The 288358-nt window shown below is 33.7% G+C and overlaps 8 protein-coding genes, 2 long non-coding RNA genes and 1 pseudogene across 27 annotated transcripts; 8 read left to right on the top strand and 3 right to left on the bottom strand.

The window, feature by feature from the left end:
• The first annotated feature begins 7497 nt into the window (after nt 1–7497).
• LOC144563326 (Pseudouridine synthase family protein) lies at nt 7498–12172 on the top strand. 3 transcript variants are annotated; one of them, XR_013514315.1, is made up of 16 exons: nt 7498–7670; nt 7923–7980; nt 8435–8462; nt 8566–8612; nt 8727–8817; nt 8911–9094; nt 9519–9606; nt 9703–9784; nt 9901–9976; nt 10150–10217; nt 10299–10368; nt 10483–10561; nt 10856–10949; nt 11441–11528; nt 11655–11742; nt 12035–12172. XR_013514315.1 is itself a non-coding variant. In XM_078312793.1 (15 exons), the coding sequence occupies exons 1-14, from the start codon at nt 7535–7537 to the stop codon at nt 11507–11509; spliced, it is 1170 nt and encodes a 389-aa protein (XP_078168919.1). In that variant the 5' UTR covers nt 7498–7534; the 3' UTR covers nt 11510–11528; nt 11655–11913. The 3 variants fall into 3 exon arrangements, 2 of the variants coding, with proteins under 2 accessions (XP_078168919.1, XP_078168920.1); XM_078312793.1 differs by lacking the exon at nt 12035–12172 and having other exon boundaries at nt 11655–11913; XM_078312794.1 differs by lacking the exons at nt 11441–11528; nt 11655–11742; nt 12035–12172 and adding an exon at nt 11228–11293.
• Nucleotides 12173–26929: 14757 nt separating this feature from the next.
• Nucleotides 26930–33924, top strand: LOC144562833 (Leucine-rich repeat protein kinase family protein). The gene is made up of 4 exons (XM_078312132.1): nt 26930–28203; nt 28600–28843; nt 32786–33123; nt 33360–33924. Exons 1-4 carry the CDS (start codon nt 27115–27117, stop codon nt 33684–33686), a joined length of 1998 nt encoding a protein of 665 aa, XP_078168258.1. The 5' UTR covers nt 26930–27114; the 3' UTR covers nt 33687–33924.
• A 23723-nt stretch (nt 33925–57647) lies between these two features.
• On the top strand, nt 57648–75867 carry LOC144562784 (ABC transporter G family member 36-like). The gene is made up of 23 exons (XM_078312068.1): nt 57648–58111; nt 61302–61422; nt 61523–61611; nt 61905–61989; nt 62085–62244; nt 62533–62609; nt 62742–62795; nt 62915–63005; nt 63096–63397; nt 63542–63823; nt 64129–64442; nt 64940–65100; nt 65194–65297; nt 65493–65643; nt 65966–66234; nt 66332–66664; nt 66945–67235; nt 67648–67731; nt 67829–67962; nt 68110–68337; nt 68737–68908; nt 69086–69340; nt 75447–75867. Exons 1-23 carry the CDS (start codon nt 57783–57785, stop codon nt 75702–75704), a joined length of 4344 nt encoding a protein of 1447 aa, XP_078168194.1. The 5' UTR covers nt 57648–57782; the 3' UTR covers nt 75705–75867.
• A 6753-nt stretch (nt 75868–82620) lies between these two features.
• Nucleotides 82621–87228, top strand: LOC144562579 (uncharacterized). Of its 2 annotated transcripts, none has more exons than XR_013514163.1 (4): nt 82621–83037; nt 83163–83308; nt 85532–85630; nt 86961–87228. It is a non-coding gene; the product is annotated as an uncharacterized LOC144562579 (long non-coding RNA). The 2 variants fall into 2 exon arrangements; XR_013514164.1 differs by having other exon boundaries at nt 82621–83041.
• Nucleotides 87229–91290: 4062 nt separating this feature from the next.
• Nucleotides 91291–115040, top strand: LOC144562785 (ABC transporter G family member 36-like). Of its 5 annotated transcripts, none has more exons than XM_078312072.1 (26): nt 91291–91871; nt 91993–92138; nt 94364–94462; nt 103099–103219; nt 103334–103422; nt 103643–103727; nt 103821–103980; nt 104750–104826; nt 104954–105007; nt 105115–105205; nt 105288–105589; nt 105745–106026; nt 106255–106568; nt 107553–107713; nt 107809–107912; nt 108137–108287; nt 108620–108888; nt 109043–109375; nt 109625–109915; nt 110349–110432; nt 110528–110661; nt 110852–111079; nt 111952–112123; nt 112310–112564; nt 113128–113969; nt 114857–115040. In XM_078312072.1, the coding sequence occupies exons 4-25, from the start codon at nt 103205–103207 to the stop codon at nt 113383–113385; spliced, it is 3909 nt and encodes a 1302-aa protein (XP_078168198.1). In that variant the 5' UTR covers nt 91291–91871; nt 91993–92138; nt 94364–94462; nt 103099–103204; the 3' UTR covers nt 113386–113969; nt 114857–115040. The 5 variants fall into 5 exon arrangements, with proteins under 5 accessions (XP_078168198.1, XP_078168199.1, XP_078168197.1 ...); XM_078312073.1 differs by having other exon boundaries at nt 91292–91867; nt 103369–103422; XM_078312071.1 differs by having other exon boundaries at nt 91293–91867.
• An 11601-nt stretch (nt 115041–126641) lies between these two features.
• On the top strand, nt 126642–210076 carry LOC144562782 (ABC transporter G family member 36-like). Of its 9 annotated transcripts, none has more exons than XM_078312067.1 (23): nt 126642–127108; nt 132236–132356; nt 132467–132558; nt 132857–132941; nt 133038–133197; nt 133494–133570; nt 133697–133750; nt 133857–133947; nt 134034–134335; nt 134487–134768; nt 134996–135309; nt 135938–136098; nt 136194–136297; nt 136523–136673; nt 137005–137273; nt 137428–137760; nt 137983–138273; nt 138699–138782; nt 138888–139021; nt 139210–139437; nt 140355–140526; nt 140716–140970; nt 141197–141580. In XM_078312067.1, exons 1-23 carry the CDS (start codon nt 126780–126782, stop codon nt 141452–141454), a joined length of 4347 nt encoding a protein of 1448 aa, XP_078168193.1. In that variant the 5' UTR covers nt 126642–126779; the 3' UTR covers nt 141455–141580. The 9 variants fall into 9 exon arrangements, with proteins under 9 accessions (XP_078168193.1, XP_078168184.1, XP_078168185.1 ...); XM_078312058.1 differs by lacking the exons at nt 132467–132558; nt 132857–132941; nt 133038–133197; ... (16 more) ...; nt 140716–140970; nt 141197–141580 and adding exons at nt 155887–155975; nt 156259–156343; nt 156432–156591; ... (16 more) ...; nt 163300–163554; nt 164034–164512 and having other exon boundaries at nt 126765–127108; XM_078312059.1 differs by lacking the exons at nt 126642–127108; nt 132236–132356; nt 132467–132558; ... (18 more) ...; nt 140716–140970; nt 141197–141580 and adding exons at nt 149542–149922; nt 155658–155778; nt 155887–155975; ... (18 more) ...; nt 163300–163554; nt 182993–183432.
• On the bottom strand, nt 182508–209630 carry LOC144562788 (uncharacterized). Its single transcript, XR_013514208.1, has 2 exons — nt 209325–209630; nt 182508–182710 (listed from the first exon to the last, which is right to left on the bottom strand). It is a non-coding gene; the product is annotated as an uncharacterized LOC144562788 (long non-coding RNA).
• On the top strand, nt 184354–185388 carry LOC144563418 (uncharacterized). Its single transcript, XM_078312891.1, has 2 exons — nt 184354–185028; nt 185166–185388. Exons 1-2 carry the CDS (start codon nt 184392–184394, stop codon nt 185201–185203), a joined length of 675 nt encoding a protein of 224 aa, XP_078169017.1. The 5' UTR covers nt 184354–184391; the 3' UTR covers nt 185204–185388.
• A 16188-nt stretch (nt 210077–226264) lies between the features above and the next one.
• LOC144563564 (protein FAR1-RELATED SEQUENCE 5 pseudogene) lies at nt 226265–228172 on the top strand (annotated as a pseudogene). The gene is made up of 2 exons (XR_013514382.1): nt 226265–226507; nt 226774–228172. The product of XR_013514382.1 is annotated as a protein FAR1-RELATED SEQUENCE 5 pseudogene (transcript).
• Nucleotides 228173–229659: 1487 nt separating this feature from the next.
• LOC144562787 (ABC transporter G family member 36-like) lies at nt 229660–240947 on the bottom strand. Of its 2 annotated transcripts, none has more exons than XM_078312074.1 (23): nt 240279–240947; nt 238021–238141; nt 237810–237898; nt 237453–237537; nt 237199–237358; nt 237010–237086; nt 236811–236864; nt 236606–236696; nt 236201–236502; nt 235533–235814; nt 235121–235437; nt 234627–234787; nt 234414–234517; nt 233972–234122; nt 233504–233760; nt 232776–233108; nt 232242–232532; nt 232053–232136; nt 231818–231951; nt 231462–231689; nt 230975–231146; nt 230478–230732; nt 229660–230172 (listed from the first exon to the last, which is right to left on the bottom strand). In XM_078312074.1, exons 1-23 carry the CDS (start codon nt 240602–240604, stop codon nt 229915–229917), a joined length of 4332 nt encoding a protein of 1443 aa, XP_078168200.1. In that variant the 5' UTR covers nt 240605–240947; the 3' UTR covers nt 229660–229914. The 2 variants fall into 2 exon arrangements, with proteins under 2 accessions (XP_078168200.1, XP_078168201.1); XM_078312075.1 differs by lacking the exon at nt 240279–240947 and adding an exon at nt 238240–238462.
• Nucleotides 240948–263359: 22412 nt separating this feature from the next.
• LOC144562730 (ABC transporter G family member 37-like) lies at nt 263360–272252 on the bottom strand. The gene is made up of 23 exons (XM_078311977.1): nt 271658–272252; nt 271041–271161; nt 270569–270657; nt 270323–270407; nt 270065–270224; nt 269891–269967; nt 269746–269799; nt 269555–269645; nt 269151–269452; nt 268647–268928; nt 268049–268365; nt 267664–267824; nt 267265–267368; nt 267010–267166; nt 266331–266590; nt 265827–266159; nt 265342–265632; nt 265148–265231; nt 264921–265054; nt 264598–264825; nt 264314–264485; nt 263969–264223; nt 263360–263828 (listed from the first exon to the last, which is right to left on the bottom strand). The coding sequence occupies exons 1-23, from the start codon at nt 271984–271986 to the stop codon at nt 263571–263573; spliced, it is 4344 nt and encodes a 1447-aa protein (XP_078168103.1). The 5' UTR covers nt 271987–272252; the 3' UTR covers nt 263360–263570.
• Between the last annotated feature and the right edge of the window lie 16106 nt (nt 272253–288358).

Here is a 288358-nt window from a genome sequence, read left to right as displayed (position 1 = left end):
TAAGAACACCCGAGTTCTACTCTGAAGAGAAATTCAAAATTTTACTGTTTATTTTCAAGAGAAATAAAGAAAATTTTGACTGTTGCAGTATCACTGGAGCACAGAAGAAACGGGGATGTGTAATAAAGACAAATTGTACTTTTCTTCAGGACCAAGAGAAATAGACAAAACGGTGCAATAAACAAATATGGATTCAGGTCTGATTGCGCATTAGGTTCAAATTTTTTTCTATAATTTATATTGCAGAAAAGCCCTCCAATTTTTGGAAATCGGCAACAAAGTAAAATAATGATTAAGTTCTCATTTGTTATTTTGTGACATCGACAACAAAGCTTCATCTTTATTCTAAGATATCTTTTTTTTTTCTTCGTTAAAATAATATCTGTTTAGAGGCCTGTCATGAAACATTGACCGTAAATATAAATAGAACAAAAAGCTTCTATTACAACTATTAATTATATTGAATTGAAAGACATTTGTTAACATAACATGGATAATTATATTTCTACAATCTTATCATAAGCAACTGAAAATGTCTACCAACTTGCATGCGCTAGACTCATACACTGAACGTAAATAAAAAGTTAGATATTTTTATAAATATGAATGTAATCATGTGAAATATCAATTTTTTAGATTTTTAATATTCAGAAAATAACAAATATATAAAAAAAAGTTTAGTATGATCATGTAATTAGTTCTCTAGTTAGTAGCTTTTATGATTTTTTATCTAAGTAGATAAAATAACAAAATGCAACTATATGAAAAAACAAATTTCAAACTACAATCAGAAAATTATCATCAAAAGCTAGTTTGAACCAGTGTTGTAATTAACGGTATGCTCTTGTTAGACGGACAGAGTACCGTCAAATAATTAGTTATAAATAATCAAGAATAATTAGCTATAATTGAAAATAATCAGCTAATTAGTTGAAAAAAATCGTAACAGTTTGATTGCCGCCAACAACTAATCGACAGATTAATTGGTCTAACTCACTGTTTTTTACAACACTGGTTTGAACAATCACAATGAAAAAAAAACTTATAAACCAAAACAGTTGAAATATGAGGGTGCATTTTAAAAGAATCACGGTGCATTCAATTAATGAAGGTATGAATAAATAAATAAATAAAGTTTTATAAGCATGATAACTTTATTCTGAGCATCGATTGGGGTGCAATGCAACTCTATCATAATGAGGTTCTCTGTCTCGGGTACAACGCCCACAGATTTCCCTCTGTTTTTTCCAGCATATGCTCTCCTTTCCCTCCAGTTCACCAAACTTCCCTTTCCATCTTACATCCTCTCCTATAACTGACTCAGTTGGATGTAGCGACAGCCGACAGCCGTCCGATTCTCCATCATCGGCCTTAAATATTCCAAATAGGCTAGAAACGGACAGTTTTGATGTAGTTGGATGATCCAGAGCCTAGATGTGTTCATTGGTCCGGTTTAGTTGGTTTTGAACTAAACCGAATTAGTTTGAATCAAATGGTTATGTTTTTTCAGTTTAATAATTCGGCTCGGTTTGTCTCGATTGCCTGAACTTTTATATATTATGAATTTGATTCGAATTGTCCCAATCTATCTCTTAAGCAATTGCTTTAAATAGTTTGATTTATTTTTTAATATACTTCAATTTATTATAAATCAATTGTTTTCAATAAAAATATCAATATATTTCAATTTAAATTGAATAAATTAAAATAAAACTTTGATTCAATTCAGTTCGATTCAATTCTATTTTTGAAACCGAATTATAACTTTGATTTACCTATCAACCGAATCGAACCGAACCGACACAAACCGATGAACACGCCAAGTTGGATGTGGATAGGGCTGCTAATGATTAAGGTTTGGCTCATACTCGGCTCGGCTCAATGAGAGAAGCAAAACGATTTAGCACTTAACTCGGCTTGATTTTGAAAGAAAAAGCTCGACTCGGCTCGGCTTATGTAAACACTTGGCTCGACTCGGCTCGACTCGCGAGCCGTTCACATACTTAAATAGTGCACTTCATATTTACTTTAAACCAAGTAGCAAGGCATATTTTATGAGAAGGGTTCAAATGCCTCTATTTTTTGTGCCTCCACCAGTCTCCGTTTTTAAAAACTTTAATAACTCAAAATCAAAATTTTAAAAGTCAAAATAAAATAGTTAGATGTGATCTATCTTATTTTTACTATGTGCTCATAAAAAATTATCACATTTCAATTTTGTTTTTATGTGAATCAATGAGTTCAAAAATCAATGTGTAGAAATCATCCAAATTAGTACGTTTTTTACAAGCTCTTGATGACAATCGAAATAAAATTGAAATGTCATAATTTTTTACACATTCATAGATAAAATGATGTAGTTCATATTCCAACGGTTTTATTTTGACTTTTAAATTTTAAATTTTGAATTATTAAAGTTTTTAAAAATAAAGGCACAGTGGAGGCACAAAAAATGAAGGCATTTCAACCCTCTATTTTTATACAACTATATCTTATATTTTTAGCATGTTTACATATACAAAACATCAAATAGAGTATAAACATATTTTCTTTAGTTATTTTTTTATCCACCGGCACATCATATTTTTTGTGAATTTTGCTCATTTCCAATTAAGTCTTGTAAGAATTATTTATTTAAAAGGCGGTCGAAGAAAAAAAAATTGTAACAAACGAATTATAAGTATAGTAACAAATGAATAGTTCAAATTTAATTTAGCGGGATAAAAATAATTTGTAAGTATAATTCAAAAATAATTCAGCACAGAAGGAACAAAAAAAAAAACTCAAATAAACCAGATCGTCGGTCCGATTATTTAACCTGGTGAAACACTAGATGATGCGTAGTACTGTAGTTGTCTCAATCTCCTGCAGTTTGCAATGAGTCATTGAGTATGAATGAATTCGAAATGAGAGGTGGTTTACGGTTGTAACAGCTTGGACCGATAGTTCTCTGTGCTATTTCTGTAGAGCCATCTATGTAGTGTTCCATCGGAGCAGGCAAAAGGAAGAGCAAATGACTGGAAATACATGAATACTGCAAAGTAGAAGCATCAGTAAAACCAATTTGGACTACAGGGAACTTGTAAATATGAGCCGATTTGACAAAATTTAGTTAATAGTTTAAAAATATGAGCCGACTCGCGAGCTCATGAGTCGAATCAAGTTGAGCAAAGTATTTATATGAGTCAAGCTAAGCCGATTTTTTTTTTTCAAAATCGATTCGAGTTTGAGCTTTTTTCAGTTTCGAATCCGATTCGTTATGAAATATTGAGCCGCTCAACTCATTGATTCGCGAGCCGGCTCGACCCATTATTAACAACCCTAGATGTAGAGCTGGAAATTACTGTCCATTTCCGCCAAACCCGCCTGAGTGTCTATCCTCTGAGATATCTCAACTTTTGTGTGACCGACGTGTCCAGTGCCTATTCAGGGTGATTTAGGGGGTCAGTATTATGTGTGCTTTGAGATTCGTGTAGAACATATTTAAACGATTGGGATTTTCCGTAAAGTCACGCAAATTTTGAGATATCTCAGAGGATACCAATTCAACCTGTCTTGCGAGTTGGGAGTTGGGATCGGAATCCCCTCCTCTGACTGACTCAGGTGGATGCAGTACCAGGCGTAGGATGCTTCATTGTCGTCTTTAAATTCCAACAATCTAGAATCAGATGGTTGGGATGCAGGACATTCTTTGCAGTATAATTTGGGGTGTGGATCTCGTTTTATTTTATTTGTCAGAAATTGCACGACACATTCAGCTGGTTTCGATCGAGAGCTGGTTTATGGGTTTTGAATGGTAAGTTTGACGAATTTGTACTTTGGACCGCCAAGCTCGTCGCTAATCCCTGTTTCAGCCTTGAGAAGTACAAAAATTCAAAGTAACATTAAAGTGAAAAGCACGTTAACAAGATTCGTAAGGCTAGATTGGATGATTATTACTTTAAATTAACTTTAATATTATTTGTGAATTTTACTTATTTGAATTAGACAGTTTCTTTGATAATTCTGTCAGATACAGACACTCAGGACATGGACAGCCAGGTGGTGCCGACGAGGATCCTGGACTTCATTTAGGAGAGTCAAATCTTTCTAAATACTTATGTAACCGTGCTGATTACGATGTCAATGATGCTCTTTTGATGGATTCTGCTGCTAGTGTCATTGTTATTAGTACCTCTACTTGGATTGTTTGTTATGTTTTTTGTATAACTCCTGCTAAACTCTTTTGTAGTTTTCTAGTGTTGTTGCTACTTTCTCAGCATATCTTGATTTTGTTTAGTTGTATGTATTAGAGGCTTATGTACCTCATATTTTGTAAGAACAATTAGTTTTAATGAAATAGGCGGCTACTTCACTATTATTAAAAAAAAAAAAAAGTCACAGGATTCGTGAATTATTCGCGAATTAAGTATGAATAATTTGTTTTTTTTTGTTGATATCGAACCGAAAGACGAATTATTCGGTTGACCGAACTTTGATCGAATTAAACCCGAATAATTTGCGAATTTTACAGATTATTAGTGATTTTTTTCCCGAATTTTTCCCATAAATTTTTTTTTTTGCTTTCTTGCTGGATTAAGATCTATGATCCGAATTATACCCGAATTATTTTTGAATCATGAATTTTTTACCTCACCAATCCGAATCCAAATAGCTCATTCATTTGTCACTATGCTATACTGAGAAGTTAAAGATGAGATGAGTCTTCCGAATGTTTAATTCAATCTTTTAATTTAATGCAATCTTGAATTTCTAATTGTCAAAATGAACCATACATTGAAAGTCGAACTATTATAGATTTTAACCGAACTAAACTACATCAATGGAACAGCCAGATCGTTTTATCCAAAATATATTTGATTTGATTTAATTAAAAGTTTAGGTTATTAGAAACTGTAGAACTAGAATTCCAAAAATAATTCTGGTGAAGTGCTGCCGGAGTAACTTGTTAAATATAAACTATAATTAATTCCGAAAACAATCCTGGCATAAATATACTTGTCTTGTTATCTAAAAATATACAAGAGATAGGCAATCATGTTTTGAGAAATAAAGATGGTGTTTTACTTATGATTTATGTTTCTATATTTATGTTTTTAAAGTTTAAACAATTGATTTGAACTTCTAAACATGGTTTTCGTATTGATATGTACTTGAGACCAAATTTTACATTTTTTGGAAGTTCTGTACTATTTTTTAGAAATTTTGAAAATTCCAGCTTTTCATTAAATAAAAATAAAAAAAACACTGATTTAAAAAAAATTAAAAATATTGTGAATATTTTTCAAAAAATGTCAAATTTGATCTCCAAGCACATTACAATATAAATATCATGTTGAAAACTTCGGATCAACTATTTAAACTTTAAAAAAAAATATATGAGCAGAAAGTAAAACACATTCTTTACTTTACAAAGTATGGTAGCATCATTTTAGTTATAAATATGCATTATTTTGTGTGTTTAAAATAGTTACTAGTATCCTACCCGTGCATTGCAACGGGGACATATTATAAGAAAAAAAATATATCAATGAAAATAATAATTATTAAAAAATTAAGACACATGTTAATAGAAAATTTATATGATTCTGTATTTTTAATTAACTTTAATCGTGATCTCTGATAACAATTTGATGATGTGATGATTCTTTATTTTTAAGTACCAATGATATCAAATAATAGCTCAATTTGAATATAATATCAAATATCGTACAACAATTCAATATCGACATATAATATGATATAAAAAAAACATAAATAAAAAATGTTATCGTGTGTATGTATAGAATACACACACACACACACACTATAAGATAAATATATATTCACACACACACTTCAATTTATATTATTCTTCTTAGGGGCGGAGGCAGCATTTGAAGTAATGGGGGTCAAAAATACAGAGAGTGATTAGTTGCTCGTCTTTTAGAAAAATATATATAAAATATTACAAGTTCTCAAATTGTACACATTGTGTAATAGTTTGTTTCTTTCTTTGAAAAATGAATGGGGTCAACCATACATAATTTTCACAAAATTAATGGTGGTCATTTTTAAGATACCCATAACATTTTACTATAAACTACACAAAAAGAGCATATATAATAACTAATTTTTGAAAATGAATGGGGTCAGTTGACCCCCATTTGGCCTCTGCTTCTTCTTTGTTTCAAATTTAGAATACATACACACACATTGATATATTATATACTGGACATATATTCTAAATTGCTTACAACAATATGTATAGAAACAAAGAAAGAGAAATAAGGAAATAAAAAAAAATTGATTTTCATTGTGATCCTCATAGAAACGAAGAAGAAGAAAACAAAAAAAAATAAGAAAATGAAAGGTGGAGTCTTCTCAATTGAAGAGAATAAATATGGAAACAAAAAAAATAAGAAAACGGAGAAATATATCGCTAAATTTCAGAATCTTTTCAATTATAATTGTAACGTATCATGTAGCAACACATGTGGTGAGTATGTCTTTAACTAAATTTAGAGTTCTATATATAAAATAAATGCATTTAATAAAAAAAGATAAATTATGTAATTGGAGGGCTGAGATCAAATCTAAAGTTTCATCTTTCTATCGTAGCCATTGGCGAATCACACAACCAATGTACTTAATAATAGAAATCGCTCAAAAGAGCGTGCCAGCTGCTGTTTTTGGTGAGCTAGCAAAGAAGGTCACTGACAAACAGGAAGGAGAGGATGAGGGTTCTGCTGGCAGTGAAACTCAGTTAGGTGCACTGGAGAGAATCAAGGCAGCGCCGGCAATAACTTGGATGTGAAAGGAAAAAGAGAAATTGCCATGTCATCTGCCTATGGAAGTAGGTTATGCTATAGATGTAGTACCATTTTTCTGCTAGAACTATAATTTTCCCTTGCTGTTTTTCAATATATTAACTCAGGTTCTGGGGCTATGTAAAGATTTTGGATTTGTAATTGTTTACTAATTGTGAATTTGGCGGTTATGTCAAGCATGTTACTATGGGTAGTTTTATGTTATGTAGAGTTGTCGGTGTTATTCACAAGCACACTATTTTGGAGCAAGTAAAGAAAATTGTCTATTTATGATCTGACGAATTGTTCTCTTTTCTTAAAATTCGACATAGCTCGACTATTATCTTTGAATAGGTTGGCATAACGCAAATTGGTCCGTACTACGTTTAATATTTTCATTTCAAACTCCAAATGGTCGATCTTTACCGTTCTTCATGTCACATTTTTTTTGAAACTTTTTACTATTTCCTAGATAGACAGAAAACATCACTACTACTAAATAAATTTTAAGTTATTCCAGAAATAATTTTAAAGCTTCTCCAGGCCCAAAAGGGAGAAACTTCTCCAAATTATGGGCCTATTAAACTGGGATGGAAGCTTATGAGCCCAGTCTCTCTTCTTCTTTAACAGAGTAGTTTTAGCTTCACGCAGCGCACGGACAATAGAATCAAAACAGCGTTTCATATGTGTTGTGCTGCATGAAGTGAAGCCAAAACCACTCTGTTAAAATCTTTACCCATTAATCGATGGAGCGCTCGGCTTCCGACCAAAGTCCGCCTCGGCCTCCCCTCTCTAGCCCGCCTCTGTACTCCTTCGGGCGGCCTTGGCCTGAGTTCAACGATGGTCTCTCCTACACCGATGTCATCAAGTGCTCCACCTCCGGTTGGTCACCCTCTGTAGTTTCATTTGGAATTCGTATCATCTAAGGTGACAGAATATTGCTCTTTAGATCAGGACCGTCCGATCAGAAGCTGCACAAATATTAAAGGAGCCCGTACATTCCACCTAGGACCGGATTGGCCCGGAATTCTGATCGGACGACTCGGATCTAAACACAAATAATCTGTTACCTCAGAGAATATGGATTCTTCGATTTGTGCTGTGTTTCCTCATTTCAGTTTTGTTTTTCTGTAGCTACGACTTTGATTGACTTCTACAAATCCAATTACAAGAACTCTGCGCCAATTGAGGGGTAGGTCTCTTCTCTAGTGCCTACCAGTGAGTGAGGATTCTATCTTATTAATTCACATGATTTGATTAAGAGGAGGGTTAAAATGCCTTCATTTTTTGTGCCTTCATCATGTCTCTATTTTTGAAACTTTAAGAACTTAATTTAAATATGATCTATATCTTTTTCTATGCACATGCAAAAGATTATGACATTTTCAACTTCATTTTGATTGTCATCAAGAGCTTGCAAAATATATAATTTAACGTTGATTTTTCAACTTATTCATTCATATAGAAACAAAATCGAAAATGATAACTTGTTTATGTGCATGCTGAGAAAATAATATAGAAATCTAATGGTTATATTTTGATATATAAGTTTTAGAATTTTTGTTATTAAAAAAAAATGAAGGCACAAAAAATGGAGACTTTTGAACACTCCTCTTTGATTAATTGCCTTTTGATTTTGTTTTCAGCTGGCTTCATAGAATTCGAAATGGCCAGGTAATCTATTTTAATTAGCATGGTATTTTCATGAAATAGTTATTCTTTGTACCATGACATGATGCCATGATGGTATTTTCTATAACTTTTCTTCTATTTGTAGATCACAATTGATGGTGACGTTGTTAAAGATCCTGATTGCATTCTGAGGTTGTGATACTTCTGAAGTTCTTATTTATCATGTCATATCGCTCAATGTATCAATGTTCGAATTATAATGAGAGGTTTAATCTCTTATTTATCTCCTACAAATTTTTCTCTCAGGGAAGGATGTAAAGTGGTATACCATCGGCTTCCATGGAAGGAACCATCTACACCGTACTTGCTCGACGTTCTGTACGAAGATGATGACATTGTTAATACCTTCTTTTTTGGCTTAAAAAAATGCTTTTTTAGTTTTCTTGTATATCTTAGATTGACTTTTGAATTTGATGTCATGAAATCTCAGGTTGTGGTAATTAAACCATCTGGCTTGCAAGTCCTGCCAGGAGGCCTCTTCCAGCAACGTACTGTCTTAACCCAACTTCAATGGAGAGATTGGAGGGTAATTACTTCATCTCCTCTCTGTACCAAGCAAAGTGCCTCTCAAGCTCATCCTGTACCGGTTCATCGATTGGGAAGAGGCACCTCAGGTCTGTTCGAATTACAAATTCCAGATCTTAGATTCAGTGCCGTGTAAACTTTCTGTCAGGTTCAGGTTAGGGGCGTCAATTCTGATCTGGTTCAACTTGACCCATAGGATAGGGGTCCCTCCTACAGGCTGGATATACATGTGTTAAAATCTTCATACGCTTACAACTGTGCATGTTATCAGATAGAGGTAATTATGCATGAACAACTGTCAGGCTAAAATGTGCCTCTATAGAAACTTCAAATTAACAGAAAGTCGGGATTAAAAAAAATAGAAAGTGCTGTTGTCCACCAAAATAATATATTTCCACCATGAACAAATGAAAGTTTAACAAGTCCTTGTTTCGAATAGTTGAGTTGTACTGATATTTAAATCCTTGGATTAAATCATATTTTTTTAAGGTTCTTTTATGGATACCTTTTCAGGTTTACTTCTTTGTGCCAAGACAAAGATAGCAAAAGTGGGGCTTGCATCTTATTTTGCTGAGGGAACAGCAAATACCAGAAGCCACAGGTGGGCCCGATTTGTGCTTTGATGCCATCACTGCTATATTATTTATTGCATCTAATATCTGAACTTCTCCTTGATATGAATCCCATGGTTTCTTAGAGACAGTTCAGAGTTTTGTAACACGAGGCAAATTTCAAAATTCTATCGTGCTTTGGTAACTGGTATTATTGAAAATGATGAGGTAAATTCACTAACATAGTATAAATTTGTTTCATTAATTATGAACTGACATACTCATGTAACATTTCCATCACATTAGATAATTACTAGATTGTGTTTCTTGTTTTATTTGATTAGGTTATAGTCACGCAGCCCATTGGGTTGGTTAAGTATGCTGGTGTTGCACAGGGCCTTTATGTTGCTTCTTCAACAGGCTCTCTCCCTCTCCCTCTTTCTATCTTAATTTCATTTTGCAATACCATATTTTAATTTTTATGAAATTTCTTCTATTGGATAAGTATGAGGTTAAATCTCAGTATAGATTGCCTTCATTGAAAAACTTCCTCATACTTTCTTTTTCATTTTTTTGGCCATGTGGAATTATAGGCAAGTCGGCCATGAGCAAAGTCTATGTTCTTGAAAGGGACATGCAGAAGAATCAAACACTGGTGCAAGTATGTATGCATATCTTCTAAAGTTAGTCTGACAACTTGGTTTTGTGCATTAATCGGGGTTTTTCCCTTTGAACAATGTAGGTTGAGATCCAATCAGGACGGCCACACCAGATCCGCATCCACTTGTCCTATATTGGTCATCCCCTTTTGGGTATTATCTATTTTTTTTTTAATTTATAGTTCTTTAAATTTTGTTAGGCTTTACATATAATTCTTTGTATTGTATTAGTACCTTGCTGATTTGTACAATTGAATGAGTTAACAGGCGACCCTCTTTATTGTAATGGCGGGATGCCTAAAATCAACACTGCAGATTCTTCAAACGGGTCTTTTGCGGAGGATGGGTATGATTTTCTAAAATTTAATTTATGGTTTTTAGCGATTGCTTAATTTATTTATTATGGTGATATATACAAAGGAGTCCCTACAGGTAGATTAGTAGTTACCCTACTTATTGTAATGACTGTAAAAAGAGAGACGAGAAAAAGAATTGCAGAATTGTCATGGAGTTGTACCTAAGTAAACTAGGTTGCCACTGCCAAAGCAATAAATACTTTTTGAAAAAGTGAAAAGGCTACTTTTGTGTTTCTTATCCCTTGAAAAGGTGAAATCTAAAATTAGCTATTCGTTGGTTGTAGAGGATATGAGAAGCCAGTTCAACCAGTACCAGGAGATTGCGGTTATCACCTTCACGCACACTGGCTTGTTCTTTCTCACCCCGCTTCTCATGAGGTACTCGAGTAAGATACATTAGAAATTCATAAAATTGTCATTGCAACTGGCCTTTCATCGCCATGCATCCTTCACCTTTTCGTAATTTAATAATAAAAATAAATGAAAGACACCTTCCTCCTCACTTGTGCAGAGATGAATAGTGCAGTAGTAGTAGATTGTATATCTTTTGAAGTAAATGATGTAGAAGATATTTGAAATGTTTGGTTTGGCCTTATTATTTGAAAGAATGGTAGGGGTTCTCTTTATGTATGCATCATACTTTCGAAATTTTTCAGGGGTGCACATGGAATTGTTCTGTTTTCAAATGGACCAAGGTTACAATTTAAACATTTTTTAGGCCATGAAAAGGACTAAAATGGAAATGTTGCATAATTTTAGTTTTAATCAATCGTCATCCAAGTATTTTCAACAGTTGGTTTGATGTATATATATTTGGGCTCTCTTTAATAGTCTTCACATTAAAATAGTCTGTCAATTTCTTGTTGCAGAGAATAAGACTGGTGGCACCGTTGCCTTCATTATTGCAAACTCAAGCAGAAAGAGCTCAAGTGTTTTGAATTATGATCATATGCACAGGTGATATATATTTTTTTTATCTGTTGATACAATAGAATTATGGCACACTAGGTACTCAACTTCATGTACATGTGCAACATTTATCAAATTACATTAGGCTGATTATTAATGAATTTATTTGCGCAGCTTTATTACTTAACTCTTGCTCATGGATTGTTCTGATTTGTCGACATGGTCCTTCTGTTGCAAGGAGATTTAGTGCTAAAATTTACAGGCATGTCATTTTACCTGATAAATGTGTTTTTTCATGGCCTCATGGAGCCGCACTTCATTTTTTTTAGTTTTGAATGTTAACTTAGTTCTTTTGTTGATACTATGATCTTAATGTTATTCATTACTTCTTCCTTGAAATTCGATGCAGATCTTCTACTGTATCATTAGCAAAGGATTTATTTTTACTTTTTAAAATTTCAAACAGACAAAAAGTTTTGTCAGTAATTGGGCCGAAACTATCTTTGTCAATTACCTTTAGATATCTAATAAAAAAAAAATACCTTTACATATAGGGGCAACAAGTGAACGAGACATACTGAACAGGTAGACTGAAAATCCATAGGGGGGAGACATTTGATGCAAAATTGATGTGCATTGGACCTAGACTACTACTACCAGTATAATTCCGTAACACTAGGTTAAAACTAGGCAAGTAAATCTCTTTTTTTCTTGCAAGAGAGAAGAGGATAGAAGAACATCTTCAGGGTATTTGTTATCAGTAAAAAATGATGTAATATTTGAGTATTTTTGTTGCTTTATTCTAGATTGTATAAATATGTTATGATTTTTTAGTAAATTGTCTAAATTAGTTGTTGTAATTAAAGTTAAGAGTTTAAATAACCATTTTTTGAAGAAAATAATTGCTGGTTGGAAATTAGTTTTGAAGCAAATAATAATCCTTTCAGATACACCTTTTCCATATAGCAATCTCATCAGATAAGCAAATAATTGCTGGTTGGGCATTATTTTCTATCGTCACAAACGCAAGTTTCTGTTGTTATTTTTTCTGAGTATTCTCGAGGGACCTCTGAATCAGGACTCATTGGGTCAGAAATATTTGATTGTTTTAACTTTTTTTAAGTGTCGAGTGTATGCGGGATTTTAGTATACTGGGTTGTTTCTGGGGCATGCATTAGAGTGTCATGTCTAATTCAATTTGGTGTTTAGGGATTGTTTTTGTAAAGGGTTAGTGCGAGTTCGTTGTGTTGAGGACTCTGACATACACCACTGGAACTGGAAGTAGGGATGGACTCGGGATTTTTCGTTTGGGGGGGCAAAAAATTATCGATTTGGATTTAAAGTTTAAACTCATTAACTAATTAAGTACTTGATAGAAAACAATGATTTAACTTATACTTTCTGATAATCTGACGTGTAATTTATGATTATCTAACTTATAATTCTAATTACCAATCATAATTCAATAGATTTATTTTAATTTTAACTTAACCCGAATTGCAAATCAAACATCCAGAGGAGGGCAAAAAAAATTCAGGGGAGCAAAGTCGATTGGAACGTGCCGATCTCTACTAAAACTCAAAATCCAAAGGAGGCAGCTGCCCCCCATCCCTGTGATCATGTGGGTCCGCCCCTGACTAAAAGGGTTGTTTGTTGATACGAGTTCGTTATGTTTGGAACTTTGATGTACCCTGCTGGATTTGTTTGTGTCAAGTGTTGGCTGTGTTTTGGATAATTTCTGGACCTTCAGTTGTGGTTTCTGACGATATCAGAGACTTCACTGACTCGGGATAGGTCGAGTGCTATGTATGATTTCTATATTACGAATAAGATTCTTCTAAAATGACGGATAATAAATTAGGTTATATTTATGATAACAATGTTACAAAAACTGACGGATAATTTTCAACATATTTCCTTTGCATATGCATATATTACACAGTGTTTTCAAATGCATTTATAGTACGTTGTGTGTGTCTATAGCATATGACCTGATTAATACAATTTTGATCAAACATGTCAGGTATTTCCGTGCTTTTTTAAGGGGTACTTATCACGTGCAATAGTTACCGTTGCAAATACAAAAAAGAAAAGAAAAAAAAAAGAAAAAGAAAAAGAAAAAGCAAAAGGTAAAAGAAAAAAAAGAAGAAGAAGAAGCGAATCATCCTTCATTCCTTTGGGCTAGCCAGGCCCAGATACAGGTCCTTTTAAATGGATTCCTATTCACATAAATACATAATATAGTTGTTTGGATTCATTTTTTGTTTAGAATTTTTTTTACTATTCTTTTAAATAGATAAATAAAAATTACTTCATTTAAAAATTTTGAATCTTCCAAAAGCAATAATTTTCTATTCTATTTATCTAAAAAAATATTTTTTTAAAATATAAAAGTTAGTCTACAAATACATTTTTATACAGAGTTTATGTTTAACATTTTGAAGACTTTGAAATTTTCAGTCGTTAGTTCGAAATTCATGCCTTTAATTTTCTAAAAATAAAGAATTACCTTTATCAAAGAATATAATAACTATGAGGAGGGATCCACTTACAACATTTTACAACAATTCGATTTCATTTTTAAAGTCCAAGCAGACGATCCAAACCGTTCAACATGATATCTATATTAAAATGTGTTTGGATATCAAATTTTATATTTTTCTAATTTTTTTACTATTTATTAATTATTTTACAAAACTGTTGTTTTTATACTATTCTAGACCATTGAAAAACAACATTTTTTCAAAAATACTTAATAAATAGTAAAAAAAATTCAAAAAAATATAAAATTTGTTATCCAAGTACTTTTATTATAGATACCATATTGAATGATTTGAATCGAATATTTGAACTTTAAATATTATAAAATCAAATTATTATAAGATATTATAACTTACAATTGTAAGTGATCTCTCCTTAATAACTATATAGGACCGTTCAAGTCAAATGTCTGTCATCATCATCACCCTTTTTCTAATTCATATTTTTCTATACCAAACAAAAGGGTACACATAACACATATTCTTAGGAACCAACCAAAATAATAAATTATATATAGGAATATTATTCTACTATATCTACCCCAGCACATGTTAGATACGGTACTGACAGACTGTACCTAACTACCTATTACTTTCTGACTGTCAGTTAATACTGTTATCATAACCTTTTGACTCATGCCTCTTATAATTTGCTTCCTTTATTACTAATTATTAATTTGAACACTGATATGCCACATATGGTTAATTTTTACTGATCTGTTATCATATACCTCATGATTAACTAGATCACATTTATTACCATGAGATCAGTAATACAGATGGCATAATTGAACTTATTAGGTTTCAGATCAGTAATATATTCTACAGTACCAGTATTATGATGGCTAGAGATGGTCCCAAATAGGTACTTATTGAATTCTAATTATAAACTTTTTCTGGTAAAGAAAAAAAAAAGATGCTGATAATGATTTCCTTTTTTTTTATATACCTTATATATATATAGAAAAAGTGACAGATATGCAGTGGAAAAAAAAGTTACAAATTATTGTATATAATTTCATAAAGTTTATGTACCAAGAAATTGTTTGCAATGTATAGAATGGCCCCATTTGTTTGTTATGTTCTGTCACACACTTAACAATTTGAAATTTAGATAGATATTATTATTGCAAATGATTAACCACCAAATCTCTGACCTAGCTGTACCTAACTGCTTATTAGGTAGTTGCAATAGTTTTTAGGGAAATTTAATTAAGGGGGAAAAGTGCAGAGTATTATAAAATATATATATCAGTGTGCTTCACTTTGCTGAAATTGCAATTCAACAATTTTTCCATAAACTACAAGTGCCAGCAGGTAAAATATCAATTGAATACATTATGATTTTTTTTTTTAATCTAACCTTTTTGTTTAGTACTTTGGTGTTAAGGGTTTTTCTGGGACGAGATAACTTCATTATCAAAATTAAACTCTGATCAAGAAGAACAATAATGGAATATTGCATTATATATAATTTCAAAGATTTAAATAGTGTTTACTGTGTCATAACGGAATGGCTAAAAAAACGACACTATGCTCATATAGTACCACTATAGCAAAAAAAAACGCGCGATAGCGCCGATAGCACCATAGCTTTTATGGTCCGAAAACACTATAGCGCGCTATTTAGAACCTTATTATAAATAAAGCGCGTCGGAACCAAGCTAAAATGAGAAAATTTTTACACGCAAAGATTATCGGGGGACGTTATCTTTTCTCTTATTTATATATAAAATGAGTCTATTGCATTATATATTCATCTGTCAGTGCTATCGTTCCAAATCTCGAATTTTGTGATTCAAAATACTATAAAATTGACTTTTATTTTCCGCACAATAATTTTAAATAATTGATCTCTATATATATTTGACCTCTATAATTCGGCACTGCATGCAAATCAAGACAAAACTTTGCAAAAATGCAGAGATGCATTATCAGAAGAGAAAAGGTAATGTCCCTCGGGTTACAGTCCCCTAAAAATCTCCGTGTATAAAAGCCTTCCTTTTTTAGCTTAGTTCTGACGCGTTTTTAACTGCCACAACTGCCATAATTTCAACTGTTATAATTTCAAGTACAATATGTATGTTTATAGAATTATATGTGTTTGTTTATAGGATAATATGTGTATGTTTACAGGATAATATGTGTATATTTACAGGATATTATGTGTATGTTCACAGAAGGTGGTCCCCAACAGATGTCACGCGTTTTCAACAGCTGTCACGCATTTTTAACAGCTTTCATGCGTTTTTATGTTTACAGGATTTAATATTGATGTTTACAGAATTAGTTGAAAATATCCGAAAATTTTTGAGGAACTGAAGTTGAAAGACTGTTAGCTGCTTCCTTATCAGAAATCGAAATCGAAATCGGAAACATAAAACTTTGCAGGTTGTAATGTTAAATCGATACACAGCGTCTCCCTCTCCATGTAATCTAGACTGGAATGAATTCGTATCCTCTGAGATATCTCAAACTTTGCGTGACTTTATGGAAAATCCCAACCGTTTAAATACGCTCTGCATGAATCTCAAAGCATCCATAATACTGACCCCACATCACCCCCGAATAAGCACTGGACACGTCGGTCTCGTAAAACTTGAGATATCTCAGAGGATACGCACTCGATTGGAATTGCAGGAGTGCAAATGGGGCATTGATCCTCTACAAGGATCTGGGTACTATACTGCTTTCCTACCTCCGTAGGCGTACACCACAACATAGGGACAAATCAATTATTCGTGTTCGATTCGGTGATGTCAAAAATTTATGATTCAGAAATAATTCGGGAATGATTCAGAATTATCCAGACCAGAGATATTTGTTTTGCAAGAGAGCAAAAAAAAAAACAACAAAATTTCGTGAATTATTCGGGTTTAATTCGGTCAAAGTTCGATCAATCGAATAATTTGGCGTTCGGTTTGATATCACCAAAAAAAGAAATTATTCAAGTTTAATTTGTGAATCTTGTGACTGTGCAGTATGCACCACAGAGATCAGATCAGGGATTTGATATGTTCGTCCTACAAAGTTGTATAGGATCCCATGGAACGAGCAGCAAGTAGTCGGTCACTGCACTGCACTGGTACGTACCTTTCTAGTTTTAACGTCGTTTAATTAAATATTCAAAGCCAATTGATCTTTCCAGCATAGCATGCCGCTGCTTACCTGTCACTGTCACCATAGAAAGTATTTTGCTACCTTTTCTTTTCTTTTCTCCAAACGAGGGTTAAGAATCTTTTGAGCAATGCCTTTCAACTGTAGAATATATTATATTATATTAATATTTATCTTTTGTGAAATTCACCGACATTTTTTTTACAGTCGGTGATTTTTTATTCTGGTATGCCACAAAGTCGTAAATAAAAAAAATAAAAATAAAAAATCAAATTTTACATATTTTTAATTTTTTTACTATTTATTTATTAAGTATTTTATAAAATCGTTGTTTTTTCAGACCATTGAATTTTTGTACCCATTTTAATAAATCGTAAAAAAATATATAAAATTTGATCTTCAATCACATTTTAATATATCTATCATGTTGAACGGTTTGGATCGACTGTTTGAACTTTGAAAATATAAGATGTAATTAGGTGTCACAAAAAAAAAGTGGATCCCTCCTCTTAGTATATTTAATCAGTTGAATCTTGAAGAAACATGTATACAAATGAATAATAATAAATTGAAAATTAAAGTTGAAAAAAAAACCTGAGTACTTGCCTTAGTATTTATCTGTCACTATCAGAACAGAGATATTCATTAATCAGTTTGGTTTAAACCAAACAATAATTTGTCCAACCAAAATTTATTAAACTTACATAAATATAAATTAAATCTACCTAATAATCAGATTATAGTACAAACTGAATCTAATAGTTCGAGCATTAATTTGGTTACATTGAATTAGCATGAAAAATTGAACTTTTAATTAATGATACAAATACTAACTTTCAATAATTTATTGACCAAAAAAGCGTGTATCATTACGGTACTAATTAATGTAATAATAACTAAAATTTTGATTGATTTGATTCAACTACTCAAATGAACAGAAATATTGAAGCAAACAAATCATTAAGTGAACCGGACAGTGCCAACCAAACATTAGATCAATTTAAATCATCATCCACAAACTTTGCACTCAAAAATAGACATTTGTCATAAATACTGACAACCGAGGCGGACCTAGAAAATTAAAATTTGAAGAGTTAAAAAACTATAACATAATTTCATTTACAATAAGAATAAAATATATTAATACAATTATAAGTACAAAATTACTAAATTTAACAAATAAAATTACAGATTTTCAATTTATAAAAAAAAGTAACCTTTTTCCCTCACTACCATTGAGGGTGTTCGGCAATGAGGTTTAAAATCTTACGGCTTAAGAGTTTAAGTTGTGCTAAGGAGGAGTTGTTTGGCTAATCTTAGCTTAAAACAATGAAGCTTAGAGCAATAAAGGTGCTAAGAAGGAGCTCTAAGTAGACACTGTGACTTAAACCTGAGTTTTTATCAGCTTAAGAATTTGCTCTAAAGAGAGAAGAATGCTGTTTGACTAACTTAAACAAATAAGAAGACTAAAACCTGTCTAAAATGGTTAAAATCTTGCAATCGAACACCCACATCAGCCTTTGACTGACAATACCACCCTAATTAAATGCAGTCTTCAAATTTGTTAAAGATATAATTATTTTTTAGACAACGGTTAATTTCTTTAATTTATGTATGAAAGCGAAATATTCTGAGAGACAGATATTTTGTTTTTTTCCCCTCCATGTCTCCTGGTGAGTTTGTCTCTGGCGTCAAGTAGCAATTTAGGCAAACTAATGCAAGGTTCAACTACCATGTTTATTTTATCATTGTGCTACATTTGTACAACCAATGCAAATCCAACCAAAATCCGTTGAAAAGCTCTTAATGCAAACCTGTAAATTACGTTGCTTTCGTTTAACTCGAAACATTTAAACCCGGATTGTTTGTGGCCCATCGATGGTGCCTGATATTGGTCCGACTAATGTTATTAAATGCGGTTTCTACGTCGTATGCGAAAGGTCAACGTATACCGTATATGTAGAAAATTATGTGGTTTTATATATGCGGATTTTAAAATGAAAATTCATATACATATAAACAAGTATGCGGCAATATGCGGTAATATGTAGTAATATGCTGTATGTGGTAATATGCAGTAATATGCGATAACATGCGGTATCATAACAAGTATGCGGTAATATACAGCTGAATGTGCGGTAATGATATGTGGCTGAATTTGCGGTAGTAATATGCGGCTGCATATATTGTCCGCATATAGATTTCTATGCGGATTACAACCAAATCCACATATGCGGCCGCACAGACTGCATTTTATTACAATGGGTCCGACCATAGTAACAATATACGCGATAAATTCACGAATAATTCACGTTTTATTTGTTTTTTTGTTGTTTCCGAACCGAACTCTAAATAAAACGCAAAAAAACGTATAATATGTTTTATTCACAAATAAAACGCGAATCACGAATTATTCGCAAGATAAACACAATTTTTTCTTTGACAATTTTTTTTTGCTTCCTTGTTGTACCAAATCATTCCCCGAATCACAAACTTTTGACCCTGCCGAACTGAACCCGAACTATTTATTTGTCACTGCGAGTCCGGCATGAGCGTTTGTAAGATAAAGTATGATTTGAGAATAATTCACGAATTATTAGTTTTCAGTAGTTTTTCTGAATAATACACTAATTAAATAAATTTCTGAATTTTTACAAATGATTTTATGAATTATTCACAAATATCATATAATTTCATTTTCTTTTTAAAACTCTGCAATTTTGATATATTTATATGCATTATAAGTAAATAAACTATTTCCGTATTACATTCATATATATTAGAATGGCAAACTTCAGATCTTTGCCGATTTTTTTTTCAAATAATTGTCACTATGAAAACCACAATATTAATTTGTTTATTTTTATTTTTAAATCTTGTCGAAATCCTATCAGCTTCTTTCAAACCTTTGTTTATATTAAAGAGAATTTTTCCACTTTGTGAGTTTTGAACTTATAACTTTTCACATAAGAGCAATGTGTCTTTTTTTTTCACTAGATCAAAAGCTGATTATCTTAATTTAATTATTTATTATAATGATTCATGTAGTAAAAAATATATTTTGGTTTAGTAAAAAAATTATGTGTAAAGGTAAAATTTAAGGAGGCGTAGAATTATAGATTAAAAAATGAATAATTATTTCTGTACTCGCGCTACAGTACCCGCACAGCACCCGCACTACAGTACCCGCATTTAGAGGAATAATATATTATGGCCCCCCACTAATTATTATTCTTAAAAGATATTATACAGTCTCAACTAATTATTATTCTAAAATTTCAGCAGCACCCTTTCAAAGCCTCGGCACTAATTCCGCGTCAATATTTCTCTAACAAAAATAGTTGATCTCATAAAAATAAATACTTCAGTGCATAGATATAAATACTTTCAATACTTAGATATTAATACTTTCAGTGTCATATGTAAAAAGAGAAGGGATCTAATTACAACATTATGGCAGTTTAGGTCCCCACAAGCAGTTATGTAAAAATTACAACATTGTTTACTATATAGATATAAATACTTGTGTTCTTTGAACTATATACTTCAAGATTTGACTATTAATATTAAAAAAAAGTTATAGATCTGGAACGATTGCGGTCCCCACAAGCAATTATGGCAGTTTAGGTGCGGGTACGACGTCAGAAATTTTAAAAAAAGGTGCGGGTACGATTATTTAAAAATAATTAATTTATCATTTACATTGTTTACTATATAGATATAAATACTTGTGTTTTTTGGAGTACATACTTCAAAATTTGACTATTAATATTAAAAAAAAAGTTACAGATCTGAAGTGCAGTTATGGCAGTTTGGTCCCCACAAACAGTTATGGCAGTTTAGGTGCGAGTACTGTAGCGCGGGTACTCATATCAGCTTCCTTAAAAAATATGAATAAATCATATTACTAAAATGATGGTATAGATTAATGACCTCGGATTAAGAGTATATGAAATAATATAATTGATTCTAAATATAGAGAAAAAAAGGAAGTTATTCTAGACTTTAACAATTTGGTCAGAAGAAGTTCAGAAAGAAACGGCAATATTTGACTCACAGAATAATAACCGAAATTTTTAAATATATTATAACTCCGAAAAAGATAAACTAAACCATCGTGTTTTTTGAAAATTTTAAATTTTGATACGGCCGCATCCCCAAAATGCGGCCACTTTTATGCGGGCCGCATCTAGGGGATGCGGCCAACTTTTTTTTGTTTTTTTCCTTCTCGTGTGGCAGTTCAATCTGAACGAAAAAAGGAATAGCTGCATCTAGGGAATGCGGCCGTGTCAAAATTCGAATTTTTCAGAAATTGTAATTGTTTGGTTTATCTTTTTTGGGAGTATGATATATTTAAAAATTTCGGGAATAATAAACACGGTAATCATGCTAATGTTAAATTTTGATCGTACAGATGGGTTAAAAATTTGAAAAAGGTAATTTTAGCTTCACATTGAGCACAAATTCCTTTGAAATCTTTATACTGTACTAAGGGTGGCAATGAGCTGGTTCGTCACGAACTGGGTTCAGCTTGAACTTGTTACAATTTGACTTGTTCGAGTCACGAAACGAGCTGGCTTTAAAGATCCGAGTTGAAATCTCAGCTTGAAATTGTCATGAGCTGGACCGAGCTAGCGAGTTGGCTCGCTGGATCTGACTGGATCTTGTTTTAAGAAGAAAATAAATTATACAAATTTTTTGATTGAGCTGAACAGTATAAAATGCACAAAAATTCATACAAATTCACAAATTGATGCTTAGTCGAGCTAGCTCACGAACTGACAAGTGAGCCATATTTCAAGTTAAACTTGTTAGTTCTAGACCGAGCTAGCAGTGAGCTAACTCGTTAACAGGTCAATTCGATAATGAGCGAACTATTAATAAACGAGTTATATATAAATCATAATCGAGCGACGAGCTACCAATTTTTTTTGCCACCACTATCCCTGTACAGATAATTCGGTGATATTTCCTTAATTAGCTGTCCATGGCTATTTAAGCCTTCTATTACAATAGAGAATGCATTCTTACATAATTTTCTGAGACTTTCTTTTAGGAGACATTGGCAAATAATTGGATATATGGATGACCGGAGAGGATTGCAACAAAAATTGTTTCATTTTTTTACTATCTTGGTATTATTGATAATATCATCTTGAGATGAAATTCTTAAGAATAATGTGAATTCTATGACATGTTATAAATTACTTTAGGGGCAACTAAGGTCTCCTTGTCCTCCATTTTCCATTTTTTTTTTGTTATTTTGTAGCTAAAATATTATGGAATCAGATAACTTCTTTCAATGATTTTTTTTATCTTTACCGTGTTCAAATGTAGAAGAGCTTTGGCATGTAGATTATTGTATTCCTTTAAAAATTCCAAAATTGTTCAATTATTGAGAGGGGTAGCCTTGTAAATTTTATGTAAGGAAAGAAATAGAGTAACTTTTTAGGAGGTAGTCAAACATTATTTCTCTTTGCTTCATTTGGCCGTATCAATCTAAAAATAATAATTTTTTTTTCCAAATCATAGCTAGTACTTTAGAAGCGGAATTGCAATAAAAAAGTACTTTTGGATATAATATTCCTTTTTACTGTTTGATAATGTTTTTAGTACTTTGGATTCGTTATGACCAAGTTGTTTCATATCTCGCTTATTTAAATATAATGTTATAAAATACTATAATTCTCTATTTTTATAAAAATATAAAACTACAAAATTATTATAAAATTAGCCGAAATAACGTCAAGCGCTTCACATCTAATATATCTATAATATATCTACGAACTGAGAATCACTAGTGACAAACATAATATCTTCTCTGTGGAAGGTTGTTAGTTTGAAATTCGGAATGGATAATCTTTTTAAATATTAAATAGTTTGAGGGATTGAGCTCAAATTTTTACTCAAGGAAATATACCTATGAACCAACACAATTAGTAACAAAGAAATATTCGGGTGCGACACAAATTGATCAAAAAGAAGAGATAAATATAATGAGGTATATGAGAAAGGAAAGATAACAAAATTGGTTAGAAAAAAAAAGTTCTAAGACTGTTTATTACTTAAAGATTAAAAGTTCGATTTTTTCTTACGACTTCACAATCTCAGTGAAAGTTTAATATATATATATAGAGGTTGGTTAAGATCATAGTGGTAGTTCCTGAGCTTTGGTCCTACAAATTTGTTTTTCAATTTTCAAAGTTCAAAATGTCGATCCGAACCGTTCAAGTTGTTCTCCATATTAAATTGTGCTTGGAGACTAAATTTTACATTTTTCTGAATTTTTTTACTATTTATTAAGCCACTTTGAAAATCGTTGATCCAACGGTGGCTTAACAAAACCATAAAATCAGAAGCCACCGTTGGATCAGCTGTTTTCAAAGTGGCTTAATAAATAGTAAAAAAAATTCAGAAAAATGTAAAATTTGGTCTCCAAGCATAATTTAGTATGGAGAACAACTTGAACGGTTCGGATCGATATTTTGAACTTTGAAAATTGAAAAACGAATTGGTAACACCAAAGCTCAGGAACTACCACTTTGATCTTAGCCAACCTCTCTCTCTCTCTCTCTCTATATATATATATATATATATCCTCCTTATTAAGGAGCTTAATGTCTAAATCCTGCAAGGGTCCTGATTTACTGTTTTTTTTTCGGAATGATGCTCAGCTGTTGAATTTTCAGATTGCACATAGATGAATTTTCCAAATTATGAGCTTCAACACTTAAGTATGCATTGGTCGCACCGCATATGATCCCAGTGCCCGTAGACCGCGCGCCGCACCCTTGGATCGCGCCTCTAAACCACGCACGACACCTGCGGACCGAGCCTGTACACCGCGCACCCTTTTTCTTTTTCTTTTCTGCTGAAGGTGGGATTCGAACCCAGTTGGGTTCTATTGGTGCCAAAATTCTTACCACTACACTAGAGTTCACACGTGTTATCTTGTAGATAAATATAGTATTTAACTATTTTTCTCTACAAATTTGATTTAAATTATCTCTCCTCCTTATTAAGGAGCTTAATGTTTTCTATTACATAATTTGCTCCCGTTGTTGTGCACGGGCACGATTACTAGTATATATATATAGAGGAGGGATTTTTTTTTAAAATAGAATTACTTTGAAATAATTTAATGGAACAAGCACAGACTGTTGGGATTTTCGAAAACTAGCCATCACCGATCCTAAAGATCGGTGGAGCAAAAAAAATACATCGTACAACGATCCTAAGGATCGGTGCAGCCTATTTTTCATTTGACACAGCACAGGTCACACCAAATACCCCTCCACCGATCCACAGGATCGGTGTAGCTTCAAAATAGCCCTCTACCGATCCTGTGGATCGGTGTAGGTTTTTTTTTTTTTGATTTGATAAACTCATTTCTTATAAAATAGTTAAAGTGGTATAAAATGTCATTTTGGAACTGCTGTTCGTCTAAGATTTCAGATATGACTGTTCATAGTAAAGCAAACGGTACATCAAGATCATATCTAATTTTCTTTTATGATGAAATCAAGTAATGCATGGGGAATGTTGCATATATTCATCATATCAATTTATAATTGACTTGCAGATTTTTTGGTGCAGCACCAAAGTTTTTATTTTGATCTAACTGATCAAGTAATGCATGGGGAACGTTACATATATTCCTAATACAAAACATCATCGGTGGAGGTCTAATATGGATTTTCTGTAACGTTCTGTGGCAAGAGAATGATGGGGTGATAAATGGGCTGCACCGATCCTAGGGATCGGTGTAGGATGTATTTTTTTTGCTCCACCGATCCTAAGGATCGGTGGAGGCTAGTTTTCGAAAATTCCAACAGTCTGTGCTTGTTCTATTAAATTATTTCAAAGTAATTCTATTTAAAAAAAAATCTAGAGGAGGGATCAAGTTACAACAAGTTACAACAAGCATTTTCTACATTTTTAAAGTCCAAATCGTCGATCCAAACCGTTAGATGTGATATCTACTATAAAATGTGCTTGGAGACCAAATTTTATATTTTTTGAATTTTTTTTACTATTTATTAAGGTGGGTACAAAAACTAGTCAAATTCAATGGTATGAATTTGACTAGTTTTTGTACCCACCTTAATAAATAGTAAAAAAATTCCAAAAAATGTAAAATTTGGTCTCCAAGCACATTTTATTGTAGATATCACATCTAACGGTTTGGATCGACGATTTGGACTTTGAAAATATAAATAATACTTGTTGTAATTTGTTGTAACTCAAAAAATATTGTAACTTGATCCCTCCTCATATATATATATGGAATATGCTAGCGTGCTATGCATAGCATAGAGCCCCTCCATGCAACGGCTCGGATTTTGAGTTTTCAAAATCATAACGGTCAATCCGAACCGTTCATCTTGTTCTCCATATTAATGTGTTTGGAGACCAAATTTTACATTTTTTGGAATTTTTTTACTATTTCTTTAGATTTATTGAAAATCTATGTTTTCAGCAAATCTGGACCATAAAAAAAATAGTGATTTTCAATAAATCTAAAGAAATAGTAAAAAAATTCCAAAAAATGTAAAATTTGATCTCCAAACACATATTAATATGGAGAACAAGATGAACGGTTCGGATCGACCGTTAGGATTTTGAAAACTCGAAATTCGAGCCGTTGCATGGAGGGACTCTATGCTATGCATAGCACGCTAGCATATTCCATATATATATATATATATGAGGAGGGATCAAGTTACAACATTTTTTGAGTTACAACAAATTACAACAAGCATTATTTACATTTTCAAAGTCCAAATCGTCGATCCAAACCGTTAGATGTGATCTCTACAATAAAATGTGCTTGGAGACCAAATTTTATATTTTTTGGAATTTTTTTACTATTTCTTTAGATTTATTGAAAATCTATGTTTTCAGCAAATCTGGACCATAAAAAAACAGTGATTTTCAATAAATCTAAAGAAATAGCAAAAAAAATTCCAAAAAATGTAAAATTTGATCTCCAAACACATATTAATATGGAGAACAAGATGAACGGTTCGGATCGACCATTAGGATTTTGAAAACTCAAAATCTGAGCCGTTGTATGGAGGGGCTCTATGCTATGCATAGCATGCTAGCATATTCCTATATATATATATAGTGAGGTATCAAATGCTTAATTAATCTAGTGTAGAGAGTGAGAGAGAGAGAGAGAGAGAGAGAGAGTAAGGGCCTGTTCGAAAATTACTGTTCATGTGGGAAAAAAAAATTCACTCAGGGCCTGTTCGGCCGGATCACTATTTATGTGGGAAAAAAAAATTCAGCTCAACTGAATTTTTTTTTCCCACGGAACAGTGTTTTTCAGTTCAAATCCCGTGCCCGCGTCCATTCCCATTTGTCGGCCGAACAGGCCCTCAGACTGAATTTTTTTTTCCCGCGTGAATAGTAAAAATCAGTTCAAAAATTCTGCATTCTTATTCCTATTCCTACGTGCACGCCGAACACGCCCTAATTGTTTAAATTAAATTAGGTTTACTATGTACCACTTGTAAATTATACAAATGATATTTAAAGCACTCGCTTATAATTTTAGTCTTTAAAATTTTAAAAGTATTATTTTAATCTTCAAAGCATCACTTAATTATCATTTTGATCCATAAATCTTTAAAAATATCATTTAGTCCTGGACATATAACGGCTTATCATTTGATCCTTCACACTCGGTCCACATTCTACGGAATGTTCGTAGGAAGTAGTAGAAACCAGGAGTAGATTATAAATTGTTATCACCTGCACTTGAAAGCATTTCCCGGGAATAAAAAAACGTCAGCAAAAAGAAAAGGGAAAAAAGAACAACACACAAACAGCGCGCACACACCAAACCAAACCTCCCTCTGTTTTCTCCCTTCTTTCTCTCGTGACACCTTCCTTCCTCTTCCTCTCTCTCTCTCCATGCTTTTCCTCATGTAGCGCCTAATCCTTCTCTTTCTCACTCTATCCATTATCGAATGGCTTCTCTCTCACCCCTCTTCCTCTTCTCCTTCTCGCTGCTCCTCCTCTGCTCTGTCCGGTTCACACGTTCCGAACCGGTCCAAGACCGGTCTGCTCTTCTCTCCTTCTTCAACCAAACCCCACACGAGCAACGCGTCAACTGGACCCTCGCCACTCCCACGTGCAACTGGGTGGGTGTCACATGCGACTCCAACCAGTCTCAGGTGACGGAGCTCCACTTACCCGGCGTCGGTCTCGTGGGTCCTATCCCATCTGGCACGCTCGGCCGCCTCTCTTCCCTTCGTGTTCTCTCTCTTCGGGATAACCGTCTCTCGGGCCCCATCCCCGACGATTTGTGGAACCTGTCCGTGCTCAAGAGGCTCTTCTTACAACGAAACAAGCTCTCCGGCGAAATCTCACCGTCAATTGGGAACCTCGGCAGGCTCTCCCGGCTCGATCTGTCTGACAATGCTCTTACGGGCCCGATCCCGTTTTCTATAAACAAGCTCACAATGTTAAAGGGTCTTCGTTTACAGGGAAACCAATTGAATGGTACACTGCCTAGCATCAGCGTTTCTCTGCAACAGTTCAATGTGTCAGACAATAAACTAAACGGCTCGATACCCAAATCCCTTAGCGGGTTTCCTGTCTCAGCCTTTGCGGGAAATCTCGACCTCTGTGGCTTCCCCCTGCCGCCTTGCAACAGCACATTTTTCCCTCCTTCGCCGTCTCCTGGCCCTTCATCAGATGAAACGCCAGTCGAAAAATCGCACAAGAACAAATTGTCGAGAGGAGCGATTGTGGCAATTGCTATCGGAGGGGCGGCATTGTTGCTGGTGCTTCTGTTGTTACTGTTCATATGCTGCATTTTGCCGAGAGTAAGAGGGAGGCAGAGCGGGCCGACGACCAAGGGGGCGGGCCCACCTGCTCCTGTGACAGGCGTGGGGGCCCGGTCTGGAGATACTGGCTTGACATCATCGTCTAAGGAGGAAATGATGGTGGTCGGAGCCGGCACGTCAGAAGCCGAGAAAAACCGGTTGGTGTTTGTCGGTAAAGGCGCCGGGTACACTTTTGACTTGGAAGATCTGTTGCGTGCTTCTGCAGAGGTAAATTGCAGAACACACACACACACACATACACACACATACTGGTATGAATTATACATAATTTTCTATCTTTATTTTGTGATAATGCCAGTTTCACTGTTTCAGTTTCTATGTACAGAATGCATTTAATGATTTCTCTAGCTAATATTCTGCTAAAAAAGACTGGTGGGACATTAACTTAAGATAGCCTCATAAAATATATATTTTCTCAAAAGAATGTTACATCAGTTGCTCTCACACTACCCATTGACTTGTCAATTACAGCAAGTAGTCATGAGAAAGTCTTGCAGCTGTGCTCTGTACACACTTCATTGTCTCAATCAACCTTTTTCAGTTTCACATTCTGCCTTAATCTCTCTTTTTACTTTTATTTTTTTACTTGCGAATGCAATGCAGGTGCTGGGGAAAGGAAGTGTAGGAACATCATACAAGGCGGTTTTGGAGGAGGGGACCACAGTGGTGGTGAAGCGGCTGAAGGACGTGGTGGCGACACGGCGTGAATTCGAGCAGCACATGGAGGAGGTAGGCAAGGTCGACCACCGCAACGTCCTTCCCGTTCGTGCGTATTACTTCTCGAAAGATGAGAAGTTGCTCGTTTTCGACTACGTGCCGGCAGGAAGCCTCTCTGCCATGCTTCACGGTGAGTTAGTTCTTTAGCCTCTCTTACAATGTGTCATAACATAAAATTGCTGCCAGGTAAAAATTCAGAACAAAATATATTTTCCTAGAATTGAACGGATAAATAATATCTATTCTCTGAAGGGACTTTCCGGTAATATGCACGGAAAAAAAACCCAATTGCTATCGGCATTGAATCGCTGTTAAATGCACAAGCGGTTAAGTGATCCTATCGGATCGTCGGTTACGCGTGTGGTCATAAATTGGTGACGTTGATGTTTCTATCCCAATGGGATGTTTTACTTCTTGTTGTGAGATTTTCTGTCACTTTTCCTGTGGTGTCTTGTAGTGCGAATCACAATCTAGCAGTCAGAACTCAGAAATATTGAGCAGTGATAAATTCGCGAATAATTCGTTTTTTTTTTTATTTTTTTTTGACGTTTTCGAAATGAATTTCAAATAAAACGTAAAAAATGGATAATACATTTTATTCGCGAATAAAATGAGAAAAAATGCGATTTTTTTTTGCTTGTTGTACCGAATTATACTCGAATTATATCCCGAATCACGAACATTTTGACCCCGCCGAACTGAACCAGAACTATTCGTTTGTCACTATGGTGACAACTTTGTGGTTTGAGAATATTTTCTCCAGGTCTAAAATAAATAACAATTAGGTAAATTCTTAAATATTGTAAATTTTAAAATATTTATATTTTTTAAAAATAAATAACAATTTTTAGCTTTTATTAATAAAATTGAATAAAAATAGGTGTTGTTTGTACAATTCAGTAAATTCTTAAATAATTCGGTGCGATGTTAAAAAAACATACGAATATTATTCAAAAACTTACTTGTTTCCTTTTTACATAATAAATGAAAATTTAGATTTTGGTGGTTGTATTTTTCTAAAAAACTAAATTTGGTCATTGAATTTTGATTTACACTAAATTGGTTATTTAAGTTGCTTAAAGAAAATCAACTTGATCATTAAATTTTTATTTATAATAAATTAGTTCTTAAATTCTGGCAAAGAAGTTAGTTTTCCTTTAACCTCTCTAAAAAAATATTGAAATTGTTCATGTGTTTGCCATTTCTAAAGAGATCAACTTGCTTTTTTTTTTCTCTTGAAAGTTTATATACCAATTTGATGCTAATAAAAGCTCAAAAGGTAAATTTGACCATTTTTCTTTTCAAAAGTTTAAGAACCAATTGGAGCAAAATCAGCGAATACTCTTTTCCTAAAGTTTAAAAGTGTTTAAGTTCACTCTTGTTGATAAAATTTTAAAGAAGTTCGAGGACCAAACATAAATTTTTTCTTGTAATGCTCTCTAGGTGCATTTTGTTAAAATTAAATTATTTTGGCCCAAAAAATTAACACTTTAATTTTGAAAGCCTCCGGATGATTTTGTATTTTTAACACTTTTTGAACAACTTTTGGTTATGGCTATGTTCGCAGTTCATCCTCTGGATAAACATTTGAACTCTGTTTTGAAGGTTATGAATATTATTTTTTCAACATTTGTTTGTAGTCCGATGCACCATTGATTTATTAAAGAATAGGAGATGGCGGAAATTTTTTTATTTATAGAAATTATTAAATCCAGACGCACATAAATAAAAAGAGTGTTTTGTTTTCAAAATATATGAATTTTACTCAATGGTCCAGATTCAAATATTATGTTTTTTTGAGATCATTTGTGGACCAGAGCTCTAATCGGATGGTTCGGATCCAAACTCAGAATAAAATAAAAAATAAACATGTATTTGAATCATTGAGTGTGATCCGTAATATATATATTGGACTCAATGAGTGAGATATTTTTATATTTATTGAAAATGATACATTTTTTTTATTTTTGTGCATCTTATTTTAATAATTTCTGTGGATGAAAAAATTCCGGAGATGGCTGTCATTTTACTTTTCATTTGTTTTCCTTGTCAAAATTCATTTTCTGCATTGAAAACCGAGCACATTGAGGGGGTTAGGTTGGCCTTGGCCATAAGAATTGTGGAGTGTGCTGGAGAGAGGGAGCAGTGAGTAAAGGAAGTGAGCTGTCGGTGTGGGCCCCACCTAAAAGAAAGGATCTAGGATGAGACTTTACCTGCTTGTAAGCTAGTGTGTTCTCTAAGGTGCCACCTTCCCAATCCCAGCTGGTCTGGTCTGGTCTATTATTTGTCACCTTAGCTAGCAGAGTCTGAAACTGAGTCAATTATTCCAAGAACTTTTCACTTGTACCCCTCTATATATTGGTATAGTTGTGATCTTATCCTTTCTAGTGGAACCAGTTTTACAGCTTCATTTATGGAAAATTGTGGGGGCAACCTTCATTTATGCAAGTCTTTATAGTAACATAGTTAGTTACCTTCCCCCAAATGGAGGCACCTGTTTTTTGTATAACTGGAGGGGATACTAATCTCACAATTTTCCATTGGATTGACCCTTAGATCTAAAAGGAGAGAACATTACATGATGCAAGATGTACTAAAGGCACTATGAATTGGTTTGATTGCTTGCACCTTTTGCTTTTGCACTGGCATGCATGTGCCATGGGCCCTTAACTCAAAATAGCAAGAAGCAATTTGGTTCCAAATATTTAACCACTATCTTGTACCTTTTCATTTCCTTGGAAACTTGTTTCTCTGGTAAAGACCCTTCTTGAGTTGTTTTTGGCAAAGAGCAGAGAGAAACATAACTCTTCCAAAACTTAATTTTAAATGCCAACAGTATTTTTTTTTTTGTTCTAGCTGGGGTGTTGTACAAATAAAATATAACAACAATTTCTTTATGTGAACAGAATTCACACTTATATGAATATTTATACTTGATTAATACACGTGGCACAACTTTATTGGTGGGTGATCAAAGAGCAGAGGGAAATAGAACAATTTGTGGGGTTTCAGTTCATCCAACAATCACCATTTATTCATTTCCCTAGTTGAAGCTTAATTAAATAATGTCAAATGTGCGTTTTCAGTTCTTGCTAGGGTTTTGTACAAAAAAATATAAAACAATTTGTTTGTGTGAACAGAATTCATACTTTTAGCACCCCAAAAAAATTTACACTTTTTCTGAATATTTTATACTTGGTTAATACACATGGCACAGCTTTATTGGTGGGTGATCATTGGATGAAATAAATACCCAATGAAAAATATGTAGGGCCTAAATATTGACAACTTACTGTTATACTCTGTCTGTTTAGTGATTTTTGGTATGAGGTCACAAATTTTCCATACAACTACATATTGTTGTCCTGATGCAAATCAACAATCATTTGGAGTCAGAATCTATTAATACCTTTTTTTATAAAGCAAGTTAAAAACTTTCTTGTATTCATAAGTTAGAATTATTCTTTAGTGTTTCAAGACAAATGATCTAATGTTGCCATCCAACTTTGCATTTGTCCTTTTCTTTGGTACCCCGCTATTTGAGTAAGGACCCAAATTTACCTACTGTCAGTTGCTAGTTTGCTATTGCTTTCATCATTTAATTAAAGAAAAAAAAAGATACCTTTTATCAAAGACTAAGTCTATTTCATTAAAGAAACTTTATGCTCTGATAGAATGTAAGCTATACTATTACATTCTATCATGCTCAATATGAGGTGACGTGATACATTCATATAGATTTCTGATAATACCTTGTCGTGTTCAAATTTTTGTAAATCTAATTCCAATTGAAGTGAGGTGATACATTTGTATAGATTTCTGATAATACCTTGTTGTGTTCAAAGTTTCTTAAGGAATTCTAAACATGACTGTTTAATTCTCAAAATTTATCAAGGATAATAGCAAGACTATAGTAAAACTGAATTTGTAGATTTGGCATTTTGGTTCAAATTTGAACTATCTATAGTCAGCTTGTTTACTTATCAATAAAATATGTTATACGCATTTTATTCCCTAAATATATAAACAATAAGTCATTCTCACGTGTGTAATTATTTGTTATTTTAATCAGGTAGTCGTGGTTCTGGCCGGAGCCCTCTGGACTGGGACAGCAGGATGCGGGTGGCATTGGCAGCTGGCCGTGGCCTGGCCCACTTACATAAGGGCCCGCGCCTGGTCCATGGAAACGTGAAGGCCTCTAATGTGCTCCTACGGTCTGACCTGGAGGGGGCCGCACTTTCCGATTTTGCCCTCCATCCCCTCTTCGGCAACTCAACACCTCCGTCCCGTTCAGCAGGAGGTTACCGTGCACCTGAGGTTGTAGAAACCCGTCGCCCCACATTCAAATCTGACGTGTACAGCTTCGGTGTGCTTCTTCTGGAGCTGCTAACCGGCAAAGCACCTAACCAGGTATATGCATTGACTATTTTAGTGCCACTACATGATCTAAAAAAATAGGTAAACATGTTCAAGGCATAACTGGTACTTGTCTGCAGGAAAGTTTCTTGGAGTCTATAACAGTAATAAAATGATCGAGATCGTTTGTCAGTTGTAACAATCGAAAAAACAAATCTGACTGGTAGATTAAGCAAAACTAAACCCTACATTAATTGCTTTTCTGATATTCTTAAATTCAACTGCCTCAGGCATCCTTGGGTGAAGAAGGCATCGACTTGCCACGGTGGGTGCAATCGGTGGTGCGCGAAGAGTGGACAGCTGAGGTTTTTGATGTGGAGTTGATGCGGTACCAAAACATCGAGGAAGAAATGGTACAGTTGTTGCAGATTGCAATGGCATGTGTTGCAACGGTGCCTGATGTACGTCCTGACGTGACAGAGGTTGTTCGAATGATGGAAGAGATTGTCAATCGGGGTCCCACAGAGGGAGAGGAGGGAGTTAGGGAATCATCAGATGACCCATCTAGAGGGGGAAGGTCTGGTGGTACCACACCGCCGACCGCACCAACACCGTAATAGGATTTCAAGGGAGGAATCATTTTTTAAATAATTTAACTACATTCTTGCATAGGTAAATGTATTTTTTTCCTTTTCTTTGGGGGGGGGGGGGGAGTGTGGGGCTTTGTTATTGTGATGTATTTAGTTTTTTATTTTTTTTAATTTGTTCTTTGGTGTATGGTTTGGATTTCATTGGTTTATGGGAAAATTCGAAGGAGTTGTGCATAAGAGGTCTAGTGAAACTTGCCAAGCTTAATATGTTTTTCAAACTCCACCCCAAATGTTGAAGAATATATTGAAGATAGATTTAATTTGATTTAAAATCCTAAACTAGACATGACCCTTGTTCTTTCTCAAATTTTGTTAACTAATCATATATACATAAAAAAAAAATATAAGGGTCTGGCTAATTTGCTGCCGGCAGCATTTTAGCCGGAGGTGCTGTCGGGTTTTTTTTTTTTTTTTTTTTGTGTGATGTCCAAACAACAAATCTAAACCGTTAGATGTTTAATCTATATTATAATCAACTTGGAGATCAAATTTTACATTTTTTGAAATTTTTTTACTATTTATTAAGCTGGTTTAAAAACTGTTGATTTCAATACTGCAGAAATTTACTGAAATCAGCAGTTTTCAAACCAGCTTAATAAATGGTAAATTTTTTTTAAAAAATGTAAAATTTGGTCACCAAGTAGATTATAATATAGATTAAACATCTAATGGTTTGGATTTGTTATTTGGACATCACAAAATAAAAAAAAATCCGGCAGCACCTCCGGCTAAAATGTTGCCGGCAGCAAATTAGCCGGATCCAAAATATAATTATGTTATATTGAATTTTTTTGTGATTAATGATTTTTTTGGAGACAAAAGTGCTAAATAAATTATCAAAGTTTTCAAAGTTCTGCAAAAACGTGAAAAGTCAGAAATAATTAGAAAATAATTGGAATAACCATAAAAATTGGATATGACAGTATAATGTCATATCTTTTGGCGTTCTACGAAATAATAAAGATTATCATGCCACGCTGTGTTTTTACACTTTTTTTTGAGATTTCATGTAGCTCTCAAAAACTTCAAAATTAGGTATTTTTATCTGTAAAATACATAATATTATATTGAGTAAGACTACCATACATTATAATGTATAGGCATTTTTATACATTGAACTATAACTCATCGGATTCAAACTCCAAATAACCGATTCAAACCATTCATCTTGTTCTCCATATTAATATATGTTTGGAGACCAAATTTTACATTTTTTGAAATTTTTTTTTACTATTTTTTAAGATTTATTGAAAATCGTTATTTTTTAGACAAATCTGGACCATAAAAAATACCGATTTTTAATAAATCTAAAAAAATAGTAAAAAAATTTCAAATAATATAAAATTTGGTCTCCAAACACATATTAATATGGAGAAAAAGATGAACGTTTTGGATCAGTTATTTAAACTTTGAATCCAGTGAATTATAGTTCAATGTACAAAAATACATATGCATTGTAATGTATGGTAACCTTACTCATATTATATTTATCCTTATAAAAAAACTCACAAATTTGCTAAATAATAAAATAAATATTTTATATAGTTCTTTTCTCTACTTCCAACATGAATCACAGCCGAATAGATACTTTCACAATATTTTTTTTATTAAACACATCACATATAATTACGATACGCAAATAGTCACGCCAGGGTGAAGCTAGACTTTTGAACTATGAGAGTCAAACGTGACTGAGGATCAATCATATATAATTTTTATACTGTAAATGAGAGTCAATTTTACAGTATTCATAATATTTTGATCTAAATTATACATAAAATCACATATACATATATAAATTTTGAAAATAAATGAGAGTCAATTGACCCCCATTTAGTGTTACTATCTCTGCCCCTGAGTCACGCCACATAAATTATGCCGTCTTCAAACGTGACTGGTCACATTAACATCATAATTTAGAGATAAGCAAACGTGTGTGATCAGATATTTCGCATAATGAGTCGTGTGGCATCAAATTAAAAAAAATAGTCATGACACGTGTGCGGTGCGGTATTTTTCTCACTCTATCAGAGTGGCGCGATGTACAACAAATTAAATTTAGTCTGGTGTCAAATCAGAGTCATGTGATTCATAATATTTACACAGAACATTTTTGAATTTATATGGAGAAAGTGTGTATAAATTTTGATGCGAATCCAATCATTCAGACCAAGAATTGGACGATCCCCACTCCATCTGAAACGGTATCAATGGATTTTTTTATTATTAAAAGGCCGATATCCAGACATCTTTAAATATCTTTCTCAGAAGCTGAATCTATATTTCTTCGTAAAATGACGAAACTCATACTACTACACTAAACCCATAAAAACCATATTTTTAGGCGTGGCGAGGAAACATTGTTTAAAAATTTGAAATATGGTCGTCAATACTTTTATTACCCATGAACTTGTACTTAAAAAAAAATAAATTATTTTCACATCACATACATTCTTTGATTGTAAGAGGATTTTCTTTTTCTTTTTGCAAGTTTGTATTTTTTTTTATTAAATGAATCTGTGTACGGACTTCATTAATTATAATAATAATGGTAATGATGTTGATGATGATGATGATGATCAAAGATCTCCCCGTGGGGAATCAATAGTAAACAAATGCCAACTGTACGGCATTTGTTTCTTAACTAAAAGGTCTTATTGAAAATACAAACACATGTAAGATCTGAAAAGGAGAAACTTTGACATATTGACATTCATTCCCGGCTTCCGGGCTTCGTAAATTTCAAAGTGACAGTCTGACAGGTAACAATTTTGGGATTTTTAGCGGATATACCCTCTTAAACACCGAAATTTAATTTCATTCTTTAAGGTAGTTTTTCTCTATTTATAAATAATTTCCTGAGTGAGCGAATGTTACTATGCATATCACCATTTGGTTTATAATATGGTTAAAAAATTCATTTTTAGATCTTAATGGTCAATCGGAACTGTTCAAAATGATTTTCATATGAATATGTACTTGAAGACCAAATTTTATATTTTTTAAGATAGATAGAAAATCATTGTTTTTGAATGGTTCAGAATTTCCAGATCAAGTGATTTTTTACCTATCTTAAAAAATAGTAAAAAAAAGTCTAAAAAATATAAAGTTTGGTCTATAAGTACATATTTATATAAGGAGTCCGGCTAAATTGCTGCCGGCAGCATTTCAGCCAAGTGCTGCCGGGGCTATATCTTATTTTGTGATGTTCAAACAACAAATCCAAACTGTTAGATGTTTAATCTATATTAAAATCTACTTGGAGACCAAATTTTACATTTTTTGGAATTTTTTTACTATTTATTAAGCTGGTTTGAAAACCGCTGTTTTCATTAAGCATTGAAAACAACGGTTTTCAAACCAGCTTAATAAATAGTAAAAAAATTTCAAAAAATGTAAAATTTGGTCTCCAAGTAGATTTTAATATAGATTAAACATCTAACGGTTTGAATTTGTTGTTTGAACATCACAAAATAAGATATATCCCCGGCAACACTTGGCTGAAATGCTGCCGGTAGCAATTTAGCCGGACTCTTTATATAGAGATCATGTTCAACGGTTTAGATCGACCGTTAAAATTTTGAAAATAAAAATATTAATTCAAATTACTGACCAACTTGTAATATGCATAGTACTAGGGGTTTGCTAACGGGTTACCCGTGACCCGTTCCGGGTTACCCGTTAGGGGTAACGGGTAGGACGGGTAAAGGGGTAGGTCGGGTACGGGTAAAACCCGTAACGGGTAGACGGGTAATTTTCCCAAAACCTCTATCCGGTCCGTTTATTACCCGTACCCGTTGCGGGTTGACGGGTACGGGTACCGTGGGTACGGATCCGGGTATCCGGGTACGGGTCCGGTCCGCCCGGTTTTTTTTTTTTTTTTTTTCTGTTTTTTTCTGTTTTTTTTCTGTTTTTTTTCAAAAAATTCAAAAAATTCAAATTTTTTTGAAATGAAACGGGTCAGGTACGGGTAACGGGTACGGGTACGGGTATGCGGGTAGATGGGTACGGGTAGGCGGGTACGGGTGGGCGGGTAGACGGGTACGGGTATAACGGGTTTTTTTTCAAATTAGGTTGTCCGGTCCGTTTATTACCCGTACCCGTCTACCCGTCTACCCGTTTGTACCCGGGCAACGGGTACGGGTAGCTCGGGTAACGGGTACGGGCCGGGCAAAACGGGTTGAACCCGTTAGGGGTTTAGCAAACCACTACATAGTACTATAGAATCACTCTACTTTCCTACTTTCCTGTATGCACGTTAGTCGTAAAGTTGTTATTACGACTTACGAGAAATATAGAACAGTTTTTTGAAATCGGTATTAATTTTTAATAATATTTTATATTTATTGTTGCTTCAGATTAAGATTGTGAAATGTATCTTTTTAGTATTGGATCGAAGTTTTAACAGCCGAATTTTATCGATTCTTAATGCATCAACAATAATATTTGAATATAGAAATTCGAGTACTCGAATTTAACCAATCTTAGAGTGTGTTCGGAATTTACTGTTTATGTGGAGGAAAAAAAATTCACTCAGATTTATTTTTTTTCCCACGTGAACAGTAAATTTCAGTTAATTTTTTTTGCATTTCTATTTCTATTCTTATTCTCATTCCATTTGTTCTGTCGAACACGCCCTTAGTTTTAGTGTGAACGCTTTGTAGGCTTAGTAAGATGAGTCCGTATCACCCCGGTACTTGAGGTACGAATTCGTATCCTCTGTATTAACTCAAAAGGAAATCTTTCGAGTTAATGAATCTCAACCGTCTAGTTTTAAACGGAGCCAATCCGGTAACTGCTTATGATATAAGAGACTCTTTAATATTAGTGCGAATCTAGCCTGCATGAATCTTAAAACAAATCAGATGACCAGAATTCATTAACCCAAAAGATCCCCTTTTGAGTTAATGCAGAGGATACGAATTCCTTGAGGTACAATTGAAAAGAACGTACTTCACAGATTAATCCCAGTCAGCTTAAATTCAATCGGAACCTACTGAGATTCATGCCACATTAAATGAACGGTCCAAATTCATAACTTGCACCTCAGGTACCTGAAGTGATACAGATTCTAGTAAGATAGCAGGCAAGACAAAGCATTTAATGTTTCGCTTAGATCCGAGGTTTCTTAATTATTTTTCTACATAATTTAGGTGGATACATAATTAAAAATATTGAATCGGATTTAAATAACTGATCAGTTTCAAACTCATTAAATAATAGAAAATATATAAAACATGATAAAAAAAATAACAAAAAAAAATATTCTTTTACATAATAAAAAAACAAAAATATTATCTTTTATATATTAAAAAGACAACTAAAAAGACAACTAAAAAAAGACTAGATACCTAAATAATAATCTTTTTAATTTGTACATACATAATTGATAATTCAAATAAATTAGGGTTTAAATACTACATAATTTAAAGAGAAAAAAAGGGAAAGAGAATAAGTGATGAACTAATTAAACCTTAAAACTATACAGAAACTCTAAAATTATTAATCACTAGTAGACAATTGACAACAATCCTAAAATCTTAAACCCTAAAGTTGGCAATGTCAATAACCCTAATCCCTAAACCAATTAACAATGAACAATCAATAATCCAAAAAGTATGTACATATATGATATATATCTCCAAATTAAATTTACACAAAGATATAGTGTACAAATAATTCTTTCCAGTTAATAGCCAATAACATCCTGTATAATTACTGATGAAGAAATTTTAGCATTGAAACGTAGCAGCTTGAATGATCATAAGACTAAAATAATTATGCCTAAATAATTTCACCCTCCTCAATCCTAATTCATAGACCATTAACATTTAACAGTAAACCCTAAATAACCAAATGAAAAAAAACCAGAAACCTAAAGTCCTAAAACCTAGCTAACACGGCTATACCATTAACATTTAACAGTAAAAACTAATTATTCTCTCTCTTAGGACGGAAACGGGAACGGGAACGGGAGGAGCATGGTGTGATCGTGTGTGGGAGGAGGGGAGGAGGGGGTCAGCCAAGCATTGTAGAAGGGATCAGAGGCAGGCAGGCAGAGGATGAGAAATCACTTATTATGTCGTTGTGAGAAAAGGGGGCAGAGAAATCACATTGTAACCTTTTCTTTTCAAAACTGGGCTGCGCGCGCACTAGAAATTGGACCTAGCATGGGAGGGCAAATTGAATTTTCAGGGTATGACAAGAGCCTAAATTTCAGTACTTGTAAACTGGTTTTGTATTTCCAGGGTAAGGCACCTGCAATACATTGGATCCGCCCCTGGGTACGACTTGGCCTCCGGGCACAACTGGTTTAATTTGTGGAGGCGGGCTCATTCTTTCTATTCTCTCTCTTATGTCTTATTCTCATTGTATATTATTTTAAACACTGCACTACTAATATAGAGTCCGGCTAGTATGACATCGTTGTCATATGACACTAACTTCAAAATTGATTGAATAGACTTTAAACGACTAATCCAAACCGCCAAACCGTTCAAACCGATTTACTTTGTGAGTGATGCGTTTACATGCAAATTTTTTTTTAAAATATTTTCGAGTTATTTTAGTATCAAATCAAGCAGTAAAAATGTTAAAAAATAAATATATTAAAATTAACTTAAAAACTCATACATTTGACCGCTTGACTTGATGCTAAATAAATTCAAAAAACTATAAATTTTGCATGTAGACATAAAATTAATGAAGTAGATCGGATTGAATGGTTTGAATTCACCGTTTGAAGTCGATTCGGTAAGTTTTGAAGTTGGTGTTATATAGATTGAAATGACACTAATGTTATGCTAGCCAAACTCACTAATATAGCTGGAATTATTTAAAAAAAATTAGTGGGCTAGATACCCATTTACAATTTCATTAATAGAAGAAAATATTTATAGAGTTTTAAATATACGCAATGTACTTATTTTTACATTGCCTCTAAATATTTTTACAAGGCCAACAATCTTTTTCAACACTGCACTGCGTGAGAACAACCACAGAGAATATGCATGGTTTCTTATCAGGAAGCTGAAATTATTATAAATTACATTCTATTATATTATCTAAGACTTACACATTACATTGTGCATCGTTTATATTATTATTATTATTATTATTGAATAACACTTTACTGAATTGCTATAGCTACAAGCCTACAATGCAATTCAGTACTATCAAGTTTTTATACCGGTTTTTTTATTAATAGGAAAAATAAAAATAAAATATCCATAATGGAAAACCGTTTCACTAGATTTTGAAAAATAGAAAGAATGTTATAGTTTGTAATTTCCAGGACACTGTAGCTGAACGTTATAAATCATAACGTCCAGTTAATTTGATCGCTAATAATTTCTAATTAACAAAAGACGCTGTAGTTAGACGTTATGGTCTATGAAGTCCAGCTGCAGTGTTTTTCTTTTGCTTTTTTTTGGTACAACCAACCATAGCAAAAAAAAAAAAAAACACTGTAGCTGAATTTCATAGACCATGACGTTCAATTACAGTGTTTTTAATTAATTAGTAATAATTAACAATCGGATTAACTGGATGTTGTAGTTTATAACATTCAGCTACATTATCTTGAAAGTTATAAGAGTAAAGCTAGCGTGTGACATGCTCACCAAGAAAGTTTGGTGAGCATAACTCTAAAAGTATATCGGATCGATGTCAAATGCCAAATCCAAACCGTTGAAATCCATGTACTTCATGAGTGATGCATATATATGCAAAATTTTGAAAGTTTTGAGTTTATTTGCTACACGGTCAAGTGGTCAAAGAAATGAACTTTTGATTATAAGTTATTTTATATATTCAATTTTTATTATTTCTTTGACCACTTGACCGTGTAGCAAATAAACTCGAAACTTTCAAAATTTTGCATGTATATGCATCACTCATGAAGTACATGAATTTCAACGGTTTGGATTTGGCATTTGACATCGATCCGATATACTTTTGGAGTTATGCTCACCAAACTTTCTTGGTGAGCATGTCACACGCTAGCTTTACTCAAGTTATAAATCATAATTTTTTTTTTTTAATTTTTTGACATTTTACAAAAGTGTACCTCATAATTGATATTTTTTATTTATTTTTTTATTAATAAAAAGGGAGTACAATAACTATGAAGGTACCACTAGATAATTTTCCTTTCAGGTTGGACAGCCTAGCTGCGTGACTGGCGAACTTTTGGCAAGCATTCTTTTTGTCATCTTGCGCTTCGTCACCTTGACACTTTTGTCCCTCTTCTTTTAAATTCACCATGCTCACTGTACTGAGCTTTGTACATTGTACAAGACTACAAGGCAATCCTAACAGCTGTCAGCTGCAGTGGCAAGGATAAAAAATGAGAAACAAATCTGCTGTGATTAGGGCTGGCAAAAAAGCTCGTGGTTCGTGGCCCGCTTGGTATTCGCTCGTGACTTGATCGGTAACAGCTCGTTCGTTAGTGGATCGAGTTAAAATTAGCTCGCTCGCTACATACTCGAGCCATAATTAATGAGTTTGAGTTTGGCCTGGCTCGGCACGAGCCAGCTCGGTCGTTAACGAGTTATTTAATATATATAGTTTAATAGTTTAATCGGATCCGTTCACTTCATATTGGGGATATTATAGTCTATGGATGTTATAGCCAGTGTTATGGTAATTGCACTTTGGACTGTGTTATGAAAATTTAAGATATAGCAAGAAAGAAAATATACAAATTTATAAATTTGTCAAGCTAGTAACGAGCTAGCTCGGCTCGCTCGGACAAGTCACGAGTCGGTCTTGAGCAATAGTTTTAGCTCGGGACCTAAAATTCAAACTCGCTCGCTTAGCTTGATACACGAACAAGCCGAGTACGAGTGTGGCCTAGCTCGCTCTTTAACAGCTCGTTGCCACCCCTAGCTATGATTACTGAGTATGGCTAATATAATATCAGTGTTATTTCAGTATATATAACACCAACTTTAAAATCTATTAAATCGAGTTCAAATAGTGAATCCAAACCGTTCAAACTAATTTACTTTATGAGTGATGCATTTACATACAAACTTTTTATATTTTTGAGTTATTTTAGTATCAAATCAAGCGGCAAAAAAAATTGAAAAATGAATGTATTAAAATTAACTTAAAAACTCACACATTTGACTGCTTGACTTGATACCAAATAAACTCAAAAACTTATAAATTCTACATGTAAACACACAACTGATGAAGTAGATCAGTTTGAACGGTTTGGATTCACTATTTGAACTCGATTTGATAGGTTTTCGAGTTGGTGTTATATAGACTAAAATGACACTGATGTTATATTAGTCATACTCGTGATTATTTGGAGTCCGTATCCCCCAGTTACCTGAGGTATAATTGAAAACAATGGACGGCTCAGATTAATTTTAGTTGGGCCAAACTTAATTCGGAGTCAGTTGGAACTGTAGGGTATATGCTTTGAGATTCGTGCCACATGAAAAGAGCGGTCTAGCTTTATAGCTTGCACCTCAGATACCTGGGATGACACGGTTTCGATTATTTGAGAATCATAGGAACTACTATTTCAAATCCACCCATTTATTTGTTTCGAGATTTGTGCATAGAAAACAATCATTTTGAAATTCGTGCATTCTAAAAAATAAAGGGATGGATTTAGAATAATAGAGTTATGTGATTCTTAAAGAATTACAATAGATTTATTTCCTACAAAATGGGTGTAATAGAAGTCAGGGGTGGATCTACTGTAGCACGGGAGGGTGGGGGGGGGGGGGGGGGGGGGGAGGGGGGGGGGCAGCCGTCCCCCCTGGATTTCGAGTTTTAGTGGTGATTTATTGGTACTCGATCTACTTTGCCCCTCCCTGAAATTTTTTTTGCCCCCCTCTGGATGTTTGATTTGTAATTCGGGTTAAATTTAGTGTTAAATCAAAATAAATTTCTTGAATTATGATTGATAATATTAATTATAAGTTATATGATCAAAAATTATAAGTCAGGATATTGGAAAATATAAGTCAAAACATTATTTTTTAATCGAGTACCCAATTACTTAATGGGTTTAAATCCAATAAGCTATTTAAACCCGATATGATATTTTTTTGCCCCCTCCTGATGAAAATCCTGGGTCCGCCCCTGATAGAAGTGCGAAAATAAGAAAATAGTTTTTTTTAATAATACAATGAAAATGAAAAAAAAATAAACTACCTAAAGTCTAAAAAAGCAGCTTTAGTTGTAAGGACAGGAGACCTTTGAATCTACAATCAAGACTCAAGAGAAATGGTGCTCTTCTTCTCTTTGCTGTATTCTCACTCCAGACAGGGGAATGAACTCTGGACCCTCCTATTCTCCAATTCGAACCGTTCAAAATCGATCAAACGGCTTCAATTACATCTGATTTGTTTTAATAGATTACATTGATATAAAAGAAAAATATAACTAAAGCCGTATGATTGATTTTGAACGGTTCGGATTGGAGGAAAGGAGGGTCCTCCTTTTCTCAAGAAAAAGAGCAGATTGACTTCCCCAGGCAGGCATGCATCAAGTTTTTATTGTGTAGAGATAACAAACAGTCCCTGAGCCTGAGATGCAATTTATACAAATAGATGGTCTAGATTAATTTCAGTTGGGCTAAATTCAATCCGATGTCTATAGAAACTATGGAGAGGTCATTATGAGATTCATGCCAATTTAAAAGAACGGTCCGAATTTACTTACTGCACCTTAGGTACCTGAGAGAATCCCAATTCGATTATCTCACTAGTGGAAAATATGGAATCAGGATCGGTTATATACGCATATTAGTATCGGAATACAATCGATCCTGATGAAGGCGATACTGATACTACACTAATCTGGATCGGTTAAATAACCGATCCTGATAGTATTATCAGGATCGGTTGTTTGTAAGCAACCGATCCTGATAGTACTATCAGGATCAGTTGCTTACAAACAATTGATCCTGATGTTATATTGGATCTAAAAAAAATATTTTTTTATTTGGCCAGCTTCCATATATATTTGCTGGCCAGCATAAATTTTTTTTTATTTACCATTAATTTATTGGAGCTCAAAACCAATGAACTATATCCAAGTTTGTTGATTCTCGATTATCCCAGTACCCTATTTTTGGCTACGTAAATATTAGTCCATACTTGAGAAATTACCATGACTAATTTGTAATAAAAAAGTAACTAAAAAAGGTGAAAATAAATCTATCAATAATAGAACCAGCAGTGAATAATTTTACCAGCTCAACTTGTTGCTAGCCCGCTACGTACCAATTTGGTTGGGAGGAGAAGTCGTATTGGTAGAAAAACGAGGAAAGTAGGCGAAGAGAAGGAGGGGAATAAATAAGAAGCGCAAGAAGGAAATAAATAAGCTATTGGAAAAAAAAGGAGGATTACAAAATACAAACCTAGTAAAATTACCTTTTTTTTGATATGATCGAGACAGAGATCACTAAGTTGAGAGGCGCCGGAGACAGAGAGAGAGAGACGTCGGAGGAGTTGAGAGGCGGGTTTGATTTTTGCTAAGTTGAAAATGAGAGGCGCGAAATGAAAATAAGAACCCTAGAAGAGGGAGAGACTGAGACAGAGAGAGAGACGGAGGAGTTGATAGGCGGGTTTTGTTTACAAACAACCGATCCTAATAGTTTATTTATTAGGAAGAGACAAAGCAATTATCAGTTTCAATTTAATTTCGAATTTAGTATGTATATTTTTCTTAAAATAATTTGAACAAAATAGAAAAAATTGTGTATGCACTTATACGCACAAAAAATTGTTGAATTAAAACAGTTATTTGTTATTGGCTTTGATTTTCTATTTATTATTTGCTTTTCTAATGTTCAATCTTATAATATGTCACCGTTATAACGCACAGACAAAATCTTTTATAAGAAGATAGTGTATTAGATATCATCTTGTATATATATATATATATATATATATATATATATATATATATATATATATAGAGTACGGCTAACGCGCTTCCTCTAGCATATGGGCCGAAATGCTTCCGATGAAAATTTGAAATTTCAAAATCCAAAAAGTCGATCTGAACCGTTCATCTCCTTCTCCATATTAATATCTGCCTGGAGACCAAATTTTACATTTTTCTGAATTTTTTTACTATTTATTAAGCCACTTTGAAAATTGCTGATCCAACGGTGGCTTGCCAAACAGTAAAAATCAGAAGCTACCGTTGGATCAGCGATTTTCAAAGTGGCTTAATAAATAGTAAAAAAATTCAGAAAAATGTAAAATTTGGTCTCCAAGCAGATATTAATATGGAGAAGGAGATGAACGGTTCAGATCGACTTTTTGGATTTTGAAATTTCAAATTTCCACCGGAAGCATTTCGGCCCATATGCTAGAGGAAGCGCGTTAGCCGTACTCTATATATATATATATATATATATATATATATATAGAGATCAAAATAGTTTATTTGTTTTATTCCAATAAACAAACCGAATATGAAATTATTATACTAACACAATTAGTGAGTTTAGGCAATTTCTATTTGAAGTAATCAACTACAAAAGTATATATACATCATATTCCGATTTTGAAATCAGATCTTGATTACTGGATGAAAGGCAAAAGTTGAAACAAATTATATGATTGCAATTGAATAAATACAAAAAAAGAGAATAATTACGGATTTTAATATCTTTAAAGAACTAAATTTTCAGATTTTAATTAAGTAATACTTATTCATAAATTTATAGAATTTATAACGAAATTAATTCTACCAACAAGATCTATCTTATCATCTCCTAATCTATTTAATTTATTCAACAAATTAAATAATAGAATGTTTAATTAGCTTGATGCATTAATTTTTAACACAAAAGAGAGGAATTTGAATAACCCTTCGGTGGTTGTGAAAAGAAAAAGAGTGAATTAAGAGAGATGTGGCAGAGATGTGCCTGGAAGGGTTACTAATTAATTTTAAATGGGGTTACGGGGGCATTAATTGGAAAAACAAGGAAAAAGGAAATTGCTCCTATTGAAAGGAATAATATAAATTTGCAAATTTCATTTTCTTAATGCTTTGAATTAATTAGAGGCTTCTCATTTGAACCGTCCGATGATTTTTTTTGTAACATACAATTTTAGAATTGATTGAAACATCTTAAAAAATGGCTATCATTAGAAGCGATATAAAGGGAATAAAATAAATTTGGCCAAATCTGTAATTTAAGAACCAAACAAAAATTATAATTTTATTATTTCATTCTTATAATTTGTTTTATTAACCGTTGTGTTAATTCAGAAACATTTTTTTATTAAAAAAAACTTATATAGTAATACTCAATATTATAAATAAAAATAATTTAAAAATAGAATAATATTGACACAATTTTTTTTCTTGGATCGATGTAACGGAATGTTACAGTATGTTAGAAATTTTGTTGGAGTTTTGATATTTCCCCAAATGATTTCCATTGGCACTTTTATATGCCATCCTAGTTGTAATACGTTTGATATATAAACCATAATTTTTGTACCCTCTGGACATCTAATATATAAATTATTTTTAGAGATGTAGAAGTTGTAAATGATGTGGGTGATTTGGATGATACAGATGATAATGATATTGTGATTAGATGGATCCGTCGTGAAATTACAACTCTAGAGAGAATTGCTAAGGCATACTCTCTTGTTATTGAGAGAATAATATATATTGGTTGAGAAATATTAATTTAGAATTCAAAGAGAATTTAATTCAACAAAAAAAAATTGTGTCTCCAATATATATTCCATGATAAAAGTCCTTTGATAGTAGCAACCGAAGATTCCGGAATAGATTACTCTATCAAACTGCTGTTGCTGAATTTTAATTCTCATCATACATATGTACTTTACATCCCATACAATTATTTTTGCAATGTCTTTTGATAAAAAAATATGTGTAATGTACATGATTGAATATAATTATTTATTGAAGATGGTGCAAAAATAATGTATGTATTAATATTTGGATATGAAGTTTATGGATAAATCATAGAATGTTTCTTTCTTAAATTTTCAAATTATTAATAGTAATATTTTTTTCTTAAGTTTATGGATACTATCAAGATCAGTTGTTCGTAAACAACCGATTCTGATACTATCAGGATTGGTTATTTGTAAAGAACCGATCCTGATAGTATCAAGTATCATGATCGGTTCTAACAAACAACCGATCCTGATAGTTATACTATCAAGGTCAGTTGTTTGTAAAAACCGATCCTGATAGTATCTGGATCGGTTCTAACAAACAACCGATCATAATAGTTTATTTATTAGGATCGATTGTTTATAAAAACCGATCTAGATAGTTATTAGGACCAGTTGTTTCATATAACTGATCCAGATATGTCGATCCTGATTCTAGTTTTTCCACTAGTGTCTGTGGCATGGCTGATCCATAAATTCATAATTATTTTAAATATTACATATTTTTAGGAGGGTTCAAATGCCTCTATTTTTTTTTACTATCATGTCTCCATTTGTTAAACGTTAATAACTTAAAATTTAAAATTAAAATATCAAAATAAAATTGTTAGATTTGATCTATGTCATTTCCTCGCACATAAAAAGTTTACAACAACTCAAATTTATTTTAATTGGTATCAAAAGCTTGCAAAAATACATTGATATGTATAAATTATGAACATTGATTTTTCAACTTATTGTTTCATTTACAAATTGGAGTTGAATATAGATTGTCAACAGCATAACACTATCTTTAGATTTGAACAGATTTAGAAGATTCAGAGTTGAATAGATTGATACATAAATGGTGGACAGAAAGAAAATGTTCAGAGAATGAGAATATGGACAAGCATGTACTTTGAATATGGATGGATGCTAATCAAAGCATGGAGTACCTTGGAAGGGAAGTAGATGGGTGTCCTAGGGCGAATCTTTGGAATAGATTCTTTCTTTTAGGTTGTAGAGAACCTGGTACGCAGGCAAAGAGGAACTTCACGATATGCTTCTTTCTAGCCTGATGCTTCACCTTTTTCCTTTCCAGCACTTCTCCTTTTTTTTACGGAGCTAGATAGGAAGGAGCCTTTGGTAGAGAAGACTAAGTCTTGAAGTTCTTTTTTTGAGTTGCCCCTTGAGCATCCCATATTTTATTTTATACTTACCTTCGATATTACACTACTTTTTCTTGTTTACTCAAAATTGAATTGGTTAGTGGTAATTTTTTAATGTTCATGTAAAGAAAATAAAGCAGATCACATAACGGTTTTATTTTGACATATAAGTTAAACAAATTATTATTAGCAAAAAAAAAAAAAAACAAAGGCATGATGGGGGCACAAAAAATGAAGACATTTGAACCCTCCTCTTTTATGAGTGAGACTATGGTACTATGCATAACGCGTATTGGTATGTACTACAAATCAATATTTTTGTTTCTCAAGTCCAAATAGTTAATTTGAACTGTTCAGCGTGATCTTCATATAAAAATATATTTGTAAATTACACAATGACATCTAGATATATGTTAGTGTAAGCGTCTGAAGTAGAGGAATGATCCATTTGCCCTCGAAAAGGGATTTGTTAGAAGACATACATTTTAATGAACATGTTATTAGTTTTTATTTTAAAATGAGCGGTAAAATGAGTATTTGATGAATTTAAAATGAGTTTTAATAGAAAAAACAACAAACTGAATAAATTTTTGAGTTTTTGAAGTTTAAAATTTTAGAGGAGGATATTCATAATTTCCACGTTTTTGAGGGGTATACATGAAATCCCTCCCTCTATTTGTTTTTTTTTTTTACTTTCATCGTTTTAATAATAATAAAACCGCTAGAAGTGGTCTATATATATTATTTAATCTACATGCACATGAGGCTATGGTACTTTGCAAAATGTGAAACGGTTTGTGCTGTAGATCAATATTTCTGTATACAAAATTAAAAATTGATCTAAACAGTTCAAGATGATCTTCACATAAAAATGTATTCGGAAGCTAAATATAATCTTTTTTTAGAATTTATTTACTAATTTTTAAATAAGTAGAAAATTACATGATCTAAAGATTTTTAACCATAAATTTTTTTTTCTACCTATTTTAAAAAAAATGTAAAATTGGGTATTTAAGTACATTTTCATGGATATAAATCTACTGTTATTCCGAAGGGATCACAAGACCCTATTATTCCTATCTCAACCGTTCAAAGTTTTTCATGCGTGAATCTCAAGAAAAAAAAGTTTTTTGTACCCGAATCTCGACAAAAATCAACGGCTGAGATCGGAATAACAGGGTCCTATTATCCCTTTGGAATAATAGCTTATTTATTTCCTATTTTCATATAGAGATCATGTTGAGCGGTTCAAATTAAATATTTGATCTTTAAAAACATAGAAATAGATTCATAGGAAAAACTGATCCGTTATTTACAAAGTACCTAGACTCACCAAAAAAATTCACTTTTCTATACTATATTTTTATGAATAATAAGTTGAAAATTAATGCTTAGAAACCATCTACATCAGTATATTTGTGCATCTCTTGATAACAATAAAGAAAAAGATGAAAATGTCATAATCGTTACATGTGCATGAAAAAAATAATATAAATAATATATTTGTTTTTAAATTTCAAGTTACTAAAATTTAAAAAACAAGGAGACATTAAAAATATCAATAATAGAAGCATTTCAAATCTTTCTCAATTTTTGGTTAGTTTTATTCATCTATAACACCAACCAATCTAGTGGATTTGTTAAATATAACCTTTGGTTGGAACATTTTGGCTGACTTGTTGTTAGTAAGAAAGTCCCACCACGTATAATTTGGATTGGAACTTTACGCTCTGAGTTTGGTCCCAACCTAAAATCTAAGCGTCTGACTTGGATTTGGAATTCATTCTTCCAACAAGGGGTCACCATTTTCTTATGTCTTGTAGTTTTCAGCCAGAATATTGTACGGAGTTAGTGGTCACACACTTCGTATACTTGTTTTAGTTTATGACAATCGAATTAATCCGATCTAATTCCATAGCTACTGACACAAAAGATTTTGCAAGGAAAAATTAATTCTGTAAAATTTACAAAAAAGTTTGAATTATCTTTTTTTTTTTCTTTTAGGAGAGACTGGTTTAGACATGTCACATGTTCCAACTCGTAAAAAATGATTTTGAGATTTATTCGGTGGGACTATTTGGTAATTGATAGGGAATCCGTATAACTGAGGTGCAAGCAAAAAATCCGGACCGCTCTTTTAGCTTGGCACAAATCTCAAAGCAGACCCCCTATAGTCACAATAGAGACCGGATTGAGTTGGATATGAATGGAATTAATCTGAACTGTTCATTTTTTAAAATTGTACCTCAGGTACCTGAGCGGACACAGACTCATTGATAGGCCCATGCACGTACGGAAGGTTCTCGTGGCCTACTTATGGGTCAAAAATAGATCGGGATTTAGACCCTCCTCCAAGGCCAACTCGGGATCAAATAAGCGGAGCCCATGGTTTGACAATATTTAGGCCCGTCAAGGCCTGGCCCAACATGAGCCCAATCCGAACCCTGCTTACGGTTACCGCCCTCGTGGTCGTACATGACGGGTGCAGTTTAGTGACCGCCATTTATTCGGGCGTCACCGCTCTTATGCGAACTCTTTTAACCGCTCTGACAATGCAGAATGACAGTTAGGAGGCTGATCGACCTATTTAAGACAAAAAACCCAATTGAATAGGAGCTGGACTTTTGCCCTATAAACGAGATATCATACAGGATAGCATCAGAATATCTCATTTATTTAAACTTTTTAATTTAGTATAATTTATCATGTGTTTGAAACCATATCAAGAAAACAACCTTTTTTTTGCTGCTCAATGAATAAAATGGATACCTGTTCTTCTTGTTGTCTTATATTTACTACTAGTTGTATTTCATCTTCATCTCGTTATCTTTTATCTTATACTGATTGTCTTTCATATTTTACTTGTTATCTTTCATCTACTACTGGTTGTATTTCATCGGTTATCTTCTTCTTTATTTATTTATTTTAATATGGTTGTCTTTCATCTTCTTTTGGCTGTGTTTGATCTACTTCTTGTTGTCTTTTATCATCTTCTGGTTGTGTTTTATCTTGTATTGGTTGAATTTTTATGGTTATCTATTGGTTTCGACAGGGTTTGCCCCCCTTTGGAATTCTGATTTGTATTTCGAGTTAAATTTAGCGCTAAAATTGAAATAAGTTTATTAAATTATGATTGATAATTAGAATCATAAGTGAGAGAATCATAAATTATAAATCAGAGCATTGAAATGATAGGTTAAAACATTTTTTTTTTATCTAGTATCCGATTAGTTAATGAGTTTGAAACCAAATAGCTATTTTTTTGTCCTTCCCTGACGAAAATCCTTGATCCGCCCCTTATTTCACATTATACAAGTTGTCTTTCATCTTTCTCAAGTTGTATTTAATCTTGTACTGGTTGTCTTTCATGTTCTACTGGTTGTATTTCATCTTTTTCTGATTATAATTCATTTTATTTTGGGATTTCTTTAATTTTCTTCTGATTGCCAATTGAAATCATGTCGAATTTTCAATTGAAATCATGGTTGTCTTTCACTTATTTAATCTTGACCTAGGTTGTCTTTCACCTATTTAATCTTGACGATCAAGCCTTCATTATCAATTGAAATCATGCCGGATTTCCATCTGATTGTCTTTTACCTATTTTCATCTTGTTGTCTTTCACTTATTTATTCTTGAGAATCAAGCCTTCATTATCAATTGAAATCATGTCGAATTTTCCCGATTTTTTAAAAAATACCCAAAAAAAATATTTTATTAAAAATAACCAAGTTCTGAGTGGAATTTTAAAAATACCCAGGCCGCAGATTTTTTCCGCGCTCCGGAATTTTTATTCCGGGCCGCAGAAAAAATTTGCCCCCCGAATTTTTTTTTTTTTAGATTTTGTTTTTATTCCGAGCGCGGATTTTTTTTTTTTTTTAGAGTTTGGAGAAAGAAAATATCCATGGTTTGGTTTATTTTTTTATAATATATGTATAATATATGTATATGTATATATAATATAATATATGTATAATATAATGAGTTAGGCTGGGGTGCTATGGATAGCATAGAGGCCTCTATCCTACGGCTCAATATTTGAGTTTTCAAAATTCAAACGGTCGATCCGAACCGTTCATCTTATTCTCCATATTAATATCTGCTTGGAGACCAAATTTTACATTTTTCTGAATTTTTTTACTATTTATTAAGTATTTTACAAAATTGTTGATCCAACGGTGGCTGCACAAAACAGTAAAACCGTTGGATTAGCGATTTTCAAAGTGGCTTAATAAATAGTAAAAAAATTCAGAAAATTATAAAATTTGGTCTCCAAGCAGATATTAATATGGAGAATAAGATGAACGGTTCGGATCGACCGTTTGGATTTTGAAAACTTAAATATTGAGCCGTAGCACGGGAGGCCACTATGCTATCCATAGCACCCCAGCCTAACTCTAATATAATTACATATAATTATATATAATTACATATAATTATATATAATTAGATATAATTATATATAATTAAGGTTTTTGTATAATTATATAATATAATATAATTATACAAAAACCTAAATTACTCTACACGCAAACTAAAAAATTTCACAATTAATAATTACACTACAAAAACCTGAATTATACTAAACAAAATACTGATCGTTGTACATCTATCGTCGAACGAAAACTTAAACTGAGTTTTTGAGGCACTAAACGATGTTTTTTTGTAATTATGATGCTTCTAATGCTTCCAATGCCTGGTGTACCACTCGGGCAAAATCGGATCCGTCTCATTCTCCCCTTTCCGAAAACTGGTCATACACGCAAATCCGACTTTCCTAGCCAAAGTTATGGATGTTTAAAGTTTTTTCTTGCGGTATAATTTTGGAAATTCATAACTAATTGCAGAAAAATCCCAATAAATTGAAATTAGTGTCAATTATGTGTATTTTTGAATGCTCTACATGCTGGTGTATTTTTTTATAGATACATATACATATATTATACATATATTATAAAAAAAATAAACCAAACCATAGATATTTTCTTTTTCCAAACTCTACAAAAAAAAAAAAATTCGGGCCGCAGAAAAAATCCGCGCTCGGAATAAAAAAAAAATTCGGGGCGCGAATTTTTTCCGTGGTCCGGAATAAAAATTCCAGAGCGAGGAAAAAATCTGCGGCCTGAGTATTTTTAAAATTCCACTCAGAACCTGGTTATTTTTAATAAAATAAAATTTTTTTGGGTATTTTAAAAAAAATCGGCTAATTTTCTTACTAGTAGAATTTTAAACTGAGGCCAAGATTCAAAATAGTAACACAAATTTTTCTTAATTTGTAGTGACAATAATAAATTGACGATCAATCCTAGAACGGATAAATTTGTCCCTTCGTTTTAAATCGAAAGGTCTGAATTGAAATAGTAGAAATTTACTTTTCTTTTAAAAAATGGAGCGGATACAAACTCAGGAGAATGAAATGATAATTTTTCTTTTTGAAAGACGTGGTAGCTGTTAGGAATATGTTGTAGAAGCGTCAAAAAGTAATTTCGTCGAATATCTTACGGATATACACTAATACCTGATCGAACGAAAAAAAAAAAATGAAATACAAGAAGCCAATTATGTATAACAAACAATCAATCACAAAAAATAAAAAAAGAGACAAGAATTTACATAAAAATCTTTCAGTAAAAAACCACACAGTATAAATCACTATATTAAAAAATATTTACAATAAAAGAAGATAATTAAGCCAATACTATTCTTTCTCACACTCATAATTTCATATACCAATTTATAAGATTTTTAAGTGTATTGAGTGAATTTGAAGAAGAAGACTTGAAGAGGTTATGGGCCTTAACGGCTTCCTTTAATATTTCATGAGTAGAACTAGGGTGTTTTTAAGCTCATCAAAGTGTTTGATGAGCTTATCTTCAAAACTTATCAAATCGGTTTCAAATAACGAATCCGAACCGTTGGAATCTGTCTACCTTACAAGTGATGCGTCTACATGTGAAAATTTTAAACATTCAAATTAATTTAGTATAAAATTAATCGGTCAAAATTAAAAGGTTAATAAATTAATTTTAGTGCATTTATTTTTGAACGTTTTTTGACCGCTTGACTTTATACTAAATTAATTCGAATATTTAAAACTTTCACATGTAGACGCATCACTCGTAAAGTAGACGAATTTCAACAGTTCAGATTCGTTATTTGAAACCGATTTGATGAGTTTTAGAGTTAAGCTCACCAAACACTAACACTTTGATGAGCTTAAGAACACCCTAGTTCTACTCATATTTCATCTCTCAGATTTCCTTCCTTTTCGGAAATGTTATTTGTGTGAAAAGCTTATGGGCCAAAGCCCATGTTTGATTTTTGTTTTCCGGCTTCACCGTTATAACAATAGTGCCCACTCATCGCTGCCACGTCATCAGTTAAATATATTATTAACCGCACAATAACAGATCAAGAGTTAGATTGGAGTAAAAATTCCGTTTAGGCCGATTAATCAGCTGATTAGTCATTGGCAGTGATCAAACTGTCATGAATTTTTTTAATTAATCAGTTGATTAATTCTGATTATGACCGATTATTTTCGATTAATTGCTTGACATTGTCCTATCCGTCCGACGATTGTATATAGTGTTATTTACAATACTGGATTGAATCAAATACAAGAACTCAGGGACTCAATAGAAGCCAATCCAACAGTTTAGGCGCTAAAATCAAACTTTCATCAAAATTTTATTCACGATTAACTTTTTTTTCTTTTTTTTTTGAGAAAAACTCACCATTAATTTAACTGACAATATAGTACGTACACGCAATGAAAATAACAAAGAAAAAGTATTTACACATTACGAAGTTCACACAATGTTCCTAGTTGAAATAAGAGTTGCTATTAATTAACACAATAACTTTTGTTATTAATACAAAATTATTTTAAATTCTATAATTTTTGTGTTTATAATTATAACAGTTCCCTTAAGATATATAGAGATATAATAGAGTCGATCAAACTACGAGAAAGTGAATAAAAAAAAAATATAGAGACTTTCTAACTTGTTGCAATTGATGCGTCATGTAGCACTAAATTTGTAACATTATTGTGGGATTGATTTGTTTAGGATATCCGCTGCTGAAGCTAATAAAACAGCCGAGCTCTGGTACGAGCTTAATTTAAATTTAGTACAGTGTTGTAAATAACGTGGTTATTGGACGGACATGGTATGCTGAGTGATTAATCGGGAATAATCAGAAATAATAAGTCATAATTGGAAATAATCGGCTGATTAAACGGAAGAATCTATGACGGTTTGATTACCGTCAACGACTAATTGACCGATTAATCGGCTTAAACGGACATTTTTTACAACACTGCTCTGGATTGTTACGCTTGAGATGAAAATATAATTTAATAGTTGCAATTTGCATAATTATAGTTTATATTAAGATATATCGTTAAAGGAAAAGGCTATTTATAACCGTATCATTAAAATTGTTAATTAAAAACATGTTTTTTGTTATTTCGATTAATAATATATTAAATTCGAAGTAATTTGGAAATTACTTATTTATTGATCAAGTGCTCACAAATTAGTTGGTTATCAGAAAAAGAAAACATATTTGTTCGATAGAATAACAAATCGGTTTTTCAATTATACTAACAAAAATACATGACCTACTAAAACATAGAAAATATATTTACACAAATATATATCTATATCTATAATTTTATTTTTAAAAATTATCTTATACAAAAACGGATAAGATAATGGAAGAGAATCGTTACTTATCCTTACCTGTACCCAATAAGTTAACAAAAAAAAATATTATCCTTATTAGTGTTTTCGGATACAATACAGATCAGATAAATGAATAAAAAGGTGCCATTGACACCCCTAATTTCATCGGAGCTCTGGAATTAGTATTCTCTGAGTTAACTCAAATTTTGAATATCGATCCGGACCGTCTGATTTAAATCCGCACAAATATTAAAGGGCTTTCTGCATTAAATGGTGCGGACACGGGGATCTGATAGTCTGACATCATCATGATAAAATAAATATTTAAAAAAATATAATTGAGAAATACATTATTGCTCCATTCTATTGATATATAACTCATATTTAACTCATTTGATGCAACATTTTTTAATTTAAAAAAAATTAAATATTTTGTCAGAGAGAGGATATAGAATGACTGAGTACAATTTAAACAGATGGTTCTAGATCGTTCTTTTAACTTGGCACGAATCTCAAAGCACAAATAATACTGCCTCTCCGCGCCATCCCGAATAGATACCGACTGAGAGTAAATTTGGGCCGTTCGTTTCAATTGTGTTGAGTCAAGTACCTGAGAAGATACGGATCTTATACACGACAGGGTTTTCATTTTATGCACTAGAAGGATTCTTAGATTTGATTCGGTCCATTGAGGTACTTTAAGAAATTGAATCAATAATTTAGTTTCTTTAAAAATTAATATCTGTACGTCTTCAAGTTTGGTCACAAAAAAAAAAAAATTTAAATTTGAAGGAACCTTTATGCAAAGCTTACGTTTGTTTAATTTTGAATTTTATGTGATTAAACGTGAAAACTTGCACAGAATCGATCAATGATTTGATTTTTCCATGAAATAATTTTTTTTTTTTTATCTATCTTATCTATCTCCTTTCCAAAAAATATTTAATATATTTCTAAAAAAAAAAAAGATTCTGCACTTGATGCGTCAGTTGCTAGATATATAATTGGCCGCACCACAGTCGCCACAATTGACCAATAACCACACATGACATTCCTTTGAAAACACTGATGAAAAGCTTACAAAAATTTCTCATTCGACATACAATCTGCCAATCTCCATCTCTCACATCATGAAACTCAACCGGTGACCAACTGCATTTAATGTCGTCCCATCTGTGTTACCTTCGCGTTTCTCCAACGTGTCACTCTCTCCTCCCTCACATTTCTTCTTCTCTCTTTCTCACTCTCTTTCTAGCTACATTATCTTCATATATGCTAATGTTGTAATTATTATAGAGAAAAAAGATGGATTCATCAAGGGAGGGTTTACTGAGGATAAACAGCTTGAGTCGTCGAGACACATTCACATGGCGGCAAGGTGGGGACGTGTTCTCACGGTCGTTTCGGGAGGCGGAGGATGACGAGGAGGCGTTGCGTTGGGCGGTGTTGGAGAAGCTGCCTACGTATGACCGAGTTAGGCGGGCGATACTGGCGTCGCCATCAGGAGGCCTGAAGGAGGTTGACGTGGAGAGCCTGGGCATGCACGAGAAGAAGGCGTTGCTTGAGCGCCTCGTCGGGGTTGCCGAGGAGGACAACGAGCGCTTCCTGCTCAAGCTCAAGGACCGCATTGATCGGTATGTGTAGTCGTCAGATTATTTTTGAAAATTATAATTTATATAGATAAAGTGGATATATCAAATTTATATAATTTCAAAATTATTTGTTATTGAATCAAATATTGATGAAATACATTGTCAATTATATTTTTAAACTACTCAATAAATGAAAAAAGTTAAAATTTTCAAATTAGATTAAATTTATTGATACATGACTTGATAAAATTATAGATAAGAAACTTATAATTTTTTTGATTTAATATTCTTTTATTGATTTATGTCGTCAAATAAATTCATTGTTAGGATAACACTCTGATTCTTAAGTCTACTACTAGAATGAAACATTATCCGCGAAGGTAAAAAAATACAATTGCCGAAGGTACATCGATAGAAACGTACTATTTTTAAACATATTAGTATTATCGGCATAAGTATATGTGACAATACCATCAGCCAAAAACACTTTTACTCTCATAAATACTGTCCTATTCTTGCATTATATGTTATAAAGGCTAATAGGCTAGTAGCCTAATAGCCTAATACCAAGGACTTGTTACTATTACTGCTGGTTGGTCCGTGGTCTAAACATAATTAATATAGCATGAGATGATGTTATGTATTTTCTGAGCTGCATGAGATGATATTGTGAAATCTATTTATTTAATAAACATCATTTTCGTTATATATTTATAAGATATGAGGAGGGATCAAATAATGTATCATGATTTTGTGCTTCAATATGCTTTACATCCTTTATTTTTGTTTTTGAAGTCCGAATAGTTGATCCAAACTGCTCAACATGATCTTCATAATAAAATATACTTGGAGACCAAATTTTATATTTTTTAGAATTTTTTTAATATTTTTTTAAATATGTATAAAATAACTGCTCTAGAGATTTTGGACCATTCAAAATAGTAGTATTGTACCTCTGTAAAAAATAGTAAATTTTTAAAAAAAATTGGTCTCCAAAAATACTTTATTATAAAAATCATGTTGAGCGGTTCGAATCGATTGTTTGGACTTTGAAAACAAAAATAAAAAATGTGGAGCACAAAATCATGGTGCATTTGAACCCTCAATATATATATAGCATCTGCAGAATAGGTTCTCTGTATGAGCTTTCTCCACTTCCTATTCCAACTATAGAATTTCAATACATTGGATATATGAAGTATTATATTTTTTTTTCTTTAAACTTTTCATGTTTAATTTGGCTCAGTTTTACGCAGGAACTACATTGCTGGTGAGATGTCGCTTTAACTTGAGATTTAGTACCTTCATAAAAAAAATAAAATTAAATTGTTACATTATCATGATATGATCATCAGCCCAAAAGGTGAGAAGCTTAGTAAAGACTTAACAAGGTTGCTTAGTCACTAATAATTGTTAGGTGCCAACTAACACATACAACGACCTTAATCAATTTGTTTTACGATCATCATCACCAATTTTATTCATAGAAAATGAATAAAATTGCTTTCTTACTGGAAACCGACTTTTCCTGTAAATTTTGATTTTTAACCTTTATCATGTAAAATTGGCATATCAAAACATTTAAATTTTCCTTTGAAAATGATGAAAATATATCATTCCACTGCATAAATGGAAATTATTTATTTATTTTTATATAAGAGGAGGGCTCAAATGCCCCCATTACTTCATGCTCCATGTTTCAATTGGACCTTAATATCTTTATCTTTAATTTTAAAGTTCAAACAGACGACTTGAATCGCTCAACATGATATCAATGTTAAAATGTGATTGGATAAAGGTACAAAATTATTGCTTTTAGAAGGTCCACAATTTACTGAAAAATAGTGATTTTGTATCTATTTTAATTAATGTGGATATCATGTTGAGCGGTTCAAATCTTTTGTTTGAACTTTGAAATTGAAGATAAAGATGTTGGGGTACGACTGAGACATGAATCAATGGGGCATTCGAGCCCTCCTCTTTTTATAAATAGTCCTCCAATATTTTACAATATCCAATCCTGCATATAAGTAAAGTTAATTAACTCAAAAATACCATCAAAACCACGGCATAATTGTATGGCATAGTCTCTCATAGTAGAGCTTCAGTTTAGGCGGGAATGTATAACAAGAACGGGAGGAGTATTCGCGGCCTATACTATTGATATACTGTCGCGAATACTATTGTCACTAATAAAAAAAACACTTTTATGACGGTATACCCTCGCAGATAGTCACTTTTATCGTCACGAATACTCTTCCATTCTTATATAACAGAGTGCGTGTGTTGATATCAACTTATTCAAAAAGAAAAAGAAAACTAAAATTTTAAAATGTACTTAATTGACTCGGCCAATGTCTGATTTTTATGGTTAAGATAACAGCAATGTTACTAAAACTACAAAGGCTACAACAATTGCTATTAGATTTAGATTCACCCTCAATTTTCATTAAGTCTATATGTAAACACTAATGAGTTTTTGTAGAATTATGTTGAGTAGACCTAGGGTGTTCTTAAGTTCACTAAGTCTTTTTGTGAACTCAACTCTAAAATCTATTAGATTAACTTCAAATGATGAATCTGAACCATTAAAATCCATCTACCTTACGAATGATGCGTCTACATACAAAAATTTTAAACTTTCTAATTAATTTTGTATAGAGTCAAGTAGTCAAAAGACATTAAAAAAATGAATGCATTAAAATTAATTTATAAATTTTCTAATTTTGACTGCTTGATTTTATGCTAAATTAATTTGAAATTATAATTTTTTTTGCATGTAGATGCATCACGCATAAGGTAGACGAGTTTCAATAATTCAGATTCGTTATTTCAAGTCAATTCGATGGATTTTAGAGTTGAACTCATAAAGAGACTTGGTAAACTTAGGAGCACCCTAGTTCTACTCGAATTATGTTATTTAAACTAATTTTAACTAAACTTTACTGTATATCAGCGTGTCAACTATATATTTCGTTTAGTCTAAATCTGACCAAAAAAAAAAAAAATGCTAGTATGTAAATTGTTTACATTATTTAAACTAAAATCAACAAGAAGGATTTCATCTTCATAGCCATATATTACCTCACTAATATATATTTTCTTTTATTTTCATGGAAGCACATCAGTGAGCAAGCTAATAAATGTATTGTAAATAATAAAAAAAAAAACTTTAGGATGACAAAGATTAATGATATATTTATACTGTGCTCTTTTTGTTTGTTTTTAACAGAGTAGGAATTAGGCTTCCAACAATAGAAGTTAGATATGAGAACTTAAGCATAGATGCAGAGACACATGTGGGAAACAGAGGGTTACCAACTGTTCTCAATTCCACCATGAACACACTTGAGGTATATACTTCAAAGAAATAATGTTGACAGAAATAACATAAGATTGACTTCTGTTTATAAAGCAATTTTATCTGACTAATAATTGTAATTCTTTTGTTAGTCAATAGCAAATTCTCTCTACATTCTACCCAGCAGGAAAACAAAGATGTCAATCTTGCACGGCGTTAGTGGTATCATCAAACCCTGCCGGTAATTGTCAATTTTTCTTTTGTTGGTATATAACATCTTTGCTATCCATTAGGAATGTTGATCTGAGCCTAGCGATATTTAATGAACTGATAAAATTAAAAGGGTTCATGCATGAATACTTGTGAGAAAATGTCCAGTTAATCTTTTCTTTTCTGTGGTGAAACCAATAATAGATGCTCAGTTTCCATATGAACCTGATTAGTACATAATGGACTAGATAGGCATGGTATGAAAATCATGAGTTATTTATTCAGCTAAAAATTTCCAATAAATTAATTTCAAATTTTGTGCAGGATGACATTGCTCTTGGGCCCTCCGGGATCCGGCAAGACCACTTTACTGTTAGCTTTGGCTGGAAAGCTAGACTCTGATCTCAAGGTTGAGAACCTTAACCCTTTATTTTGCAAATTGAAAACCATTTTCCTTTTGATGAAGATAATTTGGACCAAAAATGAGAAAATAAAAAAATGTAGGTCTCAGGGAGAGTGACATACAATGGGCACGAAATGAATGAGTTCGTACCAGAGAGAACAGCTGCGTACATTAGTCAATATGATCTTCACATAGGAGAGATGACTGTCAGAGAAACTCTTGCCTTCTCTGCTCGGTGCCAAGGGGTTGGTACTAGATATGGTATGTTACAATTCTCTCTGCCTTCATTTTTTTTTGTTATATCTAGTTTGCTATTTAGGTGCGAGCTTGCTCTGTACGAGGAGCATACCTACTAGTTAACTCTTAGAGGAAAAATGGTACTGAAAGATTGTATGATATAACAGCTGTTGACTAATTAGGCCCTTGTTCAAGGCTCAGAACAAAGAAATATTGTAGCGAAAAGAAAATAATAGTGTTAATCTCAAAACTCAAATTTGGCAAATTTCTCTTAACATGATTATTTTTTATTTTTATAAAATGCAACTGCAGATATGCTAACTGAGTTGGCAAGGAGGGAGAAAGCACTAAATATTAAGCCTGACCCTGACCTTGATATGTACATGAAGGTTGATTTTAGTTCCAGAAACATAACCAATAAACTGTCTTATATCATATCTCATCAACAACACCAACTAATTTGACAATTATAGAAGGTAATTGCATTGTTACTTATCTGTTTTTGGTACTTGAATTGTCAGGCATCTGCAATCGGAGGCCAAGAAGCCAATGTAGAAACAGACCACATAATCAAGGTAATCTTAATTTAAAAGAAGGTCGTCTTTTAAAGATCCACAAGAAATTTGATGACTTTCTGTTTTCTCCTCTCTTTTATAATTTGATTTACAATTTTTTTTTTCTGTGCAAATTGTAGATTTTAGGATTGGACATATGTGCAGATACAATGGTAGGTAATGACATGATTCGAGGTATCTCTGGCGGACAAAAAAAGCGTGTCACAACAGGTACCAATGTAGCACTAGAACAATGATAATTTGAAATCAGTATAATTTGCTAAGACAACAAGTACTGGTACACTCTTTCTTTTTCTATAGGTGAAATGCTAGTTGGTCCTGCAAAAGCTCTATTCATGGATGAGATATCAACTGGTCTCGACAGCTCAACCACATTCCAGATAGTGAATTCCATTAGGCAGTCGATCCACATCCTTGAAGGGACTGCCGTCATCTCACTTCTCCAGCCGGCACCAGAGACGTATGATTTATTTGATGACATAATCCTCATCTCTGATGGCCAGGTTGTCTACCACGGCCCACGCCATAATGTGCTTGAGTTCTTTGAGTCTATGGGATTCAAATGCCCTGAGAGAAAAGGTGTTGCCGACTTCTTGCAAGAGGTAGAAAACTTGAATTGCTTTGATCAATTAAAAAAAATTGCATGATTAATTTAAAACACTTATTTGTAGATATGCTTTCTGTGTTTCTGTTATTAATCAATAGAAGCAGGGGGACACTGATTCTAAATTTCTGATTCAATTAAGGTGACATCATGGAAGGACCAACAGCAATACTGGTTTAAAATTGATGAGCCGTACCAGTACGTACCTGTGATGAAGTTTGCAAAAGCATTTAAGTCATTCCATGTCGGTCGGGCAATGGCCAATGAGCTGGCAGTCCCGTTTGACAAAAACGATAGCCACCGAGCAGCTCTGACGACCTCAAAATATGGCGCAAGCAAGATGAAGCTATTGAAGGCACAGATTGATAGGGAAATTTTGCTAATGAAAAGGAACTCCTTTGTCTACATCTTCAAGGCTGTCCAAGTACATAATTTTTGAATTCCAAAAGAATTATATTAAGGCTAGTAAATTGCACACTAACATACATAAATTTATTAAATTTGTATGTAAGCACATCACTAATGAAATAGAATAGTTTGAACGGTGTGGATTCATCGTTGAATCCTATTTCATAGGGTTTGGAGTCCGTTAGAACTTAGGTTGAAATGCTAATGTTAGCATAGTAGCCGGACTAACTAATTGAAAAAAAACTGAAGGTTCTTGTATATATAACTTCATGTATTAATAGTAACCTATGATCGTCCATGCTTTTGCATCTTAATTTTCAGCTGACATTGGTAGCAATCATCACGATGACATTGTTCATGCGCACTAGGATGCACCACAACGAGGCCGATGGCAACAAGTTCCTGGGTGTACTCTTCTTTACGATAATGATGATCATGTTCAACAGTTATGCTGAGCTGGCCATGACAATTGCTAAGCTGCCGGTTTTCTTCAAGCAACATGACCTCCGCTTCTTCCCTGCGTGGACTTACACTTTGCCCGGGTGGATCCTCAAGATTCCCATCACATGTGTCGAGGTGGCTATTTGGGTTTTCACCTCGTACTACGTCATCGGGTTTGATCCAAATGCCGGAAGGTAATGTAGAATCTTTCACCAATTTCCAGTACATATTTACTACAGTTTGTACTAGTACACACTGGGGGTTTTCCCAACCTTGGTGACTTGATCCCAACCAAAAGTCAGAAAAAAAAAGGACCATATATAGTCGGCCCAAAATCAGGCACAACCCTTTTGGCTTGTATGTGGATCTCGAGAGGTGTGTATACACAGCTGGGTGAACGTTTTGCTGAGTTTTGTGTGTGTGTTTGTCTCACTATGTGTACTTTGAGGGAAGGGTGGAGTTGGGTGGGTGAGGTGGCGGGACCCGGGGGGTTGGGAATGGTATTCATGAAGTTGTTACTGAAAACTTGCCTTGTATATACCAATTATCAGACTGGATTGAAACAGTGTATAAACCCCAGGATGAAGTTCATTTTCTTTTATCTCCTTGATTTTTGTTTTGACAGTTACTCGTTTGTTGTAAGTTCATGTTTACAGTTACTTTAATTTCATCTCAATTTCTCATTTTGTAGGCTTTTCAAACAGTATCTTCTTCTGATCATGACCAGCCAAATGGCTGGTGCTCTTTTCCGAATGATTGCTGGGTTAGCAAGGGACATGGTCATTTCAAACACCTTTGGATCGGCTTCAATATTAATTTTGATAGTATTGAGTGGATTTGTTATTTCTAGAGGTAAAAACGCATGTGTTTCTGTAATATTCTTTTCTTAATACCAGCAATAGATTTCTAAAAAAGCAACTTCATTTTCTATTCTTTTTCTGATAGAAAATATCAAGAGTTGGTGGATATGGGGCTATTGGATCTCCCCCCTAATGTATGCACAAAATGCTGTGTCGGTAAATGAGTTCTTGGGTCACCAGTGGAGTAAGGTAAAGACTTAATAGTTTTTGCTTTTAGTTAAGATGCAGGTGATTAATTTCAATGTAGGATGGTAATCACCTGTATGGTTCCTTAAGAAATGGTAGAGTTAAGAATTAGATTCCTATCAATTGTATATAATTTGATGACCCCCATTTCAGATTAGAAATGGAAAATGAGTTAACATAATCTCCTTGATTATCCAGAATGTTAATGGAGAAAGACTTGGGACAAAAATTTTACACGACCGTGGAATCTTTGTTGAAGCAAAATGGTACTGGATCGGCTTTGGCGCCTTGATTGGATTTACCCTTCTGTTCAATTTTCTCTATACTTTTGCTCTCACCTTCCTAAAACGTGTGTATCTTCTAAGAACTGAGTATTTCTTTAATCATTTGAACATTATATATCTTAGACAAGGCATTCAGAAATTTTGGCATGTAGAACTACTTCAAACTTGGCCATGTGGTATAATAGAAATGCTCAGCGCTGACTTCAGAAAACTTTTAGCAGAACATAAGTTTGATTTATAAATTTGGTTGTTGGACCTTCATTAATCTCCCTTAATAAAGGCAACTACGGGAAAAGTAAAACAGAGAGATAGTGAATAATTTTAAAATCCTTTTGTGTTCTAACAAGTTAACAACTGTTAAGGGAGGAATTCTTTAATTCTATTCAGCATTTGGGAAAGATCATCCAATTGTGTCTGAAGAGGCACTTAGGGAGAAGCATGCAAATTTGACTGGAGAGATTATAGAAGAATCTTCAAGAGGAAAGAAATCATCGTCCATACATAATTCCCGGAAAAATAGTTCGATTGATACCATCGGAGGTTTATTGGAATCTGTTGATAAGATCATTGGATCAGATAAGAAAGGGATGATTCTCCCATTTATGTCACTCTCTCTCACTTTTGAAGACATCAAATACTCTGTCGACATGCCACAGGTACATAGCCACTAAAATGCATTCAACAGAAATTTGAATAGGTGTAAGCTTCACTTTAGTTCTCTTTGATATTTCAATCTTTGTGTACAAAATGCAGGAGATGAAAGTAGAAGGTATGAGTGATGATAGATTGGTTCTCCTAAAAAGTGTAAGTGGTTACTTCAGGCCAGGAGTCCTGACAGCACTGATGGGCATCAGTGGAGCTGGCAAAACAACACTCATGGATGTGTTGGCTGGGAGGAAGACAGGAGGATACATTGAAGGATCTATCAATATATCAGGATATCCAAAAAAACAGGAAACTTTTGCACGTATTTCGGGATACTGTGAGCAGTTTGATATTCACTCCCCGCAAGTAACTGTTTATGAGTCCCTTGTTTTCTCAGCATGGCTTCGTTTATCTCCAGATGTTGATTCCGAGACAAGAACTGTAAGAAGATTTTTTCTCTAATTAAAATGGCCTTCTGATTTTTGGATAGTTCAATGCCTCTGTTGTCCATCAGTTGTAGCTTTACTCGAATGCATGACTAGTACAAATAAAGCAAATTCATCCAAAGTGGCGATCCTTGTGATATGGATTTAGAGAAGAAAGAGAAAGGAATATATGACGAATGCATAGTTCCAACAGAGGATTTGTTATTGGAAAGAAATATTCGGAACTGGAATTATAGATTTACTCTGATTTTATATTTTTGTGTCTTTGTATGCAGATGTTTGTTGAAGAAGTGATGGAGCTTGTGGAGCTCAATTCATTGAGAGATGCAATTGTGGGGCTCCCTGGTGTGAATGGTTTGTCAACTGAGCAAAGGAAGAGGCTAACTATTGCCGTGGAGCTTGTTGCGAATCCTTCTATCATTTTTATGGATGAACCGACATCTGGTCTTGATGCTCGTGCTGCAGCCATTGTTATGAGAACAGTTAGGAATACTGTCAACACAGGCAGGACTGTTGTTTGCACTATTCACCAGCCAAGTATTGACATCTTTGAAGCCTTTGATGAGGTGTGACATTTATTTAGGTTCTCAATCTTTAATTTATTCTTATGTACATACATCTGGTACCTTTGAAACTATTGTCCAAAAAATTAAAAAATCTTTAATGAATTCTCAATCAGATATATGGGGAATGTATCAGTTTGGCCAAATTAGGAGTTCTTTTGGTCTTCTATTATACAACATGGAAATATTAACTATTTAAATTTAATTACTTAATTTTATGGATGGCCAAACAAATTTCAAAATGGACCAAATTTGATACACACCATGATGCATCTGTAATACCTATCTTTCGATTTGGATATATTCAACAATGGTTATAAACATATCAATTAAATGAACCACACAAAAATGGATGTATAATTGCCATCAATCATTATTTTTTAAAGAATAATAATTTATTTATGATGGGACACAGCTTTTTCTACTGAAAAGAGGAGGAGAAGAGATTTATGTAGGTCCACTGGGGCGCCATTCTTCAGAATTGATAAAGTACTTTGAGGTATAGTAACTGATTAAATGCAATTTGGAAACGCCTTTCGAACTCTGTTTTATACAAAACTCCAACACTCACCTTTCTTTGCTTTCAACTTGTTAAGGCGGTTCCAGGTGTACCAAAGATCAAAGATGGCTACAATCCTGCAACATGGATGTTGGAGGTGACTACACTGGCAAAAGAAGAGGCACTTGGTGTTGACTTCGCTCAGTTGTACCAGAAATCAGAATTATACAAGTACTGTCCCCATGAAACATAATTATTAGATACTTCTTATATACTTCTTTATATATTATCCTTTTTCTCAATTCTATTCATCCTTAATGGGGCTCTAAGTTCAAAATGACAATACTTGTAATGTAATCATTTTATTGGTTATTTCAGGAGGAACAAGGCTATGATTAAGGATCTAAGCATCCCAGCAGCTGGATCAAGTGACCTATACTTTCAGACTCAGTATTCACAATCTTTCTTCACGCAGTGCATGGCTTGTTTGTGGAAGCAGCACTTGTCTTACTGGAGAAACCCTCCATACACTGCTATTCGCTTCTTCTTCACTCTCATGGTGGCTCTTTTGATGGGCTCAATTTTCTGGCAGCTTGGCTCCAAAATGTAAACCAAAATATGTTATTTCATAAATTATATACTCATCAGTAAAATAATTTAAATATTTTGCAAAAAAGTTCGGCACTGTCAACTTCCATTCTTCAGGATTTTCAACTGCCTTATCTTTATATACTAGTGCTTACGATAGTAGCACAATCAACTATTCTAGTGTACATCTGACTTTTATGGTACATTCAACTTTTAAAATTTTACGGAAGACTTAACGTCTTTTAAATTGACTCGATTTTGATACACGCCTTATCTAAATAATTAAGAATATATTTTATAGTTTTAACCTTTTAATTTGAATAATATTATTTAGCACAGGTGTTGGATGTATCATAAAAGTTGAATGTTTGCTAAAACTACCCATAAATTAATCATAATTTTCTAATTTTTGCACAGAAAAAAACAACAAGATCTATTTAATTCCATGGGATCCATGTATGCTGCAATTTTGTTACTGGGGGTGCAAAATTCGTCAACAGTCATGCCGGTAGTGTCAATTGAGCGAACTGTCTTTTACAGAGAAAGAGCTGCTGGGATGTACTCTGCTTTACCATATGCATTTGGGCAGGTACATGGTTTATTTACTTATCATCACATAAACAATTAAACACATTATATCATGCATGTTATTTTGCTTATAATTAAATTTTCAACTCGATAACACCTATTTTGCAACAAATTTTAGTTTTACTCATCATCATATCCCGGTTGTTTTAAGAGAAAATTAAACTTATGTTTCTGGTAGGTTGTCATTGAATTACCTCACGTTCTTGCTCAAGCTGTTATATACTGTGTGATAGTCTACGCCATGATCGGCTTCCAGTGGACAGCAACCAAGTTCTTGTGGTACCTATTCTTCAGCTACTTGACATTGCTTTATTTCACCTTTTACGGCATGATGGCGGTTGGTTTGACCCCAAACTATAACGTGGCCACCATAGTTGCTTCATTTTTCTTTGGCATATGGAATCTCTTCTCCGGGTTTCTTATCACTAAAGCAGTACGTACACTCTACATTTTCTATTCGACTTGTTTATTAATAACTGCTGCATCCTGATTTATATTATTTTAAGTTGTATGGATCATCTAGCTAGCCTACCCCAACTTGTTTGGGACGAATGACTTGATTGTTCTTGTTGTATGGATCATCATCATCACATCTTGTCATCACTGTTTCTTTTACTAGTTTTGTGTAAAAAAGGAGGATTATCTTTATTAATCAAGGGTTAGGCTTATATAGAGCCTTACAAACACTCTTACAAATAACCCCCTCAAACTATCCTAATACAAAGATAAACATAACAACACTCCCCCTCAAGATGAGCCTACGGACGAAAAATATCCACTAGGCCCATCTTGTCACATAGTCTCGACAAATCCAACGAACTAAGCCCTTTAGTGAGACAGTCAGCCACTTGCTCTCTAGTAGCTACATGTCCCAGCTCAAGTAACCCGCTATTCAGTTTTTCTTTGATGAAGAATCTGTCGATCTCCACATGCTTGGTCCTGTCATGCTGCACAGGGTTATTAGCAATGCTAATAGCTGACTTATTGTCGCACCACAGCTTCATTTGTGCCCCTTGGTCCATCTTGAGCTCCACCAACAGAGCTCTCAACCACATCATCTCTGCAACACCTAAAGCCATGGCCCTGTACTCTGCCTCGGCTGTGGACCTCGCAACTACCGACTGTTTCTTGCTCTTCCAGGAGACCAGATTGCCTCCTACAAACATGCAATATCCAGACGTGGACTTCCTATCATCGGCACAACTAGCCCAGTCTGAATCACAATATCCCTCAATATTCAAATGCCCATTCTTGCGAAAGATCAACCCCTTGCCTGGTGCACTCTTCAGGTATCTCAGGATCTGGTACACAGCATCCATGTGACCCTCCCTAGGGTCATGCATGTAGCGACTCACCACACTCACCGCAAAGGAGATGTCAGGACGAGTGTGGCTCAAATAGATCAATCGACCAACTAACCTCTGGTACCTCTCCTTATCAACTGGCTCTCCTGCCTCAGCACTTAGCTTAGACTTTTGATCGATCGGGGCCACCGCAGGCTTGCACCCTAGCATACCTGTCTCTGTGAGCAAATCCAGCACATACTTCCTTTGAGACAAAACAATCCCCTCTGCACCACGAGCTATCTCAATCCCAAGGAAGTATCTGAGTTGCCCCAAGTCTTTCACTTCAAACTCCTTACTCAACCTCTTCTTCAGTGATGCAATCTCACCCTCATCATCACCAGTGATAATCATGTCGTCCACATACACTGCCAGCATCGTAATGTGAACTCCATGTCGCCTAAAGAACACTGTATGGTCTGCATTGGTCTGCTGATACCCCATGCCTACCATAGCCCTCCTAAACCTGTCAAACCAGGCTCGAGGGGACTGCTTCAGCCCATAAAGAGATTTCTTGAGTCTGCACACCTTACCCTCCGTTTGTTTCGTGCCAAAACCCTGTGGGACCTCCATGTACACCTCCTCCAACAACTCGCCGTGAAGGAAGGCATTCTTCACATCAAGCTGATGTAACTTCCAACCCCCATTCGCTGCTAAGGAAACAAGTGTCCGCACTGTACTCATCTTCGCCACGGGTGCAAAAGTCTCATCATAGTCAATACCGTATGTCTGACTATACCCCTTTGCCACCAACCGGGCCTTGTAACGCTCAACCCGACCCTCTGGGCTTTGCTTCACAGTGAAAACCCACTTGCATCCAACCGCCTTCTTTCCTGGTGGTAATGGCACAAGCGTCCAGGTTTTGTTCTTTGCGAGAGCCTCAAGTTCCTCAAGCATGGCGGCTTTCCACTTTGGATCCTCCTTAGCAACCTGCCAACACTTAGGAATAGAGACAATGTCCAGAGATGCAATGAATGCTCCATGTGCAGGTGAGATGTGAGAGTAAGAAACAAACTGGGCAATATCATGTGGGAAACCGTATCGATCAGGGGGAACTCCCGCATTGAGGCGAGAAGTCCTCCTTACCGACATGGGAGTGGGAGGAGTAGAGAGAGGAATCATATCACCTGTGTGCTCTGAGTCAGTGGATGGTGTCTCAGAAGTCGGGGTAGGAAGGGACAAGGGACTTGGCACAAGCGGCACTGTAGGCGCGGTATCCTCAACCTGCCTCCTTCTCCTCGTGTACACTCGCAGCTCCCCTTGAGCTTGAGTGCCACCATTATCGGGATCATCCCCGCCTCGTTCCGGCACCACAGCCGATTCCACAACAGTCGACTCCTCAACTGTTGGCGCGCAAGGGACATCGCTCACGCCCACCATCCTCCTCTCACTACCACTGCTACTCTCCCCCTCTCGCCTCATACCTCCAGTATCGAGCGAGTCTCCAAAAGGTGATGTAACCTGAGAGGAGTAGTATGGCTCATGCTCTCGAAATGTGACATCCATACTAACAAACAACCTCCTCTCCACGGGACTCCAGCATGTGTAGCCTTTTTGAGTGGCCGAGTACCCCACAAAGATACATTTGACCGCTCGCGGATCCAGTTTTCCCACATTTGGTCTGTTGTTCTGCACGAAACACACACAACCAAATACCTTCAAGGGGAGACTATCACTAATCTCACCTTTCAATAACTCAACCGGGGACTTCCACTCCAACACACGTGACGGCATCCTATTGATCAGTCTCGCAGCTGTCAGGACTGCCTGTCCCCACAAGTACTTTGGTACATTCATTGAGATCATCATGCTTCTCGCTACCTCAAGGAGATGCCTGTTCTTTCTTTCTGCCACTCCATTCTGCTCTGGTGTGTATGGGCACGTGGTCTGATGCAGGATTCCCTGGGAGGATAAGTATTCTCTGAACGCATTGTTCGTGTACTCTGTCCCATTGTCAGACCTCAATACCTTCACTATTGCCCCATATTGAGTCTGAGCCCCTTTGTGGAAATCTTTAAAACAAGCAAGCACATCATTCTTGTTTTTCATCAAATAAAGCCAAGTAGTACGAGAAAAGCAATCAATGAAAGACACAAAATATCGAAAACCATTAACAGAAGTTGTGGAACAAGGTCCCCACACATCAGAATGTATCAAATCAAAACTACAGGTGCTCCTACTACCTGTACTAACATACGAACTCCTGGTGTGCTTGCCAAGCTCACAAGCATCACAAACAAGTCTCTCTTTATTAGCTTTTTCAAACATAGCTGGATACAAACGACTCAAAAGACTAAAAGAAGAATGACCCATCCGCCTATGGTAGAGCAACAACAAGTCTTCCACACTACTCCTCACTCCTCCAGATCTCTCCACCACAGATGCGAGGGCTGAGTCCATCCCTTCTCTCTCAAGGAACCACAATCCGTTACGCCATGTGCCAGTCCCAAGCCTCTTGCCCGTTCCCTTCTCCTGGAAGATCACCTTGGGAATATCAAAAGAAACAACACATTTCAGTTGGAGGATAATAGCACTAATGGATAAGAGATTTACTGGAAAAGATGGAGCATGTAAAACATTGGACAAAGTCAAGGAGTCGGTACATCGCACGGTACCCTTACCCACTACGGGCTGGGCCGTACCATCGGCTGTCTGAACACTCTCAGGGACTGCCAGGTGAGTATAAGAAGAAAACTCCCCAACAGTACCCGTCACATGTCTGGAAGCACCAGAATCAATAATCCATGGTGAACTAACGGTGGATATAGAGGCAAGAGCATGGGTGTCACTAGTACCTGCAACTGAATGAGCATAAGTGGCAATGTTACCCGAGGTAGATGCATCCTCTGCCGCACCTTTTCCCTTCCTCCTAAGTAACTGGGAGTAGGCTCTCAAGAGCTCCTGATCCTCCGCAGAGAGCTCCTCATCCTGCGCACCCCCTTCATCCTCTTCTCCTGCTACCATCAGGTTTGCCCGGTAGCCCCCTCTTCCACCTCCTCTGCGGCCACGACCACGACCGCGCTCCCCAGACTGACCACGTCCACCAGAGTTCCTCCCCTTTGGTGGCTTAGTGCAAGCCGACTTCAGGTGGCCTATCTCTCCACAGTTGTAGCACTCCCGGGTCTCACCTCTAGACCTGGTACCACCTGAGTTGGAGACGGCTAGAGCTGACTTCACCCCTGGAAGTCCCCCTGCCCCGGTCTGGAGCCCGATCCGGGTCTCCTCCTGTATCATGGCCGAGACTGCCTCCTCCAGCGAGGGAATCTTCGGCTGAGCAAGTAACATCGCAGTCCTCTGCTCGAAGGCTGGGGCCAGACCTCTAAGGAACCCCATGGTCCTATCCTGCATGCAAGCCTCAGTCTTCCTGCACGCAGGATCAGGACAACACAACGTCCTCGTGCAGTAGTCATGATCCAGCCATAAGCGCTCCAGCTCTATGGCATACTGCTGCACAGTCCTCTCCCCCTGTACGCAAGCAGCAATCTCCCCCTTTATCTGATAAACCCTCAGGTTGTTCCCCACACCATCATACGTCTTCCTCAATTTTTCCCAGACACACTTCACATCCTCCATGCCATCAACATTGGCCGCGATCTCTCGAGTCATCGAGTTTAAGAGCCAGATGTACACCAACATGTGAGTGGACCTCCACTCATCCCTCGCTGGAGTACCCTCAGCTGGCTCAGCAATCGCTCCAGTCAAGTACCCCTCTAGTTTCCTCCCAACTAGAGTGTACCGCACCCGACGTGACCAGCTCAGATACGAACCTGGACCATCGAGTTTCACATCAATCGAGGGAAGCTCCACCCTTGGTGCTGGTGCAGGTGCTGGGGTTGGTTTCGGTGCAGTGTCACTAGAGGCAAAGCTAAATGCTCGCATCAACATTGCGATCTCATCACCATTCAGCTTCTCCAAGGCCTCTTTCATTGCTAAACCCATCTTCGAACCCTCACCTGCCATTGATCTGACTCTGATCTACACACAAGATTGAGTCAAATCCTCCTTCTTCCCCAAGACACAATCTCGAACCCGTAAGATCTAGAAAATCATTACCTCGAACCCCTTCCCTTTCCTTTTAACCCGATCTTGATCTCAAAACATCAAGATTCGAGTTTCAAACAACCCGATTAATACCCGTCTCTCGGGTATCGTGGGGTATAAACCCCCCCACGCCGGCCAAACAACAATCAACAAGAGAAATAGAGAGAAAAGAGAAGAGGATAGATCAAATCAAGAGAGAAAAGAAGAAGAAGAGATCAGATCAGATCAGATCTGTCACCAAAAACAGCCAAACGGAGATCAGATCAGATCTGTTACCAAGATAAAACAGCCAAAACGACTCACAAACAGCGGCTGGCGGAGCTCCAGCACCCCTGGCGGAGCACCAGCAGGGCCGGCGGAGCACCTGGCAACCCGGCGGACCCCTGGCAGAGCCGGCAGCCCCCTGGCGGAGCTGGCGGAGCTGGCAGAGGGCTGGCGGAGCCCCTGGAGGGCTGGCGGACCCCCTGGCGGAGCTGGCGGAGGCCTGGCGGAGGTCCGGTGGTGCTGGCGGAGGTGCTGGCTGTGCTGGCGGAGGTGCTGGCTGTGCTGGCGGAAGGTGGCTGCTGTTGCACGGTTTTTGACGCAAAACCCTAGATCTGAAAAGTGGCTCTGATACCAACTAGTTTTGTGTAAAAAAGGAGGATTATCTTTATTAATCAAGGGTTAGGCTTATATAGAGCCTTACAAACACTCTTACAAATAACCCCCTCAAACTATCCTAATACAAAGATAAACATAACAACACTTTTAATATAATGCATTAACTATATGATATTATTCTGCAGTCATTTAATTGTGAATAAATACATTTTTAAATAAAAATTGTGATTTTCCTTTTTAAAGTATCTGGTTTTGCAAAAAGTTTTAGATAAGCCACATATCTCACTGTTTTTCTGATGAGAGCAAAAATTACAATAGAAATTAACTGTTTTTCTGATTAAATAGAGAAGGTTCATGATTTATTAGAATCCTAGCAACATCCAAAACAAACACACACACACACCCTTTTGTAGAAAGGTTTGATTTTCAAAATTGTAGAAGTAAACTAAAGAGATTATTTGCACAAGCTGACAAAGTTTTTTAATATTGTTGTAGTGGTCATTGTTTTGTCAATGAGATAACAATATGCTTCTATATATTGTTTTCACTTTTCAGCAAATACCAGTGTGGTGGATTTGGTACTACTGGATATGTCCAGTTGCTTGGACATTGTATGGATTGCTCGTGTCGCAGTATGGAGACATTGATGACACGCTTGAAGATGGTGTGATGGTAAAGGACTTCGTACAGGATTACTTTGGATTCAAGCATGACTTCCTCCCAGTGGTTGCGGTTGTGGTTCTGGCATTTACTCTGCTCTTTGCATTTTGCTTTGGTTTCTCGATCCAGAGATTCAACTTCCAAAAAAGATGAAGTTTTTGATGGTCGACAGAGTACGAAAGTCATGGTGGAAAAATTTGAAAGAACATTTTTTTTTTTTTTTAAATGAAGAAATATTTAATCCGAACATAACATTTATATAAAGTAGCTAAAATTCATGGCAACAATGATTTCACATGAAAAGAATATTCAAACACATCCCTTGCTGAGAAATTGAGCACTAGCTAGCTTACAACTAATTTAAGTCCAGACAGTAAATTTGTACTGTTCCTTTGCTTGCCAGAAAAAGAATATCCAAACACGTCTGGTTACAAAAAAAAAAATTTAAGACTGTTACATAATGATTGCATGTGGCAACGATGATGAGATCAAATGTGGGCACTTTTATTGGGCACTTATATTCTCAGGAAATGTCGAATTTTAGGAATGAAGATAATTTCATTTCCGTCCACACATCAATTTAACTCAAATCATAATTTTTAATTTTTTCTAATTTTTTAATTTTTTTAATTTTTTTTTAAAAAAGGTAAAAACCCGTTTCATTAATATAAAACTTTTCAACGTCTTACATCCGAGGTTCCTTTTAAGCCTACTAGGACCACAACAAACAAACAAAAGCATCCAAGGTATGCAGATAAGTCTTCCACACTGTTCTTTCAAATTTTTTCACCCTGACTTTCGTACTCTAGTCGACCATCAAATTTTTCCACCATGACTCGTACTATGGAGCTAAGTCTTCCACACTGTCGACCATGACTTTCGTGGTTTGTGGTGGAGATCAAGTAGCAACAAGTCTCAACAATGTTCTTTCAAATAGGTTCGTGGTGGAGATCAAGTAGCTGACTGTCTGTGGTGGAGTAGCAACAAGTCTTCCACACTACTCTCAACTCCTCCAGTCTTTTCCACTATGGATGAGAGAGCCGAGTCCATACTCTCCCTATCCATGTACCACAGCCCGTTATGCCAACTTTCAGTCCCAAGTCTCCTGCTGGTCTCATTCTCTTGGAAAAACACCTTAGGAATATCAAACACAACATCACAATTTAGTTGTAATATAATAGCACTTATGGATAAGAGATTCACGGGAAAAGAAGGAGCATGCAATACATTAAACAAAGTCAAAGTGTTGGTACATTTTACGGTACCCTTACCAACTACGGGCTGAGCTGTACCATTTGCGATCTGAACGCTCTCTGGAACTGCTAGGCGAGTATAGGAATAAAACTCCCCAACAGTACCAGTCACATGACGAGACGCACCAGAGTCGACTATCCAATCTGGTGATCTCGTGGTGGATATAGAGGCCAGAGCAAGGGTATCATGAGTACCTGTAGCTGTGTGGGCAAGAGAAGCAAAGTTACCCCTTGAGCCAGTAGAGGTTGATGCATCATCTCTCACGCTCTTCACATCACCCATCGGCTTCTGCCTGTTCCTGAGTCCCTGAGAATAGGCCTCCACGAGTAGGGGTGAGTAAATCGCTCATAACTCGTGAGCCGCTCATAACTCGCTCATTAAAAGCTCGCTTAAACTCGCTCATTTATCCGCTCATTTAAACTCGCTCATAACTCGCTCATTAAGAATTTGCCACATTTAATCCCTGCCACATCTAATCACGTGTAATTCTGTGTAACATCAACCTTGCCTCATTAAGATTGATAGATAGTGAGCATAGTTTTATATTTAATCCTGTGTAATATAGTGAGCACAATGTAACATTTAATCTTGTGTAATATACTAATATTCATGATTTCATATTCATTTTTTTGTAAATTGGCAGAACCAAGGTTGCTTGTTTAAAATGAAGGTTTAATTCTAAACTACCAATTTAAAATCCCAACTGCTTGTTGCTTGTTTAAGATGAATTTTCATTATTGTTTTCATAATACAAATTTGTAGGTATGTGACAAGAAAATATCTATCTGTATGTCACAAGTAGGACCGTCAAAATCGACAAGACGATAGCTGTTGAATTTTTATTAGTTTCTGTTGTTAGTTTCTGTTGGATTATTCTATTTTTGTAATATAATTATATTTTTGTTGAATTTTTATTATATTTTATTTTAAATAAATTATGACAATTTGTTATGATGACTTTTAACAAATTTTGTTATGCGTGGGCACACTATATAATTTTGTTATGAGTCATAAGTCATAACTCGTGAGCCGCTCATAACTCGCTCATTAAAAACTCGCTCATTTACAACTCGCTCATTTATCCGCTCATTTAAACTCGCTCATTAACAACTCGCTCATTTACTTAATGAGCGAGCATGAGCATACCCTAACTCGCTCATGCTCGCTCATTAATCACCCCTATCCACGAGTGCCTGATCCTCCTCTTTAAGGTCCCCACCGGCTTCTTCCTCCTCTGCAACCATCAGATATGCCCGGTTGCCTCCTCTTCCACCTCTCCGGCCTCCACGGCCGCAACCACGACTCCCAGACTACCCCCTCCCACCTGTATCTCTCTCCTTTAGTGGCTTAGGGCAAGTCTGCTTCAGGTGACCTACCTCACCACAGTTGTAGCACTGTCGGGTCTCGCCTCTGTACCCTGTGTTACCTGAGTTAGAGACCGCTAGTGCTGACTTCACTCCTGGAAGTCCTCCTGTCCCAGCCTGTAGCCTCATCCGGCTTTCCTCCTGTATCATGGCTGAGATTGCCTCCGCAAGTGAGGGAATCCTATTCCCGCTCAGTAACATAGCCACCCTCTGTTCAAATGCCGGCGCCAGATGCTTGAGGAACAACATGGTCCTATCCTCCATGGTTGCCTCTCTCTCAGAACACATAGGGTGTGAGCAACATGGTCGGACCCTGTAGTGATCATGCTCTAACCATAAGCGCTCCAGCTCTATGGCATATTCTTGCACCACATCTGAGATCTCCCCCTTGATCTGGTACACCCTCATGATATTCCCCACACCATCATAAGTTCTTTTCAACTTGTCCCAGACATCCTGTACCTTTTTAAAACCATCCACAGTGTCTACAATAGACAAAGGCAACGAGCTCAGAAGCCAGATGTACACCTGCATGTGAGTGGCCTTCCACTCATCTCTCCCCGGTGCCCCCTCAATTGGCTTTGCCTTGTCCCCAGTCAAGTACCCCTCTATATTCTTTCCTGCTAGAGTGTACCTCACTCGACGTGACTAGCTCAAATACTTCTCTGGCCCATCGAGTTTTGTATCAATAGGTGGAAGATCCAACCTATGCTGCCTCGGCTCAACAGGAACTACAGGAGCTGCGGGAACTGCGGGAGCTTGGCCCAAACCAGACATGGCAAACTCCCGCATCATGTGAGTCATCATGGCAGAGACATCATTCGTAGTTAGCTTCTCAATAGCTTCCTCAAACGGATCCTTCTCCTTTTCCTTTCCCGACATCATCGATCGGACTCAGATGTACGCCTCACGTATCAACCCTAGTCCGAATCACTCGTATTTCTCTTCCTTTGGACTCGATCTTGATCCCTCAAGACGAGATCCACATCTCCCCCTTTGACCCGATCTTGATCTAACGCATCAAGATTCGAGTTAAATCACGATCAAATCCCACGTCTCGGGTCTCGTGGGGTATAGCCCCCCCCACGCCGGCCAAAAACTTTCAACAAGCAACCCTACTTACCTTAGGTCAGTCGGCTATAAAGAAGAGAAAAAACGGAGCTGTTGCTGTTTTCAAATTTTTTTTTTTGATTAGGGAACCAAAAACAGTAACAGATCTAACTTAAAAAAAACGACAAAACAATCACAATCAACCAAAACCCATAAAAGGGCAGAGGCAGAACTGATCAGTTTCGTATCAACCGTTTGGTCAGCCTAGGTCATCACAGAGGTGGTCCGATCAGAATTGAGCAGTAGTGGGGCGGAGCTCAGCGGCCAGGCGGACTGAAACGAGGTAGAGGCGGCTGTCTAAGGCATACCAGCGGCGGCCGGCGATCTGGTCAGATCTGACCTGATCAGAGGTGGCGGCTGCACTGCCTAGGCAGAGGTGATCCCAGTGCAGGCAGCGGCGGTGGCGATGGTGGCCGAAGGCGGCTGTTCTCTGCCTTGGTGCTAAAGTATCACGCGCTACAGTGTTTAAGGGTTAGGTTTTTCAGAATTTTGCTCTGATACCAAATAGAAAGATAGGAAAAATGAATTGTCTTCATTCCTTTGTTCTTTTGAGCCAATATAGACGTCACAATTACATTTGTAACCCTACGGTTCTCTATAATTGCTTTCTTACCAATATAACCCTATAGTTACTATTAATGCAATAAACATACATAAATCTCAACAAGATATATCAAAAACCATGCAACAAAGCAGATAACATATAAACTCCGTAAACCACAGAGGGGCTAAGCACAAAATAGGAAAGTAGAATATTAAACATAGCATAAGACACTCCGCTCCCATTAGTTGGAATCCTCAGGTAGCCAAACTATCACCTGCTCTATCTCAGGTGGCGCCACCTACAGGGGCGCTGCTTGCTGCAGCTCCTCGCTGAGTTGACCTGTCCAATAAGAAACAATAGAAACAATTTGTAAGATAACCAATCTGCTAGACTGATGGATAGAGTTATTGAAACATAGATCATTCCTTTGTCTCCAAATGCACCATAACACTACACTTACAACAATGAGAAAAGTTGTTTTCCTAATTTTAGAGAGAGTCAAAGCAAAAGTCACCACATCCTCCAAAGACTGCCAAGAGTGACTAAGTTCTTGACAGAGGCCCATATGAAACCAAATGTGTTTAGCAAAATAACAATGAAAGAATAAATGGTTGACATCTTCAGTAGATGGACAGAATTGACATGACACATCACCATCCCACCCTCTTTCCTGCAACCTACCTTTGGTAAGAATCTTATTCTTGTGTAACAATCACACAAATGCTCTAATTTTAGGAGGAACATGTAATTTCCACCATAACAGAGGTTTAATTTTTCTGACCCCTCGAAAGTTGAGAAACTGATAAACTGATTGTACAGTATATTTACCATGTGAGGTCCATTGCCAAGCCAGTTGATCTTCTCCATGTAATTCAAATCATAATCAGATCGACATATCACTGAAAACAAACATAAAAGATGGTGGATGCGAATCTTTATCCCGTCTGGAAAAAATAATTTGAAAATTGAACTGTACAAATCGTTCCGTTCAGAATACGTATCCTCTGCATTAACTCAAAACATAATCTTTTGAGTTAATGAATCTCAACCGTCTGATTTTAAATGGAGCCAACCCGGCCTATAAGAGGCCCTTTAATATTAGTGTGGATTTAATCTGCACAAATTTTAAAACAGATCGGATGGTCAAAATTCATTAACTCAAAATATTCCCTTTTGAGTTAATGCAGAGGATACGAATTCGATATCCGCATCTATCCGGAACTCGAAAACCATTTAGTGAGAGTCTTTCTCCGCTCTCTCCAGCTAAGCTAAGGACTTATACACTAATAAAGTATCCAATCTCTTCATCCGTTGTAGGATATTTTCTTGATTGTCAAATTGGAATTGATGCAGTGTGATCGGCATTTTAATTAAAACTATATAAAAAGATTATTTATATAAATTATGTTACATCATGAAACTTATTGGAGATGACCAACTCGGATACACTTAACATATCCGGGTATGACATATTTGCATATTATACCCCCCTTTTTATTCTTTCCTTTTTTTCATTTCTTCAGTGTTTGTCCCTCCCGATATTTACCAGAAAGGGTTAAGATAATTAACGGTACTATTTACCAAACCTTTCACATGTACCTAACTCCGACGGCTATATTGCCTTGTAATATAATTAGAGCCGAAATTTTCATTTATACCATAATAAAAAAATAGATAAACTAAAACACTCTGATTTTGAGAGAATTCCACATGTACCCGGACTGGCAAAACAAAATGTGCAGGTTCATTTTTGGAGAGCCGCAGATCGGCTTGACGCCCCCCTCCCCCCTAAAAAAAAAAATCTAAAAAATGCATTGTAATATTAAATATATTTAAGTTTTGGGAGGCCTCCGAACCAATCTATCGCCCCTCATGAGTGAGGCCGCAGATTGACTTGGCGGTCCGAATAGATGTAGAATTCCCCAAAATTTTTTTGTTTTTTTTTAAATAAAAATTTCGGATAAATAGAGTGCATAATTCGTACATTGTAAGATATGACAAATTAATCATTAAATATCTCATTAATTCCATTAAATGGATTATAAGGAAATCTTTGCACCTATTGTGAAAATGAGTATAGTAAGAGTATTATTATCGGTTACGGTACCAAGTGAATATGAATATTGTAAAAATGAAATTTATACCTGTTATATTCCGAAATTTTAAAACATAATTAAATTGTTAAATTGATCATTTCGCTTAAATAAAATTTTAATTAAATTAACGATGGTTCATATTTTATCTGATTGATTAAAACGAAACTAAAAATTTCGAAATATAAATTTGAGTTATGAAATTATGTATATTAAAATTTAGAGATTTAAAAATAAAATAAAATGTAGCACTATGAATAAAATTATAACTATTCGGTAAATTAGTAACTTAGAAAATCCGTTACAAATTCCTTTGAATTTTTAGAAAAGAAGAAATTGATTTAATTAGATTCATTTGAATAAATAAATAAATAATTGAATTTTAAATAAGAGTATAATTATACAAAATTTCTTTTTCGTACGAATAAATTATATAATTTATAAAACTCGTTAATTCATGAATTTTAAAGATTTAATCGAATATATATATAATTATATAATTGAGAACGAATTATTTGAATCCTAAATTGAAATATAAACGTTCGAAATGTTAGTACAAAATTTTACAAAACTTCGACTCGAATTTATAAAAGAAACGGACCATAGATCAATTAATTGAGACTATATTTGAGTTTCAGAAATTGCTGAACCCTTGGATATAATCCAGCGCGGATCTCAAAGCAGCCCTTTAATAAAACCCCTCCCCCCCCTCCTCTCCTATCCCCCCCGCTCCCTTCCTTTCTTCTACGCCAAAACCAGCACCCCCCCTCCTCCTCCCTTCTGCCGCTGCAGCGGCCGGCCCACCGATCGCCGCCCCACCCTCTCCTCTCTCTTTGGCCGTGATACCCCACCAGCGTCACCCCGCCCTCTCTGCCCCTCTTCCTGTTTCCCCCTTCCCTTCCGTTCCAAAACCTTAACCCTCATCTCTCTTGCTCACTGACCCGTGGCCCCCACCGAAATACCCCTCCCTCTCGTCCCTTCTTGGAGAAGGAAGAAAGGCACTCGAGTTCACTCTCCCTCGTACGTTTGGGTGACTTTTGCCGCCGCCTTTTTGTGTCGAACGGCCGTCCGAACTGACCCGTCTCTGTTGCATGGGGGTTTTCCTTGACTGCCTCTTGGAAGTAAGTACGTCCTTCTCCTCTAATTTTTGGTTAATTCGGTTATTTGCTTTCACGTGTCAAAGATTTTCGATTTTCCCCTCTTTTCGGTTTTCCTCTAATTAAACTGTTAATCACCCGAATTGTAGAGAGTTTGTTGTGATTTTTAAGAAATCTGGTGCATTATTGTCTCGTGGTGGTGATTCGGTGATTTTGAGAAGATCGCAAGGCGAGACGACGAACTTTGGAACCGGCCGTCTTTCCGTGTCTCTGACGGATATTCAAACTCTCTCGGGTAAGTATAAAACAACCATTTTTCTGAATCTCGAGGCTTGATTGTGCCTTGTTGATTTTAATTGGTGCCGTAGCATAATCGTAGGAAGTGATTTATTAATTATCGAGTACGGGTTGTTGATTTTCCCGACTCGATTGAATTCTTGAATTGTGTAGAATTAATTAAATGTAGGGGGTCTCTATGCAAATCTGAAAAATTCGAGTAAGAACTCGACCTTAGGAAATGAATTGTGAATTTAGCCATTAATATGCAAATTGTCGGAAATTTTCTTAAGTTGTAAAATTGTTGACGAGTAAGTTGTTGCAACTCATTTACTTGTGAATTTTATAAATCAAGAGACTTGTATGTTAAATTCTTATGAATTTTATAAATCAAGAGACTTGTATGTTAAATTATTATGATTACACACTAACCTCTTTTAGAGGGGCCTGAATGAATAAAATGGCATTTTAATAAATAGGGTTCGGCTGTTAAACCAAAATCGAATTGAGCATATTTCTTCTTTAATATGGCTTGGCCTTTAATGGTGTGATATGTTAGGCTTGACTATAAATATGCTCAAAATTAAACTGGATTATCTTATATGATAAATATATGTTAAGTCATCACATAAATAATATGAACATAATATGTAACCTAAGAGTATGCATAAATAATTTCTCATTTAATGAAACAAAGAATTGCGTCATAAACCATGACTAAACATTCCTTTTAAATGTAGATGTAAATAAAGGAACTCTTCTCTCTCCCCCTCGCTCTCTATATATATACGTATATGTGTATATATATATATATATATATATATATATCATATTCTCTTCACATAAGTGTGGAATTACTAAAATACGTATAGTGAGTATATCTAGGTTACTATAGTTATATTTTAATTTGTCTACTTATAAAGGATACGTAAATTTTTCACATGAGAGTATGCTATTATGTTAACATATGATTTAATGACACCAGTACCAATATAAAATGTAATCTAACATATGTATATAATATAGTTCTTCACTAAATTAAATAATTTTGAAGGTAAAATTATTATGATTATGAATATCTAATATAGTTGAGCATCGTAATCTAGAATGATAAGTTGGCATATAATTTTATGACGTGAAATAAAGTTAATTAATTAGAATGATTAACTAACGAACGTATTTCTATCTATTACATATTAAAAATAGATTAAATTATTATAGTTAGAGTAATTAATTAAGTAACGTACTCTTATTGTAGAATTATTATAATAGCCTTAATTGTTATAATAAATAATTATAAATCCCAATCGAAATAGTCAGATTTTATTTGGACTTATTTTATTTAAGGAAACAAACCAAATTAAAACACCCAACACATTAAACTAAAATGAAAGTTTTATAAAAAGGTTTTTAAAGTTAAAATAATTCTTTTAAACATTTTTTTCGAAGTTGTACAAAAAAATTCGTTGTTAATTATTAAAGGACCAATTTATTTAGCAACGGAAAGTATTTATTGGACATAGGTTCGAAACGACTAATTAAACGTAGAAATTAATTTAGTTATAAAAATAACGAATTTCGCGACTTAGGAATAAATTAATTAGAAAACGCGTACAATAATTAAAGGTTCTGTTTTTAAAATTTTATAAAAGAATTATACATCTAGAATATAAAATAACTAAACTATATTAAAACGGATTATAAAAATTGCAAGGACCATACAATCAATATATTTTTATTAAAATATTCGCATTAGAGATTTTTGATTATAAATTTACTTTCGAAACCGAATTTTGATCAATTAAAATTAATTGTAGTCCGTTTAAAATAAATCAAAGTAGATAGGCAATTAGAATATATTAGTTAAGTAAAACCTGCTAATTTACCGTAGCTCTCGAACAATTATTTTTATTTACGAATAATTCGACATTTGAATTTCTACAAGCAATATATCTTCAAATTAAATTATTAAATATAAAAATTAATTTAGGATTAAATTAGATTAAATTAGATCAAAGTGAATGATTAATATCTGACGAACTTATAAAGAAATTAAGATTAACGCTAAACTCGATGACATGAAATTAAATAATTAATATATGCCTAACCGGATCGGTCAGACTGACTGAATCGGTAATTTTATAAAATCGAACTAATCGAGAAATTGAATTGCACATTAACTGGGACGAGGGTTATAATAAATTAGCATAGGTTTTAATTAGTTTAAATTACGTGATCACAGATCAGTCGACTCCGTACGAGTCCGACCCGTGGGCCGATCCGACTGACCCGCAGATCGGAGCACGTTGATTTTTAGCGACAGAGACTCCAGCCCCCTCAGGTGTGGGATATCTGAATTATTCTTTTCGTGGGCGTACTCTTACCAGTCGATCCATCTGACCTGACATCTGCACTTTATTTTTAAGTAGTTGCCTTAAAACTTTAGATCATGTTTATCATTTCTGCACTGTAGGTAGAATTGCATAAACCCTGAAAAACTCGAATTTACTGTATTTTAAGAGTAGAGTAATTAAATAATATTATATATATATATCTTATTAGAATATTAGGTTATTAGCTGTCTTCTTCTCGTAGAAAACTATATTATTATTTTACGTGCATACGCATGCATTGGTGAGAGCTGAGCAGAGCCGAGTGACTTCGTTCCGTCTTGGTGTCACTTGGCATGGGACGGCCCGACAGCCACTGAGCTGAGGGTCACTTGATCCTTGGATGGCTTTAGGATTTATATTATATGTATAAACCTTGATTATATCATTTTTCGATCATTTTTGCTATTTGACGTGAGCAGTTCCGATCTCGAGTTCTGTGGCACGGACGATTCGGGATGTTTCCCACGCCTACATTAGGAGCTACATGCCTAGAACGGGTTACCCCACCATGGTTCCGATCTCGAGTTCCGTGGTGGCATTTTTATTACTTGAGACTGCACAGTTCCGATCTCGAGTTCTGTGTAGGTCTGTTTTACGCTACCGCATGGTTCCGATCTCGAGTTCCATGGCGGATTTGGTGATTTGGTGTGGCGGGTGTTGGTGTGGCGGGTGAGGGCACAGTTCCGATCTCGAGTTCTGTGGCCCTGGTGATGATATTTTTACGACTTGCATTGTATGATTTCTCCTATTGGATATGTTTGGCTTATGAATCGTCTAGGTGAGATGACACACCGAATTTTGATATAACCATCGGCTAGTGTGCTACTATCTTGTGGAGCAATGCTCGATGTCACTAGGCAACGTGTATCATTGCACTCTGATCACAGTCCTTGGATTATATTGTTGGATCTTGTGATCCTATTGGCACAGCACGGGGTGATTTACTTTATCCATATTATTGTTATTATTATTATTGTATTTGGGCACACAGTGCAAGGAGTACTGGATTCCGACTTGATTTATATCCGATATTTCACCTTGATTTTATTTTGGGTTATTCCGCATGTTGGCATAATAGAATAATCGCATCATAGCATCATTCAAAGGTATTATAAATTCTATTAGATATTAATATAGGTTCACACATGTGCATATTTTTAAATTGTATTCATATTATAAATAAAAGTGCTTTGACCATAGAGGATCCCTGAGGGGATAATTCTGGGTCACATACTGGGCGATTCGTCGCTCACCCACAAGTTGTTTCGTGGGTTTTAGGTACAGCATCTGGCGATCCGCAGCAGGAGTTGTCAGGAGTTGTCCCCGATGGCCACACCGTTTGATTAGCTAGAGTTAGACTTTTGATTAGGTTTACGAGTCTCGTATTTCCTGTGTTATATATACGAGCTCGATAGATCATGTATCCCCTTCTATAGATGGTGTTATTTGGATTCCGAGATGGATCGAATTATATGTTATGTATGTGTATGTTTATTTATTTGCTATGTGACTGATGCTTGATATTTATATTATTTTTGCTTCCGCTGCTGTTTGATTTATTATTTATGGTTAGCCTTGCGTGCTTATTGATTAATTAAGCACGAGGCGAGGTTGATCACATCTTAATTCAGAATTCCTGGTTTGGGGTGTGACATCCTTAGGGTGGTATCAGAGCTCAGGTTCCTCAAAATCTTCATACACTGAGCAGGGTATCACTCGATGGATCAAATACGAAGCATAGTCACATATCGATAAGTTAATATATATATATATACACACACACATTACTACGCGAGTCAAAGCACTTTGATTATATATTTAAATTCGCATATAGATACTTAGAAATCGAAATCTCTTCTTATTATACGTCCCCTCTCTATCGTATCATGACTTAGCGTAACTACTTTTTAGTCATACGATAGATGATCGTCAACGTCCCCGGAATCAAGTCGATAATTAGTGAATAAGTAACTGGGGTGATGTCTAAATAACAAGTTTTCGTAATTAATTCATGATCGATGCAGTAAACTAAATTGTGTAAAGGGATTAAATTCTGGGGTTATTAAAAAAAAAAAAAAAAAAAAAAATCTAGTCAAGACTAACTTTCGAATGATTAGTAAATTCATTAAGTAGAAAATGTCATAATACAATAAAAAAATAAAAAAAAAATTTGTTGTGAAGTTAGATTTGTGGAGTTATTAATAAGATTTAAATTCTATAAAATACAAACCGTGAATGATCGAAATTATCGTACAAAATTTAAGTGATCAATTCCGCGGCAACAGAGAGCCGTATCTCAGCCACTGGAGCCTCTCCATGGACCCTCGGTGACCAACGCCTCGTCTTGTTCGCTAGCAGGCCAGTCTCGTCACCAGTTAGTATTCCCGACAGAATAATAATCAACCGCGTCTTTCATTTTAGACCTTACGGTACTAGATCCGCGAGGCTCTGACATCCCGCTAAGTCTAGTATGGTTGATCACGCACCACGCCATAGTAAAGGATGAAAGTTAGATCGTACGATTCAGCCGTTCGCATGACGTATCCTTCTTATTCATAGGAAGGAAGCTAGGGACAAAGATTTCAATTACATCCGCGCTCCAAGCAGACCAGATGATGACTTCCGGATGGAGTGCATACATTGCATCAATGATATTGAGTTAAGGGTAACGACACCCTACAAATTTACGTACTATTGACGGAAGTTAGTTTTGCAACCCTAGAAAATTAACAAAATCACATGTTTTGCAATTACGCTGTCAAACCCGAAACTTTTCTCTTATTTCCAAAGAACCTTCTTTCGATAAAAATATCAAATGAATTATGCACAACAATGTAACTATTTTAGATCCCAAATCGTTATCTACCTTCTGCATTCGTTATCTACTCTATAAACTATGTCATTTAATTGACACCCTAAATTATATATAATTCAATTACATCTGTTTGACTTCATTCAAGTTATCTAAATTAAATTAATTAGGATGACATCTATTCTCGAATACTAAGAATAAATTATCATTCTAGATTAAACCTAATCATGAATCTGACATCATATCAAATTTCATCTCTCACACTTGACTCCTAGATTTATTACCACTTCTAGGAAATTTGTCGTTCGTGTCGCCAGTTGACTTTAATCCAATTTTGTCCACTTTGTTCACCTTATCCATTGGAGTCCAGTCCTAATGAATTTTGGTCCTAAGTACCTAAAAAAAAAAAAAAAAAAAAAAAAAAAAAATTTTAAATAGAGTGATCATGTTTTAGTTCTCTCTAGGACATCTAATTCCAATCGATTTAATTTGATTCGAATCACGATCATTTCCGAAAAGGGTGAAATTCTATAATATGTTTGAATTTTGATTGATCGTTAATAATAACTCTCCCGTTAATTCAATCCTGCCCATAATCCAAGATCCAATTTGAAAATTTCCTTCTAAGTATATGAGTCTTTGTATAACTGTTGATTCTTTAACGGAATTTTGATTTAGTTTCCACTTGACTAGTCTCAATAATTTTTAAATCCTCGAAAGGCTTTTAAATAGATTATTGTTAGTTATCACTCAAGTAGTCCCACCTTGATATTTTACTTCTAATTCGTTCACTAACAATGATTTACGCTATTTCTATTATGGACTGACTACTACTCGATATCATTTCCATGACCTGGCTTATTCAATGCCATTCCAACTCGGTTTGAATTTTAAGAACTTGACTAATTATGTTATGTTGGAATTTTGACGAGATATTAGATACAATTCCTATTAATTCAATGAGACTCTTAAATTTCTTCATTTTATCGAAACTCGGATTATCTATATTATATTTAAACTGTAGATCGACTAATAGTATCCTTAATTCAATTTTGTCCATTTTACACTCATCGATATGTATTATTATTCTTAGATTTTGATTCTATATACTCTAAATTAACTTGAAATGGATTACGTCTTAACTATCTCTAGGGTAGTTTTATTTGATTGATCCAATATAACTTGAATCCCTGCCATTTCTTAAAAAGGGGATCATCTGACTTGTGTTTAATTAAATTTTGTTCACTTGACTCATTATAACCGTTTAAATTTATATTGACCATTTCTAATTTATTTCTCTAAAGTTAATTAATTTTGATTGATCTGCTTTGTCCCACATAAAAGAGTTTAATTTGGTTGATTCAATCTAATTCAGTTTCCTTCCATATATTAGGGATTTGATTATCTATAAGCTATTTAATTCTTAATTACAAGAACAATAACTGACTCCAAATTTCACTTGTATTTTAATATATTATTCTTATTATGCTTAAGGCCTTCTCGTTATGATTCAATGGAACTCATTGTACCATTAGGTCGTGTGATTTTCTACAAATTTGAATTATGCCTCCATGACTCGATATACCCCTTAAGAACTTCTAAATCAGATTTAACTCAATCTATTTAAAATAAACTGAAATTAATGGATTTATTCTTGATCTTATATAAACTTGCTAAATTAATTGATTCAATATTATTCAGATCCCTTTCATGTCCTAAAGCTTCATTAATTAAACACTAATTGACTAGAGGACTCCCCGTATGATTCTTGATCATAGTGGTATAGCTATGAGACAAGTTTGGCTCTTTTATAGGGATCTGTGATGAGTTAACAATTCTACTAAAAGTCTAATTGAAACATAATTCACTTGTTATAAATTGATTTGTTACTAGTTGTTTGGAATTACTCGCCATCTCGATATTCTTACATCTTGGTTTTAGAGACTTAGTAACTCATTTGCATCAAATTAAAATCGACTCCCCCGATGGTTATATGCCTCAATTTGACTTGGGCACTCGAAAATGAAGCTTATGAAGCGCTCGACTACGAATTATAGACTGCGTCAAAAGTATACCCAATGAACGAAACCAAGTCAGGGTGAAACATGCTATGCCACAAACCTTAGCAATTACATGCGAGAGATAATTGACAGACACGTAAAGAGGCCGAACTACGGTGACTATTATTGGACGTAACTCATGCAATGAGTGAACAACTACGTATTTCATCATAATACTCGAACTTTCATCTTCTTCGAGTGGCCTTTTCGTTTCGGGACGAAACTTTTTATTTGGGGGGGAGAATGTTATATTCCGAAATTTTAAAACATAATTAAATTGTTAAATTGATCATTTCGCTTAAATAAAATTTTAATTAAATTAACGATGGTTCATATTTTATCTGATTGATTAAAACGAAACTAAAAATTTCGAAATATAAATTTGAGTTATGAAATTATGTATATTAAAATTTAGAGATTTAAAAATAAAATAAAATGTAGCACTATGAATAAAATTATAACTATTCGGTAAATTAGTAACTTAGAAAATCCGTTACAAATTCCTTTGAATTTTTAGAAAAGAAGAAATTGATTTAATTAGATTCATTTGAATAAATAAATAAATAATTGAATTTTAAATAAGAGTATAATTATACAAAATTTCTTTTTCGTACGAATAAATTATATAATTTATAAAACTCGTTAATTCATGAATTTTAAAGATTTAATCGAATATATATATAATTATATAATTGAGAACGAATTATTTGAATCCTAAATTGAAATATAAACGTTCGAAATGTTAGTACAAAATTTTACAAAACTTCGACTCGAATTTATAAAAGAAACGGACCATAGATCAATTAATTGAGACTATATTTGAGTTTCAGAAATTGCTGAACCCTTGGATATAATCCAGCGCGGATCTCAAAGCAGCCCTTTAATAAAACCCCTCCCCCCCCTCCTCTCCTATCCCCCCCGCTCCCTTCCTTTCTTCTACGCCAAAACCAGCACCCCCCCTCCTCCTCCCTTCTGCCGCTGCAGCGGCCGGCCCACCGATCGCCGCCCCACCCTCTCCTCTCTCTTTGGCCGTGATACCCCACCAGCGTCACCCCGCCCTCTCTGCCCCTCTTCCTGTTTCCCCCTTCCCTTCCGTTCCAAAACCTTAACCCTCATCTCTCTTGCTCACTGACCCGTGGCCCCCACCGAAATACCCCTCCCTCTCGTCCCTTCTTGGAGAAGGAAGAAAGGCACTCGAGTTCACTCTCCCTCGTACGTTTGGGTGACTTTTGCCGCCGCCTTTTTGTGTCGAACGGCCGTCCGAACTGACCCGTCTCTGTTGCATGGGGGTTTTCCTTGACTGCCTCTTGGAAGTAAGTACGTCCTTCTCCTCTAATTTTTGGTTAATTCGGTTATTTGCTTTCACGTGTCAAAGATTTTCGATTTTCCCCTCTTTTCGGTTTTCCTCTAATTAAACTGTTAATCACCCGAATTGTAGAGAGTTTGTTGTGATTTTTAAGAAATCTGGTGCATTATTGTCTCGTGGTGGTGATTCGGTGATTTTGAGAAGATCGCAAGGCGAGACGACGAACTTTGGAACCGGCCGTCTTTCCGTGTCTCTGACGGATATTCAAACTCTCTCGGGTAAGTATAAAACAACCATTTTTCTGAATCTCGAGGCTTGATTGTGCCTTGTTGATTTTAATTGGTGCCGTAGCATAATCGTAGGAAGTGATTTATTAATTATCGAGTACGGGTTGTTGATTTTCCCGACTCGATTGAATTCTTGAATTGTGTAGAATTAATTAAATGTAGGGGGTCTCTATGCAAATCTGAAAAATTCGAGTAAGAACTCGACCTTAGGAAATGAATTGTGAATTTAGCCATTAATATGCAAATTGTCGGAAATTTTCTTAAGTTGTAAAATTGTTGACGAGTAAGTTGTTGCAACTCATTTACTTGTGAATTTTATAAATCAAGAGACTTGTATGTTAAATTCTTATGAATTTTATAAATCAAGAGACTTGTATGTTAAATTATTATGATTACACACTAACCTCTTTTAGAGGGGCCTGAATGAATAAAATGGCATTTTAATAAATAGGGTTCGGCTGTTAAACCAAAATCGAATTGAGCATATTTCTTCTTTAATATGGCTTGGCCTTTAATGGTGTGATATGTTAGGCTTGACTATAAATATGCTCAAAATTAAACTGGATTATCTTATATGATAAATATATGTTAAGTCATCACATAAATAATATGAACATAATATGTAACCTAAGAGTATGCATAAATAATTTCTCATTTAATGAAACAAAGAATTGCGTCATAAACCATGACTAAACATTCCTTTTAAATGTAGATGTAAATAAAGGAACTCTTCTCTCTCCCCCTCGCTCTCTATATATATACGTATATGTGTATATATATATATATATATATATATATATATCATATTCTCTTCACATAAGTGTGGAATTACTAAAATACGTATAGTGAGTATATCTAGGTTACTATAGTTATATTTTAATTTGTCTACTTATAAAGGATACGTAAATTTTTCACATGAGAGTATGCTATTATGTTAACATATGATTTAATGACACCAGTACCAATATAAAATGTAATCTAACATATGTATATAATATAGTTCTTCACTAAATTAAATAATTTTGAAGGTAAAATTATTATGATTATGAATATCTAATATAGTTGAGCATCGTAATCTAGAATGATAAGTTGGCATATAATTTTATGACGTGAAATAAAGTTAATTAATTAGAATGATTAACTAACGAACGTATTTCTATCTATTACATATTAAAAATAGATTAAATTATTATAGTTAGAGTAATTAATTAAGTAACGTACTCTTATTGTAGAATTATTATAATAGCCTTAATTGTTATAATAAATAATTATAAATCCCAATCGAAATAGTCAGATTTTATTTGGACTTATTTTATTTAAGGAAACAAACCAAATTAAAACACCCAACACATTAAACTAAAATGAAAGTTTTATAAAAAGGTTTTTAAAGTTAAAATAATTCTTTTAAACATTTTTTTCGAAGTTGTACAAAAAAATTCGTTGTTAATTATTAAAGGACCAATTTATTTAGCAACGGAAAGTATTTATTGGACATAGGTTCGAAACGACTAATTAAACGTAGAAATTAATTTAGTTATAAAAATAACGAATTTCGCGACTTAGGAATAAATTAATTAGAAAACGCGTACAATAATTAAAGGTTCTGTTTTTAAAATTTTATAAAAGAATTATACATCTAGAATATAAAATAACTAAACTATATTAAAACGGATTATAAAAATTGCAAGGACCATACAATCAATATATTTTTATTAAAATATTCGCATTAGAGATTTTTGATTATAAATTTACTTTCGAAACCGAATTTTGATCAATTAAAATTAATTGTAGTCCGTTTAAAATAAATCAAAGTAGATAGGCAATTAGAATATATTAGTTAAGTAAAACCTGCTAATTTACCGTAGCTCTCGAACAATTATTTTTATTTACGAATAATTCGACATTTGAATTTCTACAAGCAATATATCTTCAAATTAAATTATTAAATATAAAAATTAATTTAGGATTAAATTAGATTAAATTAGATCAAAGTGAATGATTAATATCTGACGAACTTATAAAGAAATTAAGATTAACGCTAAACTCGATGACATGAAATTAAATAATTAATATATGCCTAACCGGATCGGTCAGACTGACTGAATCGGTAATTTTATAAAATCGAACTAATCGAGAAATTGAATTGCACATTAACTGGGACGAGGGTTATAATAAATTAGCATAGGTTTTAATTAGTTTAAATTACGTGATCACAGATCAGTCGACTCCGTACGAGTCCGACCCGTGGGCCGATCCGACTGACCCGCAGATCGGAGCACGTTGATTTTTAGCGACAGAGACTCCAGCCCCCTCAGGTGTGGGATATCTGAATTATTCTTTTCGTGGGCGTACTCTTACCAGTCGATCCATCTGACCTGACATCTGCACTTTATTTTTAAGTAGTTGCCTTAAAACTTTAGATCATGTTTATCATTTCTGCACTGTAGGTAGAATTGCATAAACCCTGAAAAACTCGAATTTACTGTATTTTAAGAGTAGAGTAATTAAATAATATTATATATATATATCTTATTAGAATATTAGGTTATTAGCTGTCTTCTTCTCGTAGAAAACTATATTATTATTTTACGTGCATACGCATGCATTGGTGAGAGCTGAGCAGAGCCGAGTGACTTCGTTCCGTCTTGGTGTCACTTGGCATGGGACGGCCCGACAGCCACTGAGCTGAGGGTCACTTGATCCTTGGATGGCTTTAGGATTTATATTATATGTATAAACCTTGATTATATCATTTTTCGATCATTTTTGCTATTTGACGTGAGCAGTTCCGATCTCGAGTTCTGTGGCACGGACGATTCGGGATGTTTCCCACGCCTACATTAGGAGCTACATGCCTAGAACGGGTTACCCCACCATGGTTCCGATCTCGAGTTCCGTGGTGGCATTTTTATTACTTGAGACTGCACAGTTCCGATCTCGAGTTCTGTGTAGGTCTGTTTTACGCTACCGCATGGTTCCGATCTCGAGTTCCATGGCGGATTTGGTGATTTGGTGTGGCGGGTGTTGGTGTGGCGGGTGAGGGCACAGTTCCGATCTCGAGTTCTGTGGCCCTGGTGATGATATTTTTACGACTTGCATTGTATGATTTCTCCTATTGGATATGTTTGGCTTATGAATCGTCTAGGTGAGATGACACACCGAATTTTGATATAACCATCGGCTAGTGTGCTACTATCTTGTGGAGCAATGCTCGATGTCACTAGGCAACGTGTATCATTGCACTCTGATCACAGTCCTTGGATTATATTGTTGGATCTTGTGATCCTATTGGCACAGCACGGGGTGATTTACTTTATCCATATTATTGTTATTATTATTATTGTATTTGGGCACACAGTGCAAGGAGTACTGGATTCCGACTTGATTTATATCCGATATTTCACCTTGATTTTATTTTGGGTTATTCCGCATGTTGGCATAATAGAATAATCGCATCATAGCATCATTCAAAGGTATTATAAATTCTATTAGATATTAATATAGGTTCACACATGTGCATATTTTTAAATTGTATTCATATTATAAATAAAAGTGCTTTGACCATAGAGGATCCCTGAGGGGATAATTCTGGGTCACATACTGGGCGATTCGTCGCTCACCCACAAGTTGTTTCGTGGGTTTTAGGTACAGCATCTGGCGATCCGCAGCAGGAGTTGTCAGGAGTTGTCCCCGATGGCCACACCGTTTGATTAGCTAGAGTTAGACTTTTGATTAGGTTTACGAGTCTCGTATTTCCTGTGTTATATATACGAGCTCGATAGATCATGTATCCCCTTCTATAGATGGTGTTATTTGGATTCCGAGATGGATCGAATTATATGTTATGTATGTGTATGTTTATTTATTTGCTATGTGACTGATGCTTGATATTTATATTATTTTTGCTTCCGCTGCTGTTTGATTTATTATTTATGGTTAGCCTTGCGTGCTTATTGATTAATTAAGCACGAGGCGAGGTTGATCACATCTTAATTCAGAATTCCTGGTTTGGGGTGTGACAATACCAAAATGAATTTGAGAAATACATTTTTACAAAAAAACACTAGAGAAAGATGTATATATAAATTTACTCTTGGCATAAATCCATTTATAATCAAAAACAATTTCCTCGGCATGGCATGCTTAAACTTTGTCATGCACTTTTAGGATTTTTTATTTATTATTTTTTAGTATCTTTTTATTTATTATTTTATTTATTTTTTAATTAATTAATTTTTATTTTTTTATTTATTTTATAGAAAAAGTTCAGCTGATTTTTTTTTTTATGTTTGTCAATATACCTAAAAATTCAATTACTATTAGTATATGTTGATAATTTAATTATCTCCGAAATAATGAATATGAAATTAAACTACTTAAACATCTCTTAAAAAAATGGACATAAGAATTTAGACAATGTTATATATTTCACGTGAATTGAATTAGCTTACACAACCCAAAGCTTATTTTTTTTCACAAAGAAAGTACACATTAATTGGATTTATTAAAACAAACATTAAAAAATATACAAAATCAATCTAAAGTCTTGTGGAATTAACAAAAAAAAAAAACTCCAAGATGGAGAACCTTTATATAATATAGGGCAATTCTAAAGATTGCTGGTAAGTTAATTTATCTAACAATCACTAAATCTCATATTGCATTTGTAATTAGTACAGTAAGTTGATTTATGCATGTTTTATGTAAAAGTCATATTAATATGCCGTTGTTTAAGTTCTTAGATATCTTAAGATTTCACGCGGTCGAGGTATGCGATTTAAGAAAAATAGTGATTTCTCGATAAAATATTAACTATATATTGGTTATTGCACATTTGTTGGAGGAAATTTTAAAACGTGGAAAAATAAAAAACAAGATGTTGTGGTATATATAGTACCGAAACAGAGTACTGAACAATAGCATCAAACGCAAGCAAATTGATATATATATGACTCAAACAACTATTAAACATGAGAATCGAAGTTAGTCAAACCATGCATAAAAAATATATTGTGATAATAACTCGACTCAACATATCACATTTAATCTAGTGTTTCATAAAGAAGAACCATATCTAGTTCGATTATCACTTTGCTAAGAGAAAAAGTGCAATAACAAATAAAATTAAAAACACCATATGCCTGTAGCAAGAATCAACTAGATATATTTACGAAGGTCTGGGATACAAAATTTTTTGCAGAAATTTTACGCAAGTTGAGCTTATTTGATCTAATATAAGGCCTTGGATACATATTTGCGTATTATACTTCTCTTTTTGTTCTTATCGTTTTTCTTCACTTTTTGCTGGAATGTCAATGACACCTTTTTAAAGTTTTATCTATTTATCCGATCTGTAATATTGTATTTATTAAGACATATATGGTAAGGTTTTTTTTTTTCTGTTAATTTATGGGTTATGAATATGAATAAAGATTATTTTCATTAGATAAACCGGTAAGTGTTTGGGCAAAAACTATTTCATACCATTTATTTTATAGGGTTTTTATATAAAAAAATTATTTAATTACGGATAATATAAAACATTGAACGTGCAATGAACATATATAGCATAATAAATGTTCGATTGGTCCAGGCGTAATTTTACTTCTTTGTAATTACACATTTCCAGTTTTTTCATTAAAAATAAGCTATATATGGTGATGAAAATCAATTTTCATTGATGCCATCTGATACATGCAGAGACCTGAACCAACCCCCATTTTGCTCTTTAGCTCTGACAAAACAAAATAAATATTTGTGTCACATTCATAATAGTTGATCTTATTTTCTGATATAGACATGCAAATTGATATGCGTAGCATTTTTTATGTAACTTAACTATATCATGAACATTTGTATCTTCTATTGAAGTTGATGGATCACTCTCATATCATAATATATTCTTCTTGATAGTGATTGATTTGTGTGGCATTTATATGATAATATTTGAGTAATAATTAGTGATTTACTTATTAAAATAATATAATAAGAAAGTGTATGTCTTTTGTTATAAACATAATTCTAAACATGTTATTTTTATTTACATGTTTTGTTTTTTAGTTAAACTGAAAAAGAGATATTCGTGTTTTGAATTTTCTTGTTATAATAATATACAATTTAGTTATAAGAATTGATTTCATATTTGTATTTTAACTTTTATATTAGTAATGTGATTGCATATGTGTGAAATTAATGAAAGAGTTTTGATAATCTATTTGTGAAAAAATAATAAAACTAACTATTATATTAATATTATTCTTTATTCGTTCGTTACTGTTTTGTTATTCGATAATTTTATGTATAAGAGTAGAGTACGATAAAACCAATTCTTAATAGATAAAAATAAAATATGAGCAATAAAAATATTTTCATCCAAAGTATTCCCTGAACACCATTACTGTTTGCTCCTTCCGGTAGTTACCAGAAAGGGGTTACATAATTAACGGTACTGTAGTGTACCAACCCTCTTTTCACATGTACCTAACTCCAACGGCTGTATTGCCTTTGTAATATAAATAGAGTGCATTTGTACACGGTAAGATATGACAAATTAATCAACAAAGATAATTAATTAATTCAATTAAACCACTGTTTATAATAAAACTCAACCTGTGTCCATCTGCTTTAATTTCCCCAAGGAGCTGTCTCTCTATATTAATATCACTAATTTATCCATTCTTTGAGAATTGAGAGAGAGAGAGAGAGGGAGAGAGAGAAGAGATGGATGCATCAAGGGAGGGCCCACTGAGGATAGCCAGCTTGAGTAGTCGAGACAGGTTCATATGGCAGCAAGGCGGGGACGTGTTTTCACGATCATCGCGGGAGGCAGAGGATGACGAGGAGGCTCTGCGTTGGGCAGCACTGGAGAAGCTGCCAACATACAACCGAGTGAGGCGGGGGATACTGGCGTCACCATCGGGGGTCCTGAAGGAGGTCAACGTGGAGAACTTGAACATGCACGAGAAGAAGGCACTGCTGGAGCGCCTTGTGAGGGTAGCTGAGGAGGACAACGAGCGCTTCCTGCTCAAGCTCAAGGACCGCATTGATAGGTATGTGTAGTTAGATTAAGATAAGCTCATCATAAAGGGCTGTAAATGAGCTGAATTTGAGCGAGCTACTTCTAACTCGTGCTCATCAGCTCATTAAGTTAATGAGTGAGTTAACTCGAGTTAGGATAATAATAATTAATGAGTTGTAAACGTAACTCGAGTTCATCTCATTACCTACTCGAGTGGGCTTGCAACTCATTTATAACTCGTTTATAAATGACATGGTTTGGGTCCGGATTTGGGTGACTAGAGTCAGGTTTGGATCCATGCATGAGTCTGAGTAGTCATTCAGAGTAGAGGGCCTATGATCTATTATGACAAATTTTTGTGTAACTCGAGTTGTTAATGAGCAAGCTAGTTGGAGTATGCTCAAACTCAACTCATTAATTAAACGAGTCAGTCAACTTTAGTTGGAACTGACTCAAAAATTTATAAATAAACGAGTTAAAACGAACAATTAGTGAGCAAGTTATGAGCTAATTACGAGTTCATAATTTTTTTTTGTCCTAAGTTATGGCTTGGCTAGGGTTATCACTCCTAACCTTTTGAATATTTTCCAAAATATAATTTTGTAAATATAAACGGTGAATCAAATTTAATACAATTAAAAAAATTTGTTCATTGAATAAAATATTGATATAAATACATCATTATTTCATTGATTAAATTTTCAAACAACTCAATGAATGAAAAATATAATTTTCAAGTTATATATATATATATATTTTTATAAAAGGGGGATAAATTCCCACCGTTTTCATTCGTGAAATCAGATATAAGGCACTGGTACAGTCCTACTGTTTTTTACAAGCCCTGCCACATACTATCACTTCTTACCTACCTTGACTAATTACTTCTAAAATATCACAAAATAACAACTGACTTGCAACTAAACAAGCACACCTGCTAATACAATTTTTCAACCAAAGCAAACAGCTACCAAACATAAGAACAAATCACAACTAATTGGAAATCTTAAGTAGCAGCCAACATACTACTACATCTTCAAACCATTGTACCAGCATCACCCTATAAGTCTTCACTGTGTTCTGTACCAGACAGGGTGCCATCCTTCGCTGCCAAAATCACGGATGGCAAAGGAGGGGTACATCAATGCTATCGGTTGTTTCAACGCCTTAAGTCAGTAAAAAGTTCAAAGTAATTACAATGCTGCTTCTGATTACACATACACAATCGGTGCCGAAGGACACCCGATGATAAAGGGACGATAGTAATTGTGTTTTTTGTAGTAGTGTGTGCCTATGTCCATCAGTTCCTTGGCATCACAAGGCAATACAAGTGAAGAGTTTAAAGAATAATTTTTCTGATTCTGACACCAGAAAGATGACTTCCCCAAATTATATACTTATAATTTTTTCAGTTAATAATTGTTTGATTGATTTTTATGCCTTCAAATAAGTTTACTATTAGTATAACCTACCGATAGTTACGGCTCTGTTACAAATGCTAATAATAGCCTAATACCAAGTTGGGTTGTCAATTATATTCTTTTATTTGTTTATCCAACTCACATCATGTTCGATAAAATAAGTATGGATAATGTGCTTTTTCAATAGTTTATTAGATATGGTTATAGGTAAGAAAATTTTGTTGTTAGCTTATCATTTAAGGGGGTATGAATAAGAGATATTTTGTATCGGTTACTCTATAATATTTTTATATCATTTTATTTAATTAATAATTTATATCTTTTAAATAATGAGATGAAAAATTATATTTTTTTTATACATTTTGAGATATTAGATACATAATGTATTTGATAATTACCGTTATTCATTTCGTTATTTATTATCTTAACAAATAATGATAGAATATGAGTAAACTAAAATTTAATGGATAAAGATAAGATATGAATAAGACTAATTTTATATGAATATTCGCATGAAAATACCTCCATCTTAACCGTACAATACCCACTGATACCCCTAACACGAAGTTGTTAGTATTGCTGGTCAGTGATTGATTTGTATTCAAGTATAGCATGATATGATATTGTGAAACCTATTCATTACACAAAAAAATATTTTCGTTATATATATAGCATCTGCCGAATAGGTTCTCTGTATGTAACGAAAATATTGTATATGAACAGAAAATATAGGTCAATTTTCTGCAGGAATTACATACAGCGAATCTCTGCCCAAAAAGTGAGAAGCTAAATAAAACTTAACAAGGTTGGTTTGCCTCTAATTATTAGGTGCCAAATAACACATACGAATTTTGTTTATATATGCTGTCACCATCAGCTATCTTCATTTTTCACTTCCGTGAAAAAAAGGGTTTCATTTTTATTTGATGGTTGGCGGCAAGTTGCCGTCAACAAATTTTAATAATAAAAAAGTTATATTTACATAAAATTTTTGTAAAGTAAGTAGATAAAATATTTACACTACATAAGAATTAAATAATTTGCCTCACTCTAATAAGTTGCTATCCAACTTGTGCTGTTTGCAAAACTAGCATCTGCTTCACTCTTCTATTTCTGGAGAATACTATTCTATTTCTTTCCCTCCATAGTCCTCACACTCTTGCCGCCCAGATGGTCCTCCATCTTATTTTTTGGTTCTTCTGTAGACCCACCTGTCCCTTGATCCAGACATCCCTGAGGTCCCCCCCCCCCCCGAAAGAGATTTCAAAATGTGCCATTAATTAGGTCAAATCAGAACCTGTGATTGCATAGAAGCAGTTCCATAAAATGTGGTCCTTTGTTTCTACCCGTTTGAGCCACATAGCGTGCATCCCTGCTGTACCTGACATCCTCGATAAATAAGAACATCTTGTGTCAAGATTTTCCCTTCCAACATTAGCTAAATAAAAAAGCTTTCTTGTTTTCGCATAAATTTTGAATTTGAACCTTTATCATGTAAGATTGCCATCTCAAAGCTTTGTACTAAGCCTTTTTCCTTGATTTATTTTTGTTGAAAAAATAGAAATTATCTCATGCTTCCCCTGCATATATAAATGGAATTCATCCATGGATACGGGTACGAGTATCGTATCAGATACGATAATTTTAAAAAATATAGGATATGATATGTCTATTATATATATTATTTTTAATTATAATGTTTGAATTAATCATAAACATAACTTAAACTAAATTTGTACAAAAAAAAGAAAAGAACCTAAAGACTTAACCGATGTATATTAAATATAATAATTACTAAGCTATAGCACGAAGGATTGTCAAGTGCAGTGGTTAAGTGTTTTGGCACTCAACTAAGAAGGGTGGATTCACGAGAGTTACCAAAAATATTCAATAGTATCTGGATCAAGCGGAACAAAAATAATTATATATGCTATGGCCCAACGGGCCAATCCAGTAAACTCCAGACTGCACTCTGCAGAGAAAAAATTAACGTATCCGACGTATCGTACAGACAGCCGTATCACATAGTTATAGTTCCGTATCGAAAACCTCGGATATGTATACTCCGACACAGATGCAGATGCGATATCTTATACGAAGTATCCGGCTAAAATAGTCGCTAACCTTCCACCATATTGAATGGGGAGTGCTATTTTATTACAATATTGAGCAGAGAGAAATTTTTATCACCAAATACTTATTTTAACCTTCTTCTCTCTCTTCATTATGTACTTTAATTAATACAAAATTAATACAGGAAAGATTTGTCACACAGCAAAAAAAATATCTGTATTTTTTTTCCCGTCTCCGTATCTCCTTCCCTATCTCTCTTTCTTCTGTACCAATCCCACCATGAATTAAAGTATCTCTCTTTCATCAAGAATATCACTTATTTTTCTTTAACTTTAGAAGCAATTTATTGACAGAGCTAATATTTTATAAATAAAAAAAATAAGGATGACAGAAAATAATGATCTGTTTTTACTGTGCTCTTTTTGTTAATTTTAAACAGAGTAGGAATTAAGCTTCCAACAATAGAAGTGAGATACGAGAACCTGAGCATAGATGCAGAGGCTCATGTGGGAAGTAGAGGGTTGCCAACTGTTATCAATTACACCATGAACATACTTGAGGTATATGCATACTGCAAAGAAATAATATTACCAATTAAAAAATAACATAAGATTGACTTCTGTTTAATTAAAAGGCAATTTTATCTGACTACATTATTGTAAATTTTTTGTTAGTCAATAGCAAATTATCTTCACATTCTACCCAGCAGGAAAACAAAGATGTCAATCTTGCATGGCGTTAGTGGTATCATCAAGCCATGCCGGTAATTGTCCTTGTTTCTGTTGTTGGTAAATAAGAAAAGTTTTGTCCATTTTCTGTTTCTTTTTTATTTATTTACCACCTAAACTTTTTATGCATGGATATATGACAGAAAATATCCAGTTAATCCTTTTCCATTGAGGAACTAATGTATCGAAATTACGAGTTATTAATATAGCTAATTAAACTATTCCAAATTTAATAATTACAAATTTTGTGCATAGGATGACATTGCTCTTGGGCCCTCCAGGATCTGGCAAGACCACTTTACTGGTAGCTTTGGCAGGAAAGCTAGATTCAGATCTCAAGGTTCAGAACCTTAACTATTTATTTTGCAAATTCAAAAACATTTTCATTTTGATGGGGATAATTTGGACCAAAACTAGAATAAAAACAATGCAGGTCTCAGGGAGAGTGACATACAATGGTTATGAAATGAATGAATTCGTACCAGAGAGAACAGCTGCGTACGTTAGCCAATATGATCTTCACATAGGAGAGATGACTGTCAGAGAGACTCTTGCCTTCTCCGCTCGGTGCCAAGGGGTTGGTACTAGATACGGTAGGGTACAATTCTCTTTGTTGTTCTTTTTGTTTTGTTTTGTTTTGTTTTGTTTTTGTTTTTTTGCTGTGATATGTATATAGGAGTACGGCTAACGCGCTTCCTCTAGCATATGGGCCGAAATGCTTCCGGTGGAAATTTGAAATTTCAAAATCCAAAAAGTCGATCTGAACCGTTCATCTTCTTCTCCATATTAATATCTGCTTGGAGACCAAATTTTACATTTTTCTGAAATTTTTTACTATTTATTAAGCCATTTTGAAAATTGCTGATCCAACGGTGGCTTACCAAACAGTAAAAATCAGAAGCTACCGTTGGATCAGCGATTTTCAAAGTGGCTTAATAAATAGTAAAAAATTTCAGAAAAATGTAAAATTTGGTCTCCAAGCAGATATTAATATGGAGAAGAAGATGAACGGTTCAGATCGACTTTTTGGATTTTGAAATTTCAAATTTCCACCGGAAGCATTTCGGCCCATATGCTAGAGGAAGCGCGTTAGCCGTACTCATGTATATAGTATGCATATATGTAGTTTGCAATTTGAGTAAGAACATGTCTTGTACTAAGAGCATACCAACTAGTTATCTCTTAGAGGAAAAATGGCACAGAAAGATCGTATGATATAATAGTTATCGACTAATTTGGTCCTTGTTCAAGGCTCAGATCAAAGAAATTACAGTGAATAACAAAACTAATTAACTGGTAATCTTGAAACTCAAATTGGCTAATTGAGGTTAACATGTATTTTTTATTTTATTTCAACTGCAGATATGCTAACTGAGTTGGCAAGGAGGGAGAAAGCACTAAATATTAAGCCTGACCCGGACCTTGATATGTACATGAAGGTTGAATTTGGATTTAGAAACATAACAATACACTGTCTTATATCATATCTTATAAACAATACTAATTGGATAATTAGAGAAGGTAATTGCATTGTCACTTATCTGTTTTCTGTACATCATCTTTCAGGCATCTTCAATTGAAGGCCAAGAAACCAATGTAGTAACAGACTACATAATCAAGGTACTCTTTATTTAAAAAAAGGTTGTCTTTCAAAGATCCACAAGAAATAGAGGACTTGTTATTCTCCTCTTTAATTTGATTTATAATTTTTTCTGTGCAAATTGTAGATTTTAGGATTGGAGATATGTGCAGATACAATGGTAGGTAATGACATGATTCGAGGTATCTCTGGCGGCCAAAGGAAGCGTGTTACCACAGGTATCGATGTAGCACCACAACAATGCACATCTTATGTATCAATGTAGTACCGGCCATACACTAAATTTTTCTTTTTCTACAGGTGAAATGCTAGTTGGTCCCGCAAAAGCTCTATTCATGGACGAGATATCGACTGGTCTCGACAGCTCGACCACATTCCAGATAGTGAATTCCATCAAGCAGTCGATACACATCCTCCAGGGGACTGCTGTTATCTCACTTCTTCAGCCGGCACCAGAGACGTATGACTTATTTGATGACATAATCGTCATCTCTGATGGTCAGATTGTCTACCATGGCCCACGCGACAATGTGCTTGAGTACTTCGAGTCCATGGGGTTCAAATGCCCTGAGAGAAAAGGTGTTGCTGACTTCTTGCAAGAGGTAAAAGATTGATTAAGGATTGCTTAAATCAATTAAAATATTGCATGATTAATTTAAACACACCTCTTGAGTCTTTATAGATATGCTTTCAGTGTTCCTGTAATTAATCAATAGTAGCAGGGGGATACTGATTCTAAATTTCTGATTCAATTAAGGTTACATCACGGAAGGACCAACAACAATATTGGATTAGAATTGATAAGCCTTACCGGTATGTACCTGTGAAGGAGTTTGCAAAAGCATTTAAGTCCTTCCATGTTGGTCAGACCATGGAAAATGAGCTAGCACTTCCGTTTGACAAACGCGATAGCCACCCAGCAGCTCTGACAACCTCAAAATATGGCGCTAACAATATGAAGCTATTGAAGGCCCTGATTGATAGGGAAATTCTGATAATGAAAAGGAACTCCTTCGTCTACATCTTCCAGGCCGTGACAGTACATAATTTATAAATTCCAAAACAATTATAATTTAAGGTGAAAATCTAACATGTAAATCATACATAACTTGTTGCCAACTCCCATGAACATAAACCGACAAGTAACCAAATACTGAATCAAATTCAATAAAAAAATAATTGACAAAATGGATGAAGGCCCTTATTTATATAAATTCATATATACCAATTGTAACCTATGGGCATCTATGCTTTCGTGTCTTTTCAGATAACATTTCTAGCATTCATCACGATGACGTTGTTCATACGCACAAGGATGCTACAAAACGAGGCCGACGGAAACAAGTTCCTGGGTGCATTCTTCGTCTCGATAATAATGATCATGTTTAATGGTTATGCTGAGCTGGCCATGACAATTGCTAAGCTGCCCGTTTTCTTCAAGCAACATGATCTCCTCTTCTTCCCTGCATGGACTTACACCTTGCCAGGGTGGATCCTCAAGATTCCCATCACATGTATTGAGGTGGCACTTTGGGTTTTCACCACATACTACGTTATCGGGTTTGATCCAAATGCCGGAAGGTAATGTAACATCTTTCACCAATTGCCAATTCACAATTGTTACTTTCACTTGTACCCTCAGTCACTTGGGCATAACTTTTGGGAAATAAATCTGCTGCAATTCCAAATCTAACCATTTATTTTTTGGAATACACGAATCTCAAAAACAATTGGTTTTATGCATTAATCTCAAAACAAATGGACAGTTAGATTTGAAAAGGCAGGAACTTGCGATTCCAAAGAATCGCAGCAGATTCTCTTCCTAACTTTTGGGGGTTTTCCCAACCAGAAGCTGGGGCGGTCCAATGGGCATTAGACCAAACTCAGTCCAACGCCTATCATAGCCTTCTGATCCTGTGCGAACAACTTTAAGTTCCATCTAATCAAGTTTGTACGAATATTGATACAGATCGGATGACTATGACCAGGCATTGAATTGAATTTGGTTTGATGCTCATCAGACTGCCCCCTTACTCCTTTCCCAACCTTGGTGACTCGGTCCCTACCAAGACACAGGAAAAAAAACAAATCAGACTTTCGAACTATGGGAATCATATAGAATTTTCTAGCTTAGGATGGGGATCAATTTTAAAGTATCATGACATTTTACTCATAGTAGGAAATATCGGCCGATACCGATCCGTATCGGTACCGGCCGACCCCGATCCGATCCTGAGCCGATCCTCACATAGCAAATCATAAAGAAAAAAAAAAACCCCGATCCTGAGCCGATACCCCGATCCCGTATCGGTATCGGCCGGGACCGATCCCGATCCCGAGACCGATAATTCCTACTATGATTTTACTCTAAATTATGTAACAAATCATTCATAAATACAAAAGAAAATTAAAATAATGGAGTTCATATTGACCCCCATTCCTTCTATATAGAAAATCATCATGATATTTTATCTCCTTAATTTTTTTTACTTTTTTGATATTTACTCATTTGTTCTAAGTTCAAGTTTACAGTTACAAAATTCATCTCAAATCCTCATTTTGCAGGTTTTTCAAACAGTATCTTCTTCTTATCATGACCAGCCAAATGGCTGGTGCTCTTTTCCGAATGATTGCTGGGCTAGGAAGGGACAGGGTCATTTCAAACACCTTCGGATCAGCTGCAATATCAGTTTTGTTAGTTTTGAGTGGATTTGTTCTTGCAAGAGGTAAAAAGGCACATGTTTGGGTAATATTCTTTTTTTAATACCAGCAGTATATGTTTAAAAGCAACTTCAATTTCCTTTTCTTTTTTTACTGACAGAAAGGATCCCGAGTTGGTGGATATGGGGCTATTGGATCTCCCCCCTAATGTATGCATACAATGCTTTGTCGGTAAACGAGTTCTTGGGTCACCAGTGGGATGAGGTAAAGACATTACAGTTGTTGCTTTAGTTAAGATGCAGGCCATGAATTTCAATTTAGGCTGGTAATTACCTGTATGGGTCCTTAAGAAATGGTATAGTTATGGCAATATGCCCAAAATCTAAAGGCAAAAGAAAGAATTAAGTTAACTCATATCTTAATTGGATGAACCCCAGTTCAGATTAAAAAAGGAAAATGAGTTACCAAAAACCTGTTTAATTATCCAGGTTGTTGATGGAGAAAGACTTGGAACTAAAATTTTGAACAGCCGTGGAATCTTTGCTGAAGCAAGATGGTACTGGATCGGCTTTGGTGCTTTGTTTGGATTTACCCTTCTGTTCAATTTTCTCTATACTGTTGCTCTCAACTTCCTAAAACGTGCGTATCTTCTAAGAAAGAAGTATTTATTTAATTTTTTGAACGGTATATATATATCCTAGACAAGGCATTCAGAAATTTTGGCTAACAGAACTGCTTCAAACGAGACCATGTGGTATATACAAATGCTCGGCTCCGGCTTCAGAATTTTTTTACCAGAACATAAGTCAGATCTAACAATTCAGTTGTTGGACCTTCATTAACCTCCCTTAATGAAGGAAACTACACACAAAAAATAAAATAAACTATACTATAAGTAAAACAGAGATATAGCAAATAGTATTAAAATCCTTTTGTGTTATAACAACTGTTAATTCTTTAATTTGATTCAGCACTTGGGAAAAATCATCCAATTGTGTCTAAAGAGGCGCTTAGGGAGAAACATGCAAATTTGACTGGAGAAATTATAGAAGAATCTTCAAGAGGAAAGAGATCATTGTCCAAACATAATTCCTGGCTAAACAATTCGACTAAAACCAAAGGAGGTTCATCGAAATCCGATGTCAGGATCATTGGATCAGACAAGAAAGGAATGATTCTTCAATTTATGCCACTCTCCCTTGCTTTTGATGATATCAAATACTCTGTCGACATGCCAAAGGTACATAGCCATTTATTACCTATATTTAACAGATATTTGAATAGTGGATTCTTGTTAGTGTATCCTATTTCCAAAAGTAATCCATTCCCAAGCATTTGCTGTAATCTCCACTTTAGTTCTCTTTGATATTTCAATCTTTGTGTACAAAATTCAGGAGATGAAAGTAGAAGGTATGATTGAAGATAGATTGGTTCTCCTAAAAAGTGTAAGTGGTTACTTCAGGCCAGGAGTCCTGACAGCACTGATGGGCGTCAGTGGAGCTGGCAAAACAACACTCATGGATGTGTTGGCTGGGAGGAAGACAGGAGGATACATTGAAGGATCTATCCACATATCAGGATATCCAAAGAAACAGGAAACTTTTGCACGTATTTCGGGATACTGTGAGCAGTTTGATATTCACTCCCCGCAAGTAACTGTTTATGAGTCCCTTGTTTTCTCAGCATGGCTTCGTTTATCTCCAGATGTTGATTCCGAGACAAGAACTGTAAGAAGATTTTTGTACTTATTAATATGGCTTGCTGATTTTGGGTAGTTAAATGCCTCTGTTGTAAATTGTAATCCATGACTAATACAAAAAAAAAAAAAAAAATCATCCGAAGTGGTGATCCTTGTGATCTGGATTTAGAAAGGAATATATGAATAATGCATAGTTCCACTGAGGATATGTCATTGGAACGGAATATTTAGAATTATGATTTACTCCCATTTTACAATTTTGAGTCTTCGTGTGTAGATGTTTGTTGAAGAAGTGATGGAGCTTGTGGAGCTCAATTCATTAAGAGATGGAATTGTGGGGCTTCCTGGTGTGAATGGTTTGTCAACTGAGCAAAGGAAGAGGTTAACTATTGCCGTCGAGCTTGTTGCGAATCCTTCTATAATTTTCATGGATGAACCGACTTCTGGTCTCGATGCTCGAGCTGCAGCTATTGTTATGAGAACAGTTAGGAATATTGTCAACACAGGCAGGACTGTTGTTTGCACTATTCACCAGCCAAGCATTGACATCTTTGAAGCCTTTGATGAGGTGTGACATTATTTCTTTCCTTGCAACTATTTAGGCTCTTGATCTTTGATTAATCGTGTACATCCAATTTGATCTACATTCAATTTTGTAACTTCGAAAGTATTGTCCAAAAAAATTAACACTGTTGATGAATTCTCAATCAGATATCTGGACATGTATCAATTTGGCCCAGTTATGAGTTCTTTTGGTCTTCTATCATACAACTTGAAGGATTTAACTATTTAATTTTATGGATGGCCAAACAAATTCTAACATGGACCAAATTTGATATATACCCACCGTGATGCATCTCTAATACTGATATTTTGATGTGGATATATTAAAAAATGGGTATAAACTTATCAATTAAATGAACCGCACAAAAATGGATGTATGGTAATACCGTCAATTATTATTTTTTAAAAAATACTAATTTATTTATGATGAGACACAGCTTTTTCTACTGAAAAGAGGAGGAGAAGAGATTTATGCAGGTCCACTGGGGCGCCATTCTTCAGAATTGATAAAGTACTTTGAGGTAGTATCTGATTAAATGCAATTTGGAAACGCCTTTCGAACTCTGTTTTATACAAAATTCCAACACTCACCTTTCTTTGCTTTCAACGTGTTAAGGCGGTTCCAGGTGTACCAAAGATCAAAGATGGCTACAATCCGGCAACATGGATGTTGGAGGTGACTACACTGGCACAAGAAGAGGCTCTTGCAGTTGACTTCAGTCAATTGTACAAGAAATCAGAATTATACAAGTACTGTTCTCTCAAAACATAATTATTAGATATTATCTCCTTTTATTCTCCTTTTTCCCACTTAGTTATACTTAATGGGGCTCTAAGCTCAAAATGAACATACTTAATATATATGATCTTATTTTCATCCAATTGTAATATATACAAGAGTGTCGTATTTCTGAAATAAGCATTTTATTGGTTATTTCAGGAGGAACAAGGCTATGATTAAGGATCTAAGCATCCCGGCACCTGGATCAAGCAACCTATCCTTTCGGACTCAGTATTCAAAATCGTTCTTCATGCAGTGCATGGCTTGTTTGTGGAAGCAGAACTTGTCTTACTGGAGAAACCCATCATACACTGCTGTCCGTTTCTTCTTCACTCTCATGGTGGCTGTTTTGCTGGGTTCAATCTTCTGGCAGCTTGGCTCCAAAATGTAACCGAACTATTATCATTTCATAAATTACATGCTCATTAGTAAAAAGAAAGAATAACTTAAAAAAATATTTCAGCATTGTCAATATCCATTCTTCAGGATTTTCAGCCCATAGGCTTGATTATGGATTGATTTGGACAAATAAATCTGCTGTTATTCTCAGGAAATAACAGAAACCTGTTATTCCAATCACAACCGTTGATATTTAAAAGATTCGTGTTTGAAAAAATTGTTTCGTTGGGATTCGCGCATGGAAAAATGTGAATGGTTGGGATCGGAATAACAGGTTCTTGTTATTCTCTGACAATAACAGCAGATTTATTTCACGCAGACCAATTAAGATTGTAGTTTCGGTCAATAAGCCAAATTTACCACAGTAATATTTGAAATAATATGGGCGATCTTCTTAATTGATTTATTATCTACCAGTTATAGTTGCTGACCAGAACTCGCTATTATGGGCACCTACGATTTATTGCATACCATTATCTATCTATAGTCTATACTAGTACTTAAAATAGTTGTACATCCAATATTTATGGTACATTTAACTCTTATAGCCTATATATATTTCAAAAATATTACTCAAACAAAAACATTTAAATTGTAGATGCGTTCTAAACTATTTAGAGAGAATGTGTATCACATTTGGGTCGATATTAAGCCTTCCATTAAACAATTTAAATTTTTAATTGTGAAGATTTAATGGATGATGGATGACCAAACAAATTTCGAACTTACTCATATTTGATACAATTTTAATTTTTTAATTTTAATAATATTTTTTACCATAAGTGTTGGATGTACCATAGAAGTTTAATATATGCTAGAATTACCCATAAACTTATTGTAGTTTTATAATTTTTTAACAGAAAAAAACAACAAGATCTACTTAATTTCATGGGATCCATGTTTGTTGCAATTTTGTCACTTGGGGTGCAAAATTCGTCAACAATCATGCCGGTAGTGTCAATCGAGCGAACTGTCTTTTACAGAGAAAGAGCTGCTGGGATGTACTCTGCTTTACCATATGCATTTGGGCAGGTACATTGTTTATTTACTTACCATCACATAAACAAACCCATTATATCATGTATGTTGTCCATGTTGTCTACAATTTAAATTTGAACTTGATAACAACTATTTGTTACTTGTTTAGTTTTGATTCATCATCATATCCTGGTTGTTTTAAGAGGAATCAACTATATATTAAGCTCATTTTTCTGGTAGGTTGTCATTGAATTACCTTACGTCCTTGCTCAAGCTGTTATATACTGTGTGATTGTCTATGCCATGATTGGCTTCCAGTGGACAGCAACCAAATTCTTATGGTATCTATTCTTCAGCTACTTCACATTGCTTTACTTCACCTTTTATGGCATGATGTCAGTTGGTTTGACCCCAAACTATAATGTGGCCTCCATCGTTGCCTCATTCTTCTATGGCATATGGAATCTCTTCTCCGGATTTGTTATCACCAAAGCAGTACGTACACTCTAAATTTACTCTTGACTTGTTTAATTAGTAATTGCTGCATCAGTTTTTATTTATTTATAAGTTTTATGGTCATCATCATCATCATCTTGTCATCACTGTAACTTTTGGTATGATACATTAACATTGTTAAAATTATTCGGCAGTCGTTGCTTGTGAATAACAAGTTTTTCAATCCAAATTGTGATTCTCTTTTTCAAGTATCTGATCTTTGCAAAAAGTTTGAGATATGTCACATATTAAGAACACCGCAATTCTTTTTACCATATAGAGTAGGAAGACGAGAGCAAAACTTACAAAAGAAATAAACTGTTCTTCTGATTAAATAGAGAAGGCTCATGAGTACCATACATATTCATGATGTATGCTGATGGCTGCGTGTCTCCATGATTTATTGTAGAAAGGTTTGATTTTCAAAATTGTAGAAGTAGAGAGATCGATTTGCACAAACTGACAAAGATTATTATTTTTTTTTACTTGCGATGTTCATTCCAATATTGTTATAGTGGTTATTGTTTTGCCAATGAGATAACAATATGCTGGTATGTTTTCAGCAAATACCGGGGTGGTGGCTATGGTACTACTGGCTATCTCCATTTGCTTGGACTTTGTATGGATTGCTCGTGTCACAGTACGGAGACATTGATGATCAGCTGGAAGACGGTCTGACTGTAAAGAAATTCATAGAGGAATACTTTGGATTCAAACATGACTTCCTCCCGGTGGTTGCGGTTGTGGTACTGGCATTTCCCGTGCTTTTTGCCTTTTGCTTTGGTTTCTCGATCCAGAGATTGAACTTCCAAAAAAGATGAATTGTAGTTGATGGTCGACAGTGTGCAACAGTCATAGTGGAAAAAATAAGAAAGAGTGTTGTTTTCTTTTGGATGGATAAATATGTAATCGCAACATAACATTTGTAATAAAGTGTCTAAACTTCATGGCAACTATGATTATTACATGAAGAGAATATCCAAGGCGAGCTGCTAAATGGACATGACAGTCCGTGGACAAACGGGCCGAACAATTGATTTATTAATGTTGGGCGAGCTGTAATCCGAACAGTGCTCAAAGTTTGGTTCATGTTCAAATTATTTTTTCATCCGAACCGGATTTGGACGATTACTGAATGGCCCATTGATCAGCTCATTCTTGTGCATTGAGTTGTCCATGAACAAGCCCATTTGAGCAGCTCTGGTCTAGTTAAGATCGATCTCATATTCTCATTCTCACCCTGCCTCTCTCTTAATCGATCTTTCCCCTCTATTCGCCACACACTCTCTTGCTCGCTCGCTCGCGCCGGCGCCGCCTCTCCTCTGTCGCACCGCCACACCTCCGTCCTGCCGCCTCTTCACCTTGGGGTCTCAGTTGCGCTGCCTATTTGCCTCTTCGCCTCAAGGTACAAACTTTTTCGGACATAGTAGACTGGTAGGGATAATTTTGGTTTGTCGATGAAATCCTTGTTGGGTATTTGAATTTCTAGTGTTTCTTATTTTAATTGGGGTTCTCCATCAATGGAGAAGTCTATATTGTCAGAGAGGATGTGACCTTGCCGATAATTTCACTTGTCAGAGATTGAATCAAAGTTTAACTGGTAAGAAACTATTGTTTCTCCACAACATCCTGTACATGGTTGATAGCAACTAGTGCTTCATAACTTATTTATTTTTAGTTAACATGCTTATTATCTTTTGTTTTATTGAGGATTGGTTAGTTAATTAAACTGTCAGAGGGCTGACATGCTCCTCTTTTACAAATTCATGGTGTCCCAATTCAATTGAGCTCATAGACAATATAGGTACACACTCTATAGGCGATGTTTGAACATCTAATTTCATCTCTGTAGCACCATCAAAATCAAATCCAATGCATAGCACATGTGCATTTTCAATACCAGTACATGATGCCTTCTGTTTTGCTTGTGTTCAACACTAGTATAGTTGAATTTGAGGAGAGATTGTGGCTTAAAAATGAATAAGAGGAAACATATATAGTTGAATTTAGAAACAAGTTTCATAATTTTCCGAATCTTCTACAATTCTGGTATAATGCCACTGGTACCCTAACTGAGTTGTACAAATGCCTCTGGTACAGTATATAAATCTTGATGTTTAGATAATTTAGAAACAAAAATCACTCAAAAAGGAGTTGTGGATTAACCAGGACAAAGAATAAACATACATACTCAGAAATTTCCTAAATTGCCCTTGTCACATGATAAACCAATAAAATAAATTAGAATTCTGAGATGAATTGCCTAACAGATGTCATATATTTTATTTTCAGCATTCCAGCATCAAGTAAAGGCAATCAAAATAAGATGGAGTATCGTTTGTTACTGTTAGCATTTCTTGTCTCATATACTCAGAAGATTGGTTCAATTTCTCTTTTGTTGAGACTATATTTTTTGATTGATTGCTACTTTATTATAGTATGCACTGGAAAATGATTTTTGTATTGCTAAGTTTACTGATGAAAAGATTAAATTTGGTGCTAACTTGTCTGTTTTTAGATGAAATTGCTTAACATTTAACATTATGAATGCTCTTTTCTTAATACTATGAAGCAAAACAAAAGTTGCATTTAATTTTTTAAAATAGATTTGGTTCCAGGTTGCATACGTAGATTTTTGTATATATTTGAGCCTCAAATTTTGCATATAAACGAAGTTATATTTTTGTATTTTGCACCTTTTTTTACTAGGTATCGTTTTGTACAAAACTTGTAATATTGTTGATAAGTTGACTTGGTTGTTGTCCATATGTTGTCCATATTTCGGCCCTGTTGGCTGAAATGAACGTTTTCTGAACTGAACAAGTAATGATCATGGACAATTTCTGAATAAAATTGGACGAACTGATCATGGACAAAAAGCTCCTCCCATTCGGGCTGATCATGGACTGGATACTTCATATTTAAATTTTGAACAGGGCCGAGTATGAACCGAAACCCGCTCATTAGCAGCCCTTTATTCCAAGCACGCCCCTTGCTGAGAAACTGAGCACTAGATACATTAACCAAGTTTAGTCAAGACAGTGAATTTGTTGACTGTCCCTTTACTTGCTAGAAAAGAAGAGTAGAACTAGGGTGGTCTTAAGTTCACCAAGGCTCTTGGTGAACTTAAGTCCAAAACTCATCAAATCGTTTTTAAATTATGAATTTGAACAGTTGAGACTTACCTATCTTATGAGTGATGCGTCTACATATGAAATTTTTAAATATTCAAATTAATTTAGTATAAAGTCAAGCGGTCAAAATTAAAAGCTTAATAAATTAATTTTGATACATTTATTTTTTGAACATTTTTTGACCACTTGATTTTATACTAAATTAATTCAAATGTTTAAAATTTTCACATGTAGACACATCACTCATAAGAAAGGTAAGTTTCAACGATTCAGATTTGTCATTTAAAACCGATTTAATGAGTTTTAGATTTTAGTTCACTAAGAGACTTGGTAAACTTAAGAACACCCTAGTTCTACTCAGAAAAGAATATCCAAATTAACAAGACTTTTTACAAATTTTTTTTCAAGACTTTCAAATTGATTGCATGATGATGTGATCATAATGGGGTTGTACAGCAACAAGGGATTAAGTTTCCTTAAGGCTTAATTCACTTCCTTAGCTGCTTAATTCGCTTCTTTTACCTTAGTCGCTTTTGTCAAACACCGGTTCCTAAGCGCAGATTAAGATTACCTTTTTTAGCCTCCTTTTGCCTGGATCATAATCCTCTATTCGGACCTTAAGGCACTCCTACTCATTCCTTTAGCTTTTACCCACAAATTAAGAGAACTGAACATTGATTCCTTAGTGCTCCTTAAGTTCTTAATCCCTTGTTGCCGAACAGTCCCATTTGATCACTTTATTGGTCACAACGGGTTGCCTAAACAATGCCAATTAAAAACAATAAAAAATTATTGTATATTAAAAACGATTTAAAATAAATTCTGAATAAATTGAATATAATGCACAAAACATTTTTTTTTGTTTTGAGATAATATAATGCAAAACTTGCGTATATTATTGTTTAGAGAAAACGATTTAAAATATATTCTGAATAAATTAAATATAATGCAAAACTGTAAAAAAAAAATCATATATATCTTTGAGATAGATATTGTATTTTTATTTTTGAGGAGGGTTAAAATGCACCATCTTTTTGTGCTCCTAATGTGCACCCTCACCTCATATTTTCATTTTCAAAGTTCAAATAGTCGGTTCGAACCTTCCAACGTGTTCTTCATATTAAAATGTGCATGGAGACCAAATTTTACATTTTTTGAAAATTTTTTACTATTTTTTTCAGAATTTTTGATTAAACTAAACAATAGTAAAATATTCAGCAAAGTGATGATTTTCAAAAATTCTGAAAAAATAGTAAAAAAAATTTCCAAAAAATGTAAAATTTGGTCTCCAAGCACATTTTAATATGAAGAACATGTTGGAAGATTCGAATCAACTTTTTGAACTTCAAAAATGAAGATATGAATGGAGAGTGCACGTTAGAAGCACAAAAAGGAGGGTGCATTAACCCTCCTCTTTATTTTTTTCAAAATACAGGCACATGCTTTAAAACTACTGGCACATTAAAAAGCAAGCTCCTAATTTACAATAAAATAAAGTAAGGCTATACATTTCCAGATTCAATTTTTTTTTTCTAATCCGATGACTCTCGGTTCAAAGTGCAGCATTTAATTTCTACATAATATATAGTCTTTAAGGCTACGTGTGCAAGTCATTAAATCACATATGAAGTCTTTAAGTCTAAATATCAATTTTTTATACATACCATATCAAGAAAAAGAAAAAAAGAAAAAAAAACACAAACATAACTCAAAAGTATTTCATTATATATATCTCATTTGAAAGAGAAGATCAAGTAGAAAATGTTCGTAGTTTTAGATTTGTAAAATTTTTCACAGATTGTCAGAAAATTAAATATTAAATAGATGAGAATGATAAAAAAAAAAGAAAAAAAATCTTTTTTTGGATGTGCTTGGCGATGTATGCTTGGAGGTCATCTCATTTTTTTAAAGAGCCAAATGCATATTTTCTAATAGTCAACTGGTATGCCGTATGCATCCTTCAACAGTCAAATGTGTAGTTGAAATATTTGAATAATGCATTGAAAGTTAAAAGAGACAATTGTCAAATAGCGAAATGTATTGAAAGCTCAAGATATGTATAATTGTCAAAAATCGTTTTAAGCTGTCAACATTTGAGCGTCTAAATTGAAAATAGATGAGTTCGAATTATCACAAGAACCATATATATTATATTATATTATATATATATATATATATAGGCTGTGGCTAATTTGCTGCCGACAGCATTTCTACCGGCGGTGCTGCCGCCCATTTTTCTGTTTTTTGATGTCCAAACAACAAATCCAAACCGTTAGATGTTTAATCTATATTATAATCTACTTGGAGACCAAATTTTACATTTTTTGGAATTTTTTTACTATATATTAAGCTGGTTTGAAAACCGCTGATTTCAATGCTGCAGAAATTTACTGAAATCAGCGGTTTTCAAACCAGCTTAATATATAGTAAAAAAATTTCAAAAAATGTAAAATTTGGTCTTCAGGTAGATTATAATATAGATTAAACATCTAACGGTTTGGATTTGTTGTTTGAACATCACACGGCTAAATATAGCCCCGGCAGCACCTCTGCTGAAATGCTGCCAGCAGCAATTTAGACAGACCCTATATATATATATATATATATATATATAATATAGAATAAGGTTATCATACATTGTAATGTAGAGACATTTTTTGTACATTGGACTATAAATTATCGGATTCAAAGTCCAAATTTATAACCGATCCAAACAGTTCATCTTGTTCTCCATATTAATTATATGTGTTTGGAGACCAAATTTTATATTTTTTTATAAATTTTTTACTATTTTTTTAGATTTATTGAAAATCATTGTTTTTTAGACAAACCTGGACCATAAAAAATAACGATTTTCAATAAATCTAAAAGAATAGTAAAATTTTTATAAAAAAAATATAAAATTTGGTCTCCAAACACATATTAATATGGAGAACAAGATGAACTGTTTGAATCAGTTATTTGGACTTTGAATCGGATAATTTATAATTCAATGTACAAAAATGCTTATACATTACAATGGTAGCCTTACTCTCTCTCTCTATATATATGCGCATCACGCAATATCCGAATATGCATTCTACAGTATAGTCATTTTCAGTTCTTCAATTTTTAATAACAAAACTTTAACCAATAACATAATTAAGCCATAGAAAATTAGATATGCATTGATGAGGAAAATTAAAAGTGAGAAAAGTATAAAGGGAGAAATTAATATCTAGAAGCTCCTGTAAAATGGGATTCAACATCTTTTATTTGTAGCATTTTGTGCAACTTATTTAATTGTTCAATATTCATTTGGGGCGAACCGAAATTTTTATTTATATCATATTTAAAAAAAAAATCAAAACACCTCAAAATATGAAGATTTTGAAAAATACTAAAGCCTCCAAGTCAACATGTGTCTCTATTCTTAGAGAGGTTATAGATTGGTTTGGATGTCCCTAAAAAACTTAAATATATTTAGAAAAAATTATTTATTTGTCATTTTAAAATCTTAAAATTAAAAAAATATCACTCCAAAATTATAAATCATTATAATATCATTCTAAACTTAATTTTTAATTTTACCACAAATAATAATTAATGACTAAAATACCCTTCCATAATATACATTTTGTTCTCGGAAAAGATAGACTTTCGCCATGGTACTGGAGACATCATCCGACCTGAAATCTCCTTTCTCCTTCTTCACCCCATCGTTTACAGAGTTGCTCTCAGCTGAAAATGGCGATTTCAGGGAGGGAAATGGAGAGAGCATCCTGAAATTCAAGTCTAGTACACCCCCTTCCTTGCCTCTCTCTCCTTCTTCGTTCTTTGGTATTCCTTCTGGCCTCAGCCCGACTGCACTCTTAGACTCTCAGGTTCTTCTCGCCTCTAGTGTAAGTTTTTGCACGAACATTCTACATTTGCGCTGAGTTGTATCAATTAATTGCTTTTGTGATTGTGTAATTAGCTCAACTTTATGTCTCTGTAAACAATTTCATGTTTTCATTAAATAGCTTCATGTAGAATTCTTTGATTAGCTTAATTCTGTGATTAGGAAATAAATTGTCTTTTTTCAATCAATTCTGTGATTAGATTAAAGAATTGTTGAGTATTGGTTTTCTTTCATAATTAGTATTTCTATTTAAAATTGGGGGGTGCATCTGTGGTGTTTGTGGAAATTCCCAAGAGAGATAGAGCCTGATGTTTATTTATGGTTTACACATTTCCATCTCCAACGGTTGGTGTTTTCCCGACACACGTCTTTGACTGGAGAAGCGCTTATGCAAATAATGATCAACAAAACATTAAGGAAGAAGAGAACTTGCTCGGTGACTTTTCATTTAAGACCCAAGAAAATAAACGAGTTGAATGGAGGGGAAGAGAATCAGATGGAGAGGAATTCTCCATGGGAGAGTATTTTAGTCATTAATTATTATTTGTAACAAAATAAAAAATTAATTAAGTTTAGAGTGGAATTATGATGATTTCTAATTTTGGGATGATATTTTTAAAATTTTAAGGTTTTGGGGTCGCACTGGCAAATAACCAATTTTCCCATATATTTAATATTACAATGCGTTTTTAAATTTTTGAGGAGCTTTCAAACCAATATGCAATCTCCAAAAATATATAACTTGTCGAAATAGAGGTCTGTTCACCCAAAATTGAGCTATATTGTTTTAGTATTATTTTCTGATTTTTAATAACTTTTTTGGAAAGAAATAAAAATTGACTCCCATAATATTCACAAAATTACTCATATTGACACTTATATATACTTCTAAAAATAATATATTGAAGTTATAATTATTGTGGTATAAAATGTTTATATTCAAGGCGGACCCACATGGTATCGAGGGGCAGCTGTCTCTCTTTGAATTTTGAGTTTTAGTGGAGATTGAGATGTTCTGATAGACTTTGACTCCCCTCCGAAAAAAATGTCCCCTCTAGATATTTGATTTGTAATTCGGGTTAAATTCAGGGTTAAAATTAAAATATATATATTTTTAATTATGATTGGTAATTAGAATTATAAGTTAGAGAATAAAAAATTAAAGTCAGAGTATTGGAAAGTACAAGTTAAAACATTATTTTTTTATCGAGTACCTAATTAGTTAATAGGTTTAAATTGAATTTGCTATTTAAACTCAATGCGATATCTTTTCATCCCAACGAAAATTCTGAATCCGGCCCTGTTTAATTATATTTGTACCGTTAATATGCCACTAAAATATATTCTGCATATCTCCTTATGCAGGATTTGAGGTCAATGTTGTGGACTCATTACATGAAAATTTCAGTGATGATTTATTATTACATAATGATGTGCGTAAGCAACTTTCTCGACCCGCAACTCATTTTAATTAACTAATTAATCAATCAGAATTGAAAATACTATTTGCCTTGTAAACATTACTACAAGACTCCAACACAATGACGGCCGTAATTTTTAAAAATACCATATTTAAAAAATAAATAAAAACCAAATAACTATATTTTCTGAAAAATTTGAATTTTGACACGGCCGCATCTTCTAGGTGCCACCTTTCTGGGAGCCGCATCTAGGAGATGTGGACCATAAATAGGGAGCCACATTCTCTAGATGCGGCCACCCTTTTTTCCCCCTTCTCCTGTGACAGTTCAATCTGAAGGAAACAAAAAAAAGGGTGGCAACATCTAGGGGATGCGACCCCCTATTTATGATCCGCATCCCCTAGATGTGGCCTCCAGAAAAGTGGCTGCACCTAGGGGATGTGGCCGTATCAAAATTTAAATTTTTCAAAAAATGTGGTTATTTGGTTTATTATTTTTTTGAGGTATGATATATTTAAAAATTTCGGCAATGACCGACATACATGCTTTGAAAGTCCCAATGAGAAGATGCCAAAACATATTCTTTTTTTACTAGTTATCTCCATTATATATTCACTCAAGCTTAGGTATTATGGATAACATAAAACTTATTTTATAAATTTTAAATTTTGATAGTAAATTAGTTATATAATAAATTTGTAGAATATTAATTTGTACTATTTTTTTATTATTTATGAAAGATGTCAAAAAAATGACTTAAAATAAAAGAAAATTTTCATCATAAATCATAAAAAAAAGTAAAAAAAAAAAAAATCCAAAAATAGTAAAAATTAGTATTCTACAAGTTCATTATATAACTAATTTATTGAGCTACTTATATCAAAATTTGAAATTTATATGGTAGATTTTTTAAGCTGTAACACAGAAGGTTATGCTATCCATAGCACCTATGCCTTACTCTTCACCTGAAATCGTTAAACTCAACCAAATTACAAAGGGCATTTAATTTGATCCGTTGTAGCCTTTTGTTATGATTTCTCTTCACGTAATTCAAACTTCAGCAAATCCAAGTGCATAACTAAAAAAATGAGATTGAACGACTGAAAAGTCTTATAGTGTGTATTTTTATTTTATAACAAATATCCATTTTTTTGTTATATTGTCTAACGGAAAAACAAGAGAAAAAAATATCATCAAAATAAGTTGTATATTTGTTGTTGTCAAATTATAACACATTTTGTTGTTATATTGTGATTTTTGTTATGTATAAGGATTATCCTCCTTTCTCTATTATTTATATGTTGTATTTAATATAGAGAATAAAATCATGTTAATTTACTTAATATGATATCAGATAAATATCATGATACAAAAATTGAAAATAAATAAAGATATGACAAATCAATTATCAATCAATCTAAAATAAATTAAATGATATTTATTTAAAAAATGATAAGAAATTATGACCAAAAAAGTAGACTAAATAGACTTGTGACGAGTACATATTCAAATAAATTTAGACTTCTACATGTAAAAAAACATAAAAACATACATAGAATAAAAAAAAGTTAAACTATTTGATTGGAGGACTGATATTCAATCTGAAATTTCATCTTTTAATCACAGTCGTTGGTGGATCATGATATCTACACGCTTAATATAAGAAGAGGAGGGTTCAAATGCCTCCATTTTTTGTGCCTCCATGATGTGGTGTTTGCAATACAAGTAATAAATCCTAAATTGCACTCAATCCGGTTGCAAGTATACAATCTTATCGAGTAGTACTTAGGGATCGTCTTTACAGGGACAAGTTGGAATATCAAATCTAACCTAACAATCTAATTTAGTAAAAGAAAATAAAAAGGTATTTGTTTGTTCAAAAGGTTGGTTTGATTGCGATTAAACTAAATTAAACTAAAGTCTTTAAAGCAAAATCTGATTTTTAACAAGTATGAGAAATTATGATTTCTTAGGGTTCCTATCCACTAGTGTTACGACTAATTGGTTTGTAAATTTTATTCTTATATTTATGAAGGCACAGTTGGATGTTGTAGGTACAAAGTGATATCTCTATATTAATACCATCTTTAAATTAGAATAAACGTCACCTCTCGGTACTTGGCTACTCTAATATAAAGTCATTAAGTTCTTACTGTCCCAATTAATCTAGAAAATCGTCTTTCACCTCTCGGTACTTGGCACAATTTGTCTAAACTATTAGGTAAAGCCCGTATAAGACAAGCATCGCCTCTCGGTACTTAGCCTATCAAATACCCTATTCCTTATGGTCTGGACCTAATATTCAATTTCTCAATTGCAAATACCAAATCCTAGGATTTCATGTGATTTTGATTAAGTCTTCACAATCAATTAAAATAAAGAATAGATCATAACAAAGAACAAGAACATATGAAATAAAACCAACTAAATCATAACAAAAGTTTCAAGTACAGCCCTAATCAACCCTAGAAAAGCCTTTAGCCAGTCATGGCTAAAACACAAATGAAATTAAAAGAGTTCCAAAGGAAAGAAAATAAAAAAAACCGGTTGATCAATGATGTTCTCTTCTCCCTTCTTCTCTCTTCCTTGCTTTTCCTTGTTTTTTCTTGTTCAAAACCAGAAATTATCTCTAAAAAACCTCCTTAATCTATTCTACAGGTCTCCTTTTATACCCCTAACGAAACCTAGAAATAAATTCCTAAAAATAGCAAATTCGGGCTCTGAACCGCCTTATTGCGGACCGCAATAACATCTATTACGGGCCGCAATGAGTGGAGGCAGTTAAGATTTTGTCGCGCAGAAAACTGTAAACTCATTTCGGGCCGCAATGGATTTGGTTGCGGGCCGCAATGAAAGTGCAGGAAACTGTAAAAGTCATTTCGGGCCGCAATGGATTTGGTTGCGGGCCACAATGAAAGTGCAGGAAATGAAGAGGGCTCTGTCTGTTTTGTTGCGGGCTGCAATGAAATCATTTCGGGCCGCAACGAAAGTGAAAGCTGCTCCAAACTTCGTGCTGGCTTGCTACAAATCACCCGTTTTACTCCTTTAAGCTCCAAACACTTGATTACCTGCAAAATAAACATAACTAGGGCAGTAACTTGAACTGTTGGACATTTCTAACCTAATCAAACCTAATTTCAACAAAACTTAGCTTAATTTACATAACAAACCCTAGGTTTCAATAGATAAAATTTCGGCTTATCACTCCACCATACCTCCATTTTTTTATAACCGATATTTTTCAATTAATTAATTAACCATTTTAATTAACTAATTAATCAATCAGAATTGAAAACACTATTTGCCTTGTAAACATTAATACAAGACTCCAACACCATGACCAATATACACGCTTTGAAAAGTCCTGATGAGAAGATGTTAAAAAACACCATGACCGATATACATAAATGTGTAAATAGAAAAAAATCTACAGTTCAATTTATTACCACACATTTTTTCTCAAAATTTTCGTTGTTCCCTATCATATATAATTACCAGTTTTTCAATCAAGCACCTTATAGAAATTGACGGCTTGCCTGAAGTCAGTCTCTCCCTATCTCACATTTCTGTTTCTTGTGTGTATTTCTATATGTTCACTGTCATAACTATATTAATTAAGGTCAAATATATATACGCACACAAATTGCTCATCCCTCCCAATAGTACACAAATTAACGGTACGTACTGTCTACCAACCCCTCTTTTCACATGTACCCAACTCCGACCAATTTTTTTATTAATAGAAAAATAAATAAATAAATATCAAAATAGAGGTAGGATGTCGTGAAATCTCGAAATATAGGAAAAACATGATGATTTATCACGTCTGCTGTACGTGATAAACTATCACGTCTGCTGTACGTGATAAACTATCACGTCTGCTGTACGTGATAAACTATCACGTCTAGCTAATCTAAACCATAAACACCGCACTTGTTAATTAACTACAAAAAAATTACTGCACATGATAGAGTATATATCACGTCCAACTTGCATGCAATTCAAATTGAAGGGAATGAAAACAATGCATTTGTTGGACGTGATCAGTAACTTTTTTGTTTTTATTTTTTTAGTTAATTACTAAATGTAAGTGTGGAGAGTTACAGTTAATTCTGGACATGATAGTTTATAACGTTCAGTGGACGTGATAAACTATCACGTTCTTCCTTTATTTCGAAATTTCACGAAATCCTACTCCTATTTTGATATTAATTAATTTATTTTCCTATAAATAAAAAATTCGACAACTCCGACGGCTATATTGCCATGTAATATAAATAGAGTGCATATATTCGTACTATATGACAAATTAAACAATAAAGATCTCATTAATTCCATTAAATGAATTATAAGGAAATCTTTGCACCTATTGTGAAAAATGAGTATAGTACTAAAGGGAAGCGTCTAATTGTCCATAGCTTTTTGTCCACCATTTGTCCACAGCTTTGACTTGCGCGAATACTGTAAAATTACTTCTACATGCTGTATAATTATACAATATATCACATAAAATATATCAGTTAATCACAAAACATCCAGCAACTATTTGAAGTGGTCACATGATAGTTAGAAAAAAGTTTGCAACTTGCACAACAGGACAAAATAAATGTACTTTCAAACTGTACTTTCGGAAATTACAGTTATAAGAAGTTATTGGCAGTTAAAGTTAGTTATTAGCGGTTATTGGCAGTTAGAGTTAATTATTAGCGTCCGCACTGGGTTGAATCTTGTATACTGTAAAATTGAATCTTGTATACAGTAAAATTTTCAATTGAATCTTATATACTGTAAAATTGAATCTTCTACACAGTAAAATTTACAATTGAATATTATATACTGTAAAATTGAATCAGCAGAACTGTAAAATTAAATCTTGTATACAGTAAAACTTTCAATTGAATCTTGTATAATGTAAAAATTAAATCTTGTATACAGTAGAATTTTCAATTGAATCTTGCATACTGTAAAATATATACTGTAAAATTGAATCTCATATACTGTAAAATTTTCAAATAATGTTGTAAATTTTCAATTGAATCTTGTATACTGTAAAAAGACAGTTAGATGGGAGTGGATAAGGTTATGGACAAATGGTGAACAAAACCCAGTGGACAGAAACCTTTTCTCTTTGAGAAATACATTTTTACAAAAAAACACGAGAGAAAGAGGTATATATAAATTTACTCTTGGCATAAATCCATTTATAATCTCAAACAATTTCCTCGGCATGGCATGCTTAAACTTTGTCATGCACTTTTGGGATTTTTTATTTATTATTTTTTTAGTATCTTATTTATTTATTTATTTTATTTTATTATACCAAAAGTTCAGCTAATTTTTTTTATGTTTGTCAATATACCTAATAAAAATTAAATTACTATCGTATTAATATATAGAGGAGGGTTCAAATGTCTTCATTTTTTGTGCCTCCACCATGCCTCCATTGCAATGTATTGTAGCGTTATTGTTTGCTCCTTCCAGTAGTTACCAGAGGGTTACATAATTAACGGTACTGTGTGGTGTGTACCAACCCTCCTTTCATTTGTACCTAACTCCAACGGCTGTATTGCCTTTGTAATATAAATAGAGTGCATTTGTACACGGTAAGATATGACAAATTAATCAACAAAGATAACTAATTAATTCAATTAAACCACTGTTTATAATAAAACTCAACCTGTGTCCATCTGCTTTATGTTCCCCAAGGAGCTGCATGTCTCTCTACATTAATATCACTAATTTATCCATTCTTTGAGAATTGAGAGAGAGAGAGAGAAGAGATGGATGCATCAAGGGAGGGCCCACTGAGGATAGCTAGCTTGAGTAGTCGAGACAGGTTCACATGGCAGCAAGGCGGGGACGCATTTTCACGGTCATCGCGAGAGGCGGAGGATGACGAGGAGGCTCTGCGTTGGGCGGCACTGGAGAAGCTGCCAACATACAACCGAGTGAGGCTGGGGATACTGGCGTCACCATCGGGGGGCCTGAAGGAGGTCAATGTGAAGAACTTGAACACGCACGAGAAGAAGGCATTGCTGGAGCGCCTTGTGAGGGTTGCCGAGGAGGACAACGAGCGCTTCCTGCTCAAGCTCAAGGACCGCATTGATCGGTATGTGTAGTCAGTTTAAGATAAGCTCATCTATTTATGGTATAGGGCTATAAATGAGTCGAGTTTGAGTGAGCTACTTCTAACTCGTGCTTAGCTCATTAAGTTAATGGATGAGTCAAATCGAGTTAGGATGATAATAATTAATGAGTTGTAAACGTAATTTGAGTTCATCTCATTACCTACTTGAGTGGAGTTACAAGTTATCTATATCTTGGTTATAAATGACATGGTTTGGGTCTGGATTTGGAGGACTAGAGTTAGGTTTGGGTCTGTGAGTCTGAGTAGTCATTTAGAATAGAGGGTTTGAGATTTATTCTGACAAACTTTTGTGTAACTTGAGTTGTTAATGAGCAAGCTAGTTGGAGTATGCTCAAATTCAGCTCATTAATTAAATGAGTCAGCCATCTTGAGTTGGAATTCACTCAAAAAGTTACAAATGAATGAGTTAAAACGAACAATTAGTGAGCAAGTTATGAGCGAATTACGAGTTCATAACTTTTTTTGTAGTCCTAAGTTATGGCTTGTCTAGGATTATCACTCCTAACCTTTTGAATATTTTTCAAAATATAATTTTGTATATATAAACGGTGAATCAAATTTAACACAATATTGATATAACTACATCATTATTCATTAATTAAATTTTCAAACAACTCAATAAATGAAAAATGTAATTTCCAAGTTATATATTTTTTTTTTTGATAAAAGTGGGATAAATTCCCACCGATTCGTGAAATCAGATATAAGGGACTGGTACAGTGGTACGAAACCGCTAGTACCAGTCCTGTTTTTTACAAGCCCTGCCACATGCTATCACTTGTTACCTACCTTGACTGATTACTTCTAAAATATCACAAAATAACAACTGACTTGCAACTAAACAAGCACACCTGCTAATACAATTTTTCAACCAAAGCAAACAGCTACCAAACATAAGAACAAATCACAAGTAATTGAAAATCTTAAGTAGCAGCCAACATACTACTACATCTTCAAAATTTCCCTAGCACCATTGTCCCAGCATCACCCACTAAGTCTTCACTGTGCTCTGTACCAGACAGGGTGCCATCCTCTGCTGCCAAAATCATGGATGGCAAAGGAGAGGCACATCAATGCCATCGGTTGTTTCAACGCCATCAGTCAGTAAAAAGTTCAAAGTAATTACAACGCTGCTCTTGATTACACAAACACAATTGGTGCTGAAGGACACCCGATGATAAAGGAACGATAGTAAAAGTGATTTTTTGTAGTAGTGTGTACCTATGTCCATCAGTTCCTTAGCATCACAAGGCAATACAAGTGAAGAGTTTTTTTTTTTTGAGGAAAAATAAGGATCTAGTCCTTATTTATTTTATTAATCATAAAAAGTTTTAACATGAAACCAATTACAAAAACTTAATGTTATTCAACCTAGTTGAATTATTATAAAAAAGACTGAAAAAAAGGAAAATATAAATTTGTCAAAAGCAGGGTTTAAAATGCAAAAATTATAAAACTCTTCTTGTCAGTGAAGAGAGATGCACTGTTATTGATCTTCCGCCATCTCTTCTTATGCCACTTTGCACTGCTCTTTTAAAAATACGATACCATCCATTGTTGCGCACCATCATCATGTAATTTCCTTCTCCAATTAATACAAGTGAAGAGTTTAAATAACCTTTTTTCTGATTGTGACACCAGAAAGTTGACTAATAATTTGATACATGACTTATTGAAATTATATACTTATGGTTTTTTCATTTAATAATTGTTTGATTGATTTTTATGCCATCAAATAAGTTTACTATTAGTAGAACCTACCGATAGTTACGGCTCTATTATAAATGCTAATAATAGCCTAACAATAAGTTGGGGTGTCAATGATATTCTTTTATTTATTTATCCAACTCACATTATATTCAATAAAATGAGTATGGATAAGGTGTTTTATCATTACTTTATTGGATATGATTATAGGTTGGAAAAAAAAATAGTCTGTGTAAAAAAAATGTTCAGTCTTTTAATTGGTCAATTTCTAAGACAAATGTTTAATGTATTTACTTTTAATGCATACACAATAGCTTTTAGGCATACACTTGTGTTTGTGTCACAAATTAATAAGAAAAATAACCAATTGCCCTTACAATCAGCCAATTGGAAGACCGAACATTTATCTTAAACATTATATATAATTTTTTTACTTTTTAATAAAGGGTTAAATTGGTATTTATACATATACATTAAAAATGAGTTTTAATAGGAAAGACAATAAATTGGGTAAATTTTTTAGTTTGTAAAATTTTGAAGGGTAAATATGTTATTACGAAATTTAGAGGAAGTACGTAATTTTGGAGCTTATGAAGGGTATACATGAAATTCATCCTAGATTTTATTACAACTTTTCATGTTTAATTTGGTTCAATCTGGGTTTTTTTTTTAATTTATTTTTACCATCTTTGAAAAATAGAAAACCAAATAATCATTTTTTAAATTCCATTTTAACCACTTCCGCAGTCTAAACTTGCAAAAAGAAGATTGGTTTCGTAGGTTTAGATTGCTGGACCAAAGTGCATTAAAAATTGCATTAGTTATGTTTAAAAAAAATTGTTATTTGGTTTATTTTTCTTTTCAAAGATGGTAAAAATAAAAACTGCGGTCAATTTTCTGCAGGAATTACATTGCTGGATATGTCGCTGTATTTTAAAATGTAGCACTCTCAGAAAAAAAAAATAAATAAATAAGATGAACGGTTCGGATCGACTGTTTGAACTTTGAAAATAAAAATATATTCATTTTACAAATAGGTCCTTATGTCCATAGAAGCCTTTGCCAATAAATAATCGTCTGCCCAAAAAGTGAGAAGCTAAATAAAAACTTAACAAGGTTGGTTTGCCTCTAATTATTAGGTGCCAAATATCACATACGACTTTTGTTAATACTATCACCATCAGCTATCTTATTCATTTTTCACTTCCGTGAAAAAAAAGCTTTCTTTTTTTTATGGTTGGCAGCAAATTCCCGTCAACAAATTTTAATAATTAAAAATTTATATTTGTATAAAATTGATCTAAAGTAAGTAAATAAAAATTATTTACACCGCATAATAATTAAATAATTTGTCTCTCTCTAACAAGTCGCCATTTAAAGTTGGATTTTATGTACTGTCTGCGAAACTAGCCTCTGTTCCACTCTCCTATTTCCGGATAATACTCTTCTATTTCTTTCCCTCCATAGTCCCCACACCCCTGCCGCCCAGATGGTGCTCCATCTTTTTTTTTGTTTCTTCTGTAAACCCACCTATCCCTTGATCCGCCATCCCTGATGTTTTCTCCCCCACTGAAAGAGATTTCGAAATGTGCCATTAGGTCAAACCAGAATCTAATTGCATAGGCGCAGTTCCATAAGATGTGGTCATTTGTTTCTACCCTGTTTGAGCCACATAGTGTGAATTCGTGCTGTACCTGACATCCTCGATAAATAAAAACATCATGTGTCAAGATTTTCCCTTCCAACATTAGCCAAATAAAAAAAAGCTTTCTTATTTTCGTGTAAATTTTGAATTTTAACCTTTATCATGTAAGATTGCCATCTCAAAATATTTAATATATGCTTTTGACATCCTTGCTTTGTACCCTCCCTAAGCATTTTTTCTTGATTTATTTTTGTTAAAAAAAATAGAAATTATCTCGTGATTCCCCTGCATAAATGGAATTCATCCATTGATACACACCTGTACACCAGTCGCATAAATGGATTCCCTTGTTAGAGGAATTCTTCCATTAATACAGGTACTGGTATCATATCAGATACGATATGGATACGGCAATTTTTAAAAATTTAAGATACGATATGTCTATTGTATATATTATTTTTTATTATAATATTTGAATTAATCATAATCATAAAACTAAATTTGTACCAAAGAAAAAAAAAACCTAAAGGCTTAACCCATATATATTAAATACAATAATTACTAAAATATAACATAAAGGATTGTCAAATGCAGTGATTAAGTGTTTTGGCACTTAATCATAAAGAGAATCTGAATACTCACATCAGAGAAAAAAAAATAAAGTATCCCGCCAGCGGAGCAAATAATTAATGTAGAAATGTATTACACAATTTTTTTTTTTACACTTCAATGTATCTTTCATCATATTGAATTACGTTGCACATTCTGCAACCTACTCCTTAAGGTGTGCTCTAGAATGAGAGAGGAAACAACTCATTAAAGGAAAGGAAGGAGACAATGATGGGGGAGGCGAACCCTCCGAATAATAAAATCTACACCCTGATTTGGAGATAACAAATTTCACCAAAATCTACGTGACGCTCCCTTTCGAATAGTACTCGTTCCCTTCCATTCCCCTCTGCTGCCTCTCCGATTCTCTCCTTCTGGAGCAATCCTGTCAACCCTGATTTTACGGGCTCTCACCTCCACACAGCAAATTTATTGTTCCCTCCCTCCGTATCCCCTGCCTGGAGCACAGTCTTAATTACAATAGATCAACATTAACATGACAACTGTGAACTAATTCTAAATAATACACTATATCAGCGTGTCAACTATATATACAGTAGTACACATTATTTAAACATAACGCAACAAAGAGGGATTTCATCTCCATAGACATTATTATTTTTCTTTAATTTCAGAAGCAATTTATTGACTGAGCTAATATTTTATAAATAAAAAAAATTAAGGATGACAGAAATTAATGATCTGTCTTTTGATGCACGATCGATCAAGAAATTGGAAAAAGTAATGGAAAGATAGATTTGGTTCTGAGATCACACAGATTCTCCATTCTTTGATAAAACTGATACATCAAAAACTAACTTCTGCCAAAAGACATGACGTCTGTTTAAATACAAACCCTAAAAACAGAAAATACATAAAAAAAAACATAAAAGACCCTTTTCGTGAATCTGAGCCCATGAAGGAAGACTCGGATCGCGAATCTGAGCCCGCAAAATGGGCAAAATGAATCATAGATTCCTTTTGGATCCGGTTTTGGGCTGTGGAGTTCCTGTCAAAATTTCAGCCCGATCCGACGGACGGATCAAAAGTTACGCCCCTTTTCGTGAAGCATGCGCAGGACCATATTGCATCATTTTTACTGTGCTCTTTTTGTTAATTTTAAACAGAGTCGGAATTCAGCTTCCAACAATAGAAGTGAGATATGAGAACTTGAGCATAGATGCAGAGGCTCATGTGGGAAGTAGAGGGTTGCCAACTGTTATCAATTCCACCATGAACACACTTGAGGTATATACATACTGCAAAGAAATAATATTACCAATTAAAAAATAACATAAGATTGACTTCTGTTTAAAAGGAAATTTTATCTGACTACATAATTGTAATTTTTTTGTTAGTCAATAGCAAATTCTCTTCTTCACATTCTACCCAGCGGGAAAACAAAAATGTCAATCTTGCATGGTGTTAGTGGTATCATCAAGCCCTGCCGGTAATTGTCTCTGTTTCTATTGTTGGTAAATAAAAAAAATTTTGTCCATTTTCTTTTACTTTTTTATTATTTACCACCTAAACTTTTTATACAGTTCACTAGAATTTTTTTAAAGAGTCTTTGCTATCCATTAGGAAAGTTGATAAAATGATAAAAGTAGAAGGTTCATGCATGGATACATGACAGAAAATATCCAGTTAATCCTTTTCCATTGAGGAACTAATGTATCGAAATTACGAGTTATTAATTTAGCTAATTAAACTATTCCAAATTTAATAATTACAAATTTTGTGCTTAGGATGACATTGCTCTTGGGCCCTCCAGGATCAGGCAAGACCACTTTACTGTTAGCTTTGGCAGGAAAGCTAGATTCAGATCTCAAGGTTCAGAACCTTAACTATCTATTTTGCAAATTCAAAAACATTTTCATTTTGATGGGGATAATTTGGACCAAAACTGAGAAAATAAAAACAATGTAGGTCTCAGGGAGAGTGACATACAATGGGCATGAAATGAATGAATTCGTACCAGAGAGAACAGCTGCGTACATTAGCCAATATGATCTTCACATAGGAGAGATGACTGTCAGAGAGACTCTTGCCTTCTCTGCTCGGTGCCAAGGGGTTGGTCCTAGATACGGTAGGGTACAATTCTCTCTGCTTTTTTTTTTTTTGCTGTGATATATAGTATGCATATATCTAGTTTGTTATTTGAGTAAGAACATGTTTTGTACTAGGAGCATACCAACTAGTTATCTCTTAGAGGAAAAATGGCACAGAAATATAATAGTTATCAACTAATTTCAAATTTGGTCCTTGTTCAAGGCTCAGATCAAAGCAATTACAGCGAATAACAAAACTAGTTAACTGGTAATCTTGAAACTCAAATTGGCTAATTGTGGTTAACATGTATTTTTTATTTTATTTCAACTGCAGATATGGTAACTGAGTTGGCAAGGAGGGAGAAAGCACTAAATATTAAGCCTGACCCTGACCTTGATGTGTACATGAAGGTTGAATTTCGTTTTAGAAACATAACAATAAACTGTCTTATATCATATCTTATAACAATACTAATTGGATAATTAGAGAAGGTAATTGTATTGTCACTTATCTGTTTCCGGGACTTCATCTTTCAGGCATCTTCAATCGAAGGCCAAGAAGCCAATGTAGTAACTGACTACATAATCAAGGTACTCTTTATTCAAAAGAAGGTTGTCTTTTAAGATCCACAAGAAATAGAGGACTTGCTATTCTCCTCTTTAATTTGATTTATAATTTTTTCTGTTCAAATTGTAGATTTTAGGATTGGAAATATGTGCAGATACAATGGTAGGTAATGACATGATTCGAGGTATCTCTGGCGGACAAAGGAAGCGTGTTACCACAGGTATTGATGTAGCACCACAACAATGCACATCTTATGTATCAATGTAGTACCGGCCATACACTAATTAATCTTTTTTTTTTCTACAGGTGAAATGCTAGTTGGTCCCACAAAAGCTCTATTCATGGACGAAATATCGACTGGTCTTGACAGCTCGACCACATTCCAGATAGTGAATTCCATCAAGCAGTCGATACACATCCTTCAGGGGACTGCTGTTATCTCACTTCTCCAGCCAGCACCAGAGACGTATGACTTATTTGATGACATAATCCTCATCTCTGATGGCCAGATTGTCTACCATTGCCCACGTGGCAATGTGCTTGAGTACTTCGAGTCCATGGGGTTCAAATGCCCTGAAAGAAAAGGTGTTGCGGACTTCTTGCAAGAGGTAAAAGATTAAAGAATTGCTTAAATCAATTAAAATATTGCGTGATTAATTTAAACGCACTCTTGAGTCTTTATAGATATGCTTTCAGTGTTCCTGTAATTAATCAATAGTAGCAGGGTGATACTGATTCTAAATTTCTGATTCAATTAAGGTGACATCACGGAAGGACCAACAACAATATTGGATTAGAATTGATGAGCCTTACCGGTATGTACCTGTGAAGGAGTTTGCAAAAGGATTTAAGTCCTTCCATGTCGGTCTAACCATGGAAAATGAGCTAGCACTTCCGTTTGACAAACACGATAGCCACCTAGCAGCTCTGACGACCTCAAAATATGGCACTAGCAAAATGAAGCTATTGAAGGCCCTGATTGATAGGGAAATTTTGATAATGAAAAGGAACTCCTTCGTCTACATCTTCCAGGCCCTAACAGTACATAATTTTTAAATTCCAAAAAAATTATAATTTAAGCTGCAAATCTAACATATAAATCATACATAACTTCTTGCCAACTGCCATGATCATAAACCGACAAGTAACCAAATACTGAATCAAATTTAATAAAAAAATATTGACAAAATGGATGAAGGCCCTTATTTATATAAATTAATATATACCAATTGTAACCTATGGGCATCTATGCTTTTGTGTCTTTTCAGATAACATTTCTAGCATTCATCACGATGACATTGTTCATACGCACCAGGATGCTACACGACGAGGCCAACGGCAACAAGTTCCTGGGTGCATTCTTCGTCTCGATAATAATGATCATGTTCAATGGTTATGCTGAGCTGGCCATGACAATTGCTAAGCTGCCGGTTTTCTTCAAGCAACATGACCTCCTCTTCTTCCCTGCGTGGACTTACACATTGCCAGGGTGGATCCTCAAGATTCCCATCACATGTGTCGAGGTGGCACTTTGGGTTTTCACCACATACTACGTTATCGGGTTTGATCCAAATGCCGGAAGGTAATGTAACATCTTTCACCAATTGCCAATTCATAATTGTTACTTTCACTTGTACCCTCAGGTACTTAGGCATAACTTTTGGGGGGTTTTCCCAACCAGAATCTGGGGCAGTCCGATGAGCATTAGACCAAACTCAGTCCAACGCCTATCATAGCCTTCCGATCCTGTGCGAACAATTTAAGTGCCCTCTAATCAAGTTCGTACGAATATTGATATAGATCGGATGACTATGACCAGGCATTGAATTGAATTTGGTTTGATGCCCATCAGAAGGCCCCCTTAGTCCTTTCCCAACCTTGGTGACTCGGTCCCTACAAAGACACAGGAAAAAACAAATCAGACTTTCGAACCATGGGAATCATATAGAATTTTCTTGCTTAGAATGGGGATCAATTTTACAGTATCATGACATTTTATTCTAAATTATATAATAAATCATACATAAATACAAAAGAAAATTAAAAGAATGGAGTTCAATTGACCCCCATTCTTTCTATATAGAAAATCATCATGATATTTTATTATTTTATCTCCTTAATTTTTTTTTCCTTTTTTGATATTAATTTACTCATTTGTTCTAAGTTCAAGTTTACAGTTACCAAATTCATCTCAAATCCTCATTTTGCAGGTTTTTCAAACAGTATCTTCTTCTTATCATGACCAGCCAAATGGCTGGTGCTCTTTTCCGAATGATTGCTGGGCTAGGAAGGGACAGGGTCATTTCAAACACCTTCGGATCAGCTGCAATATCAGTTTTGTTAGTTTTGAGTGGATTTGTTCTTGCAAGAGGTAAAAAGGCACATGTTTGTGTAATATTCTTTTTTTAATACCAGCAGTATATGTCTAAAAGCAACTTCATTTTCCTTTTCTTTTTTTACTGACAGAAAGCATCCCAAGTTGGTGGATATGGGGCTACTGGATCTCCCCCCTAATGTATGCATACAATGCTTTGTCAGTAAACGAGTTCTTGGGTCACCAGTGGCATAAGGTAAAGACATTACAGTTGTTACTTTAGTTAAGATGCAGGCTATGAATTTCAATTTAGGCTGGTAATTACTTGTATGGGTCCTTACGAAATGGTAGAGTTATGGCAATATGCCCAAAATCTAAAGGCAAAAGAAAGAATTAAGTTAACTCATATCTTAATTGGATGACACCCCAGTTCAGATTAAAAAAGGAAAATGAGTTAACAAAAACCTCCTTAATTTTCCAGGTTGTTGATGGAGAAAGACTTGGTACTAAAATTTTGAACAGCCGTGGAATCTTTGCTGAAGAAATATGGTATTGGATCGGCTATGGTGCTTTGCTTGGATTTACCCTTCTGTTCAATTTTCTCTATACTGTTGCTCTCAGCTTCCTAAAACGTGCGTATCTTCTAAGATCTTTAATCTTTTGAACGGTATATATAAATCCTAGACAAGGCATTCAGAAATTTTGGCTAATAGAACTGCTTCAAACTTGACCATGTGGTATATACAAATGCTCGGCTCCGGCTTCAGAAACTTTTTACCAGAACATAAGTCTGATCTACAAATTCGGTTGTTGGACCTTCATTAACTTCCCTTAATGAAGGAAACTACACACACAAAAAAAAACTATACTAAAAGTAAAGCAGAGATATAGAGAATAATATTAAAATCCTTTTGTGTTATAACAACTGTTAATTTAAGAGAGGAGTTCTTTAATTTGATTCAGCACTTGGGAAAAATCATCCAATTGTGTCTAAAGAGGCTCTTAGGGAGAAACATGCAAATTTGACTGGAGAAATTATGGAAGATTCTTCAAGAGGAAAGAGATCATTGTCCAAACATAATTCCCAGCTAAACAATTCGACTAAAACCAAAGGAGGTTCATTGAAATCTGATGTCAGGATCATTGGATCAGACAAGAAAGGCATGATTCTTCAATTTATGCCACTCTCCCTTGCTTTTGATGACATCAAATACTCTGTTGACATGCCACAGGTACATAGCCATTTATTATCTATATTTAACAGATATTTGAATAGTGGATTCTTGTTAGTGTATTCTATTTCCAAAAGTAATCAATATTCCAAAGCATTTACTGTAATCTCCACTTTGGTTCTCTTTGATATTTCAATATGTGTACAAAATTCAGGAGATGAAAGTACAAGGTATGACTAAAGATAGATTGGTTCTCCTAAAAAGTATAAGTGGTTACTTCAGGCCAGGAGTCCTGACAGCACTGATGGGCATCAGTGGAGCTGGCAAAACAACACTCATGGATGTGTTGGCTGGGAGGAAGACAGGAGGATACATTGAAGGATCTATCCACATATCAGGATATCCAAAGAAACAGGAAACTTTTGCACGTATTTCCGGATATTGTGAGCAGTTTGATATTCATTCCCCGCAAGTAACTGTTTATGAGTCCCTTGTTTTCTCAGCATGGCTTCGTTTATCTCCAGATGTTGATTCCGAGACAAGAAATGTAAGAAGATTTTTTCTCTTATTAATATGGCTTGCTGATTTTGGGTAGTTAAATGCCTCTGTTGTAACTCTACTCGAATGCATGACTAGTACAAATAAAAAAAAAAAATTCATCCAAGGTGGTGATCCTTGTGCATAGTTCCAACTCAGGATATGTCATTGGAACGGAATATTTAGAATTATGATTTACTCTGATTTTACAATTTTGAGTCTTTGTGTGTAGATGTTTGTTGAAGAAGTGATGGAGCTTGTGGAGCTCAATTCATTGAGAGATGCAATTGTGGGGCTTGCTGGTGTGAATGGTTTGTCAACTGAGCAAAGGAAGAGGTTAACTATTGCCGTCGAGCTTGTTGCAAATCCTTCTATAATTTTCATGGATGAACCAACCTCTGGTCTCGATGCTCGAGCTGCAGCTATTGTTATGAGAACAGTTAGGAATATTGTCAACACAGGCAGGACTGTTGTATGCACTATTCACCAGCCAAGCATTGACATCTTTGAAGCCTTTGATGAGGTGTGACATTATTTCTTTCCTTGCAACCTTGATCTTTGGTCAATTATTGTGTACATCCAATTTGATGTACAATCAATTTTGTACCTTTTAAAGTATTGTCCAAAAAGAAAAACACTGTTGATGAATTCTCAATCAGATATCTGGGACACGTATCAATTTGGCCCAGCTATGAGTTCTTTTGGTCTTCTATCATACAACTTGAAGGATTTAATTATTTAATTTTATGGATGGCCAAAAAAATTCTAACATGGACCAAATTTGATATATACCCACCGTGATGCATCTCTAATACTGATATTTTGATTTGGAAATATTAAAAAATGGGTAAAAACATATCAATTAAATGAACTGCACAAAAATGGATGCATGGTAATACCATCAATTATTATTTTTTTTAAAATTCTAATTTATTTATGATGAGACAGCTTTTTCTACTGAAAAGAGGAGGAGAAGAGATTTATGTAGGTCCACTGGGGCGCCATTCTTCAGAATTGATAAAGTACTTTGAGGTAGTAATTGATTAAATGCAATTTGGAAACACCAAGTGCCTTTCGAACTCTGTTTTTTTATACAAAATTCTAACACGCACCTTTCTTTGCTTTCAACGTGTTAAGGCGGTTCCAGGTGTACCAAAGATCAAAGATGGCTACAATCCGGCAACATGGATGTTGGAGGTGACTACACTGGCACAAGAAGAGGCTCTTGCAGTTGACTTCAGTCAATTGTACAAGAAATCAGAATTATACGAGTACTGTTCTCTCAAAACATAATTATTAGATATTATCTCCTTTTATTCTCCTTTTTCCCACTTAGTTATCCTTAATGGGGCTCTAAGCTCAAAATAATTATACTTAATATATAATCTTATTTTCATCCAATTTTAATATATGCAAGAGTGTCGTATTTCTGAAATAATTATTTTATTGGTTATTTCAGGAGGAACAAGGCTATGATTAAGGATCTAAGCATCCCGGCACCTGGATCAAGCGACCTATCCTTTCGGACTCAGTATTCAAAATCGTTCTTCATGCAGTGCATGGCTTGTTTGTGGAAGCAGCACTTGTCTTACTGGAGAAACCCATCATACACTGCTGTCCGTTTCTTCTTAACTCTCATGGTGGCTGTTTTGCTGGGTTCAATCTTCTGGCAGCTTGGCTCCAAAATGTAACCAAACTACTATCATTTCATAAATTACATGCTCATCAGTAAAAAGAAAGAATAACTTAAAAAATATTTCAGCACTGTCAATGTCAATTTCCGTTCTTCAGGATTTTCAGCCCATAGGCTTGATTATGGATCGATTTGGACAAATAAATCTGCTGTTATTCTCAGGGAATAACAGAAACCTGTTATTCCAATCAAAACCGTTGATATTGGTTGAGATTCATGTTTGAAAAAATTGTTTCATTGGGATTCGCGCATGGAAAAATGTGAACGGTTGGGATCGGAATATAACAGGTTCCTGTTATTCCCTGAGAATAACAGCAGATTTATTTCCCTAGTCTAAATGTTAACACAGACCAATTAAAATTGTAGTTTCGGTCAATAAGCCAAATTTACCAGAGTAATATTTGAGATAATATTGGCGATCTTCTTAATTGATTTTTTATCTACCAGTTATAGTTGCTGACCAGAACTCGCTATTATGGGCACCTAGGATTTATTGCATACCATTATCTATCTATACTAGTACTTACAATAGTTGTACATCCAATTTTTATGGTACATTTAACTCTTATAGCCTATATATATTTCAAATATCTTACTCAAATAAAAACATTTAAATTGTCGATGCGTTGTAAACTATTTGGAAATGTGTATCACATTTGGGTCGATGTTAAGCCTTCCATTAAACAATTTAAATTTTTAATTGTGAAGATTTAATGGATGATGGATGACCAAACAAATTTCAAATTTACTCATATTTGATACACATAGTATATGTAATTAAGAGTGCATCTACAATCTTAATTTTTTAATTTTGATAATATTTTTTACCATAAGTGTTGGATGTACCATAGAAGTTCAATATATACTAGAATTACCCATAAACTTATTGTAGTTTTATAATTTTTTAACAGAAAAAAACAACAAGATCTATTTAATTTAATGGGATCCATGTTTGTTGCAATTCTGGCACTTGGAGTACAAAATTCATCAACTGTCATGCCGGTAGTGTCAATCGAGCGAACTGTCTTTTACAGAGAAAGAGCTGCTGGGATGTACTCTGCTTTACCATATGCATTTGGGCAGGTACATGGTTTATTTACTTACCATCACATAAACAAACCCATTATATCATGTATGTTGTCGATGTTGCCTACAATTTAAATTTGAACTTGATTAAATTTAACACTATTTTGTTACTTGTTTAGTTTTGATTCATCATCATATCCTGGTTGTTTTAAGAAGAATCAACTATTAAGCTCATTTTTCTGGTAGGTTGTCATTGAATTACCTTACGTCCTTGCTCAAGCTGTTATATATTGTGTGATTGTCTACGCCATGATTGGCTTCCAGTGGACAGCAACCAAGTTCTTCTGGTATCTATTCTTCAGCTACTTCACATTGCTTTACTTCACCTTTTATGGCATGATGTCAGTTGGTTTGACCCCAAACTATAACGTGGCCTCCGTTGTTGCCTCATTCTTCTATGGCATATGGAATCTCTTCTCTGGATTTGTTATCACCAAAGCAGTACGTACACTCTAAATTTACTTTCAAACTCCTATGTATATTACAGAGGATTTTCTCATTTTGTGGATTTTGAACCCATGACCTCTCAAAATTGTAGAAGTAGAGAGATCGATTTGCACAAACTGACAAAGATTATTATTTTTTTTTACTTGCTATGTTCATTCCAATATTGTTATAGTGGTTATTGTTTTGCCAATGAGATAACAATATGCTGGTATGTTTTCAGCAAATACCGGGGTGGTGGCTATGGTACTACTGGCTATCTCCATTTGCTTGGACTTTGTATGGATTGCTCGTGTCACAGTACGGAGACATTGATGATCAGCTGGAAGACGGTCCGACTGTAAAGAAATTCATAGAGGAATACTTTGGATTCAAACATGACTTCCTCCCGGTGGTTGCGGTTGTGGTACTGGCATTTCCCGTGCTTTTTGCCTTTTGCTTTGGTTTCTCGATCCAGAGATTCAACTTCCAAAAAAGATGATGTAGTTGATGGTCGACAGAGTGCAACAGTCAATAGTGGAAAAATAAGAAAGAGTGTTGTTTTCTTTCGCAACATAACATTTGTAATAAAGTGCCTAAACTTCATGGCAACTATGGTTATTACATGAAGAGAATATCCAAGCACGTCCCTTGCTGAGAAACTGAGCACTAGCTTACAACCAAGTTAAGTTATTAAAGACAGTGAATTTGTGGACTGTCTCTTTATTTGCTACAAAAGAATACCCAAACAAATCTTGTTACAAAAAACATGACTTTCAAAATGATTGCATGATGATGCGATTATAATGGAGCTATTCGGCAACAAGAGATTAAGCTTTAAGACTTAAGCTTTCTTAAGTCTTAATCCGCTTCATTTAGCTTCTTTAGCCACTTAATTTTGCCAAACACCGGTTCCTTAGCGCGGATTAAGATCATCTACTTTAGCCTACTTTTGCTCGGATCTTAATTCTATGTCCGGATCTTAAGACACCTCAACCCTTTTTTTTTAATTTCCTTAGCTTTCATCCACGAATTAAGATAGCCGAATATCGGTTCCTTAGCGCTCCTTAATTCCTTGTTGCCGAGCAATCCCATTTGGTCATTTATTGGTCACTGCACGTTGCCTAAACAATGCCAATTAAAAAAAATAAAAAAATTATTGTATATTAAAAACGATTTAAAATAAATTCGGAATAAATTAAACACAATGCAAAACTTTTCTTTTTTTTGTTTTGAGATAATATAATGCAAAACTTGCGACAATTGAAAAAATTTAGAATTTTATTGTATAGAGAAAACGATTTAAAATAGGAAGCTGATAATTAACCCTGCATCTCCCATTCCCCATTTATCTCCGCAAAAACTTCCAAAAATAATGATGGGGGACAGCTCAATCATAAATAAACTGCTAGTGTTTAATTTAAATCATTAAAGTATTTATGTTGAATTTGCAAATATTAATCATAATCTCTATTTATGAAATAATAAATCAATGGGGGTGAGCGGTCCCCCATCATTATTTTGGAAATTATTGAGCAGACCCCCATAAATGGAAATTATTAAGTGCCCCCCATATAAACATTTAAGGAAATTATTAGCGGAAATTGTTATTAGAGGATAATATAATGAAAGCGGGGATAAATGAAAATTATTAGCAAAATAAATGGGGGGTGAGAGGTGGGGGGAATGATGTAATTATTCTTTAAAATATATTATGAATATATTAAATATAATGCAAAACTGTAAACAAAATTCATATCTTTGAGAAAGATATTGTATTTTTTTTTTTCAAACTACAGGCACATGCTTTAAAACCACATGCAGGCACATTAAAAGGCAAGCACCTAATTTACAAAACCTATTATGGTACAGAGCACTGATTCATTTTTACCAGATTCAATTTTTTTTCTAATCCAATGACTATCGGTTCAAAGTGCAGCCTTTGTACATAATATATAAAATCTTTAAATCTACGTGTGCAAGTCATTAAATCTGACTTATGAAGTCTTTAAATATAAAGATCAAGGAAAAATTTCCTGTGTGCCCATGCAAACTTTTGAAATAGCCAATTTCCCCATCAAAATACCATAATATCCAATATCTCCATACAAATTTAATATTATTTCTTTTATTCCCATTTAACTATTTTAGAAACTAAATTGACCACAATACCCTCTAATTTTGAATGGAGGTGTCCATTAATCTCCTCTTCCTCCCCTTCGCTTCCACTCTATACATCACGCTTCTATTAACTCAGTATCTCCAAACAAAAAAATTGTGAATGTTTGTTTGAGAAGAACAAGTTGATAAACAGGCTGCATTGTCCAAGCAAAGTAGCCACCTACTCTCAACATTCTATTCACCTCCGAAAGCAAAAATTTGTCTTGAAAACAGTTCAAAAAATTACTCTTCACAATAATATACTAAAAAAAGTTGATGACATAAAAAACCAAATTAAGTTGTGTAGAGACTTTCTAGGGTGGATTGACAAAGCCAAGGAGATCCGAACAGTCATCTCCTTCAATGGTCTGAATTTGATTAGTTTTTGTACCCATCTTAATAAATAGTAAAAAAAATTCAAAAAATATAAAATTTGGTCTCCGAGCACATTTTATTGTAGAGATCATATCTAACGGTTTGGATCGACGATTTGGACTTTGAAAATGTAGAAAATGGTTGTGGTAACTTGTTGTAACTTGATCCCTCCTCATACACACACACACACACACACACACAGAGGGGCTAATAAACAATCGATTGTTCCTAGCCTTCCGTGCAACCAAGTCGTTTTCTGATTTTTAAAGTCCAAATTATCGATCCAAACCGTTAGATGTGATCTTCATATTAAATTGTACTAGGAGACCAAATTTTACATTTTTTTGATTTTTTTTACTATTTATTAAGCCACTTTGAAAATCGTTGATCCAACGGTAGCTTCTAATTTTACTGTTTAATTAAGCCACCGTTGGATCAGCAATTTTCAAAGTGGCTTAATAAATAGTAAACAAATTCCAAAAAATGTAAAATTTGGTCTCCTAGCACATTTTAATATGGAGATCACATCTAACGGTTTGGATGGATCATTTGGACTTTAAAAATCAGAAAATGACTTGGTTGTACAGGAGGCTAGGAATAATCGATTGTTTATTAGCCTATCTCTCTCTCTCTCTGTATATATATAAAGAGAGAGATAGGCTAATGTGCTTTCGGTAGCATATGGGCCGAAATACACACGGTTCAAATTTGAAATTTTAAAATTTAAAAAGTCGATCTGAACCGTTCATCTTATTCTCCATATTAATATGTGCTTAGATACCAAATTTTACATTTTTCTGAATTTTTTTACTATTTATTAAGCCACTTGAAAATTGCTAATCCAATGATTTTACTGTTTTGTTAAGCCATTGTTGGATTTCAAAAACAGTCTACACTATAGTCATTTTCAGTTCTTTAATTTTTAATAAAACAGTAAAACAGTCTTCTATATATATATATATATATATGCATCATGCAATATCCGAATATGCAGTCTACACTATAGTCATTTTCAGTTCTTTAATTTTTAATAACAAAACTTTAACCAATAACATAATTAAGCCATAGAAAATTAGATATGCATTGACTTTCTTTAATTAGCTGAGATTAATAGCTTGAAAAAATGGTTGACTTCAATAATCTTAGCTTTTAAGAAATCGTAATATCTAATAAAACAAAGTATATTTGTAACAAAAAATCATGTGCTTGTACATGACCTCATCACAAAATTAGTATGTGAAAGTAGGGGGTTCATTGGGTCCAGTCTAGTCGGTTTTGAACCGAACGGAATTAGTTTGAACTAAACGGTTTATTTTTTCGGTTTAATGGTTTGGTTTGGTTTGTTTTTTAAAATTGAATTATAACTTTGGTTCGGTTCGGTTTGAAAATTTTCAAAATCGAAATAATCAAACCAACCGAACTTTTATATATTATGAATTTGGTTCAGATTGCTCCGGTTTATTTCTTAATATACTTCGATTTATAATAAATCAATTGCTCAAAATAAAAAAAATAATATATTTTGGTTTGAACAGAACAAACCAAAATAAATTTTTGTTCAGTTCAGTTCGGTTGCAATACTAAATCAGTTCGATTAGATTATATTTTTGAAACCAAATTATAACTTTAGTTTCCTAATTCAACCGAATCAAACTGAACCGATGAACACCCAGAGTCAAAGAACTACGTCACTCTTTTCTTGGGTGGAAAACAGGAAACAAATGTATTAATTTTAGGCACATATCTAGTTGAAGTTCAAACTTGTCTTCATACAATAGCCACGTATGCCGAAAATTAATACATTTGCGCGTGGAAAACTACGTCTTCTTTTTGTTTTGTTTTAGTTAGTCATTTCACAAATAAGCTAGTCACACTTGGCGCATACAATTAACAAATTAATTATCAATGGAAACAGGAAGTGAGAGTTTTCCAGACGCAAATGCATTAATTTGAGGCACATATATAGTTCAATAGTTGCAATCAGAGGAGTCAAAAGCGTTTCATTTCGGCCGGAATTATGGTTATGTTCCATTTCAGTAGAGAAAAACTAGCTTGAAATATACACATATAAAATATCCTGCTAGACGTTATAAACCATAATGTCCAAATTAACAAAATCAATTAAACCATTAATTAACAAAACAACAACAACAAAAAACAAATTCGGACATTACTGTCTATGACGTCCTGACTCAAATTTGAGAAATTATGAACTTCGGAAAAAAAAAAAATCAATAATCTTAGACATTATGGTATGCAATGTCCTTTGTTTTGTTTTTTTTTTGTTTTTTTGTTTTGCTTTTTAATTTGTTGTTTTGTTAATCAGGAGTTTAATTGAGTCTGCTAATAAACCATCACAGTTTTCTTATATATATCTCAAAATCTAGTGAATTTTTTCACTATTCTATTTTTTTTTTAAAATTTTTCTTATTAATAAAAAAAATCGAAAATATATGTGCTTAAATGCTGAGATTTCATTCTTCCATTTGTCATTCCGTTGCAGAGACAAAGTCCTGAGGCGGTTTGGAATTCTTGGGTGAAATTGTGAGAAGAAGAATTTGAATTTGATTCTTCGCACGGAAGCAACAGAGATTTGTTCCAACGTCGTTTAAGTATGTGCAAAATGAACACGGACAATATAAGTTGAAAAATAATTCATGTATACCCTCAAAACCTTCAAAATTATGTATCCCCCACTCAAAAGTTCATAATATCATATTTACCCTTATAAATTTCAAAAACTCACAAATTTACCTATTTTATTGTATTTTCTATTAAAATTTTAAAACTTGTTTTAAATTCATAAAATACCCATTTTTCCATTTATTAAAAAAAGAAAAATATGTAACATGTTTCAAAAAAATACCAGTCTTCTAATTGAAAAGTTTTCGATGGCAAATGAGTCATTTTTCTACTTCTAGCACTTATGGAGTAACATTCTAGGTATATATATGCTTGTGTAAGAATTATAATTAGAAATTTTCTCATTTGTCATCGGAAATCGACCAATTACGTACGTAATTTCGAAGTTTTTGAGGGGTATACATTAAATTGCCCCTAAATTTTATAATTATATATTACATATATGTTTTGAACGTACAAGTTTATGTATTTCTCCTTTAAAACTCATAATATCGTATTTTTTTTCCAATTATTTTGGTAATAATGACACGTCATGCTATGCTAGTCAATTTTTTTTATTTAATGCACTATGCTAATCATAACTGTCAGGCGGCGAGTGTTCATATTCAACGGAGAATTTCTTCTAGAAGGTCAAGTGAGCATCTTTACATTTCTTAATCAGACTTGCTTTGGCTATAACAAATTCTCTCGCATCACCATTGACGGGAAGTAAAAATAACTATTATTTACACTTCCATATTTTAAAAACTCACAAATTTATCTAATTTGTTATCTTTTTATTAAATTTCATTTTAAATTTATAAAGTTACCATTTAACCATTTATTAAAAAATATAAAATATATAGTTTGCATAAGAAAAATGTGTAGTCTTCTAATTTGCCGCTTTGTGAGGCAAAATAATTTATTTTTCTATTTGTGACACACAACATTGTGTTCACAAGTAGAGAAATGATCAAATGAACCACTTGTCCTCACAAATAAGCTAATTAGAAGATTGAACATTTTTTTTTACACATGCTGCATAGTTTTTATAATGTTAAGGATAAAATGAGAACTTTATAAATTTAAATGGAGTTTAATAAAAAATAATAAATTTAGTAAAATTTGTGATTTTTTGAAATTTAGGATGATAATGTGTTATTATAAATTTTAAAAGAGAAAATACATAATTTAAAGCCTTTTCAAAGGTATATATAAAATTCTCCCTATTTAGAAAGTGTTTGTTATTTTATATTAATTGTACGAGTATAGAAAACATTAATATTTCCCAAAAAAAAATTCTTAAATTTATAAATAATATGAAATAAATTAATTAGATTATTATGAAAATGATTGAATATAGAAAAAATAATTCAGATATATTATACATGAATATTCCCTAATCTAATTAATTTATTTTCATATATAATAGTTAAATTGTATTCATATTTGTTTTTAATTTTTCTGATATGGACTAAATATTAAATGAATACATATACATATTAAATAATAAATACATACTAATATATATACAAATATAATTTGCATATTAAAAAAATGATCACATATTTTATACAAATGTACACACATTGTATATACGTACATTCATAAAATTAACTACATAATTTTTATAACAAATTATAAAACAATTGATAAAAGATAAAACATGAGCCAAGCTTTTCGGTTCTAGGACGTTGAAAAGATACTTTTGGTATTCCTAATATTCCAAAATTTGAACCAAAAAATGCATATCCTTTATTCACTTCAATAAGGAAAGGTGAAAATCCTTAATTTCTTGTCGATTCAAAAAAACAGTAACGAAGGGATTGATTGATCATTCGAATGATCAAAAAGTATCCATTTATTCTCCAATAATGCAATCTTCCCGTTGCGTATTTATAACAAATTATGAACTTCTGAAATGAATATTCTTCTTTCAAAGTAATCGGAATCTGAATAATGATTCAAATATGTATTTATACCCTCTTTTGAAATTGTATTTGCATTCATATTGGCTAGGTCGTTACTTAAAAATTGACAGCTTCTTGACCAATCTCGGAAACATGACACGTGAGTGAAAGGAAAGTCAAGAGAAGTGCAGAGGAGGGTTCTGGTAGATACCTTTCCCGACTTATTGGGAATCAACATCTTATGCCCTGTTCAGTGTATTACTGTTCATGTGAGAAAAAAAAATTTACGCAGGCTAAAATTTTTTTTTTCCACGTGAACAATATTTTTTAATTCCTATACCTATTCTCAACGGGGACGCCGAACGGGCCCTTAGAGTGCGTATCCTCTGAGATATCAATCCCATATTTTAAGTCACCGACGTGTCCGGTTTCTATTCGGGGACAGCGTAAGGGACCGTATTATTTGATCTTTAAGATTCGTGCAGAACGTATTTGAATGGTTGAGATTTTCCAAAAGGTCACGCAAAATATGAGATATCTGAGACTATGCGAATTCAACATCTTATGTGATGTTTCATTTGTAGTTTCATTTAATATCCCCTCTGAGTGTCATACAACATTAATGTTTATGTAATTATGACGTCAAATTATATAGCATAAATTATTATTTTTATTTAGAAAATGATAAAAATAAAATGTGAAGTAGTTATTTTTTCGTTTTATTTACCACAAATGTATTTTTGAGTAATTTCAGCAGGTTTTGAAATAAATTACGTATTTAGATAAAAAACAGAGCAAAAATGTCATATTTATATTAGGTGATCAAATAACCATCAAAATAAAACATCATATAAAACATCATATGAAACATGTAATGCCTTATGCAACATGTAAAACGACGAAATTTCAAAAAAATATGCTGAGGCCGCACGGGTTAGCAGGTAGATCGGACCTTCTGGAAGCTGCACTTTTCTAATGCGCCACGCCATTTTTAGACCAAATCTTCTAGAAGCCACGCTTTTCTGATAGTAAATATATAGTAGTTCATTTTGTACTCATGATGTAACTGCTATTAATTATATCACCATAATCCTACATGATACCATATCAAATGTATAAATATTTCTACCGTATCGCAAGAAACTCATTAATTATAATGAAATAATTAATCAATCTGAATTTGAAAGCACTATTTGACTTGAAAACGCTAAAAAGACACATCAAACACATATGCTCTACAAGGACAGAATGGAAGATTACAAATTAAAGGTTAATTTGACTGTATTAATTCTCCATCGTTCTTCTCTTCTAACCATAAATAAACTGAACCAAATACAATCTGCACTTAAATTTGTTCCGCTTTGCTTTTTCCTTTGACTATTTCTCCATTCAATTAACACCTCAAATTTAAGGTGGCGGCTTAATTGCCTCCCAAGTCACTCTCTCCTCCTCGACATTTTCTTTCTGTTGGTAGATTCTATCAACATTTTCATCCCTATATTTAGGCCACATTTTTTCAACAAATATGTCATAACTCTATTGTAAGCCAAGAGAGAATTAATAATTAAAGAGTGCAGATGGATCCTTCCTCAATGGAGGGTTTATCTAGAATAGGCAGCTTGGGTCGAAGTGGCTCAATATGGCGACAAACTGGGGACGTGTTCTCGAGGTCGTCCCGGGAGGAAGATGATGAGGAGGCTCTACGTTGGGCTGCACTAGAGAAACTGCCAACATATGACCGTGTCAAGCGTGGGATTTTGGCATCAGCCTCCGGTAAGATCAATGAGGTTCATGTGGAGAACCTTGGAGTCCATGAGAAGAAGGCGTTGCTCGACCGCCTCATCAGGGTTACCGAGGAGGACAATGAACGCTTTTTGCTCAAGCTCAAGGAGCGTTGTGATCGGTACGTCATCTATTATTATATGAAAAAAAAAGATTATGATTTTGAAATATAAGTTGATAACTAGAAGTTCATGAACTGGCATAAACTATTATCATTTAGTATAAACTCAATTAAAGATAAAAAGGATGTATATATTTTAAGTAGGAGAGAAAAATATAAACACCTTTATTCACTAACGGTGGCCCCACACACTAAATAAATTAAAATAATCTAAATATATAGGTGGTTTAAGTTAGATCGGTCTAAACAAGAAGATAAAATTTGGACATTAACAAACGACATTGAGCCACGAAAACTCGGATTTTCAAGTGTCAAGTACAAATGTTTGATATTTGAATTATTTTGTTTTGCATGACGAGATATAAATACTTGAAATATTTTATATTAATATGTTCAGACACCAACTAGCATCATATGTCAAAAATAAAATAAAATTTGATAGAATCCGTTAGGGACAAACACTTCATGACAAACTATTTACTATATATTACATGACGAGGTATATATACTTGCTAGATTTTATATTAATACATTCAGGCGCCAACTAACACCATATAAAAGATTGAGCGGAGAAAAAAAAACTCACATATGAAAACAAATAAAAGATAAATGTGTGATAAGAGAGAAAAATAAAAGGAGTTGATATGTTCAGTTTTATAAAAAGTCTCAGTATTTTCAATATAAATATTTTAGGGTAATTATAATTTTCCCCACCAATCCATCCCCCATTTCATCCCTCAACTAACTTTCTATTTTAACTATAACTATAACTACTATTTCTAACAACCTTTATTTCTTTCCTCTTTCTCCCTTTCTCTTCCACCTTCATTTTTCTCTTTCACCTTCATCTTATTCTCCTACCTCCTTTTCCCACCTCCGCCTCCCTCTCCCACCTATACCTCTCCCATCTCCCTCTCTCACCTTCGCCTCCCACACCTCACCTCACCTCCGCCTCTACCTCCCTCTCCCACCTCCGCATCCCACCTCCTCCTCCACCTCCATTTTTCCATCGATAAGCTCCCCTCCCTCTCCCACCTCGAAATGGTAAATACAATAAGTTCCATTCCTCTTACACTTTCGCATCAGTTTTTTCCAGCGAACGTTCTGCCGAAGATCATCTGTCACTCCATCCCAATCAAGCACGCCTCTACCAGGAATGAATACTTCAACGTGTATGAATGAATACTTCAATGTGTATGAATGAATACTTGAGCACGTCTCTAGCGGGTCAGATCCGTCACTGTCGATCGTATCAAAATAATTTTGTATATGTATATGCAATTAATCCTTTTCATGTTTATGTTCTCATTCCTCATAAAGTAGCGAGTTTTGCAAAGAACAAAGCTTTATTAATAGTGAATTAGGCCACTGCGTATTAAATAAATGACATAAAAACAAATTTTGAAAAAAAATAGAGATATATGAATGAATACTTACTGTTTTAGATATAAATACTTCAATGTGTATAAATAAATACTTAATATCTTGTATAAATGAATACTTGCGTGACAAGATATTAATACTTGTGCAACGGACAACTCGAAAGTATGTCATCATGGATCTCATTTGAAAGATAAAATTGTGTAGAAAACATTCGTGGATTTAGATTTGCAAAATTCTTTACATATCATCAGAAATATTAGTTAGATTGAACAGAGAAAAAAAAATCCACCTCTAAAAACGTGTAAAAGATGGATGAGTGATGTGTCCAGTTTTTATATTTGCACTTGCACGACGATGATGAATACTTTCTCAACGGACAACTCAAAAGTATATCATCATGGATCTCATTTTAAAGATAAAATTATGTCAAAATCATTCGTGGTTTTTAGATTTGTAAAATTCCTCACCGATCGTCAGAAATATTGATTAGATTGAACGAAGAAAAAAAAATCTCACCTCTAAAAACGTGTCTAGTTTTTTTTTTTAAAATACTTGATATATTAGGTATGAATACTTGATATATTAGGTATGAATACTTGATGTGTTATAGATGAATACTTAATGCATTATAGATGAATACGTGCGCGCGCCAATTTTAAAATCTTTCAAATATTATGTGGTCCCCAAATAGTAAGTGGTCCCCTAAGTAGTTAGTAGTTATTGAAATAATTAATTACTGGGGGATGAAATCGGGAATTGTTACGGGGAATAGCTAGGTGCTCCCAATATTTTATATGTTATATATCAACACTTAAACAGATAGATATTAATATTTGCAAGCTCAAACTTTCAATCCGAGATAGTTAGAATTCAGAAAATTATGAGAAATTTTACTAGCTAGGAGATATTATTATGGGGTTCTTTATTTAATTAATTAAACGTGTGGTTACGTCTAAAATTTTGTATTGTACACATAAGTATTAATATTTACACGCTCAAATTTTCAATTCAAGGTAGTTAGAATTCAGAAGTATTAATATTTGCACGCTCAAAATTTCAAAATTCTAGTTAGAATTCAGAAAATGATGAGAGATTTTGTTGGGAGATTCATGTATTACATGGAGTCAAATTCCAATCAATTCTGAAACAGTCCGGCCGAAAGCAACAAATTAATCAAGAATTTCCACTTCGATGAAAAATCAAAAGAATTTACGTATGTGATGTGTCAAGCTCGAGAAAGTGACATGTGCCTTAACCAGTACGTTAACCAAGATATGTATTTCGTTGACGTGCATGTGCACAAATATCTTAATTATCAACGTCAGTGCAAAAAACGTCTTCTTCGTGCTTTTATTTAAAAGAAAACGTTAATAATGTAAATTTTAAAATTCAAATATTAAAATAAAACTTTTAAATTTGATCTTTATTTTTGTTTATTCATGCATAAAAGATTACGGTATTTCAACTTTGTTTTGATTGACATAAAAGGCTTATAAAAATACATTGATATAGGATAAATTATAGACGTTGATATTTCACTTATTTATTCTTATAAAAATAAAACTGAAATGTAATTTTTTTTATGTATATTTAAATAAAATAATATAGATCATATCTAACGGTTTTATTTTAATATATAAGTTTTAAAATATATATTATTAGAATTTTAGAAAAATGAGACACAATTAATAAAGGCATAAAAAACGGAGGTATTTGAATCCTCATATAAAACGCAAGTGGTATATTTTTTTGGTGGCTTTAACTTTGCTCAGTTCTGCCTACGGGGCACGGGCATTGTAACACGAAGAAAAAAAAAATGCTCAGTTCAATAATTCATTAATCTATATTTTTAATTACTTTTATTAGTATTTAATATTTTGAATTGTTGTGATAAGCAGCTGGTTTGTCATATAAAAAAAAAGACTTAAAATCATTTACGTATATTTCCGAAATTCTTTTAGTTACCATCCATCTTAATATTTCAAAATTTTAACTGTTTTTTTTTTTCAAAATTCAAAATTTTCCCAATCTGCGTGAAACCATATATATTTTTTAAATAGTTAATTCATGGACTATAATATAGAATGACAAATTAAAACAAAATATTAGAAAAACATCCAAAATTATTATTTAATTTTAAGATGTTGGTTATTATCAAATTAAATATTTTAATGAATAATTATTAATTAATGATTTCTAATTGAAACAAAAGAAAAATACATAATTGTTGAGGGTCAAAAACTTCAATTGAAGTTTTGAGATCCTAAACCAAGTTGTTGTTGTTGTTTTTTTTTTTTTTTTTTGCACTTCTGATTGCACGTCTATGTTAACTTTAGCTATCAATAGGTATTGACTTTTGGGTATCACTAACATTTTCTACAGTATTGATCATGATGTGTCTCAAAGTTCACTTCAAATTGCGTGCATTGACCAATGTCTCACATTTTGCATTATAATAATTTTAATCAATATAGCCACTGAATTTAAATTAAACTAATATGTATTTCTAATTAAGTTTATATATCTTTGACCATGACCTGATTAATGTATATCCTTCATTTAATCCAAATGTTTCGAAGTTTTCTAGAAGTTCTTTTAGTCATACAAAACAAACAGGGACGGATAAAGATGGCTAAGCAACCCTATAATTTTAATATTTTAGTTATATATATATATATGAGTAGAACTAGGGTGCTCTTAAGCTCACCAAAGTTTTGGTAAGCTTAACTCTAAAACTTATCAAATCGATTTCAAATGACGAATCCGAACCGTTGAAACCCGCCTACTTTACGTGTAATGCATCTACATGTGAAATTTTTAAATATTTGAATTAATTTAGTATAAAGTCAAGAGGTCAAAAAACGTTCAAAAATGAATGCACTAAAATTAATTTATTAACCTTCTAATTTTGACCGCTTGACTTTATATTAAATTAATTCGAATGTTTAAAAATTTTATATGTATATGCATCACACGTAAGGTAGTCAGATTTCAACGGTTTGGATTGGAATATGCTAGCATGCTATGCATAGCATAGAGCCCCTCCATGCAACGCCTTGGATTTCGACTTTTCAAAATCCTAACGGTCGATCCGAACCGTTCATCTTGTTCTCCATATTAATTTGTGTTTGGGGACCAAATTTTACATTTTTTTGAATTTTTTTTTACTATTTCTTTAGATTTATTGAAAAATCTCTGTTTTCAGCAAATCTGGACCATAAAAAAACAGCAATTTTCAATAAATCTAAAGAAATAGTAAAAAAATTCCAAAAAATGTAAAATTTGGTCTCCAAATACATATTAATATGGAGAACAAGATGAACGGTTCGGATCGACCGTTAGGATTTTGAAAAGTCAAAATCCAAGGCGTTGCATGGAGGGGCTCTATGCTATGCATAGCATGCTAGCATATTAATATATATATATATATATATGAGATGGGCTATGGTGCATTGCAATGCATGGAGGGGTTTGTGCATTGGACCATAAATCTAAAATTCAAATTCCAAATGACCGATCCAAACCGTTCATCTTGTTCTCCATATTAATATGCGCTTGGAGACCAAATTTTACATTTTTCTGAATTTTTTTTACTATTTATTAAGTATTTTACAATATTGTTTATCCAACGGTGGCTTAACAAAACAGTAAATTCAGCAGCCACCGTTGGATCAACAATTTTGTAAAATACTTAATTAATAGTAAAAAATTCAGAAAAATGTAAAATTTGGTCTCCAAGCACATATTAATATGGAGAACAAGATGAACGGTTTGGATCGGCCATTTGGATTTTGAATTTTAGATTTATGGTCCAATGCACAAACCCCTCCATGCATTGCAATGCACCATAGCCCATCTCTCTCTATATATATATATTAAAATTTAATTTAATTTTATTTTTTAAGAACTTTTTATATAGTTCTAGCCCCCTTAATAATAATCAAACGTTTACTTGTAGTTTAGTGGTTAGAGCTTTACTTTGTAGATGAAAGATATTGGATTCAAATTTCACTCACTATATTTTGCATTTTAATTTTCAGTCTCTTTTATTAAAAGTTTCTAGTTCCGCCCCTGCATACAAATCATTTTTAATTTGGATTCTCGTCGCCCTTAGAAAAATGGATTGACATGTTTATGTTTCCAACGAACCACAGGAGATTTTGATTGTGGTACTAAAAAAATATTTTTGTGATTTTATAAAATAATAATAATAATTTCGAAAAATAGACAAATAATGTCAAAATTTGAACATAAGTGTTTAGGGCTTATTAATGAACATATGTATTAAAATGTTGCACCTAAAAATAATAAAATTTTGTACTTATGGTACTGTTCTTGTTTACTTTTAACAGAGTGGGGATTGAGCTTCCAACAATAGAAGTCAGATATGAGAACCTGAGCATAGATGCAGAGACTCATGTGGGAAACAGAGGGTTGTCAACTGTTCTCAATGCCACCATGAACACAATTGAGGTGCTCCAAAGGAATCAAATAATATTACAAAATAATTATCTCAAATTTTACATTTTTGTTTATAAAAATATATTTATCTGACTCATTTCTTATAATTTATTTGTTTAGTCAATAGCAAATTCTCTCCACATTCTACCCAGCAGGAAAACAAAGATGCCAATCTTGCATGATGTTAGTGGTATCGTTAAACCCTGCAGGTAATTATTTTTTGTTATATAAAATACTTTTCAGAAATATTCTGCAGATATATTTGTTTTTTTTGACAAAAAATTTGTGTGCACTTGTTACATGAAATTTTCAACCGTGCACATAGTTCACCGATAAGTATAATCTTTAAGAAAAAAGGGTCTATTGTCAATGGTCATTGGTGCTAATCAGTGTCAACTTTTTTATTTAACTTTAAATTAGTAAATTTAAATCATTAATACCTGAACTATGTTAATCTTTTTGAATTAAAATAATTACAACAATTGTGTACAGGATGACATTGCTCTTGGGTCCCCCTGGATCTGGCAAGACCACCTTATTGTTAGCCTTGGCCGGGAAATTAGGCTCGGATCTCAAGGTCAGGCATCTTAATTGATTCCTTGCAAATTTACCAAATTCATTTCAATCCTCATAACTTAACATAGAGTTCGTAAAACTGAATACAGGTTTCAGGAAAAGTAACATATAACGGGCATGAAATGAACGAGTTTGTACCAGAGAGAACAGCTGCTTATATCAGCCAACATGATCTGCACATAGGAGAGTTGACTGTCAGAGAAACACTTGCATTTTCTGCTCGGTGCCAAGGAGTTGGTTCCAGATACGGTACTACTCTCTCTCTCTTTCTCCCTGCCATGTTCTTCTTTTTTTCTTCCTTTTTTTTTTTAGTTACAATATATGGTGCAAACATTTAGTTACATAAAGGTTGTATGGTAGAATAGTGGTTATTAATTGGGTACTTGTTCGGTTGTTCCCAGAAAAGGTCCATAAAAAACAAACTTAACTATTTACTGTGTAGCACCAAACTCAAATTGGTAAATTTGTGCATAACAATTATTCAATGCAATTTCAGATATGCTAACTGAGTTGTTGAGAAGGGAGAAAGCAGCAAACATCAAACCCGACCCCAACATTGATTTAATGATGAAGGTTGAATTCAGTTCCAGAAGCAGAGCCAATAAACTGTCTCATATAAAATGTTCATTTATACTACTTAATTTGACAAATAGACAACGTAATTGCATAATTATTTACTTGCCTATTTTCATTATTTACTAGGCATCTGCAATGGGAGGCCAAGAAGCCACTGTAGTTACTGATTACATAATCAAGGTACTTCATTTTAAATAGGAAAATGTGTTTTTTAATAATCAATAGCAATGATAGGACTGGAGGTTTCTCTGTTTTTCATTTTCTTGTATACAATTTGCAGATATTGGGATTGGATATATGTGCAGATATCATGGTAGGAAATGACATGATTAGAGGTATCTCTGGTGGACAGAGGAAGCGTGTCACTACAGGTAACAATTCTACAATAATAATTGTATTCATTCCATATACATCTGAAATCAATATCACTTGCTGACATAGAAAATACCAGAACACAAATCTTTTTTCTATAGGTCAGATGCTAGTAAGTTATAAAAGCTCTGTTCATTGTTGCAATGCTGTGTGCATTTGTTATACATCTCAAGTCTTCACCATATACTGCGATACCAATTATTGGAACATAACACTGCTCTTTTGTATAGGTGAAATGCTAGTGGGTCCTGCAAAAGCTCTATTCATGGATGAGATATCAACTGGTCTTGACAGCTCAACCACATTTCAAATAGTGAATTCCATCAGACAGTCAATCCACATCCTCCAAGGAACTGCTGTCATCTCACTACTCCAGCCGGCACCAGAGACCTATGAATTATTTGATGACATAATACTTATCTCTGATGGCCAGGTTGTTTACCATGGTCCCCGTGACAATGTTCTCGAATTCTTTGAGTCCATGGGTTTCAAATGCCCCGAGAGAAAGGGAGTTGCTGACTTCTTGCAAGAGGTAGGAAGCTTAAATGATCACTTTGACTATATTAAAAAAAATTCACATCAAGACTCATATTATTAAGTAAATACAATAGGTAACATCAAGGAAAGACCAACAACAATATTGGGTGTTGAGTGATGAGCAGTATAGATATGTGCCCGTGAAGAAATTTGCGGACGCTTTCAAGTCTTTCCATGTTGGTCAAGCAATGGGGAATGAGCTAGCAGTCCCTTTTGACAGGAGCAAGAGCCACCCTGCAGCTCTGACAACATCAAAATATGGCGTCAGCACGAAGGAGCTATTGAAGGCTCAGGTCGATAGGGAAATTTTGCTGATAAAAAGGAACTCCTTTGTCTACATCTACATGCTTACTCAAGTAAGTCCTATTAAAATTCATTAAAAGATGTTGCAATTTAGGCCAGAAATTGCATATACATATTCTCTGCTAAAATGGATATTCTTTGTGTCTGTGTATTTTTATTAATAATATTTTATCATTCTTGTCACATTTAAGATTTAAAAATCATCAAAATAGAAAGAGTCTCTAATATCTATCGTTTACATTTGCATAAATAAATTTGTGATAAATTAAACAGATACATCAAAAATATTATGTTTGAAACTATGCTAGAATGCATTTGCAATACATTTGTGTGTCGGTTCATAACTTGAAACGATCCTTGGATTGATTACTTTTATGTTTGACGATTTTATGACTTGGAATTATTAAAAGTAACTTAGCATTTTCTTCACATTAGCTTTCCCAATTTTTTTATGAAACACGCTAGAAACCATGAATCTAAAAAAACATTTCTCATACCTTTTTTGTGTGATTGTAATCATGATTGTTTTATTATTTGTTTGCTAGATTTGTTCTTTATTATTATTGCATTTTTTTCAGTTGACAATAATAGCATTCATTGCAATGACGGTGTTCTTGCGCACCAGGATGCATCACGACACCTCATCTGACGGAAACAAGTTCCTCAGTGCACTTTTCTTCGGAGCAGCGATGATCATGTTCAATGGGTTTTCTGAGCTGGCTATGACAATCATGAAGCTGCCGGTTTTTTTTAAGCAACGTGACCTCCTATTCTTCCCTGCATGGACTTACACCATACCAGGGTGGATTGTCAAGATCCCCATTGCATTTGTTGAAGTGTTCATTTGGGTTTTTATGACATACTATGTCATAGGGTTTGATCCAAATGTTGGAAGGTAATGATAAAACCTCCTTTGCCGCATACATTTTGTTGCAGTTATGCACTTGTATATGCTGATGGTGGACTTATTTGTTGTGGGGTTTCATCAACCTTGATTACTATAAACAAAATAAAAGAAAAATAACTTGGGTTTGATGAAATACCTCTTTTCTTTATGTATTTGAATACTAGGCTGAAATTCTCATTGTTTCTCTCCTTAATTTTGGTGAACTGTTGTATTGCATCTATTCTAAGTAACTATTCAGTTTGAAGTATATATATATACAACTAGCTGTTTAACTTTAATCTTACTTCCACAATTTGTAGGCTTTTTAAGCAGTATCTTCTTCTTATTTTGACCAATCAAATGGCCGGTGGTCTTTTCCGATTTATGGGTGGATTAGCAAGAAACATGGTCATTGCAAACACATTTGGATCCTTTGCCTTATTAATTGTTCTGGTTTTGGGTGGATTTATTCTTGCAAGAGGTACAAATACACTTATTCTTGTAATGTTTTTATCACTGGCAGAATACCCGGAAGTGTATACATCTGTTTACAAATAATTTACTTCTACTTTTGTTTCACAGAGAGCGTCAAGAAATGGTGGATATGGGGCTACTGGATCTCTCCATTGATGTATGCGCAAAATGCTATATCAGTAAACGAGTTCATGGGACACAGTTGGGACAAGGTAAAGACATCACAGCTATTGGTTTTAAGTGAAGAGGCATATATTTTAGGTTCAATTTCTAATGATATATATCAGTACATAGATGTGTGGAACATGCCCAAAACCCCAAAGGCAAGGCAAAACGGTCTATCTAAACTTAAACTAACACTTGACAATGCTATTGTGAAATTATCAATTTTAACTCTAATCAAAGTGCATAATTATGATATCCTTGAACTCATTATCCCTTTTGCAATTAGTCTGATAGAGCTCTTTCCTAACATGTGTACATCCAAATCAGAACTGAAAAAAGAAGAAAAGAAAAAGAAAAAAACAGAGCTAACATATAGACCCTTGATTTTTCCAGATTGTTAACGGAGAAAGAATTGGGACAACATTTTTGAACAGCCGTGGAATATTTGCTGAATCTAGATGGTATTGGATAGGCTGCGGTGCCTTGATTGGGTTCATCCTTCTCTTCAATTTTCTCTATACTCTTGCCATCACCTTCCTCGAACGTGCGTATTGTTTCCCAGAGTTGCTTGTTTCTTTATACTTTTAAACACTAAATTGAATTAGAAAAGGTATCAAGAAATTTTGTCACACATTGCAGAGAACTGAATTTTCTATTAGGTGGGGGTATCTAGCAGCACAAACCTCTCACAACAGAAACACCACAAAAACATTAAAAAGGAAACTCAAATGATCTGTAGCAGTCTTTACGCCAACATAATTTTTTTTTTGTAGCAGATAGTATTAAATTCCTTCATTTTGTAGCAAATGTTAAGCAAGAATTCTTTAATTATATGCAGCATATGGCAAAGATCAGGGTTCTATATCTGAAGAGATGCTAAAAGAAAAGCATGCAAATCTAACTGGTGAGATTTTAGAAGGATCATCTAGGGGAAAGAGATCATCTTCTCTGCATCGCAGTTCCCGGCATGACAGTTCAATGAGAAAGAATAGCATTTCAGCAAAATCTGCACGTGAGATTATTGGATCAGATAAGAAAGGCATGGTCCTTCCATTTACGCCACTCTCCCTCACTTTTGATGAGATCAAGTACTCAGTCGACATGCCACAAGTGTGTGTTTCATATTTTTGTGTGTGTGTGTGTAACAGGCACACGTGTATTACCTATAGTACGCACTGAACTGAATTTGAACAATTAAATCTCGTCTCCTACATCCTTCTTCGTATAATCCACATGCAAAAATGCATTTACTAATGCTTGTAGTATGTCCTATCAACAGGATAATATAAAAGATATCTCTTCTTTCACGTTTCATTCATAATTAGTTAATTCCTTGCATTTAGGTGTCAACTGTGATCACTTGCATTTGCCCGATTTTAGTCTTTGACATTGTGAATTTCACAAAAAAAAAATACAGGAAATGAAAGGACAAGGCATGGAGGATGACCGATTGGTCCTCCTGAAGAATGTAAGCGGGTCCTTCAGACCAGGAGTCCTGACAGCACTGATGGGTGTCAGTGGAGCCGGAAAAACAACACTCATGGATGTGTTGGCCGGGAGGAAGACAGGAGGATACATTGAAGGATCTATCACCATATCAGGCTATCCAAAGAAACAAGAGACTTTTGCCCGCATTTCGGGGTATTGCGAGCAGTTCGATATTCACTCCCCTCAAGTGACTGTCTATGAATCTCTTGTGTTCTCAGCATGGCTTCGTTTGCCTCCTGACGTTGATTATGAGACAAGAAAGGTATAAAACTATCGATACCAAATTACCAATTAAAAATTGGCTTGTTGAATTTTAGATGGGAAAATGCCTATGTGGGCATTTGTTGAAACTGCATTCAAAATATCATCACAAATGAAGATGAAAAGGAAAGTTACTTGAAACTTATTATCTATCTGATCTGTGTTAGAAAAAGGTGGAAAAATATCAAACTTTTAGAAGAAAAATTTAGACGAGGGTGCTTGACTAAAAGGAAAGAAACATTCACATTTGGAAACTTTGGCTTTAGTTTCTTACAATTATATAACTTTGCACGCATATAGATGTTTATTGAAGAAGTCATGGAGCTTGTGGAGCTCCACCCGTTGAGAGATTCAATTGTGGGGCTCCCTGGTGTGAATGGTTTGTCAACTGAACAAAGGAAGAGACTAACAATTGCAGTCGAGCTTGTTGCGAATCCTTCTATCATTTTCATGGATGAACCGACTTCTGGACTCGATGCTCGTGCTGCAGCCATTGTTATGAGAACAGTTAGGAATACTGTGAACACTGGCAGGACTGTTGTTTGCACCATTCACCAACCTAGCATCGACATCTTTGAAGCTTTCGATGAGGTATAACATCATCTTTTGTTAGAACTATGGTGTTTGCAATTATTAATGTTATTTAAACGTGACACTGATTTACTTACAATCAATTACAGCTTTTCTTATTAAAAAGGGGAGGTGAAGAGATATATGTAGGTCCATTGGGGCGTAATTCTTCAGAACTGATCGAATACTTTGAGGTAATAACAAATCTGAAACCCAAAGTTCTTCCTTAATTGAACCTGGTTTATATAAATCCCCGCTCACCTTTGTTTGTTTTCAATTTGTTAAGGCGGCTCCAGGTGTACCAAAGATCAAAGATGGCTATAATCCCGCGACATGGATGTTGGAGGTGACTTCAGGGGCACAAGAGGAGGCTCTTGGGGTTGACTTCACTCAATTATACAGGAACTCAGAATTATACAAGTGAGCACTTATTCTTTCATGACACAATCCTTTTCTCTGCTTTCATTTGTCTTAAATTGTGGCTCAGCTCGAGGCTTTTGACTATTATATACATTTAATAAAATATATCTGGAGTATTTTCTATTTTAATATAAACTTTTATTTCAGGAGAAACAAGGCTTTGATCAAGGATCTTAGTGTCCCACCACCTGAATCAAGTGACCTATACTTCTCGACTCAGTACTCGCAACCTTTCTTCACACAATGCATTGCTTGCTTATGGAAGCAACACTTATCATACTGGAGAAATCCTTCTTACACTGCTATCCGCTTCTTCTTCACTCTCTTTTGCGCTCTTTTGTTGGGTTCCATATTCTGGCAGCTCGGCAAAAAAACGTACTTGAACTATTTTTTTGAATGAGTTCATATGTTTGTCAATGAAATAATAAATACTGCAGAAACAATTTATCATTAATTTATTTCAACATGATGGCACTTAAACCGGTGCCAAAAGAAACAAAAAAGAAATTGATACCACAACCGTTGGCTAAACTATCGGTTTCTAACATTCTATAAATGGCCTTAGCTATGTACGTGCACTGGTGCTACGATAGTTTCATGTGAAATTTATTTTATTTTCTATCTTGATTGCAGGAAAACACAAACAGATCTAATAAACTCCCTGGGTTCAATGTATGTTGCTACTTTGTTGATTGGAGTACAAAATTCATCAACGGTCATGCCGGTAGTGTCAATCGAGCGAACTGTCTTTTACAGAGAAAGAGCTGCTGGGATGTACTCTGCTTTACCATATGCATTTGGACAGGTACATCCCAATCACTTTATAGAACAAATATTGATTATACTTGGAAAAAGGAAAATTTAACCTACAGATGAGCATGACTAATTCAATTATTTTCTTACAGGCCATTATTGAACTACCTTATGTTTTCGCTCAAGCTCTGGCATACTGTTTGATTGTGTACGCTATGATCGGCTTTGACTGGACAGCTGCCAAGTTCTTCTGGTACCTGTACTTCAGCTATTTGACATTGCTTTACTTCACCTTTTATGGCATGATGTGTGTCGGCTTCACCCCAAATTATAACGTGGCGTCCATTGTCTCAGCAGCCTTTTATGGGTTATGGAATCTCTTCTCCGGCTTTCTAATCACTAAAACAGTACGTACACTCTAAATTGTCTTTGTCGTGTTCATTTCAATAAATTCAGTATATATTATTTGGATCAACACAAGGATCAGAGAAGCAGTGTAATTGGGTCGTAATTAATTGACTCTTTGATTACTTATTTATTAATTTTTTTAAATTTACTTATGCAACTTAATCTTAGTTAGATGTATTAAACCTTAATTTGTACTAAAAGTCAAACTAAATTTAATAGAACACAATGAAATAGGTCCAACTGAGCTGGGTCAAAAAATTTATCCATTCCCGACACATTTAACCATCTGTTAGGTTCGGGATGGGTGGAAATTGACATCCCTAGATCCGAGCAAAACTAAATAGCGAAGCTCACCAGTCCTAACTCATTGTTTATGCCAATATAATGCTATATAACTTGTCTCTCCAGTCCCTCTCTCTCTTGTTATTGTGGCTTTTGTTTTGGCAATGAAATGATAATATACTGGTATTGTTTTCAGCAAATACCGGGATGGTGGATATGGTACTACTATATATCTCCCGTAGCGTGGACCCTATACGGATTGGTAGTGTCGCAGTATGGCGACATCACTGAGAATATGAACGACGGTACTCAACAATCTGTGAAGGATTATGTGGAGTCATACTTTGGATTCAAGCATGACTTCCTACCGGTGGTTGCTGTCATCATCTTGGGATTTGTCGTGCTCTTTGTTTTTCTCTTTGGTTTCTCCATCCAGAAACTCAACTTCCAAAAGAGATAAATTAAACAGTCCATGATTCAATGAATGAGGAAGATACAAGAATTGTTAGGGTTTGATTGGAAGAGAGAAGAGACAATTCTTTTAGGAAGAGAAAATTTTCAACATATGTACAAGAGGTACACATAATTAATAATGATTGTTTAATTAATTGCTGTGATAATTTATAGCAATAATCATTGCATGTAATTGTATTTTGTTTACATTGTTGCAATAAAATATTTTAGAGTATTTTTTAATATGTGCGTTTGAAAATATGAAAAAACAATTTTTTAGTGGCTTAATTTCTATTAGATCTAACGGTGGCACAAGCAAATTGAGATTGAGGTGGTTCTATCAATGAATAATGAGCCGAGCTAGGTAAAGCTCTGACTCGGCCCATATCAGAACGAAAGTCGAGTCAGGTCATTAATAGTTACTTCGTGCAGTGAGTCACATACATAATAAATATTTTCGTCAATTTCATGTTGTGAACCGCATATAAACCACGAGTCAAAAAAGATTTTTTTTTTTTTTTTTTCGTAACAAACACTGGATACAAAAATATAGTGAAAAGGTTGAAATATAACTTTATTTAATTCATGCGATGAGCTAAAAAATGAGTCGAACTAGATCAAGCTCTAATTTGTTAATGATGGAATGAGGCACAATAGAGCGAGCTGATTACTAGTTTTTTTCGAACCCAGCTCAAGCAAACCACAAGTTACGAGTATTTTTGTCAGCTCAAGATTGAGAAAGCTGAATGAATAAATGTCATGTAATTTTAATTTATGATAAGACTAATAGTAATATATATATCTTTTTATTAATATTTAAAAAAATTGAAAGATAAAAATAAAAATTTTAATTCCGCTCCTGTTAGCTCTATTAAGTAGGTCCTAATCTTTGTTTGCTGAATTTTTGTAATTAAGAATCTAGAGTAAATTTATTTTAATTCTTAATCAAGATTTATAACAAATTATTCGTTGTTTAACCAGAAATAATGGTTTGATCTCATTGTTTTCGTAACAAAATCTAGGAGATGAGCTATTTTGTAAATGTAGAAATAGTTACAAGTATCATTTGATCTGAGTGACAAACATGTACATATTTTGTTATATCAATATATCTTAGTGCAAACTTTTCACCAGTGTTTTAATAATCGATTCTTATTTGGTATTCGGAAAGCCACCGAATACCGCATATACAGTATGCGGCCGAATATTCAGATTTTTATTTGGATTTATATATTCATATTTTCAAATGAAAAATCATAGGCATTAACTCTAATAAATATAGATAAACATAGATAAACATTACAAATAATCATAAATAAAACATAACATAAGTTAGTACAAGTTAACAACCCATAGTACAAATTACAAAACTACATAAATAAAACATAAGTTCAAACTTAAATAAATGAAATTATAACTTATTCGGTTCTTATTCAGATTTTTATTCTCTATTCGTAAATATTCGGTTCTTATTCAGAAATATTTATTTCTTATTTGGAAATATTTGGTTCTTATTCGGATTTTTATTCTCTATTCGGAAATATTCGGTCGAATATATAATATGCGGAAAAAAAATATTTGGCCGAATATTCGACACCGAATATTGGACCGAATACTCATTTTCTATTCGGTTTCCAACTGAATACGAATATTCGACTGAACATTCGACCGAATAGACCGAATATTAAAACACTGCTTTCCACTAACCTTTAAAAAAAAAAAAAAACCATCCGAAACCGACCCAGCTTCTAGAAGATATGGAGGGTTCTTGATTTTGATTGGTGACATGTAATGGCTAATTATAGGGTACATCCAATTTTATAGTAAAAATAAAATATTTAACAACATAATCTAGATCAAAAGAATTATTAAATTTTAGATATCTTCGTCATCATTTATATTATGTGCCTATAAATTAGGCTCATTTTCTTTGAAGGGCAATTGGATGATTGAACATTTTAATAGTTCAGTAATAACAACATAATAGATAAACAATCAAATATCATATCAAATAAAAATTAACATACATATTAAATAATAGACAATACATTTTTGAAATAAATGTTAAATTAGTGTTAATGGATTGGCTCAGATAAATATCATTTTATTCGAAATTTTTATTTATACCATTTCAAAAATAAAAAATAAACCAAACACTTCAAATTATGAGGAATTCCACATCTACAAGAACCTCTAAACCAATCTACGGCCCTATACTTGAGAGGTCGCAGATTGGTTTGGAGACCCCTCAAAACTAAATATATTTAATATTACAGTGTATTTTTTGGCTTTTCAGGGGGCCGCAGATTGGCTTGATAGTTCGGGTAAATTAAATATAAAATTCTCCCAAAATCAGAGTGTTTTAGTTTTTTTATTATTATTATTATGGTATAAATAGTAATTTCGGGTCATTTTATTGTATTTTTCTTCGGTCTGATCCGACCAAGTCCTATATTCTAAATAACGGTCATATATAGCTTACTCTACTACTTGTTGCACTTTACGCATTACAACAAATTAATCTTTACTCCACAACCAAACATGACCTTAGGGTTTGTTTTTAATAGTTATTTGACAAGTAAGCTAGTCACACTTTACTGCGGATAATTACTAATGGAAACGGGAAGCGAGAATTTTTCAAATGCAAATGCCGTGCGTTATTAGGCATATGGTTGAAATAAGAAGTCAAACGAGCTTCATTATTTAGAGGTGCAAACGAATAGGATATAATATTCGACCGTATCCGAATTTGTATCAGAATTTGTATCTGAAAATTAAATATGGATATTTGATATTCGAATATCCATGTGGATATGGATGCATATATGATTTTGAATTTTAATTATCTATATCTGAATAGTAGATATATACTATATAATTTAATATATATTATGATAATATTTATGTATATATCTACGGATATCTGATATTCAATTCGTATCCATCCGTATTCGTATCCGAATAATAAAAACGGATACGGATATGATTTTACTACTATCCGATCCGTTTGTACCCCTAGCTTCATTTTGGCCGAAATCCTTATTCTGTTTCATTTTTGTGAATTAAATTCCTGTTAAATATATCCTAACAAAATGGTTAATAAAGGTACTTGAATACTATTCAATTATTAATTTTATCATTCCGTTCTAGACAAAATTTATGATCAGTTCGAGATTTCTTGGTAAATTTTTGAGAAGAAGAATTTGAATTTGGAACCAAGACACCGAAATTTTGTGCAAAATTGCTAGATTATTCCGTACTTTCTACATACGGAAGTACTGGTGATGAAAATCAAAAGTGAGAAAAGTATCAAGGGAGAAACATGTAGAAGCTCCTGTAATTTCATTTCTTGGGATTCAACATCTTGTGTGACACTTTATTTGTAGCATTCTGTGCGGCTGATTTAATTGCTCAATATTCACCCAGGACGAACCAGAATTTTTTATTTATACCATATTAAAACAAAAGCAAAACACCTCAAAATATGAGGATTTCAAAAAATATCAAAGCGTCCAAGTCAATATGTGACTCTATTCTTGGTGAGATCATAGATTGGTTTGGAGAACTTAACCCTCAAAAATCTAAATACATTACAGTGCGTTTCTTGATTTTTGAGGAGCCTCCAAACCAATCTGCAGTCCCCAAAAATATACAACTTGTCGAAACAGAGGAAAGTTAACCCATAATTAAGCTATATTCTTTTTTAGTATATTATTTTCTTTTTTGTAATACAAATTTTGAAAAGAAATAAAAATTGACTCGCATAATATTCACAAAATTACTCATATTGACAGTTATATATACTTCTAAAAATAATATATTGAAGTTATAATTATTGTGGTATAAAATGTTTATATTCAGGGGGCGGATCCACATAGTCGATCTCATGGGCGTGCAGTTGTTAATTACTCCCTGGATTTTGACTTTCAGTAATGATTATTATTAGATAATGATGTGCGCAAGCAGCTTTCTTGACCCGCAATTCATTTTTAATTAACTAATAATTGAAAACACTATTTGCCTTGTGAACATTACTTCAAGACTCCAACACATTGACCGATCGATATGCATATGCATGCTTTGAAAGTCCTGATGAGAAGATGCCAAAATGCTACATAAATATTGCTCACCAGGACTTTGTATTCTAATTGAGAGTTTGAAATTACAAAATGCCAAAATGCCAAAATGCTACATAAATTGACCGATACGCACACAAATTGCTCATCCCTCCCGATAGTACATAAATTATACGTACTCAAAGCTTCAAAGTGGAAGCTAGAGATAGAGTGCAATGAATCCTACATCCGGGGAGGGGTTATCAAAGATTGGCAGCTTGAGTCGAAACAGCTCAACATGGCGACAAACGGGTGATGTGTTCTCAAGGTCGTCACGGGAGGAGGATGACGAGGAGGCTTTACGGTGGGCAGCACTGGAAAAACTACCGACATACAACCGTGTTAGGCGTGGAATACTAGTGTCAGCCTCTGGAAAGATCAATGAGGTTGATGTGGAGAACCTTGGAGAACATGAGAAGAAGGCGTTGCTTGAACGGCTCGTTAGGGTTGCTGAGGAGGACAATGAGAGGTTCTTGCTCAAGCTCAAAGACCGCATTAATCGGTAAGTGGTCTTGTTATGGCTTGAAAGAGTATAAGAATGGCACAATATATAAGAATGACACAATATCCGCGAGGATAAACAGAGTTTTGATATGTAACTCAAGCTCGTTAAAGAGACAAATTAATACCTAACTCTACCAAGGAGCACCTTTTTTTCTTGGTGCAAATATCTTAAAAGAGTTTTTGAAAGCATTAATGTAAACTTTTTTTTTTATAAACCATAATTAACTTGTTTCTGACCCGTACTATATTTGAAATAACAGGTAAAGATAAAGAAATTTTTTATTATTATAACGAATACAGATATAAAAATACCTCCACTCGATATATATTGTACCCGTTGACACCCCTAACTTGAGTCGACATTTTGATTTGCTCATTTAAATAGGTCGCTATTTAATTTAGTACGTTTTGAACTTCTGATTTTTTTTTTAATCATTTCAGTATATTTTGGTCCATATTTTGTTTTCATTTTAGTAACTCACTATTTTTGTACTTTTTAATTTTTTTTTTTTAAAATAGAGATCTATATATCTGTATCTATATATATATATATATATATATATATATATAGGTTGACTTGGGTGAGCCATGGAGTAAAAAAAAAAGTAAAAATTTTTGGACCATCAGATCAGCAATTTTCAAAGTGGCTTAATTAATAGTAAAAAAAATTCCAAAAAAATATAAAATTTGGTCTCCAAGCACATTTCAATATGAAGATCGCTTTGAGCGGTCCAGATCGTGTTTGAATTTTCAAATTGAAAATGAAAAGATCGTGTTGAGCGGTCCAGATCGATTGTTTGGTCTCTCTCTCTCTCTCTCTCTCTCTATATATATATATATATATATATATATATATATATGAGTTGGGCTAAGGTACTTTGCAAAGTAAAACGAGTGTTTTACTTCACGTCTATATCTTCAATTTCAAAGTTGAAAATGTTGATCCGAACCATTCACTATAATTCTAAAAATATATACTTTTAAAAATTGACAATTAATCTTGAATATTCATGTTTCTACGTACACTATTTTTGAAATTTTAAAAAATGTCAAATTAATCTATATTGGCGATGCGTCCCGCTTTTTGTTAGAAAAACTTTTGTATCTTATCGTTTTATGTTATATATATATCATCCGTCATCAGCTAGTTGTCAAAAAATCTCGAAATCATCTATATATATTCATAAGTTTGACTCATAATTTTAGCCGCTAATTTGTTATGATTTAAACATGGAAATTTAGCATGAGATGAGATATACTTTTGCGGTTTTAAGATTAGAATTTTGTTTTGTGTTATAAATTATGTTGAAAGTGAGATTAAATGAATAAGATAAAGTGTGTGTGTGTACATGTGTCGCTTATATGCGAGATAGGCTTAGGTGCTCTTAATTTTAGCTTAATTAGTGCTGATTATTTTATAAATATCGCTTATCTGGTTAGAACTTATATGCGAGGTAGGCTTAGGTGCTCGATCTTATTGATGGAAACGACGGATGTTATTGTCTGCAATACTCCCATTTGTGTTGAATTTAAAATAAAGTGTGAAAGTATATTTGAATCTATGATTGTTTTGTGCGTAAGAGTACCGCAGATTCGGCTTACATAATAACAAGGCACTTGAGAGAATCTCATTTAATTTATCTATATCTAGTCTCTCACACATATGACTAATGGAATAACAAAATGTAAATTCATGATGCATTGTATTCTGAAAAACAAATCTATAATATACAGTTCAAAAAACTAGTCTTAATTACTTAACAATTATTCAATTTAGCCCATCATTATTATTTAATATTAACCTTAAGTAATACACATTAATAAATGTACATCATGTATATGATACATTAATACTCAATATATTATAAATTACAGTAATCATTTCTAATATAACATAGAAATAAAGAAATTAATGAAATTGAAAAAATCCAGAATTTCGCAACCTGGAAAGGGGAATGACCTAATCTAAAAATTGAGAATATACAATACATACATAATTATTTTATATATTAAGCCAACTTTAAATTTAGATCTAATTATTTTATATATATTGGTCCAACTTTGAATAATGATCTAAATGTTTTATCTTTGACATTTACAAGAAAGTGACACTGCTCACATGTTTCTACCTATCAATCAATCAGTTATATATCCAGTACTTATGACTTGGGTAGCTAGCTCTATATATAATTGTCCACATTTATATATCTTCTTGAAGTTGGAGTTCTATTATCTTATGTCCTATGTCCTGATCAAGAAGTGTGTTATATTATAACACAAATAGCTGTCAAAATATAACAAAAGTCATGCGACTCAAGTTTGAATTCAGATAGCGTGCTTTGACCGGTTTCCGATATTTTGCATTGAGATAATTTATGTGGAATAATTCCACATGTATTTTGGCCATACCATTGAACTTGTTATATTGTCTTTCACCGGGCCACATTTATCCTTCATTAAGTCCTTGTGTATATCCTAAATTAGTTTATGGAACAGTATCTGTGAGGAAAAAAAAAAAATACTATTGTTGAGAATACACTGACAGAAACATGTTATTTTTTAGTGTATCGGTATTACCGACAGGAGTATCTACAATGATACCGTAAGCAAAAACACTTTTACTTTCATAAATACTGTCTCATTCACTAAATTATTTTTAAAACAATTACTATTGATGTTTGACAGTAGTAAAGTAAATGGAGTAGGTTTGAATAAAAAGACTAAATTCTCATTATGTTTTATTATGTATTATGTTAGTTTTTAAAAAATTGGTAATCTAACTTTAGAATATTTATGGATTTACTTTAATTCAATAAATATTTATTTTAATTTTTTTTTTGGTGGACTAAAACACTCGAGTTATATCATTCCTACACTTGTCATACCATAAACGCTTCTTTGATAATTCTTAGGTTTGTACAACTACAATGGCACTCTTGTAGCTATCTTAATTAATAGTACTCTTAATTTCTAAGCCTTTTCAATATTTCTTATTCTTAGAAAAAAATGTTCTCTTTTTCTTAGAAAAGTGGAACTTCACATTTATGTTTTCAACGAACAGCGGAACATTTTTATGTAGTATTAATTTTTTTTTATTTATAAAATATAATAATAATTCTTTATTTAAAAACACAAAATGTGAAAAAAAAATTAATGTTTGATACTTATGTTGTTCTTATTTTATTTTTTAACAGAGTGGGCATTGAGCTTCCAACAATAGAAGTGAGATATGAGAACTTGAACATAGAAGCAGAGGCTTATATGGGTAACAGAGGGTTGCCAACTGTTATCAATTCCACCATGAACATGATTGAGGTGCTTCAAAGAACAAATAATATAAAAAAAAATATTTCGAGTTTTTACATTTTCTATTTAAAATGTATTGATTTATGTAACTAACTCATTTCTTATAATTTATTTGTTTAGTCAATAGCAAATTCTCTCCACATTGTACCCAGCAGGAAAACAAAGATGTCAATATTGCATGATATTAGTGGTATCATTAAACCCTGCAGGTAATTTATTTTTGTTATATAAAATACTTTTCAGAAACATTATGCAGATATCCCTTTTTTTGTATGTACTTGTTCTTTTGACAAAAAAATTTTATGCACTAATTAATAAAGTATTATTGGTGCTAATCAGTGTCAACTTTTTTTTTAAGTGTAAATTAGTAAATTTAAATAATTTGATAATGGGTCCAAGGAATTGTTTCGACAAGATGATTAAAAAACTCAGGGTTCTAGATAGCTAGCTATAGTTTTTTCAGACTTCAAAAGCTATAATGCTATTAACCGCTTTTCTTTTATAATGATTCTAAATAACTAGTTATGGTTGAACTATAACTACGCTATAGCTTTTTCGAACCTTAAAAACTATAGCGCTATAATCGTTATTTAGAACCTTGAAAAAAATTCATGAATACCTAAACTATGTTAATATTTTTGAATTAAAATAATTACAACAATTATTGTGTACAGGATGACATTGCTATTGGGCCCCCCTGGTGCTGGTAAGACCACCTTACTGTTAGCCTTGGCTGGAAAGCTGGGTTCAGATCTCAAGGTAGAGCATCGATCATAACTGGTTCATTGCAAATTTAAAACCAAATGCATTTCGATCCACATATTTATACAAATTTTGGTAAAACCAATGCAGGTTTCAGGAAATGTGACATACAACGGTCATGAAATGAATGAATTTGTACCAGAGAGAACAGCTGCTTATATCAGTCAACATGATCTACACATGGGCGAGTTGACTGTTAGAGAAACTCTTGCATTTTCTGCTCGGTGCCAAGGAGTCGGTACTAGATACGGTATCACTCTCTCTCTCTCTCTCCCTCTCTTTGAAAGCTTTACAGAGGATGTAAGTCATGAAAAGGACTCGAACTTTTGACTTTTGGATAATCGGTTCTAGGACTTTTTTCTAACCAACTGCACTACTGCCCCATATCCTCTCTCTTTCTGTTATCTTTTAAAGCTTTGCATAGGATGAGAAGTCATGAGAAGAAATGGTGGATCTACAATCAAATGATGATCAATTGACATCCATTTTTTTTTTTTCAAAAACTTTGAAGTTACATATATACATATGTTTCTACTAGTATTGTGCTTGTGCACTGCATACAAAATGACATATTTTATAAAAATAAATAGACCAATGAAAATAATAATTATGAATGATACTAAAATAAATTGCTTCTAAATTCAAATTATAGATAAAAAGTCAATTAGTATAATAAAATTCAATAAAAAATAATGTCAAATTAATACAAATTGAAGATATCATAATATTAATTATATTATACATCATATATCTGATAAAAAATATTATTTATCATTTAATAATATCATTTTAAATAAATATAATTTTATTCTTTAATTTAAATACATAAATATATATAAATTCTATGAAAAAAATAACTTTTATAACAATAACAAAAGTTATAAAAATATAAAATATTATTTTTCATTTAATAATATCATTTGAAATAAATATAATTTTATTCTTTAATTTAAATACATAAATATATATAAATTCTATGAAAAAAATAACTTTTATAACAATAACAAAAGTTATAAAAATATAAAATATTATTTATCATTTAATAATCTCATTTTAAATACATATAATTTTCTTCTTTAATTTAAGTACATAAATACATATAATTTCTATGAAAAAAAATAATTTTTATAACAAATTCATATATCCTCCTCTCTCTAGCACAATAACGTGGAATGTATGGAAGAAAAGTGGTTTACCCGATCGGGAGGGGGCTATTTTTCCGACTTAGAGCCAGCCCAAAAGTTTGGCCCAACAGCAAGAAAATAAAATAAACTCTCAGTTGCTTTGAGATAAACTGAGTTATTTTAGATAAACTCTCAGTTGTAAAAGATTCCCGACAAGTATTTTAGACAAAAGTCGCCGACAAGTATTCTCTCCAATATTGTAAAAGATTCCCTTCACTTTACGGTTTTAGATAAACTCTCAGTTGCTTTGAGATTCGGGCTAGTGCAGGAAGCAGTATTATTGGGCTTTGTGCTTCGTGCCAAGTTAAAAAGAACGGCCAGATCCAACAATTCTAAAAGATTCCCTATTACGGTACCGGGGGGATCTGAATTCAGCGCCTCGCTCCAGGCTTCGTCTGCACTCCGGCCCCTCCGGCCATGTGGAAAAGGAAGAGGTGGCGATCTGTCGGGGTGGTCGCCGCTCCGGCCTTGTGGTGTGAAATGACCAGGTATGGGTTTTGATTCTCTTCGCTATTAGTTCCTCTCGGTGCTTCCCTTGAATTTCGCCAGTACAGCGATGACAACGATGTGCAATAGAAAGCTCGTGTTTGATGTTCCTTCCTTTGTGGGATGCGAAGAGATCTCGGTTCAACCTCTGCGCTAAGTGGGGACAACTATGGTGTAGTCTCCGCACGTGATATGTAAAGATGACAAGACTGGATTTTGTTAAACCCAAACAGCATACACCTTTACTGTTCATGTATATCCATGTGTTGTCTTTGATGCACACATGGTGTTCGATGAAAGTTTCAATAATATGTTTTGTGTTTAACAGGTTCCTAACACAAATTTAACATAACTACTTACCTGTGATATCACCAAACTTGAATTGGAAAATTAGTGCTTAACAATATCTCAATGGAATTTCAGATATGCTAACTGAGTTGTCTAGAAGGGAGAAAGCAGCAAATATCAAACCCGACCCTGACATTGATTTACTCATGAAGGTTGAATTCAGTTCCAGAAGCACAACAAATAAACTGTCTCATATCATATGTTGAAATTTGAAAATAACTCTTATGGATTTTACAATTAGAGAAGGTAATTTTCTATTATTTACTTACTATTTTCCATATATTGCCAGGCAGTTGCAATGGGAGGCCAAGAAGTCACTGTAGTTACAGATTACATTATGAAGGTATTTACTTACTTTTAATTGGAAATTAAGGATTCTTTTTCAGAATCAATGTAATGAAACACCAGGTGATTTCTCTGTTTTCCTATTGTCAATTTTTCTAAACTTTTTATTTATACATTTGCAGATATTAGGACTGGACATATGTGCAGATATCATGGTAGGAAACGATATGATTAGGGGTATCTCTGGCGGACAAAGGAAGCGTGTCACAACAGGTAATATATTCTGCAATAATTGTGTTCATTTCATATACATCTGAAATCAATATCATTTGCTGAGACAACAAATACTGGTACACAGATCTTAACCCTTTTCTAGAGGTCAGATGCTAGTGGATCACCTGAAAACTCGATATATTCATTAATGCAATAATGTGTTCATTTGTTATACATCTCAAGTCTTATCATTTGCTTAGATAGCAATCATTGGTACATAATACTGCTTGTTGTATAGGTGAAATGCTAGTGGGTCCCGCAAGAGCTCTATTCATGGATGAGATATCAACTGGGCTTGACAGCTCAACCACGTTCCAGATAGTGAACTCTATTAGGCAGTCCATCCACATCCTCCAAGGGACTGCCGTCATCTCACTTCTCCAGCCGGCACCAGAGACATACGATTTATTTGACGACATAATACTTATTTCTGATGGTCTGGTTGTTTACCATGGCCCACGCGGCAATGTGCTTGAGTTCTTTGAATCCATGGGGTTCAAATGCCCTGAGAGAAAGGGTGCTGCCGATTTCCTGCAAGAGGTACGAAGCTTAAACAATCACTTCGACTATATTAATACATTCAGGATTTTTAGTTGGAATGCATGTATTTTTCAACAAATCTAAAGTTTTTATTATCAAATCAATACAAACCATGCAACAATGATTCTACTTTGATTCAAATTAAGGTGACATCAAGGAAGGACCAACAGCAATATTGGACAAGGAGTGATGAGTCATACCGATATGTGCCCGTGAAGAAGTTTGCGGAGGCTTTCAAGTCTTTCCATATTGGTCGGGCCATGGTTGATGAGCTAGCAGTCCCTTTTGATAAGAGCAAGAGCCACCCTGCAGCTCTGACAACATCGAAATATGGCGTCAGCACGAAGGAGTTATTGAAGGCTCAGATTGATAGGGAAATTCTGCTGATAAAAAGAAACTCTTTTCTCTATATCTACATGAATACTCAAGTAAGTCGTATTAAAATTCACAAAATGGTTGTAATTTAGGCCAGTAAGCTGAAATTTCTCACGCAAGTACATAGCCATAGGAGCTCCCCTGTACATTATGTTGGTTGAGCACCATTCGGAGATAGAACCAATCAACCAATATAAGTACTCAAACGAAAAAAGTGCTTAAAAGTTAAATCAATCCATATGCCTTTTTAATTATATTTGTTTGGTTGTTTGTTTATTTGTTTGTTTGTTTTTTCAGTTGATAATAATTGCATTCATTACGATGACGTTGTTCTTGCGCACTAGGATGCACCACGACGTTTCAACCGATGGAAACAAATTTTTTGGTGCACTTTTCTTTGGAGTAATTATGATTATGTTCAATGGGTTTTCTGAATTGGCCATGACAATCATGAAGCTGCCGGTTTTCTTCAAGCAACGCGACCTCCTCTTCTTTCCTGCATGGACATACACCTTGCCAGGGTGGTTCGTCAAGATACCCATTGCGTTCGTCGAAGTGTTTATTTGGGTTTTTATGACATACTATGTCATGGGGTTTGATCCAAATGTTGGAAGGTATTTAAACCTTTTTCGCCAGATACATTGTTGTTAACTTCGAGCTTGCACATGCTGACAGTAGACCTCCTTGTATGTCAAGTTTGTCCGACCTTAGATTGCTATATAAAAGTAATTAAGTTATTCTAATAGTTGTATTCATTGAAATACCGTCTTGTCTTGTGCACATGGATAGTACCATGAGGCCACTCATTTAGCTCAACATACCTGTACTTAAGTGTTACAAACCAAAGGCGCCAGCCCAAAATTGGTCCTAGGTCTCACGTTTATCAGATAATTGGGTATAATTCAGATTAACAGATTATATATGAGAGGATTTGTCAATCCATTCAATTTTTAAATGCTTAGGAGGCCCACCGGATGCTCTTTACTCCTGTAAATGAATTGCTTTCAAGATTTTCCCTCATAAACAACCATTTCTTGAGATGTTTTAATTAATTTTGTTTTCTATTTAATGAAAAAACTGAGTAAAATGTTCTGTTAGATTTTTCCTCATAAACGACCACTTCTTGAGATTTTTTAATTAATTTTGTTCTCTATTTAATGAAAAAACTGAGTAAAATACTCTGCTAGTTTTAAAAAGAAATTTACATGTTTTATTTATGAGCATTTTTTTAAGGGAGGGGGCCAAGGAGGAGGAGGGTTGATTAAAACAACTTGAATTGATGACAGTGTTGATCATGACTGAAATTTTCTGTACATGTTAATGACCAGAAATAACATAAAACTGTAATTGAATACCAGGCTGAAATTGTTTTTATCTTCTTGATTTTATTGAGATTATAACTGTCTATTCTAAAGCAAGTTCAATTTCAACTATCAAAACAACTAGATAATTAACTTTCATCTTAATTTCTCATTTTGTAGGCTTTTTAAGCAATATATCCTTCTTCTTATAACCAACCAAATGGGCGGTGGTCTTTTCCGATTCATGGGTGGATTAGCAAGAAACATGGTCATATCAAACACTTTTGGATCATTTGCCTTGTTACTTATGATGGCTTTGGGTGGATTTATTCTTACAAGAGGTACAAATGCAAATGTTTTTTCTTTGATCTTAGCACCGGCAGAACTCCACGCAGTTATATGTTTACAAACAACTTTTACTTCTGTTTAACAGATAGCATCAAGAAATGGTGGGTATGGGCCTACTGGTGCTCTCCACTAATGTACGTGCAAAATGCTATATCTGTAAACGAGTTTATGGGACACAGTTGGGACAAGGTAAAGACATCACAGCTACTGGTTTAAGTTAAGATTCAGATGGTTTGAGTTCAAATTTTGTTTGTATTCACCCATACGGCCATACTGGTGCACAGTGAAGCGTTACAAGTACATTGATTGATATGTGGTATATGCCCAAAACCCCAAATGCATGGCAAAGTAATCTACTTGGAATAAAAATAAGGAATAATTAAGCTAATGTAAACATTAACAGACACTTGACATTGCAATTTTGAAAATATCAATTTTAACTTCAATCAATAGTAATTATGATCCCCTTGAACTCATTATTACTTTTGCAATTTTTAGGTAGAGATCTTTCCTAACATGAGCGCATCCTTAATCAAACAGAAAATAACGAGTCAATATGTATTCCTTGATTTTTCCAGATTGTTAATGGAGAAAGAATTGGGACAACATTCTTGAACAGCCGTGGAATGTTTGCTGAATCAAGATGGTACTGGATTGGCATTGGTGCCTTGATTGGGTTCGCCCTTCTCTTCAATTTTCTCTATACTCTTGCTGTCACCTTCCTCGATCGTGCGTATTACTTCTCAGAATTACTCATTTCTTTAACCTTTTAAACAGTAAACATAATGGAAAAGGTATCCAGAAATTTTGGACCGCATAAAATTAGAGTGCTGGATATATAGAGACCTCTCACAATGGAAGAAACACCACAAAAAAAAAATGAAAACAATGGAAGAAACACCACCAAAAAAATAAATTTAAGGTAAAAGGAGTTGTAGCAGATAATATTAAAATCCTTCATTTTATAACAAATGTTAAGCATGAAGTACATTACTTAAATGCAGCATATGGCAAAGACCAGCCTACTGTATCTGAAGAGATGCTAAAAGAGAAGCATGCAAATCTAACCGGTGAGATTTTAGAAGGATCATCTAAAGCAAAGAGATCATCATCCCTACATCGCAGTTCCCGGCATGGCAGTTCAATTAGAAACAATAGCACTCTGGCAAAATCTGCACGTGAGATTATTGGATCAGACAAGAAAGGCATGGTCCTTCCATTTACACCACTCTCCCTCACTTTTGATGACATCAAGTACTCAGTAGACATGCCACAGGTATGTGTGTGTATGTGTACAGGCTCGAGTGTCTTGTCTATAGTACTAAACAACATTTGAACAGCAGCATCTCTTTTTGTGCATTCTTCTTCCAGAATATAATGCATATTCCAAATGCAGTTCTGTATGCTTGAAAGCATGTCCAATCAAAACAATTATAAGGAAGATATATCCTCTTTGATGTTTCATTCACTAAATTTACTATGCTTTTAGTCTCAGCTGTGATCAATTGCAATTGTGTGATCTTTTTAGTCCTTGACCTTTCGAGCTTCACTTAAATATATGTAGGAAATGAAAGCACAAGGCCTGGATGAGGACCGCTTGGTCCTTTTGAAAAACGTAAGTGGGTCCTTCAGGCCAGGAGTCCTTACAGCACTCATGGGTGTCAGTGGAGCTGGTAAAACAACATTAATGGATGTGTTGGCCGGGAGAAAGACAGGAGGATACATCGAAGGATCTATCTGCATATCGGGTTATCCAAAGAAACAAGAGACTTTTGCCCGCATTTCGGGGTATTGTGAGCAGTTTGACATCCACTCCCCTCAATTGACTGTTTATGAGTCCCTTGTGTTCTCAGCATGGCTTCGTCTGTCTCTAGATGTTGATTCTGAGACTAGAAAGGTACATAAATATTTATACTAATTAAAATAGCTTGTTTTGATTTTTGTATCGTAAAATGCCAATTTGTTCGTTGGTTGAAAGGCTTTAAGCTATGTCTAAATATCAATAGTAGATATGAACCCTAGTTATTTTAAATATGTATATTGGAGTTTAGAGGGAAGAGAAAAAATAATAAAATTTATGAAGGAAACATATACATGAGATACTTCATTAAAAAGAAACATTTGGAATTGGAAGGTTTGGTTTCAGTTTCTTACAATTATGTATCTTTGTATGCAGATGTTTGTTGAAGAAGTTATGGAGCTTGTTGAGCTCCAACCCCTGAGAAACTCACTTGTCGGACTACCAGGTGTAAATGGTTTATCAACTGAGCAAAGGAAGAGACTAACAATTGCAGTTGAGCTTGTAGCAAATCCTTCTATCATTTTCATGGACGAACCGACTTCTGGACTCGATGCTCGTGCTGCGGCCATTGTTATGAGAACAGTTAGGAATACTGTGAACACTGGCAGGACTGTTGTTTGCACCATTCACCAACCTAGCATCGACATCTTTGAAGCTTTCGATGAGGTACAACGTCATCTTTTGTTTGATCTTTGGTGTTTACAACTACTATTATTCGTTAATGTGACGATCAATTTTATTAATGATCAATTACAGCTTTTCCTATTGAAAAGGGGAGGGGAAGAGATCTATGTAGGTCCATTGGGGGGTAATTCTTCAGAACTGATTGAATACTTTGAGGTAATAACAAATCTGAAACCCAAAGTTCCTCCTTATTTGAACCTGGTTTATATAAATTCCCGCTCACTTGTGTTTGCTTTCAATTTGATAAGGCGGTTCCAGGTGTACCAAAGATCAAATATGGCTATAATCCCGCAACATGGATGTTGGAGGTGACTTCAGGGGCTCAAGAGGAAGCTCTTGGGGTTGACTTCACTCAATTATACAAAAACTCAGATTTATACAAGTGAGCAACAATTCTCTCATGATTCAATCCCTTTTCTTTGTTTTTATTTGTTCTAAATAGTGGCCCAGCTCAAAAATAAATAGGAATATTTTCTTTTTAAATATAATTTCTTTATTGCAGGAGAAACAAGGCTTTGATCAGGGATCTTAGTGTCCCACCACCAGAATCAAGTGACCTCTACTTCCCGACTCAGTACTCGCAACCTTTCTTCACGCAATGCATTGCTTGTTTATGGAAGCAGCACTTGTCATACTGGAGAAATCCTTCTTACACGGCTATTCGCTTCTTCTTCACTCTCATGGTTGCTCTTTTGTTGGGATCAATATTCTGGCAGCTTGGCAAAAAAAGGTACTTGAACTATTGTCCTTTCATGAGTTCATATGCTTGTCAACCAAATAATAGATGCGAAAATAAATTATCAATTTCATTCTTCATGATGGTGCTTATGTGGGATTCTGTAATTTTATTATGGATCAATTGGAGCTCACTTAATTAGGCCAAAGTTTCATCCAATACATGTGTCATCCTTGATAGAATGGTTTGTTTGGTAAAGGACCCCGTTTTCGGCATTTTTGGAATGATTTGATTTGTCTGATGCCAAAACCATTTAGTTGCCGACTGCTAGTTGGTATTAGTATGGTGAAATACCAACTCAGATCATTTAGTTGAGGCATTCTAGTTTCAAAAAAGAAAAATATAAAATTTATAACACAACCATTGGCTGAAATATTGGTATCTACAGAATCCTTATATATGGGCATCACTGCTACTAAAGGTGCTGGCAAAAATAATTTTTTTTTTATCTTGATTACAGAAACACACAAGTAGATCTACTAAATTCCATGGGTTCAATGTATATTGCTACTTTGTTACTTGGAATACAAAATGCAACAACAGTAATGCCGATAGTGTCAATTGAGCGAACCGTCTTTTACAGAGAAAGAGCTGCAGGAATGTACTCTGCTTTACCATATGCATTCGGACAGGTACATGGTTGATAATAAAAAAAATTAGTTTAATTATCATTGCATATTCATACCCTTTCAATTATGCATGTCGTTAAATATTTAGACATCATGATACCTATTATTACGTGTGTTTTGTTTCAAGTTTTGACTCTATCATCATATACATCCTGGTTTTTAAGATACAATCTTGATTGTTCTTAAAGAAATTAAGCTACCAATGAACCCGAATTTTTTAATTTCTTGTAGGCTGTTATTGAACTACCTTATATTCTTGCTCAAGCCCTGGTATATGGCGTGGTCGTGTATGCCATGATTGGCTATGAGTGGACAGCAGCCAAGTTTTTCTGGTATTTGTTCTTCAGCTATTTCACATTTCTTTACTTCACATATTATGGCATGATGTGTGTTGGCGTGACGCCAAATTATAATGTGGCATCCATCGTCTCGTCAGCCTTCTTTGGCTTATGGAACCTCTTCTCCGGCTTTCTGATCAGCAAATCAGTATGTGCACTCTAAAATTGTCTGTCTTATTTACTTACAATAACTGCATCTTCACTATGGATCCCCCAATTTCCAAATTATGATCATTGTCATCATTCCCATCGTCACATATTATTCTGCAGTTGTTACTTTCAAAGAAAGAGTAGATATTAATTAACCAAACTAAGATTTCTTTGCACAACAACATCTGAGATCTAGTGGAATATTATGAACACACCCACTATCTTTCTTTAGAGAGAGCTAGGATCAGAGCAATACTAACAAAATTCACAGTTCGAAATCATTATTTATTCCAATATATGCTTAAATCATTGCATTTTAACGTCCTTGTAGTTTTTCACTTACAATATTAAACAATTGCCACAACCTCTACCCCATCTCTGTTTCTTTTCTCTTTTTTTTATATTTATTTTTCTGAAATGTTGGTCTTAAAAATAGTAAAGATACACAGATTCTATTTTGCTCAAACAAATAAAAATATTTTGCTATGATTCATTTTTTTTGCCAATGAGATGACAATATACTCGTTTTGTTTTCAGCAAATACCGGGATGGTGGATATGGTATTACTATATAACTCCCGTGGGGTGGACCTTATATGGATTGGTAGTGTCGCAGTATGGAGACATCACTGACAAGATGGACGATGGTGCTGATCATCAAACTGTGAAGGATTATGTGGATTCATACTTTGGATTCAAGCATGACTTCCTACCGGTTGTTGCTGTTATCGTGCTGGCATTTGCCGTGCTCTTTGCTTTTCTCTTTGGCTTCTCCATCCAGAAATTCAACTTCCAAAAGAGATAAACTAGTAGATGATGGTCCCCTGAGTGTGAAAATTATGATGGATTAATTTAAACCTTTTGATTTGTTGAATTGTTGTGATAATTTATAGCAATAATTAGTGCTTGTAGTTGTATTTTATTTATATTATTGTACTGGAACATTTATTAGTGTTTTTAATATGCACGTTTCAACAATTATATTATAGGGCTATCTGCCAACCCTTTGCAGAATTCCTAGCTTATAATTCCCCCATCTTAAACAATTTGCATTTAATTTATTTAAAAAAAAAAACAAATGAGCGTGTATTGCCGAATTTTTTTTTTCGAACATTTGTTTAAAAAAATAAACCAAAAAATCATTTTTTCTAGACAATTCCATTTCTTCCACAGTTGCACTATGTGACCTCAAATGTTGGAGTCCGTACTGACTTTTTGTGACCTTATTCAATTTTTTTTCAAGTTTTTTCTCAAATAATTATTCAATATTTTAATAGAAAGAAAACAAACAAAAATTGTGAGTCGAGATGTTTGAATACAGCGGAAACAAACAAAAGTAAGCTAGCTTTTGTTTTTAATAGTTAATTGACAAGTAAGCTAGTCAAACTTGCGGGTGTACTTGGGATAATTACAAAAGGAAACGGCCCGGAAGTGAGAAATTTCCAAATGCAAATGTCATAATTTTAGGCATATGGTTGAAATAAGAAGAGTCAAATTCTGTTTCATTTTTTGAATTAAATTCATGTTAAATCCTAACAAAATGGTTAATAAAGGTGCTTGAATATATACTATATATTCAATTATTTTATCATTCGGTTCTAGAAAAAAAATTATGATAAGTTGAAGATTTCTTGGGTAAACAAGAATTTGAATTTGAAGCCAAGACACCGAAATATCATGAGGGTGTACCAGATTAAGGGGAGATCTCGGATGTGGTACAAAGAGCGAAGATCGTGCAGGAATATGCCATAGAGTTAGAGCGCTTATGGTTAGGGCATGATCACTTCAGGGTCCGACCATGTTGCCCACACCCTACGTGTTCTGAGAGAGAGGCATCCATGGAGGATAGGACTATGTTGTTCCTCAAGCATGTGCCAGTATTTGAGTCGAGGGTGGGCGGGAACAGGATTCCCTTGCTTGCGGAGGCAGTATCAGCCATGATACAGGAGGAGAGCCGGATGAGGCTAAAGGCTGGAACAGGAGGACCGCCAGGAGTGAGGTCAGCACTAGCAGTCTCCAACTCAGATAACACAGGGTACAGAGGTGAGACTCGACAGTGCTACAACTGTGGTGAGGTAGGTCACCTGAAGCAGGCTTGCCCTAAGCCACCAAAGGAGAGAGATACAGGTGGGAGGGGGCAATCTGGGAGTCGTGGTCATGGCCATGGAGGTCAGAGAGGTGGAAGAGGAGGCAACCGGGCATATCTGATGGTTATAGAGGAGGAAGAAGAAGTTGGTGGGGACCTTACAGAGGAGAATCAGGCACTCGTGGAGGCCTATTCTCAGGGACTCAGGAACAGACAGAAGCCGATAGGTAATGTGAATAGCGTGAGGGATGATACATCAACCTCTACTGTCTCAAGGGGTAACTTTGCTTCTCTTGCTCACACAGCTACAGGTACTCATGATACCCTTGCTCTAGCCTCCATACCCATCACGGGATCACCAGATTGGATAGTTGACTCTGGTGCGTCTAGTCATGTGACTGGTACTGTTGGGGAGTTTTCTTCCTATACTCGCCTAGCAGTCCCAGAGAGCATTCAGATCGCAGATGGTACGGCTCAGCCTGTAGTTGGTAAGGGTACTGTAAAATGTACCAACACTTTGACTTTGTCTAATGTATTGCATGCTCCTTCCTTTCCCATGAATCTCTTATCCATAAGTGCTATTATATCACAACTAAATTGTGTTGTTGTGTTTGATATTCCTAAGGTGATCTTCCAAGAGAAGGGGACCGGCAGGAGACTTAGGACTGGAAGTTGGCATAACGGGCTGTGGTACATGGATAGGGAGAGTATGGACTCGACTCTCTTATCAATAGTGAAGAAGACTGGAGGAGTTGGGAGTAGTATGGAAGACTTGTTGCTACTCCACTACAGGCGTTTGGGCCACCCTTCTTTTAGCCTTTTGAGTCGTTTGTATCCCATTTTATTTGAAAAAGAGAATAAAGATAAACTTGTTTGTCATGCTTGTGAGTTGGGTAAACTTACCAGGAGCTCTTATGCTAGCTCTGGTAATATGAGTACTTGTATCTTTGATTTGATTCACACTGATGTCTGGGGACCTTGTCCCACAACTACTGTGAATGGATTTAGATACTTTGTTTATTTTATTGATTGTTTTTCTCGTGTGACTTGGATTTACCTCATTAAAAACAAGAGTGATGTGTTCGCTTGTTTCAAAGACTTTCATAAAGAGGTTCAGACTCAATACAGGGCAGTTGTGAAGGTATTGAGGTCTGACAATGCGACCGAGTACACCAATAGGGCATTTGTGCCAAGTCCCTTGTCCCTGCCTATTCCGACTCTTGAGACACCTTCACCATCCATCTCAGACCCATAATACACAGGTGATATGATTCTTCTCTCTACTCCTCCCACACCCCTATCGGTAAAGAGGACTCCTCGTGAGAATGCAGGTATTCCTCCTGACCGATATGGTTTTCCACATGACATTGCCCACTTTGTCTCTTACTCACACATATCACTTGTACATGGAGAATTCATTGCATCATTAGATACTGTCTCTATCCCTAAATGTTGGAAGGTTTCTAAGGGAAACCCAAAATGGAAAGCAGCCATGCAAGAAAAGCTTGAGGCCCTTGAGAAGAACAGAACCTGGGAGCTTGTGTCACTACCATCAGGCAAGAAGGTTGTTGAATGCAAGTGGGTCTTTATAATGAAACAGAATTCAGAGGGTATGGTTGAGCGCTACAAGGCGAGGTTGGTAGCGAAGGGGTACAGGTAAACCTATGGCATCAACTATGATAAGACCTTTACACCTGTGGCAAAGATGAGCACAGTGAGGACACTGGTTTCCATGGCAGCAAATGGAGGATGGAAGTTACACCAACTCGACGTGAAGAATACATTTCTTCATGGTGACTTGTTAGAGGAAGTGTATATGGAGATTCCATCAGGGTTTGGCATGAACTAGACAGTGGGTAAGGTGTGCAGGCTCAAGAAGTCACTTTATGGGTTGAAGCAATCTCCCCGGGCCTGGTTTGATAGGTTCAGGAAGGCTATGGTAGACATGGGCTATCAGCAGATTAATGCTGATCACACAGTGTTTACTAGACAACATGGTCGTCACATTACTATACTGGTTATGTATGTCGATGATATGATCATTACCGGAGATGATGAGAGGGAGATTGCACAGTTGAAGGCAAGATTGGGGAAGGAATTCGAGATGAAGGATCTGGGACAGCTTAGGTACTTTCTTGGGATTGAGGTGGCTCGTGGAGCAGAATGAATTGTTCTATCTCAAAGGAAGTATGTCCTAGACTTACTCACTGAGACAGGCATGTTGGGGTGCAAGCCTGCAGTTTCTCCAATTGATGTGAAGACCAAGATTAGTGCAAAGGCAGGAGAACAGGTTGATTGTGAGAGGTACCAGAGACTGGTAGGCAGATTGATCTATTTGACACATACACGTCCCGATATCTCATTTGTAGTGAGCGTGGTGAGCCGCTACATGCATGACCCTAGGAAGGGCCATATGGACGCAGTGTTGAGAGCTTGATTTTCAGGCAGAATTGACACATAAACATTGAGGGCTACTATGACTCTGACTGGGCCAGTTGCCAAGATGACAGGAGGTTCACAGCTGGCTATTGCATATTCATAGGGGGCAACTTGGTCTCTTGAAAGAGCAAAAAGCAGCCAATTGTTGCGAGATCAACAACAGAAGCTGAGTACAGGGCTATAGTATTGGGAGTTGCTGAGATGGTGTGGCTGAAGAGGTTGTTGAAAGAGCTCAAGGTGAATCATGAAGCTCAAATGAAATTGTGGTGCGATAGCAAGTCAGCAATCAGCATTACAACACGACAGAACCAAGCATGTGGAGATAGATAGATTCTTCATAAAGGAAAAGCTAGAAAGTGGACTATTAGAGCTGAGTCATATAGCTACTGGAGATAAAGTAGCTGACTGCCTCACCAAAGGACTTAGTTCAATAGATTTAGATAGGTTCTGTGACAAGATGGACTTGATTGATATCTTTTGTCCATCTTGAGGGGGAGTGTTGAGATTTATGTATGTTTATGCATTATATGGAACTATAGGGACCGTTTGGTAAGATGGGAATTATAGAATAGTTGAGAGTGTTGAACGAAAATGTAACGTCTATATAGGCTCAAGAGAATAATGGAATCAAGACAATTCATTTTGAACCACATTTCTTTTCTACATTACCATGATCAAGGTTTTGTGCAGTTCTCTAATTGATTGTAAAAGTTTTTAATATATTTGTTCGATTTAAGATTCACAATTGAGATGGTGGTTTAACAATTGAACTTTCGATTTGATGTTAGTGTCAGTTATTTTTACACGCATAATTAATTTTGGGTGAATGCTGAGGGTATTACTCATCAATTATTGTCTCAATTCAATTCACTGTTCGGTCCCAATTTACCAATTAATTTTCCTCTACGTCTCTCTGTATCTAACTGTTGTTGCACAAGCTATTTGTGCAATCCTTTGGAGCTGACCAATTTGACCAAACTGTCCCTGATGGACAGGCTAAATAGAATCTCCTAACACCATTAGTCTATATCCCAAGCGATTAGACAATCGGTTCCAAACAGACCTTGCATAAGCACACTCAAAAAGTTAGTGGTTAGCAGTTTCACAAGCACATGTAGTGCAGAGAACACACAGCAGCTCGTAGTGAATTCCCCTTTTAGCCATTTGATCATGCGTGAGATTTTTTTTTTCAATGCCAAGTAAACAAATATTCGCACTTTCAGTGGGAAGGTCTAATCTTTGTTTGCTGAATTTTTGTAATTAAGAATCTAGGGTAAATTTAATTTAATTCTTAATCAAGATTTATAACAAATTATGCGTTATTAATGTGTTTGGAGACCAAATTTTACACTTTTTTAGAAATCTTTCACTATTTTTTTAAATAGGTAGAAAATCAAATATCTGAATGATGCATAATTTTTTAGAACCCATAGCACCGTAGCCTTACTCTTATTTTATTGTATTTTTAATTTTTTATTCGGTCTGATCCGACCAAGTCCATATATTCTAAATAACGGTCATAAATAGTTGTTATACTTTAGGCATAACAACAAATTAATCTTAATTAGGTTTTGTTTTTAATAGTTATTTGACTAAGGTAGTCACACTTGACTTGACTGAGGGTAATTACTAATGGAAACGGGAAGTGAGAATTTTCCAAATGCAAATGTCGTACGTAATTTTAGGCATGCATATGGGATGCATCTTGGAGGCATTACAAGTCAACCATGCAAGGAGACAAGAGGACTTGGGCCCCATACTTTATGGGGGTGCTCTGGGGATCTGGAAACAGCGAAAAGAGTTTGTTTTCAGAGGTAAAAGATTGCCGCCGCGAAGATTGGATTTGATTATTGAAGAGGAGACTGATTTATGGTTGAAGTGTTGTAGGGGACGACGGAGTAGTGGTGTTGTAAGTGTTGTAGGGATAATGGGTAGATGTAACCTGTGAGAGTCATAATTTTTTAGGAAATTGTTGTATTAAACACATCTCTATTAATATAACTTGGTAGTCGAATTTAAAAAAAAAAATATATATAGACATGTGGTTGAAATAAGAATAGTCAAGCAGCAAACGGGTCGGATAATACAGATATTCAATGTCTGAATATTCATGCGGATATAGATTCGGATATGATTTTGAATTTTAATTATCCGTATTCGAATAGTAAATATATACCATATAATTTAATATGATAACATTTATGTATATATTTACATATATCTGATATCCGATCCGTATCCATACGTATCCGTTAAATATCTGATCCGTATTCCTATCCGAATAATAAAAATGGATACGGATATGATTTTACCACTATTTGATTCATATCCAATCCGTTTGCACCCCTAGCTTCATTTTGGCCGGAATCCTGATTCTGTTTCATTTTTTGAATTAAATTCCTGTTAAATCCTAACAAAATGGTTAATAAAGGTGCTTGAATACTATTGATCAATTATTAACCGCTCTAGACAATTTATTACCAGTTCGAGATTTCTTGGGTAAATTTGTGAGAAGTAGAATTTGAATTTGAAGTCAAGACACCGAAATTTTGTGAAAAATTGTTAGATTATTCCGTAATTTTTAGATACGCAAGTACTGATGAGGAAAATCATAAGTGAGAAAAGTATTAAGGGAGAAATATCTAGAAGCTCCTGTAATCCCATTTGTTGGAATTCAAAGTCAAAAGTGAGAAAAGTATCAAGGGAGAAACATCTAGAAGCTCCTGTAATCCCATTTGTTGGAATTCAACATCTTGCGCGACACTTTATTTGTAGAATTCTGTGCGGCTGATTTAATTGTTCAATATTTACCTGGAGCGAATGTAACTTGTCGAAACCAGTGTTTTAAAATGCGGCCGCATGGGCCGCATATGCGTATGCGGTCGGCAGCCGTGTTCAGAATGCTCATGCGGTTTTAACCATGCAGTCGCATATGCGGTCATGCGGATTAAAAATGCGGCCATGCGGTCTGAATATGCGGCCATGCGGACTGAAATATGCGGTCATGCAATTTTTTCATGCGGTTTTGATAATTTGATTGTATTTTAATTAAAATTTATATTAAAAAAGTCAAAAAAATATTGTTGGTTATGTTATTATGTGAAAATAAATTCAAATATATGAATATGATACATATATATACGTGAATTTTTATTTTAAAATCCGCATGAAAATCCGCATATGCGTCCGCATACCGCATATGCGGTATGCAGTGGCCTTCTGCATGCATGAACAAAACCGCATTTTAAAACACTGGTCGAAACAGAGGTCTGTTATCTAGGAGTGAAAACGGAGCAGATGGTGGTAAATCTATATTCATATATATATATATATATATATATATAGAGGTTGGCTACTCTAACGTGATTTTTATTTTTATCCAAAAAAAAAATTTAATATAAATAATCACGGTTTAGCAAGATTTTTATTTTTGTCCAAACCGTACAGAATATATACGATCCGGAATTAAAATTCTGAACCGTATATAATATTTACGGTCCGAGTTCTAAAAATCACGGCGAGGAAAAGAAGAGGAAGATGGGTTTAATTAGGGGTGGGACCTGATTGTAGGTGAAATAGAAGAAAAAAGGTTTTGAGTGGGGATTTAGGGTGCTTCTGGAAGGAATAACAAAAGGAGAGAGAGAAGGGATTTTAATGGGGTGGGGTCCACAAATAAAAGAAAGCACGAGGAGTTTGAGGTGGGATCTGTGTGGCTTTTTATGGTGCTGGATCTCAATAAGAGGTTTCCACAGTTTAGTGAAACAATTATTTGTGCTATTTTTCTTATTTATTTAATTATATTGAATTACTATTCTTTCTTGTTAACTCTTAGATTTAAAGTTTCATAATAACATTTTATGTAGTGTCCTATACTCGTTTAAAAGTTTATGGTTTTCTGCACCTGTTTGCACATTTAAGAAAATTCAAATTTGTCTTGCCTTATGTGCACGACTAGATTTTATTTTTTTTATCTTGATTTGTTAAAATCTTAATATATTTTTTTTATCTTGATTTGTTAAAATCTTAATATATTTTTTTTATTTTATTTTTTTACACAACAAATCTGCAAATCAATCAAGACAAATATTCGGATATCGGATATCCACATCTAAATTTTTGAATACGGATCGGATATTATCCATACCGTTTTCATCCCTACTGTGAACCCATAATTAAGCTATATTGTTTTAGTATTATTTTATGTTTTTTGAAAAAAAAAAAAATTGACTCCCATAATATTCACAAAATTACTCATATATTGACACTTATATATACTTCTAAAAAATAATATATTGAAGTTATAATTATTATGGTATAGAATGTTTATATTTGTACCGTTAATGCCACTAAAATATTATGCATATCTCCTTATGCAGGATATATATTTGAGGTCAATGTATGACTCATTTATTATTAGATAATGATCTGTGCGCAAGTTTGACCCGCAACTCATTTTAATTAACTAATTAATCAATCAGAATTGAAAACACTATTTTCCTTGTAAACATTACTACAAAGACTCCAACATCATGACCGATATACATGCTTTGAAAGTCCTAATGAGAAGATGCCAAAACAGATTTTTTTTTTTTTTTTTTGGTTCTTATATTTTTTTACTAGCTATTTCAATTATATATTCACTTGGGAGTAAGGCTCAGGTATTATGGATAGCATAAGGTTTATAAATTTTGAACTAAGTAGTTCAGTAAATTAGTTATATAATAAATTTGTAGAATACTTATTATTTTTGAAAAAATTTACTATTTTTTATTATTTATGAAAGATGGCAAAAATGACTTAAAATAAAAGAAAATTGTCATCATAAATCGTAAAAAATAGTAAAAAAAAATTCAAAAATAGTAAAAATTAGCATTCTACAAGTTCATTATATAACTAATTTACCGAGTTATTTAGACCATATATAGCACGGAAGACCTTATGCTATCTATAGCACCCAAGCCTTACTCTTCACTTGATATCGTTAAACTCAACCAAATTACAAACTGCATTTAATTTGATCCGTTGTAGCCTTTTGTTATGATTTCTCTTCAAGTAATTCAAATTTCAGCAAATCCATATGCAGAACTAAAAAATTGAGATTGAACGACTGAAAAACGAATACCATTTTTTTTTTAAAACGAATACCATTTTTTTTTTTGTTATGTTGCTTAACGGAAAAATAAGAAAAAAAAATATCATCAAAATAAGTTGCATTATTTGTTGTTGTTAAATTATGATACATTTTGTTGTTATGTTATGATTATTGTTAGAGAAATGTTCTAGTTCCCCAATCCATCATAGCCAAGCGCGTCCCTCAAATAGTTTAACAGAAAAAACCTTCCAATGTTGTCTAATTAACTTCCATTTCCAGTGCTAATATATAAACATATAAAGCTATGTTTATATCATTTTAAAATATTACTCGCAAGCATTTAAACTTCTATCTGAGAGCATTTTTAGATAATTTTAACTCTTAACTACTTTTGTCTTCAAGCCAAAAAATGAAATATATTTCTCACCCACTATTTTTTTTATTTTTTTTATCATTCTAATCCATTTTCTCGACGATCCGTGATGAATTTTACGAATCTAAAAATATGAACGTTTTCTATTCGATTTTATCTTTCAAATAAGATCCATGAAAAAATATTTTTGAGTAATTTTGAAGTTATTTGTTTTTTTTTTAAAGTAGAACTCATGAGCACTTTAAATTCTTACGTTTTTAAATCTCAATCTACAACTATTAAAATTTTCAAGGCTTTGTACTTGAGATTTATATGCTTTGTATATAAATTAACTTTGTATATGCAGCATTATTGTTTAGTTTTATATGCTTTGAAGTTTTACTATTGAGGTTTAACTTCTTTGTACATGAGATTTATATGATTTATTCTAGAGATTTAAAGTGTTATTAATGGGGTTTATACACTTGTATATGAGGTCTATACAAAAGATTTGAATTACAAAAGTTTAAATTGTTTTGAAGCAAAATACAAAAATACAAAAAAAAAACTGAAAGTCACATTGATTTAAAGTGGTAAAAAAAAAAGACAACACAAATATAACTCAAAAGTTATTCTTCATGAATCTCATTTGAAAGAAAAAATCGAATAAAAAATATTCGTATTTTTAAATTCACAAAATTTATCATGGATCGTTAGAAACATAGATGAGAATGAATTAATAAAAAGAAAAAAAAGTGAGTGAAAGAAATATTTCCTCTTTGACTTAAAAACAAAAATAGTTAGGAGTTACAACTATCTAAATTTAGAATTTAAATGATTTCATATAGAGATTTAAATGCTTGCGAGTAACATTTTAAAATGTTATAAATAGATCAGTTTTAAATGTTTGGATATTAGCGTTGGAAATAGAAGTTATACAACATTGAAAGTTTTTTTGGTTAAACTACTTAGGGGTCGTGCTCGGAGATTTTGTTTGGAGTACAATTATCATGCTCCTTATTGTTATTGTTATAAGGATTATCCTCATCTCCTTATTATTTATATGCATTTGTTGTCATACAAATAACATTCCTTATATGATATAAAACTGAAAAGAAATGAAGACATGACAAATCAATTATCAATCAATTAAAAAATTTCTTAAATGATATTTAAAAAATGATAAGAATCATGACCAAAAGAAGGTAGACTAAATAGATTTCTGACTAACGTATTCAAATAAATTAAGACTGATATTAAATCTGAATTTAAAAAAGGAAAACTATTTTATCAGAAGGCTGATATTAAATCTGAAATTTCATCTTTTATTCACAGTCGTTAGGCGGATCATGATATCTACGTGCTTAATATAAGAAGAGGAGGCTTCAAATGCCCACCATGCCTCTATTTTTTTTTATGACCGATATTTTTTCAATTAACCATTTTAATTAACTAATTAATCAATCAGAATTTAAAACACTATTTGCCTTGTAAACATTAATACAAGACTCCAACACCATGACCGATATACACGCTTTGAAAAGTCCTGATCATGAGAAGATGTCAAAAAACACCATGACCGATATACATAAATGTGTAAATAGAATAAAATCTACAGTTCAATTATTTCTATTACCACACATTTTTTCTCAAAATTTTCCATGTAGCCTATCATAATTGCCAGTCAATGAAAAGCACCTTAGAATTAAATTGGCGGTTTGCCTCAAGTACAGTCTCTCCCTATCTCACATTTCTGTTTCTTGTGTGTATTTCCATGTTCACTGTCATCACTATATTAAGGTCAAATATACGCACACAAATTGCTCATCCCTCCCAATAGTACATATATTATACGCACTCAAAGCTTCAAAGTGGAAGCTAGAGATAGAGTGCAATGAATCCTACATCCGGGGAGGGGTTATCGAAGATTGGCAGCTTGAGTCAAACCAGCTCAATATGGCCACAAACAGGTGACGTGTTCTCGAGGTCGTCACGGGAGGAGGATGACGAGGAGGCTTTACGGTGGGCAGCATTGGAAAAACTACCGACATACAACCGTGTTAGGCGTGGAATACTGGCGTCAGCCTCTGGAAAGATCAATGAGGTCGATGTGGAGAACCTTGGAGAACATGAGAAGAAGGCGTTGCTTGAACGGCTCGTTAGGGTTGCCGAGGAGGACAATGAGAGGTTCTTGCTCAAGCTCAAAGACCGCATTAATCGGTAAGTGGTCTTGTTATGGCTTAAAAGAGTATAAGAATGGCACAATATCCGCGAGGATAAACAGAGTTTTGGTCTGTAACTCAAGCTCGTGAAACAGACAAATTAATACCCAACTCTACCAAGGAGCGCCTTTTTGTCCGTTTTTTTATTAATAGAAAATAAATAAATATAATATTAAAATAGAATTAGGATTGGACAAAATTTTGAAATATAGGAAGAAATGAATAGTTTATTCCGTCCGTCGGAAAACCATTACGGCCAACTAATTCTCTTTTTAATTACACAAACTTGTTAATTCTAAAAAAAAAAAAAAAAATGGACGGGACGGGACAGAACTTTAATTTTTTTTTTTTTGCATGTTTAATTATATTCAATAACTTTTTGCTGATGATGAATTATTCAAAAAAAAATTCAATTTTTTTTTTTGAAAAGTCTTGATTTATCCCGTTTAGGTTTCTTTTTTTTTTTAGTTAACGATTTTGCGGATGAAGGATAGAAATAGCTGAACATGAGACGGGATAAACCATCATGTTCTTCTTGTATTTTAAGATTTCATCAAATCCTACTTCATCCTATTTTGATATTTTATTATTATTTTTTCTATTAATAAAAATCGGCCTTTTGGTTGGTTCATAGAGGTGTCAACAAGTTGGCTCGGTCCGAGCTAGGTCCTGGCTTGAACTGGACCGAGCTGGACGTAAGGCATCTGAGCTAAAATCTCAGCTTGAACTCATGACAAGCCAGCCCAAGCTAGCTCGAGAGCTGACAAGCTGGCTCGTTGGGTCTGACTGGATCTTGTTTTAAGAAGAAAATAAATTATATAAATTTTTTGGATCAAGCTGAACCGAACTAGACAGTATAAAATTAACACAAATTGATGCCTAGCCGAGCTAGCTCGCGAGCTGGCAAGCAAGTTTTGCCCTAGCTTGAACTCGTTAATTCTGGACCGAGTTAGTGGCAAGCTGGCTTGTTAACAGCTCGATCCAGTAACAAATGAGCTGATAGCAAACGAATCAGGTGCGAGTCACGAGCCACGAACTTTTTTGCCACCCCTACATTCACAAATATCTTAAAGAGTTTTTGAAAGCATTAATTAATGTAAACTTGAGTCGACATTTTGGTTTGCTCATTTTAATAGGTCGCTATTTTAGTACGTTTTGAATTTCTTATTCTTTTTAATCATTTCAGTATATTTTGGTCCATTCTTCTTTTTTTTTAGTAACTCACTATTTTTGTACTTTTTAATTCATTTTTTTTTTTAAGAATAGAGATCTATAGATAATGATAGACTTGACAAGTAATCTTGAAAATATATATACTTTTAAAAATTGACAATTAATCTTGAAATTTGAAAATTCATATTTCCACGTACACTATTTTTGAAATTTTCAAAAATGTCAAATTAATCTATATTGGCTATCACGCTTTTTGTTAAAAGCACTTTTTGTATCTTATCCTTGTCACTAAAAAAAAATCTCGAAATCATCTATATATATTCATAAGTTTGACTCAAGATTTTAGCCGCTAATTAATTATTATGATTTAAACATGGAAATTTAGCATGAGATGAGATATACTTTTGCGCTTTTAAGATTGGATTTTTTTTTTTTTACTATTTTGTTAGACAATTAATTAGAAAATCAATTGATCTAAAAATTTTAGATCATCCGAAAGTAGTGATTTTCTACCTAGCTACCCAAAAAAAAATAGTAAGAAAATTCTGAAAATTATAAAATTTGATCTCCAAATATATTTTCATCATGATAATAACGTTGAACGGTTCAGGTTGACTATTTAGACTTTAAAGACAGAAATATAAATCCAATGCACATAACGATCCACACATATATTGCAAAATACCATAGCCTTACTCATACATAATTATTTTGTATATTAGGAGAACTTTAAATTTTGAACTAATTATTTTATATATATTGGTCCAACTTTGAATTAATGATGGAAATATTTTATCTTTGACATTGACAAGAAAGTGACAACACATGTTTCTACGTACCTATATCAATCAATCAGTTATCTATTCAGTTATGACTTCGGTAGCTAGCTCTATAATTTTCCACATTTTATCTTCTCGAACTTGGATTTTTATTATCTTATGTACTGATCAAGAAGTGTCTTATATAACACAAATAGATGTCAAGTTAACAAAAATCATGCGACTCAAGTTGAATTTAGATAGCGTGCTTTGATCGGTTTCTGATATTTTGCACAAATAGCTGTCAAATTAACAAAAGACGTCATGTGATGTGACTCAAGTTGAATTCAGATAGCGTGCTTTGACCGGTTTCTGAAATTTTGCATTGAGATAATTTATGTGGAATTGCACATGTATTTTGGCCATAACCATTGAACTTGTTATATTGTCTTTCACCGGGCCACATTTATCCTTCATTAAGTCAAGTCCAGTTGTATATATAGAAAAATGCTAATATATATGCTATGCGTAGCATGCATAAAGGCCTCATGCAATTGTTCAATTTTTGAGTTTTTAAAATCTTAACGGTCAATTCGAACCGTTCAACATAATCTCCATATGAATATGTACTTGCAAACAAAATTTTACATTTTTTAAAAAAAAATTACTATTTTTTTAGATACGTAGAAATCACTTGATCTGAAAATTATATACCATTCAGATCAAGTGATTTTCTACCTATCTGAAAAAATAGTAAAAAAATTCTAAAAAAAGTAAAATTTGATTTGCAAGTACATATTCATATGGAGATCATGTTGAACAGTTCGGATCAACCGTTAGGATTTTGAAAACTCAAATATTGAGCCGTTACATGGAGGTCCTCTATGCTACGTATAGCACCATAGCCAAATCCGTATATATATCCTAAATTAGTTAAAGAAAAGTATACATTATTGCCGAGGATATACCGACAAAAACGTATTATTTCTGAGTGTATATGTATTACTGACATGAGTATCCACAACAATACGATCAGGAAAAAAAAAACACTTTTACTCCCGCGAATATTGTCTCATTCACTAAATTATTTTAAAACAATATTGATATTTGACAGTAGTAAAGTAAATGGAGTAGGTTTGAATAAAAGGACTAAATTCTCATTATGTTTTATTATGTATTATCTTAGTCTGTAAAAACTTGGTAATGTAACTTTAGAATATTTATGGATTTAATTACTTTAATTCAATAAATATTTATTTTAATTTTTTTATTTTGGTGGATTAAAACACTCGAGTTATATTTCCTACACTTGTCATACCAAAAACGTTTCTTTGATAATTCTTACTTCTTAGGTTTGTACAATGACACTTTTGTAGCTATCTTAATTATACTCTTAATTTTTAAACCTTTTCGATATTTTTTTTTCTAAGAAAATTAAAAATGTTATTTTTTTTCTTAGAAAAATGGAACTGCACATTAATTTTCTCAACGAATAGCGGAATATTTTTATGTAGTATTAATTTTTCTTTATTTGTAAAATATAATAATAATTCTTTATTTAAAAAATAGCAAAAGTATGAACTAAACAAAACTAAATTATCTGAATGTCTATACATAAAGATTTGAATACCAGCATTTGGCTAATACTTTTGAATGCATGTGCTCAAGTTTTAGATGTAAATTTTATTTAATTAGAAAACAAATATATAATTATTCTTTGTAGAGATAAATCTACCAAAAATCTCCAATAATTATAGGATAATATTCATAATGTATTCAACATTTATTTATGAAATTTATTAATTGCTTCTTAATTAATTGATGTATAATTGACCAATATAATTGATCAAACAGTTATATGGATAAGAAGTTTATAATTGATCATTTATACATTTCCAACCCAACAAATTTGATTTCCATATATACAACTTAATTCAGTGAACATCCAATAATCCAAACACAAAATGTAATAAAATAAAATAAAATAAAATAATGTTTGGTACTTATATATGTTTTTCTTATTTTATTTTTAATAGAGTGGGCATTGAGCTTCCAACAATAGAAGTGAGATACGAGAACTTGAACATAGAAGCAGAGGCTTATATGGGTAACAGAGGGTTGCCAACTGTTATCAATTCCACCATGAACACGATTGAGGTGCGCCAAAGAACAAATAATATAAAAAAAAATGGATTTTACATTTTTCTGTTTAAAATGTATTAATTTAGGTGACTAACTCGTTTCTTATAATTCATTTGTTTAGTCAATAGCAAATTCTCTCCACATTCTACCCAGTAGGAAAACAAAGATGTCAATCTTGCATGATGTTAGTGGTATCATTAAACCCGGCAGGTAAGAAAAAATTCATGAATTCCTTAAATATGTTAATATTTTTGAATTAAAACAAGTATTGTGTACAGGATGACATTGCTCTTGGGTCCCCCTGGTGCTGGTAAGACTACCTTACTGTTAGCCTTGGCTGGAAAGCTTGGTTCAGATCTCAAGGTAGAGCATCTTAACTGGTTCATTGCAAATTTAAAACCAAATTCATTTCGATCCATGTATTTATACAAAATTTGGTAAAACCAATGCAGGTTTTAGGAAATGTGACATACAACGGCCATGAAATGAATGAATTTGTACCAGAGAGAACAGCTGCTTATATCAGTCAACATGATCTGCACCTGGGAGAGTTGACTGTCAGAGAAACTCTTGCATTTTCTGCTCGGTGCCAAGGAGTCGGTACCAGATACGGTACCACCCTCTCTCTCCCTCTCTCTCTTTGAAAGCTTTACCGAAGTAGTTGAATCGTGAGAAGGACTCGAACTAGGGGAGCAAACGGATCAAATAATATCTGACCGTATCCGGATCTGTATCCAAAAATTAGATATGGTTATCTGATATTTGAATATCCGTGTAGATACGAATACAAATATGTTTTTGAATTTTCATTATCCGTATTTGAATAGTTGATATATACTATGAGGAGAGATCAAGTTACCACAACTATTTTCTACATTTTCAAAATCCAAATCGTCGATCAAAATCATTAGATGTGATCTCTACAATAAAATATTCTTGGAGACCAAATTTTATATTGTTTGAAATTTTTTTACTATTTATTAAGATGGGTATAAAAACTAGTCAAATTTAGACCATTGAATTTTGTACCCATCTTAATAAATAGTAAAAAAAATTCAAAAAATGTAAAATTTGGTCTCCAAGCACATTTTATTGTAAAGATCACATCTAACGTTTTGGATCAACGATTTGGACTTTGAAAATGTAGAAAATAGTTGTGATAACTTGTTGTAACTCAAAAATTGTTGTAACTTGATCCCTCCTCATATACTATATAATTTATTATATATTATGAAAATATTTATGTATATATTGATGGACATCCCTATCCGTACGTATTCGTCAAATATCCAATCCGTATCCGTATCCGAAAAATAAAAATAAATACGGATATGATTTTACCACTATCTAATTCGTATCCGATCCGTTTACACCCCTAACTCGAACTTTTAATTTTTGGATAATCGAACAACTGCGCTACTGTCTCAGATCCTCTCTCTCTCTCTCTCTTTTTGTTATTTTTTAAAAGCTTTGCATAGAATGGAAAGTCATGAATTGGCATTCATTTTTTTTTTTTCAAAAACTTTGAAGTTATATGTATATGTTTATACTTGTGCGTTGCATACAAAATAACATATTTTATAAAAAGAAATAGACCAATGAAAATAATAATTGTTTAATCATATTTATGAATGATATTAAAATAAATTGCTTCTAAATTCAAATTATAAATAAAAAAAAACAATTAGTATAATAAAGTTCAATAAGAAATAATGTCGAATTAATTAGTGCAAATTGAAGATATCATAATAGAGGAGGGTTCAAATGCCTCCATTTTTTGTGCTTTGACCATACCTCCATTTTTTAAAATGTTAATAAATCAAAATTTAAATCATAAACATCAAAATAAAACCATTAGGCGTGATTTATGTTATTTCCTCGATGCGATTATAAAAAAATATAACATTTCAATTTTGTTTTAATGTGAATCAATCATTTAAAAAATCAACATCTAGAAATTATCCACATAAGTATGTTTTTACAAGCTCTTGGTGACAATTAAAATAAAGTTGAAATATCACAGTTTTTTACATCTGCATAGATAAAATGATATAGATCATATCCAATAGTTTTAGTTTGATTTTTAAGTTTTAAATTTCGAGTTATTAAAGTTCTTAAAAATAGAGGCATGATGGAGGTACAAAAAATGGAGGCATTTGAACCCTCCTCATCATAATATTAACTATATTATACACTTTATATCTGACAAAAAAAATATTATTTATCATTTAATAATCTCATTTTAAATAAATATAATATTATTCTTTAATTTAAATATATAAATACGTATAAATTCTATGAAACAAAATAACTTTCATAACAATAACAAAAGTTATAAAAATGAGTGAGTCTATACACATATCGCGATTTGGTCTATAATACATATCAATATTTTCATTTTCAAAATCCTATCGGGCGCTGATTCAAACCGTTTAACATGATTTTCATACGAATATGTATATATCAAATTTTATATTTTTTAGAATATTTTTACTATTTGTTAAGATAGGTATAAAATCACTATTTTTGGATGGTCTAGCATTTTCAGATCAAGTGATTTTCTACCTATCTTAAAAAAATAATAAACAAATTCTAAAAAATATAAAATTTAGTATGCTAGTATATATTCAAATGAAAATTATATTGAATAGTTTGAATCGACCGTTAAAATTTTAAAAATAAAAATATTGATTCGTATTACGGACCAACCCGTACCATATGCTCCCCTCTCGGGCACAAAAAGTTGGTTACTTCACTGGATCTGATTCATCGTGGGGTATTTTTCCGACTTAGAGCCAGCCCAAAAGTTTGGCCCAACAGCGACAAAATAAAATAAAAAGGAGCCTTGGCGCCTCGCTCCCGGTTTGATGTTCCTTCCTCCGTGGGATGCAAAGAGATCTCGGTTTAACCTCCGCGTTAAGTGGGGACAACTATGGTGTAGTCTCTGCACGTGATATGTAAAGATGACAAAACTGGATTTTGTTAAACCACAACAGCATACACCTTTATTGTTCATGTATATCCATGTGTTGTCTTTGATGCACACATGGTGTTCGATGAAAGTTTCAATAATATGTCTTGTGTTTAAGAGGATCCTAACACAAATTTAACTTAACTACTTACCTGTGATATCACCAAACTTGAATTGGAAAATTAGTGCTTAACAATATCTCAATGCAATTTCAGATATGCTAACTGAGTTGTCTAGAAGGGAGAAAGCAGCAAATATCAAGCCCGACCCTGACATTGATTTACTCATGAAGGTTGAATTCAGTTCCAGAAGCACAACCAATAAACTGTCTCATATTATATATTGAAAATAACACTTATGGATTTTACAATTAGAGAAGGTAATTTTGCATTATTTACTTCTATTTTCCATATATTGCCAGGCAATTGCAATGGGAGGCCAAGAAGTCACTGTAGTTACAGATTACATTATGAAGGTACTTAATTTTAATTGGAAATTAAGGGTTCCTTTTCAGAATCAATGCAATGAAAAACCAGGTTATTTCTTTGTTTTCCTATTGTCAATTTTTCTTTACTTTTTATTTATACTTTTGCAGATATTAGGACTGGACATATGTGCAGATATCATGGTAGGAAATGATATGATTAGGGGTATCTCTGGCGGACAAAGGAAGCGTGTCACAACAGGTAATATATTCCGCAATAATTGTGTTCATTTCATATACATCTGAAATCAATATCATTTGCTGAGACAACAAATACTGGTATCTTAACCCTTTTCTAGAGGTCAGATGCTAGTGGATCACCAGAAAACTCGATCTATTCATTAATGCAATAATGTGTTCATTTGTTATACATCTCAAGTCTTATCATTTGCTAAGATAGCGATCATTGGTACATAATACTGGTTTTTGTATAGGTGAAATGCTAGTGGGTCCCGCAAGAGCTCTATTCATGGATGAGATATCAACTGGGCTTGACAGCTCAACCACGTTCCAGATAGTGAACTCTATTAGGCAGTCCATCCACATCCTCCAAGGGACTGCCGTCATCTCACTTCTCCAGCCGGCACCAGAGACATACGATTTATTTGACGACATAATACTTATTTCTGATGGTCTGGTTGTTTACCATGGCCCACGCGGCAATGTGCTTGAGTTCTTTGAGTCCATGGGGTTCAAATGCCCTGAGAGAAAGGGTGCTGCCGATTTCTTGCAAGAGGTACGAAGCTTAAACAATCACTTTGACTAAATTAATACATTCAGGATTTTTAGTTGCAATGCATGTGTTTTTCATCAAATCTAAAGTTTTTATTATCAAATCAGTACAAACCATGTAACAATGATTCTACTTTGATTCAAATTAAGGTGACATCAAGGAAGGACCAACAGCAATATTGGACACGGAGTGATGAGTCGTACCGATATGTGCCTGTGAAGAAGTTTGCGGAGGCTTTCAAGTCTTTCCATATTGGTCGAGCCATGGTGGATGAGCTAGCAGTCCCTTTTGATAAGAGCCAGAGCCACCCTGCAGCTCTGACGACATCGAAATATGGCGTCAGCATGAAGGAGTTATTGAAGGCTCAGATTGATAGGGAATTTCTGTTGATAAAAAGAAATTCTTTTGTCTACATCTTCAAGTGTACTCAAGTAAGTTGTATTAAAATTCACAAAAAGGTTATAATTTAGGCCAGTAAGCTGAAATTTGCCACGCAAGTACATAGCCATAGGAGCTCCCCTGTACATTATGTTGGTTGAGCACCATGCGGAGATAGAAGTATTCTCAAAAGAAAAAAGTGTTTACATCAATCGATATGCCTTTTTAATTATATTTGTTTGTTTATTTGTTTGTTTTTTTCCAGGTGACAATAATTGCATTCATTACAATGACGGCTTTCTTGCGCACCAGGATGCACCACGATGTTTCAACCGATGGAAACAAATTTCTTGGTGCACTTTTCTTCGGAGCATTTACGATTATGTTCAATGGATTTTCTGAATTGGCCATGACAATCATGAAGCTGCCGGTTTTCTTCAAGCAACGCGACCTCCTCTTCTTTCCTGCATGGACATACACCTTGCCAGGGTGGTTCGTCAAGATACCCATTTCGTTAGTCGAATCTTTTATTTGGGTTTTTATGACATACTATGTCATGGGGCTTGATCCAAATGTTGGAAGGTACGTAGTTAAACCTTTTTTGCCAGATACATTATTGTTGCACTTTGAGCATGTATATGCTGACAGTAGACCTCATTGTATGTCAAGTTTGTCCGACCTTAGATTTCTATACAAAAGTAATTAATTAATTGTAATAGTTGAGTTCATTGAAATACCGTCTTGTCTTGTGCACATGGATAGTACCATGAGGCCAATCATTTAGCTCCTCATACCTGTACTTAAGTGTTACAAACCAAAGGAGCCAGCCCAAAATTGGTCCTAGGTCTCACGTTTATAAGATAATTTGGTATAATTCAGATTAACGGATTATATAGGAGAGGATTTGTCAATCGATTCAATTTTTAAATGCTTAGGAGGCCCACCGGATGCCCTTTACTCCTGTAAATGAATTGCTTTCAAGATTTTCCCTCATAAACAACCATTTCTTGAGATGTTATAATTAATTTTGTTTTCTATTTAATGAAAAAACTGAGTAAAATGTTATGTTAGATTTTCCTTCATAAACGACCATTTCTTGAGATGTTTTAATCAATATTGTTTTCTATTTAATGAAAAAACTAAGTAAAATGTTCTGCTAGTTTTGAAAAGAAATTTACATGTTTTATTTATGAGCATTTTTTTAAGGGAGGGGGCCGAGGAGGAGGGTTGATTAAAACAACTTGAATTGATGAAGGTGTTGATCATGACTGAAATTTTTCGTACATGTTAATGGCCAGAAATGACATAAAACTGTAATTCAATACCAGGCTGAAATTGTTTTCATCTTCTTGATTTTATTGAGATTATAGCTGTCTATTCTAAGCAAGTTCAATTTCAAATATCAAAACAACTAGATAATTAACTTTCATCTTAATTTCTCATTTTGTAGGCTTTTTAAGCAATATATCCTTCTTCTTATAACCCACCAAATGGCCGGTGCTCTTTTCCGACTCTTGGGAGGATTAGCAAGAAGCATGGTCATAGCAAACACTTTTGGATCGTTTGCCCTGTTACTTATGATGGTTTTGGGTGGATTTATTCTTACAAGAGGTACAAATGCAAATGTTTTTGCTTTGATCTTAGCACCGGCAGAACTCCCCGCAGTTATATGTTTACAAACAACTTTTACTTCTGTTTAACAGATAGCATCAAGAAATGGTGGATATGGGCCTACTGGTGCTCTCCACTAATGTACGTGCAAAATGCTGTATCTGTAAATGAGTTTATGGGACACAGTTGGGACAAGGTAAAGACATCACAGCTACTGGTTTAATTTAAGATTCCTAGTTCCGCCCCTGCCCATACAGCTGTGCAGTGAAGCGGTACAAGTACATTGATTGATATGTGGTATATCCCCAAAAACCCAAATGCATGGCTAAGTAATCTACTTGGAATTAAAATATGGAATAATTAAGACAATGTAAACATTAACAGACACTTGACATTGCAATTTTGAAAATATCAATATTAACTTCAATCAATAGTAATTATGATCCCCTTGAACTCATTACTTTTGCAATTTTTAGGTAGAGATCTTTCCTAACATGTGCACATCCTTAATCAAACAGAAAAATAACGAGTTAATATGTACTCCTTGATTTTTCCAGATTGTTAATGGAGAAAGAATTGGGACAACATTCTTGAACAGCCGTGGAATATTTGCTGAATCACGATGGTACTGGATTGGCTTTGGTGCCTTGATTGGGTTCTCCCTTCTCTTCAATTTTCTCTATACTCTTGCTGTCACCTTCCTCGAACGTGCGTATTACTTCTCATAATTACTCAATTCTTTAACCTTTTAAACAGTAAACATAATGGAAAAGGTATCCAGAAATTTTGGACCGCATAAAATTAGAGTGCTGCCTATATAGAGACCTCTCACAAGGGAAGAAACACCACCAAAAAAAGAAAATTAAAAAAAAAAAGGTAAAAGGAGTTGTAGCAGATAATTTTAAAATCATTCATTTTATAACAAATGTTAAGCATGAAGTACCTTAATTAAATGCAGCATCTGGCAAAGACCAGCCTACTGTATCTGAAGAGACGCTAAAAGAGAAGCATGCAAATCTAACCGGTGAGATTTTAGAAGGATCATCTAAAGCAAAGAGATCGTCATCCCTACATCGCAGTTCCCGGCATGGCAGTTCAATTAGAAACAATAGCACTCTGGCAAAATCTGCACGTGAGATTATTGGATCAGAAAAGAAAGGCATGGTCCTTCCATTTACACCACTCTCCCTCACTTTTGATGACATCAAGTACTCAGTAGACATGCCACAGGTATGTGTGTGTATGTGTACAGGCTCGAGTGTCTTGTCTATAGTACTAAACAACATTTGAACAGCAGCATCTCTTTTTGTGCATTCTTCTTCCAGAATATAATGCATATTCCAAATGCAGTTCTGTATGCTTGAAAGCATGTCCAATCAAAACAATTATAAGGAAGATATATCCTCTTTGATGTTTCATTCACTAAATTTATTATTCTTTTAGTCTCAGCTGTGATCAATTGCAATTGTGTGATCTTTTTAGTCCTTGACCTTTCGAGCTTCACTTAAATATATGTAGGAAATGAAAGCACAAGGCCTGGATGAGGACCGCTTGGTCCTTTTAAAAAACGTAAGTGGGTCCTTCAGGCCAGGAGTCCTTACAGCACTCATGGGTGTCAGTGGTGCTGGTAAAACAACATTAATGGATGTGTTAGCCGGGAGGAAGACTGGAGGATACATCAAAGGATCTATCTGCATATCGGGTTATCCAAAGAAACAAGAGACTTTTGCCCGCATTTCGGGGTATTGTGAGCAGTTTGACATCCACTCCCCTCAATTGACTGTTTATGAGTCCCTTGTGTTCTCCGCATGGCTTCGTTTGTCTCCAGATGTTGATTCTGAGACTAGAAAGGTAAATAAATATTTATACTAATTAAAATAGCTTGTTTTGATTTTTGTATCGTAAAATGCCAATTTGTTCGTTGGTTGAAAGGCTTTAAGCTATGTCTAAATATCAATAGTAGATATGAACCCTAGTTATTTTAAATATGTATATTGGAGTTTAGAGGGAAGAGAAAAAAGAATAAAATTTATGAAGGAAACATATACATGAGATACTTCATTAAAAAGAAACATTTGGAATTGGAAGGTTTGGTTTCAGTTTCTTACAATTATGTATCTTTGTATGCAGATGTTTGTTGAAGAAGTTATGGAGCTTGTTGAGCTCCAACCCCTGAGAAACTCACTTGTCGGACTACCTGGTGTAAATGGTTTATCAACTGAGCAAAGGAAGAGACTAACAATTGCAGTTGAGCTTGTAGCAAATCCTTCTATCATTTTCATGGACGAACCGACTTCTGGACTCGATGCTCGTGCTGCGGCCATTGTTATGAGAACAGTTAGGAATACAGTGAACACTGGTAGGACTGTTGTTTGCACCATTCACCAACCTAGCATCGACATCTTCGAAGCTTTCGATGAGGTACAACATCATCTTTTGTTCGAATTATGGTGTTTACAAGTTACAACAACTATTATTCGTTAATGTGACGATGAATTTTATTAATGATCAATTACAGCTTTTCCTATTGAAAAGGGGAGGGGAAGAGATCTATGTAGGTCCGTTGGGGGTTAATTCTTCAGAACTGATTGAATACTTTGAGGTAATAACAAATCTGAAACCCAAAGTTCCTCCTTATTTGAACCCGGTTTATATAAATTCCCGCTCACTTATGTTTGCTTTCAATTTGATAAGGCGGTTCCAGGTGTACCAAAGATCAAATATGGCTATAATCCCGCAACATGGATGTTGGAGGTGACTTCAGGGACTCAAGAGGAGGCTCTTGGGGTTGACTTCACTCAATTATACAAAAACTCAGATTTATACAAGTGAGCAACAATTCTCTCATGATTCAATCCCTTTTCTCTGTTTTTATTTGTTCTAAATATTGGCCCAGCTCAAAAATAAATAGGAATATTTTCTTTTTTAAATACAATTTCTTTATTACAGTAAAAACAAGGCTTTGATCAGGGATCTTAGTGTCCCACCACCAGAATCAAGTGACCTCTACTTCCCGACTCAGTACTCGCAACCTTTCTTCACGCAATGCATTGCTTGTTTATGGAAGCTGCAATTGTCATACTGGAGAAATCCTTCTTACACGGCTATTCGTTTCTTCTTCACTGTCTTGATTGCTCTTTTTTTGGGATCAATGTTCTGGCAGCTTGGCAAAAAAAGGTACTTGAATTATTGTCCTTTCATGAGTTCATATCGTAGTAGGAAATATCGGCCGATACCGATACGGATCGGCCGAGTCCGATCCGATCCTGAGCCGATCCTCACGTAGCAAATCATAAAGAAAAAAAAAACCATTTAGTTGCCCGAAAACCATTTAGTTGCTGACTGCTAGTTGGTATTAGTATGGTGCAATACCAACTCAGATCATTTAGTTGGGGCATTCCAGTGTCAAAAAAGACAAATATAAAATTTATAACACAACCATTGGATGAATATTGGTATCTACAGAATCCTTACCTATGGGCATCACTGCTACTAGAGGTGCAGGCAAAAATAAATTTTATTTTTATCTTGATTACAGAACCACACAAGTAGATCTACTAAATTCCTTGGGTTCAATGTATACTGCTACTTTGTTTCTTGGAATACAAAATGCAACAACAGTCAAGCCGATAGTGTCAATTGAGCGAACTGTCTTTTACAGAGAAAGAGCTGCAGGAATGTACTCTGCTTTACCATATGCATTCGGACAGGTACATGGTTGATAATAAAAATTTAGTTTAATTATCATTGCATATTCATACCCTTTCAATTGTGCATGTCGTTAAATATTTAGACATGATGATACGTGTGTTTTGTTTAAAGTTTTGACTCTATCATTATATACATCCTGGTTTTTAAGATACAATCTTGATTGTTCTTAAAGAAATTAAGCTACCAATGAACCTGAATATTTCAATTTCTTGTAGGCTGTTATTGAACTACCTTATGTTCTTGCTCAAGCCCTGGCATATGGCTTGATCGTGTATGCCATGATTGGCTATGAGTGGACAGCAGCCAAGTTTTTCTGGTATTTGTACTTCAGCTATTTCACATTTCTTTACTTCACATATTTTGGCATGATGTGTGTTGGCGTGAGCCCAAATTATAATGTGGCATCCATCCTCTCGTCAGCCTTCTTTGCCTTATGGAATCTCTTCTCCGGCTTTCTGATCAGCAAGCCAGTATGTGCACTCTAAAATTTTCCGTCTTATTTACTTCAATAACTGCAGCTTTACTAGGATTATTGTCTTCTTCTTTTTTATGTTATGCTATGGATCCCCCAATTTCCAAATTATGATTATTGTCATCATTACCATAGTCACCTATTATTTTTCAGTTGTTACTTTCAAAGAAAGAATAGATATTAATTAACCAAACTAAGATTTCTTTGCACTATCTTTCTTTAGAGACAGCAAGGTCAGAGCAAAACTAAGAAAATTCACTGTTTCTTTTGAATAAATAGAAAAGCTCACGAGTTCCAAATCATTATTTATTCCTATATATGCTTAAATCATTGCATTTTAAGGTCCTAGTTTCTTTTTTATTTACAATATTAATCAATTGCCACACTCTCTACCCCATCTATGTTTTCTTTTCTTTTGTTTTTTTTTTTTTTTTCTGAAATGTTGGTCTTAAAAATGGTAAAGATACACAGATTCTATTTTGCTCAAACGAATGAAATATTTTTCTATGATTCATTTGTTTTGCCAATGAGATGACAATATACTCGTTTTGTTTTCAGCAAATACCGGGATGGTGGATATGGTATTACTATATATGTCCCGTGGGTTGGACCTTATATGGATTGGTAGTGTCGCAGTATGGAGACATCACTGACAAGATGCACGATGGTAATCAAACCGTGAAGGATTATGTGGATTCATACTATGGATTCAAGCATGACTTCCTACCGGTTGTTGCTGTTATCGTGCTGGCATTTGCCGTGCTCTTTGTTTTTCTCTTTGGCTTCTCCATCCAGAAATTCAACTTCCAAAAGAGATAAACTAGTAGATGATTGTATGCCGAGTGTGAAAATTTTGATGGATTAATTTAAGCCTTTTGATTTGTTGAATTGTTGTGATAATTTATAGCAATAATTAGTGCTTGTAATTGTATTTTATTTATATTGTTGTACTGGAACATTTATTAGTGTTTTTAATATGCACGTTTCAACAATTAAAACTTTAAAAGAGATATTATAGGGCTATCTGCCGAGTATAACTAGGGTGCTCTTAAGCTCACCAAAGTTTTGGTGAGCTTAACTCTAAAACTTATCAAATCGATTTCAAATGACGAATCCGAACCGTTGAAACTCGCCTACCTTACGTGTGATGCATCTACATGTGAAATTTTTAAACATTTGAATTAATTTAGTATAAAGTCAAGCGGTCAAAAAACATTCAAAAATGAATGCACTAAAATTAATTTATTAACCTTCTAATTTTGATTGCTTGACTTTATACTAAATTAATTCGAATGTTTAAAAATTTCACATGTAGATGCATCACACGTAAGGTAGGCGGATTTCAACGGTTTAGATTCGTCATTTGAAATTGATTTTATGAGTTTTAGAGTTAAGCTCACCAAAACTTTGGTGAGCTTAAGAGCACCCTAGTTCTACTCCTATCTGCCAACCCTTTGCAGAATTCCTAGCTTATAATTCCCCCGGCTTAATTAAACAATTTGCATTTAATTTATTTAAAAAAAAAAAACAAATAAGCATGTATTGCCGAAAAAAAAAAAATCTAACATTTGTTTAAAAAAATAAACCAAAAAATTATTTTTTCTAGACAATTCCATTTCTACCACAGTCGCACGACCTCAAATGCTGGAGTCCGCACTGACCACAGTTGCACTGACCCTATTCAAATTTTTTTTCAAGCTTTTTCTCAAATAATTATTCAATATTTTAATAGGAAGGAAAAAAAAATGTGAGTCTTGAATACAGCGGAAACAAAACAAAAGTAAGCTAGTCAAACCTGCGGGTGTACTTGGGATAATTACAAAAGGAAACGGGAAGTGACAATTTTCCAAATGCAAATGTCATAATTTTAGGCATATGGTTGAAATAAGAAGAGTCAAATTCTGTTTCATTTTTTGAATTAAATTCATGTTAAATCCTAACAAAATGGTTAATAAAGGTGCTTGAATATATACTATTCAATTATTTTATCATTCCGTTCTAGAAAAAAAATTATGATCAGTTGGAGATTTCTTGGGTAAATTTGTGAGAACAAGAATTTGAATTTGAAGCCAAGAAACCGAAATTTTGTGGAAAATTGCTAGATTATTCCGTAATTTCTACATACACAAGTAATCAGGAAAATTAAAAGTGAGAAAAGTATTAAGGGAAAACATCCAGAAGCTCTTGGAATCCCATTTGTTGGGATTCAACATCTTGTGCGACACTTTATTTGTAGCATTCTGTGCGGTGGATTTAATTATTCAATATTCACTCGGGGTCATAGTGACAAATGAATTATCCGTGTTCGGTTCGGCAAGGTTAAAAATTCGTGATTCGGGAATAATTCCGGTATAATTCGGGATTGATTCGGAATTTTTCAGACTAGAAATCTCAATCATGTAAGAGAACAAAAAAATGTTATGGGAAAAAGTCACCAATAATTCGTAAAATTCGGGAAAAATTCGTAAAATTCGGGAAATTCGCAAATTATTCTGATTTAATTTGGTCAAAGTTCGGTCAACCAAATAATTCGGCGTTCGGCTCGGCATCACCCAAAAAATGAATTATTCGGATATAATTCACAAATCTTGTGACTATGCCTGGGACGAAGGTAACCTGTTGAAACAGAGGTCTGTTAACCCATAATTAAGCTATATTGTTTTAGTATTGTTTTATGTTTTATTAATACAAATTTTGAAAAGAAATAAAAATTGACTCCCATAATATTCACAAAATTACTCATATATACTTCTAAAAATAATATATTGAAGTTATAATTATTGTGGTATAAAATGTTTATATTTAGGGGCGGACCCACATGGTCTCGGGAAGGGGGGTACCCCCTGGATTTTGAGTTTTAGTGGAGATCGAGACGTTTCGATCGACTTTGTTCCCCTCCCGAAAAAAAAATTGTTTCTCTCTGGATGTTTGATTTGTGATTCGGATTAAATTTAGGATTAAAATTAAAATAAATTTCTTAAATTATAATTGATAATTAGAAATATAAGTTAGAGAATAAAAAATTACTAATCAGGTATTGAAAAGTACAAGTTAAAGTATTGTTTTTATCTAGTACCTAATTAGTTAATAAATTTAAATTCTATTAGTTATTTAAACATGATTCAATATTTTTTACTCTCTAACGAAAATCATGGATCTGCCCATATTTATATTTGTACCGTTAATGCCACTAAAATATATTCTGCCCATCTCCCTTATGCAAGATTTGAGGTCAATGTATGACTTATTACATGAAAAATTCAGTTATGATTTATTATTAGATAATGATGTGCGGAAGTTTTACCCGCAACTCATTTTAATTAATTAACTAATTAATCAGAATTGAAAACATTATTTGCCTTGTTACTACTACAGAGACTCCAACATCATGACCGATATACATGCTTTGAAAGTCCTGATGAGAAATGCCAAAACAGATATATTTTTACTAGTTATCTCCATTATATATTTACTTGAAATCTGTCACACCCCCGATCCGGAGGTGCGACAGTTCCTACCGCGCCTATTTACCATTCAATATACGTAACACAAGGCATGGATCTTTTTATGCATTGCCAATAGCATCCATTATTTTTGCCACATCCCAATTTATTTGCAATATTTATCTGACATTTTATAGTGGATGATGCTAGAGATATATTCTCTGCACCCTGTCAGATATAATAAACTCAAATCACATACCTTTAGGTGGCCCTGCTATTAATTACCCGGAAGCGCTCTTTATCTTCGTATAATAAACCTGTAACCCACAAGGGAAAACGAGTGAGAAATAATAAATTATTTCTCAGTGCTGATTGTCACTCAGATTATTGGATTCGAAGAAAATCCATATTCAGAATGAAATCACCGCACGAGAAACAACCAGTTTATTTCATAATGACGAATGCAAATGCTCAATAACAGTATCCAATTGAATAACAAAAATTACATAAATAAATCAGAACTCTAAGAATCTTATCATAATAAATGGTTTGGATCAAAATCTTTTAATATTTTAAGTTTGGTAACGTTTGGGATCTAATATTTACAACCACTAAGTTTGGTAACGTTTGGTTTCTTAACTTTACAATTTCTAGTCTGGTAACACTGATAGATACTATTACATGTATCTGTTGTGTCAGGGCTTATACTGTTCTAACTATCCTGACACCTGATTAACAGAAATAATACAAAATCAATTTCACAATACTGTCATTATCGGAAAGAAAATCAATAATAAGACAGTTATCACAGTTCATTAGTCTTACAGTCACAATTCATATTTATTCAATATCCCCTATCCAACCGGTACTGGATTCAATTAGGGCCATTCACCATATGCGCATAAGGGTCCTGGAGTAAAGTCTAGTAGCTAGCTAGACTTTACTTATAATAATCTTTTTTCTCCACTATATGGAGGTTCAAGGATTACAGTATTTCATATTCATTCAATTCAGTCACTGTGGTCTCAATAAATCATTTACAATAAGAATCAAGCAATCGATAAACAATATCAACATGACAGTCAACAGACTTACCTGTAATTCAGTTTCAATTGTATTGGGCTATGCATATGATGCAACAGTTCAATCAATGCAGTCAATCAAATATTCAAAATGCATAGCGAGTTACGATTTAATTCCTAGTTATAAATCTCAGACTAATCCAATAACCTCGCACCTGATATCGTAGGGCAATAAGCGAGATCACTATCAGTCTGTCCGTCTTGAACTTTCTATCTCATCTGTCTTTATAGTAATTAGGCCTATATCAGAATAATATATATTCTGATTAATGCTTATAATAATTAAATATAACAAAACAATTTACCTATTATAATCTTTAAATCTCAATTATTTGTTTATTCAATAAGCTTTGTTCAATATTTTTGTATAAATATCCCTTAACGTTTTATTTACATTTTACTGTCATATAGTGTTTTAAATATCAAGTCATACATATAATATATCATATTTATAATCATCCCCAATTCTTGTTTAATTAAAATATCCAATTCAACCATACAAATCAAATTAAACAACCATTCAAGCAGATTGAATTAAGCCACACAATTCAACATCAGTTTATGTCAGCATATTTAACCGATAATATCAATTGGGTCTAGGTTCTCAATAACAACAATTCCATTTCAGTTGGAATCCCTGAAACAGGTGATTCTCAATATTTCAGTCCATTAAAAGACCCCATATTCCAGTTAAATATGCTATCATAATCCGATTACCCAATTCAATACCCAATCAAAATCCAATTTAACCATTCAAATCGAAAACACAGATTATAGAGAAGTCTGGTTACCTATTAGCGATCAGTTCAGAAATCCAATTCGAGTTGCAACGATTGTTCAGAATTAATGCGACGTAGTCGGAATTCCAATCGGATATGAAATCAAATATTAGAATATTTATCAAAGCATTTATTTTCATTTTCTCTAATTTTCTCTTTCTTTTTCTCTCTTTTTTTTTCTTTCATTTTGGTTTTCCATTGTTTTCACTATTTTCCTTTAAATTCTAAACTTAGAGAAAATAACCTCATATAAATATAAAGAGGTTTAAACGGTGGTGAAAATGATGGCAATATAAGCATAGGCCGCGTGGCATGGGTGCCACGTTGTTCCTTTTCTTTTCTTTTTAAAGTTACCACATTTTGATTTTAACCCTTTATGTTTTCACAATTTATAAATAAGTCCAAAAGAAAATTTTCAGAAATATAATTAAAATTACCGGGGTGTTACAAAATCAAAGGTTTAAATAGTGTTTATCACATTATAGCAGAACAATCGAAATAAACATTGTTATTGTCATATTGCGCCGCTATAACATGTTATAGCGCTGATAGCGCCATAACTTTTGTGGTCTAAAAACGCTATAGCGATACTATAGCACTACTATAGTGAGCTATTTAGAATCCTGCTTGAAATCGTTAAACTCAACCAATTACAAACTGCATTTAATTTGATCCACTGTAGCATTTTTGTTATGATTTCTCTTCACATAATTCGAATTTCAGCAAATCCAAGTGCAGAACTAAAAAAATTGAGATTGAACGACTGAAAAATCTTATAGTGTTTAATTTTATTTTATAACAAATACCTAGTTTTTTTTTGTTATATTGCTTAATGGAAAAACAAGGGAAAAAGAATATCATCAAAATAAGTTGTATTATTTGTTTTTGTCAAATTATAACACATTTTGTTGTTATATTGTGATTTTCGTTATTGTTATAACACTAGTGGAAAAACATGAATCAAGATCGGCCTATCTGGATCGGTTATATGAAACAACAGATACTAATACCTATCTGGATAGGTTTTCTAAACAAAACCGATCATAAAAACTAGTTAGATCGGATTTTTTAGTCAACTGATCCTAATTTGTGAACTATTAGGATCGGTTGTTTAGAAAAACCGATCCTGATACTATCAGGATCAGTTGTTCTAAAAAATCGATCCTAATAGTTAAACTATTAGGATCGGTGTTCGCACAGAAAATATGCTACAAAGTTTCAGTATAGCAAGCTATACCTTTTAACCCTTTGTTACACTCTGTCAAATCAGATAGCAAGTGCACTATCCTATCGATGAGTATGCTCAGGTATCGATCCAAGGGAACGGAAGAAAATAACCGGACTCGTCTTAAAATTACTTGGGATTCTAGAAGTGAGAGAAATTGGTTTGATTTGATTCTAACAATTCTACTGATTTATAACAAGTTTGAAAAGCAATAAAGAGAATTAAAGTTGTTTTCAATTAATAAAAAGGCGTTTCCAGGGTTCAGAATTCATTTCTGTTCAGCCCCGAGGCATACGGCCCGTATGGTTTCCCATACGGCCCGTAGGGTACCCCGAGTTAATGCTGCAGCTACTGTTCTCTGTGTTGGTGCTAATGTTTAGGATTTCTATCGACCAGATCTAGATACCTAACCTCAACTTTCGCATTTTGGCTTAGTACCCGATTACCGGACTCAAATACTTCCCTCTTAGATGCGTTAAACCTCAACTTTCGCATTTTGGCCTAATTTATCTAAGTTACTTGTTGGTTTACTAAAAGCATCCAAGGACTTTCGCCTCAAGGAAAGTTTCACCTTTCGGGTACTCCTTGGTTTTAGCCTACTTCATATACTTTATTCGGTTGGATTAAATGTCATAGACTTGGCTCCTAACACTTAGATGTGCGCATTCAACTAACGGGATGACTAATCAATTCAAGCAAGCACAAATAAAGCAATCAAAATACTACTCAACAAAGTAAAAACAAAGCATTCAACACAAAATCCAAGTAGCGTGCAAACAAAACCAAACTAGAAACTACATCTTAACCCTAGAAACAAAGTAAATTAGCTACTCATGTTCATAAGATAATACAAATAACAGAAAATAAAAGAGTTCATGACAAAACAGTGGAGAAATCCGAAGATCCGTTGCAAACTCGCGTTTTTCACTTCTCTTCCTCTTCTCCTCCTTGTCTTTTGCTCCAAGAAAGGTTGTCCAAGTTCCAGTGGTGAATCCCCCTTTTTTTGGTGAGGAAATATCTCATTTAATGCCCTGGATCGCGTGTGCAGAGGCTTCCTTTTCGGCCTCCTTGATTTCAGCTGATTTCAGATCCTGCTGGATTTTTCCGATTTAGCACCCTACGGCCCGTAGGGGACCCCATACGGCCCGTAGGGCTGTGTTTTGTCTTGGAGACTATGTGCCTCTGTTGTGGAACCTTCTGCGTGGTTGGGCAGATCCTGTACGGCCCATAGGGTATGTCATACAGGCCGTATGAAAAATTGTCAGATCCAGTTTTTCGCCCTTTTTCCTGCAAAATACCAAACAAAACATAGCAGTACCACATTTCTTCGAAATATAAGTAAAAAGTCCACATTTATAGGCTTTAAAACACAGGTTTAAGTATAAATTAGGGCTGTAAATTAGACATAATATGGAGACATCAATCGGTTGTTTAGAACAACTGATCCTGATACAATTTTTTTTTCAAAATTGGTTCTGCAAAAAAAACAAAAAAAACAAAATTGTATCAGGATCGGTTTTTAGCAATAAAACCGATCCAGATAGTTTTTTTCTTTTATTTGGAAAATCTTTTCATATGGTTATGTTTAAATAAATATAAAAAATTACATATTAGAAATATAAGTTAATTATTTAATAGAAATTTTATTTAATTTTCAAATTCTACTTAAATAATATTAAACAGCAGATACGTACTATTTGACATTGATATTTCATTAATGTAATTTTGATGAAAATTAATGTAATTTATATTATTAAAATTTATGTGATAATATAATTAATTATTTGACATTGATATTTCATTTTGAAGTCATTTTGACTATTGAATTTTTTTATACAATCATGCATGATGCATCAATGACTTGTGCCATATAATAATATACATAGGACTTGAACCCTTGTTGTGTGGCGTTGTGAAGGAACGAATACGAACATTAGCATTTGGTCGATCGAAACCGTTAAAATGAAAGAATGTCATATTAATTTCACCATTATAAAATTTGATACAATTCGGGATTCGTTTACTAGTTCATCAAAGCAAAACAATATAGCAACATCGCACGGCAGTAAATAGTTTACGTTGGATCAAAACTTACAGTTGTCGGGCCTTCGACACTTTTACGTTATTAACGTTCCATGTTATATCTTGATCATTTTAAAAATTATTACATGTCATTTAATTACAGATCCACCGTTGGATAATCATGCAGAAATGAACGGTCTGCATTCCATTTAACAATTTGATGCCATTAATAATAATAAAATTGTACAAAATTGATCATAATAGAGTTGATTTGGTCATACAAACACAAATAAATAATTTTTATATTTTTCACATTTTTCTTAATATTTATCCGTGTACATGTATTACCAAACATAAAAGAAAATAAATGGTAGCCGTTTGATGGTTGATACACCATCAATATGAGTGGGGTTTACCTCAGTGATTTTTCTTATATATACTATCAGGATCGGTTTTTTATAAAAAACCGATCCTGATACTATTTTTTTTTTTTTTCAAAATTGGTTCTGCAAAAAAAAAAAAAAAAAAAAAAAAAAATCAGGGTCAGTTTTTTATAAAAAACTGACCCTGATTTTTTTTTTTTTTTTTTTTTGTAGAACCAAGTTTGAAAAAAAAAATTGTATGAGGATCGGTCTTTTATAATAAAAAACCGATCCTGATACTATTAGGATCGGTTTTTTATAAACAACCAATCCTAATGATAACTTCCTATATAACCAGCTTAGCTAGGGTTCTTCTTATTTTCATTTCGCGCCTCTCATTTTCAATTTAGCGTCTCTGTCTCTGTCTCTGTCTCCGTATCTCCCTCTCAAATCCTCAGTACTCTTTGTCTCTCTCTCTCTCTGTCTCCGTCTCTCCCTCTCCTCCGTGTCTCTCTCTCTCTTTCTCTCTGTCTCTTCCTCTCAAAGCCGAGCCTCTCACACCTCCGGCTCAATTGTGTAAGTTTTTAATTTTTTTTATTGTTTCAAAAATTAATTAATGGTGTTTGTATATTGTTTTACAGTTTTGAGCACATCTCTCTCAAGTTACTTAATCATCCGGCCGATCAACTATCATGGTATTAGCTTTATCTAATTTTCTCATTATTATACTTTTAAAACACATTTTTTTGTATTTTTTATTGGAAAATGTTTTTCCATCTAATTGTTACCTTTGTTTTTGTTTTTAGGGTCTTTTTTAATCTCAAGTGATGTGATTGCAAAAGCGGTAATTATTGATTTTTTTATTGTTGTGTTTTACATTAATTGCATTAATGTGTATATTGTATAAATGTGTGTTAATTGAAGAAATAGCCCAATTAGTCAATTGTATGTTTGTTAATTAATTTTTTTTTGGATTTAAATTTCTTGTTATAATATGTAATGCTTCACAAAACTTTGTATGAAGTACATGAATTTTTTGTAATAGTTTAAGGAGGAGGGTTCAAATGCCTCCATGTTTTTGTGTCTCCATCATGCCTCCATTTCTCTCCATCATTTTCAAAGTTCAAACAGTCGATCCGAACCGCTCAACCTAACCTCCATACTAAAATATGTTTGGAGACCAAATTTTATATTTTTAGGAATTTTTTTACTATTTTTTTAGATAGGTACAAAATCAGTAAATCTGAACCATCTAAAAACAGTATTTTTGTACCTATCCAAAAAAATAGTAAAAAAATTCCTAAAAATATAAAATTTGGTCTCCAAACATATTTTAGTATGGAGGTTAGGTTGAGCGGTTCGGATCGACTGTTTGAACTTTGAAAATGATGAGAGAGATGGAGGCATGATGGAGGCACAAAAACATGGAGGCATTTGAACCCTCCTCTAGTTTAAGATGTGTATGATAATTAATTTAGAATGTGTATATGATATTTAATTGATTATTGCTTCTTACTGTGCAAAAAAAAAAAATTTAGGATGCTGGCCAGCAAAATATATATGGAAGCTGGTCAAATAAATAAAAATATTTTTTTTAGCTTCAATAAAACATCAGGATCGGTTATTTTAAACAACTGATCCAAATTACTACTATTATGATCGGTTGTTTAAAATAACCGATCCTAATTCGAAAAAAAAAAAAAAAAAATTTTAGGATCGGTTTTTAAATAAAAACCGATCCTAAATTTTTTTTTTTTTTTTTTGGAATTATGATCTGAAATACTATCAAGATCGATTTTATATAAAAACCGATCTTGATAGTACGTATCAGGATCGGTTGTTATGTAATTTTTTAAAAAAAATTCGAAAATACTATCAAGATCGGTTCTTATATAAAAGCCGATCTTGATAGTACATATCGGGATCGGTTCTTAGTCAAAAACCGATCTAGATAACAACTATTAAGATCGGTTTTATTAAAAAACCGATCCTAATAGTTTCTATTTGGATCGGTTCTTTAAAAATATAAAACCGATCCTGATAGTATCAGTATCGCCTTCACCAGGATCGGTTGGATTCCGATACTGATATGTGTATATAACCGATCCTGATTCCTGTTTTTCCACTAGTGTAAGGATTATCATCCTCTCTCTATTATTTATATGCATTTGTGTATCCTCTCTCTATTATTTATATGCATTTGTGTATCCTCTCTCTATTATTTATATGCATTTGTGTATTTAATATAGAGAATAAAATCATGTTAATTTACTTAATATGATATCATATAAATAGCATTCCTTATATGATATAAAAACTGAAAAGAAATGAAGATATGACAAATTAATTATGAATCAATCCAAAAAATATTTAAATGATATTTAAAAATGATAAGAAATCATGACCAAAAGAAGATACACTAAATAGACTTGTGATGAGTTCATATTCAAATAAATTTATACTTCCACATGTAAAAAAAACATAAAAAATATATATAGATTCAAAAGAAGGCAAACTATTTGATCAGATGGCTGAAATTCAATCCGAAATTTTATCTTTTAATCACAGTCGTTGGCAGATCATGATATTTACATGCTTAATATAAGAATAGATAATAGTATTAACTACCTATAAAGGAACAATTAATGCATACATAAATTTGTAAATAGAATAAAATCTATACAGTTCAATTATCCGCACATTTTTTTCTCAAAATTTTCCATGTTGCCTATCATAATTGCCAGTCAATGAAGCACCTTCGAAATTGGCGGCTTGCCTCAAGTTAGTCTCTCCCTATATCACAATTCTGTTTCTTGTGTGTATTTCTATCTTCACTGTCATCACTATATTAAGGTCAAATTAATATACGCACACAAATTGATCATCCCTCCCAATAGTACATATATTATATATATATACGCACTCAAAGCTTCAAAGTGGAAGCTAGAGATAGAGTGCAATGAATCCTACATCCGGGGAGGGGTTATCGAAGATTGGCAGCTTGAGTCAAACCAGCTCAATATGGCCACAAACGGGTGACGTGTTCTCGAGGTCGTCACGGGAGGAGGATGACGAGGAGGCTTTACGGTGGGCAGCATTGGAAAAACTACCGACATACAACCGTGTTAGGCGTGGAATACTGGTGTCAGCCTCTGGAAAGATCAATGAGGTTGATGTGGAAGGATGACATAATAACTCTCCAGTATTCATTGTAAATCAATCAAAAATTTTTTTTTTGAAGAGCCAAATCAATCAAACTTAATATGCTGTCGTGTATAGTGAAGGAGAGAGAGATAAGAGAGGAGGGTAAATTTATCAATTTTATTTTTAAAATGATTAAATAAAAAATAAAATAAATAAAAGGGATAAAAGAAATAAAGTTGAGTTTATACGGGGATATTGGCTATTATGATATATTTATGGAGATATTGGCTATTTTTAAAGTTTGGATGGGTACACTGGAAATTTTCTCTATTAAAATAATATAAAAAATATTAAAGTTCATAATATTTATCTAATTATAATGGTCAATAACATAAATTCGAGGGATCCACTTACAACATCTTACCACAACTTAATTTTGCAATTTTTAAAGTCCAAATAGTCGATCCAAACAGCTCAACATGTAATCTGTACTAACATGTGTTTGAGTATAAAATTTTACATTTTTTTTTAATATTTTTAGTATTTATTGAGTATTTTATAAAACTGTTATTTTTCAGTGGTTCAGAATTATCTAAAAGTAACAGTTTTGTAAAATACTTAATAAATAGTAAAAAAAAATTCATAAAAATGTAAAATTTGATCTTCAAGCACATTTTAATAAAGATTACATGTTGAATGGTTTGAATTGACTATTTAGACTTTATAAATCGCAAAACTAAGTTGTGGTAAGATGTTGTAACTTTCAAATGTTGTAGGTGGATCCCTCATCTTAAAACATATGGTATATATCTATTATTCAGATACGGATAATTAAAATGTAACATTATATTAGTATCTTTATTCAGACAGATGTTCGGATATCGGATATCTACATCTAAATTTTCGAATGCGAATCGGATATTATCCATACCACTTTCACCCCTAAGCTATCTGCCAACCCTTTGCAGAATTTCTAGCTTATAATTCCCCACGTCTGAAACAATTAGCATTTAATTTATTTTTTAAAAAAAGCTTGTATTGAGACAATAATTAAGTGTGAATCGAAATGATATTTATCTGCGCATTGAGAAATGCTCAAATGTGTATGTTAGGGGTTCTAGAAATAAAATCAAGATGGTTATTGATAGTTGTCAATGGATATGTCTTAATTAAAATATGCAAGTATGTGCAGATACTTGTTTATAAATGTACATAATAAATGAGTGTGTATTTCGTGGTGCATGAAAAGTTTATGACAAGTGTTTAGAAAATAAGTTATAGAGGTGATTATCAAGTATATTTTCGTATTAAAAATTAAGTGTAAATTTAATTTTTTTTTTTTTAATTAAAGACTAACTATAAATTGTATGTTGTAACCATAAATAATGGCTTGAGGCCGGTTGTTTCAAGCTTGTACACATATATAGGCACCCTTAGTCCCTTTTTTTTTTTTTTTTTTTTTTTGATGAAGAAACTAGGGTCACGCTCTCATTTTCATTAATCATTGATAAAAACAAGTTACATAAGGTTTGTAACAGAAAAAAAAAAAATTAATTTGTCAACAGTAAATAAACTATCCTAATAAATAAAACATAAATAAGGTCCTGTGCTTAAGAGTGAAAAAGCCAGGGGTACAAAAGAAGTCAAAATAACAAAAGAGCAAAATTATTCCCAATTGTGTCTCAGTACCGGTACTTGTACCAGTTGGTATTATTCTTGCCAGTAATTGATGCTTTGCTGCTACTCTCGCGTCATGGTTATACTGCACTGTTCTTGGATCTCCTGTACCAGTTGTGGTACCGGTTTGCATGTTCCTCTGAATATTCTCGTGCATCTTTCCCTCCATATCACAAATTGAGCTATGATTGTTACTTCCTTACATCTCTGTGTGGGTTTTCTGCATCATTACTTGAATGACATCTGCCTTGGTATATTAAAATTGAGGACCCTATTTATTTGTGTGTATACTTCTCTTGCTATTTCGCATGTGATGAACAAGTGCTTTGCTGTCTCTGCATTGGACCTACACATGACACATCTATTTGCTAATTGCCATCCCCTTTTCATGAGGTTGTCCACTGTAAGCAATCTATTGAGCGAGAGTAACCATGTGAATACTTGCATTTTTGGCGGTACAAGTAACTTCCATATTATGTGTCTGTTGTTTTGTATTCTAGGTGAATTTTTTAGTGCATAATACACTGACCTGACTGTGAATTGACCACATGCTTTCCATGTCCAAATTGCGCTATCAGATCCATTTGTGAGTGTTATCGGGTTTGATGCCAGTATGTAGGTGAGCTTCTGTAATTCCTCTTGCGCATCTTCTAACAAGTCTTCTCTGAGTTTTTCAGTTATGTCCACAGTGTGCATCATTTGTGCCAGCGTACTATGCCCATTGATGGCATAGGAATGCAATGTCGGAAATTGGTACTGTAGCACTCCAACTCTCCAATTTTCTTGCCAGAAAATTGTTTCCTGTCCATTTGCCGGCTCTCTTTTGGTTGATATGATCATGAACTGTTGTACGTGCTTGATAGTGTGTAAGAAGAGTAGTGAGCTGGGATTCACATGTTGTTCTCCACTTGTTGCCATTATGATTGTTTTTTAGAGTCTGGGTGTTGACGTGATCCATTGCCAACTCCACTTTGCTAGCATGGCTTGATTGAATACCTTTAAGTCTGTTATGCCTAATCCCTCTAACTTTTTGGGCATACACACTAACTCCCAATTTGCTAGATTCAGTTTTTTTCTCTCTTGAGTAACTCCATGCCATAAAAAGTGTCTTCTTATTTTATCGATCTCTTTGATTATTCCTTTTGGGATTAGAAAGCAAGACATGAAATATGTGGGTAGTGATGAGAGTTAGCCTTCCTGCTATTGATAGGTTCTTTGTTGTCCATCCCAACAGTCTATCATTGAACTGTTGGATTAGGGGTTGAAATGACGTTTTGGTCAACTTCTTGTTTGATAGAGGTAAGCCCAGGTATAAGAAGGGAAATTTTTCTTGCTTGCATTCCATTGCAGTCGCCAACTGTTGTGCTAGTCCCGGGTTTTTTTATTAATAGAAAATATTTTGTTGAAAAATCGAAATATAGAAAAAAAAAATGGGATGGTTTATCTCGTTCAGACACTGTAGCTAGACAGGATTATCATCCCATCCCGTTAATTTTGATTCCAATTAGCAATCTAACTAAAGGAAACAAAAGCATAGATGGGATGGTCTATTCGGTTCATCACTCTAACATTTTTTTTGTTTTTTTTTTTCATTCTCTTATATGAAATCAAACATCAAAAAAAAAAATTACTATAGTGCTTTACGGGATCATCCCGTTGAGATTTTTTTTTTCCTACTTAGCGAGGTTAAGAATTTGAATTGCTATAGTGTTGGACGGTATTAATCTGGACAAAAAATTTGTACCGTCCGGAAGACAGGATAATCAATCCTTTTTTTTCCTATATTTCAATTTTCTAGCAAAATAATCCCCTTTCGCGATATTATTTTATTTTATTTTCTATTAAACAATAGTTTTACGGACATCATTTTTATAATATAAAATGTTTGTGTTCTCTGACAAATAGATCAAAACAAAAAATTGAACTGCACAGATATATTTTTTTAGCCGATTTTTTTATTTATATCCATAAAATAAAAGGAATTTAAAAAAATTATCAAACAGGTTATAAAAATTGAAAAGTATCCAAACCAGCTAACGGTTAACCGGACCCGAATCAAATTTCCGGTTAACCATTAACCGGATTCATTGAAATAATCCGGTTAACCATTAACCGGTTGGGGGATTTGGAGAATGTAGGTGCTGACAGTAATTGGCTCCCAAATTTCTATATTACTTTGAATCCCCTTCGTTAGTGTACCAAGTTACTGCATTTCTTTTTTTATTATCAAAATGACCCGTTATATGAAAAGGATATGCCGACAAATGACGCAAGAGAACACTATTCAATGAGGGTAGGTACTCTTTTTAATTGTTGATTTAAATATTCATTTTTCAATGCTAAAGTTTTGCGGGTTTTACGGCTGGGACAACGCTGGAGACCAATCATAAGGTCTTGTGTGTGTGGGACCCAGTCAAATCCCACTTTGACTCCTCAATCCCGGCTTTGCATCTCAAAATGGACGGATGAGATGGACTCAACATATGACTCAATAATTCGAAATTTATAAAAAAAAAAAAAACTTTCCAGTTTGTTAATAACCGAACTCATTTTCGATTACTCACTAACCAGACCAAGGAACCTGTTAACCATTAACCGGACCAAAATTCCCAAACCGGTTAATGGTTAACCGAATTATTTCAATGAATCCGGTTAATTGTTAACCGGAAATTTGATTCGGGTCCGGTTAACCGTTAGCCGGTTTGGATACTTTTCGAATTTTATAACCCGTTTGGTTATTTTTTTAAATTCCTTTTATTTTATGGATATAAATAAAAAAATCGGTTTTTTTAGAGACATTGTAGTTTTACGGACATTCATTTTTATAATACAAAACATCTGACTTAGTCCGCACACGGATCCCAATCGGTGCGCGGACTGAGTATGTGTACCGAAATTGATTTTTTTAATATATATATTTTTTTTATTAATCCGGCAGACCGATTTTTTTTAGTTCTGTTATGAATTGTTCTGCATACTCACGTGATGGGACTGCATCCGCTGCTGAGACTTCGACACGTGTCCCGAATTAGACAATAACTGAGATAATCTGAGCGGCTCGATTGCAGATATCCAAGTTCCAACTGAACTGTGGAAAATGACTGTTAGACTCGACCTGTTGGATTGAGATAGCTAACTCAACGACTAGGATTTGGGTTCAGGTTTGGTCCGAAGTCATTTGGACAGGATTTCTATCCAAAATCTTTCTAGGCCACACAATCAGATCTGATTCAAATTGAAATGACTCCTTCCCCCTCTCTCTCTCTTCTAATTTGGAATCAAATCTCTAACACAGCTTCAATGAAAGAACATTTTTCTCTCCCTTCTCGTTGCCAATTTAATCTTTTTGTAAAGTTTTTCCTTGTGTTGTTAAGTCATTACCACCAGGAGCCTTTCATCGGAGTCTCATCCTTTCAACCCGACCTTTGTTAAATGTTGGAACACAACTTGGCGTACTATCTCCAGTCAAGATTGTGCACTTAGTTCTTCTCCTGTAATAGAGAAAAATCAACCACAAACAAATGTTATTGATGTTGCTAATGAGGAAGAAGTATCTACTCAAGCTCCAACAACAATTCTCGCTCCGACCCACCAACTATCAAACTTGACACTTGCCCCGACCATTCAGCAAGTACACTTGGCACTTGCCTCTGAGCATAGTAATGGAGATGAAATCACAATTCTCCATTCACAAGGTGAATTTCTTCAACTTTTAGTAATTATGAAAAAGATTCTCATCATGTAGATAAGGTGCTTGTAGTAATGCCTAAACCAGTTTTGCATCGCATTATTGTTAATTCTTACCTGAAAATGATTGGACTAATTTAAGTTTTGATTATTAATTATTGAAATCAACTTTATTAAGTTCGGGTACATTGGCCATGATAACCTTAGAGGTGAAAAGTTTATTTTTGATTGTTATTCATATTTATTCATACTTGAATTTTGACCTCTTATTTAGACAATGAATCAACACAAAAATTGGAGTTTGAAGAACCGAAGATTGGTATGGAATTTCCAAGTGAGGATGCAGCTTACAAATTCTACAATGTCTATGCATATCATGTTGGTTTTAGTGTTCGAAGAAATCTTATTCGAAAGAATACATCGGGTGTACTTACCATGAGAACTTTTACTTGTAGTAAAGAGGGTTATTATAGAGAAAGGTTCAATTAGGAACAACCAAAGAAAGAGCACTTAGATATGTTGTAATGCACACATGAAAATAAATCTCTCTGAAAAGGATGTTTATATTGTGAAATCTCTTGAGACCGAGCATAACCATTGTACAACCACTCCATCAAAAAGAAAGCTTCTAAGGTCACAAAGAGAGATGAGTGAGGCAGAAAAGGCCTATGCAAAGATAGCCGATTCGGCAGGATTGAAACCAAAGCAAACATATGATCTTTTGGCAAAGCAAGCTGGTGGTAGAAAACATCTTTGCTTTTTACCAACCGACTACAAGAACTACTTAAGGTCAAAGCGCATGTATGATATAGCACTTGGAGATGCTGGAGCGCTAATGCAATATCTTCAAAAGCGGGTAAAGGAAGACCCAGCATTTTATTATGCCGTGCAACTTGATGAAGATGATCAAATTACAAACATTTTCTGGGCTGATGGAAGGTCATTGTTAGATTATGATTGCTTTGGAGATGTTGTGTGCTTTGATACTACTTATAAGACAAATGGATATGGTCGACCCTTTGCTCCTTTTTTTGGCGTTAATCACCACAAGCAAACGGTAGTATTTGCTGGAGCATTATTATACAATGAGAAGGTGGAATCATTTGAATGGTTATTTCATACTTTTACACACGCTGTCGAAGGGAAAGCTCCTAAAGTAATATTAACATATAAGGATGCAGCCAAGAGTAAAGCTATTGAAATTGTATGGCCGAATACAACTCATCGGTTGTGTGTTTGGCATATGTATCAGAATGCAGCCAAACATCTGAGCCACGTATTTAATCGCTCAAAATCCTTTGAGAGAGACTTTAGTTACTGTGTTTATGATTGTGAGGATGAAAAAGAATTTTTAGGAGCTTGGAATAATATGCTTAAAAAGTACAACTTTTATGAAAATACCTGGTTGAAAGATTTATTTGGAAACCGTACTAAATGGGCTTTAGTGTATGGACGTCGAGTTTTATGTGCTGATATGAAGAGCACACAAAGAAGTGAGAGTATGAATAGTGTAATTAAACGGTTCTTGGACCCCCAAACAATGGTTGCTAGATTTTTTTAATCACTATGAAAGACTTTTGGAAGAGCGTCGCCAAGCTGAGTTGATATCTGATTTTTATGCTAATCAAGGCACTCCAAGAGTAGAATTCGGTTCGGTTCGGTTCTATTTTTAAAACTGAATTATAACTTTGGTTTGCCAAGTTCGATTCGGTTTCAACCGAACCGAACCAATGAACACCCTTAGCTTCTGGTAAAAATTGGTATGGCTCTCGGTATACTGGTAAAAAATTACAAAGTTTGGCAAACAATTATATTTATATAAAAAAATTATTTAAAAAGAATTTCACTTTTTAATTAAAACTATCCATCATTTTGTACTATCTTCCATAAAGGTCCTGCTTGACCATACATAATTTTACCGTTACACAAACTGGTACTAATTACCAGTAAATCTAACAATCATTTTAAAATTTTAATAGTAAAGTAACAAAAGAGTGTTATGGAAATTTGTGAAAAATAAAAAGGTGTTATGAGAATTTGTAAGTACAAATTGATGTTGAAGAAACATTTGCACAGAACAAAAATTATTTGGTAGACAAAATAAAAAAATTAAATTCACTCTATGCTGGAAGAAATATGTTAAGCATCAATAATTAACGACACAAGAAAAAACTTTAGAGAAAGATTAAATTGGCATGTTCTTTCATTCGAGCTGTGCTAGGGATTTGATTCCAAATTAGAAGAGAGAGAGAAGGGAAGGAGTCATTTTCTTCTTTTTTTTGGTTTAACGGGGAGAAAAGCTAACGCTGTTAGCATTAATTCAACCAATTTAAATCAGATCTGATCGTGCGGTCTAGGAAGGCTTTGGATAGGAATCCTGTCCAAATAACTTCGGACCAAACCTGAACCCTTTATTTTTTCTATACATGACCCGTCCAAGCTCACTTGTCTCAGGCGCAGGAAGGATCCAGTAACTAAAAGCAAAGACTGGACGAAACGGAGACGATGTAAAAGGAGACAGACGACAATTGCTCAGCAAAAGAATTCGTTAACGAGCTTACAGCATTTTTCTAGATTGCGAATATATTTCATGGGTAAATTTTGTAGGATATCATTAAAATGTTCTCAAATTTAATTTGTTTTTACATAGTTATTGAATTTTTATTTGTTCTAATTAAATAGTTTTGTTATTTTTCTCATTCAAAATACTAACAAAATGCTTCTTCATATTATTTTATATTTTATTAGTATTTTGAATGAAAATATAACGAATCAATTTAATTGGAACAAATAAAAATAATAATAATTAAAAAATATATAAAAATTAAACTTAATTAATTAATTCGTAACAAATAATTAAATTTATTTACTTTTAACCAAATTTATCCCCTCAGTTATATCTTTGAATAGTAAAAGGCGATTCATTTCATAATTGATAAGCTTAAATAACAAAGCAAGGCTCCAAATATGAACCTCCGCAATTCCATCTGAGAGAATAAATTTTGGAATCTATTTTTCCTGAGATTAATCTTTCTGCCTCTCTGAGAGTTTGGAATCTTTATTTGATTATTTCACCTCTATATAATTTATATAATTCACACATAAAACAAGCAAGTGTTAGCCATTATGTGAACCTAATTGAAATCATTACCTTGGAATATGTAAATCAAGACCTTGGAATGCTTCTTTTTCTATATAATTTTCTTACATGCACAACCTTCTTATACAAATATAAACTCTAAAGAACAGTTGCAAATACCAGACTGTTCAGTCTAACATTACAATTTACACACCATCAAGAAAGAGTTCTTGAACATCATTAGTTGCAAGAACATATACAAATTGTGATTGAGTATACTATACTATATAGGTAATGCCAAAATCTGTAACACGGCAACATCCAACAGTAATTTCTCTATCTCTTTTGGAAGTTGAGTTTCTGGATTGAAAAACTAAAGCAAAATGCAAAGAGCACAGGAAATCCAACCACAACAACGGCAACCACTGGCAAAAAGTCATGCTTAAATCCAAAGTAATCATCTACAAACTTCTTCACAGGAGTACCATCCTCCATAGGATCCTCTATGTCTCCAAACTGTGATACTATCAATCCGTATAAGGTCCATGCAACTGGACAAATCCAGTAGTACCAGATCCACCACCCAGCAATTCTCTGTATATAGAAGTAAAATCAAATGAATTAATGAATTAATTAACAAATAGAAAAAGAAGATAAATATTAATTAGAAAAACAATACACAGTGACTTTCTGACAGATGATAATCATAACAAGGGTGAGGTTAATCCAAAATGCTGGTACTCTTTATACCTGACCATTAAACCAAGGATCAGGAAGATCCTTTTTAAACCTTTCTGGTGCCATTTAGGATTTAACAGAGATAAACTTGAGTACTGATTGAAAGTTGAAACTGATACTGTTGAAGCGGAAATGATGAAGAAAAACTGGTGGGTACATACCGGTTTGGTGATAAGAAAGCCTGAGAAAAGATTCCATATGCCGTAGAAGGCTGATGAGACGATGGCAGCCACATCATAGTTCGGTGTCAAACCAACTGACATCATGCCATAAAAGGTGAAGTAAAGTAATGTGAAGTAAGCAAAGAACAGGTACCAGAAGAACTTTGCAGCTGTCCATTCAAAGCCGATCATGGCATACACGATCACACAGTATATCACAGATTGGATAAAGATGTAAGGTATTTCAATGAAAACCTACAATAAATAGAAAAAAGATATTATATTGTCATGGTCTAAATTTCTGCAAGGAAAACTGATGTGCATTTGCATGGGGTTTGAGAAGGAATAATCATTTACGACTAACAACTACATGCATATGACATTAATGAAAAAGAAAAATCATAGATGATGGAAATTAATTGCATCTTAAGTATAGATGACTTGGACATATCATTATGAAAAATGGAAAAAAAAAAAAAAAGTTTTATCCACTATACCTGTCCAAATGCATATGGCAAAGCTGAGTACATTCCAGCAGCTCTCTCTCTGTAAAAGACAGTTCGTTCAATGGACACAACAGGCATGACTGATGTCGAATTTTGCACACCGAGTAACATAGTGGCAACATACAAAGCTCCCATGGAATTCAGTAGATCTTGTTGTTTATATCTGTCAAAATAAAACATACGTAATATTAGAGAATGCAATCAAACAGGAACTTAAATGCAGTTTTGACAAAGAATATGGCATCCGCTTTCAGTATCACTTTGTCCCCAGTTTAGAGTGCATCAACTATTTGATAAAAGCCAGTGGTACAGAGCACATAGCAATTCCAATTAAAACAAAGTTTACTAAGAGCCAGAGTATTGTAACTATACAGATACTAAGTTTCACTGATGCACAAAATCTTTTTTACTTTTGTGCCTGTTCAGTTGAATTTATATCACCAGCATTTAATTTATAAAATGAGAAAAGTTCACTTGCCTTTTAGAGCCAAGTTGCCAGAATATACTCCCCAACAACAGAGCCACAATAAGAGTGAAGAAGAAGCGCATAGCAGTATAAGGAGGGTTCCTCCAGTACGACAAGTGCTGCTTCCATAAACAAGCCATGCACTGTGCCTTAAAAGGTTGTGAGTACTGAGTTGGGAAATGAAGGTCACTCGAACCAGGCGGTGGGACACTTAGATCCTTGATCAAAGCCTTGTTTCTCCTGAAATTGACCAATCAAATTATACTTTTATAAGAGTACTTTTGTTATACTCCCTTTTTTTCAAGAGTATAAAATATATAATATTAAAAGAAGGATCATTCATTTGTTTGGGGAAACAAGTCAATCACCTGTATAGTTCGGAGTTCTTGTACAATTGAGCGAAGTCAACACCAAGGGCCTCTTCTTGTGCCATTGTAGTTACCTCCAGCATCCATGTGGCAGGATTGTAGCCATCTTTTATCTTTGGTGCACCAGGAACAGCCTTAACAAAAAAGTACACATAAGATATAAAGATTACATATTAGGAATTTGTATATGCAAGAGATTAAATAGCACTCATTTGTGTTATGAGTTTAATATTACCTCAAAATACTCGACTAATTCTGAAGAATTGCGTCCCAAAGGACCTACATAGATTTCTTCTCCTCCTCTCTTTAACAGGAAAAGCTGTGAAGGATCATATATAAGTATTTAATCATCGTCAGCCCCATAACATCGTAAATTTAAACTTAGAACAAATAATTAGCAACAAATATAAAAGCAATTAAGTACCTCATCAAAAGCTTCAAAGATATCAATGCTAGGTTGGTGAATTGTGCATACAACAGTCCTTCCTGTGTTGACAGTATTTCTAACTGTTCTCATAACAATGGCTGCAGCACGAGCATCAAGCCCAGATGTTGGCTCATCCATGAAAATGATAGAAGGGTTTGCAACGAGCTCAACTGCAATAGTTAGCCTCTTCCTTTGCTCAGTTGATAAACCATTTACACCAGGTAGTCCCACAAGTGAGTCTCTCAGGGGTTTGAGCTCAACAAGCTCCATCACTTCTTCAATGAACATCTACATTGAAGGGAGAAAATGTAAGAAACTCTAGATTTTTTTATCACGACAGTGCCATTAATAAAGAATGCTATAGTGACCATAAAATTATTTCATTTTAAATTCAGCAAAATATTCTCATTTCAAGCTCTCTTCCATTATTACTATTTTTTTTTTTGTTAAATCCAAATCACAAGATGTTTCATTTAACAAAGCTACAACTAATCACAAAAAGACACCATATTGGTATAGATAGTTATCTACCTTTCTTTTCTCAGAATCAACATCAGGAGACAGACGAAGCCATGCTGAGAATACAAGAGATTCATAGACAGTCAATTGAGGGGAGTGAATATCAAACTGCTCACAATACCCTGAAATGCGGGCAAAAGTTTCTTGTTTCTTTGGGTAGCCCGATATGCCGATAGATCCTTCGATATATCCTCCTGTCTTCCTCCCGGCCAACACATCCATGAGTGTTGTTTTGCCAGCCCCACTGACACCCATCAGTGCTGTCAAAACTCCTGGTCTGAAGGACCCACTTATACCCTTCAGGAGGACCAATCGGTCTTCAGTAACACCTTGTGTTTTCATTTCCTGTTATTTTTATGTAAAGTTGAAAAAAAAAAATAATTAAGATTCAGAATCAAAAGTGAATTCTGATATTTAATTTTCAAGGTTCGATTAAGAACAAAAATTTGTAAATTTTTTACAGCTTTAAAACATCTAATTTTGCACACAAATTTAGTATAAAATAGTAAAATACTATATTTCCATATCAGTAATAAATCCAGATAAGATATATCTATATATCTTAAACTTTGTTCAACTAACCCTTATACTAAAAGATAATTTCATGCATAAAATGACACAATTTGAAAATTGAATATTTTGAAGATTGGAAAGTTTGGCAAGTAAATTCATTGAAAAGGCTTCAGCAAATTCAAAAGTTTGCTTATACAAAACTTAAAAAAATATAGATGCATATGTACCGCTGGCATATCAACAGAGTATCTGACATCGTCGAAAGTGAGGGAGAGTGGTGTAAATGGAAGGACCATGCCTTTCTTGTCTGATCCAATGATCTCACGTGCTGATTTTGCCATAGTGCTATTGTTTCTTATTGAACTGCCATGCCGGGATGACGATCTCTTTCCTCTAGATGATCCTTCTAATATCTCACCAGTCAGATTTGTATGCTTTTCTTGTAACGTCTCTTCAGATACAGTAGGCTGGGCCTGGCCAAATGCTGTATCCAACAAAATATCTATGCTTAACTAAGGTTCAACAAAAATCAAATAATTTCATCTATAATTCCATATTGCCTCTCTCTCCCTCTCTGCTTCTTTGTGTTGATTTTGTGTTGGCATAAAGTCAGTTGGAGAGGCAATAATGCATGTGTACAGAAAGAAAATTTGCATGTGATATATAAATGTGTCATTTGGAGATATAATACTCACGCTTAAGGAAGGTGAGGCACAAGGTGTAGAACAAATTGAAGAGAAGTATGAACCCAATCAAGCCGCCAATACCAATCCAGTACCACTTTGCTTCAGCAAAGATTCCACGGCTGTTTAAAATGGTGGTCCCAAGTCTTGTTCCATTAACAACCTGGAATACCAAAACAAAGAGATGTTAACATATTTCATTATTTTGTTGTTGGGCCGGGATACTTTGGTTGCACAACTTCAAGGATGTAATTCAGTGGGCTACTTGCAAAATTTAAAACAACATGCAGCTAAATTAAAACCTTCCTCTGCATAGAGTGGGCTATTTGCAAAGTTGGACTTAATGGAAAATTAAGAGCATTACATCCGGACAATTACAGTGAGGGTGAGCACCTAAAAACCAGCCAAATTATAAAATTAAAGATATTTCAGTAAGGATAATTTCAGGTTTTACCTTATCCCACTTGTGACCCAAAAACTCGTTTACTGACAATGCATTTTGAGCATACATCAATGGAGAGATCCAGTAGCCCCATATCCACCAACTTTTTATATTTACTGTGGAAGGAAGTGAACAAAATTGTTTATATATACACTTAACACTGTAGTGCTGATGTGAGCTATTGGGTCGTACTAACAATAAGATTTTAAGAATATGTCATTGTACCTCTTGTAAGAAGAAATCCACCCAAAACCATGAAAATTAGTAGTGCAAATGAACCGAAGGTGTTTGCAATGACCATGTTTCTTGCAAGCCCACCCATAAATCGAAAAAGAGCACCAGCCATTTGGTTGACAGCGATGTAAGCTAAGTATTGCTTAAACAGCCTATAATTAAGATAATAGATAACAACTTATAAAAAAATGTAGTAACATGTTGGTTAAGATCTTTTGAACCTTTGATTAATTTATGTTTCTGCTAATCTCAGAATGACAGTACCAACACACTGACCAAAATTTCAGATAACACCATTGAGATATAAATTGTAATTAATTCCATCCAAGATATTTTTGTAGCTCTATTTTTGCTACATTTCTGACACTTGATTCTGGTTATTTCAGATCTTAACAATTGTAATCATGAGGTCCAGTTCAAGAATTCAGGAGGGTACCAGAAAATATTTCAATTGTCATGCATAAGCTCTAAAAACATTTCATTACCTTCCAACATCTGGGTCATACCCAACAACATAATAAGAGGTGAAAACCCAAATTCCCACTTCACCTAATGTGATTGGGATCTTGAGGATCCACCCGGGCAAGGTGTAAGTCCACGCAGGGAAGAAGAGAAGGTCACGTTGCTTGAAGAAAACCGGAAGCTTAGCAATTGTCATGGCCAGCTCGGCAAAACCATTGAACAAAAGCTGCACTATTCCAAAGAAAATTGCACCCAAGAAAACGTTTCCATCACTTGTGTTATTATGATGCATTCTGGTGCGCAAGAACAGCGTCATCATGATGAAAGCTATTATAGTCAGCTGAAAGAAAAAAGAACAAGAAAAATTATCAGGATGAATTTCCTGGATATGAATGCATTTCACATGCATGTAATGCGAGATATTACAATCCTAACCTGAACAGCCTTGAAGATGTAGAAAAATGAGTTTCTTTTCATTAGCAAAATTTCCCTGTCAATTTGGGCCTTTAATAGTTCCATAGTGCTGACACCATATGTTGAGGTAGTTAAAGCTGCTGGATGGCTTTTGCTCTTGTCGAAAGGGACAGCAAGCTCGTTCAACATAGCCTGGCCCACATGGAAGGACTTGAAAGCATCTGCGAACTTCTTCACTGGCACATACCGGTATGGCTCATCCCTCCGCACCCAATATTGTTCTTGGTCCTTCCTTGATGTCACCTTAATTTTTGATCAAAACAGAATCAATGTCATTATTTTGCACTGAATAATAAGTTAGAGTGAGGCTATGATACTATGCATAGCATAGATTAGTCCGTACTATGGATAAATATTTTTCTTTTCCACAGTGCAAATAGTCGATCTGAACCGTTCAACAAGATCTCCATATAAAAATGTACTTGTAGATCAAATTTTACATTTTTCTAGAATTTTTGTACTATTTTTTTAGATAGGTAGAAAATCACTACTTTTGAATGGTCTAGAATTTTAAATCAAGTGATTTTCTACCTATTGGAAGCTGATGCATAGATTGAATCAAGAATTTCTGTGTTGAATACAAACAGGCCTTTTTTAAATCAATCAAAGCAAGTGTATGTGTTCTCTACCTCTTGCAAGAAGTCGGCAACACCTTTCCTGTCAGGGCACTTAAAACCCATGGACTCAAAGAATTCAAGCACATTTTCACGCGCACCATGGTAAACAATTTGGCCATCAGAGATGAGGATAATATCATCAAATAAATCGTAAGTCTCTGGTGCTGGCTGGAGAAGTGAAATTACAGCTGTTCCATGGAGGATGTGGATTGATTGCCTGATGGAGTTCACTATCTGGTATGTGGTTGAGCTGTCAAGCCCAGTCGATATTTCATCCATGAATAAAGCTTTAGCAGGACCCACTAGCATTTCACCTAAAGAAAAAGCAAGTTCATGTTTCATTATTGGTTGTCTCAGCAAAAGATTTCAATTTAGATATGAAATGCACATGGCTTTTATGGCATTTTCTAACTATACCTGTTGTGACACGTTTCCGTTGACCGCCAGAAATACCTCTAATCATATCATTTCCCACCATGGTGTCCGCACAAATTTCCAATCCTAATATCTGCAATTGAACATGAAAATGGTTAAATAATATAATAGCAGACCGATCAGCTAGTCATTGGCTAACAATTTGAAGGAATAGAACAAGAAGACCCATAGCTTAAATTAAAATTACCTTGATAATATAATCTGTGACTACATTAGCTTCTTGGCCTCTCATTGCAGATGCCTGAATTCAAGTAAGAAAAACATTAACAAATTAGTAATACATTTTTAATCAACTCCTTTACTTCGTACAGACAATTATATGTTATTATTAAATTAATATATGATTTGAAACAGATTAATGGTACAGAGGCTAAATCAAATACAACCTTCATATACATATCCACATCAGGGTCAGGCTTGATATTAGCTACCTTCTCCCTTCTTGATAACTCAGTTAGCATATCTAAAAATTGAACAGTAAAAATATTAAGCAGGGATCAGCAATTTGTTATTGAAGATACAGAGTTAAAAGTATTTGTACAGTACACAAGAATAAAAAAGTTAAATGATTGTACCATATCTGGTACCAACTCCTTGGCACCGAGCAGAGAAGGCAAGAGTCTCTCTGACAGTCATTTCTCCTATGTGATTATCATGTTGGCTGATGTAAGCAGCTGTTCTTTCAGGTACAAACTCATTCATATCATGCCCATTGTATGTCACTCTCCCTACAACCTGTTCATTTCCGTTTTCAATTCTTGAATTAGATTTAGCATTTGGAATGGCAACGTAATTTAAAATGAATATATATATAGCTAAGTGTGTCAACCTTTAGTTCTGAGTCTAGCTTTCCTGCCAAGGCCAACAGCAAAGTGGTCTTGCCGGATCCAGGGGGGCCTAACAGCAATGTCATCCTGAAAATAAATACATTGTTAATTTAATATACTGAATGTTAAGACCCTATTGTACAAATTTGTGACATGCATTGGCCTGATGGAGCCTCAAGCCAGTCTAATACAGCATACTGAATTGTTTGAAAACAGTATGGCAACATAACCGATAAGAACAAACATGGTACTGTCATCTACCTAAGTAATGCATTTCTATTTCAATTTGATCTTACCATGTGTAAAAAAAAAAATTTAGATTGTACAAACAATATACTATATGGAAATTTAGAGTTTACCTGCGTGGTTTGATTATACCACTAACATCATGCAAGACTGGCATCTTTGTTTTCCTGCTCGGCAGAATGTGCAGTAAATTTGCCAAGGACTATACAACAAAATGTTACATAACCATTAGTCAATAAAATTAGAAAATCCTAAAGGATAAAATATATTTGATCTTATTTTTTTTTTTCTAGTAATATTGCAAATATTGTTCCTGTGGAGTACCTCGAGTACATTTGTATAAGAATTGAGGATAGTTGGCAACCCTCTGTTGCCAACATGAGCCTCAGCAACTATGCTCAATTTCTCATATCTCACTTCTATTGTGGGAATATCTATTCCAACCCTTCAAATAGAAAGAAGAAAATCAATAGGAAAGCATAACATATATAACCAAATTACTACTAAAGCAATATTATTAACAACCACAAATCTTCAAATTACCATAATGAATTTGAAACATGATCCCAACTTTGTTGTATACAGTGACAACATCACCACTAGGACATTCATTGATACAACACATTCTGAGATGGCGATGAAAGTGAAATACAAAAGAAATTAGTGCTGAACGAAGAGAGCGACCAAGATGTGCCTTCAGGCCATCGCCGCGCTTTGTTCTTCTTCTTTTCTTCTTCTTCCCCATCTCCACCTATTGGCGTATTGGCGTTTAGTGTACAGTGTGTCAGTGTACAGAGCACAGGAGAGAGCTACGGGATTTTTGGGCTACAGGAGAGAGCTAAATTAAGATGGGCTCTGATTTTTGGGCCTTACTAGGCCGAATAAAGTTGGTGGGATCTAGTACTATTAGTTGAAAAGAATTTATTTTGCTTCCAGGGATAATTATCAATTTATTTTTTAAAATAAATTATAGATTTTTTGACAAAAAAAATTATGATTTTGTATACAAATTCATTTTATTTATTTTAATCAAATTTTAAAAAGACTTAAACCTTCATCAAAATAAAAATAAAAATGTTGGGGAAAACTCGACAGAATAGATTCTTATTTTTTGAGGGAATCATGTTCTGAACGTGTGCCTTTTAATAATCCTTTTAGTAACGTAAATGAATACACATGCACACATGATATTCTTTTTGTACATTATACTCAATATTTTATTGCTTTTTACATTATCGGAAAGATATTATATGTTTTCCGACTTCCGAACTCCGAAGTGATGAATTTCCGAAATTTTTATTAATATCATTTCAAAAAAAAAAAAAAAAAAGCATCACTGAAATTAGTAAATTTCAAAAACACCAGGGCCTCCAAACACTTAAATATCAGTATATTACAGTACATTTTTAAGTTTTTTGAGGACTCCAATTAATTCAATCTGCAGCCCTTCAAGAATGAGGCAGATTGAATTGGCAGCCCTGGTATTTTTGGAAATCTTCATAAAACATGATTTTATTTTATTTTTTTAATATAGTATAAATAAAAATTTCGGGATGAATTTGATTTTACTTAAAAAAAAGAGGAGAAACAACGTGTTGGACTAGGAATCACATGCTAGATTATTTTTTTCATACAAAAAAATTGAGACAGATCATATGGTGTCAAACATTGGGTGAAACATCAACATTGCGTGATTAATTTATGTATGGTTGCTATCACAAGATAGAAAAAATTTAAGGCTAAATCAAAGGTCAATTCATAAGTGATATGATGAATAGTAGAAACCAAAGTAATAAATATGATAGTAAATATAATATATGAGGTGTGCTAATTAATACAATAATCATAAGTCACAGATAGACTTATCCAGTAATGCACGCGTGTTACATCGTCCACAAATTTCTTAATTTCTTTTTTTTGTCAAAAAGCGACCCTATGAGTATAAATTCTTACACATGATTAATATTTGACAAAAATAATAGTAACATTCAAGTTACAGTGAAAGGTGGTTAAGTCACTCTATCAATTGAAATTTTTTATTTATGTCAATTTAAAACTTTTATTTTTTTTAAATTATTACTACTAACTTTCCTTGTAAAATAAAATTACATAATATTTATACATTTAACTTCTTTATTTTAATTTTCTAATTCCGCCCCTATATATACTTGTGTGTGTAATCTCAGATGAGAGAGTATACAACGTATGTTTAATATATATATTTAAATATTTCTAACTATTGTCTAAAGAAGTATATAAAGTTAAATCTAACTTTATTATTAAATAAATTTTATATTATATAATAAGGTTATATATTGTCGACTAAAGTCTCTACAAGAATTTTATTTTATTTTCATACATTTTATACATTTATTAATGTCTCATGCATGGTACGTAGCTAGTACAAAACAATGGAAAAAAAATATTATTTATTGTGCTCAACAAATTCCGAAACTATACTTGTATTTCTATTTTATTTTATTTTTCTAGATACTTCTATAATTAGGCAAACTGCGCAATACAGAACAATGGAAAACAAAACAGAGAAAACGAATTACACAGGAGAATAGAATTACGCGTACCTATCAATGCGTTCCCTGAGTTTGAGCAGGAAGCGCTCGTTGTCCTCCTCGGCAACCCTGACAAGGCGCTCGAGCAACGCTTTCTTCTCGTTTATGTCCAAGTTCTCCACGTCGACCTCCTTTAGGCCTCCTGAAGGCGATGTCAGTATCGCTTTCCTCACTCGGTTGTACGTCGGCAGCTTCTCCAGCGCCGCCCAACGCAACGCCTCCTCGTCGTCCTCCTCCCTCGAAGACCGTGAGAACACGTCCTGCCCGCTCCGCCTCCATATTGAACCGTCTCGCCTCAGGCTTGCTATCTTCGCCAATCCCTCTGCTGAGGGATCCATACTAATTAACAAATTAACAAATTAACAAATTAACTATCTAATTAATGTTGTATTGCATATAAATATATGCTTTAATTTGGCTAGCTTTAATTTTTTTTTCTTGACTATGTTTTTCTCTCTTTGTATCTTTCTCTGAGAGAGGAGAGAAATTATGCAAGGAGCAGGGTTCTGCGTAGGTGGGTGTACTTGGAGTTGTTAGGTTGGAGTATATATATATATAAGGTGAAACTGGTAAAGAAAGAGATAATCAGGTGGTTAAATTAATGGTGTTGTCATGGATTCTTTGAATGGAAATTATATGAAGACTTTGAGCAGGGGTCTGAGTTGAACGATTTGAAGTCGTAATGTGCGACGCTTGAGATGTGGCCAATTAATGCCTTACTGTCTCTCCAAGGCAAATTGTTGCGTGATATTTCTGATCCTCTGTGGTCTCGGTGGTGTATCAGTCTATGTACTGATACTCTGCTCTACTGAAAATGACTCGCCACATAAATTGTTATTGAATAGAAGTGGTTAGAGAGATTCTGGAATTAGACAAATGGAGAAAGGGAATGGAAGCTTCGTAAGCCATTCTTTTAGAATAAATTCGTTTTATTTCAATTTAGTGGTCAACATTTTGTTACTTAATTTTGTTTTATTCTTGCACATGTGTAATTGCATTCAAAGCTCTTACTCTTATCGCGTTCATTAAATTAATTGAATGCATATATTTCTTCTTTCTGTTACATCATTGTATATTGATTCAAATCCCGGAGGATTATAATGCAGAAGATACAAGAAAAAGAAAATTATATTGAACCACTCGATCTTTGTATTATAAATGGGATTTACATTGATTGAATTGATTATGTTCATTTTGAAAATTCGATAGTAACTATTAAAGGTATATTAATAGATTTAATTACAACCACATATTCTAACTTATTACACATATTATATTACACCGTATTTACTCTGTTTTGATCTACTTCCAAATTTATTATAAGTTGTGAGATAAGATGTTTCTCTTTTTTGCAAAACCTCAACCACAACCTCGCATCATTCTCTGCTCTACTTGCCACTATCCGATCTGATAACTTTAATCCACCTCTCGTCTTTCGACTTCAAACTTAGCATGAAAATTTCATATGATTGATTCTCCAATACGTGTTTAACTCTTGTAATTTGAAAGTCGGCTTTGCTCTTACTACATATGAAATGCACTTGGAGACCTTTTTTTGTAAGTTACTATTTTTTAAAAAGATAGAAATTATTACTTCTGAAATTTATTTTTGACCATTCAAAAGTAATCATTTTCTTTCTATTAAATAATTAAGAAAATGTAAAATTGATCTCCTAATATATTTTTATATTAAAACTATGTTAATAAATTAATTGTTTGAACTTTAAAAACAAAATTATAAATTCATAGTAATATAATATGCCCATTGCAAAGTAACATATATAGTCTCACTCTTGATGTTAGCTCATTTTTATCGTTAATCGTTGATCTCTTTTTTATGGTTATTTTTAGGTGATGCGAGAGAATTTGTTAGAGCCAAAGCAAGTCTGATTAAGAAATGCGAACATGCTCACTTGACCTTCTAGAAGAAATTTTCCGTTGAATATGAACACTCGCCTGACAGTTATGACTTATGACCAATATAGCGTTAAATAAAATAAGAAAAATAATTGACTAGCATAGCATGACGTGTCATTACCAAAATAATTGGAAAAAAAAAATATGTATAAAATAGAGTCCTAGGAAAACAGAAATCATAAATCATGCATCATTTTCAAATGGCCTGTTCATCCAATCCTTGTTGATTTAGAACGAAAATCACGTTATCAATTTCAGCTTGTTCAGGATCGGATGAGTCGAGCTTTCCTGTAGGCCCCACTTTTTTTTTTTTTTTGTTAATTATAGACTTTCTTTACATTAAATATGCCCTTAGAGGTGTGAATGGCACCATTTTATCTGTTTATTTGATTCGTATTATATCTGAAAACACGAATAAGAGTAAGATTTTTTTTTTCCATTAGCTCATCGAGTACGGATAAGGGTAACAATATTTTTTCATTATCATACCTAGTTTCGTATGAGATAATTTTTATAAATAAAATTATATATATATAGAGAGAGAGAGATGGGCTACGGTGAGTTGCGAAGTAAAGCGACTATTTTACTTCATGCTCATATTTTACGATTTTAAAGTTCAAAACGTCGATCCGAACCGTTCATCTTATTCTCCATATTGAAATGTGCTTGGAGACCAAATTTTACATTTTTTGGAATTTTTTACTATTTATTAAGCAATTTTGAAAGTCGCTGATCTGATGGTCCAGAAAATTTTACTGTTTTTTACTGTTCACAGCAAAACAGCAATTTTCAAAAATGCTTAATAAATAGTAAAAAAAATCCAAAAAATGTAAAATTTGGTCTCCAAGCACATTTCAATATGGATTAAACATCTAAGAGTTCGGATCGGTCATTTGGATTTTCAAAATAAAAATACGGCGTGAAGTAGAAACGTGTTTTACTTCGCAACTCACCGTAGCTCATCTCTCTCTCTCTCTCTCTCTCTCTCTATATATATATATATATATATATATATATAGATGGGCTATGGTGCATTGCAATGCATGGAGGGGTTTGTGCATTGAACCATAAATCTAAAATTCAAAATCCAAATGACCGATCCAAACCATTCATCTTGTTCTCCATATTAATATGTGCTTGGAGACCAAATTTTACATTTTTTCTGAATTTTTTTACTATTTATTAAGTATTTTACAAAATTGTTGATCCAACAGTGGCTTAACAAAACAGTAAAATCAGCAGCCACCGTTGGATCAACAATTTTGTAAAATACTTAATAAATAGTAAAAAAATTCATAAAAATGTAAAATTTGGTCTCCAAGCACATATTAATATGGAGAACAAGATGAACGGTTTGAATCGGCCATTTGGATTTTGAATTTTAGATTTATGGTCCAATGCACAAACCCCTCCATGCATTGCAATGCACCATAGCCCATCTCTCTCTCTCTCTCTCTCTCTCTCTCTCTCTATATATATATATATATATATATAGAGAGAGTACGGCTAACGCGCTTCCTCTAGCATATGGGCCAAAATGCTTCCGGTGGAAATTTGAAATTTCAAAATCCAAAAAGTCGATCTGAACCGTTCATCTTCTTCTCCATATTAATATCTGCTTGGAGACCAAATTTTACATTTTTCTGAAATTTTTTACTATTTATTAAGCCACTTTGAAAATCGCTGATCCAATGGTTTTACTGTTTTGTTAAGCCACTGTTGGATCAGCGATTTTCAAAGTGGCTTAATAAATAGTAAAAAATTTCAGAAAAATGTAAAATTTGGTCTCCAAGCAGATATTAATATGAAGAAGGAGATGAACGGTTCATATCGACTTTTTAGATTTTGAAATTTCAAATTTCCACCGGAAGTATTTCGGCCCATATGCTAGAGGAAGCGCGTTAGCCGTACTCTATATATATATATATATATATATATAGAGTTAGGCTGGGGTGCTATGGATAGCATAGTGGCCTCTATGCTACGGCTCAATATTCGAGTTTTCAAAATCCAAACGGTCGATCCGAACTGTTCATCTTGTTCTCCATATTAATATCTGCTTGGAGACCAAATTTTATAATTTTCTGAATTTTTTTACTATTTATTAAGCCACTTTGAAAATCGCTAATCCAACGGTTTTACTGTTTTGTGCAGCCACCGTTGGATCAACAATTTTGTAAAATACTTAATAAATAGTAAAAAAATTCAGAAAAATGTAAAATTTGGTCTCCAAGCAGATATTAATATGGAGAATAAGATGAATGGTTCGGATCGACCGTTTGGATTTTGAAAACTCGAATATTGAGCTGTAGCATAGAGGCCACTATGCTATCCATAGCACCCCAGCCTAACTCTATATATATATATATATATATATATATATATATATATAGGAATATGCTAGCATGCTATGCATAGCATAGAGCCCCTCCATGCAACGCCTTGGAGTTCGACTTTTCAAAATCCTAACGGTCGATCCGAACCGTTCATCTTGTTCTCCATATTAATATGTGTTTGGAGACCAAATTTTACATTTTTTGAAATTTTTTTACTATTTCTTTAGATTTATTGAAAATCACTGTTTTCAGCAAATCTGGACCATAAAAAAACAGCGATTTTCAATAAATCTAAAGAAATAGTAAAAAAATTTCAAAAAATGTAAAATTTGGTCTTCAAACACATATTAATATTGAGAACAAGATGAACGGTTCGGATCGACCGTTAGGATTTTAAAAAGTCGAACTCCAAGGCGTTGCATGGAGGGGCTCTATGTTATGCATAGCATGCTAGCATATTCCTATATATATATATATATATATAGAGGTAGGCTAATAAACAATCGATTGTTCCTAGTCTCCCGTGCAACCAAGTCGTTTTTCAATTTTTAAAGTCCAAATGATCGATCCAAACCGTTAGATGTGACTCCATATTAAAATGTGCTAGGAGACCAAATTTTACATTTTTTGGAATTTTTTTACTATTTATTAAGCCACTTTGAAAATCACTGATCCAACGGTAGCTTCTGATTTTACTGTTTGGTTAAGCCACCGTTGGATCAGCGATTTTCAAAGTGGCTTAATAAATAGTAAAAAAATTCCAAAAAATGTAAAATTTGGTCTCCTAGCACATTTTAATATGGAGATCACATCTAATGGTTTGGGTCGATCAGTTGGACTTTAAAAATCGGAAAATGACTTGGTTGCACGGGAGGCTAGGAACAATCGATTGTTTATTAGCCGACCTATATATATATATATATATATATATATATATATATATATATATGAGGTGGGCTACGGTGAGTTGCGAAGTAAAGCGACTATTTTACTTCATGCTTATATTTTGCGATTTTAAAGCTCAAAACGTCAATCCGAACTGTTCATCTTGTTCTCCATATTGAAATGTGCTTGGAGACCAAATTTTACATTTTTTGGAATTTTTTTACTATTTATTAAGCAATTTTGAAAGTCGCCGATCTGATGGTCCAGAAAATTTTACTGTTTTTTACTGTTTACAGCAAAATAGCAATTTAAAAAAATGCTTAATAAATAGTAAAAAAATTCCAAAAAATGTAAAATTTGGTCTTCAAGCACATTTCAATATGGATTAAACATCTAACGGTTCGGATCGGTCATTTGGACTTTCAAAATAAAAATATGACGTGAAGTAGAAATGCATTTTACTTCGCAACTCACCGTAGCCCACCTCTATATATATATATATAGAGTTAGGCTGGGGTGCTATGGATAGCATAGTGGCCTCTATGCTACGGCTCAATATTCGAGTTTTCAAAATCCAAACGGTCGATCCGAACCGTTCATCTTATTCTCCATATTAATATCTGCTTGGAGACCAAATTTTACAATTTTTTGAATTTTTTTACTATTTATTAAGCCACTTTGAAAATCGCTAATCCAACGGTTTTACTGTTTTGTGCAGCCACCGTTGGATCAACAATTTTGTAAAATACTTAATAAATAGTAAAAAAATTCAGAAAAATGTAAAATTTGGTCTCCAAGCAGATATTAATATGGAGAATAAGATGAACGGTTCGGATCGACCGTTTGGATTTTGAAAACTCGAATATTGAGCCGTAGCATAGAGGCCACTATGCTATCCATAGCACCCCAGCCTAACTCATATATATATATATATATAGGGTCTGTCTAAATTGCTGCTGGCAGCATTTCGGCAGAGGTGCTGCCGGGGCTATATTTAGCCGGGGCTATATTTATCCGTGTGATGTCCAAACAACAAATCCAAACCGTTAGATGTTTAATCTATATTATAATCTACTTGGAGACCAAATTTTACATTTTTTGGAATTTTTTTACTATATATTAAGCTGGTTTGAAAACCGCTGATTTCAGTAAATTTCTGCAGCATTGAAATCAGCGGTTTTCAAACCAGCTTAATATATAGTAAAAAAATTCCAAAAAATGTAAAATTTGGTCTCCAAGTAGATTATAATATAGATTAAACATCTAACGGTTTAGATTTGTCGTTTGAACATCAAAAAATGGAAAAAAACAGTGGCAGCACCACCGGCAGAAATACTGCCGGCAGCAAATTAGCCACAGCCTATATATATATATATATATATATATATATATATATATATAATGGCTAAGCTCAAATCGTTTGTTCCTGGGCTCAGGAACAAACGATTGGGTTCTCCAATTTCCGAAGTTCAAACGGCCGATCCAAACCGTTAGATGTTTAATCTATATTAAAATGTGCTTGGAGACAAAATTTCATATTTTTTGGAATTTTTTTACTATTTATTAAGAGGGTTTGAAAGTCGCTGTTTTTTTATGGTGCAGAATTTTAATAAAAACAGCAACTTTCAAACCCTCTTAATAAATAGTAAAAAAATTCCAAAAAATATGAAATTTTGTCTCCAAACACATTTTAATATAGATTAAACATCTAACGGTTTGGATCGGCCGTTTGAACTTCGGAAATTGGAGAACCCAATCGTTTGTTCCTGAGCCCAGGAACAAACGATTTGAGCTTAGCCACTCTATATATATATATATATATATAGAGTTAGGCTGGGGTGCTATGGATAGCATAGAGGCCTCTATGCTACGGTTCAATATTCGAGTTTTCAAAATCCAAACGGTCGATCCGAACCGTTCATCTTATTCTCCATATTAATATCTGCTTGGAGGCCAAATTTTACATTTTTCTGAATTTTTTTACTATTTATTAAGTATTTTAAAAAATTGTTGATCCAACGGTGGCTGCACAAAACAGTAAAACCGTTGGATTAGCGATTTTCAAAGTGGCTTAATAAATAGTAAAAAAATTCAGAAAATTATAAAATTTGGTCTCCAAGCAGATATTAATATGGAGAATAAGATGAACGGTTCGGATCGACCGTTTGGATTTTGGAAACTCAAATATTGAGCCGTAGCATAGAGGCCACTATGCTATCCATAGCACCCCAGCCTAACTCTATATATATATATATATTTGTATGAAGATGATACATGATACAATAAAGTTTTGTATTTTATTAAATTTTATAATACAAATTAGTTGTACATTATTATTATTTTTTGTTTTGAAAAATATTTTATCGAGAGCACAATCAAAATGTGAATAGCACCTTTTTATCCATTTATCCGATCTATACCGTATTCGAAAAGACAAGTAAAAATAAATATTTTTTTTCATTATTATAACGGATACGGCATAAAAATATCTCCATCCAATCCGTATCGTACCAGTTGACACCCGTACTTAGGCTTTGTGAATTGTTAATTGTAGACTCTTTCATCCCTAGACCAGAAGTCTAGAACCAATAATTGTAGATTGCCTTGTGTAGAATCTATACATTTATGGCATCAAAAGGACTCGCTACACAAATACAATATGAAATATGTAACATAAGAGCTGGATAATCCAGCCGTGGAGCTGTATATTGTTACCTCTGTTTTTTGAACAGTTTGATGGATTTTAACATGATTCAGCAGCATTATTTTATACAAAAAAAATTATCTAATAAAATCTTGTTGGCTTGTTGCTGTTGCTCAGTTATTATTTTTAAGAAATGAATAGTTCAATTCAAACTTGGTGCTTTTTCATGAATATTGTTAATTCGAATTCAATCTTGAGAAGGAAGAAATGGATAACTTTTTTTTTTATACCAATTGATCCTTCGTATAAAGCCAAACTTTTGACCATAAAAACCTGATAAACAATTTTTTTAACAAAATGAAATATGATAGCTGAGGCGGATCTCACATTTTTCTATAGGAAATGTAATAAAACCATGTTTCTTCTGTGGCATTGTAGTGAGTCAATATAATTTTGCAATTGCTATCACAGTAACGTGATACGAATTAAATTCGCGTTTTATTTGTTTTTTTTTTAAGTTTTCAAACTGAACTCCGAATAAAACGCAAAAAAAAAACATATAATACACTTTATTCGTGAATAAACCGTGAATTACTAATTATTCGCTAGAAAAATGCAAAAAGAATTGGGGGGGGGAGAGGATTTGGGTTTTTTTTTTCCCTTGTAGTACTGAATTATTTCTGAATTATTTTCGAATCACGAATTTTTGATCCCGTCGAACCAAACCGAACTATTCGTTTGTTACTATGATTGCTATCATGACTGGAATTGTTTATATTTTTGATGTGGCCACGAAGAAAACGCCAGTCAATCTCCGTTAATCAAAAACGGTCCAGATTTGATTTCAAGATGATGCACGCATATTACGCCTTCTAGAATGGATGATTTGATTTCAAGATGATGCGCACTTAATCAAAAACGGTCCAGATTTCAAATTTGAATTTTACGTTACTGTAGAGGAATACAGACTTATGATGAGAACCACTTTGAATTTTTGACGGAGAACAAATCAAAAGACAAAGGCCGCGCAACGCAGACGCAACTTAAAAAAGTTGCTTTCTTCGCTAACTCCAAGCAAATGATATGCTAGAATTAATTGCGTGACTTTTACTTGAGCCTCGTAATTTTTTTTGTTACAACTTACAAGATCTCCTTCTAGAAGGTGTAATTAAGTGCGCATCATCTTGAAATCAAATCATCCATTCTAGAAGGCGTAATATGTGTGCATCATCTTGTCGTTACTTGGAGCTCCGTAATTTCTCCGTTAACTTCTTTTTTAGTTGGTTAGACCATTTTAATGTCCAAAAAAAAAAAGTTAGACCATTTTTTTTAAATGATACATCCTTCTCCACACTCCTATCTTTCCTCTATCCTCACAGCTATAATTTAAGAAGGTTGTATTATGGTCCTATTAATTATTTAAACACTTCTAAAATTAGAGGGTCGACGTTAAATAAGAAATGTGATAATTATTTAAAAGTTGTACTATAGTCCCCATTAATTATTTATCCATAAAAAATATTTATCACAATAAATATATACGAGATGATTATTCAAGTATTTTTTACATAGGTATAAATACTCTAGTGTATAGTTATAAATATTTGTTATACTTGATATTAATAATTTCATATGTCAATCAGTGTCATATGTAAAAAATACTTTTAAGTATAGGTATAAATACTTGCACGATAAAGTATATATACTTGTGTAATGACGAGTTCGAAAGTATGTTATCATATATCTCATTTGAAAGAGAAAATTACGTAGAAGACATTCGTGATTTTAGATTCGTAAAAAAATTTATAAATCATCAGAAATGTGGACGAAATTGAATGAAGGAAAAAAACTCACCTCTAAAAATGTGTATGGTCCCCCTATGTAGTTTGAGATTTGGTTGGACGGACAATTATTTATGTAAAAGTTATTCACATTATAGACATAAATATTTCCGTTCTTAGGTATAAATACTTATGTGCATGGAGATTAATACCTAAGAAAAAAAAAATCAATGCTAGAGCTTTTGTGGTCCCCAAGACAATTATGAAAGTTAAGTACAGAGATAAATGGAGGGATAGAGGTGCGATGACAATTATCAGGATTCTAAAAAAAAACTCATGTTAACAAATGCTCACAACTGCAAATTTTACAAATAGAATCTTGTAAACATTTACAATTTAAGCACATGACATTTTTCATACAAACAAGTCAAATATATTGTGATTCAAGTTTGAAACATAAGTTACTGCATTAAAAAAAATGACATAAACGGTAACAAATCATGTCATATAAACAAAAGTCGGAATTTTGTAATTGAGTAGAACTAGGTTGTTCCTAAGTTCACCAAGCATTTTGATGAGCTTAATTCAAAGTATATCATATTGATTTTAAATGATAAATTTAAACTGATTTACTTTTACGAGTAACCTGATCTACTTAACAAAAGTATGGCATCCCCTGGTACCATTGAAAATCATGAGTATACCACCCACCGCTATTGAAACCATTGAAAATCAGTATACCACCCACCTGATGCTATTGAAAATCATATTTCTAAACTAAAGGACCCGGAATTTATTTTCAAATCCTTCCGTGGAATCAAAATGTCGAGACAAGCTATTTACTATTATCCTATGTTATTTTTAAATAATTTCTAAATAAAAAATTCCGTGCATAGCTGTGGTTTTTATATTATAAAATTTAATCGTACAGGAGGCTTTATATGTTGTACGATTCTTAGATAGAGACGTACTTTTTGTTGATACGAAAATCATTCGGTTAAAGAGAGAGAAACTGGAAAGGGAAAAAAATATGAGTGAGTCTATGGTAATATGCATATTACGATTTGTTACTGTGTTATGGCTCTATATTTGAGTTTATAAATCCTAACGGTCGATCCGAACCGTTCATCTTGTTCTCCATATTAATATATGTTTGGAGACCAAAATTTTACATATTTTGAAATTTTTTTACTATTTTTTTAGATTTATTTAAAATCACTGTTTTTGAATGGTCCAGAATTTTCAGATCAAGTGATTTTCTAAATATCTAAAAAAATAGTAAAAAAATTTTCAAAAAATGTAAAATTTGGTCTCCAAACACATATTAATATAGAGAACAAGATGAACGGTTTGGATCAACCGTTAGGATTTGAAAACTCAAATATAGAGCCATAGCACGGTAACAACTCGTGATATGCATAGTACCATAGACTCACTCAAATAATATTATTTCCTATAAGATATATAGTTGTATTCTTAGATTATGTTTGCAAGTAATTTAAAATTTGAAGATGAAAAGATAAAATCGTGGTATCATTCTGGAATTAAAAATAAGAATAATCTTCATGTTTCCTCTTATAAAACATTTATAATCTTATCCATTTTATCTCACACTAAAGGATAAGAGTGAGTCTATGGTACTATGCATAGCACGGATTGGTTCGTAATACAGATCAATATTTTCGTTTTTAAAATTCTAATGGTTGATCTGAACTGTTCAACATAATCTTTATATGAATATGTACTAGTAGACTAAATTTATATATTTTATAATATTTTATTAGTTTTTTAGATAGGTACAAAATCACTTGATCTAAAGATTATGGACCATCCAAAAATAGTGATTTTGTACCTATCTTAAAAAATAGTAAAAAATATATAAAAAAATATACAATTTGGTCTGCAAGTACATATTCATATGAGAATCATATTGAATAGTTCATATTGATTATTAGAATTTTGAAAACAAAAATATTGATCTATATTATAAACCAATCCGTATTATGCATGTTACCATATACTTACTCAAAGGATGAGTTAATCTTAATATTTAATATTAATCTGAGTTTAGACCTCTATTAGAGGACAGCGTTGCTTTTATAGGCACATATACATCACATCATATAATTAGCACAAAATTGATATTAATATATTGAGTGAGGCTATAGTAATATGCATATTACGGACCGATCCTTGCTCGATCCGAACTGTTAAACATAATCTCCACATAAAAATATAATTGGAGAGATTTCAAACTTGGTAGCTTCTACCAAGAATTTCAATATATATATAATTGGAGAGAAAATATTACAATTTGTAGATTTTTTTACTATCTTTTAGATAAATAAAAAAATCATTGGTTTTGGATGATCTAGAATTTTCAAATCAAGTTATTTTCTACCAATCTCAAAAACATAATAAAAAAATTATAAAAAAAATGTAAAATTTGGTTTACAAGTAAATTTTCTTATGAAGATAACACTGAATAGTTCAAATCAACTGTTTAAATTTAAAAAATAAAAAATATGAGTCCATAGCACAAACAGCCGTATAATATGCATATCACCATATATAGCCTCACTCTATATATCTACATCTTTCATAGGATTAAATGGCCACAGAGAATTCAACCTATGTATTGCCCAAGTCATTAAATAATAAGGGGAAATTTCAAAAATAAGATATGCCTTTAAATATGATGAAATGCTCCACTTTTTAGCTAATTTTCTGTTGTTAGTTACTTGTAAACATTCTTAATTGCACCTCATCATTGTTTAATTACATTTTGTTAGTTCAAATTGAATTTGTATTTATTCCAACATTGTTTCTACTTTCATTATTATTTTTTAAATAAAATAAATTTGGTGCAATTTTTATTATTATAATAGACTGAAATTTCGTAATTTGTATATATTTATTTTGAAGAAGAAATGTGGAAGTCTAGTCTCCAGATTCCATTAATACACCAATGATGTCGAAAGTGACATGTACTGGGAATTAAAAGTCTTGCAATTGAAACAGAATTACAGAAAGCTAATCACTGGAGGGCAATTTTGTCCTAAAATAAAAAAAAAATGTAAGAGTAATTCTAGCATATATCCAAATCGTATGATAAATATATTTAAAAAATATTATTTAAACTAAAGGTAATAAAATTCGACATATATATGTTCTTAATTATTTATTTAGATAGGACGTATATATATATTGAGTCAGATTAAAATTAATTAGATACTTGTTATATTACATTTTATGAAATGTTAAACTTCGATCCCTATTTGATATGCATAATAAATTGATGTATAAATTAATAATTTATTAAATAAAACAGAGTTCAACCAGTGACCAGTAACATCATTTCTCAACCCATTTCATTTATATAGAATTCCGGAATAGAGCGCGGTCTTTTGAGTTTGAGATTTCAATACATAGAATCCTGTCGTCTCCTTACGGTCAAAAGCCGCCACTTTCATAAAAGTTTCCACGGAAATTTCTTTTGAGTAGAAATTAATAAAAAGGTAGAGAGAGAAATATAAATAGTACATGAATTTTAATATTAATAGAAATATCAGTATAAATTTGACTGATTTTAAAATTTTAAAAAATTTGATAAGTAATAATTTCACCGGTCTTAACATATATATTTTTTTTCTATTTTATAGAAGATTGTTAGATTTTGGAGCGGTATAACTCTTACCGATCTAAAGTGTTTTTTTTTGGAGTTTAGATAAGTAGAATTCTTATCTATCTAAATTCTTTTGATTATTTAGATCAGTAGAATTTATACCGTTCTTTCTAACAATATTAAAACATCCATACTCTTTAGATGCCACTCCGCTGCTCTCCAAATAGGAGAGCAGGACCCTGTTATTCAAAATCTAACCGTTGAATTTTTTCATGCACGAATTACAACACAGATAAACAATCAGATTTGAAATTATAGAGTCATGTTCTCCTATTTAAAGAGCAACAGAGTTGGCTCCATACTCTGTGTTTCTCTTTACCTTTTTATTAATTTGATAAGGTTCTAAATAGCGTACTATAGCGTTTTCGGACCACAAAAGCTATAGCGCTATCAGCGCTATAGCACCGCTATTTGAGTGGAAGAGGGGGTTGTCCGATGACCATCGGACCACTTTTGTGTTCAATGGGTTCTCTCACCGTCAGATCTACTTTAGGATTCGTGTGTACGAATTTTAAAGCAGACGTGAAATTGCGGGCACGAATTCTAAAGCAGATTCGACGGTGAAGAGAACTCATTGAACACAAAAGTGGTCCGATAGGCGTCGGACGCCCCCCTCTCCCGATTTGAGTATAGCGCTATTTTTTTCTCTAGTTCACTGTGACGTAATAAATGCTATATTTAAACCTTTGTTCATTTCTATCAAAAAAAAAAAAAAAATTCAGCTTTCCAAAGTGGTGACGCCAGCAGCCGGCTGCGTCAATTTTTCGTTTCAGCAAGGAAATCTGCACCTTCAAGGCTTCAACGTGTCAAAAGAGCTGGAGGAGCACATGAGGTCCGTGATTGACCGTTGGAAATTGGAATCCAGTGTCTTTTCAATTTTCATCACTAACCAACTGCATATTCCTACGGTACCTCAGGATAAAATAAACGAGTTACATTGATCAATGATCGGTCCGGATCTTATGTGAATTCCTTCATCGCCTCTCCGGTTCACTTGAAATTGAGGTGTTTATAAACCGTATTAGATAATGGCTATGTGTTATTAATTATTACCGAGTCCGGCTAGTATGACATCGGTGTCAAATAACACTAACTTTAAAATTTATTGAATAGACTTCAAATGACCAATCAAGACTGTTCAAACCAATTTACTTTATGAGTGATGCATTTACATGCAATTTTTTTATATTTTCGAGTTATTTTAGCATTAAATCAAGCGGTAAAAATGTTAAAAAATGAATGTATTAAATTTAACTTAAAAACTCATACATTTGACTACTTGACTTGATATCAAATAAAGTCAAAAGGTTAAAAAATTTACATGTAAGTGCACAACTAATAAATTAGATTGGTTTGAACGGTTTGGATTCATCGTTTGAAGTCGATTTAATAGGTTTTGGAGTTAGTGTTATATAAATTGAAATGACACTGAAATTATACTAGCCAGACTCATTAATTATTACCTCCGTGGAAATAGGATGCATGATCATCTTAATTTATCTGCTCTAATAAACAAAAGTAATGTTGATCAAATCTAATAATAATTAAATTCAATTGATTATAGAATTGGTTGTAGACTAGAAGGTTATAGAAGCATGCAAATACATGTTCATTATAAGATCAGTCAGCTTATACATTGGCTGTTATTTTATTGGATTTTGCATTTTGAATTCAAAATTCAATGATTTTCATCTCACAAACCATACTGTAACCGATCATGGTTTATGAAAAGGAGGGCTAGACCCTTTCTCAGTTTAAAAAAAAAAATTCAATGATTTCTAGAAACGAAAGTCAGTCAAAATATAGGTAGCAATTTCCACAGTAGGTAGATGTCAAACCTACACTGAATTCTAACATCACTTTTGACGAACATATTTAAATTAATTATTGATATGATTAATTCTTGTTGAAATTTTTATTTATATTATATTTTAAAAAAATAAACCAAAAAACTATAATTTGTGGAAATTTCAAAACCACCTCAATCTGTAGCTTCATTCTTGGAGGGACGCAAATTAACTCGGTGGCCCTCCAAAAACTCAAAAATACGCAGTGATAGTAAATATATTTATGTTTTTGAGGAGCCTCCAAGCCAATCTACGGTTCCTCAAAAATGAAACTGAAAATTGACTTGGCGGCCCAGGTGTTTTTGGAAATCCGCATATTTTAAAGTGTTTTGGTTTTTTTTTTTTTTAATATAGTATAAGTAAAAATTTCGACAATTCTTGTAACATCTCAGGTCAAGTCAGGATCCTTTTTAGTAACTTAAATTTTAAGTTTAGATCATGACCGTTCAATTAGAATCTGAACCAATTCAGTTTGAGATGAAATGCAAAGGTCTTATCGGTGTCAAAGTAAATCCGACGGTCTGGCTCTAAACTCAAAATTTGAGGTACCTTAGGAGATATGAATTCCTCCAAGCTGATGTATTGGGAATAATATTCTCAAAATAACAACCGGTGCAAAGTAGAGCTAGCATGCTTTTGCGGATATTTAAAATTAGAAAGATTCATTTCTATTTTTATCTTAAGAAAAAAAAACCGTTGTAAATAACGGTATGCATGTCAAACGATTTATTAGTAGGCTGACGATTAATCATAATTCATATATCAACATAAAATTTCTAAATTTAGTTTATGATAAAAACTTAATTTCATATATGAACATATTTGTCCTAATTGAAAAAATTACAACATTAAGTAAGAAAAATATATGGTATATAAATAATCGAAGAATTAATCAATTTCAAAATAGGTAAGAAGAAAAAAAAATATATATAATATTGGATGTATATTCAAATACAAATAAAACTACAATAAGAATTTATGAAACTTATTATCACACAGTCACAACAACAAAAACAATATTTTGATAAAAAAAAAAGCAATTTGAAAATAAATAGTTACCGGAATAAACGGACATTAAATGAAAATAAATGTTCCCACAAAAGTATGCACAAAGTTTCAGTACAGCAAGCTGTACCTTTTAACCTTGAATACACCTTCGGTTCAGACTGCAAGTGCACAGTCCTATCGAGTAGTATATTGTCGGGTATCGATCCACAGGGACGGTTGAAACTTAACTGGACTTTACTTAAATTAAATAAACTCTAGAAGTTGCAAATGTGATTTTGGTGTTTTTAAAAAGATAAATAATGATATTCAAAACAATAAATATTTTTGGGGTTTTGTTTAATAAGAATAAAAAGGTGTTTCCAGGGTTCAGATTTCATTTCTGTTCAGCCCCGAGGCATACGGCCCGTATGGATTCCCATACGGCCCGTAGGGGACCCCGAGTTAATGCTGCAGCTACTGTTTTCTGCGTTGGTGCTAATGTTTAGGGTTTCTATCGACCAGATCTAGATACCTAACCTCAACTTTCGCATTTTGGCCTAGTACCCGATTACCGGACTCAAATACTTCCCTCTTAGATGCGTTAAACCTCAACTTTCGTATTTTGGCCTAATTTATCTAAGTCACTTGTCGGTTTACTAAAAGTATCCAAGGACTTTCGCCTCGAGGAAAGTTTCACCTTTCGGGTACTCCTTGGTTTCACCCTACTTCATATACTTTATTCGGTTGGATTAAATGTCATAGACTTGGCTCCTAACACTTAGATGTGCGCATTCATCTAACGGGATGACTAATCGATTCAAGCAACCACAAATAAAGCAATCAAAATACTACACAACAAGGTAAAAACAAAGCATTCAACACAAAATCCAAGTAGCATGCAAACAAAACCAAACTAGAAACTACATCTTAGCCCTAGAAACTAAAAGAAAAGAAAACAAATAAAACAAGTAAAGATAATGATAAGGAAGCTCATGGCAAAGCTCGAGGAACGAAGAAGATCCGTCGCAAAACTCTCGTTTTCCTCCTCTCTACTTGCTCTCCAAGCCGAGCCGTCGCTCCCCCTAGGGAAGGTTGTCCAGGTTCAACCACGAAATCCCCTTTTTATGGTGTGGAATATCTCATTTAATACCTCAGATTACGCCCCAAGAGGCTTCCTTTTCGACCTCCTTAAATTATGCTCATTTCATATTCCAGCTGGATTTTCCGAATTAGCGTCATACGGGCCGTAGGGGACCCCGTACGGGCCGTATGCCTGTGCTTTGTCTTGGAGACTTTGTGCCTCTGTTGTGGAAACCTTCTGTGTGGTTGGGCAGATCTTGTACGGGCCGTAGGAAATGTCATACGGGCCGTATGAAAAATTGTCAGATCCAGTTTTTCGCCCTTTTTCCTGCAAAATACCAAACAAAGCATAGCAGTACCACATTTTATCGAAATATAAGTAAAAAGCCCACTTTTATAGGCTCTAAAACACAGGTTTTAGTGTAAATTAGGGTTGTAATTTAGATATAATATGGAGATATCAAATTCCCCCAAGCTTGAACTTTGCTTGTCCTCAAGCAAAAATCCCAACTTAGGTATCGGGTTGGACTTTGGACTACCTAAATGCAGATAAATTCCTAAATGTGAAAAATTTACATGAGCTTGCTATTGTTAAGAACCTAGAGAATCATTTTGGATACAATTTGGACTTTCCTTGATCAATTTGTTTCACCCCACAAATTGACTAATGAAATTTCATATTCTGAGATGCTTTAATATTTGCAAAAACTAATTACTTGAATTGATCAATCTTTCATTCTTACATTGAAATTATGCCCTCGTTTGTGGTGATTTTTCCTTTTTCGCCCCCCCAAACTTGAAACAAGCTTAGGTTAGAAAGTCGCGGATTTCATGTGTTGATAACTGCAAATATTTTTGAAACTTTTCGAGCTCAAAGGCATCCCGTCGGATTGTGCCAGTACTCTTTTTTTCTTTGGGAGACGAGCTCAAAGGCGCCCAGTAGGACTTATTGCCAGTACTCTTATTTTCTCCATCTTTTCATTTATTTCATTTGCATATATCATGAATACACACATCCAAGGTATTCTTTCATACCCATGGATATCCCAATCTTTCTATTATTTAAAATCCCCAATTCCCTATTTTATAAGGCACGGTTCAGTTTCAAAATGCTTTTTCGATACAATTCAAGTTTTCATTTTTTTCTCAAAGTCTCAAAACAGCCCATCCTATGCAATTCTTTGATCAAACATGGAGTTATTTCTAATCTTTCAAAGTCATCCAAATCACAATCAAAATTTTTCAATCAAGTACTTAATTCTAACAATCACACAAATTTATCGCCAAAATAAACATGAGTTTTATACTTTATGCACTTTCAGACAATGAAGTCCAATTATGCAAGACTCTATTTTTCACAACCTCGTAAAACATCTTGACAAATTTGCAATCTCAAGCAATTAAGTTCAAAATCACAAATTCTATTCAAGGTCAAGTAAAAATCAAGGTTATAAATCCTAAAAAGTTTGAAAAATAAACATGACCTAAATGCAGATACAATTTTCTTCTATTAACCCCCAAGTTTGAATTAAACATTGTCCTCAATACTTAAATTCATACAAGAAAGAGTAAATAAAAGAAAACATGGAAACTAACCAGATATGGAGTGTACAGACCGTGTGTAGGGTGCACGGACTGTGTGAAGAGGCGGTTGAGCAGGAATAGCTGATTCTGGAGAATGGAGGAGCTGTACGGTCCGTGTGAAGATCTGTACGGGCCGTATCGGACAATGGTCCTCTGCTCCTCAGATGGTAATCGCCCGTTGGAGATGGGACGAAGGCCAGCGTGTTCCTGTGGTGAGAGAAAAAGAAAAGAAAAGATACAAGTTAAAATCTAGAATTTATCAAAATAAGCAAAACTCAGAAAAATTTCGATGCCGTCCCCGGCAACGGCGCCAAAAACTTGTTCACACAAAAGTATGCACAAAGTTTCAGTACAGCAAGCTGTACCTTTTAACCTTGAATACACCTTCGGTTCAGACTGCAAGTGCACAGTCCTATCGAGTAGTATATTGTCGGGTATCGATCCACAGGGACGGTTGAAACTTAACTGGACTTTACTTAAATTAAATAAACTCTAGAAGTTGCAAATGTGATTTTGGTGTTTTTAAAAAGATAAATAATGATATTCAAAACAATAAATATTTTTGGGGTTTTGTTTAATAAGAATAAAAAGGTGTTTCCAGGGTTCAGATTTCATTTCTGTTCAGCCCCGAGGCATACGGCCCGTATGGATTCCCATACGGCCCGTAGGGGACCCCGAGTTAATGCTGCAGCTACTGTTTTCTGCGTTGGTGCTAATGTTTAGGGTTTCTATCGACCAGATCTAGATACCTAACCTCAACTTTCGCATTTTGGCCTAGTACCCGATTACCGGACTCAAATATTTCCCTCTTAGATGCGTTAAACCTCAACTTTCGTATTTTGGCCTAATTTATCTAAGTCACTTGTCGGTTTACTAAAAGTATCCAAGGACTTTCGCCTCGAGGAAAGTTTCACCTTTCGGGTACTCCTTGGTTTCACCCTACTTCATATACTTTATTCGGTTGGATTAAATGTCATAGACTTGGCTCCTAACACTTAGATGTGCGCATTCATCTAACGGGATGACTAATCGATTCAAGCAACCACAAATAAAGCAATCAAAATACTACACAACAAGGTAAAAACAAAGCATTCAACACAAAATCCAAGTAGCATGCAAACAAAACCAAACTAGAAACTACATCTTAGCCCTAGAAACTAAAAGAAAAGAAAACAAATAAAACAAGTAAAGATAATGATAAGGAAGCTCATGGCAAAGCTCGAGGAACGAAGAAGATCCGTCGCAAAACTCTCGTTTTCCTCCTCTCTACTTGCTCTCCAAGCCGAGCCGTCGCTCCCCCTAGGGAAGGTTGTCCAGGTTCAACCACGAAATCCCCTTTTTATGGTGTGGAATATCTCATTTAATACCTCAGATTACGCCCCAAGAGGCTTCCTTTTCGACCTCCTTAAATTATGCTCATTTCATATTCCAGCTGGATTTTCCGAATTAGCGTCATACGGGCCGTAGGGGACCCCGTACGGGCCGTATGCCTGTGCTTTGTCTTGGAGACTTTGTGCCTCTGTTGTGGAAACCTTCTGTGTGGTTGGGCAGATCTTGTACGGGCCGTAGGAAATGTCATACGGGCCGTATGAAAAATTGTCAGATCCAGTTTTTCGCCCTTTTTCCTGCAAAATACCAAACAAAGCATAGCAGTACCACATTTCATCGAAATATAAGTAAAAAACCCACTTTTATAGGCTCTAAAACACAGGTTTTAGTGTAAATTAGGGTTGTAATTTAGATATAATATGGAGATATTAATAAACATAATAATTAAACGGAAAAATTTGTAAACACACCTCCAACAAATCTATCCGTAACGATTTGGTTGTCGCCACCGACTAATCCGCCGTTCAATCAGACCGTTTTTTACAACACTGAAAAAAACAAACTAGGTTTTTTCATATTTTTCAGGAACATACCAGGTGAATCTTATTTTGTAAAATGGACATTCTGCAACAACATGTCAAATTGTCTCCGGATATTTAATATAATCTGTAACAATATGAAATTTTAACGATCTTAAAGAAAGACAATAATTGGTCTTCCTAGGTTTGCAAGTGGTTCAAAGTTTTAAATATAGTTGGGTTGGTGGATAGAGATAGTTTTGGATTGTATGAGACGGTGCAACTTTATCCTCATGTTTTAAATTATTTTCTCATTATTAGAAAGAGTAAGAATTAGATGCTATAGATATATAGCATAACATATCTTCCTTCCGTGCTACGGTTTTAAAAATTTATTGCATAAACTTTAAACTTCAATCTAAGTAACTCAGTAAATTAGTTATATAATGAACTTGTAGAACATCAATTTTCACTATTTTTAGATTATTTTTTTTACTACTTTACATGATTTATGAAAGATAGAAAAAAAAATGAAAAATAGCAAAAAAAATAGTCCAAAATATTGATAATTTTTTTTTATTTTTAAGTTTTTTTTATCTTTTATAAATCATGTAAAATAGTAAAAAAATTCTAAAAATAATAAAAATTAGTATTCTATAAGTTCACTATATAATCAATTTACTGAGCTACTTAGATTGAAGTTTGAAATTTATACAATAAATTTTTGAGATTGTAGCACAGAAAGTCTTATGTTATTCATAGCATCCAAGTTTTACTTTAATTTAATTTAATTTTTTGATAAAAAGGCTAAGCCCATTTTCATTGAAAAAGATTTAACTTACAACCAAGCTTTACTTTAATAGAAAATGACATAACATAATTGCAAAAAATGTCGGGAAAGTTGCTGCTTAAAATAAAAAAAAAAGTTGTCAAACCATTAGTGTGAACAAGAGATAACAAAATTTGTTAGAAGATATTCTCTTTTTTCTCACAAGACTTGGAAGAATATCCAATCTATTTTTTCAACCCAATAAAATGAGGTACATAGATTTGATTTTCTCTTACATTTTCCAACAACCGCTTAAGGCAAGTCATACAACGAACACGTATCCTCTGCATTAACTCAAAATTTGATTTTATACAGAATCAATTTTACCGTCTGATTTTAACACTTGGACTTTAATATTAGTGCGGATTTAGTCTGCACGAATTTTAAAGTGAATCGGATGGTTCAAATAGATTCCCTTTCGAGTTAATGCAGAGGATACGCATTCGTCATATAACGGGTAGGAGTCAAACATACCAAAATTTCTTCCTCCATATGTGACATATGTATGGAAAATAAAATATGGAACACGCTTAGAAATACATTCCAACAAAACCACAGTAAGTAAAAGGACCAAAGAATACTTGGTCTCTTTCTATCCACGAACCCTTGTTTTATAAATAAAAATAATGAAACTATACTGGAACAGTAAAAGTTAGGTGCACAAAACAAAGCTCCTCTTGACCTCTTCTTATTTTTTATCCAAGGGAAGGAAAGATGTATTTATGGTCAAATATCTATTTATTTGTTTGCTTCCCACATTTTAACTTGAAGTCCATCTCAACCCAAATTGATTTTGGGTTTTTGGCAAATCAAAATATTCAATTTGAACAAAATCAACAATATGCCTACAAGTGTCCGTCGACATGTTGTGCTAATCTAAGTTTGGACTACTAAAAAAAACAGTTTTGTAAAATATTTAATAAATAGTAAAAATATATATATATATAATTTTATCTTCAGGTACATTTTAATTTAGATATCATGTTAAACGTTGGATCGACTGTTTGAACTTTTAAAATTACAAAACTGAATTGTTATAAGATGTTATAAGTGGATCCCTTCTGTGTGTATTTATACATACATACATACATACATACATACATACATACATACATACATACATACATACATTCATATATACATACATACATATATTTATATATATATATATAGAGAGAGAGGTTGGCTAAGATCAAAGTGGTAGTTCTTGAGCTTTGGTGCTGCCAATTTGTTTTTCAATTTTCAAAGTTCAAAACGTCGATTAGAACCATTCAAGTTGATCTCTATATTAAAATGTGCTCGGAGACCAAATTTTACATTTTTCTGATTTTTTTTACTATTTATTAAGCCACTTTGAAAATCGCTGATCCAACAGTGGCTTAACAAAACAGTAAAATCAGAAGCCATCGTCGGATCAGCGATTTTCAAAGTGACTTAATAAATAGTAAAAAAATTCAGAAAAATGTAAAATTTGGTCTCCAAGCACATTTTAATATAGAGATCAACTTGAACGGTTCAGATCAACGTTTTGAAATTTAAAAATTGAAAAGCGAATTGATAGCATCAAAGTTCAAGAACTACCACTTTGATCTTAGCCAACCTTGTATTTCCTAAATTGTGCATATCAGATAAAGAATAGATAGGGGTAGATTATGCAGATTTCTCATGGATTCTCCAACCGTTTACTTACTAAAATTCTTTAACAAATCACATCAAAATCATGAAGAGACGTAAAGCATAATATAACACCTACTTTGCAATTAACACAACCGTTGATTATGCAAAGGCTGCGCAACTGCAATCTCAATCCTACGACCAAATTTATTTACAAAAAATACACCATTTGCTCACTTCACCTACAAAATAATGCCTTGTTGGATACTCATCTCTTCTGGAAGTTAAACCTCTGAATTGCAAATCCAAACAAAAATGCAAAGAGCACGGCAAAAGCTGCCACCATTACAGCGACGACTCCCAGGAAATCATGGTGGAATCCAAAGTAGCTCCTCACAAAGTCAGCTACGGTCTGATCACCTTCGATGGTCTCCTGCACATCTCCAAATTGCGAACTGACCAACCCGTATAGGGTCCACGCAACGGGGCATATCCACACGTACCATCTCCACCAGACCGGAATTTGCTGCAGTAGATCACAAGCAAGTTTAGCACAGAAAAATTTTAAATAATAATAAGCCTTTCTTTTTAGCATATTTAAATTTATGGATATAGTTATTATGACAAAATAATAATTAGGGAAGAAAAATAAAAGATGATACTTACGGGTCGAGGAATGAGAAACCCGGAGAAGAGGTTCCAAAAACTATAGAACGAGGCCGAGACAATTGAAGCGACTTGGTAATTCGGTGTCAACCCGACTGCCATCATGCCATAGAAAGTGTAGTATAGCAGGGTGAAGTACATGAAGAAGATGTACCAGAAGAACTTGGCAGCCGTCCATTCAAATCCAATCATGGCATAGACAATGATGCCGTAAACCAATGCTTGTACAAATACGTAAGGAATCTCGATTGCAACCTTAAAAATATGAAAAGTAACCAATTTTTTTAGTCCATGATGCATAATTATATTTTTCAGTTATGAGGTTTTTATTTATTGAATAATTACCTGTCCAAAAGCATATGGCAAAGCAGAGTACATGCCAGCTGCTTTTTCTCTATAAAAGACTGTTCGTTCAATAGACACGACGGGTTGAACAGATGATGCATTTTGCACTCCAATGAATAGAACTGAAGCATACATTGAACCCATAGCATTGAATAGATCTTGTCTCTTTTTCCTGTAAATATAGAGCACCCAATATTAATTGCTTTTATAAACTACAGATAGCAATTGAAGAAGAAAAAAACAACTTTTTGAGGAGGAATGAGAGAAATAATAATTGTACGTACGTCTTTGAACCAAGATCCCAAAATATAGTTCCAAACAACAACGCAATTCCAGTGGTAAAGAAGAACCGAACGGCTGTATAAGGAGGATTTCTCCAGTATGACAATCTCTGCTTCCACAAACAAGCCAAGCATTGTGAGAAGAAAGGTTGCGAATACTTGGTTTCAAAATTCAGGTCACTTGAATCAGCGGGTGGTGTGCTTAGTTCCTGAATCAAAGCCTTGTTTGTCCTGAAATGGGGAAAAGAAATAAGCTTCTAAGTAAATACTATCAGACACTAACAACATCAAACCTGATGAAACAATTAATATTGCTAGGTACTCACCGGTAGAGCTTGGAGTTTTTGTATTCTTCACTGAAGTTGACCCCAAGTGCCTCTTCTTGTGCCAGTGTAGTCACTTCTAGCATCCATGTTGCGGGATTGTAACCATTTTGTATCTTATGCACGCCTTCGATACTCTGTAAGTAAAGGAGTTATAAACAAAATATGGTAAAAAAATCATTAATTAAAGACTTTACAAAAATAAGAAAATAATTTTGTATGTGTACTACCTCAAAGTACTGGACTAATTGTGAAGAATGGTGACCCAATGGGCCAACATAGATCTCTTCTCCTCCTCTCTTCATTAAAAATAGCTGGAAAATATCACAATTCATCTGATCAATCATGTCTGGGAAGTAATTAATCGATAAATAACAATTCTAACTTCAGATGCAAATTTAGAATGATATAAGCTATCTCTCACCTCATCGAAAGCTTCAAAGATGTCAATGCTAGGTTGGTGAATGGTACAAACAACAGTCCTGCCGGTATCCACGGTGTTCCTCACAGCCCTCATGACAATGGCCGCAGCACGTGCATCGAGCCCAGAGGTTGGTTCATCCATGAAAATTATTGAAGGATTGGCGACAAGTTCAACTGCAATAGTTAACCTCTTTCTTTGCTCAGTCGACAAACCATTTACACCCGGCAGACCAACCAATGAATCTCTCAAAGAGTTGAGCTCCACAAGCTCCATTACTTCTTCTACAAACCTCTGTTTTTACAAAACATTTTTATATTACTTGACATAACATATTCTGACCTTGGACATGCAATTTCAGTACTACATATATTTACTGAATGTTTTTGAAAAAAAATTATATATTGCTTATTCGGTACTTCGCGTATGCTTTTAGTGTGAGTTATTCTAGTAACTGAATATATATGTTCAACAAATCTAAAGCTTACCTCTCTTGTCTCTAAGTTGACATCAGATGAAAGCCGCAACCATGCAGAGAACACAAGGGACTCATAAACCGTCAGATGAGGTGAATGTATGTCGTTCTGCTCACAGTATCCTGAAATACGAGCAAATGTCTCTTGCTTTTTGGGATATCCAGATATCATGATAGTACCCTCTATGTAGCCTCCTGTTTTCCTTCCAGCTAATACATCCATTAGTGTAGTCTTGCCAGCCCCACTGACACCCATTAGTGCTGTCAGAACTCCCGGTCTGAAAGAACCACTAACCTCCTTTAAGAGAACCAACCGGTCTTCTTCGATTCCTTGTGCTTTCATTTCCTGGTAAGGTTATCCAAACATTAAATACAATCGCTTTCGAATCTGTTTCCTTTTTGGTATTATTAATTATTTTTCTTATTTTTCGGGGTTGTACATGTTATCTTGAGGTACTTTAGGGGAAGTTGTGAAATAGTTCTAATGTAATTTGATCTTGCTTGTTTAAAAGCTTACTGCAGGCATGTCAACAGAGTATCTGATGTTGTCAAAAGTGATAGCAAGCGGCTTAAATGGAAGGGCCATGCCTTTCTTGCTCAGGTCTGAATCTATGACATCGTGCACGGATGTTGATGCATTGTGACTGAGTGCATCTCCTCTTTGAGATGTTGAATAGGATCTTCCTTTAGATGATCCTTCTACAATCTCGCCAGTTAGGTTTGCATGTTTTTCCTTTAACGCCTCTTCAGATACAATAGGCTGTGCTTTTCCAAATGCTGCAGATGGAAGCTTTTACTCAGTAAATGTTTTTAAACTTAATCAAAGAAAGGTTGTCGATTTCAGCTGAAGTTATCTAAAACAGTACTAAATCTGACTGGTACTGTACCAGGAAGCTATGATATTAATTCTGAACTGGTTTATTCAGCACAAATTTCATCCAATATTTTAGCCTAACAAAATCATCAATGGTGCAATGAAGTATTAAATTTAACCATACTAGCAACAATAACTCTCAATTGCTCAATTGTGGATATTGCACCATAATATTTCCTAATATGACAGCATTTGTGGAGGTACCATTCTCTGAATACAACAAAGAAAAAACAGCTAATAAGCTCCCATATGGACCTCACTAAACAAGATGGTTGGATAGACATAATTGATGGTTAAGATAGAGATGTATCTGAAATCTTACGTTTAAGATATGAAAGGGCCAATGTGTACAGAGCATTGAAGAGAAATACAAATCCAATCAATCCACCGAACCCGATCCAGTACCATTTTGCTTCAGGAAAGATACCACGAGATTTCAACAATTGCACCCCCAATGTCTCAGTCGAGTTAGGAAGTATCTACATCAGCAAAATCAGAAAATTGAAATTACCTTGCTTATTTCTGCTATTACAAAGAGCACGTGTTTGAATTTGTAAAAATAATTCCATATTTGTACTTTAGCCCAGCTATGTCCAAGGAACTCGTTAGTTGAGATGCCATTTTGTGCGTACATCAAGGGAGAGATCCAGTAGCCCCATTTCCACCACTTCTTAATGTTATCTGTTATGCAGAAAAAACAAATTAGTTCCAAATTTTACATTAAGTCTGATTGCAAAGGGTTTTGTTCAGTTGGTGAACTAAATTTTCAGGTGGTACAAATCCTTACCAGTCATTGAGAGGACCTACTTAGTGGGGAATTTTAATTTATTTTTGTTTCTTTTCTTTGTTTTTTAACATCTGTGAGCATATATATTGGCATGTAAACAGGGATCAACATGCATAATGCCAATTAATATATAAGATCCTCTATTTTGAATTTTAGAAACTTTATGCACTAAATAGGGAGTGGCTCTACCTCTTGAAAGAATAAAACCACCCAATACCATGATAATCAAGAGTGCAAATGATCCAAATGTATTTGCCACAATCATGTTTCTGGCAATCCCACCAATTGAACGGAAGAGAGCTGACGACATCTGATTAACTCCTAGGAGAATTAGATACTGTTTGAAGAGCCTGAAATAGTAAAACAAAAAAATGATCAAAAACTGAGTATAGCTCAATTATTTTAACATAGATAAAACAACTGTAACCTTCTAAAGAGGTGTATAGAATAATAGAGAGAATTTATAACAACAATTTGATCTGTTGTCACTTACTGTTAAGAAATGCTATCATATAAGTTTTATTTTAAAATCCTAAATTAATTCATTATTGGAAAATATTCCAACACTTCTCACCTTGAAACATTTGGATCAAATCCAATGACATAATAAATGGTGAAGACCCAAACTCCAGCTTCAATAAAGGAGATTGGGATCTTGAGAATCCATGAAGGGAGAGTATAAGTCCATGCAGGGTAGAAGAGGAGGTCCCGTTGCTTGAAGAAAACTGGCAGTTTAGTGATAGTCATCGACAGCTCAGAAAGTCCATTGAACATAATCATGACGATTGAGAAGAAAAGTGCTCCCATGTAGATACCTCCATCAGTGACTGAATCATGGTGCATGTTTGTGCGGAGGAATACTGTACTGGCCACGAATGCCATTATAATGAGCTGTTTAGCAGTGAAGAGAAACACAAAGGTATGTTACAAGCCAAATAGGAGGCATTTAAAAAAAAATAAAAAAATAGAACTCATTTTAAAAGTTTGAAGTTGAAGGGGCCACCATAAACTTCCTCCACAGATAAACAAATTTCTAATATATATGTATATCTTTTCTGAGAAGCTTAAGAACTATAATTTTCTTTTTTTCATTTTATGAGCTTAAACAGGTAACTATCGGTTGTTGGTGCCAGTTTGTAATGTTAAGTAAAAATTAAACCAGGTAAACTCACTTGACATGATTTGAAGATGTAAACAAAGGAATTCCGCTTCATGAGCAAAATTTCCCTTTCAATGTTGGTCATCAGAAGCTCTTTCTTGCTAACACCGTATCTTGAGGTTGTCAAAGCGGCCGGGTGACTTGTGCTCTTATCAAAAGGGACAGAAAGTTCATGTGCTATATTCCGGCCGACATGGAAAGAATTGAATGCCTCTGAAAATGCCTTCACAGGCACGTAACGATATGGCTCGTCATAGCGTGCCCAGTATTGTTGTTGATCTTTCCTTGATGTTACCTATTATAATAAGAAAATTAGATAAAATTAAGTAGTTTAGTGCATAAATTAGGATTTGCACAATAATAATGTAGTACAGAAAGGCCAAAACCTTCAACAATGTGTCATACATCAAATTTAAATCCACTCTATTATATAATTACCCACCAAATTTCAATCACAGATAACATTTAGTGGTACCATGCAGTATCAGTATCTATACAAATTGATTCTCATCCGTACCTCCTGTAAGAAGTCAGCAACACCTTTCCTCTCGGGGCACTGGAACCCCATTGACTCGAAGAATTCCAATACATGCTCACGTGGGCCCTGGTACACAATCTGGCCATCAGAGATGAGGATTATATCATCAAACAGGTTGTATGTCTCTGGTGCCGGCTGGAGAAGGGAAATCACAGCCGTCCCTTGGAGTATGTGAATTGACCGACTCAGAGCATTCACTATCTGGTACGTCGTTGAGCTGTCTAACCCAGTTGATATTTCATCCATGAATAACACTCTCGAGGGACCCACCATCATCTCACCTAGAACAAAGTCAGTGCAAAATGTAAGCATTTATTTTGTTAAAGTTTTGCATGAGTCCACAAAACATGCACCGAGCACGTGACGAGATTAGAATGGCGTACCTGAAGTGACACGCTTCCTTTGCCCGCCTGAAATACCTCTTATCATGTCGTTTCCAACCATGGTATCAGCACAAACTTCTAGTCCCAGTAACTGAAAGAAAGGAACACAAAATAGTGACAAGTGTCAAGAAAAACACATGTGAAATTAGATTAAGAATTAAAACACCATATGTGAAATTAAAATGCCATACCTTGATAATATAGTCCGTCACCATGTTTGTTTTATGTCCCCCCATTGAAAATGCCTACATTGTTAGATTAAAAGAGGCTACATGAAAATTTTATGGAAAAATAAAATCAGAGTTGCAATTTAATTTATCGTATGCATGAAGTTACCTTCATAAAGACATCAATATCAGGGTCGGGCTTGATATTTGCTTCTTTCTCTCTTCTTGCCAACTCAGTTATCATCTCTACCATTTTATGATGTGCAATTTATTCAGCATTTCAGAAAGGTTTATGTTTTATATCAAAATGTGTGATATAAAATTTCTAAGAAAAATTCCATACCGTATCTGGTACCAACTCCCTGGTACCGAGCAGAGAATTCCAGAGTCTCTCTCACAGTCATCTCCCCCAAGTGGAGATCATGCTGACTGATGTACGCAGCTGTTCTCTCGGGTACAAACTCATTCATTTCATGCCCATTGTAGGTCACTTTACCTGATACCTGCATGTCATTTTACCCAAATACCCATATTACCCTTGAGTTAGCACAGGTGAATTAGACTAAGAAAGACATAAAAGTGAGAGAGATGGATTACAGACCTTTAGGTCAGAATCTATTTTTCCTGCTAGTGCAAGCAGTAAAGTAGTCTTGCCAGCACCAGGTGGCCCCAATAGCAATGACATCCTATAATAGAATACATTATACAGTAAGAAGAAATTCACAAGGAAATAAGTAAAATATGATGTTTACCATTTTTGAAATAATATTTTATACATGATAATCCTCTGAGTACAGCTTCACATTTGATAATTTGAGTTTATTATACAAGTACATATGAAAATTACCTCCGTGGTTTAATGATTCCACTGACATCATGGAGGATAGGCAATGGCCTTTTCCTGCTTGGTACGATATGGAGGGCATTTGCAAAGGACTACAAGTTGAAACGATAGAAAATAGGAGATCAATTATTTTTTAATTATGCATGTGGATTATGGAATCTTTTGGGCAATTAGAGTAGGTACACTAACAAATTTCAAATTATTATGTGTACCCTCAAAGAAGGGGAAATTTTGTTTATTTCAATTTCTCCTTTCCTTTGCGTGTTAGTTTTGCCAGAATGATGTTGGTGATGTGATGTTCATCTGTATCTTTCTATCTTTTTAAAAGCAAAATTGGTAGTTCATATAGATGATATGTTAGAGGATTTTTCTTTTTATTTTTTGCAGAAATACTTACAAATTGTCCAGGATCATACAAGTCATTGTCAATTTTTGTATATAATTTGTTTAGAGATTTTTCTTTCTTGCCAAGTACCTCAATTGTATTCATGGTGGAATTTATGAGTGTTGGTAATCCCCTGCTTCCAACATAAGCCTCGGCCTCTATACTAAGGTTCTCGAATCGCACTTCTATTGATGGTAGATCAAGTCCAACTCTTTATACAAAACAAGAAGCGTAAGCTTATTAGAATTCTTCAATATGATGATTCATCCCAGTATATATTTGACTAAAATAACAAGAACAACAGTGAAAGAGAATGCATCACTTAATTCTATTAAAAAAGCGCAAGTATGTGGTTAAGTAAACATGTCTACAATATCAGAATTAAAACAGATGCAATAAAATGGAATATTTATGAGGTTATAGGCTTATAGCTCCATTTTCTAAACAGAGAAACCACCTATTATCAGGTCCCCAAAAAACTATTGCTCTGTTTGGTTCAAAGAGAATAGGTCTCAATTTGCTCTGTTTAGAACAAAAAAACATAGCTTTTTTCTGTGTTTTGAAGAAAAATTAAGTCATCTCTAAACCCAACTGAAATACACAAAAGAGTAATTCCTCGTTGCAACAATACTGCAACAACCAACAATCACTTCTTCTTTTTTTAAAGAAAATTAAGAAAATTGCAAAATCAAATATCTAATAAGTACCTGTCAATGCGGTCCCTGAGCTTGAGCAAGAACCGTTCTTGATCCTCCTCAACGACATGCACAAGTCTGTCCAACAGTGTCTTCCCATCGTCCAATCCGAGTTTTCCAATGTCGACCTCAGTGCGCTGCCCCTCAGGCGTGAGGAGGATGCCCGTGCGCAGCCGATCAAACGTCGGCAGTTTCTCCAGTGCTGCCCACCGTAAAGCCTCTTCGTCGTCCTCCTCCCTCGACGACCGTGAGAATACGTCTTCCCCACCCCGTCGCCATAACGAGTTCTCCCGCCTCAGGTTGAAGCTCCCCATATGATGAATCTCTCCCGGCTCCGCCATTCTCTACGTTCGGCAATTAGTTGAACACCTAGTGAATTATGAGCTTATTTGTTCTCTGTTTCCCTTTGTATTCTTGTATTGAGATTTGCGTTGTAATCAATGGAAGGTGGATAATGGGAGAACCATCAATGGAGCACTTGTAACAAAGAGCGTCGTCTCTATTTGTTTCTTTGTGCTCTTTCTTTATCTTTCTTTTGATCGCATTAGTTTCTGTGGGGATTGATGTGAGGTGTTAAAAAGAAGTTGGGTTTACATGTGTGTGTATATATAGATATATATACAGAGAGAGAGAGAGAGAAATGGAAAGAAGACTGGATTTTTGAATTTTGCAAGTTAAGTATTCGAGCTAAAGCGTTGACATTTTACTTGGCTGCTTAGCATGTCTAACCTTGCTAAGAAACATCAACGTACCTGGTCTAAAATTATTCACAAAATTATACTTGGAAGTCAGATTACATGCGGCATTCCATGCATTCAGCGATGGATTCAGGATGTTTTGTCAGCGAGACAAAAAAAAAAAATATTAAATCAGATTTAATCAATTTAAACTCATTAACTAATTAATTAAATACTCAGATAAAATATAATAATTTAACTTGTATTTTTTAATACTCTGACTTATAATTTATAATTCTCTGACCTATAATTCTAATTACCAATCATAATTTAAAATTATTATTTTCATTTTAACTCTAAATTTAATCCAAATTACAAATTAAATATTCAAAATAGAAGAAATTTTTTTTCAAAAAAGAGCGAAGTCGATCAGAACGTTTCGATTTCTACTAAAATTTAAAATTCAGAAACCCCCCCCCCCCCCCCACACACACACACGAGACCGCCCCTGCATGCATTTTTCCAGACCAAATATATTTTTTATCAGTGGGATCGAGCATAGGGGTTCGACCGATTTTTTTATTTTTATCCAAAATTTAAATTAAATTTTAAAAATTAACCGAACCGGTTGGTAAATTATAAAACTACCCAAACCGCTAAACGGTTAACCGGACCCTAGGTTCGGTTAACGGTTTAGCGGACCAAGGGTTCGGTTAACCGTTTAGCGGACCAAGGGTTCGGTTAACCGTTTAGCGGACCAAGGGTTTGGGTCCGGTTAACGGTTAACCGGATTCGTTGGTTCGCTGAACCGTTAACCGAACCCAATTTTTTTTTTTTTTTTTTTTTTTTTTTTTTTACTTTTTTTTAAAACAGAAAATTTTAAATTTTTTTATTTTTCTATTGAAAATATACATGAAAATTCGTATTTAGATTTATTAACCGGAAATATGGTTTTGGTCCGGTTATCCAATAACCGGTTTTTTTTTTTTTTTTTTAAACTCGTTTTTTTATAACCATATTTATATGCATATGTATATGTGTATGTATATTTTTCTATAATTTTAAATTTTAGATTTGATTTACAAATTTTTTTTGTGTAAATTTGATAAATCTAAATACAAATTTTTTTTGTGTAAATTTGATAAATCTAAATACAAATTTTATTTTATATGTATACGTAGATTATATAGAATATATAGGGTTTAGGGTTTAGGGTTAGTGTATATAGATTATATAGAATATTAATAAAATAAATATTCCGACAGAATATATATAGTTTACATTAAAAAAAAAAATTATTCACTATACAAGAAACATTGAAATTATATAGACTAGAAAATTTATACAAGTCGTATATATAATAAACAAGAATCAAGATGGTAACAAGAAAGTTAATTTAGTATAGCGGTTAGTGTACTTGGCTCCCACCCAAGTGACATGGGTTCAAGCCCCGGTGGGAGCAAAAAAAGTTCTCTTTTTTCGCAGTTCATGAGTAAGGTATGGACCAAGTCTATTTAGGTTGAACCGGTTCATAGACCCCTCCATTCCTAAAGTAATGGACATGTCCATTGCCTCCATTTGAACCAGAAATGGATTATGTACAATCCAGAAGTATAAAAATGGTGCACACTGATCATGAACCATCAAATCCGGAAAACACTAATCATGAACCATCAAATTCGAAAAAATTAAAATTCAGAATTCTTGAGAAAAAATGGTTCTTTGAATGGTTGTGATTAATTTGGAGCAAAAAAATGTCCAACCCAGTTGTATAAGATCCGTAAACAACTAAAGATGCATGGTTTTGTTTTGCATCTCCCATTTCCACTATACAAGATTATTGTTTTGCAATGCATCTCCAAAAGATACATTTAAAAAATCTCCAAAACAATGAATCTCAATTAAATACGATTTACAAAAATAAACATCGTATTTATATCTATCAAATTTACGAATAAAATTTGTAAATTAAATCTGAAAATTAACCATGATACAGAATAAATAATTTTATAATTTCAAAAAAAGTAAAAAAAAAGTAAAAAAAATTGGTAACTGTATATTATTTATGTGTATGTGTATGTGTATTTTTCTATCAAATTATTCACTTAATATTTTTTAAAACAGAAAATTTTCAATTTTTTTTTCTATTGAAAATATACATGAAAATTCGTATTTAGATTTATCAAATTTACACAAAAAAAATTTGTAAATCAAATCTAAAATTTAAAATTATAGAAAAATATACATACACATATACATATGCATATAAATATGGTTATAAAAAAACGAGTTTAAAAAAAAAAAAAAAAAACCGGTTATTGGATAACCGGACCAAAACCATATTTCCGGTTAATAAATCTAAATACGAATTTTCATGTATATTTTCAATAGAAAAATAAAAAAATTTAAAATTTTCTGTTTTAAAAAAAAGTAAAAAAAAAAAAAAAAAAAAAAAAAAAAATTGGGTTCGGTTAACGGTTCAGCGAACCAACGAATCCGGTTAACCGTTAACCGGACCCAAACCCTTGGTCCGCTAAACGGTTAACCGAACCCTTGGTCCGCTAAACCGTTAACCGAACCTAGGGTCCGGTTAACCGTTTAGCGGTTTGGGTAGTTTTATAATTTACCAACCGGTTCGGTTAATTTTTAAAATTTAATTTAAATTTTGGATAAAAATAAAAAAATCGGGGGGTTCGATGTCTGATATATCATATATATGAGAACTAGCTGTTTCTAGTGGATTAACAATACCCAGGTCGGGTATACCCGACCATACCCGCCCGTGCCCGAGTCCGGGTATGGGTCGGGTACTCGGGTACGCGGGTACGAGCATAAACCGGACCGGACCCGTTTTTTGGACCAATACCCGACCATACCCTACCCGAGTTTACCCGTACCCAACTATACCCGTACCCTAGTACCCGTACCCGATACCCGAGTACTGTTCATCCGAATTCAAAAATTCTGTTTTTCCCTCCCAGAAAAAACCAACAAAAAACCAGAAAAAAAAAAACAGCAAAAAAAAAAAAAAAAATACCCGTACCCGCCCTACCCGTCAAGGGTACACGGGTACGGGTATAGGACGGGTAGGGTATGATTTTTGAAAAATATACCCGACCATACCCGTACCCGTATACCCTTGTACCCGTCCTACCCGTACCCGTCCCGGGTATACCCGGGGTACCCGTACCCGCCCGCCCATTAAACCTCTAGCTGTTTCCAACAAATGCCAAATAGCCATCATTAATTCTCTTAATTAATTATGATTCTTTTACTTTATTAGTGTATAAATAGCTTAGCTTTGTACATTGTAATCTATGAATAAACAATCAGTAAATTAGAGAAATTCCTTTTATCAAAAAAATTCAGAGCCCTTTGATTTGTGTTGAAGTTTGCATGTTCAGTTTAATCCTCATAGCAGATTACAATTTAATTTTTCACACATATCTTAATGTGGATCAAACGACTTAGATCGAGCGCATGTGCCTCAATTTCTAACCAAACAACTAAAATATCTTTTACAAATAATTTGTATGAACATTTTTTTTATATTATTATTTAATTTGAATAGTTTTTATATCTCTATTTAGAACAATCTTAAAGATAATTCATTTAAATAGTAGAGATAAATGATTAAGAAGGTACTGTGAATTTAGTTCATGCATATAGAGGAACAATGTACATGATATAACATAACAAAATAAAATCCATAATTCAATGTCTCAGTCTGTTAACGGTACGTTTGGATGAAACAAGGAGTAAAGCAAGAATAGAGCTAATTTCAAGTTTGAGAATAGCAACTAATTCAATTTTTAGTTAGATTAGTAGAATAGTAAGCTAACTCGTATAAGATAAACAAAGAACAGTGAATTAGCATTATTCTTGTTTCATTCAAACATTGAATAGCTCAAAAAAATAATATTATTCTCAAATTAGTACTATTCTTGCTCCACCAAAAAATGTACGACTTTGTTAACATGAGAAAAAATTCAAAAGTTTAATTGAACAAAAAATGTGGTCGTTAAACTTTTAGAAATAAAAATTGTGGTCGTTGGTAGGGGTGAGTAAATTGCTCATAATTCGTGAGCCGCTCATAACTCGCTCACTAAATGTTCACTTGAACTCGTTCATTTATCCGCTCACTTAAACTCGCTCATTAACAACTCGCTCATTTATTAAATGAGCGAGCATGAGCATGCCCCAACTCGCTCATAACTCGCTCATTTAAAATTTGCCACATCTAATCCCACCGCCACATTCAACCCAAATATTCATAGTTTATACATTTATTTATTTTTTTAAATAGACGCCTCAAAACAGTGTGTTGTTGTTAGTTTATGTTTTTGGATTTATGTTGGATTTTTATTAGTGCTGCTTTAGTTTTTGTTGATTGTTGTTTGTTGATGTTATTGTTAGTTTATGTTGTTATTATTCTATTTTTGTAATACCATTGATTTTTTTGTCATTATTCTATTTAATTGAATTATGACAATTTATTAAATTTTAGTACTCATAACTCGTGAGCCGCTCATAACTCGCTCATTTAAAACTCGCTCATTTCTGACTCGCTCATTTATTCGCTCGCTTGAACTCGCTCATTTAACAACTCGCTCATTATTAAATGAGCGAGCACGAGCATACCCTAACTCGCTCATGCTCGCTCATTACTCACCTCTAGTCGTTGGTAGAATAACAATATAAAAGACAAAAGTGAATTGGTGGCATCTTTTTATCTAATTAAAAAAGAAAAAAAGGTTGTCATATCTCTTATCTTCCAATCTATATTTTTAAGCGTGTAGCGGGTCAGATATACACTTCAAATGACGGCCACAGGAATAATACATAATAGGATATCTACAAAAGACCAAAGCCAAAATTAGTGGATATCACATGGAATGATGGAACCCTCTTGATTTGACTTGTAGAAAGGAGATGGTTATCCGTGATATTTGACAAGATTTGCTCTTAACAAATAATTGATCCAATCCCAATTCCCAACAACAAGGAGCTCTCACAAGTCACATCACATGCACTCAACATTACATTACATTATTAATATTAATATATATATAGAGTTAGGCTGGGTGCTATGGATAGCATAGTGGCCTCTATGCTACGGCTCAATATTCGAGTTTTCAAAATCCAAATGGTCGATCCGAACCGTTCATCTTATTCTCCATATTAATATCTGCTTGGAGACCAAATTTTATAATTTTCTGAATTTTTTTACTATTTATTAAGCCACTTTGAAAATCGCTAATCCAACGGTTTTACTGTTTTGTGCAGCCACCGTTGGATCCACAATTTTGTAAAATACTTAATAAATAGTAAAAAAATTCAGAAAAATGTAAAATTTGGTCTCCAAGCAGATATTAATATGGAGAATAAGATGAACGGTTCGGATCGACCGTTTGAATTTTGAAAACTCGAATATTGAGCCGTAGCATAGAGGCCACTATGTTATCCATAGCACCCCAGCCTAACTCATATATATATATATATATATATATATATATAGCTAATATGCATTCGGTTGTATATGGACCGAAGTGCTTACGGTCCAAATTTGATTTTTCAAAATTCAAACGGTCGATCTGAACCGTTCATCTTGTTCTCCATATTAATATGTGCTTGGAGACCAAATTTTATATTTTTCTGAATTTTTTTACTATTTATTAAGTATTTTACCAAATTGTTGATCCAACGATAGCTGCTGATTTTACTGTTTTGTTAAGCTACCGTTGAATCAACAATTTTGTAATGCATAAAAGGGTTCATGCATTGCAATGCACCATAGCCCATCTATATATATATATATATATATATGCTAGCATGCTATGTATAGCATAAAGCCCCTCCGTGCAACGGCTCGGATTTCGAGTTTTCAAAATCCTAACGGTCGATCCTAACCGTTCATCTTGTTCTCCATATTAATATGTGTTTGGAGACCAAATTTTACATTTTTTGAAATTTTTTTACTATTTCTTTAGATTTATTGAAAATCCCTGTTTTCAGCAAATCTGGACCATAAAAAAACAGCGATTTTCAATAAATCTAAAGAAATAGTAAAACACTTCCAAAAAATATAAAATTTGGTCTCCAAACACATATTAATATGGAGAACAAGATGAACAGTTCGGATCGACCGTCAGGATTTTGAAAACTCGAAATCCGAGCCGTTGCACGGAGGGGCTCTATGCTATGCATAGCATGCTAGCATATTCCTGTATATATATATAGAGGAGGGTTCAAATGCCTCCATTTTTAAAAACTTAAATAACTCAAAGTTTAAAACTTAAACGTCAAAATAAAACCGTTAGATGTAATATATGTTATTTTCTCTATGTGCCCATAAAAAATTATCACATTTTGATTTTGCTTTTATATGAATCAATAAGTTGAAAAATCAACGTCTAGAAATTATCCACATTTGTATACATTTTTACAAGCTCAAGATGACAATCAAAACAAAGTTGAAATGCCGTAATTTTTTACATGTGCATAGATAAAATGATATAGTTCATATCTAACGGTTTTATTTTGAATTTTAAGATTTAAATTTTGAGTTATTAAAGTTTTTAAAAATGGAGGCATGATGGAGGCACAAAAAATGAGGGCATTTGAACCCTCTCATATATATATATATATATATATATATATATATATATATATATATATATATATATATATATATATATATATATATAAAACATTACATTATTAACCAAAGAACCTTCTGAACATATGTAATTTTTCCGGATGTTTCACCAAAACCAAGTAATATAGTAACAATTCTGTATTATCCCATGTGCCCGAAATTTTTATTTATACCTATATTAAAAAAATAAACCAAAAAATCATGATTTGTGAGATTTTTAAAAATGTCCGGATCGTATAATAGTTTGACAGTTTCATTCTTGAAGGAACGCATATTGGTTTGAAGGCCCTCAAAAATCTAAAAATGTATTGTGCTATTAAATATATTTAGATTTTTGAGCTTTCAAACCAATATGTGGTTCTCTAAGAATAACGTAGCCAAATCATTCTGCTCCCAAGTGTTTTTTAAAATTCTCAAAATTTAGAGTGTTTTTTTTTTTTTAAATATGATATAAATAAAAATTTCGGCCCATGTGCAGTGCATTTTAATAGGTCTTTTATTTATTTCCTTTTAGTTGAAGAAATGAAGAAAAGGAAAGAACAATGAAACAATTATTTGCCCCTTTTGCTTTTTTTCCTATTAATTGGCGGTAGAAAAAAAAAAAAAAAAAAAACCTATTTTGTAATGCATGACGAATGCCTCATAATTCATAAATGAAGAAAAAGAAGGAAAATTGATACGATTCTTGCAGCTTGTCTTCTTGTTTTTAGAACCGATTTTGTCACGGATGACGAATGCCTGAATTATACGTAAGCACATATTTTGTAAGTATTCTAAAATTTACATCTCTGTTTCTCCATTTGTTTTTTTGTTCAAAGGTCTCAAAAAGGAATATTCCAAGCAAGTTGACTTTCCATCAAAGATTGTCCAAATTAGTACCTGGACATTATTTAATGGAGACATTTAGGAAGAAAGAGTTGTATGTTGGGAACCACATCTCCTAATCTCTTGCTCTCCTTGGATAGGAAATTTTTGCCTTTAAATTCACTGATACATTTAAATTTAAAGTTTTGAAGTAAATTTATATCTAATATCTAAATATCAAAATTCATCTCAAACTCACGTGTCAGTAATTTTAGGGACAAGAATTTTCTATCCATAGGAGGACAGGTAATCCGATTCCTTTGTGTTGATACTGTGTTTCATTACAATTACACATAATTTATTTATAGACATGGATATTAAATATCTCTAAGTCATATTTAGTTGAGGTCTAAATTATAAAATAAATGATTCAGTCCTCAGTTAAATCGTCAAATATGATTTAATTCAGCCAAATTAAAATGGCATAAACTGATTTTTAGACTGCCTTAAAATGTGAAAAGTTGAGACACCTATCAAGATCAAGATGGTTTAATATTTAGTCAACACTTGTGGCTTAATTTAAGATTGGTTCTAATGGAATTAACGAAAAAATTGTTAAATTATCTTAAATACATAATTAAGAGAATTTAACTCGTTAAATATATCTATATAGTATAATTTTGTACATAAAATATTATAAAATTATACTTAATTTATAAAATAATTGTAAATTTACCTTCTGTCTTTAAATTAATAAAAAAAATCAATTTATCGTAGTGTATAACACAAATAAGGGAGAGATTAACACGTACAAAATCGAATTTAAACCTCATTTCCTTTATATATATTTAATTGCTTCTTATTTTAATTTTTTTTAGTTTGTAGTTGTTTATAAATTTTTACTTTGTTGGTTCTACCTCTTAAATTAAATGATCATTGTATTATGAATAAAAGTAAAATCCTAATTGAATTATATGTGGCTTGAATTACATTACCAAAATTATGGGCTCCATGATTTTCATTCTGCTTCTATGGTTACAACTATTCATAGCACGGACTCCATTTTTTTATTTTTACCATGATCGATTTAAATCAAACAAATCAAGCTGCATGCCATAATTTTTGGTGTTCATATTGGCTAGGTAATGGATGACACATGTTAATCAATTTTAATGTTCAAATTTACATACATTTTGTTAGTCCCAAAAGAAAGTTTGACATATCGGAAGAAATATATTAATAAAATAATAATAAAATTTATTTAATTTATACTATTTTTTTGTAATTTTAACATTTTTTTTTCATCACATAATAACCAAACGTGATGTTGTACCATGCAGGGGCCGCATGATTTGTTTGTGTGTGTGTGTGTGTGGGGGGGGGGGGGGGTGGGGGGGTTATCGAATCGGGTTTAAATAGCTAATCAGATTTAAACCTATTAACTAATTAGGTACTCGATAAAAAACAATACTTTAACTTATATTTTTCAATACTCTGACTTATAATTTATAATTCTCTAACTTATAATTATAATTACCAATCATACTTCAAGAAATTTATTTTAATTTTAACCCTAAATTTAATCCGAATTAAAAATCAAATATTCAGAAGAGGGATAAAAATTTCAGAGAAGACAAAGTCAATCGAAACATCCCGATCTCTACTAAAATTCAAAATAAGCCCCACCCCCCCCCCCCCCCCGACCCCGAAAACCATATGAGTCCGCCCCTGATAGCATTTACTGACTACCTTTGTAGCATGCATGGGTCAGATATAGGAATGGTGTTATTTTTTTTTAATCTTATAATTTTTGTAGATAAAGATAGAATTAAATTATTAACTTTAATTCTTAAATTATTAAAAAAAAAATCATGCGATGACATTTCATAAAAATATACTATCTTAATTAGTCTAGTTATTGAATGTTGTAACTTTTTTTAATCTGACTTATAGAAGGTTCCTGATGATCACAAAACATGTGAACGGAAAACCTTGAATTTTGCATGTATTTTTAATTTCTCTTTCAAGTGTGTGCAATGCATGCATTAATGGCAATTTGCCTCTTATTTAAGATATTCAAAATTTTATTTCTTTTGTGGTTGCTATTTTTTTTCAGTAAAGTATTTCGTCTCATTTAAAAATTAACAAATTGCAATCGGAATGCAAAAAATATAAAAATGAAAAATTCCGTTACTAATTAGAACGAAATTGTGACATATGATTTTATTTAAAAAAAAATATCTTTCTTTACTACTAGTATTAGACCATTATTTTCTGAAATGACAAGTGCTAGGGACTTAACGGCATTTCGTATATGAGGAGGGTTCAAATGCCTCCATTTTTTATGCCTCCACCATGCCTTCATTTTTTGAAACGTTAATAACTCAAAATTTAAATCATAAATTTCAAAATAAAATCGTTAGATGTGATCTATACTATTATATATATGTGCTCAATTTTTTTTTATTACATTTTGGTATTCTTTTTATGTGAATTAATTAGCTGAAAAATCAACGTCTAGAAATTATCCACATTAGTGCGTTCTTACAAGCTCTTGATGGCAACCAAAATAAAGTTGAAATGTCATAATATTTTACAAGTGCATAAATAAAATGATGTAGATCATATCCAACGGTTTTATTTTGACTTTTAAGTTTTAAATTTTGAGTTATTAGCGTTTTAAAAAATGGAGGCATGATGGAGGCACCAAAAATGGAGGCATTTGAACCCTCCTCTTCATATATATATTGAAATCTTGACAGTGGTTGTTAAGTATAATTTTTATTAATTAAAACATAAAATACATCCAAAACATCATCCAAACTACATCAACATCTAAAAAAATATTTACATCTAAACATCACATCTAATAACATAAGCAACTAAAACAACAAAAGAAATAAATCATATCCTTTAGTGGTAGACAGACTATATTTGTTTTCCTTTGTCCAATTGCGAAGACTAGTTAGTTATTAGTCTGTCCTTGTAAGTGGTAACCAAAAAAAATAAAAAAATAAAGGAAAATATATGCAACTTGTCCTCTTTCTTATCCAGGTCTCCACCATCATCTCAAGTCCCGAAATTTATATTTATACTCTAATAAAAAAATAAAATAAAAAATCACCTCAGATTCTAAAGAATTTGAGAAATACTCAAGCCACTAAACCGTTATATATGCCGCTCCAAAGATTGAGGGCCGCTATATGTCTCTGCAGCTCCAGTCTAGAAACTTCCAAATAATTATGCAGCTCGATTGTTATTTATTTATTTTTGTAAATGACACAAAATTTTTGTGTGGAAACCAATTGTACAGAAGTTTAGCACAAATATCAAAAAAATTTGTTCTTGTGCTGCAGGTTAATTTAGTTTTTTAACATAACACTTGAAATTATAAAAAAAAAACAAAAAAAAAAACAAATGAGATTGCCGAATTATTTGAAGGCTTCTAGACTAGAGCTGTAGAATCATTGAGCAGCCTCCAATTTTTGAGGCCACAGGGGCATTTGACGGACTGAATATTTTTCGAATTCCTCAAAATCTGAAGTAATTTGGTTTATTATTTTTTGTTTTAGGGTATAAATAAAAATTTCGGTCTCAAATCGTTATCTGAACAAATCAACAAATGCCAAAGCGCCAAGTGTTTGACCACATAACATAAACATGGTTCAGTGAACTCATATCCAAAATATCCAATGCACTTACGTACGCATCCAGTATGTTGTCATGGATGACGCCTGCCTATATATATATGCGGATATATATTTTTAAAACTTGATAGTCACTATTAATTACAAGACGGCATGTATTGATAAAATTGTTTATAACATCACATCCCAATCCTAATCAAGCCATATGTTGTTGTCTAGCTTAATTTTGACGTGTCGGCACTCCGCACTCAGCACCACAAAAATTTGAAGGGAACAAAAGTTCATGGATGCACTATTTTTTTAAAGAGAAACGTTTAGACGTTACACTTGTGTTATTATTCTGGTCGTCATCATTATTGTTGAGTAGATAACTAGGGTGTTCTTAAGTCTCCGGTGAACTCAAGTCTAAATTTATCAAAACGGTTTTAAATGATGAATTTGAAACTCGTCTATCTTATGAGTAATGCGTCTACATATAAAAATTTTAAACATTCGAATTAATTTAGTATAAAGTCAAGCGGTCATAATTAAAAGGTTAATAAATTAATTTTAATGCATTTATTTTCTGAACTTTTTTTTACTACTTAGATTCTAAGCAATTTTTTTTTTTTACATGTAGATGCATCACTCGTAAAGTAGACGGGTTTTAACGGTTCGAATTAGTCATTTAAAGCTGATTCAACAGGTTTTAGACTTGAGTTCACCAAGTAACTTGGTGAACTTAAGAACACCCTAGTTCTACTACTCCATTATTATTATATTGAACTAATTGATTTAGAGATGCACAAAAAACTCGTAGCTCATGATTTGATTGAGTTCGATTCGGAAAAAATCGGTTCGAAACAAATCAAACTAGCTCGGTTCTGAAATGAATCAAACCCAATTCAGTTTGAATTTGGTTCGAATCGAACTCGAACTGAGTCTGACTCAGTTCGAAACTCTTCTTTTTAGTTCTAAATCCTGCTTCATTTTTTAATCACACTGAATCAAACTCACTCTTCTTTTCAGTTCGAAGCCCTACTTCAATTTCGAATCAGTTCGAACTTGAATTCGAACTGGGATAACTTCAATTCGGTATACTGATATTTAGGTTTTTTTATAGGGCCTCTAAGGGCGCAGATTGAATTGGAGGCCCTGATATTTTTTAAAATTCTCAAATTTCAGTAGTGTTTTGATTTTTTTTTAAAATGGTATTAATAAAAATTTCGGATATACAACATCACAGCATGTGTAATGATATTCTTTAGGTCATAATCAGACAACATGATTCAAAATATACCTCCAAACAGTGGCGGTTAGCATTTTTCTTCTGTAAAAAGGTGGTGTGAGAGCATCTACATCCCTAAAACTCAAAATGATTTCTAAATAACTGTTAACTACTTTTTAGAAATTATAGTCTTTAAAGTTTCTAACCTTCACATTCCTGAAACTCATTTTAGAGTTTCTATTAAGCCACGTCAGCAACAAATTAAAAAGGAGAAACAATTTGAGCCAATCATTTGGCCAACATAAAGTTTATAAACAGTTTCTTAATAAAAAACTTTCATGCATAGTTTCTAAATAAGAAACTCTCTCACATCCCTGAAACTGGATTAGAAACTGCCACGTCAGATTAGAAACTCTAATAATTTCAGGGATGTAGATGCTCTGAGAATATCCCCCATGGCCTCGTGGCTGCGAAGGAAAACAAGATAACAAAGGTTGCTACGCAACCCCAGTATTGCACCAACACTTCTCCAAATGTTATATTTTTAATTCAAAATTTTCAATACCGTTCGTTTCGGCTCAGTAAAAAGGCTTTTATCAATATTTTCGTGAAGTTTATTTGAAAAAGAAAATCATATTTTTTTTCTTGAGTTTAAAATATTTTTCCAACTTTTTTCATAATTTTTAACACTTTCTTAAATTTATTTAAGCATCATTTTAAATCTAAATAAAAAATTAAGGATGGTAAATTACGTCACATGAGACACAACATGTTGAGCCAACACGTGATGTAAATTGCGTCGTGACTAATTACTACGTGTCATTAATCATAATATGTGATTGGTTGAAATAATGAAATTTCAAACTCAATATATGAGGTAATGCAAACGACAAAGACTTCCCCTGATTCCAGTGTCAGCAGTGACATACTGACATACACTGACGAGTCCTGTCCTGTCCACCTAATTCTGCCCAGTCTGGTCTTAGACATCGATCACAGTAATTAGTTATAAAAAAAGTCTACTACAAATGAGTTTTCAGCGTTAAGAAAAAGATAATAGAAAAATCGTCGCCGCCACCACCCTGGTTTTCGAATGCGTATCCTCTGCATTAACTCAAAAGGGAATCCTTTTAGTTAATTAATTTCAACCGTCAGATTTAATCCGCACGAATCTTAAAACAGATAGGACGGTTGAGATTTATTAACTCAACAGATTACCTTTTGAGTTAATGCAGAGGATACGAATTCCTGGTTTTCTACAACAGCTGGTTCCCTGTGCGATCCGCAGCACATTAATTATAGCTCCATCTCACCATATATACAATACACCTGCCATTTCACATGTCTTATCAGGCTATATATCACAATATATATAATGTCATACAAACTGTTTCGCACATAACGAAATGAGATTTGAAGATATATGAATTAGAATCGTCTGATCATAATTCTCACTAATAGTGTTATTTTCTCTCTTGAAAGGGGAAGTAGTTAGTACAAGTGCATGGTACGAGGAAAGCAACCGTGCCACGTGGGCAAAGCAACTACAAATTGACTCCAAAACAGTATTTGCTATATTGATCTCTCCTTTGACAAGTATTAGGTTTTTTTTTTTCTTTTTTGGCATGACAGAGAATACCAAGTGGACAAGTAATAGGTCAACTAGTTTTTTTGCTGAATTATTGTGTAAGAGAAGTTCAACAAGACAACCTGATGTTGCGCTTAATTATAAATTGTTAAATAGAAAATTCAACTCTTGACACGAATTAAACGGTTGAAACCGGATATCAGACCGAATTTAGTCTCCCCTTCGCTCCATTAATCTATCCTCTGTTTCTGGTATCAGAAGCAAATTTTCTCATTTTGATTTAAACCGCCTATCTAGAAAAAAGTTATAATTGAAGAAAATGTAATGGGGAAAAGTTAGGGGTGTTTATCGGTTTGGTTCGGCTGAAACTAGGCAAATCAAAGTTATAATTCGGTTTCAAAAATAGAACCGAACCGAACCAATTTAGCATTGCAACCGAACCGAACTGAACTGAACCAAAGTTTTATTTCAGTTTGTTCAGAAATATATTAATTTTTTTATTTAAAGCAATTGATTTATAATAAACCAAAAATATATTAAGAAATAAACCAGGTATTAAGAAATAAACCGAGGGATTTAAAGTAATTGATTAAGAAATAAACAAGGGTATTAAGAAATAAACCGGGACGGTCTGGACCAAATTAATAATATATAAAAGTTCGGTCGGTTTGGTTATTTCGGTTTTAAAAAATTTCAAACCGAACCGAAGTTATAATTCGATCTTAAAAGCAAACCGAACTGAACCATTAAACCGAAAAAACCGAACCGTTTAATCCAAACTAATTCAGTTCGGTTCAAAACCGATTAAACAGGACCCAATGAACATCCCTAGGAAAAGATCAAGAGATCCTCCTCAAAAAATTAGTTCTAAAAAAAAAGTAGGGAAGCTAGACCTGATTTTACAAGCGAATAATATAGAAAAAGAAGTTGGATTTTACAAGCATGAATTGTTAATTATAAAGGAGCTTTAAGCATGACACCTACAGCTCCACCGAATCTTTTCTTATCCTTTTCTTTTTTGGAAAATTTCCGGTGTGCCCATTCAAAATGTCAAAATAGCCAATTTTCTCATAAATACATCATAATAGTTATTATGTCCATATAAACTTCATTTTCTTTCTTTTATATCCAATCCATTTATTTAATCTTTTCTTTAGTTATTTTCAAATTGTATGGACAAATTTACCCTTTTATTATTAAAACAGAGGTAATGTAATTGAGTCAGAGTGAACTATTTTCTCGGAGCTCCTACTCTGATTCTCTTAGCATGTTCCATCTCTTCCCTCCTTCCCTCTCCTTCCTCAAAGAAAACATAGCTTCTCCCTGACTCCTCTTCGTTGTGCTCTTCCTCTCGCACACAGTCTGTTCCGAAGTGGTCCTTCGTTGCCCTCTTTGCTCTTGCGCACAATCTGTCTCGGACCGCCCTTTTCCGCTCTCACCCTCTCTAACAATCTCGAGGTCGTGCTACCTGACGAAAACCGGCAGCTCTCGATTCGATTATTGGCAAGTGTTATGAATAAGGAAGAAGCTTCAAATCTAGAATCAGACAACAACCGACAACTAAATTTTTGTTGTTGTTATATTTGAACTAGTAGTTTACATTTGATTTCATGAATTCAATAACTAACATCTTCAATGATGTATAAAATTGAAAACTGGCCGGTACTGGTATATGCCATGTCAGTTGCTTAACCTTTACTAATCAACATTGCTAAATACTATTTAAAATTACCCTATTCGAACTAATTAAATTGCGTCATTTGAACCATCAACCAGTATTGCCCCATTCGAACTGATTAAAATTGGATTTCCTGCTATGGCAAGGGGACTATTTCTGAAAAGTTTGTTTAGCAATCACGCAACGAACTTATTGAAATTGCAATTTACTCGGGCCATTTCTAAGAGTAAAGCACTGATTCATGAAAAGATGAATGACAATTTTTACAAAACCACTCTTACCAGTTCAACTTCAAAAAATCATCAAATAACACAATTTGTTACACAATAAAGACACGGGGCAGAGAAGAGAGAGAGAGAGAGACGGAAGCCGTACATTTGCCCTTGTATTATGAGATGAGCTCATTCACATGAGGCGTGAGAGAGATGGAGCATGTATAGTTGATAGATAGATG

The sequence above is a fragment of the Carex rostrata genome, chromosome 12 (genome assembly GCF_964058835.1).
Source record: "Carex rostrata chromosome 12, lpCarRost1.2, whole genome shotgun sequence".
Taxonomy (NCBI): domain Eukaryota; kingdom Viridiplantae; phylum Streptophyta; class Magnoliopsida; order Poales; family Cyperaceae; genus Carex; species Carex rostrata.
This window is presented reverse-complemented; position numbering and strand designations above follow the sequence as displayed.

What these genes read in the sequence shown, in the direction of transcription:
- LOC144562730 (XM_078311977.1), bottom strand. Translation starts at nt 271,986, where the DNA reads ATGGCGGAGCCGGGAGAGATTCATCATATGGGGAGCTTCAACCTGAGG. An exon ending in AAGGAAGCGTGTCACTTCAG is followed by an intron (nt 269,453 to 269,554) that starts GTACGCCATTCT and finishes ACTTTGTTCTAG; the next exon opens with GTGAGATGATGGTGGGTCCC. An exon ending in TTTGATCCAAATGTTTCAAG is followed by an intron (nt 267,825 to 268,048) that starts GTGAGAAGTGTT and finishes TTACTATTTCAG; the next exon opens with GCTCTTCAAACAGTATCTAA.
- LOC144562787 (XM_078312074.1), bottom strand. Translation starts at nt 240,604, where the DNA reads ATGGATCCCTCAGCAGAGGGATTGGCGAAGATAGCAAGCCTGAGGCGA. An exon ending in TGGGTCACAAGTGGGATAAG is followed by an intron (nt 234,123 to 234,413) that starts GTAAAACCTGAA and finishes TTGGTATTCCAG; the next exon opens with GTTGTTAATGGAACAAGACT. An exon ending in GTGCCTCACCTTCCTTAAGC is followed by an intron (nt 233,761 to 233,971) that starts GTGAGTATTATA and finishes TGTTGGATACAG; the next exon opens with CATTTGGCCAGGCCCAGCCT.
- LOC144563418 (XM_078312891.1), top strand. Translation starts at nt 184,392, where the DNA reads ATGATACAGGAGGAGAGCCGGATGAGGCTAAAGGCTGGAACAGGAGGA. An exon ending in TACGGCTCAGCCTGTAGTTG is followed by an intron (nt 185,029 to 185,165) that starts GTAAGGGTACTG and finishes GATATTCCTAAG; the next exon opens with GTGATCTTCCAAGAGAAGGG.
- LOC144562782 (XM_078312059.1), top strand. Translation starts at nt 149,597, where the DNA reads ATGGATCCTTCCTCAATGGAGGGTTTATCTAGAATAGGCAGCTTGGGT. An exon ending in TTGCTGACTTCTTGCAAGAG is followed by an intron (nt 157,823 to 157,901) that starts GTAGGAAGCTTA and finishes TAAATACAATAG; the next exon opens with GTAACATCAAGGAAAGACCA. An exon ending in GCTTTCTAATCACTAAAACA is followed by an intron (nt 163,555 to 182,992) that starts GTACGTACACTC and finishes TTTTGTTTTCAG; the next exon opens with CAAATACCGGGATGGTGGAT.
- LOC144562833 (XM_078312132.1), top strand. Translation starts at nt 27,115, where the DNA reads ATGGCTTCTCTCTCACCCCTCTTCCTCTTCTCCTTCTCGCTGCTCCTC. An exon ending in TGTTGCGTGCTTCTGCAGAG is followed by an intron (nt 28,204 to 28,599) that starts GTAAATTGCAGA and finishes AATGCAATGCAG; the next exon opens with GTGCTGGGGAAAGGAAGTGT. An exon ending in CCGGCAAAGCACCTAACCAG is followed by an intron (nt 33,124 to 33,359) that starts GTATATGCATTG and finishes CAACTGCCTCAG; the next exon opens with GCATCCTTGGGTGAAGAAGG.
- LOC144562784 (XM_078312068.1), top strand. Translation starts at nt 57,783, where the DNA reads ATGGATTCATCAAGGGAGGGTTTACTGAGGATAAACAGCTTGAGTCGT. An exon ending in AAACAGACCACATAATCAAG is followed by an intron (nt 62,796 to 62,914) that starts GTAATCTTAATT and finishes TGCAAATTGTAG; the next exon opens with ATTTTAGGATTGGACATATG. An exon ending in TGGGTCACCAGTGGAGTAAG is followed by an intron (nt 65,298 to 65,492) that starts GTAAAGACTTAA and finishes TTGATTATCCAG; the next exon opens with AATGTTAATGGAGAAAGACT.
- LOC144562785 (XM_078312069.1), top strand. Translation starts at nt 98,868, where the DNA reads ATGGATGCATCAAGGGAGGGCCCACTGAGGATAGCCAGCTTGAGTAGT. An exon ending in TGGGTCACCAGTGGGATGAG is followed by an intron (nt 107,913 to 108,136) that starts GTAAAGACATTA and finishes TTAATTATCCAG; the next exon opens with GTTGTTGATGGAGAAAGACT. An exon ending in TCTTTGAAGCCTTTGATGAG is followed by an intron (nt 109,916 to 110,348) that starts GTGTGACATTAT and finishes GATGAGACACAG; the next exon opens with CTTTTTCTACTGAAAAGAGG.
- LOC144563326 (XM_078312793.1), top strand. Translation starts at nt 7,535, where the DNA reads ATGGAGCGCTCGGCTTCCGACCAAAGTCCGCCTCGGCCTCCCCTCTCT. An exon ending in TGTACGAAGATGATGACATT is followed by an intron (nt 8,818 to 8,910) that starts GTTAATACCTTC and finishes ATGAAATCTCAG; the next exon opens with GTTGTGGTAATTAAACCATC. An exon ending in GGGTCTTTTGCGGAGGATGG is followed by an intron (nt 10,562 to 10,855) that starts GTATGATTTTCT and finishes CGTTGGTTGTAG; the next exon opens with AGGATATGAGAAGCCAGTTC.